This window comes from Tachypleus tridentatus, chromosome 4 (assembly GCF_004210375.1).
Source record: "Tachypleus tridentatus isolate NWPU-2018 chromosome 4, ASM421037v1, whole genome shotgun sequence".
NCBI lineage: Eukaryota > Metazoa > Arthropoda > Merostomata > Xiphosura > Limulidae > Tachypleus > Tachypleus tridentatus.
Genome location: NC_134828.1, coordinates 76,840,942 through 77,129,299, shown reverse-complemented (window position 1 = coordinate 77,129,299; position 288,358 = coordinate 76,840,942). Strand labels below are relative to the sequence as shown.

The 288,358-nt window shown below is 32.9% G+C and overlaps 1 protein-coding gene across 2 annotated transcripts; it reads right to left on the bottom strand.

The window, feature by feature from the left end:
• Window positions 1–81,706: 81,706 nt before the first annotated feature.
• Window positions 81,707–210,023, bottom strand: LOC143249487 (lachesin-like). 2 transcript variants are annotated; one of them, XM_076499413.1, is made up of 10 exons: window positions 209,683–210,023; window positions 129,405–129,511; window positions 123,953–124,160; window positions 104,911–105,081; window positions 99,872–100,000; window positions 98,941–99,228; window positions 96,535–96,579; window positions 90,569–90,646; window positions 85,590–85,670; window positions 81,707–82,470 (listed from the first exon to the last, which is right to left on the bottom strand). In XM_076499413.1, the coding sequence occupies exons 1-10, from the start codon at window positions 209,765–209,767 to the stop codon at window positions 82,283–82,285; spliced, it is 1,380 nt and encodes a 459-aa protein (XP_076355528.1). In that variant the 5' UTR covers window positions 209,768–210,023; the 3' UTR covers window positions 81,707–82,282. The 2 variants fall into 2 exon arrangements, with proteins under 2 accessions (XP_076355528.1, XP_076355529.1); XM_076499414.1 differs by having other exon boundaries at window positions 82,334–82,588.
• Between the last annotated feature and the right edge of the window lie 78,335 nt (window positions 210,024–288,358).

Below are 288,358 nucleotides of genomic sequence, written 5' to 3'. Positions count from 1 at the left end.
GAGTAGGAGCATTTTGAAAGTCGTCCTTTATGTAACTTAGGTTGTTACTTTACGAGATGGCGTAGTGTGTTGGCTGTTCTTGTATCCTTCCACACCAATTCTATTATTGGAGTTAGCTTGGCAAGGATAATGAATGCACTGTAGAATAACAAGATTGCGCACCAATGTCATTCCACGTTAATGCAAATACCATTAGCTAACTAACGCCTGTATTGTTTGTGTTACATTCATTGAAAGCCTACTTTAAATTCCGTTTATGTTATTCATACTTTCGCTTTAAATTATTCAGTTCTTTTTTATTTCTCTGCGACCAATTATTGTCAGTTTATTTTGGGCTTTTAAGTATTTGTAAACTACATCAAACGTAATTTGCAGAAGTACACGACTGTAAATCAAGTTAATTTATTTTGTGAAATCTTCAATTGTCTTGTAGTTCACTTAAGACCTACATAATAGAGTTTGTCTGACTAGGATCCTCAAGCACTCGGTTTTGTGGGCTATTCTCTGTGTTCTGAGGAGATGCTTGTTTAACTTATTCTAATTATCTATTTAGATTGCAACATTGTATTTTATCTCAAAGGCCTTTTAATCATATTTTCCTTCAACTTGTTAATATTGTACTTACATGAATACTTTAAACTTTGACGTACAGAAAACCGGGAAAATGTAGGTATTAAGTAGTGCATTAGATAATTGGTTTACAGTAAATATATGCACATAAGTAAAGTTTCTACGGTAGCTTTAAAACCTTTTTCATGAATTCGTATAGAGATCTTAAATGCTTTGTATTCTCTATTTCTTATAGCCTTAAGAAAAAGATAATAAAGATAAAAAATATGAATTATATTACCATTGCAATAAGACATACAATTAGAAAAGATATCTTTTTTATCAACCTTACGAAATTGGATACTCTGTACAACAAAACTTTAGATTTTTTGGTGTTTTTTTCGAATGTAAGAATGACATGTTTGTTGGTTGTACGGTCTTTTTATAAAAACAAGAACGTTCTAACATAAACCTTAGTGTTCATTAAGACTCTGACATCAATTGAATCGTTATAAGCATGTTGACGATACAGTAACTAGATTATTGTCGTTTGTATACTTTAAGATAAAGAGTGGTATCTAATAATCTTTTTTGTTCAGTTTATTGAACTACCAACTGATCAGTTCTCACCAAGCAAACTCTTGTCCAGAAGTATCCATTTTAAGTAGACTTGTTAGAATGCATGGAATACGCAGCTATCTGTTTTATTTCCTGTTCGAAAGCAGAAACATGTATTTAGCAAAAAGTGTCTCATTCGCATTACAGCCAAATTGCTTCTTCTGTGTACTTTGTAAAAATAACTTTATTTCACCTTCTGTTATTTTTTCGTATATATATCAACCCGGTAAAGTGGAGATGCAAGAACGAATGTCCGTTTCTGTCACTTACAATAAACACCCCAAAGGAAAAAGTATCAATATGTGAAAGTGTTTAGAACAAGAGTTGTTTTAATAATTTATTTATAATTGGTGCGTTTTATGATACTGAGTCATATTGTATGACAAATACCTTTGACTTGGTTAATTGATAGGATAGAGGGTTTGTTTGGAATTTTGCGCAAAGCTACAAGAGGGCTATCTACGCTAGCCGTCCCTAATTTAGCAGTGTAAGACTAAAAGGAAGGTAGCTAGTCATCACCACCCACCGCCAACTCTTGAGTTATTCTTTTAGAAACGAATAGTGGGATTGACCATCACTTATAACGCCCATACGGCTGAAAGGGCGAACATGTTTGGTGCGACGGGGATGCCTTAGATATAATATAACTTACAAAATATTCAAAGCATATCAAACTAATTAGAACAGACAATAATAGACGACCAAAGCACGCTCACAAGAGAAATGTGATTAGATTTTTATGTTTACAATACAAAATGATGAAGAAGAAAATTTAACTTCCTTGTTCTTTCAACATCATTATATAATAAAAACACTTTCTCTATGTCGTTTTTACAAGTATTCTACGATTCTGACGAAATTGTAAAACTTTATTTTTTGTTAATTATTTTAGTGCTAAGCTTTAAGAGACATCATGATAATAACATAATATTTAGCTTAAGGTTAACATTTAGAAACTTATATATAAGTGTGGTTTTGTTTGTTTGGTTTGATTTGAATTCGTGCAAAAGTACTCGAGAGCTATCTGCGCTAGCCGTCCTTAATTTAGCAGTGTAAGACTAGAGGGAAGGCAGCTAGTCATCACCACTCACCGCTAACTCTTGGGCTAGTCTTTTACCAACGAATAGTGGGATTGATTGTCACATTATAACACACCACGGCTAAAAAAGCGAGAATGTTTATTGTGACAGGGATTAGAACCCGCGACCCTCACTTTACGAATCGAGTGCTTTAACCATACATGACCATTTGGATTTTTAAAGCGAAAAAGTACTCTGTTACAGCATCTGCTAAAATGTGTGAAGCCTACAAGGCATATTTCGGCACCTCATTTTACCTGCGAGCATTACAAAAAAAAACTCTAGATGGTAAGGCGGATAATTTTTGTGTGCTTGAATAGTAAGATTTTATATTATACAAATTTCAGACCTTTCAATATTTAATATCTTTCAATGCACCTCAAAGAGGAATACAACAGCGTTAAGACCTTGCTAGAAGCCTTGAAGTATGATAAGTATGGCTGGGAGGTTTTCGGAGACTTCAAAATAGTGGCATTCGTGATGGGTCTCCAAGGAGACTTTACCAAGTTTCCCTGTTATCTCATAATCTGAGGGTCGCGGGTTCGCATCCCCGTCGCGCCAAACATGCTCGCTCTTTTAGCCGTGGGGGCGTTATAATGTGACGGTCAATCCCACTATTCGTTGGTAAAAGAGTAGCCCAAGAGTTGGCGGTGGGTGGTGGTGACTAGCTGCCTTCCCTCTAGTCTTACGCTACTAAATTAGGAACGGCTAGCACAGATAGCCCTCGAGTAGCTTTGTACGAAATTAAATAAAAACAAACAAACAAAACAACCAAACCCTGTTATCTTTGCCTTTGGGACAGCAGGTACACCTCAGTGCACTACAACAGGAAGCACTGGCCACAACGGACCGAGTTCTCTGTGGGGAGGCACAATGTCAAGTGTGAGCCACTAGTGGACCTCTAGACGGTGTTGTTCTCACCATAGCGCAAAAAATTGGGTCTTATGAAATAGTTTGTCACAGCTCCTGATAAGGAGTCTGGAGCCTTCAAGTACCTTCGAGGCTTCTTTCCTAAGCTGTCTGAGGCAAAGGTCAAAGCTGGTGTCTTCGTTGGACCAAAAATAAAGAAGAACCTGGAATGCACAGAATTCCCTAACAAGCTCAGTAGGAAGAAAAACAAAGTTTGTGCAGCTTTGTCGCTGTGGTTTGGGTCTTCTTTGGCAATCGCAAGGCAGAAAATTATGTGGAACTGGTTGAGGCTCTGGTGAAGAACTACGGCAAAATGGGCTGCAAGATGTCCCTGAAAGTCCATATCTTTGACGATCATCTTGATAAGTTCAAGAAGAACATGGGAGCATACTCAAAGGAGCAAGGCGAACACTTCCACCAAGATATAATGGACTTTGAACGCCGCTATCCAGAAGCGTATAGTAAAAACATGATGGAAGACTATATTTGGGAGCTGATACGTGAAAGTGATTTAAATTACAGTCGCAAATCTCGAAAAACTGCTTACTTCTAAACATTTTTGTTTATTTTTTTATAACTTTAGTATAAATACATATAAATCTTGATTCATATGTTGTTTCATTCAGACCTTATATAAATGAAAAGGTGCTAATTTGTCCGTTTTTACATATAAAATAGGTTAATTTCTAAATTTCATTATCTAGGTCACAAAAGCAAAGTTTGAAGGGAATAATGGCCATATTCTGTACTTTCACAACATAAGCAATTAAGAAACTTACATACTATCCAAGAACAAAATGTTTGTTATATAGTGTTATTGGTGTCGCAACTGCAACTTTGGTAAGTTACTAGAGACAAATATTTGTGTGAAATATATTTAGGTGTTAAAATAGTTGCATCATGTAAAAGTCGCTAGTCTCCAAAAGAAGGACAATACGAGGTCTTTCAAAAGAAAAAAATACGCGGACTGACGTCATAAGTACTCTTAAAGTACTCTCCTCCTCAACGCACACACTTATCCCAACGGTGTTTCCACTTGTTGAAACAGTCCTGGTACGCTTCTTTTTGTAATGTCCTCCAGCTCTTTCGTCGCATTTGCCTTAATCCCGGGAATCGTCTCAAATCTTCTTCCTTTCAAGGGTCTTTTGAGTTTGAGGAACAAGAAAAAATCGCAAGGAGCAAGGTCAGGTGAGTAGGGGGTGGGGGTGGGGAAGAACAGTGATCGAGTATTTGGCCAAAAACTCACGAGTTCTGAGGGCTGAATTTCGCAGCAACGCGATGCATCTTCAATTTTTCGGTCAAAATCTCGTAAAAAGATCCAACTGATACCCCACACTCTTCAGCAAGCTCCCCTGACAGTCAGACGTCAATTTGCCCGCACCAGGGTGTTGATTTTGTCGACAGTTGACAGTGTGGGTCGTCAGTTGACGTGGAAGGACGTCGAGGACGATCATCATCTTTAATGGACTGTCGACCATCCTTAAAACGTTCATGCCACTTGAAACATGCCGTACGCTTCATAGCAACATCACTGTAAGCCGTGTTAAGCATAGCAAAAGTTTCAGTCGCAGATTCTCCAAGTTTAACACAAAATTTCACAGCAAGTCGTTGCTCCTTCAGGTCGTTCATTCTGAAATCCGCCAAACGAAAAAAAAATCGCACTTCACTTAAAACCGCGTAGCTAATACACAAATGAAGGTATCTGCAATCGGGAAATGGCGTCGTAATCAGCTAATATGTGCGAACCTAGCGACACCAAGCGGATTCCCCTGGAACCAACTGGAGCCGCGCAATTCAAACAGTCCGCGCATTTTTTGAACAGCCTTCTTATATTACATAATTATCATTAACGTCTGATCAAAACAAGCTATTTTCATATATTATATCAAAAGTAAAAATTGACCCAATATTTAAAATAGCTAACTTAAGATACTGTTCTAGCTACGTGTATGCAAAATCACACAAGAAAACAAAACTTATGTCACGTAATATGATTAAAATGGGACGATCTTCCAAGTTATTACGTTACGTATTAAAATTTGAAATAACCTGAAACTGAGTTAAATGATCATTTAAATTTAGAAATTACTTAAACATCGATGTGTATATTTGTTACCAAGGCTGATAGACAGTTTACTTTTTAATACAAATAGATTTTAATATACAAACAATAATACAATTTATAATGATGGTTATTACAAATAATGATTCATATACGAAAGTTTTACAAACTTAAAAACAGTATTTAGTCTTCTATCTGATTCGGAACTTCCTTGATATCTTATCGACGATTCACAATGAGTGAATTAATTTCGAGTTGGTATTCGTACAATTCACTTAAGGGGAGGTAGCTAGCTTTTCGCTGTTAACACAAGAGATTTTCACAGCTGAAATTATATAATGTGTTCGTAAAAAATACTAACTTCTGATATTAATCCGCTGAACTTAAATGGTTTATATTGTTCGAAATCGTTCTTGGTTAATATCCGAAATTTTCCTATTGATAAATGTTATTCACACTTATAGCTTCTGAGATTTATAATATACCAAATGTAGCAAATCAACAATATATAATGTTCTTAAGCTCCGATGTATATTCTTTCACTGTAATAGGTAAAGATAGTTTTCTGGCGACAACAGTTAGAGCTCGAAATAAAAGTATCAAAATGTTTACCATATGAAACGACTCCTTCGATTATACACAATATAAACGTTTGAAATAATTATAACAAATAAGAATAATGCTGTTACTAACAGTTATCATCTCTCCCTCTTGAAAAAGTTATGTTAAAATTCTGCTTAAAGAATTTTCCTCTCTCTCTAAAAAATGGAAAATTTATATTAGATATCTCATTACTTTTGGTGTATGCACAAAGATATATATTTCACCAAGATGTTGTTAGACATAATAAAGTAAACGATTAATGTCAGATGATTCATCAGTACTGCTCACAAAATTGTGCAAGTTGATTTTGGAAATCAAGAATCTGAGAATGCTTGGTACCTATACACTAAGAAGATAATTTATAATAATAAATTTTGATACTGGAGGAAATAAGTCGACTAGACCAAGCCTATTTTTTTCTCTGCAGATGCATGCTATACCAAATATCTATCGTGCCAAAATAATTCGAAAGATTAGATGGAGTTCTAACTTACAGTTTTTATAGCAAGATTGCTACCCATTTTGCTATCGTTTGATTGGTCATTCAGTTGAAATTGCTCCCTCACAGCAGAAATATGTTCAGTATGAAAGGAATGAAAGGAAGTGATGAAAGATGATCTAAGGCCATCTACAGTAGAGCATAAAACGATAATATACTGATTTTAGTGCTAGACAAATGTAATTTTAGAAATAAAACTCGACCATCAGTGTCAGCATAAGAAGTTATTACAAACTGAGTAAAGGTAACAGAAGATGAAAATAGCCATTCCACAACCGGTAGAATTTCCATAATTCCGATAACAATGTAATGAAGTTTAAGCATTCGTTCAATCAAGTGGACTGATCAGCTACTATCTACTTTAATTTCTTATACTGGTACAAGATACACAGGTTGAAGAAATAAAAAAGTAAGAAAAAACAGACTAGCTAAATTTTTTATCAGACTATTGATATTGATGAAAAGAAAAGAGTACCTAAAAAGAAAAAAGTCTTTTATAACAGCGGTTGTTTGGACATAAATTTACTGAAAAATAAAAGAGATTTGTTATGGGAAATGAAAAGTAAATGATTAAAGAATATGATAATTATTTAGGCACTTTTGAAGATGTGATCTAGTTAATCCAACACTCCTTCTTTAATTGAAATCTGTCAACTCTCACATTGGCATCGAAATGTAGAAGCAAACCCAAAAACGTTGTAACTGAGAACACCCAAGGTCATAAAGATCATGAAAGGTTAAACTTGGGATAACCAGCAAGTCCATCTAAACCTTTCTAAATGAAAAAGAGGAACGTTGTTCTTAATTATTTCTCAGTCAAAGAATGAAGGATGGGAACAAGAGCAGTAGGAGGTGGGAAATGGAGATCAGAGTCTTACAACTGTGGTCACCTTCCGATCAACAAGTGTTAATGTTGTTGTTTTTTGCGGGTAACTAGGTGTACGATCCTTGTTTCTAACGACCTTTCTCGCAAAGATTAATTACAGAGTCTAAGGCGTCTTTGAGATCACTTCTAAAATAAAATTGTCCTCTACTATCACCTTGTAACACCAATGATCTGTCAGAAGTCAGATAAAATCATACCTCAGGTGAAAGATAGCCAAAAGACAAACTCCTTCTTTAACAGGATAGACTTAATACAAGTTCCAAAAAAAGAAGTATTAATATAGGGATGTTTTGAAAGTGGCTGGTATTATATATACTAAGACACTTATAACAAGTTCGCATTGATACACAAAAGAAGACAAGTCAACCCTAGAAGTAATAGAACTAATTAATAACGGCCCTGCAACAAAGGAAAGAGTGGTTCAAAAAAACATTAAAAGTTTAAAAAATTAGACGTATTGTGGAACAGATGAGATTCCAAGAGAATCTTGAAAGAAAACTAGTACATTAAGGGTGAAATGTCTAACTCCAATTTGTTACTTAATTTATAGATTAGGAGCATTTTTAACAGACGTTACTTTTTAAGTATTTCTTTTTGTGATGATCCTCAACATACTTAAAAAAAGAAATGTGGCCAATGCAGGATTATCATTTCGATCAGTTCAACATAAAAAGTACTACTAAATGAAATCCATAGTAGAATTAAACATAATGTTGAGAATTAGCTCTCGGAAAACCAAAAATATTTGAGAAGAGATGAGAACGCACTAAAAATATGTTTGACCTTAGAACGTTAGGGAGAGAGCAATGGAAGCGCAAATAAATCTTTATGTGTAGTTCGCAAATACGGAACGAATAGCTTTTCTGATTTGTTAACCAAGAGATGTTAAATAAGGTCCTACAATAGACTGGGTAGAACAAAGAGACAGCAAAGTTCTAAAGAATTTGTGATGGGTGTATGTGTGTGTGTGTTTTTTAACAAAGCCACATCGGGCTATCTGCTGTTTACCGAGGGGAATCAAACACCTGGTTTTAGCGCTTTAAATCCGTAGACTTACTGCTGTTCCAGCGGGGTAAATTTGTAATGGAGTCAAGAAGCAGTCGTTCAAAATAAGCATTTGATTTGCTGTTAAGAGGAAATTACAACAAGGATATATACTGTCACTTGCATTATATAATTCGAATTCAAAGTGGTCGATGAAAACGAAGTAGCTATTGATACTGAACAGATCAATATAAAAGTTTATTTTTTAAGTTAAGCACAAAACTACACAATGGGCTATATGTGCTCTACCCACTATGAGTATCAAAACTCAGTATCTAGCGTTGTAATTCTGCAGACATATTGATGTGCCACTGGGGGCAAGAAAAACAAATCTAGAAACTGTAAGTTTGGTATGCTGATAGTACAACACACAGAGTACCTCTGGGGAACTGATAGTACGGCATACAAGGTGGATCTGAGGAAGCTGATTGTATAACACACAGCTTGAATCTGAGGAAGAGGTACAATGCGTAGTTGACATATGTGTTTACAAAGGGACGAACTATAGACTTAAAATAAATTTAATAAATATTTGCAGTAAATTTAAACTAAATTAAGACAAAGGTATTTGCACGCTTTGAGGAAGTTTCAAGAATATAGATAAAAATAAATGATAAGGAGTTAGAACGCCAGAGGAATTTACTTATTTAGAAACGAATATCTGCACTTATAGCAAATGTGTATTTTACAATGCTGTAAAATAATATTTAACGAACTCAAATTTCACTGTAAATTAATAACACAGAACTTTCTTCAGGACTTTACCAAGATAAATACGTACTTAGCGGAAATAAACTCACTATACATAAAATTTGACGTTGAGGTTTTATTACCTCGTAAGTCCTGTTGGATAACAAAGATTGAAAAGTTCTTAGTTTATCGAGATAAATGTAAAACTATTCATAATGTTAGATAAACATGTGGGTTCAAGAAGTCTTGATAGAAATAAATAAAAACCCTATAATCCGCGTGCTTTCAAAAGATGGACCTTTTATCTTCAGGGGCAACTTGTAAATGTAAAACACTATATATTGTGAATCTGTTGAAACGGATTTCTTTCAGTAACAACATTTAAATAGTTTATTTGTAGACTAGATGAATGAATATAAACTCAACATAAAATTTAATTAAATACAAAATGTACTTCATTTTAGCATTTTTAAATATACTTTTTAGAGTATGCATCATAATTTATGGAAGAGACTCTCTGTTCTACATGTTAATTGTCAAAACAGTATCACATTTGTAAATCATCATTTCTGTACTTCAGTTCCCCGATGGCTCAACGATAAGTCTGAGAGCTTATAACGCTAAAAAATTGGTTTCGATACCCGCCGTGCGAAGAGCACATGTAGTGCATTGTGCAGAAATGTTCTCGGCAACAAGCAGTACTGTAATTTAATGTTATTTATATTTGTGAGTAGTGTACTAGAGCTTTTATTTCAGTTTTTTGCTAAAATAAAAAGATTAAATAAATATGCACAACCAAAGTATATAATGTAAACTAACCAGCAGTATTGTAATCACACACTCTTCTGTATGATGTTGCCTACAAGTGTTTTGACTTTGTTATTTACGTTGTTCACCTGCTTTTGTCAATGAAGGTTATCTTAACTGTAGGGTAAAATTATATACTCCTAACCTTATCAAATGTTGCCAGCATTAACGTTTCAGGCATACAATGGAACTTTATCGTGGCACTTTGACATGTGCTCGATATAGTGGCAAAGACCACAAAGCTTATGAGTGTCAACTAGACCTTCACTGCGTCAGTTGCAAAGGTTCCCATCCCTCTTATTTTCGTTCTTGTCCTAAGTGGACAGAGAAAAAGAAATACAAAATTATTTCTTTTTAGAGGCCCAGAAGTTATTGTCCCTTGCTCCTTCTTGGACACATGCTACTGTACTACGTTCCACCGTGTAATATTTCTTCTAATCTTCATCCAGTTGCTTTGACTAATTCTCTGTTTAAAGTGCTAGCTAAGATGGTTAATGCATGTTTCATTTGTTTATTGGAATTAAACACCCTCCTCTCATCTGCCCAATTTGATTTTTATAGACATCACGTAGACCATCTAATTCGTCTTAAAACCTCGATTTGGAAGGCCTTTCTCAAGAAAGAACATCTTACTTTTGTCTTCTATAATCTTGAAAAAGCTTATGATACTACTTGATGGTTTGACATTTTGTAAAACCTCCATTCATACGGGTTGCATGCCCATTTACCAATTTTTATTGATAACATTTTACAAAATTTCCAAGTCTATGTGGTTTCGAATCTGCCCTAATCCTTTGCACAGAAACTTGAAGCCCCTCAGATTTATGTCTCAAGTGTTACCCATTTTAGTATCAATATTAACGCTATCACAAAATAACTTTCTCGAATTTTTGAAAATGGTCTCTGTGTAGACAATTTCTATATTTCTTGTCGTCGATCATGAGGTTTATTGAGTAGTATCTTAAGACTGCTCTCACTTGCTTGTTGAGCTAGACCACAGCAAAATGTATCACCTTTTCTTTCTCTAAAACCGTTTGTATTCATTTTTGCCACCTATCCCAAGCTCCACTTCAGTGATTTTCTTCTCACTGTTCCTGAAACAAAATTTTTGGGGCTCCTGTTTGACCACAAACTTATTAGTATTCGTTACATTCACCAGCATCAGAGCAAATTTAACGGACACTGAACATTCTCTCTATCTTCTCTTCCATCTTTTGTGGAGTGGAGCGATATTCCATGCTCAAGATCTAGCATAACCTTATATAATCTATGATAGACTAAGGGTCTAGGATTCTGCAAGATCCTCTGCATTGAAGATGTTGCACACTGCACACATCGAGGTATTTCCATACTTTTCCATTCCATATGTTTACACTGGGTTCCAAGACTTCAGACGCTCGCAACTTTTCTTGTTTTATGCTACAAATCTTCGATTCTAACCACAGCATCCAACTTAGAATTGGTTTTCTTCCTCGATGGAATTTGCTATTTTGAAATCGACAGACAGTTTTCTTCCATTTGACCTTTGTATATAGGCACAGTTAGCTAACTTGGGTTTGTCATCAATGATATTACTGAATTCAACGACAAGCCAATTTTTTCATGGGTCATTACCACCTTATCTATGACCTTTCCTTGGATTATCTCAGGAAGGTGGATATTCACGATTGGAAGTACCTTTTCTCTTTGTTAAGCAAATTTCGACTCATTCGCCTATTCCCGTTTTCACTTAGTAAGTTGACTATGTGAGCCCTACTATGGTTTATTATGGCTTGGTGGTTGCTCACATGATCCTCTCTACAGTATTTGTGTTTATCACTGGACTGTATGTCGTTTTTCTTGTCTTGAATCACGTTAAAGCTAAGCAGTACACTGACTGTACCATTTACACCGACTCTCATAGCTGTCTGTTGGCCCTGGAATTGCTTAATATGTGTGTTCTTATCCTGTTCTCGTCGATATTCAAAAATGACTGGTCCATTTTGTTTATATTTTCCATTTCCATTCAGTTTGTTTGGATGCCTGACCGTGTCGGTATTCACGAGAATTAGCTTGCTGACACTGCAGTTAAGTCCATCTGTTTTGGTGTTGTCACAGTCTTGCCTTTCCATTTATTGAACATGGTGTGTGTGTTTTCTTTTTATAGCACAGAGGAAAATCGAGACCCTCATTTTAGAATTGTAAACCCAAAGACTTACTCTTATCCTATCAAGGGACTTATGGACTACGTTTCTGTGTTCAATGCATGGCTTCATGCCAGTTGTCAGCCATTTGGAGTTAACAACTAAATAAGAAGCTCTTACAAATGAAACCTGCTATTTCTGTTTGGCTTTTTAGTTTCCATAAGGTTTAAAGTGAAGACGTTATCTTACGTAGGCTACGAATTGATCACTATTTATTAATCCATCGTTTTATTTTATGTGGGGCCTGATCCACCAATATGAAGACTTTGTAAAAACCAGGCCACTTTTCGTGCCATTGATATGAATGCGAGTGGTGGCACCATCTTAGCCATGTGTTTTCTAAGGGTTTACCCCTGATATTGAACATTGCCATTGGTGATGATGATGTCGTCAATCTTGAATGTGTTTTTAGCTTTTTTAAAAGCCGTTGGCCATTTTACATCTTACTTCGCCTATTGTGAAATTGCATTCTCTACTTGCAACAATGAACTAGAAACAAACTTTCATATATTCCATCAGAAATATGAAAGTGTCAAATTCGACCATAATTCCATCTTTGACAGGTTAAATAAATCACCAAATAATTGTGTTAGCACCTGTAACATTCAAGTCTGACTCTAAGCAACCTTATTCTGAGATCCAGAAATTGTGCTAGCCAAGAAGATGGCTAGATGCTTTACTAAACATTTGGAATTGATATCAGATAACATCAGCTCAGCTGTTCGTTGCATTTACGTTTTAGGATGTTCAAAGATGAAAATGTTTCTCTTCGTTTTAGGTACAGATAGTTCATTTCATCAAAAGATGAAATGCATACATGTTGTCATCAGTTTGTATATATCTCTGTACTAAGTCCAATTGTAGCTTCTGTTTTAATTTGAACTAAATAACTTCTGGATTTCTTGTCCCCTACCATATAACAGCTGGTTATTTAATTTACGATAGTACTGCTATTGAAGTTTGTCGAATCCTTACCACTTTTAAGAGAATTAGACAACTGAGGTATGTGTATTCTTATATATATATTGATAAACTACTCAATTCATCTATTAACTAAGATTATTAGGACCGATCGTATACATAGTTTAGTTTACCTAGTAACAGAACTGTTAATACATACTTATAGACTTTGACAGAGAGAGAAAAGAAAACATTGATAATGAAACTCATGCTAAACTGACACCCCTAATCATGTCTCTATGAAAACTGATATATTTTGCTCTTATACATTGCATCACAGGCTAATGACTTGGTCTCCTGCAATGACACCCTAGAAAGCATATTTTCACATGTACAACAAAAATGACTACTCTACAAATACGGGTATGTACGCTCTAATAATGACTGTGTGTTTTCTTATAGCAAAGCCACATCGGGCTAACTGCTGCGTTTACTGAGAGGAATCGAATCCCTCATTTTAGCCTTGTAACTCCGTAGACTTACTCTCTTATAAAGTAATCATTAAGTGCATAACGAGCGTTACAAACGAATAATAAGAAAGAATGTAAAATTATTTGTAAATCAGTATTACAGAATTATATATATAGTGATTTTTAATGTACAGTCTTTTCTGTTAATACTTATCGAATTGAATGTAATTAATACAGGTCTTTTGTTAGGTTTTACTTTGAAGCACCTTTGGATTGCAGACATTCCGTTAAATCTTACGTTATACATTATAATTTATTTCAAACTAGTCTCCAATTTATTTTGTTACGTACGTATTATGGAAATTTTAATTTTATTTTAGAAATTAACTGAACGTCAATATGTATGAAATCTATAATGTTTGCCAACAAGATCGATACATACAATCCCATTTCTTAACACAAATGTATATATTAATATACAAACAACAATATAATTTAGAATAATGGTTATTACAAATACTGATTTATATACAACAGTTTTACAAATTTAGAAACAATACGAGTCTTCTGTCTGGTTTGAAACTGAATCTTTTATAGATGGCTTACAGAAAGTAAATTAATTCTACGTTGATACACATGTGCATTTCTCATTTGGCGGGAATACTAGCTATCTCTATTGTTGTCTGGTCTTACGTAAGTTTTCACCGTTGAAATTAAACAATGTATTCGTAGAAATACTAACGTCCAAAACTAATTATTTGAAGTTGAACTGTTCATAATGTTCGAAATCTATAAATATTTCTGGTCATGTATCTCTAACTTTCCGATTAATAGGCATTTATTACAATTATAACTTCAGATATTTGTAATATATTGACTGTAGTGACCCGACAGTATATTAAACGGTCTCTACACGTGTTACGATGATTAACGTTTATACTCATTAGGCTAGATTCTCGAACATTCGGCTGACAACAGTACTGGCAGTTACAAGTATTTTATACATACTTTAAAGAATAAGCTGGAGTTTCCTAATACACATTTAACATTATAAGTTACAGGCATCTCTAAATATATATTAAACTAAAACTTAAATATATATTAAAATAAATATACATTAGTTAATCCGTTACACGCCTAAGAAAGTTTTTAGTCTTTTGTGGAGTTGATAAAAAATATTTAAAACAAGACAAAGAAATTATTTTGCAGCATTTTTATTGTGTGATTAATAGAATAACCTCTAGAATTTTGAGAAATATTGTGATTAATAAAGCCAATGATGTATTTGAATATTTAGTTTTGTTTTCTCAATTTGATTCATTATGTACATCGAATGATTGGGAGATTGAACTTTCTGAAAGGCGTCTATGGAGTGGAGGAAAGAGTTTCAGACTGTTAATCAGAGTCCAGTAGAAAGAGAATCGTATTGCATACTTTATGTGTGTTGATGTATTAAAAGAGTGAGGGTCAAACCCACTATTCGATTAGAGTAGCTCAAGTGTTGTTAAGTAAGTAACCTAGTATATAAGTTCATAACTAAAAACAGCTATTACTGAATAGCTTGGATCACGTCGAAGAAAACTGAAACCTAATTATGTTCTTCGAAATATTAGAGGTTGATTCCCCGTTGACATTACATTGTTATTGCTAGTTACATTTTACAAACGAGACAAAAGAGGGCCTATGTGCGTAGAGATGACATCGTTTCTCTGATCGAAAATTTGCAATTTGAACTTTATATAAAAAAATAAAAACATAACTGAACGTCATAAATCATTTTATCCTTTCAGAAACGTGAATAACGCAAAAGTAAACATAAGGAAAAGAAATTATAATACTTAGGTAGTTTCTTATTCTATGTATCTTTCAGTGTTTTATACATACTATACCTTATAATTGTCTGTTATAAGATTTGATTTTCAAGATTGTTAGAAGTTTTATATCATGTATGTAGTTTTTCAAATGAAAATACGTTGTAGACACTTAGAATAAGCAATAAGATATTTATATAACAAAAACAGTTTAATTAATCAAGAAAACAATATATTAATGTTTGTAAGTTAACAGTAATTAGACATTAACTTAACTTTACATCTTAAAGAATGTGAATTTTTTACTCACAAATATTTGGATATGATTTTAGGGGAAAATAAAATTCATGCTAAGTTTCATAAATCAGAACAATAAATATATTTAAAAGTATATAAGTATGTTTTATAAAGTTAATACCTTTTTATGATGAATTTTCTATTTTAATGTAATTATCAAAATCGATATTCCAACTACAGGAACTCAAGAGGAGGATCCGGTAGTATTATACTAGTGATACAGAAATGAACGTAACACCGTAACACGTAAATTCATTATCATTTGCGATTACAGTTCTCAGGACACGTTACAGTTGATAAGGAGCCGAAACGATTAGAGAGAGATTGAGTGAGTATTAGTGGGAGGTAAGCATAACAAATATCCTGAAGTATATTTATTTTAATTTCGATGTTTATTTTAGTTAAATAAATATATATATATATAAAAGCATGTAACTTATATAGTTAAAAGTGTATTGCAAAGGTTCTGTCTGTTCTCTAATTTGTAGAAGATTCTCGAGTGTAAGAATTAACAATGTATGATGTGTGTGTGTAAATACCAGTGTTGCTGCCAAATGAACTTTGCCTTAAATTTATTAGTCGAGGCGGAGAAACAGTTTTAATATTGTCGGTTGGCTTCAGTCAGAATACCATAAAACTCAGAAGTTATAACTGTGATAAACGCTTATTAATCGGAAAACTACAGATATTTGAATTGGAACGTTTATATATTTCGAACATTATAAACCGCTTAACTTCAGTGAATTAACTTCGGACGTTAATAGTTCTTCGAAAACATTAGACATTTTTGTCGGTGAAAAAGCTCACGTGTGAAGAAGCTAGCTAGATTCACGTCAAGTGTCGTGTACCGGATAATCAACATAGAATTAATTCGCTCATCGTGAAACGTCGATAAAACATTCAGTTTTAAACGAGATAGAAGACTTAGTATTGTTTGTAAATTTGTAAAACTATTGCATATAAATCATTATTTGTAATAGCTATTTGTGAAAACCGTTATTATAAATTATATTATTGTTTGTATATTAAAATATATCTGTGTTACTAAAGAAAACGTTGTGTATCAATCTTATTGGCAAATATAATACATTTAATACATATCAATATTCAATTCACTTGTAAATTAAAATTAAAATTGCAGGCTATTTGCAATCGTAATACGTAACATAATAAATCGGAGAATCGTCCGTGATAATCTTTAACACAATAACAAAATTAATAACAATGAAAATAGAAAACATTTTGCCCGTAACGTTGTGCAAACGTTTCACACGAATGATTGTGCAGACCAGGTTATTAATAGTTTGTGGCATTTCTCTTAATCCGTATCATTGTATGTACTGTATCAAACATTTTATTTCGAATTATATATGAGTCTAGCATGAATAAACAGAACAACATTTTAGGAATTTATAGGAAACAACTGAAAAGATAACAGGCAATATACAGCACTACTGGTCTTCATATAGTCGTGCTGATAACATAAAACACTTTTGAAAGATGGGATTATGCAAGGTTCTGTGTAAAGAATAAGAAAGATTTAAGCTTATTATTACATCAGCTTAGTTACCTCTTCAGAGTAAGATTCATTGACATTTTAACAGTTCATAACTGGATGAAGAGTCTGTGGCCTAAGCGTACACTATTTTCATTATCTGTCGTGTGAATGAATAACAACCAAAGTCTATTCCTTGGTAAATAGTCTCAATCAAAAAAATACAGATCTTGCATTACTTGCTAGTTAAATAAGGCTTCTACTTGCTGTTGCATAAACAATATCTAAAAACAGTTTAGTAAGTAAACAAGGAGTATTACAATTGCGTTATGCATTTTTACTTAATTTTAAAGTCTACCAGTGGTACAATGATAAGTCATGCAATTTACAACGCTAAAATCATGAGTTCAGTTCCTTTCGGTGAACACAGCAGATACTCTGATGTAGCTTTGCTATAATAAAACACACTTTTTAAACTACAGTGCAAGAAACCGGGTTCCTATACCTAAGTTGGGCAGAGCACAGATAGCCAGCCCATTGTGTAGCTTTGTGCTTAACTGAAAAATAATAAATAAACTATTTTTTCTTAATTTATCTGAAATTTAGAAAGTTTTTTTTTTTTAAATGTTGGAATAAGCTCAAATATAATAGAAAACACTTGTGGAATAGAATTTCAAATTACTCTGAAAAGTGAGTTCAGTATAAATAAAATGATAAAATGGTGACCACCCTTTCTAAAACATTGGTTCACATAACTTATTTATTAACTTACGTCAACCAAGTCGTTCCTAAAAATAATTATTATCAAAACATTAATCAGTTTATTATACATCATACTTACAGAATCATATCAGTCGGTTAGTCAGTGTTCGTATCACCAACTAAAGCATTCAATAAAAGTAACCTGATAATATATACAGTATAGAAGACATCAAAATAGAATACTAATCTGTAAAACAGCGCTGGCATTCGTTCAGTTTGAGAAAAAAATCTGGTAGGTATAGAACACGTCTGTTATCTGTTGTCCACTACAGAAAGAAGGAATATTTCGATTTTCAACGAGTGTGTAATTGTTATCGAAGGCTACCTCTGACAAGAAATTTATCGAAATCGCTTTCAGAGGAAACAAAAAATAAATGTTAGTAGTTGATTAATTTAACATACTTAAGAAGTGACTAGTTGATTAATGTCAAGTTATTTCATCCATGTTCTATAACTTCTTTCCATGTTTATAAAAGTTCCAGAAAAATATAAATGGTGAAGAGCAAAATTTATGTGCAATAATTCTTCTTTTTATGTTTTCTTGCTGTTAACTTCACTTATATTATATTAAATTTGAAAAACACTTTTGTGTTGTTGTTATGTGCAGTTATACAATGAGAGCTATCTCTTTTATACCAATCGCGGTTTAAACTCGATATTTTAACTTTATAAACCCTCAGACTTGACATTGAACAATAGGAGGACAAGTAATCTAATTCGACTATATAAACATGAAAATAAATGGATTACTGTTTGCCCAGAATTACGCTATTCGGCACATTTTCTGTTATTTAAGATAAGGTATCGTTTTACCCTTACTAAGTTTCACCTCTTGTACTGAGTACATAAACGTACGTTTCCAAACTCTGAAATATCTTTTATGTGTAATTATTATCTCGTTATAATTAATTATCTGACTATACCTCAGTCAATACATCTAATCACATATTACATTTCTCAAGAATGCTCAAGTCTATGAAATTTGTATACAGAAACTGGGTTTCCGTTGCTAGTTTGGTTTCGGCTCAGTGCAGAAAAGCTTAAAATTTGAGGACCATTGAAAATGTTGTGTGAATGAAATAACATAATAAGTGGACAAAGAAAATTTATTACTTGTAATTGTTTCATTCTTATCTGATGACAGACATTTTTATATAATTTTGTGTGAAGGTTTTATTAAGTTCAGCTAGTTATTCTTTGTTTTGGTTGTTAAATGTGATTTATTAAAACTGAAATAACATAATTTATGCACGCGTATCGATTAATCTCACATTATGAATTTTTGCGAAAAGCGCCTGGAGTAAACATCTAATTAGAAAAGCTAAACTCTCTTTGTTACATTTGATATGATCAATTTTGAGTGTGAGTGAACAAATTTTAAATAATTTAAATGTTGCTTTTCTACAATTAGACAGTTATTGAAACTGTAAACGTGAAAACCCAAGATATAAATTTATTTCTGACTTAAAATAATTTTCATCATTTACAGTCCAGTAGACATCTCTTAAGAGGTGGATGCGTTTACAACGTTAGTTTTAATCACATCTCTGTGACTTGTTAAGCCTAGAAACATAAAACATGTCATTCGATAAAATTACTCCTAAAGAGTGGAACGTTATTGCTACAAATGTAAGCTTTTAGTTGGAAATTAACGTAGATGTTTCAGAGAAATCTATTTTTCTGTACCTTCAATATAAATATAAGTTATAATATTGTTAGAAAACAAAAGAACAACATATTATTATTGTGTGATTATAAACTAAAGATAAGAGACTTGGTGTTAGAAATGTATATATCTTGTATATTTTAGTATCTGACTTCTCTTTGTCGTACAGGAGCGCAGCAACCAGAGACTTTATACAGAAAATAAATTTGATATGTCAAGTGTAATAATATGACTTTTGGAAATGTATCATTAAAACATGAGGTGATAATAATTAAATTAAAACCTTATAATTAACTCCAACAACTTTACAGAAATTACATTTAATACGATGGATATGGCTCGTATTTCTTTTGAGTAATACACTTTTCTAAATTAATTATTGCGTAATGCAATAAATAAATATTTTAATAACATTTTATGACACTACTAAACACTTTGCCCTAAAGTAACTCTAGTGACTCACATTGTTGCCAAATTTCGATGAACTTAGATAAAACTACACTTACTGGTAGGTTAATAGAACCATCACTTAATAATACTGGAGTCGACAAAACCTGTAGGTAAATGCTTGAATCATAAGGTTACAAAAAGTTATATTTTTTTAGGCGTACAATCTGTTCATGATATCCAAAGTTCAAAAGTATATTATGGTGACATATCATTTAACAATGAGAATATATTCTGTTTTTCGTAAACTTCATACTTTGAAAATTTTTGATACTCTTAATAAACTTATAATGAAAGTTCTGTTTACGATATTTGTAAAACACAATCTATGAAAAATATTATCCATTTGTTATTTATGCTGCATTGCACACGTACAGCTGGATATTAAACTCTGTTCTTCACAGTTTCATATAGTTTCATGTAGATGTGTTTCTTCGTATTAAGCACAAAATGTTTGACTTTTTTGAGTCCATCATAAAAAAAAATAAACTTACATTAGTGACTTTGAGCGTGGGTAGCAAAATAAGGATCTAAGGGTCCTTAGTTAGAGATGAAGTGTTACAAATCTACTTCGGTCTCTCGGCTGTGAATGCATTATAAGTTTGACCACCAATGCCGTTATTCGGTTAAGGATCGTCGCTTCAAACGACTAATTACACTGGGGAACACTTTTTCAGTAACTTTGAGTTGCATTGGATATTTTAACTGATTCTGAAGAAGTTTTAGGCGCTGATTTCAAATCTGAAATTAGTTTTTCTCTACAAGCTCTAGTTTGTATGCAATTTGAGGTTAATGAAATTGTACAAATGTGAACTTGCGTAAACCATGTATAAGCATTTTCACGTCCATATATATAGATAGCTTCTAATATTTTGATCATTCTTCTTTTGTTTCAGATCAAACATGGCTTCCAAAAATAGATATCATTGCAGAAACAAGCCTGATGCCTTCTGCTACATACGTGGATGCTACACACTCAATCGTCAGAGACGTAACATATCCTCGTTCGTCAAGCGTGCCTACAAGGCATGGTAAACACAACGGGTGTTGGGAAGAAAAACCGACATAAGATTACGTATCCGAACATTCCCTCAGCTATTCGGCCTGCTCCGCACTCTGAAGAAGTTCCTGTTCCAGTTTTCAAAGGCTTGCCTTCATTGGACGATAAAGACATTGGACATGATACAAGCGAACAAGACAATTGTGACAGTGAATTGTCAGAAAAGTGTACACAATCGGATAACTGTTCTTCAGACACTGAACCTTTCCCCGTCCCCAAGCCTCATCCCCCAGGCTGAACTGAATGATTTAGTGCGGGATTTAGGTCTTTCAAAGAAAGTAGCAGAGCTTTTGGCATCAAGATTACAAGGCAGAAATCTTGTTGATCACTCTGTTAAAGTATCATATTTCAGAAAGCGTGACTAGCTTTTTGTGACCTTCTTTTCAGAAGACAGACAGTTTGTTTACTGCCATGACATCCAAGGGCTTCTCAAAGAACTGGGTGTACCTTACTATAGTCCTGCTGAATGGAGACTCTTTTTAGACAGTTCAAAACACAGTCTAAAGTGTGTTCTTTTACATAATGGGAATGTTTATGGAGCAGTACCTGTCGGTCACTCAGTGCATTTGCGGGAAGACTATGATGATATGAGAATGGTCATGGACTTATTAAAATATCATGAGCACAATTGGATCATTTGTGTAGACTTAAAGATGGTCAACTTTCTTCTTGGACAACAGAAAGGTTTCACCAAGTTTCCATGTTTCCTCTGTATGTGGGACAGCCGAGCACGAGACAGACATTGGGTCCAGAAGGACTGGCCTATTCGTGACACCCTTGAAGCAGGCATGCCAAATATCATATAAGACCCAATTCTAAGCAGAGATAAGATCATCTTTCCTCCTCTTCACATCAAATTAGGTTTGATGAAGCAATTTGTCAAGGCACTGGAAACCGAAGGTGAATGTTTCCAACACATCATCACAGCTTTACCAGGTTTATCATTTGAGAAGATCAAAGCAGGCGTGTTTGATGGCCCACAGATTCGAACCCTAATTCGTGATGATCAGTTTGTTGCTAAGATGACCGCTTTAGAAAAGGCAGCATGGTTATCCTTTGTGGCAGTCGTCCAGAACTTCCTTGGAAACAATAAGGCGGAGAACTACAGTGAACTTGTGAACAGAATGCTCCTCGCTTTCGTGATCTCGGGTGCAACATGAGCATCAAGCTTCATTTTTTGAACAGCCACCTTGATAAGTTTCCTGACAACCTGGGGGTTGTGAGTGACGAACAAGGAGAACGATTCCACCAAGACTTAAAGGTCATGGAAGAACGCTACCAAGGGCGCTGGGACAAAAGTATGATGGCTGACTACTGCTGGAGCATTAAACGAGATTGTCCAGATGAAGTGTACAAACGCAAAAGTTACAAACGCAAATTCCAACCTGAATAAAATACACAAACAAATTGATAAGCTATTCCTATAATTTCCTATAATAACGAAAAATTAAAAAATAAATGAAAATGTCAAATTGCATAAAATCTGTAGCTTGCAGACAAAAACCGACTTCAGATTTGAAATCAACACACTCAACTTGACTATAGAAAGGTCTTTTTTTAAATGCAACAAAATGAGTGTTCCCCAGTGTTATTCATATGTGTTACCTACATTATCGTATGCTGTTCAGAATTAATAAAAGTCTTAACCTAACCATACAAATATCTGAGTCACATAAGGTATTGTTCAGATGAAAAAGAAACATATTATCACTCACGCTACTCTATATAATTAAATAAATTATCAGTATGTGTGTTAAAGATTAAAATTGATGCTACTGTGCAAAATTTGTAATTATCCAACATATATTTAAAGCTTTTTTATGCTATAATAATTTCATTTTCACAATGCGTTTGTACAACAGTAAATTTTATGTTTGTTACAATTAAACTCGACTTTCCTAAGTTCAATGTAGACAAAGTTTCGTACATTGTCTAATAGCTTTCATGGGTGTACTAGAGTAAGAATACATCAGCGCAACTAATAAAACAGCTACACAATCATGTTATTGCGCTGTCCGAATTGCTTTCCGCAAAACTTAGTACATTCCTGCATGTTTCTCTTGATATAGGTTGACACAGTTTAGAATCAAGATAGACGTCGGACGAAATGTTATCAAATTGTCAAATAATTATTTTGATTTTTACACTTTGGTATAGTTATTGTTGATTAGACCTCTAATATTATAAGAATACGAAAATTTGGTTTGTTAAAAAGAGCATAGAAACCAAAACCAGTTTATAAAATTAATATCATTCTTTGCGTAAAACGTCAAAGCTGATTTTTGTCTTTGTTTCTCATTAACAAAAGTTGTAAAGTGACGTCCTTAAGAGAGTGAGGAAACATCTATAGCGCTTAAAATGTACACGATAGCTGAACATAATTTGTCTGTTAATTTTACCCAATGTCTTTCATAGGACAGATGAAATAGCATTAAAATAGAAAATAAATTAAGTGTAACCAGTGCAATAACATCAGGACGGAAAATCGATTCAGTAGAACTAGTGCAATAATAATTAGATGATAAATCAAGCAAGTACTTAGGTAAGATACTGTTATTGGCTATATGAATTTAGTTTCACATAACTTATAGACAAACTATTAGATAAACTAGGATCTAAGTCAAGATTTAAATTTTGAAAGCACGATTGATATGACTGACGATTAGAGTAAGTAAACAGATTGATTAATTCGGTAGAGTAAGGTGTACGTGAGCTTCGAGTATTTTAGAACTGCCCACTTGTTTCCACAGTCACTTTTAAAGAAAGAACAAATGCCATCTGACAAGCACAAGTGTCATATTCCATTGTTGTGATGGAACAGAGTGCCTATTTTGACTTTGTAAAAAGAAAAAAAAAATCTTATAATCCTTCTAGCTCCCTGTTTGAATTTTAAGTACAACATACTTTTATAACTAATGATTATAAGTGAAAATAGAAATCAATTATTTGATTCCAAGAGAATTAGACGAGGTAAGGAAGCAGACAGATCTTCAACTTTGGAGGCCCAGCATGGCCAGGTGAGTTAAGGCATTCGACTCGTAATCTGAGGGTCGCGGGTTCGAATTCCCGTAGCACCAAATCTGCTCGCCATTCCAGACGTGGGGGCATTATATTGTGACGGTCAATCCCACTATTCGTTGGTAAAAGAGTAGCCCAACAGTTGGTGGTGGATGGTGATGACTAACTGCCTCTCTCTAATCTTACACTGCTAAATTAGGGACAGCTAGCACAGATAGCCCTTGAGTAGCTTTACGCGAAACTCAAAACAAACAAAAAATCTTCAACTTTAAAGGCAAATTTACGACCTTTCACGTCCAGTCCGTGAAACTTTGAACCAATATACTTGAGTATTTCCAAACAAAAAGATATTTTTACTAACTACTCATCCGAAACATGAATCCTATGGATCTAAATGTTCTTATGCCAGTTGAGTTATTTTCAGAAATTTTCATGTCAGGAAGATACATTTATTCGACCTGATGGCAGTATTCTTGTTATTCTCTCAAGCATGAAATGTTTCCCTGACGTAAGCCACTGCTGTCCTGATTGTGACAAAAGATACGGAAATTTGATTAAACTTTTTTTTATTAATCCACGTATTTCTATATAAAACATCAGTGTGGCAAATGCTCATATCTTAAGAGGACCTAAATGTTGTAATCTATTTAAAATCATATCAGATAAACATCATTTATCTTCTAGAAATAACATTTATCAAATATAAGTCTTGTTTTATTACCTAACCTTACAGCCATCTCTATGAAAAATGTTTTTGTGATGAATGTTAAAGGAATTTTATTTTGGAAAATGATCATTGCTATTTATAAACTAGGGAAGTCAAAACTGTTCCAAAGAAACAGCTATTTTAAGATTAAAAGCAGGAACATATCGCCAGATAAAGTACTGTGTACTTCCAACTTTAAGTGTCAAGTTTGTTCCTTTATATACAAAGCTACACAATGAGCTATCCGTCCTCTGCCAACCGCAAGGAAATTGCAATCACAAACTGGTTCCTGAACTAGATGTCCAAGGTACATTCTACAGTAGGAGGGTCAATGTCACAAGACTTTTTAATATGTAATGATAGGAAATGAGGTCAATACATAAATATTATGATACACTATTTTGACTATTAGGTATTAAGTATCCAGCTGGATATTCAAACATCATACGTTTACTTTTTCAAGCTTAAATAGTTTTTACAATTTTATTATATGCAAACCTTATATCTAGAAAAGTACATTATTATTTTATTTTACTTTCTAATAATGGAAATATGTCTATCTTTTGGAGTTATCTTTGTTGCAAAGTAGAAACACGCCACTTTATCAACATTTTTATAAAGAATCTGAATGACGAAAGAGGTGAAGGAGTCCAAATATCAGCCACTACACTATTCACAAAACTTAATCAATTTGCTATACCTTGTTTTTTGTTACAAATTTAACTAAGTTAGTTCATAGTGTAGCTTTGTTCATAACAATGAGCAAACAAAAATCAATTCTTTTATTAAGTTAAACTAAGAGAGATCTGGATGGTCTTACCACTGCCACATACCAGACCTATAGTATCCTACCACTGCCACATACCAGACCTATAGTATCCTACCACTGCCACATACTAGAGCTGTAGTATCTTACCACTGCCACATACTAGACCTGTAGTATCATACCATTGTTACATACTAGAGCTATAGTATCTTACCATTGCTACATACTAAAGCTTTAGTATCTTACCACTGCCACATGCTAGAGCTATAGTATCTTACCACTGCCACGAACTAGAACTATAGTATCTTACCACTGCCACATACTAGAGCTATAGTAGAAGTATAAGGGTCAGTATAGCCAACATGGTGAAATTTAGTTTAAATCACATGTATTAATAAAAATCCTTGGGATAAGAGCTGAACTGAAGATATTTCTACAATTATTCTGGAAACGTTCAAGTATGGACGAGAAAGAATATGTTGAATTATCTTACTTCTGTCAAAAGTACCATACGTGAGTAACTGATAATTACGTGTATTACTCATATCATTGCACTTCACTAGATGGTCAAGCATGTCAAAGATTTTCCTAATTACATTCACTACCGCCCTTCAACATCTTAAACGGCTTACATCCCTGGAGAAATGTAGTACCTCTACGTTGCTCTACACTGTTGGAATTATCTTGTACAACTCAAATGAAATCAATGATCTAACACGATTGGATTACCTTGTATAGTTCACGTACGAATGAGATAGACATTATGTCATGTCCAGGTCAGTAATGGGGCAGAACACTACATATATGGAAGAGAAAAGGCAAGAACGTGCATTTACTTACATTAATATCCATCAAATCAAGTTTTCATTGAAGAAAGATAAAATTTTAGAAATGTTTCAAGGTGAACAACATCCTATTATCATGTGGAATTCCAAGAAAATCCGCTGAAATACGAACCGTGTGAGGTTTATAAAAAATTACATAATATCGCACATTATGCAAATCATGACATTCTCTTCCCAGGTTGTAATACTCCACCTAATGTTCAAGTTATAAACCTGACTTCTTACTGTGAGTTACAAGCTGAACGGGTCTTTGGCTTTGTCTCCAAATCTATTAAACCATAATTTGTATTTTTCAGATTTTTGTTTTTCGTTTTGGTATACATAAAATAAGTAAGAGTTATATTCATTATCATTTTAGATTAATAGTTGTTTAAATAGACTAAATAAGTGTATATCACATTTTACCTGTGTTTATCTATTTATGAATTTATTGCTGATCGATAACATTTTCGTGGTATTATCTTAAAATGTTCATATTATAGTTGTACTTTAAAATGTCAGATTAACATGTTATTGAAACATATGTTCCAAACTCGAGTGAAGGCTTTAGGAGAAAGATGTGAAGACACAATCAACCAGATATAAAAACGAACACTTTAGCCATTTGCGTCAAAAGACAAAAGTATTTTCAGAAAATAAAATATATTGTTTTTATTAATTTCTACTTATTTTCATGGTTGCTCTCGTCGGAAAAGAACTCAACTTTTATCTAGAATAATTATTTATGCGATTTAAACTAGCGTTTAAATGAAAAAAAAAATTCAGGAAAAAGGAACTTTTTTCTATTCATACATCTTTTTGTAAAGACAACCCAAGGGCAACATTACAGAAACAAGACTGGGTAAGCAATATCTTCACCATCTTTTTCTGGATAAATGATAAAATAAACTAGCCATAAATTTCGGGTGTGGTCAGAGTTCTACAAGGGAACTTTAGGACAATGTGTTCATAGAAAGCCAATCAACTTTTTGTTTTGAATTTACTCTGTCCATTTCACGTGGACAGACATAATCGCTGTTTTATTAAAAAGTAGATAGTACTCTTAATCAGATGACGTTTATATGTGAATAAACATTAAATTTACTTTATTATATTTTCAGTTTAGTTGATATGAGTTTGTAGACATAAATATCATTATTTTTTAATCAACAACACATTAAGTTAAACTTCACAAACAGCTTCCATGAACTTCTGTTAGGAAATTCAAGTTGTTTTCGTGAAAAGCAAAAATTAATTTATGTCTTCGTGAATATGCTTTGAATATTTTGTAAGTTATACTATATCTAAGGCATCCCCGTCGCACCAAACATGTTCGCCCTTTCAGCCGTATAAGCTATTCGTTTGTAAAAGAATAACTCAAGAGTTGGCGGTTGGTGGTGATGACTAGCTACCTTCCTTTTAGTCTTATACTGCTAAGTTAGGGACAGCTAACGCAGATAGCCCTCGTGTAGCTTTGCGCGAAATTCAAAATAAACAAAGAAACCATATCTAAGGCAATGTACAGTAGCTCAAAGTTAGAAATCCAAATCATTACTGTGAGATTTAGCTGCCAATAAAACATCATGTTAAACAGAAAGAGATCTGATATCATTAGTCAGAAATTCCGTTTTCTTCTTACCTTCGAATTTACAAATTACGGGGTTAAAAATACAGATATCATGGAACTTATAAAACGTATGTCCTTCCTTCCCAAAGAAAATATACATCTTATTTACTGGTGAGAGCATTATAAAAAATTGTAAAACATTAAACCGATTAGACAACACGAAAATAAAACTTACTCATATACAAAACGTGGGGGGCGAACCAATTTTGCACTGTCATTCTATAAAAGAGCGGGAATTATCTTCTGTTACTCAAGGTTTAATCTTTATAAAATATTATAAACCATGTGCATCCGTAATCCTTAGTTAAAATATGCTACAAAAGCGTAAAAGTTTTAATTCCACAGTACAACAATACTTTAACAAATATTCACCGAAATTAGTTTTCTCAAATCTTGTTCGTAAAAGAGAGAAAATTTATTTGCTTTTTGTGTTTTCTTTTTCGTTTTTTATATTAGGGATAAAGCTATACAATGAGCTATCCGTGAACTGCTCACCACGTGTATTGAAACTTAATTTTTAGCGTTATCAGCTCTAAGATTTATCTCGGATACAACGAAGGGCTACAGTAGAGGTATAGAAAATATCGCAGAGAATCCTTTTTAACAGTTATTTCAAAATTACTAAAATGTTCTCTCGCTTTATGGCCCGTTTTAATAAGTCATTGCGGTCAGGCTTTGTGCAATCATTTATGCTATTGGATCTAACGTGGATTGTTCTCTGCTAATTGAACTCAGTGTTTGTTTTAGAGATCTGAAAATTAAACTTGCTTGTTGTAATGTCTAGTAAATGGAATAGTCGACTGTACCGCCTGTAGCGTCCCCTGTTAGGTCTGTGGTAGAAAGGTATTCTCAAGACGACTGGTACAGGTATTAAAATTTAGTTTTTATAATTATGACGAGAAACTCGCTTGAAGTAAAAATGTATCATTTAAACCCTTGTTAACATGAATATCAGTGGTCTCTTCACTGACGCTAAAGTCTGAGATTTGATTCCCAGCGATAACAATAGAACTAAAACCCATTGACTTTCCTGCCATCTATTGATTATAAGTTAAACAATGAGAAAAGAGATCTATAACTTTTAAACTCGTACGTCCTGAAAGTTATTATAGATTCCAATTGTAATGTCAAACACTTAAAATGTTTCATTCCAGTTTTTTTTTTTTTACTTTTCTAGCGAAAGAAATAACTTGAAAAAAACTATTTTTTTCATTAAAATGTTCTCTTATTTTAAGTTATTTTACTTTTAGCATTTGGCATTCGTCTAGTTAAACAGTTGGAATTAACACATAAATGATATAACTTTCCAAATGTAAGTAATTATATTGCATAATAATTCCTTATCTTGGTAATGATGATTCTTCTTTCCCTTTCATATACTGTTTTTGCCATCATGTTATCTGTTTTACTGTTATCTATAAGTAGTCTAAATTAGAAATAATAAATATTTAGAGCCAAATCTGTGATGGATGAATTACGCTTTTGTGTTTCAGTAGCGTTGTGTGGTAATCTGATGTACTAAAACATTTCTTAAACGAATACTTATAAAAATAATAAACAATTACTTAAAATACAAACTAAGATATTTATAAACTAAAGAAAAATATAAAAAGAAGCGGACACATTAAAAGTTCCGAGGTTAATAAATATATATCAAATTATTGATGAGAATGCTATTTAGATTCTTTATGTGGCGTCACCTAGTGAACAATATGAAAGATATTGTAGCTTTCATTCGACGAAATGTGAGCTTCAATTCAACTCATGGTATTTCTAGAAAATTTGGTGTATTCTTTCTTCGTTTGTTTTCGTTTATTTCAGGTGATCCAGTATTTCAGTTTCATAAAATTCACGAATCACACAATTTGCCCAACCGTTCCAAGATACAAACTTTATAATTGTTTTCTTGGTGCTTGTTTGTTTGTTTTAACTTTAGCGCAAGCCTACACAAGAGCTATCTGCGCTAGCCGTCCCTAACATAGCAGTGTAAGATTGAAGGGAAGAAAGCTAGTCATCACCACCCATCGCCAACTCTTGAGTTATTCTTTTACAAACAAAAGTAGGATTGACTGTAAGTAACATTATAACGCTGCCACGACTGAAATGGCGAGCATATTTAGTGTTTCGGGGATCCGAAACCGCGACATTCAGATTAAGAGTCGAATTCTTAAACACCTAGCCATGCCGGGCCTTTCTGATCGTATGTTTTTTTATTTTTGTTCTGTATACAATTGCACAGAATCATAATTCCTGAGCTACTAAAATATTATTTTTAACTGCTGAATTTTTCAGCAAAATGTATTTGAACTGTATTGTTTCATTATTCCCATAGCTGTACTATTATTAGTTTTTAAAATTCTCGATCATAAAAAAACAGGCAAAATAACATAATTTTTGTACTGAATACAAAATACTGTTCACGCAAGTCCTATTTGCATTTGCTGTTACTAATATTTGACGGACTAAAAAGGCAGTTAGATAACAACATTTACTGCCAATTCGTTGTGCTCGAATAATACGATTTGATTACCAATATTACAGCGTAAAATGCAATCTTTTTTTTTTCTGCAACAGAATGCAAACCATAAATTTTATGTCTACCATCTTGAATGTTTAATGCTAAGCTACAACCAGCAAGAGATGACTGATAACATTTCCCAAAGAATTGGTTTGTTTGCTTTGGAATTTCGCGCAAAGCTATACGAGGGCTATCTGCGCTGGCCTTCCCTAATTTAGCAGTGTAAGACTAAAGAGAAGGCAGCTAGTCAACACCACCCACCGCCAACTCTTTTATCAACGAATGCTGGGATTGACCGTCGTATTATAAAGCCTTCACGGCTAAACGGGCGAGCATGTTTGGTGTGAAGGGAATTCGAACCCGCGACCCTTGGATTACGAGTCGAATGCCCTAACCCACCTGGACCCCAAAGATTGGCTTCATGCACACTATTCAGATTATCTTGAGCTTTAAATCAAATCCATCGCACAATATTCTATGCAACTGTTATCTGTTAATGCACTGTATTTTATTTGCATCTGATATCTTTATAAGCTTTAGACAAAGCAACAAGTTTTTTAAAATATATCTTGATGAAAACTGACACAGAAGTTAAAAATTAAAAAAAATCATATTATGAACTAGAGACATCTGCAATGTACATATTTTTCATTTTAATCTGCTTGTACACAAATGTACAAAAACATATTTTGACTTCAAAACGTAGATACGTCTTTCGTATAAACAGGAGATAATTACTGATAGTGATGCCTCGAATATGACGCTATGGATTCAGGAAGAAAACGTCAAAACATGAAGTAAATAATAAAACCACGAAGTAAGTCTTACCATCTTCATTATAAATATTGTTTAGAGAGTTAGTCCTGAATCCATATAGAAAAACATCTTTTAACTTTTGTTTGTTCGTTGAATTTCGCACAAAGTCACTCGAAGATTATCAGCACTAGCCGTTTCTAATTTAAAAGTGATGAGTAGATAGAAAGAAGGCAGCTAGTGAAAATATCTATCGCTAACTTTTGGATTAATCTCTACCAACAGGAAGTGAAACTAACCGTCACCTTATAACATCTCTACAGTTGAAAAGATATGCGACCATATTTAGTAACGGGATTCGAACCTACAAAAGGCAGTTTATCAGTCAAGCGCCCGTCATGACCGTTCTAGTTTTAAATAAACATGAAAAACCTTATCAAATGCAAAGAAAATTTTGAAAAGATATTTTGCAATGTTTTGTACTTTGTAATCTTTAATAAACTGTTCATAGGTATACAGGTTACACGTCAGCTATTCTATATCTAGAACATGAAATATCCCTTCCCTGTGGACATTCGACTGAGCAACCTGCTAAACACTGACTGTGGAAAAAGGTACAACTGATTCGTGATGACGAGAAACCCACTTGAAGTAAAAATGTATCTCAGGGTATTATCAATTTTACTAATAAAGCAGAGAGCAACGTTTCGACCTTCTTCGGTCATCTTTAGCTATCCTGAAATACATAGAGTACCACTGAACTGTAACGTGTTCTTTGAACAGGAAGATACAACGCTGAAACAGTTCAGAAATAACAGCCAAGGGCATACAACCGTAAGCGAAGCAAGACGACTTATAAAAATATATGGCATAGTATTATTAAAGATTTATACACATATTACTGTTTAATTTTAAATAATTTCACTGTAAAATTTGCTCCAAGATGAAAGAAAACCTTTGAAACTACTAAGCGTTTACCCTCTTAGTGTATGGATTAAAATATCCTCAATTTATTCCAACTGTAGAACAATTTCATGTTTATAAATTAAACGATCGTGTCTTCTTTCCTTCTGAAATGTACAGTGTTGACCATAATGAAAGTGGTTTTGAAAGTGAAACATTCAGCACCATCCAAGTCTTTTAAGGCCTGTTTGCGATGTTCCTAGAAGACTTCCAGCGTACCACCAGTCCAACAGAGACTTTCTTTTGTAACTAGGATACCCAACGGATCCCGTTGATGTTGTACCAGTAGCAGTTCTTGTTCAGTCTAATACAGAATATTAATATCTCATCCAAGAGTTGGCTACAGAAGGTTAGCTGGTCTTGTGCATACTGTGTGTCAGAAAATAATGACGTTATTGTTGTTTTGAATTAAACACAAAGCTACACAATGGGTTATCTGTACTCTGCCCACCACAGGTATCGAAACCTAGTTTCTAGCGCTGAGCTACTGCAGGGCAGAAAATAATGAGCTATTCCAGAAAGCCACACCGAATAATCTGAAAACAAAACTAGTTTTCTCTCTTCCGATTCTTTTATACCTGATAAATTATTGTTATTATTAATGTTATTATTTAGTGTTGAATATTATTAACAGCATCACTTTTTTGTAGTTCTTATTGACTGAGTTTTATTTAAAGATAAATTTTTGTTTACAAAGTTGTGGTCACGTACTTCTAGGTAGTGTGTTAATAGTAAACGAACATAATTTTTCGTACCCTAATAGTAACGTGGTTTATTTCATACGTTACACTCTTAATGTATTTATCTGATACGTTACAGTTATGTTGATAACACTTTTACCATCTTAAGAATTTTAATTACATTCTTCAGTTTCTGGAACGTCCAGATCGTACGAATTATATTACTTGATTAATTATAAAACATCAACAACACCATAAACTTGATTTAAATGTTGCATTGTTCCATAATTGCGATGGTAAATCAACTTTGAAGATTTCAATTACTGCTTTGTATTTTAACATTGCAAACTTTATACAAGTATTTTTAAAAGAAAACTTAAGATGCTAATTCATCGTGGGTATAAAGTCTCAAACACTTATCAATTTTTCCATACACAGTATAATAATATTACTTTTACGCAATAACGGTCTTTCTTTATGTTTGAAAGAATAATATGTGACCATTTGTAGAAAAAACTTCACAAAGCCACTAATATAACACCTTTCCAAATATCTAATATTTATATACTTGCTTTACAACCAATCATGTATGCTAAAAGAGAGCTTCGTACGTTTCTTCCCGGTGTACTTAGTACCCATACATTTTACTTGTTTGTAGATAAACAAGAAGCTACATAAAAAGCTATTTGCGCTGTATTAATCACAGATATATTACCAGGTTTATACCTGTATAAGCCTTCAAAGTTACTACTGAGTCACTGGGAAGAATGCCGACACGTACAATATTTAATTTTAAAGAATAATATTTTATTCACTATGTATGTATATATATTGATAATGAAGTAAACAACTTCAATGCTATAAATTGCATTAATTCTCAATAGGCGATTTACACCAGCATATTAAAGTAATAATAAACTTTATATAAAATAAGCATTAAAAGATTTTTGGTAGAATTTCCAGTGTCGGTTCTAGTTGTCACCTTAAAGTCATAGCAGATAATTTCTATGGTAATAGCTTTTAGATGTGTTAAGAATACCCCATCTGTCAGACAAAATCCAAATACTGATGTTGAATCAGACAGCAAACATGGGAAGTCAATTAAGGGTATGGAGTCGAGTCTTAAAACACAATGTCTTAGCTCCTCTTGCCGTTCACTGTCTGCTGTCAGCTGTGGGAAATCAGTTACCTTTAAAAGTTATTTTAGAACCTATAGTAAAAATAAAACCACCCTTACATTTCTGCTACATTGATATAAGGAGAGAATATCACCACCGAAGATATCAAATGTGGTTTTTAGATATATGGTTATCCTCGTCATATACATGTGATCTTTTAGAGTTTGTCCATTGAAATAAATTTGCGATACTGAATAAAAACCGAAAGAGGTTATAGTTTCATTGTGTAGGTCAATGGTTAGGCCACATTTGGAATACTGTAACAGGCTTGGGCTCCTTACCTTAGGATAGACATTGAATTGTTAGAAAGGGCTCAGAGAAATATTACTAAATTGATGCCTGGGATGAAGAGGGTTGTCATAAGAGAATAGATTGAAATATCTCAAATTGTTTTATCTTGAAAAAAAGAAGTGATAGTGGGGATCTGATTGAGCTGTTTAAGATTCAAAAGGGAATTGATAGTAATGATAGGTTATTTCTTTTCATACTTAACAGTGAAAATAGCAGGACTGGGAGTCACAAATATAAATTTTAGCAAAATATGTTAAGTTTGTTTATCAGATATTTTTCTGTTTGAGACATAAAACGAAAAAAATATATATCTGATTAATTACCGTCATTTCAGTTTTCCCAAAGCACAGCAAACTATGCGATCAAAACTCTGTAATGGTAAAAGAAGGGGCAACATATCACTTTAGCATTTTTTTTAATATTCATGAGAGTCATTCAGCTATAACACTGGGAATTATTATTTTTTTATAGCGTTCGATGCCACTTTATCAGCAGTGTGGCTTCAGAGTTGCTCTATTTTTGTGATGGTTCTAACATTTTGTGTTACAATTGTATTTATTATTTTTTGCAACACGAAATTGAATGTCGCTACCTTCAACATTGATTCATGAATACAATTGCAAATCAAGCGTGCTAACCATCTGGCTATAGTTAAAGAAATGATGCCTTGGCTAAAGTATTGTACATGTTTCATAAGTGAAGATACACGAATGCATTTCGCCTTCCAATGAACCTAGTCTAGACTAGTTTGTTGGCGTGCAAGCAGCGAATGGAACGTAAACATTTGAAATATGATGCTTTCAAATACAGTTCGAATTCTCTGATGGGGAGACGATATAAAAGTAAAAGCTTAAATTTAGTTTTGTTTGTTTTTAATTTCGCGCAAAGCTACACGAGGGCTATTTGCGCTAGCCGTCCCTAATTTAGCGGTGTAAGACTAGAGAGAAGGCAACTAATCATCACCACCCACCGCCAACTCTTGAGTTACTCTTTTACCAACGAATAGTGGGAATGACCGTAACATTACAATGCCTCAATAGCTGAAAGAGCAAGCATGTTTGCTGTGATAGGAGTTCAAACCTTCGACTCTCAGATTACGAGTCGAATGCCTTAACCACCTAGCCATGCCGGGCCAGCTTAAATTTAGTATGCAAAGAGTTGAAAAATCCCTTTTAGCGGTGAGTTTCTTCTGTTTGGTCGCTTTTCTTCTGATCACTTGTTTAAAGTTATGAACGTTACCTGAATTCTAGGGAATGTAAAGTGATGATCAAGTCAAAAGTTTCAATTAAATTTGAAAATTTAGTATATTCAAATAAAACATATATATTTATTTATCGATGTAAGTTTGAAATAATTCTATTCATCAAAGAAACTATTACTTTTAAGGTTGGAATTCATCTAAAAAATAAAGGTTTTGTTATATTATAGTGTTACGTACTATAATTTTATTTCGGACGAGTCTCCGAACGAGTTTCACGTACGGTACGTTTAAGGAGCCACCTAATGGCACAGTGGTATGTCTGCGGACTAAAACTACTAAAAAGCGGGTTTCGATATCTGTGGTGGGCAGAGCGCAGATAGCCCTTTGCGTAGCTTTGTGCATAACAAACAAACGTATTAACATTTCAAATAACAGCAAATTGTAATTTGAATTATTAGTTAATTAAATGTAAATATGTATTAAATTTATGTTATTTGCTAACAAGATTGATATACACAGTTATTTTAATACAAATATATTTTAATACATAAATAGACAAAAGTAAATAAATATAATTTATAATAACGGTTACTACTAATAGTTATTAAAAATGGTGATTTATATGCAAGAGTTCTAAACAGTGGCATATTTATGTAGGGGTCCAGTCTCGGTACAGTGGTTTTATAGTGGCCCATTGATAAATTTAGTCTATGTAAAATTACATGGGATGTACTACCCACAAACAAATATTATTAGACTCTTGGCTCACACAACCTTACATCCACCATTGGTTCTACAAGCTTACAGACAATACTAAGTTTTTTTATCCGGTCTAGAACTGAAAATTTTATCGACGATCCAGGTCCAAGACGAGCAAATTAATTTTGAGTTGATTTTGTTATATCTCGCCTAAACTAACGATGTCCTTTCTTGGACAGCCTAACACCAGGTCCTCCAGCGAAGATAGTTAATGTCCTCGTAATAAACAATAACGTCCGACATAATTCAGTGAAGTCGAACGGTTTGTAATGTTCGATATCTATAAACGTCCCTGGTCAAATTCTGTAATTTTTCCGATTAATTGGCGTTAATCACAATTATAGCTTGTTAGGCTTATAGCACACTGACTGTAGCTATCCAATAGTAATACCAATCTCTTGTCTTGGCTTGTTGCTTTTATAAAAATCACGCGAGTTTCTCGAAAGTTTTTCTTTGCAAAATATTGTAAATCATTAATATTACATGCACTCTTGGTACATTGTTGAGTTTTACTTTCAAGAACCTTCTACATATTCCGAGGATAGTCAGGGCATGCGCAATACACAGCCAACAATATACGTTACAGGAAAAAAGAAACTATACAGAAACAAGCATAGCTATTATAATAGACGTGTAACGGTAAATATGTTACACCTCCCTTTTTAGAGAATGAAAAATTGAAGTTAGACAATTTTTAACTACGATATTACATATATATATGTACATATTGGCACAAAATAACAGAACATTAAATACAATACCAGAGAATGAAAACGTATTCCACACTTTTACAAAATTAATTTATTTTGTCAAGTTCCGGCCTTTGATCTACTTCAGGCAATGATCAAGTTATAAAGTTTTTAAGTCAAAGCAAATAATTTATGAGTAGTCTACGAATTACACAATTAAAACCAAGACAGATTCAACTTAATCAGTTGCAGTTTAAAAGTTTGTAGACTATTTTAGAACTTACAGATGGGAAAACTCCTTTCACAGTCAAATGCCTAAAGGAATATTCCATGTAATCTGCTCATCCTTGAAGGAATCGTTTGTAGATAATGGACTTAAAAGTAATACTGTAAATTGGGAATGAATAAGCCCTTTCTTTATTTTAAGCAGCAGCATATAAACTGATGCAAAAGTTTCTGTGCTTCGCATGGCGTTAAATATCCCTTTCATTTGGAGAAGTTATTTTGCTACCGACCGTTTTTATCAGTTGAGCCATCATTTAGGCACTAAAAAGGTAAAGTTTATATGACTGCCAAACTGGAACCTTCAGTCCGAGTGTATATTCATTGAAAGTCTATATCTGTATGTGAGGTGAGAAGAGATGAAGGGTCTTCCACTAAGTTTCTCTGTCGAAACTGATTCACCCATTTCTATAATGGAGTACTAAATACAACGTAAGACAAATTATCTTTATTATGCCAAAATATTGCTTTGGTCTAACAATTATGTTATCAGTATTGCTTGAAATATTTAGAGATATATTTTATACTCTACGCTCTTTGAACTTTTACAAACACCAGTTATGAAAATGAGACCAGCTTGGGGAATGGTCTATTTCTTGAAGTGGAGTAACTGCTACTGGATGAAGATTTCCGAGTCAGTTAAATAATGATCAATTTCGGTTTTGGTTTTGATCAACGCAACGAGTATTACGTTTCAAGTTTAAAATATTTACCAGTCAATTTAATATATCAACTATGATCATTCGACATTGATTTGTATGTTTTAAAAATGGCAATCGATTACAACATGTTTGTATATATATATAGTGAAGTTGTACAAGCCTAACCAACAACTTTTGAATGGATAGAGACCAATAGTTCAGAGAAACACACTCCTTATCACCAACACTTGAAAACTCATGCATGAAAAAGTAGCTTTTTGATAACCTTCTCGAGGAAACTCGAGTTTATAGACAAGAGTAATGATCCATGACTTGGCCGGTGTGTACACTATAAGCTTACATACATAGCTAGAGCTCACTTTCTTGGCTACAATAAATAATGGTTCCACTTTGCTACTTAGTTAAAAAAATAAAAGAAGACGGAGAGATTAAGTACTGAGCATTTTGTGTTGAAATCTACAACCTTATATCTCTCTTACGAATCGTGAGCTTCAAACCTGTCATCGAATCTGTAGATGATATAGAGCTACAACATATATTTAAAGAAAGTCTATATATTAAGCTCTAAACGGTGTGAAAGATAACACTTTTGTGTAGTTTTCTAGTAGATATATATACATATGTAAAACAAATGGGAAATAGCAAGATCATTTATGATACACAAACACAATTATTGGATAATCGTCCTAAAACGTTTAAATGTTTTCAATTAGAACAGAATTGTATAATATGCACAATGCTCAACGTCATGTGAGATTCGTGTTTTATAGCATTATTTCAACGTCAAGATGCGTGGTGTATATCGCCAAAACTGTGGGAAAATAACCATGCATTAATGTGTGTGATGGATCAAAGAGAACTTATTCGAAAACGCTGTAGTTTCAACTCGTATTGCAGACAATATCTTGTTTATTATGTGACATTATGCGCCAAGTTGACACAATTTTTCGTCAGTGCTGGCAAAAACACACTAAAGACAAAAGTAAATAAATATAATTTATAACAACGGTTACTACTAATAGTTATTAAAAAGTTTATTATTTAAGTTGTAGTTTAGCGAATGTAGCTTATATCACACAAAGTTCATATTTTTAACCGATATCAGACAAATACAGAGACAAATGTTAAATAAAACATGTTTAAAATGTGAGAAAAACTAGAGCTTTCTTTGATAGCTTCACAGAATGTGATAATAATCTGTTGAAAATCGTGTTAGTTCTCACGCCAGCTAATGTTTACTTCTCTAGTTCTGTTACAAGTGTTTTATATGGTCTGTAAGAGGAAGGAAGCTAACTGGATAGTTTCAGATCTGATAGATTTTTCCATATGAAAACGTAAAACGTGTACAACTATACTCGAATTAAAAAAAAAAAACAACTAGTTCTGAGTTTTTCCCAAAAAGAGCTAAGCCGTTTATGTCTAAAACACATATCAAGATACTTTATAAATTATTAGATATCTCAATTAATTGAACACTGTTTTTTTTTAAATTCTAGTTGGTTTTTAATAGTATTAAAATGTATTTCTAGCTGTACTGGGTTATATTGTTTGTTCTCTTGCACTATTTATCTTTCAGTCTTATCAACAATTTCCTTTAGACCATAGAATACAGTTACTGTTCTTCTCCTGCAATCATAGCTTTCCTTTCTTGTAGTTCTAGGCTTCCTTGATTGTCAGTTACAGCTGACATGTTTCACAATGCATGACTATCCAAAACGTTGATTGCTTTCTTGTTCAGTTAAAAAACTGGACATTTTCAAAATATATTTCGTAAATAATGGTCTGTTTAAATGTATAGCTGCACAAATGGCTATGTGTCTTACACCCATCATATGGATCGAACCTCGATTTTCAGTTACATAAGCCTTCATACTTACTATTACAAGTAATCCAATGACAATTTGTAAAGAATGAAACCAGAGATAGATTTATAAATATGTTCAAAATAAAGTTGTATTTGATTATTTATTTTTGGTATTCGAAATGTCTTTATGTAATTAATATTTTGTTTGTATATATTTTAATGCAATAATATGTAAAAATAGAAAACTTATGAAATCATCTTATAACAACACAAAATTTTATTTTATTATTCTTTTTAAAATAAAATCATTTCTCCAAATGAAATTACTTTTATAATATTTTTATCTTAAAACAAATAATTTGTTAATACACAGAATACTTGACAAATAATATGTGACATGAATTATCGATTTTGTTTATAATTTGTTGATTCATCACAATTGTGTGAAACATTCCGACTAAACCTCTAATAGTTTTTTTTGTATGTTTTAAATTTCGCATAAAGCTACCGGAGGGCTATCTGCACTAGCCGTCCCAAATTTAGCAATGTAAGACTAAAGGGAAAGCAGCTAGTCATCACAATCCACCGCCAACTCTTGCGCTACTCTTTTACCGACGAACAGTAGGATTGACCGTCACATAATAACGCCCCCATGGCTGAAAGGGCGAGCATCTTTGGTGTGACAGGGTCCGAACCAGTGACCCTCGGCTTACGAGTCGAACTCCTTAACACGCTTGGCCATGCCGGGCCTAATATAAGTTTAATTCTATCACAACGTAATGCATTAACTACACACAGGTTGATTTGCATTAATTTTGTAATTATTTTTATATTTTCTAATTTAAAGTTTAAATTTTACTATTCTAAATCTGTATTCGAGAAAATTAAAAAACAGGCTCTCTTTATGAAACGCGAAATCATATAACCTTCACAAGCCAGAAGTTTATTTAATTCCAATAACCTTACCAATAAAGCAGGTTTATCAATGTCTTACCAAAACATTTTACCTGCAAAAAACAAAATAAAACTGTCAAGCTACCGTAAAGGAACCATATATAAAATAATGATATATCTATGAAAAAGAACCCAATTTATATCTAAAGTGAAACTCTGTAAACATGTAATCTACAGAAAGAGATTTGTTATATAAAAATATGTAAATATTTTATTTTCAAACGTCTAGGTTAAATAAAGCACAAACGAGGTCCACCTTCTTCATTTATGTATCAAATAGTTTCGGCCCTATGTACAAAACCTTTTTTAACTTTGCTAGCATTACTACCTTCACTATAGACTAAAGTAAGTGAAAACATGATAATCGGCCCAGCATGGCGCCTGATTAAGGCGCTCGACTCATAATCGAAAGGTCGCGGGTTCGAATTTCTGTCGCAGTAAACATGCTTGCCTTTCAGCCGTGTGTGCGTTATAATGTGACGGTCATTAATAAAAGAGTAGCCCAAAAGTTGGCGGTGGGTGATAATGACTAGCTGCCTTCCCTCTAGTCTTACACTGGTAAATTAGGGATGGCTAGCGCAGATAGTCCTCTATTAGCTTTGCGCGAAGTTAAAAAACAAACAAACAATGCGTGAGTGTAGGAACATCTTGAAAGCCGTGCTTTATGTAACGTAATCTATGTTGAGTTCAGTTTAATACATGTGACGTATATTGTTAAATGTGCATTGCTCAAGTCCCGTCTGTTCTCTAAATTTATAGAATATTCTAGAAAGTTATAATTGTGATAAACGCTTACTAATAGGAGAACTACAGATATCTGACAAGGAACGCTTATATATTTCGAACATTACGAACCATTCAACTTCAAAGAATTAACTTGGAACGTTAGAAATGTTACGAATCTACCGCTAAATTTTGACAGAAAAAGCCATGTGTAAAGAATAGAGCTAACTAGTATTCAGGCCCGCATGGCCAGGTAGTTAAGGCACTCGACTGGTAATCTGAGGGTTACGGATTCGTATCCTCGTCACACCAAATATGCTCGCCCTTTAAACCGTGGGGGCGTTATAATATGACGGTCAATCCCACTATTCGTTGGTAAAAGAGTATCCCAAGAGTTGGCGGTGGGTGGTGATGACTAGCTGCCTTCCCTCTAGTCTTACACTGCTAAATTAGGGACTGCTAGCACAGATAGCTCTTGTGTATCCTTGCGCGAAATTCCAAACTTATTAGCTATATATTTGGGCACCAATAAGTACCAAGTGTGGGACATGTGCACATTTGATTCAATTTTATTATTCATCAAGACCTCTACCGGCCTACTCTCAAACTGAAATTATTTTAAGCAAGATTAGAGTCAATTAATCAATGAGTCCTTTCGCATTATCAAATATATCAATAAAAAGGGTTTTACTTCCTGAATTCAAAATTGTAATTCGATCTCAAATTGGTCAAGAGATGACGAAGCTATCAGCGAAAAGTTTGTATTTGAACAAAAATAACATAAAAAGTTTCTTTGCTTGTTTAAAGCCCTAGCTGCCTTCCCTCTAGTCTGACACTACTAAATTAGGACGGCTAGCGCAGATAGCCTTCTAGCAGTTTTGCGCAAAATTCAAACACGTGCATGATATACGATTGTTTTCAGATATTTCATTTTTAATATGGCTTTAAATTATGAAATCGCTTTGGTGATTTAGTTCACACGACAATATTATCAGATCAATGTAGCTGCTTACTTTCTTCATGATGTGTCGTCTTTAATCCCTCCTTCAGTTTTTATTTGTGGTAATTAATAGCGTTATCTCGATGTGCGGTCATTTAAACCATTGTGTAGATCTGCAGTCTTTTAAGATATTGTTTCATCATTGTTCTGATCTACGCTCGCTAAAGCCGCTCTCTCTCTTGATCTGTGGTCTTTAAACCATTGTCTCGAGTTTTGGCTGTTATAAATTAATTCGTTTCTATTTGTGGCACAATTAGTACTTTAAGTTATGTATTATTACTCAGTATTCGAACTGCTATACTATTAACAATACACTAATTCCACTAACAAAAGATATTATAATTGAGTACAATACGTCTACTTGAGTTTACAGATCATCAAAGAATCCGATGAGAAAATACCACTTATCATGTCACATTTTTCTTGTAGGCTTGTGTCAATGTAACGTTTCTTAAATTCTTGATTTAGGCTTCCATCGATGTGACGTTATTTAAAGAGGCGACTTGTAAAGTGTCACACTGTACTTCTAGATTAGTATCAACATGACGTTAATTTAGAGTGGCGACCAGTAGAATGTTGAACTACTAAGTAGAAGTGCTTTACTTCTTAAACATTTAATTACAGACCACTTGTTTCCTGTTATCCAAACAACATACACTGAAACTTTGAACAGTTGAATTAATCTATACTTTTGAAATACGACTTGTCGATCAGGAAAGTAGTACAGATTTCTTGTTCTGATCTAATAACTGTTCGTAATATTTGTTTACTAACAATTATTTCATTGAACTTTTGCTCACTGAAGAACACATAATATTTGAAACATACCTTATTGTTTGCCTTGTAAGACGCTACTTCATGAAAGACACACCCTAAGAAAAAATTCAACTCAGCAACCAACATTTTGATGTAGGCTTGAATTTTTCAACTCGCTGAGTAAATAGTCAAATAACTAATATTCTTCACAATATATCGACAATATTAATTAAATTTAATGTTTTATGTTATTTAAAATACTTGTAATTGTTAAGTTCTGAGATTACGATCTGTATGAGTTGCCGTTATGAGTAGACCTCTTGCCTTAACCCATTATTTTTGTCTTGGAAGACGCATAAGTATTTTTCAAGGTATTCTTAAAGAAACAGTGCGTCTTACAAGGTGTAAAATACGTAATGTTGTCTCTAATTGGATTTTATCTAAGTTTTACATTTTATAACACTAGTAGGTTACTAATTAACATGTATACATCAATTCAACTTCAAACCGTCTTCAAGTTAAAAATTTGCGTCTTCGTTGGTTCAAATGTATACTACTAGATGGTGTTGTTGAATTACTTTGGTTTGATTTGCTCGTTTGCAAGACTACACAATAAGCTTGTTTGTTTGTTTGTTCCGAATTTCGCACAAAGCTACTCGAGGGCTATCTGTGCTAGCCGTCCATAATTTAGCAGTGTAAGTCTAGAGGGAAGGCAGTTAGTCATCACCACCCACCGCCAACTTTTACCAACGAATAGTGGGATTGACCGCAAATTATAACGCCCCCACGGCTGAAAGGGCGAACATGTTTGGCGCGACGGGGATGCGAACCCGCAACTCTCAGATTACGAGTCGCACGTTTTAACACGCATCCCGCATTGTAGATTTGTAAGTCCATAACATTATCGTTGACCTACCAGGAAACATTTTAGTGCATTTTACATATATCTATAATGTTGAGAACGTAATATTAAAATGATTTTAGATATGCAATTCACCTGACACACACATTTGCCATAAAGTCGCGGTAAAACAACATTGTCGTAAGTAGCAGTAAAACATCTTTCAAATACTATAAACATCGTGCACGTATATTGTTAATTTTTTAAGCAAGTAACAATAATGGATGAATAATTCATATCTCCTGTGATGACATTTATTCTGCATTTATATGCCACTAATAAATTTTACTTTTAATTGTACAGTTTTTTTTGTTTGTTGTAACGTATACTTGAACTTTTATAGGTATTAATTTGCCCCCTGTTGGCTGAACAGTAAATCTGACATCATTCGTTTTGTCTTTATTGATGTTTGGTCGTTTTGTGCGACCTACGAAGAAAAGGTCCACTTCGGATCTCTTTTTCTCTCCTTTAACCTTGTTTACGAACTTTAAAATGTTATAGGTTATTCAAAAAATCAGGGCTTGAACACTAATATGAGACACTGCATTGGAATACTGATTTTATCTTCCTTTTCTGGATCATGTACACACATTTACTATATATAGCATTTAGTGCTATTTTACTGTTTCTCTTAATATAGTTGTATGCACTCGCAAATAGTCCCAAGTATATAATATAATAAAACGTTAACAATATTTATTAATTCGTTATGTTAATGTTTAGCACAAATGATATTTTTCTTATAGTAAGCATTAAACGGGAATAGGTCTTTATCCAGTTAATTAGTCGTTTTATATATTTTTTATCAAAGTAATGGAATAAGCAATCTAGGAGTCTGTCTTTAAGTAATTTGATGTTTGCGTATTTACACATAAAATTTGTATTTGTTGTTCATTGTATTCTTCTCAGTGTCGATAGTTCCACTCTGTATAGTCAGTAGTTTGTATGCATGTGTAGGGGCTGTATTCATCTATATTCCATAACTGGTCTAATGTATATTTTTGTAAATTTTGATTATGTTTTCTCGTGTAACTCCTGTGTTCTTACCTGTTAATCTCTTAACATAGTTTGCTCGTTGCCATGTCTTACTTCTAATTTGGATAATGTGTTTATTCCATGTCATTTATGAATCATAAGTTATAGCTAAGAATTTTGCCCATGGAAAACATTTACAAAAGCTCTGTTTAGGTAAATTTCAGAGGAATTTCTTAATGTCTTAGTCGATTTAAAAAAAACAACAACACACAGTTTGTTTTAGTAACATTTATTTTTATCCTGTATTTTAAAAAGTATTTCACAATGTGATCCAGATAAGATGGTGAATTAGTAGGTTCTATTAAAGGAGCTCATGAGGTCATCACCAAATCATCTGCAAACTGTAACATTAAACTAAAATTGTGTTACTTAATAGCATATCTCTAATTACCCGTCCCAGCAGAACATCTACTTCGGGAGTAAAATACTCCGAGTGTATGCCTTCCTCACTTATCCTGAATTTTCTATTTTCTAGGAAGTAAAATAAAACAGCGATTTATTTGTTTGCTTAAAATTAAGCACAAAACTACACAATAGGCTACCTGTGCTCTGTCCATCACGAAAATCGAAACCCGGTATCTAGTTTTATAATTACGCGGTATATTCCGCTGTTCCACTAGAGGGCGAAAACCAGCGAATTACATCTGTTGGTAATTTTAGTTTTTCAATTTAAATTGGCCCGGCATGGCCAAGCGTGTTAAGGCGTGCGATTCGTAATCTGAGGGTCGCGGGTTCGCATCCCAGTCGCGCCAAACATGCTCGCCCTCCCAGCCGTGGGAGCGTTATAATGTGACGTTCAATCCCATTATTCGTTGGTAAAAGTGTAGCCCAAGAGTTGACGGTGGGTGGTGATGACTAGCTGCCTTCCCTCTAGTCTCACACTGCTAAATTAGAGACGGCTAGCACAGATAGCTCTCGAGTAGCTTTGTGCGAAATTCTAAAAATTCAAAAACAATTTAAATCTTAAACAGTTATACAGTGTCGAATGCTTTCTCTATATCAAGAAAAAAGCGACAGTATATTTCATATAATTAAAACTACTTATTGTGGTTTCAGTTAATCAAACTAAATGTCTTGATGTTTGCCAAAAGTTTATAAAACCATTTTGAACCTCGGTTAATTTTGATTTTATCTCCAAAAATGTTGAAATCTCATTATTAATAATTATTTCTCAACATTCGCCTACAGAACCAGCTAGACTAATTGGTCGCTAGCTTTCTGGTTATTCACTTGTTTTAATTCTTTTGAAAAGATGAGAAAATTTGCTTCCCTACGAGACTCTTGGATGTAGCCAAAGTTTAGAGACCAAGTAAATAACGCTGTTAAATGGTCAAATAATTACTAAGTTCACATTTTAAAAACACTGGCTTGTACTCCATCCTCATATGGAGTTTTCTCTTTTGTATCGTTTGTGTTACCATACTTGCAAAGTAATTGCTTGAATTTTGTGGGTTTGTTGTTGTTGTTACTGAGACATTTAGTGCGTATATGGGTTTATTTTGTTCCACATACTCATTTACTGTATTGAGATAGTATATATCCATGTCTGGGTCATTATGTGTTTTAAATGTTTTTCTCAATTGCTCATTAAAAGTTTATTTGTGTATGCTGTTTTGTTTCCGTGGTTGAAGGTCGGGTATGTTTGTTTGTAATTTGTTTTAGGTGTGGACAGGACTTCGTTGGTTCTGTGTGGTCGTTTTGTTTTGAGCAGAGACTATCTCATGTCTCTCGTTTCAGTTTATGTTTCATTTCTTATCCTGTTTCTTAGAGAGTTAATTTGTGTTTAGACATGCGAGTCTCATGTATTCATACATTGAAAGGTTTTTATCATATTAAAAATTAGCTAGAGTACCCGTCCCCTGGACGGAAGTTATATAAACTCATGAGTAATGAAAGGTTATGTTTGGACACGAAAAGCTGCTTTCTTTATATATAATTTTAACTGTCTACAGTCGGGTTATCTTGACTTGATTTTATTGTGTTTAACTTGGTTCCTTACTCTGTGATGTGGTTGAAGATATCCTATTGTTTATAAACCTGAGAATGTATAGTATTAAAAATCAGATTTGAATATCCTCAAAGGACAGACCACAAACACCTTATCTTGTCGCTTTGTATGTAACAACAAAAAAAAACAGATGATATTAATTTCATATTACCTGTTTTATCACCGAAAATTGGCATAACAAAAACTGACAAACGTTTCTTTAAAATATAGAAATAAATTTATCGCACTAATGCTGAGTATTTTGTCAAATTCCAACAGTAAAAAAAATAAGTAAAATATTAAAAATGAATTTTCTACTTAGATATTACTTAGCAAATTAAAGGTTTTTGCTAACTTTGCCTTATTTCGTAACTTTAATTTTCCCGGTAGGGGGCGGACTTATAATGATAAAAATCAGGATTCGATTCTCCTCGAGGAACAAAGCACAAATAATTTGTGTGGTTTTGCACTAAAGAAAGGCAACAACTTAATTCTTAACGCGTGATTAAATTGTGAAGTGCATGAAATTAGATAAAATTTGTAATGCTCGTGTTTGGATTTCATGTTTTAAGACATAATTAGATCCTCATAAAGTAGTCAGAAATAGTGTATTTATTGTGTGATGTATATATGGGAAAAGTTTGTCTGTGTCTGAAAATAATGACCTCAATGAAAACAAATGTCTTCGTCTCTATCTAATGAAAAGATAAAAGCCTACTGCTAAATAAATTATTTTATTCTACTGTCTTCTAGGGCTGTGTTGTTGTTTCATATACGTAACCAAGCTGAGTTGTTAGTATAATTGGCATTTAGGACATACGTTCCCTATAAACAGGAACCTCGAAACCTTGCAGTCTGAGGTAAAAACAAACCTCAACAGTACTTTAGTTACACATAACAGCTTCCAGACAACTTTGTTTATAAGTGCAGCTAGGGAATTCCAACAGGCTGCGTGATAAACACATCATCAAGAAACTCTACGTCATTAAAGTAATGCACGAGTACAAAACTACAGAAGTGATTAAAAACTTAAAACTTTATTTGACAACCTATGTTTTCCGTTCTCCACATAACAAGTATAACGACCCAAAACACTTAAAACTGTAAAGAATAATTTCAAAATATATACCATGTAGCTTAAATAAAGAATTTATTTCTTAGCCCTACTCCTGTAGCTGTAATATGTATACATCGACTTCTAAGTCCACCAAGATGACCAGTCTTTGGTAACTCACGTGCGAAAGAAAAGGCTATTGTAATGTCATTATACAAATATACTAGAGTGTGTGGCATTGTTACAGGATATATAAGAAAGTTAAGTTCGATCCTAACAATGCTCACTTAAATTGGCGATTCTAGAAACATTTTGAAAATTGTACATCTATCGAAAAGGATAAAATAGCTATAAATACCAATGTAAGAAAATCAGAAAGGGAAACCAAAATATTCTCACTTTCAGCTGCTAAAGTTTCTGCTAAACAGTTACAACCTTCATACAACCAATTACTAACTGTAACGTGAAGTAGATAATAGTTTAAAAATCCGTGGGAAGTTAATTTCTGTGGTATCAAAACTAGATGAAAGGCTTCATTCACAGAAGTTGTTGGGAAGACTATGTGAGAGTAATACCGATGTTCAAGACCTCTCTAGAAAGCTTGCAAGGGAAAGGGTCATGTTATATCTTGTTAAATTAAAATGATTAATAATAGTAGGCGCCATCTATGAACTTTGAAGTTAGTTGTGTGTATAAAAGGATAAAGGTTGTTAATGTTCTTTAATATTAATTGTCACAAGGATATCGTAGGAATATGAATTCTAACATAAAAACTGTGAGTTATTCTGATTTTATTTATAATTTTTCTACATAAAACATTAGATATATATATATACACACACAGTACATGTACTTCTTTTTTATTGTGTGAAAAAACAAAAATCATTTCATTTCAAACTACACGTACATAATTTATACTAATTATTATTATACTTCCAAACTTTTAAATTATTGGTTTGACAGATAATTTGAAATCATTTCCCATGAAGGATTATTGCTAGGTGTAGATCCCTTTCCACTGGCAAAGCGGTATGCCTGGGAAAGTACAACACCCCAAAACCGGGTTTCGATACCCGTGATAAGCATAGCACAGGTAACCCACTTTGTAGCTTTATGCTTAATTATGAACCACCAAACCTTTTGAACTCTAAATACAGTATACTATTTGTTGCTCAAAGTTCGAATAATAAAGAGAGAGTTCATCATGACATATCGGCTTCCCGCCAGATTTTACACCAAGCAAGACCTTCCTAATTATTGTTTAAAAATACTGGGAAAACAGAGTTCGTTATAACATTGTTTCACATCTAAATTCTATCATATGCTTAAGACAGGAGATTAGTTACAAAAGCAACTTTCAAATATGACAATTCAACATGGATATTAACATGTTGCATAGTTACACTCTTAAGTTACACGTCGATGTGTATTTAACCTAAATAATATTCTTTTCACAGGAAAACGCTCACCGGCATGTTACAAAACCAATTCTAAGAACCAAACAATTAACTTGGAATGATATTATAGTAAATTACTGTTAGTAAAATAAATTGGTGCTTCCTCCAGTTATTTGGTGAGATAAGGTTGTTAAAACTCCTGATAAATTATGTTTTTATGACTAACTTTATTGATTAGTGACTTGAGCTTCTATACAACATTTGTTAGGTGAAAAGTACATAATTATAATAATAAATGTACCTCTAATTATTTCAGTGTTATGTGGAAGACTTTTCATTTATAGGAGAAAACGTGTTATCGTTAATGTCAATAGTAACTGTGGGAATAATTGAGTTATAAGCATGAAATGACGATTATATTCATTGTATATACTAGACATTGTGAGTATTTATAACATGTTGCTTCTATATAAAAAATATCTGAAGGAAAGTTTGAATCCGTCCTCTTACTTTACTAAAACAAAGCTATTCCCTTAAGACTCGCTATTCTTAAAGCTAGCTGTTATATCAAAAAATCGATATATTTTTGTATAATACAACGCGGCATGATCAATACATAAGAAAAATATTCAAATTAGACTTCAAAGCATTCTACTTTTTTACTTTTACGTTTACTATTATCTTTTCTTTTTAATTTTCAAATAACTGTTTTGTTTTTTTAGGTTTAATAAGTAAAGGAAAAATACCACGCTTTCGAAACAGCGATCAATGTTGTTTCCTACATTTTCTCATGTAAATTAAATACCTTTCAACTAATTCATGTCAATCCATGGTTACTCAGTACTCAAGGGAGCTGACAAATGTTAAGAGTACTTTTAGGTTAAACTTAAAATGCCATAAAGAAATGAAATATAGAATTATTTTAAAACTGCTTTTGGAATGATTATGAACAAACTACAATAAATATATATTTTGAGGTTTTATTTCGAATTCATTGAAAAGGTTATAAAAATGTTACACACTGTTGTACAGATTATTAGTAAATCAGTGTTAATGTCTTGGAAAATGTTTATGAAAACGTTATAAAATACTAACGTTTTCCTTCCTTTAATTAAGTTCGCAAAAGAAAAGATTCTTCCAATAATTGAGAATTTTTCTCATACAACATTCTTATCACACAGAGTTTAAAAGCAAAATACATTCGAAGTTAAGAGGATTTAAAAGATTATATAGACCTGAAACTTGTTTAGTCACACTTAGTTTTTATTCTTATGCCTTTGAATAAATAAGAATAGTCAAACCGTTTAGTTGATTAGTATTGAGGTTTCTTCTGTCATTAAGTATTTAAAAAGACGATGGATATTTCATTATTAAATGTAATTTACAGAAAATTCAGTGTTGTGGATATTCTTTAAGTTGGAATTTTAATACAAATTTTGTATAGTACCTAAGAGTTGAGCTCCAAGGGTACTTAATTTAAATCATGTTATATGTTACCTGAAAGGTTTAAAATATTTGTTAATCTAATGTTTTAAACACGAGTTAATTTTGAAATTGTATTGAAAAACAGCACTAGTTATATAAATATTTGCATGCAATAGTTTTTGTAAATATTTGATCTGAACATGTTTCATTCTTCTACATTGAATTAAATTGTATTAATAACTTTTATTCCATGAGTAAAATGCTTTTTGATAAAAAGTTTATTTATACGTTTATACTATTTTACTTGACCAGAAACATTTTCCAGTTTTTATAACTGTACATCCTGGACGGAAAGATCAGTGATGATTTTTTGCTTTCAGTTTTGTTTCATGTTTTAGTAAACAATAATGACATGCTAGAGCGATTTCAGTTATTTGTATGTCACAGTTTACTAATGTTAATTCTATATGTGTTTGTTTGTTTGTTTTTGAATTTCGCACAAAGCTACTCGAGGGCTATCTGCGCTAGCCTCCCTAATTTAGCAGTGTAAGACTAAAGAGAAGGCAACTAGTCATTATCACCCATCGCCAATTCTTGGGCTACTCTTTTACCAACTAATAGTGGGATTAACCTTCACATTATAACGCCTCCACGGCTGAAAAGGAGAGCATGTTTGGTGTGACAGGATTCAGACCCGTTAACATATGATTACGAGTCGAATGCCTTAACCACCTGGCCATGCCGGGCCGTCTGTATGTTAATAATTTCTTATTATACGTACATATATATATAAATTAATCGCGGCCCGCAAAATATTTGCGTAGTTTTCATGTCCTTGGTTTGAATTTCCCTTTTAATGTGATTCTTCGCACGACATTTAAACTACGCTTTCATTCAGGCATTACGTGTAAGATAAATAAATCCGGATTTGTTTGGGGAAAAAAAATTACGCTGTCAGACAAAGAAACTCGAACGTAACTTTATTTAATCAAACTGAACGATAAAGTAATAATACTTATAATAGTTTACAAAGTATGAATCACTTATTTATAAGAGTTCAGTGTAAGGCACGGTTTTATGAGTCAAAACCATGAAACTCGCAAAAACAAAGAATGCAACCTGTAGAAAAGAAAAAAATAACTAAATGATGTATAACAGTTTAGGAAATGAGCCGAAGAATTATGGCAAAGTAAAATAAATGTAAAGTTGTAATGAAGGTAAAGTTAGCTCTAATGTAGAAACGCTTAAATGTATGTTCACAAAGTCAAAATCATAAGGTTTTGAACAGTTTTGTGGAGTTCGTACATCTGAATAAACAGAAACATCCCTTAACAATTATATATAGGGCAATTTGCACTTTCTTAAGAAATTACACGGGGTTAAGTGTAGTTTCTGTGAAATATTTTGCAAATGATAGAAACAAAAACAACTAAAGTTGAAATCAAAGCCAGTATTCACGTGACAGTAAAGACATTGTGTCGTCGTGTACTATACTTGTTGCATTAAAACGTTTGACGAAGCAAATTTAGGTATGGCGATTCTGAATGGAAAAACCAATGTTGTAATGCGGATTTCTTCTATAAAATCCTTTCCAACAATATGAGATTTGTCGTGTTTGATGGAAAATTTTGCGATAAAGCTTCGGATAGACAAACGCAAGCGTATATATATATATATATTAGTTAGTGAGAGGGCTTTAATTACAAAAACCATGAATATTGTCAAATACATTATCAAAGATTTCCTTTGATAAAGCTGTCAGTTGTTACGATATATATGTATGTTTATTTATAGCTATTGAATCGATTTACACAATTTGACCACAAAATGTTCGCTTGTTTAAAGCTAATCCGAAAAACGTAAAAAAATATAGTTAATCTGTTGCAACACCAAAAATCGATTCTGTAAATATTTAGAAAAGTGTACGTTAGAGTGTAACTCATTGATCAAAAAGGATCAAAATAATTATAAATAGTAATGTAACAAAATGAAACAAAAACGTTCATAAATATCTGCTTAAAGGTATTCAAAAAATTCCTATAAAAATGATTTTAGTTTTATTTCAAACTAATATTTTCTTATTCTACCTGAAAGGAGATGAAAATAAGAGAGAGAAGGATCACATTCCACGTTTATCAACAACAAATAAAGAATTCAAGATAAATACAAAAGATCGCCCACTGTTTGAGAAAGTAAGAGATTTCCAGTGTTACTAAACCTAAAAAGTATGCGCTAAATGCATACATGAAAGACAAACAGATTATTTTTAAATCTCCATGTGTCTATATCAAGCACAGTTTTGTTTTTTTCATGACCAATGTGTGATACTTTGAAACTCCATATTTACTTACTGAAACTTGTTTGGCTTTCCATAAAGTGGTCACGTTTCAGAATAGATACTCTTTGTTTTATTTCAGGGATTTCTTCACTGAGAGCTTTGATGAAGTCTCTAGCGAGTTGAGATCATGCTAATGCCAGTCATAGCGATGGGTCATTTAACACCATGAACATTGAAAACATACGAGTACGTATCCAAAAGCTTGTGGCGGTCCTTTTCATCCTCTTGAACACTGCCAAATTTAATCCCATCAAACCTCAACAACCGATCAATCTTTCACGCTAACGTATTATTTCAATGCCCTAATTTGCTAGTCGTTCTGACTGGATAATTAAACGATTATGCAAGGAATGTTCAAGTCTTTTTCTCTTTCTCTCTCTTTTCAAGCTTCTTGATTCATATTAATGAGGCGGAGAAAATTGGTAAAACACAATGAACCGTTGTGTTATTTAGAACACAAGATAGGTATAGACTTTCTGAAACGCTCTTGAAAAGTGCTACAAGTAGAAAGAAAACCTTTGGTCGTATCTCGAGTGTATTAAAAACCAGTTCATTTCGTATGGTATTCACGTGCAAGTAAATTATGTAACCAATAAAATACAGAAAGTGCAAAGCATTGAAGTTAAATTATCTATTCAAAATTGTAAAAATAAGTAGAAAAAATTTGAATAGCTTGTCACGTGCTCTATTAACCCACAACCTGTTTGTATTTTATTGCCTTTTCAAAAGTACTATTAATTCAACAAATTCTTAGTTTATTACATATAGTGCTAAAATAAATAAATAACATTGTGCACAAAATCCATACTCTAACTCTGATATGTTGTGGCGTGGTTAAAATTGAAAAAGTATAAATGTTACCAACTTATTGAAGTTCATACTGTAGCAAACTGCCAAGGGATTTGTTGTTATAAATAATAGTATCGACCCTGTATCAGTTTGTCGTATTCCAACTTACTGTTACTGGATGAAAGATCTGCGTAGGATATATTGTGATTGACACACTCTTCTCTACTTTCTAGTTGTTTAACCCACGTATTCATTGCTTTCAGCAGTTCTGAAAATATAACTTTGTGCTTCACAAGCACATTTCAAGACCTTATTAACTCAGTACGTTAACTATTTTTCTAAAATTTTGTCTATTTCGGATAAACTAAATTATTTTAGTGTATTCTTTAGTTTCTGCCTTGAGGTTCTTAACATTAATTCATGGTATTTTGACATTAGGTTATGAGTTATGCAAGACTTTCCCAAATTACATAAAAAAATAATTAATTTGTAACTTATAAAAGACCGTTTTATTCTGACTCTTCCTGGAACACTGTTGATAACAGATTTTGTGGACCAAAGGGTGTATGGTTCACGTCCCGTTGTTATAGTAATTATTTCCGTACTTTGAGGCATTTGGGGAGTTATAAATGTGACAGTCAAATTTTACCGCTCGACTAAAGAAACCCACGAGTTTGCTGTAGGTTTTGTGGATTAGTTTGCTTCCATCTGTTGTATCTGTAGTGATATGATTGATCAAATAACCCTTATGTAACATTACTCGAAATCCGAAAGGAAAAAATGTCTAAAAGAGTCGATTAACTAAGTCCATAATATTGATATCAAAATAAGCTGTCAGTTTTCAGAAATGTAAGAATTTCAGAGACGTAATTCAATGGAGAACATAGAAATAACAAGTTATTTACAATTACAAATGAAAATGCCTATAGCTCTTTTTATTCCTTTATGAAATGCTTCTTTGGACACAGCATTATAATTCTGGCTTGTAAAAACTTGTTTTTCTTTTGTGTTAGAGCAAAGCTACATTGGATTATCTGCAGTGTCAACTGCTGGAATTCAAATTTTGGATTTTAGTATTTTAAGTTAGAATATTAGAATACGATATATATGGGTATCAATGAACATGAAAGACTGTTGCACAAATGTTATGGGTATTAAAACAGCATTTTCATTACTACATTGATAGCTTAGTAAGATAGGTTTCAGATAATGTTTTAGTTACAAAATAAATAACAAATGTTAAGTCACAATAATTACTCTTTCTTCGATTACAAGTAATTGAGGAATACTTGTTTGTTTCCTCTGAAACCCAACACTCCACCACTGTGTATCTTTCTTAGCCACGAATATTACTCGAATTTTATCGTAATCCGCTTTCAAGTTTACCAATGGGCCTGAAATATCTAAATTGAACCGTATCTTATGTGACATACACGCTATGAGGCCTTGTCAGAGATCCCTGAGGTACACGTACAGCTTTTTCTGACTTTAGAAATGATCAGAAGAAAGAGGTCAACCATCTGCCGTCAAGACCGAATATCGGGATTGATTTTTACTTTTAACAAACTACAAACCGTGTTTCGATAATACCAACGATGAGCACAGCACAGATTACCTATTATGTAGCTTTTCAGATTGTTCTAAACTAACAAACTCATATAAACAATAACTTACTCATAATAGGATAGTTAGTTATTTCATTGCACACTCTGACAGAATCAAATTAATTGCAAGATAATTTCCTATAAAACAGGGAATAATTGCCTAAAGGATTTTTATTGGAAACCGAGGAAGATACTTAACTAAAGAGGGTTAAGTATGTTACATTAAAACGATTAAAAATATTAAAATTAGTAAGTCACACGATCAGTACAGCCAATATAAAGTCACTGCAGAACAGTACAGATAGGAACTACGTTTGGATGTCGTTTAACACTTCGTAGGTAGTGTGGTGCCACAGCAAATTTATTTTTTTAGGAAGGCATTTTATAGCTTTCCGACGTAAAATATTCATACACTCAGATCATAAAAATATATTTAGTCGTGGAGATACAATTTTCTAGACGGAGATGTCCCTTGTTCTTAATGGCATTGGAAAACAAAATAGGCGTATTATAAAAGGTGAGAATCCACGAACACAAAGGTCAGTGGAAAAATCGTCCATGTGTCCCAAATACCATTACACAAAATTGTCAAAAAGGATATGGAAAAGCGACACACGTTATTTCTAGACAAGTTACTTTTACGACGTATTTCTGAATCGCCACATATCTCAAGCAGTTGGAAGATGAAACGGTTATTTATTCTATTCCTCACAACAAAAAATACCAAGCAAGTTGTCGGACACAGCGCTTACAGATTTCTGTTCAATCAGACAGTTAAAACGAGGTTTGGGAATTTGTCGTTTTCGTACACTAGATGGCTTGTGGAAACCAAAGATGAAGGACAGCCTCATGACGATGCCTTTTGCAATGGAAATTATGCTACAGATCTATTATCAAGGTTTCCAAGCGTTGGAAAATATATGGCCGGACATGGCGACATAGACTATAACGAATTGGTAACGGTCTAAAGATTGTTTTATTATTGCATCTTCAACTACACTAGTATACTAGTACTCCATTCATTGTTTGACAAACTAACTTAATAATAGAGCATTGTTTGTTTGTTTTGGAATTTCGCACAAAGCTACTCGAGGGCTATCTGTACTAGCCGTCCGTGTTTTAGCAGTGTAAGACTAGAGGGAAGGCAGCTAGTCATCACCACCCACCGCCAACTCTTGGGCTACTCTTTTATCAACGAATAGTGGGATTGACCGTCACATTGTAACACCCCCACGGCTGGAAGGGCGAGCATGTTTGGCGCAACCGGGATGCGAACCTGCAACCCTCAGATTACGAGTCGCACGCCTTAACACGCTTGACCATGCCGGGCCAATGATAAAGCAAAACACGCCGAACGTAATAATAGAAAGGGTTTATCAAACATTTCGAAATGTTCAAAATTTCATCTTCAGCAAACTAGAGGTACGAAACAAACCCAATATTAATTACAACTGAAATGTAATACAATTTGTAATACATACTGAAAAAAACTATTTGAGTATAACAAGCTGTGAAGAAAATATTTTATATATAACGTCTCTTTTATTAAAAGATCGGTATAACGTTTGGCTTTGGAGATGATCTTAAAGATGGGGAGAGAAATCGATTACTCTAAACATTACTTGGTGGAAATAACTTGTTCTTAACTAACACTTGTGTCAAGCCACCTAGGATATCCAATGTATTCAAACTTCTTTGTCGCCATAACATGGTAAACATAGCTTCTTTATCCCGAAACAGTTTAAAAATAATTATGTAACTCTTATTATTCCTAAACGTAGTTGAAGGTTGTTTTAAAACGTAATTGCAGGCTAGAATTTTTTTTTCTCCATTGCATTGATTGTTTGTCGATGGTCAGTTGTTCACATCTCGTCTACTTACAGTCGTACGGAAACCGTAAGGACACCTATACTGGTGAAGCCAATCACTTTAAAGTACGTTTGTTTGTTTCTTGAATTTCGCGCAATGCTATATGAGGGCTATCTGCACTAGCCGTACCTAATTTAGCAGGGTAAAACTAGAGGAATGCAGGTAGACATCACCACCCACCGTCAACTCTTGGGCTATTCTTTTACCAACGAACAGTGAGATTGAACGTCACATTATAACATCCCTACCGCTGAAAGGGCGAGCATGTTTGGTGCGAATTGGATTCGAACCCGTGACTTAAAGTACGAACATAACTTAAAGTAAAGTGGGAACATATCCATAAAATCTGGAAGAAAAGTTACAAACCTTCCCAATTCTGTTATCTATCAACACAACAAAACACCCAATTTCTCTCACTAAATTTACAATTATCTCAAAGCCAAGCATGATACTGAACTTTTCATAAAGGCCCGGCATGGCCAGGTGGGTTAAGGCGTTCGACTCATAATCTGAGGGTCTCGGGTTCGAAGCCACGTCGCACCAACCATGCTAGTCCTTTCAGCCGTGGTGGCGTTATAATGTGACGATCAATCCCACTATTCGTTGGTAAAAGAGTAGCCCAAGAGTTGGCGGTGGGTGGTGATGACTAGCTGCCTTTCCTCTAGTTTTACCCTGCTAAGTTAGGGACAACTAGCACAGATAGCCCTTGAGTAGCTTTGCGCGAAATTCAAAACAAACTAAAACAAACTTTTTATAAAAGAAACATTATACATAAAAACTATTTTTTTATCTTAACTATTTCGTTTTTGCTACGTACTTTTCATTTTTCCTTGTTATATCTTTTGTATTCAGATTGTTTACTTCTTTCGTATTACAATGTATGTCATATTTCTTTTGTAATTACAAAGAGGTTTGTTTTGTACTTCTAGGCTATTGATGATGAAATTTTAATTTTATTATTTTACCAACCGTAAAAACGGCTGGTGTGGGTTGAGAAAATTTTTATGTAGAGGAGCGAACAATGTTTCGACCTTCTTCGGTTATCGTCAGGTTCACAAATGTTCGCTCCTCTACATAAAAATTTTCTCAATCACACCAGCCGTTTTTGCGTATATATTTTTCTCTACAATTGGGTTTTCTAGTCATCACGGATGAGTGTTTATTGTTGAAAAACTAATATAGTGCGTTTTATGTAACGTTAACTGATGTTGATTTCTTATCAAAACAATCTACTAACATATATATGTGAACTGAAACTATATACCTATAAAAGGGTATAAGAAATTAAGTATAACGTCCGAAGTATATTGTTTCTAATAATTAACACATTGTTTTGTCACTTGGATACTTTTTGCTGTTAACAATATTTTCAGCCTTCAATGCAGTAATATCTCAAGAGATTGGGCCAACCGAAGAGCCTCAGGCTAGTCCTAAATCCACATACTAATCTAACAATATTGGTGATTCTTTATAATGAAATGATGAATATAAAATTAGATTAGAAATAATAAAAAATAAAAATCTTAAATATTTAAACCAAAATTGTGTGTAACCACTGTGGTAAGAATTTCACGTATTTAGACCAAATATGAACACTACACAGCAGTAAAAGTTATTATTAACACGACTAGTTAGAACACTTTCATTAGCTCTGAAACTTTTAACTAAATTAATAGTGTGAAATAATATTTATAATAATAATAAAAATTAACATTCGCACTTATAATGAAATAACCATTATAATTTAACGAACGTTAATTAACCTTAAAGAAAGGAAGTTTATTCTCGCTGCTGGAAATATAAGTCATACTCTATGCCTGGAATATCTAAGATTGAGAGAACTGTCCACTTCCACAACAGCTTATTATCTTACAGAGAATAAACATCGACTAAGACGACCCATATATCAGTATATATTTAATATTATTTCTACGAACACGAACTTCTGTTTTAATTTGTATATTAAACGTTATACGGTTAAGAAAAGAACAGCTAATCTCCTATAGAATCATAATGACAGGGTAGAGTATGTTGTATTAGATACTTTAAGTAAACAGTGGTCAGAAATTGTAACAAGCGTTCGACGCTCTGTATGGTTCGATTAATTGTAGTATAAGTCGCAGTATGGTACCTAATCAAATAATAACTGTATTGATATGTTAGTTTAACATTTTCAACATTTCTTGGAACATAACATTTGAAAATACTGCGTGGGTATAAGTGCTACAGCAAACAACTGAACAAACTTATTATATAGAATTGCCAGCTATAAGTTACTCCTACTACAACTTACAGTTATCTGTATTCTAAAATGATTAAAATATTAATAACATTCATGAGAAAGCTATTAAACTAGAGTTTCCACTCTGAAAATAATCTTTGTCGCCACATCGCTGTTTGACTTCACTTTGATTACAACGTACGGAATTCAACACTAACATATTTACAACATTCGAGGATTAGTCAATAGTAGCTCGAAAAGTTTCAAAGGTAGCAAAGTTGATAATAACGTTTATGAACTATAGCTTCGTGCTAGAATAAATATATACCACGGCATTTCTTCACCCATGTGGGTTGTTGTAGTGAGCTCGTGAATTATATGTTTTCTCACCATTGTAATAAATTGCAATTCAGGAAGAAGTTTTCACACTTGTATATTCAGCACACGTGCTTTCAGCACCTGAAGTGAAGTTTAAAGACTTTATTTTTCTTGAACTAGACACGTTGACTTCTGAAATCATTCGCACCATTTTTTAAAAGAACATGATGTTACTATGTCTTATACGCCTATGTTAATTTTGAATCTAGAATTGAATTTTTAAACAAAGTTGTTACGAAAAAATCTTCTATCACAACAGTTGTTTCACAGGAGCGTTCAGCGGCGTCATGATTTGTAGGGAAATAAAGTTCATATTCTTCACATGAAATTTGTGACATCAACAAGTGTGGAAATAATTCCAGAACAGTTTAGCAACGCTAACTTTATAGTTTTTGTTGTTTTTATCATGGCAACAAGTAAAAGGAAAAATCGATTATAAGATCAAGCAAATTTGTTGTTCTAATTTAAGACTGTCTCATTTTTATAAACATTGTTTTAAACCTTTCAACAGATTTTATTTATTCTTCTCATCACATTCTAGTATTCATCAAAGTGTAGTAGGTCAGACGTGGCCTATCAATTAGCGTGCCCGGATTGTGAATTCCTGGTATGTGACCCGTTGCCGCAAAATGCACTCGCACATTGGAGTTATGTGTATGCTATAAAAATAACCGTCAAATTCCAATGTGCAATTAGGTAAGAATGGACTAAGAGCTGGCGGTCGATGATGTTAAGCAGTGGCGTTCCTTATAGCTTATCACTTCAAAATTAGGGCTAACTTTAAACAAACAAAATTCTGAAACAAAGTAAAAAAGAAATATGGTTTATTGTTTTTTATTAACTTGTTGCTTATTAAGGTAATAGCGTTTTTTTTCAAATCGATAAACCTGTCATATGTGAAATCAATGATAAAGTTCACGGAATATGATTTTTCGTTCAGTCAACGGGTCATTATAAAGTTACGGTCAATCCCACTATTTGTTACTATTGACTCGTTACCGTTCTTCTGAATCATAGACAGCTAGCGACGGTATCTCTCAAATAGACTTCAAAACAAACAAATAAATATTGACCAGTAATAAAATTGAGACTAAAATACAGAAATTTATTCTGTTCGATCTACGTTTGTTTGTTTGGAAATTTCGCACAAAGCTACTCGAGGGCTATCTGTGCTAGCCGTCCCTAATTTAGCAGTGTAAGACTAGAGGGAAGGCAGCTAATCATCACCACCCACCGCCAACTCTTAGGCTACTCTTTACCAACGAATAGTGGGATTGAGCACATTATACACCCCACGGTTGGGAGGGCGAGTCGCGACGCGCTTACGCGCACGCCTTACGCGCTAGGCCATCGATCTACGTACCTCTGACATTGTGAATGTAAACAGTTTATCGATATTTCGTAGCACGCTTATACCAATGTTATCGTCAACGCATTGTTTCATTCATTCAAACAATTGTTTGAAAAACAATTTCGTGATATTGAAAGGTTACACATGGAGACGTTTATAACAATAGCACAGAAACTATTAAAATCATTTCAAAATTACTGTTGTATTGCTTTTATTTATAAATGAACAAAAGCATAGTTGTTAAAAAAACGTTGCTATTAATTAATTATGTCAGAGAAAAGCTACATCGAGCTGTCTGCCGTGCTCATTGCAGGGAATCAAACCTCGGATTTTATAATTGTAAGTTGTGCCACTGGCAGTTTGAAGAGAGCGAAATGAAATAGTCTACGATTAAAAAAAAAAGCTCAAATTACCCAAAAATTTTCAGTAGCAATGTTTTAACAATTAATTTTATGTGAACACTAAACAAGATTGAAAAGTACTAGCAATTAATGAAGACTAACATTAGCAAAATTAGGCCCCGGCATAGCCAGGTGGTAGGGGTGCTCGACTCGTAATCCGAGGTTCGCGGATTCGAATCCCCGTCACACCAAACATAAACATGATCGCCCTTTCAGCTGTGGGGATGTTATAATATGACGCTCAATCCCACTATTCGTTGGTAAAAGAGTAGAACAAGAGTTGGTGGTAGGTGGTGATGACTAGCTGCCATCCTTCTAGTCTTACATTGCTATATTAGGGACGGCTAGCGCAGACAGCCCTCGTATAGTTTTGCGCGAGATTAAAAAAATAAACAAACATCAGCAAATTACTTAATTATTTAAACAGTCACCCTAAATTATGGTATTCTTGCTCATATTTTTAAACTGTTTAATACAAGAAAATCTTTCCTATTGAAATGTAATAAACCCAAGCCTAAAGACAATAAAGCATGTAAAAACACACCATTTTTTTAGATTTATTTAGCGTGCAAAGCTCTACATTGTGGTTACAATATTGTATTGAATTCCGTATTTTAGCAGTGGAAATCAACTACGAGGCTTGTTAGTAAATACGACATGAAAACATACGGTTGAATACGATATCTTAAAACGATTTTGAATATGCAGGTCAGTAAGTCATGTCACAACCATAGCAACATAGAATGTATTACAACTACTTTTTAGCATTGTTTGATTTGCGCAGTTAGGGTGATATCATCGATGATAGACCACTTTCGGGATCAGCATATAACAGTCATTCAGTATTCACAAGACTGGGATATCCCTCGTTTGTAAAAGCAATGGAAAACACGAGACGCTACCGGAGAGAGGCCTACAACAAGACGTACTGCGCACAATGTGTGACGTCTTGTGACAAGCGAAATTCCACAAACACAAAAACCTGTGGTAAAAGCAGTCCACGTATCCAAGAGAGACGTTCACATAACGATCAAGAATTATTTTCATCTGAAAACGAGGCTAACAGGATATGAGCTCACTAAGATAAGACTCTGGTTACGCCTACAGTTCAACTGTCAAACACCTAAAGCAGTTGGAGAATGAAATGCACAAAATAAAAATCACAAAAGAAACAAACTGGCAGAAGGTTTGCTAATGAAGAAATTAGTTACGACACATTCATGTGTCAAAAGAAACAAACTGGCAGAAGGTTTGCTAATGAAGAAATTAGTTACGACACATTCATGTGTCTCCTTCAGTTTGTAGTTGAGCTCAAAGCTATACGGACATCGAAACACGGTTTCTAGCATTGTAAGCCCGTAGACATATTGCTGTGGAACTGGGTGGGGGTGGTGCTCACGTAGTTTCCAGTATCTGCAGACAACCAAATTGTTAATCCATACACAGCTATTACTGGAATTTGAATAGTTTATCTATACACAGTTGTTACTGGCAGTTGATTTATTAATCTGTATGCAAACATTACAAGTAGTCAAACTGGTGAAGACAATGCGAGACTGAATAGGATAAACAAATGTGTCGAAACCAGTTTCTCTAATATCAATATCCTGTGTTTTTGTTATTCTGCAACCGCTACACACGATATTGTATTTTAAGAGTACGAAACAGATATCTGTTCAACATGAATACACAACAGTCAAGTTGCCTATGAATTTCTGTGCGTCCGAACTGTTGAAACGGACGCTGGGAAACCATTATTCTCGTACACTAGGTGGACTGTGAAAAGTTAATAGGAAAAAACGGCATACTTCGGACATAATAATATTACAAAAGAGCATTTTGCCAAGAAATTATTCTGCACGAGCCATGAACTCTAACCACGTAGGAAGGCTCCGAAATCGTTTTAGTATAAGATACTAAATCTTTGTATAGCATGAATAATGAGATTTATAATAAATAATTTGTCAATTTAAGTAGAAAAATAGAACAAATGACAATTTAATATTCCTTTGTTTATTTGTACTTAAGCACAAAGCTACACAATAGACTATTTGTACTTTGCCCACTACGAGTATGAAAATCCGGATTTTAGTATTGTATAAGTTCGCAGACTTGACACTGAGCCACTGGGTTGCAACACTTCATTAAAACTGTTGATAGATTTATAATTGTTGTTAAAAATAATTTGTTGTGAAAATTAAGATATTATATTATTGTTAACAATGTATTTAAATATTTGTTTTACAGCAAAGTCACTGTGTTCACCGCGGATATCGAGCCCGGATTTTAGCGTTATAAATATATGCATCATTCATTAGATGTTTATTGACCAGACTTGTGAAATATTGTAAGCACGAATAATGAAGTTATATTACCTTATTAAATACAAGTTAATGGACTTTTCGTCAACTTTAACATAACACTTAAAGCTAAAATATAATTCCACTAACGAAAACGTTGTTTATTTTTCCAAAAACAAAGCATTATTCTTCTTAAGAAAAAATAGCGAAAGATAGTCGGTTTTCTTAAGCCCTTGATGTGTTTATTTGGAGGATATTTTTTTCTCTTTTCCTCTTAATAGAGACCGTCATTCAAATGCTACTTTTCTACATTTCTTACTCCTTTGGTTTTACTGCTATCATATATGTGTTGTTTTATCCAAATGAAAGGTAAAAACAAATAAAAACCAAGAAAAAATGGGCAAGAACCAGAAAGAAACAAATACAGCTCACTAGACATTGATTTAAATAAAAATTTTATCTGATACATTAATGGATGTGAATTATATTTGCTCCTTCTTCATGAATTTTTATGAAATCATTAAGTTACAGGAAATTCAATTAAAAATCTTTAAAATTCATTCACAAACAAAACGATAAAATATTTTGCCAGCTAAGCTTATCAGTTAATAGGTTTTTAGACAGACATAAAATTTAGTTTTTTATTTTATTTTATACGCAAAGCTGTGCAGTAGCCTGTTTGCACTGTGCTCATCGATATGTTTTCAAAATGAATTAAAATTTGCATCAGAATTTATAGTCTGTAAGTTCACAGAAGTATAACACTATTTCATGTGTAAAAAGTACGATGTTTTTCATTCACGTTCAGTTTGATAACAGTTTGTCTGCAGAATTTCGAAGTTATCTTCACTGCAATTATGAGAAATTATCCTTTGATTTAAATATATTAGGTAGATATTAGCGATAAAATTATTGGTGGATTGTACTTTGAAAGAAACAAATTATTATAACTCACAAACCATTAATGTCCTTATCATAATTCACTAAGCTGTAAAAAACTTGCAGCTCTCACTTATGTAACACTTCATATATTGGTGTTTAGAATAAGATTGTGGTTTTGACGTTTCATGTAGAGAGAGACAGCCTAGAGAATTACACGTAGAGCAGCTGTGAAATAGCCACTTAATGAGTTTATTATTTTCTAATGGTAACATTTTATTTTGAAGAATTACATTATAAGCCATTTCATCAATGGTGTAATTCAGAAATAGTGTAATAGCACGTATGCTATAACTTACTCTAGTAAACTTCTGTTAATTTTTGTTAAAGCTTGTATAACACGTTGTTTGTTGTTAAGTACAAAACTTCACAATGAGCTATTATTGCTGTACTCGTCACAAGTTTCGAAACTTGATTTTTAGTGTCCTAGTTCCAGAGACTTACTGCTGGAAAACTTATATAAAATGTCGTCATGCTAGTTCCGTTTCAAACACATTGTTAATTTATAATCATACGTTCCAGCAGCTTCTGTCGGCGAAAATACCGACGTTTAAAGACTCTTTACTAGTTAAGGTAGAAAAGATTTGGAATTTTGAGAAAAATCAGAGAGCAGTTGTTAATAACTAACTACACATGCGTATCTCAGTTGTTTATATAAAAGCAGAAAAAAGGAATGCATTATTTATGGGCAAAATATTTTAGCTTTCGGGTCATAAAATTCGAAATATAAACAAGCAGTTGGTTGATGTTTGTGATGGAAATCTGTTATTTGCTGACGCACATTATGAAGCAATATAATATGAACCCAAAGCTGATTACAATTCTACTGTATTGTAACTCTGTTCTTTGTTTTGACTCAGTCATGTTCGGATGAAGGAACTGAAAAAAATGAAAGTATAGAAAATAAAACTGTAGTCGTTTTTTTAAACATTAAATTAATAAAATACTTCAGAGTTGAAAACAATTTAATGACAAAATTAATTTACCAAATAGAACATTTTGATTTAGGATCAATTTCAGCGTGTTCTGAAAGAAATTATTAATTTTTGTGGATTGACTGTTTCCTTTTAAGCACAATACTAAGAGTTAGAGAACAATGAGTCATCTTGAAGCAAAGTTATAACGGTTTTGAACATTTTAATGTTATTTTGATCTTATAACTTGAATACAATTGTGAATTTATTTATATTTAGCCAATCACTGTTTCTCAACCTCGGTTGTCACAGTTTGACGTAATTGTCTATATCTCATCATTAAGACGTTATAGGTTAGAAATATAAACATGTAAAAACATGTTTTTATTTTCTGTTTAACCGTGTAAATGAATCCAGCATTAGTTTAGTGGAGATTAACACAGATGTATAAATACATCAAAGAAACCTTACCTTGGTTATATGTTTCCAGAAGAAGAAACATTTGTAAAGAGCTTACATTACAATTGATGATTTTCTAAAACTTGACATTTATTTATTTGTATGCTGCATTTGTGTTATAATGTTAAAGTTTTATAGCAAAACAAACGTTTTTCATTTCATTTCATTTATAAAGCTACGACGTGAGACCTTGTTTGCAATAGGCCTTATCGACCTACGAACTTGTTTTAGTAGATAATGTTTGTTTTAGCGCAAAGCTACATTAAGCTATCTGCCATGCACACCGTGAGGAATTGAGTCCCATATTTCAACGTATCTGTCGCCAAACCTACCGCTGTTCTACCGACACTACACTAGAGAACAAGCTTTATATCTGTTCATTTTAGGTTATTTTTAATATGTATTCTTCAATACTTTGGTCAAGAAAATTATGACATTCAAATAAGATTTGGACATCCGATAACATGTCGTATATTTGTAGTATTCCATGTTCTTTTCCATAATGCTCAGTAATAACATTGTTAGTATTAAAGTTTGGAATGTCACGTAGTTGTTCAGATATCTTCACGAATAACTTTCTTATAATGTCACTGATCATGAGGTTCATACATAGTGGTCATACGATTCTTTTTACATGTTATATTTCTTGTTTTATACTGACTCAATTTGTTATTAAAGACATCAGGGAGAAGCCTTATTTTGTACTTTTCTAATAGATATGTCTGATACTTTAATTATTATTTTTACTAATATAAATATATAACCAAGTAACCTTAAGTGTGTTCTCCTTATTTCTGCGAACAAGCCTGAAAATGTTAGATAATTCATTGCATTATAAATCATTTTGAAAACATTCATACTGATAAACATGAGTCACGTTCAAGATCAAAATCAAAATATATCTCTAAATGTCTCAATCTTCCTAGTGATTTAAGTATACTTACATTATACATGATCAGACAACTACATTTTTATCACAGAATATCTGCTTTCTTGTTACTAACATGTTAGTCACTAACTTGATTTTTAATTTACTTATCCAAAGGAACGCGTGAGTTCCATATATGCACGTTTTTCCTGTTGCTGTTGTTTTCTATACCAAGAACCGAATATGAAACATAGTAACATAAACAATATTTGTTTTGGAATTTCGGGCAAAGCTACATGAGGGCTATCTGCGCTAGCCGTCCTTAATTTTGTAGTGTAAGACTGGAGAGAAGACAGCTATTCATCACTACCCACCACCAACTCTTGAGCTACTCTTTTACCAACGAATAGTGGGATTGATCGTAATATTATAGCGCCCCTACGGCTGAAAGGGCGGACATGATTGATATGACGGGGATTTGAACCCGTAATTCTCAGATTACGAGTCGAACGCCTTAACCCATCTAACCATGTCGAGCCGTAACATAAACACAAGCTATTAGGTTTGAGTACTGTTTGTGGTATTTCGAATATAACATATTCTAATGTTATACTAATATATTGCTAAAAACGAATTTATTGGAGTTATTTTTTCTAAAAATCAGTAAACAACCTCAGGCATTTTCTTTTCCTGATTCAAAGAAATACCATCCAAAAACATATTTTATAAGTTTGCTTCATATTTCAAAACTGGAAACGATCTGTGGTAACGAAGATTTTCTGCGCTTATTAACCAGATCGATGTTCTAGTTAAATGTCAGAGCGAAACCTTATACTCCAATATAAGTTCTTAGAACATACAAAAGTATGAAATTGGGTGCGAAATGCTCATCTTTCTGCACCTCATTTCCGTTTACTGGTTTTCCACTACGATAAAATACGCTAAACAGTTTATTTTATTTGAAGTAGTTTCAGAACAAGCAACAAACGAAGAGTCAAACTTCTCCAAATATCTCTCAAACCAATATTTTAATTCATTAATTTAATTAATTCCCAATCCACGTCTGTAGTCATTCTTTTTGTCTACAAAAAGAGTTTTCGGAGATGACCAATCAAAAATCATTGGTAGATGACCAATCTACCTGATTTTGTTTTGCAGCTAATATTCGTTTGCGGAACAAATGGCGGTCATAAAACCTTGCAGAGCGCTTACAAATAAGCTGCCTTAGTTTCTGATATTATAGAGAGATTGGGCAGATAAATAGAACCACATTACAGAATGCGATATGTCTATCAGAAGGTTTCATTTGCACCAGTTGTAAACTTCAGTCTTCGTTTAGTGTAATTACAATTACCAAATTTCTAATATGTTGCTTAGTTTCTCGGATCCAACATTTTAATGTTTGACATTAGTGCAACGATTAAAATCAATAAATTTTAAATATATTACTTAGTATCTTGGATTCTGCACTTTCATGTTATGGCACTAGTGCAATAATTACAATCCACAAAATTTAGATATATTACTTAGTATCTTGGATACTCCATTTTTCTGCACTAGTGCAATAATTACAATCAACAAGTTTAAAATATATTGCTTAGAATCTTGGATCCTCCACTTTCATGTTATGGCACTAGTGCAATTTTGAAAACATTCTTCCTCTCTAAGCATACTACGTGCGTGGAATTCAGTATCAAAACCTTCACATGACACTAAAGAAAAAATAGCATTGTGTTATTTCTTTTCAATTCAGTGGTGAAAAGAAGTTTGCAGAATCAAAGTGTTTTGTTTACCAAATATAAACAGCACAATGAAAGTTTAGCTGAGGGTTCTATTCAATGTGACAAAGAACATGATCCAGAGTCCTTTTTATTACCTTTACTGAATTTTGTAGGAAAAATCATTCAAAAAATTGTCAAATTAGAAAACAAAAATACATGATGCTAACAACAAATACTTTTCATGTTCCTTGGAGTATTCTACAACAACTGCTTTAGAATATCTGTGTGTGTAGCATCTTCTGTGTTTTTAGGCTCTCGATTGAATATTATATGTGAAGATAATTTTGATAGTTATAATTTATCTTAATTTTACTTGTTTATTTATTTTTAAATTTATTATTTGTTATTTGTAACAATAATTTTCAAACATTCTTTATTTGACTAAAATCTGAGTTTAATAGGTTTCGTAATAGTTTATTTTTGAGTTTAGTTTCTGATGAAGTGTACTTACTGTACTTGATAATGATCGAAACGTCGTACCTGTTCTAAAGCTAATCTTAATTACTGTAAAAACTATAAATTGTAATAAATTAGGCTTAGTATGAATTAAGCTCTGTTTTCAGTATTGGGTAAAATTTACAGACATCTATTGTAATGACATTCTTTGTCCGTCCTAAAAATGCACGTGCATTTCATTTCAACGGATGGAAACAAAAGGTGGATGTGAATATATTTATTAGACATTTCGTAAAACAATATATCAAAAGTTTATCGAAATTTCTAAAGGATCTAAGGTGAGATCGTAGAATAACATTATAAACGTATTTGTTGTTAGCATTAGGTATGGTCGAGCTTAACTCCACCTAAAACAAAAAATAACGTGCACAAGTTACAGAGTTACTTTATTTCTTCATCAAACATAGTCCATGCTTAGTAAAGACTTAATTAACGCCAGGCCTAATATAAATAAACTTACATATTTCTGTGTCTGCGATTAGAAGTATTTTGTATTATCTTAGAAATTCTATTTTAAAGACGTACTGTTAGTGTAAAGATCCTAACCTGGCTGCAAATGTTTTGCGGGTCTCTGCTAGTAGAACCATAACTCAGAGCATCGTAAATTTATATTTAGAACTTTCCAGAAACATAATAATCAATTATTTTTGTTCCTTTGTTAACGACATTGAGATTATGACCTGAACACTATATGTTTCTTTCTTGAGCACTCCAATTCACTGTACATGTTTGTTATGAAAACAATAAACCAATAACACAGCGTAGGATCTCTGTCTTCAGGAAACAAATTTATCTGCGTGGGTAACTTGTACACTCCGAATCACGCGAAAACAACAAAATACTTACATAGTATACACCACGCTGTTTCTTGAAAGCTTTTCTGACTGAATAGAAAGTTAGATCTTGAAGTGCCTCTACAGTCTGCAGTCAAAGAGCGGTCAACCATTTCCTGATTTATGTCTATTGTGGTTTTGTTCTGGATGGCTGGGTGGCTTAGAAAATAATACTGTTCAGCAGAAAATGTGACTAGCTTTGTACCTGGTTAGGAAGGTAATCTGTTACATATTGCTTTTCTTAAGCCTAACAAAAGACTAAGCGATATATATCTGAAGGGTGAACTAAACTCTAGAATATAAAACCTCATCTTTTCTGGAGAGAATAACTGATACTTTAGAAATCACAACAATTTCTACATAGACTTGGTCAGTCATCATGTTAAGCGTAGAAAATATAGTCTATTTTACCTCATAAACTATGAACTTTAATATTGAAGTTTCCTGAGTGAGGGGAGTTAATTACCAATCCATTACGTAAACACCCAGGTTAAAGCGTTATACTATTTATCTATATAAATGTGTGTGTGTGTTTGTGTTTGGTGTTGCGTGCATGTGTTTTTATTTATATTAAAATAAGAAAATTAAAGTAAGTCAAAAATAACACTTGCTTACAAATGCGCTATTTTTAGTAATTTAAATAAGCGTTTTAGATTGTTCCTATAGTTAATTGTGTGTTGCGGATGGGGTTTAACATAAAAATAAATGTTTACCTTTCATTAATTGAATTATTGAAACTCTATTGAAAACTGAGGAAAAATAAGGAAATTGAACTTTTTACAAACACGTCGTTTATTCACGGTTTCGTTAGTAAAGGCAACATCTGATGTAATATCACCCTTTCCTATAAAAAAAAAAAATGCGTGGGGGCGGATGACTGGGTGTTAAGAACCGATTTTATCCAAAAATATATGGAAGAAAGTTATTTCAGTTATAAAGATGATATACAAACTTGTTAGTTTCAGATATTTATAATATTATGTCTCGTAAAGTTAAAGACTTGTCACTTAGATGCGCACAGGTAGGTGGCTTGTTTGTTATGTATACCACCGGGCACGTAGACGTGGAATAAGTTAAGCTACAAAAGTATGTCATCATTAAACGTTTTCTATATGAATATTATTTTTTTCAACCCGGCTAAGTTTGGCCAACTGTTGCCTAGTTATATGGAAAAAAAAATAAATGGTAGCTTGTTTTCTTTATTTTGCTTTTCCGTAGTCTTATGCTATATGTTCTGACTGAACTATATCATCCGTGAATTATCTGGTCGTGAACTTTAAGCGGATAAATTATTTACTTTATATTTACTATTTAGTACAAATTTTAAAGATGATTAGTTAGTCAGGACGGTAAATAAAGGTTAAAAAGTCAGTATGTAATTTTGTTGAAAATAAAGCCGTCATTATGAATTAATTTGATAGTTCTGCTATTACTACGTTTCATCACTTGTTTGTACGAGGGAGGAAGTTTTGTTGCTATCGTACAATGAAAAGTTATGGCTTTTGTGCCTCAATATCAGTGTTTTAATTTCCAATCATGCCGCTAGGTTTATGATCAATACTTGCTATATAAACACCAGACAAACATCCCTTTCTCGACTGAAACAGCTCTTTAACTTTTCGCAACTGAATCAAAAAATTGTTGTTCAACAAAGACTTGGAACAGACTTAATCTTATCAGTTATATATTTTATCTGATAATTGTCCATTGGCTGTTTCTTAGACGAATTAATATACATTTAACATTAGTACGTTACAGAGCTATCATTTAGTTGCTGTAATTATTGCTAATAAGAAGAAAACTTCGCAACCTTGATGATACTGTTATTAATATAAAGTATTAATTATGTTTAATGCATCAAAAGAAACACTATGTGATTCAAAAAATTTGGTAGTTAGCTACAAGGAGTACGTAACCTATACAATTAGATAGCTTATAAAAAGGCGTTTTGAGCACGGCATGACCAGGGTGTTAGGGTATTTGACTCATAATATGAGGGTCTCGGGTTCGAATCCCTGTCACATCAAACATGCCCGCCCTTTCAGCCGTGAGGGCGTTATAATTCATTGGTAAAAGAGTAGCCCAAGAGTTGGCGGTGGGTGGTGATAACTAGCTGCCTTCCTTCTAGTTCAGATGGCCCTCCTGTAGCTTTGCGCAAAATATACAAACAAACGAAAAGAAGGCGTTCCAAACAGTTTCTCTTCAGCTCGTTCTGAGAACTATTATGTAGTTAGATTAATCTTTAAAAAATATTTTCACCATACCAAAGGTTATTAGCTCAGGTAGCTCTCATGTAGCTTTGTGCGAAATTTAAAAACAAACAAACAAAGGTTATTTCACAAGAATAGGAAATTGTATATTTAACGTTTGTTATTAAAATTGTCTTGAAATAAATGTAAATAGTGTGTGTGTTTTTTGAATTTCATACAAAGCTACTCGAGGGCTATCTGTGCTAGCCGTCCCTAATTTAGTAGTGTAAGACTAGAGGGAAGGCAGCTAATCATCACCACCCACCGCTAACTCTTGGGCTACTCTTTTACCAACGAATAGTGGGATTGACCGACACATTATAACAACCCCACGGCTGAAAAGGCGAGCATGTTTGGCGCGACAGGGATGCAAACCCGCGACCCTCAGATTACAAGTCGCACGCCTTAATACACTTAGCCATGCCGGGCCAAATGTAAAGGGACACTCCGGTGTTGGGTCTTAAATCTAAAATATTTTATTTGTTTATATAAACATAACAGCTGGGATACCTGGACCTGAAACAACATGGATTAAAAATAATATATGATACAATTAATATTTTTTTATTTTCACATTGTTTTTTCAGGTTTTCGATGAATGATAAAACATAATCATATTAAGTGTTCCTAAAGCACTACTTACATTTACCTCCGGCCCCGCATGGCCAGCTGGTTAAGGCACTCGACGCGTAAGCCCAGGGTCGCAGGTTCGAATTCCCGTCGCACCAAACATGCTTGCCCTTTCAGTCGTGGGAGCGTTATAATGTGACAGTCAATCTCTCTGTTCGGTGGTAAAAGAGTAGCTCAAGAGTTGGCGGTGAGTGGTGATGACTAGCTGCCTTCCCTCTAGTCTCACAATGCTAAATTAGGGAAGGCTAAAGCAGATAGCCCTCGTGTAGTTTTGCGCAAAATTCAAACAAACGAAACAAACATTTTCCTCCATAAAACTAAAATTAGCATAGCTTTAACTGATATAAAATGTTGATTGTGTAACTGAGAGGCTATGCAAAAGTACCCACTCAAGATAAAATTAGGTTATTGCCGTTTTCACTGTTCCATCAATCTAAACCCTTACCTAACTAACTAGCGGGCAGTAATCATAAGTTCTTAGCACATAATTAGCTATTCTGCCTTACATATTGTAAAATTGCCCAGGAGATGTTCGTCAACCCATTCGTACACTAATTTCTTCATTGTAACAAGAAATAAGTATTTTTTTTCTATTTCATATACATCGACAATAAAACATCATTATCTATTTTTATTACTATTATTTCTTCTTTTAATATATTCATCTTTATTTTTAACTTCATATTTTAGTAAAAATAATCTTTGCCAATTTCTTACTATGCGAAATAACGTTTTTGTTTTTAATTTAACATCGTGCTTTCACCGTTTCATTTTATCTTTCTACTTCGCTTTTGGAAGACAGTGATTTATTTGCAGTGTATCGCTTTCTACAGCTAAGTTTAATAATTAAAATAAATTGAAAAAAATATAGGCATAACTCATTTCCGGTTTTGGAATACAGAGTCAATGTAATATTTCTCCATTTTCACATTGGTTACATTACCATCCTCGGCTTGATTTCTAAGCAGACGTTATCAGTTCAAAGCTTTTGTATTTATTTTCAGGCTTTGAAACCACGGGCGTTCATAGCTTATCTTTAAGTAATAAAAAAATTTGATTCAAGTCATAAAATTAAACCTAAAAACACCGAAGATAGACTTTTTTTTGTATCTTTATTCCGAATTTTTAAATATATCTGGTAGTAACATAGAAATCAAATGAATTTGATTCTCTTCTGGTTGCCCTGGAGTTCTTTCAAGTACTTTAATTAAATGAAGAAGAAATTTTGATATGTATATATATATATATAGCATTATTGATAAGTAAAAAGTATGGAAGGATACAATCTTTACAGCATACTTTGGTAATCGCAGAACGACCTCAAGACAAGGTAATTAACGTGAATAAATGTTAATTTATTCTGAAAGAAAAATAAGGTGTTTTCATAAGTGTTGAATAGTTGTTATCGTGGTGTAGTTTTTTGTTTGTGGTTTTTCTAGCATTAAGTGTTATTATTTTCTTTCCATAAAATCCCTATAAAACAAACCGATCTGTGACACAAAAGATAAAGGTTTAAGCCTAATTAGTGGAAGGTGACATTGGAAATACATAAAACTGAAGATATATCTTTGCTTTTGATGTGAATGAAATAATTGAGGTGAACTCCTTGAAAAAGAACATATTCAAGTCGGATCAACAAACAAGTTCGTAACTAATTATTAATTTTTTCACGGATTCTAGAACTTATTGATCAATTTGACAGACCTTGAAAAACAGAAGAGGTCGTATGATTTTTAACTTTTGAAAATGGAGCCCTCTTAGAATCTGTAGTTTTTGACGCTTATGTATTTCTAAGATACAGTTATAGGATTCTTTGTTAACTGTTTTAACCTATTACAGAAAATACCTTCTCCCGAACGTTAGATAGTTGATCGACTACAACAGCTTTGTGGACAAGTGTGCGAGATTGGGGGCTGGATGCGAAGCGGCATGTCTACCCCCTTGGCCTCTGGGCAGGGATGTGTGATCTTAATGCAAACCGTTATTAAAAAATGGTGCCTTCTACAAACACAGTCATCTTGAATGCTCCATGCTGAAATACACAAATTTAGAGTATTAGAAATTGCCATCTTTCGTTTTCTTTGTATGTTGCACAAGCTAGAACATTTAGATGCTTGTTTCAGTTTTTGAGGATCTAATTTTGGACGTTCATTAGTTTTAATGATTAAAGAAGCAAACAGTTGGCAGCTTTCGTCTCCAAAAGTAAATGAAAAGTTCAAGCTAAGATAACAAGTTGGTTGCACAACTATTTTTAAACTGTACAGTGCCAAACCAGTTATACAAGTGTGTTTAATATTGAAAAATAATTATTGGATGGACTCTGTGTTTGAATAAACTCGAGTGAATAGATTCGAAATGAAACTAGTCTACTACACAAGTAATAGCTGAAGTTGTTTCGTGTTTATAACAACGAGACACAAATATGGCCTACTATAAATGTTGTATAACTGATGTTGGTTGCTCTGCTTCTGTGCTTATGTTTGTGATGTTTAGATTTTCTTGTGTAAGATTATATATTGTCGTTGTTATTTGAGCGTGAACAACAATGTTTGCTTCTAACTTTTATCATAAGGAATATTCATCTATGAAAAATATCCATTTAAAGTAAAAATATATTATTGGATGTGACGTACATCTTATTATTTTTCATCACCGTATTGGTATCCAGAATAGAGAAAAACACAGCTGAAAGTGTTGTGCCGAGACGTTGACTATATGATTTGTCTTATAAAATTATGAAACAGATCATGGTAGTGTTAGGTGATATTGGTGTTTTACGAAATAAATTAGTGAGTAACACTATGTAATAACTAAAGAACTGTAGTATAAATAAAAATACCAAATTGTATATTATAATAATACAATAAAGTTTCTAAAAAAGAAGGAATAAAAATAAAGACTGAGTAAACCCGTTCGATCTTCTGACTTGTATAAAGTAATAAATGTGTGTGTGTTTTTTCGTATAGCAAAGCCACAAAGGGCTATCTGCTCAGCCCACCGAGGGCTGATTTTAGCGTTGTAAATCCGGAGACATACCGCTGTACTAGCGGGGGGCAGAGTAATAAAACTTGATTTTATTTAAAGCACACTACCTTTGTCCAAATAGCACAGGAAATGCACGATGCATTATCAAAATATAAGATAATCGAATAAGGAATCGAAATTATTATAATGAACTCAATAAATAAAGAATTGGCCACAACAAGGTCCATAAGCCTTATAGGTTATCCGAAGAACAGATTTAAAACATCTTGATAACTGAGCATCTGAGAGGGGTTTCTACTATATCTGATGATGAGTCTGTCATACTGTTCGTGATTAACCACTTCTAACAAACATCTATGCTTCTCTTTTATTTGCTACAAGAAATCTTAGACAAACGCTCCTGGCGATCCAGAAACAAAAAACATTTTAAAGCAGTCAGGCGTATAGAAATACAGCTTTATATACATTTGACCGAATATCTGAAATATTTGTGTAATAATTATCCACATTTTTTGAAGATTGAATAAAAAACACATCAAGTTGGTGAAACTAACAACAAGCAGAAAAACAGTATTTTATAGATTTATGGACAAACAGCACACGCACACTTGGACGTGAAGAAAAATTAAGTAATTGAAAACTCCAGATAAATACAATGTTTTTCAATAAACATATTAAATTGAAAATTGAATTTTTTATGATTTTCATGATTACATTTTTGGTTTAAGGATGTTATTAATCTCACTGGAACACTACTAAAAACGTTTTCATGCTCAAGTGAATCACTGGAGTTAAGCTCCATTATAGGATAATTACTTAAACATTTATATATAAAAAGTAATAATTGTAAACATGGTATACATAATTTTGATTAAAATTGGTCAACTAAGTTTTGTCTTTCTGAGGTGTTGATTTTTATTCAATGTACAATTGTGTTTAATTATTAACAGAGAATGAAAAATAACAATCAAATTACTATTATATTCGTTCCCACTACGTCTTACAATAGGAGAACAATGATCATAAGTAGATATCATGTTGAAGCTTTATTGTATATTTTGTGTAGCTGTTGATTTTCATGTAGCAATACTTTGAAGTAGTAATTAGAACTTTTCTTTTCTATGTTCAAATAGTCCACTATGTACTGTTTACAGCTACAAAATAACTTTAAACAATCATAGTTTAAAACTGAGGTGTGTTTTGTATTTACTTCTTGATCAACTCTGCTTATTATACTTTCTCAAAATCCACAGATATTTTATTTAAATCATTTTTTCTTATTGTTTTTACTATTGTGAAGCGCTTTGTAAAAGATCAACATACAGTAACGTAGCCATTTAGCATAACACGGGAGAAAAATATTAGTAAAGTTACCTATTCATATATTGTCATATGTGCTATAAAAGTACATATTACAATGTACTTACTTGAAAAGTAATCGTTACAACAAGGATGCAGAGGAGAAAAATACAGCAGAATAAAATAATGTCAAATTCCAAGAAGTCACTTATCCAAATTATTCATAGATGAAGATGACTTGAACTAAACAAGTGCAATTTTAAACAATACTAGAAACAAGTGAAAACAAAAAATGGAAACAATACGCGGCAGGACAAATGTTACGTGTACACATAGTGAAAAAAACACAACAAAAACAGAAATAAAACTACTCTGACATATTCTGAGTGGCTACAAGGTCTAAATCTGTTGCAGAGAATACAAACATATAAAAACCTAACCTTCCAAGAAAACTAAATCCGTTCACAATATTTGACAAAACCTTTTAATGAAATCTTATTACAGTAACTCAAAATAAAATCATAACCAAAGTGCAGCGTGTTAATATTTTATTACCAGCTTATTTTATGTTTCTTAGCAAGCATATATATATGTATATATATATCAAACTTCATTCATATATAATTTTAATATTGATTTCCTACTCTATATTTATTTAATATATTTAGTGCAATTTGTAATTGTTTTGATATTGTAAAAATAACATTATTACTGGCTTATATTATCAATAGATTGCTGAAAGTGATTTGAAAGTACTAGGAGATGCAGAATCAGACGTTGTTAGCGATAAGTTACGTAATGAACTATGTGCAATCTTTCCGCTGAAGATAATCTAACCTCTGGGTTTAGTGTCATAAGTCCATAGAATGTGGTTCGTAGTCTGACTGCAAACACAAAATTCTTCTGAAACATAATGGTATTTTAACCACCAGATCACCAACTAACTTCATAAGTGCTATTCTTCTATAACCTAGTCCTCTTCAAATAAATTAAAGTTCTCTATATTATTGAAAATACCCTGAAGTGTGACATTCTTTCTAATAACTAAAACTTTTGATTCTGGCATTCAGATTTTGAAACTTAAATTGATAATTAATTCTGTCCACAAAGGTTAATGATAATCGTGCAAGAACAATGTAACATTACGTGCTGATTAAATGGATATAACAATGGTCACTTTCTTTTGTGTTGAGGCCCGGCATGGGCAGGTGGGTTGAGGCGTTCGACTCGTAATCTACGCTAGCCATCCCTAATTTAGCAGTGTAAGACCAGAGGGAAGGCAGCTAGTCATCACCACGCACCGCTAACTCTTATACTGCTCATTTACCAACGAATAGTTGGATTGATCGTCACATTATAACGCCTCCATGGCTGAAAGGGCGAACATATTTGGGGTGATGGAGATTCAAACTCGCGACCTTTGTTGTGCTATTTGAGTACTGCATATTTTAGAATGTTTTTTTCTCAAATTCTCAGGTTTGATCAAGTAAATAGCAGCTGACAATATGAATTAACTATAAAAAAGCTAAAATCCGTCTATCTATTTTGCTATTGTTAAAATGTTATGGTATTTTACATTAATGATTTTGATAACAGAAATGAAGTTAACATGTGTTACTCAATACTCATAGTACTCAATACTCATAGTACTCAATACTCATTTTTCCTTAACTGAATCATTACTTTTAAAAAACACTTTATTGGAAATTCTGATTTTTTTTCTACAAGAGACTTATAGTTTTTTCTGATAGCTTGTCCAATTTCGTGAAGATACAGAAGTGGTAACGTATTGGAGGATGTATCGATACAATCGTATCACGGCTTCACGATACGATGATTGTATCGTATAGCTGTATCGTCACAACTTTGTTACAATTACCCTTTTAATAGTAGTACAACGATAGTCTACTTCATTCTATTTCGAAAGAATGTTTTCAATGGTCAGATCCTCTTTGATCATTTAAATCAATGTCAGTTTCGACATGAAATAGTTTTAAACTCGCATTTGTTATTGTTATCACTGAAATTTAAAACATGCTAGACACTCCCACAAGATTTTACAAACGCCTAACTACTCCAAAACTGTGACATAATTATATTTAACAGTCTTTTCAAAACCAAGACTATTAATGCATGTAGGTGACGTTTGAGCGGCTAATCTTACCCTTCTGTGTTTTAACACAAAATAGTTCCTAATTTTAATGACTTATTTTAACTTCAAAAAAAAAAAGTCTTAAAAGTTAAGGACCACTCGAGGTTATACTTGTTGATAAACACTGCACAATAAAGTATTAGATTGTATTTGTTTTCAAAGCATATTTACCAGTGAATTTTATATCATAGGAAAAGTTTTTTGGTACATTATACACTTCTACTTTACGGGTGAAAGCTCTATGGATGTGTTTCTCGATCATTATTTTAATTTAAACATAAACCTGAAAGCTCCACAGTCAAGTAAACCACACATTGAAATAGAGATGTATTTGATCATTACCAAAACTAACCTAGAAAAATGGTTGCGTCACAATAAATCCATGAACATTGAAGATTTTTATGGTAGAATTTCCCACAGTTTAGAGAAAAGGAACGGACAATGTTACAATACTATAGCAAAACACGTAAATAGAGTACTATTTTAGGAAGCCTGGTGGGATTTATTACTCTTTCGTGTTTTATCTGGGTATCGTGTGAGTCACGGTGCCAAGTTTCATGGAGATTGGTCTAATAGTGTGTGAGAAGCTAGCAAACAGATAAACATACACATTTGCTTTATGTATATATATATATTAGATGGGTTTGCAACCCTTTATGACATACCTTATGTCAGACTGTATAACTGTATCAAGTTGAGCTGATTTGGGTTATTTTTGTCTGGGCGTGACACAATAGTCAGTTTGCTCAAGTTATAAATCAGCGAGTAACGGTTAAATCCAACTATTCGGTCAGACAAGAACAGTTGAGCGTTTGGTGCTTAGATTTGAAGACTAGCTACTTTCTTTCTACATCTCTTAGTTCAAACTTAATAAATATTATGTAGGCAAAACTTCTGAAATAAGCAACAAAACTTACTTATTCGCTAAGTTCTTCAATCTTTATTCTTATAGTAACTACTGTGACCTGAGCTAACATAACTTTCTAGTTACCGGTTTAATAAGTTTGAAATCCAATACAATACTTATCAACGCTATAAAAACATAAATAAACATTCTGTCACAAAGTAGGATCATTTTAATTAATCTGGTTAGGTATGGCAATAGATGAACCTTTTACTTTGGCATATGTATCTATAATGCGGCTCGGCATGGCCAAGCGTGTTAAGGAGTTCGACTCGTAATCCGAGGGTCGCGGGTTCGAATCCCGGTCTCACCAACGTGCTCACCCTTTCAGCTGTGGAGGCGTTATAATGTGACGGTAAATCCCACTATTCGTTGGTAAAAGAGTAGCCCAAGAGTTGACGGTGGGTGATGATGACTAGCTGCTTTCCCTCTAATGTAACACTGCTAAATTAGGAATGGCTAGCGCAGATAGCCCTCAAGTAGCTTTGCACCAAATTCAAAACAAACCAAATCCTAGGCAGTGCAATTAATGTACAGAGAAAGGTTTGTAAATAAGTGTAGAAAACTATGTTTTCACATTGTTGAAAATGACAACATATTAATCTGTAATACGTTTAGTGTCTGTAATCCTATAATATTACCGAACACTCCCTATCTGGTTCTCTATTGTGTGCTGAATTTTGTTCTTAAGTAACATGTCCCTCCAGTTATAGGTAGTAGTTATGACTGAAAGTTGAAGTGCATGAAAAGATGTATTGTGGTGCATTTCAAAATTTCGTTTGAAACAAACCCTTTTAAGTCAAACCATTCATCAACTCAGCACAAACGTTTGGGTTGAATTTTTTTTAATATAGTTCAACTTTATATTTTCATTAACTTATTCCAAGCGGGAAATAAATTGATAATGAATATCAGTTACCTTTACTTCAAGTTGTAAGTGATAACTGTTTTGGGTTTTAATAATAAGATATTTTAAGATGTTTGCTTTGAATGGGAGAATCCAATAGACACACAATCATTTGCCATCTTGATGTTCAAAACTTGTTTGCGTCTGAGCTATGAATTATGAATTCCTGCATCACAGTGTTTATGCATGAGACTTACGTAATTTTATAAACGTAAATGAATAAAACACAATTTTTATTATATCTTCAAAAAATGTACATTTCTCAGAACAGTATAATACTGCAGACTATGCTAAGAATTACGTATACATTCACAATGTACAACCTCAATGCCAAGGTTTTGAATACAATTATACTTCTCGTGTTTTGTTAGTAGATTTCGAAATGAAACCCAAAACAGTTAAATTTACGGTATACTTCTAGACTAACAGTAAGGTTATCAAATTAAGTTAAACATTGGCAACATAAGCTTATTTTTGAACAATTTCAAAAACATTTAGCTTTGTTTTAGTACAGCGCTTCTAAATTTGTAAAATGCGATAAAACAGTTTTTATTTTCAAGCTACATTTTGATCAACATCTACTTCCAAAAGCAAAATGTTTTCATCATGAAGAAATTCCATGGTTCGATTTTAACATCAAAATGCAATTTCACAGTAAGGTTATGATACTGTGGCATACTTTACACAATATTTCACCGTTATGATACTGTAACACACGTTATACGATATGCCACCGTTATAGTGTTGTATCATAAGTTATACACTAGTTCGGAGCATGTAAACTATCTGAATTAACTGTCAACATTTTAAAGCAGTTTGATATGATATAATTACTGGTGAAACATTTACTGCGTATCTATCCTTTTTACTTTTTCACACCAAAACAAAGCATATATAAGGTTGATATCCACATACTCAAATGACAGAAACAGCTACAAGTTATACATTTGGCTCGGATCCACGTGTCTTCCTTATCCACAGAACAGAACTTTGAGATTACAAGGGTTTTGTCATATCCAAAAGGCATGATCACCAGAAAGATCCACCTGTCATCTGTTAGTAGAAATAAATAACATACGTTGTGACGTCAAGAAAACGTTGAACAACAACAATCCAGAGCAGAGGTGACAGGTTAAGTCTATCTGGAGTCTCGAACATCTATTTTGTTTGTCTGCAACGCCAAAAAAAATGGTAGATTTGAGAATTGCAAAATCTAGAAGAATGATTAAAACTCTGTGAATATTTTAACAGGAAGAAAATAAAGAAACTTCCGCATGCATTTTATTTTTATTTGGTATTGTTATATATATATATATATATATTCACTGTTTTCACTGCAAAAGCTTAAGGAACGATTTATTATGCTCACACGCATATATATATTGAAAATGTTTATTACGTTGTATAACATATCTCAAATAAACTTTACTGGCACTTTCTACAATAATTCTATCAAAGATCTAAGGTATCATTGAAATTATTAAAATGTTAAAATCGACCAGGAAATAAAATTTTTGTGTTCTCGGGTTAAAATATTTATACAAGAGCAAAATTTCGAGTAGAACAAAATCCTTTTATACAAACATCTAATCCTCAAACCAAGGAAGGACTTTGTACATGTGGTTTAACATCTGTATCATTTGATTAACACGTACACGATAACGAAAGCTCATTTTCTTTTTCGATCGACAATTACAATTTGAGTAAAGACATAATAGAATATTATAAAGTATACAATACTTTTCTATAACAAAACTGAAACTTAACTGTTTCTTCTACACAAACATTAGTTCGGGTATGAAATTTCTAAAGATCAATATTATTTGTTACAAACAAATTAGTATCATTTCTTATATTTTTACAAACAAATTAATATTGTTTAATGTATTTATTAGAAACCATTTAGTATCCCATCTTATATTTGTTACAAACAATTTAGTATCGTTCCTTGTATTTATTAGAAACAAATTAGTATCCTTTCTTATATTTCTTAACAACAATATATTATCGTTTCTTATATTTGCTACAAACAAATTAGCATCGTTTCATGTATTTGTTAGAAAAATTTAGCATCCTTTTTTATATTTGTTAAAAAGAATTCAGTATCGTTTCTTATATTTGTTACAATTAAATTAGCATGGTCTCTTATATTTGTTGGAAACAAAACAGTTTCGTTTATTTATATGTTAGAAACAACTTAGTATCGTTTCTTCTATTTGTCAGAAAAAAAATTAGCATCATTTCTTATATTCGTTACAGAAAATTAGCATCACATTTTATATTTGTTAAAAAAATTTAGTATCCTCCCTTATATTTGTGAACAACACTTTAGTATCGTTTCTTATATTTGTTACAATCAAATTAGTATCGTTTATTGTATTTGTTAGTAACAAAATAGTATCGTTTTTGTATTTGTTAGAAACAATTTTGTATCTTGTTTGTATTTATTTCAAACAAACTAGCATCGTTTCTTGTATTTGTTAGCAACAATTTAGTATCGTTTCTTATATTTGTTAGAAACAAAGTAGCATCATTTCTTGTATTTGTTAGAAACAAATGAGTATCCTCTCTTATATTTGTTAAAAACTATTTAGTATCATTTTTTATACTTGTTACAAACAAATTAGTATTGTTTTTGTTACAAACAAATTAGAATTGTTTCTTGTATTTATTAGAAAGAAATTGGCATTGTTTTTTATATTTATTTGTTTGTTTTTGGAATTTCGCACAAAGCTACTCGAGGGCTATCTGTGCTAGCCGTCCCTAATTTAGCAGTGTAAGACTAGAGGGAAGGCAGCTAGTCATCACCACCCACCGCCAACTCTTGGGCTACTTTTTTACCAACGAATAGTGGGATTGACCGTCACATTATACGCCACCCACGGCTGGGAGGGCGAGCATGTTTAGCGCGACGCGGGCGCGAACCTGCGACCCTCGGATTACGAGTCGCACGCCTTACGCGCTTGGCCATGCCAGGCTTTATATTTGTAACAAACAAATCAGCATTGTTTCTTATATTGGCTGTATATTAATAGTTTGAAGAATGATCTTCTGTAACTAAGCTTATAGCAACTATTTCAGTATTTATAAGTTTAGCAACCGTACATGGAATACTGTGTTTCTCTAGCTGCTTCAGTTGTAACAGTTGAATGAATATATCTGTCATTAACGTATCGAAAACACAGTACTTTTAATGGGAGAATAAGACAATGTAGAATGTTAAACTTCAGGCGGCGCTTTTAATTATTATTATTATACATGATTAATAGGCTTTGAAAACTAAACATGTACCCACATAGAGAAAGATAGAATATGAGCAATTATTTTATTTTTAACTTTCAGAGACAGTTTCCTAAGTTAAAGCCCGCCGGAAGGAAAAATATTAAATTGTGTATATTTTCAGAGCGTCACGTGGCTGTGTTTTTGGTTTTTTTTTAGGATTTCACTTGATTATCGCCAGGAGGCTTCACTCACTAAATAAAATGCTATAATTGCGAAAGTGACATATAAACTCCAAAAGTATATGAAGCTTGGTCTTGTCTTTTCGATTTGTTCTTGATCAGGGTTACTGATGAGAGATGGAATTTCCCAAAAGTTGAATACTTTAGTAACAAGTGATGAATCGAATGATAAATCGCGCTGCATATGTGTTTTTAGTGAAAGTAAAGAATAATGAAATGTCATTTCAACGTCTTGTCAGAATTACAGGGCTAATTTTTACGCATCAAAAATCTTTGTACTCTGATTTAAAAGGAACAAGGTACTTAAGCAATTTCAAGCCAAACAGCTGTGACCATCTAAGATGCTGTAAAAAGAGTCGTAATTCTTTATGGAATTTTTCTCATGCAACTCGCGCAGTTATCACAAATTGATCGAAGGTGCGACCATTAAACGTTTAAAATAGGTACTTCTAACAGATGTTGTCAGACGTTTTCCATAGTGATAAAAACGACATAGTTCAGGAAATCTGCGATTCAGTATAAACCAGCATCCTCTACAAAGAAAAATAAGGTTTTCAAGCTAAGTCTTAAAGTATCCTCAATGTTATTTGAAGTTTCTAAAGTTTTCACGCAGTATTTAATTGACATTTAACCATCTGATGTGTGTTCTGTTTACAAGAAAGAACATTTTAAAATCTGATGAAAAGGAACAAACAATAAAATCCAACTTACCAGGAAAATTCTGTGGGTTAGGACTAACAATTGTCCATTGTTCTTTCGTTTCAGACTCATTCGGCCAGTTAAAGTTTCCTCCTGAACCAGATAAAAAAACTTTATTATATAACAAAAACAATTTTTCTCTGGAACAACGGTTCTACTTTTATCTAAGAACAATATGTAATAAGAATTAAGATATGTGGTACAAAATGTGCTTCACTAGTTCATAACTGTGTGTAGCAGATATATTTTAAATGTGCACACCCAAATATGCGCAGAGTTTTCACATATCTATATATATAACATAATGTTTTCGGACAGCATGGGGCTTACTCGTCTATATCATCTGTTCCATCCTCTAAATTAAACTAAAACGATGAATAAATACATTTTAAAAACTTAACGTCAGTCATTATCATTCTGGTACTTGTCAAGCTTTCTCTTAAATTAACTTAAATTTACGTCCCCCACAATATTCGAAGGGAACCCATTCAGTGTCTTTTTCTAAGGTAAGGAGCTCAAGACTGAACAAAATACTCCAAATGTAGCTTAACCAGTGACCTATACAATGGAATTATAACCTCTTTAAAATCATATTTGCCCTACCATCTAAATTATATTTATAGTTAATATTATTATAACCCAAAAGCATTATCTTGTATTTATTATAATTAAAACCTATCGGCCATTTATTTGCTCAACTCTATAAATGATATAAATTATTTTGTAAAGTAGCAACATCTTCACAGCTTGCAACACTCAAGATATTAATACTATCCTCAACTTTTGAGTAATTTATTGATCATTTATTGTTATGTAATTAACGTAAATTAGAAAGAACAAAGGTTCTAAGACTGAGCTCTGAGATACCCCACTAGTACCATTAATCCAGTTTAATTAAGCTCCCTCTGGTTTTCTCCATGTTGTCATTTGTCTCTCATACCTATGGAAACAGTAGTTTTTGCAAACCTTTTTTTGGCACCTTTTCAAATGCTTTCTGAAAATCCAGATACTCAAAGTATACATTCATGTCCTCGTTAATATAAGCAGTAATCGTTTCAAAGATTGTGAAAAAAATTGTAAAACAACCCTTAACCTCCTTTAAAACTCTTGGATAAATATTAAGTGACACAATTAATATATAATATTGAATATATATATAGTATTGGAACTATTCTATAATTGCAGCTAAGTAGACTAAGTAGAAAGTTTATCATTAACACAATACATAGTAGCAGAAGATACGAAATTAAAGTGAATACATTGACAAAGCATTAGTATTTTACATTTAAAGAAAACAGGACACATTTTTTACGCTCTCTTAAGGTTATCAATTTATGTTTGCGAAATATTTTCCAAAGGTCTTATATTTCACCTATCATTTAAGCAAGATTGTTTGATTGATGTTATACCATCTCAGTTCAATATAATCCTAGACACCCTTAAGAGCATTAACATGAGGACTTTGTACAGGTAAAGCTGTAGGATGTAGTGCTCCCTCCATCGGCCTCTTTATCCTACCAGTTATAGTTTCACTTTATTTACTGTATATTTGAAGTGACTATTGTGTCGGAAGATAAATCTTGACTAACAGGTCCTATTTCTGAGGGAATGACTGATGAATAAAATTTCACTCCTGCCATTCAGCAGTCAGGATACGATCAACATCATTAGCTGCTCTTACTTGTAGTGATTTTCAACATGGTCCACTTTATATTTTGTAAGTTAAACGTGTTACTCTACTCCTATATGCTATCAAACCAAATGTCGCTGATTTTGTTTGGTCACTAATTTGAATTTTGCATCATCTGTGAAGATCACCTTCCAATAATTTTGTTCGTCGTATTACTGGAAGTTTGTGTCCATTTCAGCCCATTGGTTTTCTTTTATCTCCTGAGCAATGGTTTTTGAACAGCTACAAACCTGCTGAGGTTACCTTGTGCTAATGTGTGCCATTCTGTTATATAAGTAACTTTTGCACCTGTATTTATATCTAAGTGGTTGAAAATATCTCTACTTAGTTGTCGTGTATCACGTAAAAACTTTTCTTGCGTTACTTAACATCACATTTGAATAGTTTGGTCTTCTTACCACAACCAATTCAGTTACGAACAATACTAGCTTTTCGTGATGATGAGAAACCCAGTTAAAGTAAAAATGTATCTCAGGACAGCTGGTATAGGTATCAATACGTGCTTTCAGAGTTTCAATACAGCTCTTACTAAAACACAAAATTTTTACCTTAAACTGACTGATGGAATAGTTTTCTCTCGCCAACATTTTCAGGCAGGGATGCTGAGAATAGTATGGCTACTTGCATCTTTATAACCATTATTTTGGTTTATTTGTTATTTGGCGTTTTTTGGCGCAAAGCAGTTGGGCTGTTTTTGTTCTGTTATTCTGGTGCAGCATCGTCTGAGTGTTTAGAAGACAGCCAATTACAATGTAAGCTATCAACACGTGACTGTATTTTGGTGAAGACATTTTCATATAATAGAGGGATAGAAATTTTGTAATATTTCCATTTTATACCATTTTATTCACCGTTTCCACAATAATTTCAAATAAATAGTAGATATACTTTCTGAGTGCAGAAAAGGTTACAAACGACATTATAGAAACGGGACTGCTGTGATGATTTAGTTAAAATAAAGTACAAGCAACACAGCAATGTAGGATACACAACTAAAATAAGTTATTTTCTGAAGTGAAATACGGATAGATATTCATATACAGAAACGTTAAATATACAGACGTCTTGTTCATTATTGAAGGTAAAAACAATATTTATTTCATAACTGGTTGTCGCGTTCTCAGACAAACGAATCTACTAAAATTTCAAAGTTGTAGATTACAGTATTTTAGAATAAAAATAGCTTAAATATGTGAATTTCAAAATATCACTTTCTTATTTCGTTTATTTCAATCTATGACTGAAAATTTCATTTATCCTCGGTATTTTCATGGATGTTGACCTAAAATGATTTGGAATTCTGTATTCGATTTCATAAGCCCTGCTGAGACAACGTGAACTAAAGAAGCTCCAATTTTCTTCCAACTAACACCTTCTGGAAGTTCGTGACTTGCTTTATATTGTAGATCACGTGCAATGTCTCGAACTTATCGCAAAAACTGTTGAAACTTTTACTTTAAAAATATCTTTTCTGTCTAGTTATACACAAACTTTTGTGCGACTAAAGACGAAGAGAAATTACCGAAGATTATAAAGAAGAAACCTGTACAGTTCGAAAATACAGAATGATCTAGAAGTATATTTTATAACTTTCTGTAATATCTTTTCCATTCTATAGGTTTTTCCATTCCATAGGTTCCATTCTAAACCGACATTTGTTTGTTTTGAAGTTAAGCATAAAGCTCCACAATGGGTTATGTGTGCTCTGCCCACCACGGTTATCGAAATCGGGTTTTTAGCGCACACATATCGCTTAAATCGAAATAAAAAACATATAAAAAACTTAGATGATGTATACTGACAGTATGGCTTAATATGAAAATAATTTTAGAAATGTTAGCGAATATTTGCATCTTTTCGAAACAAATGGCTCGTTTATGTGCATTAACCAGTTGCATTTCGAGTTCCATATAATAGTTTTTTAACAATTGCATATATTTCACTTATAGGAAAATAAAAGCCAGTTTCCGACATCTTTTACAGTAGAACATTAAAAAATAATTTTATTAGATTCCAAAATTAATTAATTGCTACTGATTAATATTAATATTAATTAATATTACTACTGATTATTGGCTATTGTTAAGTTTCACTACATAGCTTATTTACTATTTGCTTGTTTATAGCAAAGCCACAATAGGCTATCTACTGTGTCCTCCGCGGGTAGTCGAACCCCCGAGTTTTTTGTTGTAATTCTATAAACATTCCGGAATGGCCAAATGGGTTAAGGCATTCGAATCGTAATATGAGGGTCGCAGGTTCGAATCCACGTTGCACCAATCCCACTATTCGTTGGTAAAAAAGTAGTCCAAGAGATACCGGTGGGTGGTGATGACTAACTGCCTTTCCTCTAGTCTTACACTGCAAAATTAGGGACGGCTAGCGCAGATAGCCTTCGATAGCTTTTCGCAAAATTCCAAAACAAACAAACAAATTCTATAAACATACCGCTGTTCCATAAGAGGGATTTCCTGAGTAGAAAGAACATATTTTCACAGATTAAAATTAATGAGGTTCGTTTTGCAATAATTACAAATGTCATGCTTGTTATTGATCAGTTTTATGTTATTTTTTGTATTTTAGCTTGTAAATAAGTTATTAAAATAATATGACCAGTAATAGTTTAAAATATTAAATAAGTCGAAGTCTATTAAAATATTAACCTTTTTTCACATCTCCCTCTAGTAACAAGTTACTGTATCAATAAATTAATTCTTTAAATTTTAAATCTATTTTTCCGTATCGTGTATTTCACTGCTTTTACAAAATTTTGGTTGAACCATAAGAATATATATTCATTTTAAAGGCGTATTTGATTAGAAACTTTCATTGCATATTGGATTTGTTGTAGCTCACTGAGAAAAAACAGAAGAAATAGTTAGAGACCGTTTTACCAATAACTTCTTAACGTTTTAGCTTATTGTTATATGATATTGATTTGTCCGACTGCAGTCACTATCCAGTAACAAGAAACATACCTGATAACCGAGTCCTTATAAGATTCTTAAAAGTAAACTGTTAGAATACTGTGAAAAAAGTTATAATAAGGCCATTAAATCTGTCCTTTATACTTCTTTGCGTATAAAGGGTATTTTATGTCTCAATGACACCATAGCAGTACAACTTTCAATGAATTATTTCGCAAAAATAATAAACGTGAATTCAAATAATACTAAACGAAAGACTTTTATTGCTTATTACCTAAAGTCTTTTTTCGTCCATGACGTACTTATGAAAATATTGGTAACTTGATTTATTTCTGTCTGGATAATATAATATCATTCGTTTTTGTTTTCTTTACCTTGCAATCGCTTTGCAGTTTCTCGAGCGTTAGTGTCTTGATTCCTGTCTGCTTGTTTTCTCAGGTCTTCCTCTTCCCCTGATAAAATATCGTGTTTTACTTCAGCTTAGTATCCATGTTTAAAAATTACTATAATCATACATTAAATATTGTAATGAAACAATTAGCGCAATCTTTTTCGTAACTGTAAACACATTGTACACGATAATATAATCGAAAAGAAAATATTCTCCTCACGGTAAAAACAAATATAACATGTATGAAGAAGAATTAACGTAAAAATCAACATAATAAATAAAAACTTATTAAATGTTACATTAAACAACTTTAGAAATTCACATTTGAAGTTTTGTATCTTATATTTTTGTAAGATAAGAAAACTATGTGTTTTCAGAATATTGTATGACATAGATTTTTAACACAAATTTTGATTTTCAAGTGTATCTGAAATAGGCATTTAGCCTTTTCATCAAAATTAAATATTTACTGATATATAACTACTTCTTGAAATACTTCTGTTAAACAATTTACTAACGAAAGTAATTATTCAACATCGATTATATACCTTGAACATAGACCTTACAGTGTTTACATTTTATATTAAGTATATTTTTTAAAAAATGCTCTTTTGCGAGTCTATACTGCAAAAACCTACAATGGGCCATTTGCGCTCTGTCCACCACAGAGACCAAACACACAATTACAGCGCATCATAAATCCCAGAGCTTACATCTGAACCACAATAAAACGACCATACTTAAAATGTCACTTTTTACAGCTTCTGCTAGCATGACCTGTTTATTAAATTAATGAATTTTCCTATAAACTTGCTAACAAAATAACAATCTTTATAGAAGTTATGAGGTATCTAAAGATAGCAAGTGTATACATAAACAACGACTCTTTATTTGTGTATCTAACTTGAAACAATTGTCACTCCTCTCCACTTTATAAGTTCGTTTTAGACCGCACAGAACACCATTACAAAATGTTTAACCCTTATACAGCGACAGACATCAAATGATGCTGCTACTTACAACATTTTCACTGTTCAAGGGTTAAAGCATATAATTAACACTACTTTCATATTGGATTGTTTGTGTTCACAAAGTTTTTATTTTCTATCCTTTTTAAAAGTACAGGAAATACATGAAGCGTGAAATTAAAAATCCTGAATATTGAACTTCTTATCTCATTGATTCTCTGACCTGAGGCATACTATTCAGCTAACATCATTCAAGATTGTTCTAATAAGTGATGGTAGCTTTATGAAACTGTAAGAACTAGCTGACGGTCTGCGCATATCACTGATGAGAGATCGATAATATCTGGGTTTGAGACTATTCGTGAGATTCCATCTTTGTTGTTAAGACCGCAAGCTGTTTTCCTTTTCTTTTTTCTACCCCTTTTTTTTTATTCGATCTATAAATCCTTGTTCTGATCTTAATTTGTGAAGGCTACTCTATTCAATAAAAGTAGACCAATGAACAACAATGAAATATAAAGTCACTTTAGCTTGTTTATAAATCTTTGATCGAAACATGTAAAAGAAATTTTTAAAAAATGAACAAATGATTTTTCTTTCGTTAGAACTTTTTTCTTGTAATATTCAATAATTCCCAGCCAAGAATCACACTTGTGGAATAACAAAAAAAACAACAACAATGATGCGTGTGTAATATTTCGTCTCAATGAAACAGAGAATAATTTAAGTTGCATTATTTTTGTTACAATATGGATTTTCAGTTAGAGAATAGAATTTCAACTCCGCTATGTCATTCGTCTGTACTGACAAGGCCTTTCAATCAATATTAAAGATCGTCAGACCTGCTGGGTTACGCATAGCAAGTTTTGGTTGATGTGATTTGTATCAGGTGATTATGAAGCTACAAGTCATAGTTCAGGAGACTTTAATTGACAAAATATTTAATATATATATATATGCGTATGTGTGTATGTGTGTGTGAATTGATGACACTTCATATCACCTCATTATTTGCAGAATCAGTAAGATTTTTCCGGTATAAAGTGTACAAAACCAATTAAACTTTAGCCCGTTTTACATTTAAGACTTTTGTCATCAACGACTGTTATGTATGAAGTTTCAACTACAATTTTATTTGTTGTAATTAAGCCAGTAGATCCGGCATGACCAAGTAGTTAAGGCACTCGATTTGTAATCCGAGGTAGCGGGTTTGAATCCCCGTCACAATAAATATGCTCGCCCTGTCAGCCACGGGTGCGTTATGATGTAACGACCAATCCCCTATTCGTTGGTAAAAGAGAAGCCCAAGAGTTGGCACTGGGTGGTGATGACTAGCTGCCTTCCCTCTAGTCTTACACTGCTAAATTAGAAATGGCTAGCGCAGATAGACCTCGTTTAGCTTTGCGCTAAATTTCAAACAAACAAACCAAATTAAGCCAGCCCCATGAACTCTAATGAGCTATACGCCTGGTCATCAGCAGCATAAAAGAACAGGGTGCATTTTACTTGCTATTATGTACTGTCCTTACCAGGGAACAACACTGGGCCCTAAAACTGATATGTTTTAAATTATTATCTGTTTTATATATGCAAAAACGGCTCGTTTGGGTTGAGAAAATATTTTACTTAGAGAGCGAACAACGTTTCGACCTCTAAGTAAAATATTTTCTCAACCCAAACGAGCCGTTTTTGTATATATATTTCTCTACAAGTGGGTTTTCTCGACATCACTGATTATTATCTGTTTTCCTGTGATTTTCTATTACACATATATTACTAATAAATACCACCTTTTGCACTCAAGGCATACTACACTTAAACGACTGTTATTTTCTCAAAGCTTTGATTAATGAAATGTCCATTTTTCACTAATCAAATTTCTATTTAGTTTGCAATGCATATTAACTTCTAAGTAAAGTGAATTAATTCCGGTAATTGTCATCACTCCTTGCGTGTTACGAAACATATAAGTTTATTAAAGCTTAACAACTATATCAAATAAATATTACATGTAACAAACTGGACTACAGGAATCTTTTCGAAACCTCTTCTTTAAACGTTTTCTCTTTATCATTACTTGTTTACTTCTCTGAATACTCTTTTATTTTATTCTTGGTTCACAAGCAACGTCTGTTTGCTTTTAGATCTCTGTTCAAAGGTATCATAAGAAAACAATTTTAAAGTAAGATTTTTTTTTCCATTTTGTGTAAAGCTTCTGAATGTATACGAAACGCAGATGGGAGATTTCGTCCTGTGGTTCGATAAGTCTTTCGAAAAAGCAAACACGTTTTACAGCTGAAAACCCGATTTCATTAAAGAATAAATAACAGAACTGGTTGGAGCTTGCCCTTAGAAAGGAATCATCGCTATCGGATTTTTAATCAAAATATACTCTTTTACAAAACGAAACAGTATCGCTCATACAGTAGCCAAAATGTGTATGCATAATACACGATTACGCCTAGCTCTTACTTTTAGTAGTCAAGTAAATATATGCATTTTTATATATTGTTATAGTGATGATCTTGGAAAAGAAGATGGCTAAATAAGATGACACAGACGTTGATAAAGCTGCTGTGTAAAACAAAAAGGATAATGGATTCTGTGCAAACGAAACATAACATATCAGAAACTTGGATCACTTTCGTTACGTCATTAATATGAATTACATACAACGTTTTTTATATTGGACCCTAACCTTTACTTCCTTTTTAAAGTTAATGCAATGTATTGTCTTTACAGGAAAATTTATATGTGTGTTTTTACTGCATGATAAAAGGAGCTAGGTTAAAAGTGCGTTATATAGAAATAGGTTTAAAATGTATATTTTTACGTACTCAACCATAGTAGCTAATCATTTAAAATTCACAGTGTAATGAAATCCGTGGAATCACCTTTGTGTGTAGTTGCTTGCATTTCTTATGTTGTCTACTTATAGCTAATTGCTTCTTATTGAATGGATCTAAGTCTCACTAAAGAAACGGTTGTAGACACGGTTGTTTAACTTGTAATAACACCGAGATATATCTGACTGTTTAGCGTTCTTAGGTGCAGCTACTTGTCTTGTAATAGAACCTAGAAAGATCTGACTGTTTAGAGAAAAATACACTATTGTTTGACTTGTATTAACACCTAGACAAATCTGATTGTTTAAAGGTTCGACACTATTGTTTGACTTGTATTAACACCTAGACAAATCTGATTGTTTAGAGGTTCGACACTATTGTTTGAGTTGTAGTAACACCTAGAAATATCTGGTTGTTTAGAGGTTTGACACTATTGTTTGAGTTGTAGTAGCACCTAGAAATATCTGGTTGTATAGAGGTTTGACACTATTGTTTGAGTTGTATAGCACCTAGAAAGATCTGACTTTAAATTTTTTAGACACGATTGTTTGACTCGTAGTAGCAACTAGTAAAGTATAATGATACCGAAATCTTCGACCTACTTAAAGATATGTATCGTTGTTTGTTGAAAGCTAATGAAAAATGTCTCACAATCAACAACTAAGAAACAAAATGGAAACAGGTTATATTGTTAGAAACAACTCTAAGGAGTAGGGTAATGGCTCGTGCAAAGAATATATTGAATTTTGAAATTTGCAAGAAAATATTGAGAGGTAAGAAAATTATATCAAAATTAATTTAATAATATATACAACAAATAATACTGAGAGATATATCAGATTGTGCTATTCTAACCTTAGGTCAACACCATGTGACTACGCAAATTGACTGAGGATAAAGTTCAAATTGTGTTATACCATAGCTTTCAGTCGTGAGGTTTACTGGTATTGAATTTGAATATTATTGTTAATCGTAGACAGTTTAATATAGTAAATTAAGTTTCTCTGTTTTTTTGTTTTCTTCTGTAGTGGTTTTGGAACTTTGTTGTTCGACGGTATTGAAACTATATATTGATGTATGTTTAATAGCTTAGCATTTTTATAAGTTACTGTGTGGTTAAGATAATACTTAATAGAATATGACGTTTAACTAAAACAGAATAACAAGAACAGCTGTTTACTTAAACAGAAGTCACTTCCTTTAAATTATCTTTACTTGTAGATCCATCAATGGGTCAACGGTAATTTAACGGTTTTAGAAAGCAAACATTCAGGTTTTGATTCCTCCTGGTGATCACACCAGAGCGCCCAGTACGGTTGTGATATAAAACAAACAAAACTTCTCTCTGCCTACTTCCTTTTTTTCCTTCTATGAATAATTTAATTACGTATTATAACTTCAGCATTTTTATATCTGCCTTTATTTCTGATATAACTTATAAAAAACATGCATATTTTTTATCATCTTTTATGTACGTTGGATTAAATATATTTATAATTGTACTATAGTCCTTTCTTTGACATTTATCAATTTAGCATTGCGTGTTTAGAAAACTGAAACAAAACGTTGAATTTATTATTCAGAGCTACATATTTGATGAACATTATTGGATTACACGGTTAGAATTGGGACACAATCGGATTTTCAGTACTTGCGTACTCCACAGCAATACTTATATATTTCTAAACCAGTTTTTACAGAACTACAATAAATATGATTCTATTAAACGACATTAAAAACTATAAATGTTTCTATAAACGCGCACATTTTAACAACAATCCACATATTCATTACGGAAAAAATTGTAAGCTTTTCAGGTGTAAGACCTTGTTCAACATGATATTGAAATGTGTATTGAAGTAAATATACAAACGTTATTTCTTTTCTCATCTTCACGAACTATTTTTATTTGGGTTTGTTATTACGTTAGTACCGATGACTTCAGACATACTAAGTAGAGATATAAGAAAAACTTGTTGTAGCTAATCCCAAATAATAAATATATATACCATACTTATCGGTGATGATTTTTGAAACATTTTCACAGCTCTTTGCTATAGATTCTCAAAATTCATAATTGACATTTATAACAAAATATTGTATAAAAAATATTGCATTTTGCTCTGTAAACTTACCTATTCTTGAAGTTGATGCGTGCTCAAATGGTGACACATGGATTTCTGTGTAATAAAATACATATTATACATAAATACAATTTATTAAATTTTAGATACATTAGGGTTAATTATACACTAAATGATATATTAACACGTTACTTTGTATATTATTACTTTTAAATTATTATTCAATAAAAGTCTGTGCTTTTATTATAACGCATAACAATTACCAATTAATTAACGGTTCAAGGAAAATATTACAAAATCTGTAGTCTGATATTTGACTAGGCCTTAAGTATAATCCACACAAAAAGACACATTTTTAAATAAATTTGCTTATATATCAGCCCCTAACGACCAATAATGTCAATCATTTAAAAAGCTGCTGTGAACCTATTCTATAACGTACAAAGATTTGTAACTTTTAACATGCATATTTAATGCCAATTTAATCGGACATGCATTTCGGGTGTGTAAAATATTTTCTTTTCACGTTTTTTTCTAAGCCAAAAAACTTTAATATAATGATTATTAATTTAGAAATAAGCCAGTGAGAAATATTGTAAAGTAAACTGGTTTTGGTTTGGTTTGTTTTTTAAATTTCGCACAAAGTTACTCGAGGGCTATTTGTGCTAGCCGTCCCTAATTTAGCAGTGTAAAACTAGAGGGAAAGCAGCTAGTTATCACCACCCACCGCTAACTCTTGGGCTACTCTTCTACCAACGAATAGTGGGATTGACCGTCACAATATAATGCCCCCACGGCTGGAAGGGAGAGCATGTTTGGTGCAACCGAGATTCGATCCCTCGACTTTCAGATTACGAGTATAGTGCCTTAACCATCTGGCTGACAGTAAACTGATTCAGACAAGAAGTCAATGTTTATAGAATATTTGCTTTTAAATGTTAGTCCTTATAATAATATGCAGATTAATACATTTTATTGTTTGAAAAAACGTTTCATTGAAGTTTTAAGAAAGTAAAGTCAACAAAAATACAATATATTATTTGGTTTATTGTGGAATGCACACAATGCTTTGTGTTACGAAATTAATAATCACGTATTTTCTAGTATTAAAATTTGCTTTTCTTTGAAAATTGGCCAATTTTTACAACGTTAGGTTAGTAATTACTATCGTAATTTACTTTAGTTATAATATTCAAATACAGCTAAAGTATATTCAAAAAGAAATTAATGGAGCTGCGATTCCAGTTGTCCTTTGAGCTCAGTGTTTCCTTGAGGTTTGAGCATATAACGCTCAAACACATTTAACACTTAGTGATACATCGGGATTGTTCCAAACAAAACATTGCACAGTGATCTGTTCGAGAGTTTAATTTGACGTGTTTCGTCTGTTTAAGTATAGGATTAATCGTTAGTATAAGGAATTTCAAATTAAAACTATTTTAATGATCGCTACAAACAAATTTTATTCAGTTTAATGAATCTCACCTTAAGTTAAAGTATTAATTTCCATATTTAAATCATTAATGAAAAGAGGACACAGCTGTATGTCTGCGGAAATAAACCGATATCTGAGTTGGTCTGAGCACAGAGAACCCATTGTCTAGCTTTGTGCTTAATTAAAAAAAAATGTATATATATATTGAAGAGGGTATGAATAAGTTACCCATCTTACCAAGCACAAGTTATGAAACTAAGTTGTGTTTCTATAAAAAGCAGTTGTCGTCCATTCAGCTAAGTTTCATCATAAATGCTCTACCTAAACAATTTATTTCTAAGACATTCGCAGCTAGGTAGGTATATTAATAATAACACAGAGCAGCAATGGTTTTATTGTCTTGAAATTTTTGCAAGTTGTACAGTAATTCCTGTACGCTGAATTCAAAACTTATATCCATTTTTCTTCATCACGGACAGAGTTTTTCACAAAACGTCAGATGTTCTTTTACATAAAATGAATAATTTTCATAGTTGTGCTTAAATTGTTGACAACTACTGGTTATAGATTTCTCTAAACTAATCGCGACGTGAGAGTCTTATCGATCGTTGTAGAACCCAAACAAACATAATAATAATAAAACCTGTTAATTGTGGTAAACGAAATAATGATTTGACTTAAGTAACATTATTTTCTTCGTGATTTGTTAAAAAAAATCCTTACGTGATAGAAAACAATGAATATTATTTTCGAAATCCACCTTAGCTAAATTATGGAAAATCCGTTAATAAATCCAAAATAATTTTTACAAAGTTTAAATTCGCAGGCCTGTATAATTTAATTCTGCGGTCCTTAACTAAACCACATTAAACTAAAATACCCCGAAAAAAAACTTAGATATTGATCCATGTCTAAGAAACGTGTTTTTTTTTATCCAAATTTTAAATGCATGCAATAGAAGAGAAAACAAACAAACAAACTGAAGTCTCAAACAAGCGTAAACATTTTAATAAACTCAGTACCATAAAGCCGGATTGTGCCCTGTGTTGAGCCTAATGAGTTCTTGGCAAAACAATGAAACATTCCAAAGTCTTCTGGTTCTACGTTGTTTATTATCAGAATCATGTGAACTTTGTACGTTTCTTCTTCTTTCTTAACTGTATACTTCTGACTATCCACAATCATCTCGCCTCTTTTTTTGGTCCAGTAATTAATCGAAGCTGGAAACGCTTCGGTATGGCAATCCATCTGAACATTACCCCCAATCGGAGAACCAACTAACTGGTTGGGAATCCAGATCATCGGAGGAACTAAATAGAAATAAGGCTTTATGCTAACAAAAAACTATAATCTGCATTTATTCAACAGGTGATTCACACAAACGTTCCTAATAACGATTGTCTACTTAGCCATAAAACATAAGAATCTGTAAGGCTAATAAAGAAACATATGTATACACATACACATTAACGAGTTGTAAAAAGACAAAAAGATAAAAGCACAAAATTCAGTGTCTGGTTTACATGAAAGTCTGTGAGTCCAAACCTCTCAAAAAATGTAATCCTCATAAGACCCACATGACACTGGTCATTGGTACGCTGCAAAACGAGCGTACATTTATGTTCAAGATAAGTGCATAAGAAAAAGGGAGTTATTTTTTTATGAATCCCCTTGTATTTTAAAAACTAGAGAATTCTTCAGCTAATTTAATGACACAAATGTTCCCGCAAACGTTTTCATAACTCCTTATAAACGTATTTTCTAAGAACTATTTTTTATTTGAAAACAAAATAGTCATATTTAGTTTCTGAAACTCTTACATCGGTGAAAACGTTCTTTATTTAGGATTTATCTTGTGAGTTTCAGTAAACATTATAAACGTTCTTACAAACTAAACCACTAGTTTTACTGCAACGAGTTTAACATTTTAACCAAACAAGCGGAATTTCTTACAATGTACTTGGAGAAGAATGCGTTTACTTATGGAAGGCTGCACTCCATTAGAGGCCACACACAGGAAAGCTCCCATGTGTAGTCGGCTCACTTTTGTAATGCTCAGTTCCATTCCTTCGTATGTCTTTCCTGAAACACCAAAATAATAGTGATCTCATTTATTACTTCAACGAAATTCACACATTTCTCTGTTATATTTTGAGACAATATATTTTGGGGCTGATACGTAAAAGTGATTTACATTACAGTCGCAAATCTCGAAAACTACTCACTTCAAAACATTTGTGTATAACTTTAGTGTAAATACACGTAAATCTTGATTCATATATTGTTTTATTCAGACCTTATGTAAATGAAAACGTGCAAATTTGCCCGTTTTTACATAGGAAATAGGTTAATTTCTAAATTTCACTATCCAGATCACAAACGCAAAGTTTGAAGGGAATAATGACCATTTTCTGCACTTTTACAACATAAGCAATTAAGAAATAACACATACTATCCAGGAACAAAATTTGTGTTACATAGTGTAGTCAATCACGCTTTTCGTTTAACAATAGTCGGATAGGCGGCGGGTGCTGGTAAGTGGTTGACCTTTCTCTCCTGTTAATATTTATAAACTAGGGAACACTGTGCTTAAAGCTCATAGGTTCCGAATCAGTCGTTTAGCCCACACTTCACAAAAGTGTTCAAGTTGAGAGAAATACAATTTTATTTGAGTATCGGCACGGATGTCTTTTCTACAGGACAAAGGAAGAACACCTGTTTGCACATTAACATATATTACCAAATATTATTTTATCATTAACATCTATTATCATTATTCTATTCTGTATTTATTCTTTTTTATGAAAAGTTAACTGATAAACTGCTACAATTAAATCACTAGCTCGAAAACGTTTATTCAGAAGTATAAATATCACGTAAGATTGTTTGTTAAGCTAATTGTTTGTATTGTGCCTACCACAAGTATCGAAAAACCAGATTTTTAGCTCTGTTAGCTCTCAAAATTATCATTGATTAAATGGGGGCATCACGTAAGGAATAGCAGAGATTGGTACATGTACCGGAACTGACGTACATGATCTACTGCTGATTGTATCTGACTTATGAACTGCTATACACAAACAATGAGCATTTATTTTCTTCTATTTCTTAACTTTGGAATAATGTTATGTGGGAAACTACATCTTCTGTTGAAGCTCATGATCCTTTTTATTCGAGAATGATAACAAAAATGAAAGAATAATAACATTCGATGTACTTTTTTGTGATATAAATTCTTGTTTTGCCGAAAATTTAACGAAGTTATCTTAGTAATGATTTATCACCTAAATTCAAACACTGCTCAGCATTGTATAATTCATACTACAGATAAGTGAGCCAAGTTATCTGTACTTTTATTTATAATTCTTTCGTTTCATTTTGGTTATTTGTCACCTATTAAACTTAAATAGTAATGATATTTCACCTTAACAATACTTTATACACGTATGGGATAACTGGTCCAGAAAGAAACCCCTTAGGATTCACATAATGCAGTTTCTAATTTTAAACTATTGATCATAAACAAGATGATAAATCGGAAGCATTCGGAGCTACAAGGATTTCATCGGGCTTTGATGCGAATAAGAGGACTTACTGTTGCTCTTATAATGCACAAACAGTTAAAAATAGGAAGCGTGTTCACCTGTATTGCGGCACTCTAACCTGTGGCCCACACTTAACCAATTCATGTTAATTTTGGCCTAAATATCTTGTACATAAAGTAGATATACACATTTGAACTTTTTTTCAGAAATTTATATTATTTGTCAATTTCTCCTTTGTCAGAATTACTTTTACAAAATTAATTTCGGTTAAGTGATTTTGCATTTAACTTTTAGAACAAAACTTTCAAGTACAATAGAAACATAACTACGAATAAATAAACTTTAACATTTTATTGTAAACATGAGAGTAGAAATAAAAAATACATACACCTGATTTTAGATTTTATTTAATGCCTTATTGTTTGTAATACATTGGCTTACTATTTGTTTCTTAAAAGTTTGACCCAAATACACTATTTTTTGGCAAATAATGGGCAATTCCGAATACATAAAGCAAAATGTTTAATTTTATGTTTGATTATAACACAATAGGATTAAATAATTGAGTAGGAACAATTCTTTAAATAGATTTGACGACAAGGCTAGAAAGACAATGGGTAAAGTACATTCTAAACAGTCCCGTAGTGGGACAGCGGTAAGTATACGATTTACAAAGCTACAACTAGGGGGTTTGATTTCCGTCGACGGGCACAGCAGATAGCCCAATGTATCTTTGCTATAAGAAAAACACACACATTTTAAACATTAGCTTCTTTGTATTTAAAAAAGTATATACTATGGGCTGTGCTACCAAATCTGGCAAAGAACTGTATTGTCATGCACTATCTTTCACACCTGTAAATTTTGTTTTCGTTAGATTTTATACTTAAAAAGCAAAGCCAAGTTTTTGAATTATTCAGTGGTAAGGTATCATTTTGTTGCAAAATGTTCTGTTACAGAGAATGCTGAGATTATGTAAATAATTACGATAACAAATGCAACAGACGCGTGCTTAAATGGTTTGCTTGCCCGGACTGAGAACCGAGAATTCGTTGTTTGCGATTCGCTGGCACAAAAATGCGGCTGCTTTATAACAAAGGCGATCATATTCATTATTTAATACTACAAGAATAGACTAATAGTTGACAGTGAATATTTATGACCAGCTGTCTTTCGTCTAGTCTATCAGTTGAAACTAAGGACAAGCATGCTCAGGTAGGACTTGTGTAATTTTGTCCGAAAGTTTGAAACAAAAACAAACAAGTAAAAATAAGAGTAAGAGGTACAATAATGAACAAAATTAAGATAGAAAGTTGTGAAAAACCTGTGAGGTTCATAATTATTTCAGTTTTCTGTAAAGTTTCAGTTTAGAATATGAAAGATTAATGTATCATTTCATAAACCATAAGAATGTACGTTTAGGCTAAAATTCCTTCCTCATGCTAATGAAACAAATTTAAAAGTAAGAATGAAGGTCAGGTTAACAACACAAGTAGCTTACAATTTAGAGACATAAGTGTATTTTTGTTACACAATCTAAGATACCTGTTTTTTTTACCGGGTTATTAACTTATAAAAATGAGTGGTTGGATCTCATGATAAGTAACACAAAAGTATTAAGGTTCATATACTTTATATATAGCATAATATATTATAACAGTATTCATCATTAACTTATCACGTGTGAGTTCATAAGCTTTAATAACTCAATATTTATATAGCTAAAACATGTACAATGGTCAGCGTGAATTTCTAAGAAGAGCTATCGACTAAAGAAGTAGGGTGCTTTCTGTTACCCTCTTTCAGCTCCCAACTCTTAATATCCTTCCACAGCGTTACACATGACTAGAAAAAGACAATCATTGACCGCAGAAGTGTCTTGCTAGCTAAAATAGAAATGTCACGGGTCAAAGTAGGAAGTTGGTGGCTTTTGGAGTTGGAAACTCTATATCAGTTTATGTATTGCTGCAATAGCGGTGGACATTTTTCATTGCATTCTTTCATACTAGCGCACTCTCTTAAATACATAAGGTGTTTTGTGTTCTCTCTCCACACTGTGTATGTTGTGTTATAGAAACTTTAATATTTTTTTCGATTTATGGACGTTTCGCCATCTATGAATGTAGTTGACATAAAATATAATAAATGCTCAATAACGGCAATAAAGAGTGTAGAGAGGGTTGTAAACTCCCTATAAATACGTCCCTTGTTCCAACCATCATCCCAGAAAGTGTGGTAGAGATTGGCCTAGCAACTGAGGAACAGTTCGATAACTGACAGACAAACAAACAGACACTTTTGTGCTCTATATTTATAGCTTAATGTTACAGTACTATTTAATGGTAATTAAAGGAGTAAGATTAAATCTAAGTAAAGCTATTTATGTGTTAAGCGTGTAAGCAAGTTAGGGCTATTAATATTACTTTTATACTACTATTTAAAGTTCATTAAAAGTATAAGATTAGATCAGCTAAATCTGGTTTTGTGTTCGTCTTACTAACAGAGCTCAAGACCGTTAATAAGTGATGCAGTTTGGTTAAATGGACTTTAACTTCCTGTTGTAGAAACACAAGTCTAAAGGACGACATTTTAAAAGTCTTCCGCCTTCGTCTTTGGTAAAAATTGACACATACAGGTTTAAAGCGTATTTTTGTAGATTAAAAATAGTTGCTGTTTATCAAAGTTTTATTTTTCCTTTCTTTTCATTGATGTAACTACTACTAGGTGTTTGTAGCAGAATGATGTTATACAACATTTGATGTAACAAGATACACATTTGGCATTATATAATACAGCATTATTATGTTATTACTTCAGAATTATAAAATAATTAATCAGTGCTCTATTTAAATTGTGGGTTTATAGATAAGGATATTTTAGAAAATACACCTACAGGAATAAAGAAAAGATTTCTTTGCAATTTCAGTTTTTATATCATTAAGTAAGTTTCAGTCATGATACATATATAAAAAACCATGTAACGTTATTTCTTGCTACGAAAGATTCTCTTCCACAACTTGAACTATTTCTAATATATATAATAGCATTTTTTTCTTTTTATAATGATGGAAGAAAATTCCTATAGTAATTTCAATTTAGTTAACCAATGTTTGTATATATATACACTTAAATGATGATCATAAATAAAGTTATATTTAACTCTAGAGTTGTGATGGTAAAAAAAAAATTAATCGGAACGATCATTTAGTGTCTCAAGATACTAAAAAACGTCAAAACTAATGTCATTCTTTTTTAAAATAAAAAAGCAATAGATTTATAAGCAGAATACATAAATTTTTGCTCCCTTCTATATACTTATTTACCAGCTTTGCTGCTTTGCTACATATTAAACAAACAAAACTAAATATCTAACGCTAAAATTGTAGGTCAAATTGTTTTTAGTCCATATTATTCATTCATAGACGAAATGAACTGATTAGGACTTACCCAAATTTTTCTTGTTTTGCCAATTACTTGCAGAAATTGGCTGCCCGTCCTCTCTTCTCCACGTGACAGTGGGAGTTGGATAGCCTTTAGCTCGGCATGACAAAGTTATGTTAAATCCCTCTCTTACTAGCTCATCAGAACTACTCTCTCGATCAATAATCATCGGTGGAACTGAAAAGAAAGAGAAAAAGAAAGTTGTGTTATCAGCACAAGCACTGATGTTGCACTGAATAACCTGTGAACCTCCTGTCGCGTAATTCTGACGATAATCGTTAACAAGGACTATTTATTGAACACTTGAGCTTCCTTTAATTGTCCCGCTAACTTCCGTAGGAAGTACATTTTTTCAGCCTTATATTTGAATTTCTTTCCTAGAAGATTCTAGAAGGTAAGTGTCCTATGCAAAAATAATGATGTTTCTATTTCCATTCTTGTCTAATATACACTGAAATAAGTCATTTTATGTTTTGCAAAATATTCATGTTTTACTTGGGGGATGACATGAGTCAGAACCCTTCCTATTAAAAAAGGTTTTGTTGTTGTTGCGCGAGAAAGAGCAATATTGACCTTATATGTTAAATCCATTGAATTTTAATTTACCACAAAGAACAAATTACAAAAATAGCTAAGATCTTATTTTCTCTGAAAATATTATGTCTGAAAGTAGAAGTGTTTTGCAAATTTGGAAATGCGTTTGATAAAATATATCCGCATATTCAACAACTTGAAAATAAGCATAAGATCTTCCTTGTAAATAGCATTATGATACATTATTTCAAAGCTGTTAAAATTCGCATTATACATAAAGTTAGTTTTGTGACGTTTTTTAGCTTAACTGATATTAATCAGCTTTCAGTAATTAAGGTCTTCTAATCTTTGAAATGATGCAACACTCTGCTGGACATTTACTTTCATAATAATATAAAATACAGGAAAATGGACTGTTCAAATTAGCAGTATCTGATAACCTTTTTTTTTTAACAAAGATGCCAGCTACGTTAATCAATGTAATTCTTTTGGCTTTTGAGAGTAAAATAGTTATATTCTAAAATCAAAAGTTATCGCAATTTACAAAACAGATTTTTCTATTTGTTTGTTTCAAATTCGCGCAAAGCTACAGAAGGGCTATCTGCTGTAGCTATCCCTAATTTAGCAGACTAGAGGGAAGGTAACTAGTCATCAACTCTTGGGCAATTCTTTTACCAGTGAATTATGGGGTTGACCGTTATATTATAACGCCCCCACGGCTGAAAGTCGAGCATGTGAGGCGTGACGCGGAATTCATCCTGTGTTGCTTAGATTACGAGTCGAGCGCCGTAAATTCCTCTGACCATCCCAGGCCTAAACAGTTTTTCTAAACATATTTTTAAATCTAAATCTTTTATCTGAAATTAGTTAAAAAATACGGTCACTTATTAATATCTGATAATGTTTTATGATATCTGCGAACATACAATTATTTCACTGGATTATGACGTTGTTTATCTGGAGTAAAGAAGAATTATCATTCGAAACTAAATAAGGATTGTTACGGCTTTAGTGCATTCTTCTCAGAATATACCAATCATATATCCATATCCGTCTGTGAAATACGGCAATATTTATTTAGTTCTATAATGAAAAAGTTATATTAAAATGCTTTATTACAACCTGCAAAATTCTTCATAAGTAAAAATAATAATAACAACATCTTAAAACAACTTAGTGCTATCGAAAAGCATTTCAGTCATATGTTGGTTTTGTTTCTCTTCATAGGTTTATGTGTTGGACAGATCTATTTGCTCTCAAACTCTAATATTTGAGAAAAATGATTGATAGTTTAACACAGTTTAATTGGCTTTAAATAAGAAAAGCTAATGGAGTGGTCACCAATGAATGACAAATTCACCTTCATCAGAAATATTTTAGTCAAAGTATTCGTTTGAAAAGCACATTCGTGGGACTTTTTTCAATGATGATGTAACTACAAGTTTTAGTAGTTTGGCATTCCATGCACCGAAACAATATACTGCCCTCTTTTGACACAACTGAAAATATTATTCCATTAAATTCGGTAAAGTTAAAAAATATATAGATATATCTTGTTCGATCGTTCACATGAAACAAGTATGCCCAATAGTAATGACTACCTCATGCTTTGAAAATATCTGTACAAACCATGGACTATGTACCAATTCTCTTGACGTTCTGTTGATCTGACTTCTCAGAGTAATAATATCCCTTTCTTAATGAGTTACAAAAACAACTAAATTATAAATTCCGCCAGGCGTTGTTTTCGCCTTTTTTTTATAGCAACCCAATTTGAAGAGTACACCAAGCAATTCCTCACACTTACAAATGTAGGCCTAGGTGTCAAGATCGTCTTTCTATCTCAATTTCTTCTGGAGTTTTTGGTCAAGTTTTCATAATAATGAAAGAGTTAATTGAGCTGCTGTATTTTCAAAAAAAGTTTCTTTTTTTTTACTTCGGCTTTGATACCTAATACGTTGGTGGAATAGTAGCTCTGGAACAGGAAATGAGTGTGAAATGAAAAATAAAGAAGTAAATGTTCTGTAATAATAATTTAAATTTGTCAGCTAACAGTCGTGTAGTCGTGCGGGGTAGGAAGGGAGCGCCGACCCCAAACTCCACCTACAGAGGGAGTGCCAATCCCATAATTCAAATGTAGCTTATTTCCCGTGTTTTATTCTTGTAAATTTAAATGGAAATGTAATGATGTATCTGACGTGGAACGTTTTATATCTAATGAAGTTTTTAACATTGGCCTAAAGTTACCTGACTTTGCATACACTGATGCTTTACAGTGGTATATCTTAAACAGTTATTTTCTGAATCTCTAGTTAATTAGTATAATCATAACAGTAAAATAACCAGTATGATAATTAGCTGTTCTGTTAAAAGGCAATAGGTAACGAGGCAGCACTGAATTAGTGCTCATTATATATTAAGGTGGTCGTGGTATTCTAAAATTGCTTTCATTTTTGTTTTTATAATTTTGTTCAAGGTTGCGCAAAGAATTATCTGCGCTTAGACGTCACTAATTTTAATCTGGCAGACTAGAGAGAAGGCAAATAAATCTTTGTTTTGTTTGTTTAAGAGCATAGGTCCATTGAACTATCTGCTCCGTCCAACACTAGGATTTTAGTAGTGTATGTAAATAAGTCTATCACTGTCCCATCGGGGATCGGTAGATGATCAACAGTGATTACTGTAAGTTCTTTGACTAACCACTAATTAGTGGAATTTGACCAAACTCTTGTGGCATTACTAAAGTCAAATAAATAAATGACGTTTCGACACTTTCACTTTATAACATCGAAAGTAAAAATCCTGGATTAATGACAATTTCCATATAACTAAGTTTAACTTGTTTTATCTGTTTGATTATTATAAAATGAAAGGATCAAACTCGTGATGACATGTAGCTTCTTTGACAGTCGAATGGCCTTACAATGACTCATGTGTGCAAGTCAATTTCAAAATGGCTCAGTTCTGTGAGGTTATTAATTGAAGGACATGATCGAAGTAAATTACAAAGTGGACAATGTTTCATCTTGTTTGGTTTATCACGTTTGATGAAAATAGTTTTTCTTTCTTATTTAAAAAAATAAGAGTGATCTGTCAAGGATTTCATCGCTTTACCTCAAAATACAAAAAAAAAATATTTCTCGGGCTAAACGTTCTATGTTGTGTCACTTGACACCACAAAATAAACTGCATCTAATTTTCTCCAAGTTTTTAACACAAAATATACCCCATTAGTTAAAAGAAGACGAACCAAGTTTGACCATAAGTATTATTTGTACAGACTAGTCCAGAAGTAGGATATTAATTTCAGTTCACTAAAGAGGATTAACAAGCCGATGTTATATCTAAGAACGTTTCCAAAAAGTATCTTCTTTTCTAAACGCTAGCGATTCCTTGTTTGTACAAAATATAACAGAAAAATTACAACCATGTCATTTAAAATAAACCTGAATAATCTTTCAACAGAAAGTTACTTGTGATACATCGAGCTGCATCAGCATCCATTGTATTTAACTAGAAGTGTTTTGTTATATGTATGTATTCATATAGAGGGTGTAGACTGAAGTAAATATTGGAATCTTTCACTTGATAAACCGATTATCTGGAGAAATTCAACAAAATAGAAAAGCATACAGGAAATTCAATGCTGCAAAAATTTACAGTCACTCGCCCCTCGTGTGATTAATGACTAAAGTACACGCATGTTGCACGTACAATCTTGTAATAAATTGTGAACACACAGACAGGAAACTTGTCTTATATGAAAATGAGAACTTATAGAAGGGTTTGCAATTTTCTGGTATGATTTATTTCTCGCGCCTCCAATATAGACAAGTTATGAATCGTAACGCATGATTACGAAATGAAAATAACTTACAACTCGTTAAAACGATACCTTTATTAACTAAACCACGTTATTTTCAGTAAAGACAGTACGATATAAATGCTAAGAGCCACAGTTATTTATGGGTGTTTCCGTTTTCATCACTTTTCGAGGACCTCATAGCTCGTGCATAAAAGTTGCCCAGAGTTTATATTAAAATAGAAATCAGGCTCAATATATCCTATGATTTAATTGACAAAATCATAACGCTGTCACTCAACCTGATTATAAGTAATATAGAAAACTATCTACGTAAATGCTAATCAAGCATGTATATATAATATGTAATAACGTGTGTGAACATGTGGCATTTCACTGTTCATGCCGAATATTGTTTCAAATGAGATTTTCGACAGTCAGACATTTCATCAGCTATTTCAGCCTTTCAAATCATAGTGCTAAATGAGTAAAGCAAGATAAAAAGTGTATTTGTAATTAAGCAGCACAACGCTACACAATGGGCTGTCTATGCTCTGCCCACCACGGGAATCAAAACCTGGTTTCTAGCTTTGTATGATCACAGAGGCGAGTAAACAGTATATTTAAACACATTAACACATGCTATCTTTGAATGTTACTTTCAAAGTTCTGTAGGCGTTATTATAATGTATGCTTGCTACCTATAAATAACACATCATTTTTTATTTAACGAATCACTTCTCATTTAGAAAACTGTTATATCACAAACTGGCAAACATTTCTCACTTCTTAAATCCGTGTAAAAAGGTTTAACAAAAAATATGTAGCATTTATTAGAAACGAGCTCATCATTATTTCAAAGGCAATACCCCTTCCCAGTAGTACAGCGGTATGTCTGCGGATTTACAACGCTAGAAATCAAGTTACGATAACTCTGGTGGGCAGAACACAGATAACCCATTCTGTATCTGTGTGCTTAATTTCAAACAAACTCGGCCCGTTATGGCCAGGTCGGTTAAAGCATTTAACTCGTAATGTGAGTGTTGCGGGTTCGAATCCCCATTGCACCAAACATGCCCGCCCTTTTAGCGGTGGGGGCATTATTAATGTGACGGTCAATCCCACTATTTGATGGTAAAAGAGTAGCCCAAGAGTTGGCGGTTGGTGGTGATAACTAGCTGCCTTCTCTCTAGTATTACACTGCTAAATTAGCGACGGCTAGCGCAGATAGCCCTTGTATAGCTTTGCATAAAATTCAAAAACAATCAAATAAACTTTCTAAGACTTTAGACTAAACCAGTAGAATTAAAAAGACTACACTTCTTGAACATACTTCAATCATAGCAGGTGTTTCTTTTTTTAACCGAAAATCAAAAAATTGACTCTAATTATTAGATTTTATATACAGTTCTCACTGATAGAAGTAATTAAATACTAAAAAAAAAAACAATGGCTTTTGATATTAGACTTAGTTAAGTGTCAGCTACGTTTCTATATTATTACGAGGTTTGTTCAAAAAATACGCGGTCTGTTTGAATTGCACGGCTCCAGTTGGTTCCAGGGGAATCCGCATGTTGTCACTAGGTTCGCACAGATCAGCTGATTACGACGCCATATCCTGATTGCAGATATCTTCATTTGTGTATTATACGCGGTTTTAAGTGAAGTGCGATTTTTTCGATTGGCGGATTTCAGAATGAATGACCTGAAGGAGCAACGACTTGCTGTGAAATTTTATGTTAAACTTGGAAAATCTGCGACTGAAACTTTTGCTATGCTTAACACGGCTTACGGTGATGTTGCTATGAAGCGTACGGCATGTTTCAAGTGGCATGAACGTTTTAAGGATGGTCGACAGTCCATTGAAGGTGATGAGCGTCCTGGACGTCCTTCACGTCAACTGACGACCCACACGTCGACAAAATCAACACCCTGGTGCGGGAAAATCGACGTCTGACTGTCAGGAAGCTTGCTGAAGAGTATGGGATATCAGTTGGATCTTGTTACGAGATTTTGACCGAAAAATTGAAGATGCACCGCGTTGCTGCGAAATTTGTGCCTCAGAACTCGTGAGTTTTAGCCAAACACTCGATCACTATTCTTCCCCACCCCCCTACTCACCTGACCTTGCTCCTTGCAATTTTTTCTTGTTCCTCAAACTCAAAAGACCCTTGAAAGGAAGAAGATTTGAGACGATTCCCGAGATTTAGGCAAATGCGACGAAGGAGCTGGAGGACATTACAAAAGAAGCGTACCAGGACTGTTTCAACAAGTGGAAACACCATTGGGATAAGTGTGTGCGTTGGGGAGGAGAGTACTTTGAAGGGGCCCCAGACCTGTAATTTCTAAATAAAGTTCATTTTGTTTTATGACGTCAGTCCGCGTATTTTTTGAACAGCCCTCGTATTTTCTATTGTTTATTGTATTTATGAAAGCGGTCGTTAATACATAACTCAATACTTAGCTGAAGTTTTTCAACTCTTTTATAAAGTAAAACGTTTATTAAAGTAATAGAAACTCTTAGGCTTGAAAAGTTTTGGCTTCTTAAATTATTCATTCATTAGGTTCAAAACCAAACAACAATATCGGTTATATCTGTTACTCGTACAATAAGTTATTTTAATATAATTATCTTAAAGCCAACTGTGCAAACACCAAATAATAGGAATTCCCCATAAGGTTGAGGAAATGTGAAGCTATAGTGAACCCACTGATGTTATGTTTTAGACAACCAGACAGAATAACCCAATTCTATACAGCATCTTCCTTAAACCTCTCCTAACTACAAGGGGCGCTGGTGACGGTTGAGTATATTCCTGAATAGTATTTCCCACTTCAAATATTACTTACTATGTTTGTTAAAACCTCTTCCAGTCACAAGGAAGATCCGGAGATTATGATATACCGGGATAGGACTTTAGCACTTCAAACAATACTAATTTATGTTTCTTCATTTTCCATATTATCGCTTTTTCTTGATGAGTAAAATGTGGCTTCGCGATTCATAAGATAGATTTGATATCTCACAAAACTGTAAGAATATGGACTGGGTGGGTATTGTACATTTAAGATATATCATGGAAACTGAAGTCTACTATTGTATTTATGAATCATATTTTGTTTTTCTCAGATTCACGGTTTAAATATTATTCTTTATCGAAAAGTAGGTGTATCTAAAGTTCTTATATATGAACATATCTTCATACATCACATTACAAAATTTTGTGGATTTGTTTGCTTCTCAAGATTTTTGAGGTATAGTCATATATGAAATATCCATACACAGTTGTTAATAATTTTGATCACTATTGTCTAACAGAATAGTAGGGTTCGACCGTCATTCATAGAAAACACACTCAGCTTCAAAGAACGGGGGCGTTTGGTTATCAACAGGAAATAAAACATGAACCTCTTATTCATAGCCTGAACACGTTAACTCCACACAACTCTATGTACTGAAACTATGAATCCTTTTGTTCATAGTATGAACAAGTTAAGTACACCTAACTCTATAAATCCTTTTGTTCATAGTATGAACACGTTAACTACACCCAGTTCTATTTACTGAACCCATGAATTCGCTTGTTCATAGTATGGACATGTTAACTACACCCGATTCTGTTTACTGAAGCCACGAATGCTCTTCTTCATAGCTATAACACATTAATTATACCCAACTCTATTTACTTAGGCCATGAACACGTTAATTATCGTTACAAAATGTAATTTTCTTTCAAATAAACTCCAATAAAGAAAAGTCACGATAAACGTCTAAAGAATTCCGTATGGTAAGGTGTGAAGTTGTTATAAAAGTAACAACTAATCCCATGCCCAGTTAAGAGTAACAACGTTGTCGATGAGGGAAGTTATTTTATTGACATCCTTCTGATTAATATTTCTATTATAAGAATGGCTATGTATGAACCTTGGTGTTTAGCCCTGTTCTAGGTAATTTCACTTCCCATGTAAAAAAACACACTAAAAGTGGCATATATTAAACAAATTTTCGAACTTTTTGTTACGAGCTATTGCTTGTAGAAAGTCAATCTGGTTATCTAAATTGTATCTAACAAGAAGAACTTGCAGCTGTTTGTTCATATCTTCATACTTCTCTTTGTTGTTTTTGTAACCACTATCGAACCTAAACATTCTTCGACTGTACAAAGCATTCTTCTTTCTTTAGAGTTAAAATTAATTTAACATTTCAAAATTAAAATGCTTATTGTGTTGGGAATGGATTATCCTACATCTGGCAACTTTAACTGTTTTTCAAACAACCGGGAATGAAATTATTGTCATGAGCTGCCTTTCTGTTTAGAAATACCAATACATAAATTCTAATTGCTCATCGTAACATAAATTATTCATATTCGTTCTTTGCTTTTCTTCAGGAGATTTTATTAGTTTAAGAAAACCAGGCTATGTCATTATTACATTTATAATCTTGATAAGATTGAGAAATACTGAAATATTTGTTATTTGTCACAAGCCAATAGTTTTAGCCTTATTATATTTTACCCACCAAACTATTTACTCAGTCCTTTCTAGTTTTTCACAGCAGAAGAACGTGCTGCTATCATTTCGTGCCCCTCAGTGGCATAGCGGTATGATTGTGAACTCACACCGCTAGAAACCGGGATTTGATGCCTATAGTGAACAGAGCACAAATGACCAATTGTGTAGCGTTGTGCTACAAAAAAAACCAAGTCAGTATCAGTTTGTCCACACTATATCCGCCATATCATTGTCATTTTGCTCACTAGTGGAAACTGCTTTCACATGAGAACAACCGAAGCACTTCACACTCCGTCTGCAGATATAATACTGGACACCATTATAAAATTCGTTAAACAAAGGGTTGTACGAAAGCCTTCTTTACAAAATGAATATTTTTATCTATTTTCCGTCTCACTAAACCCGCTTGAGCTTCTAATCAATACACATGTTATAATTATCACCTTTGATATCTGTAAGTAATGTAGTCATTCCTTGTAGTTATTTCAAATATTTGGTTTTTGAGGTAGAGGAATGAAACTAATAACAAGTTATATGGTGATTTCAAAAGTGTGACCTCGTAATCATCTCTAAATTATAGAGTTTATACGATTCCGCTGAATATTTTGTACGAAAAATATTAGGTTAACAACTGCAAATTACTTGCTCCTAGAACATTAACATTTACTTTCATGCCTTTTCATTTAAAACACCTCGTATTCTCTTAATAAGCACATGTCCGCAGAAAATGTGACATTTATTATGAAACTTAGTCCAGTGTAATAAAATAAATCACACTTTTTCTTGAATGGCCAACATGACGACTAGAATATTACTAACTCTTAATGATGAAGAAAATAAAGTAATGAGAAACGAGAAATCCATTGGTAATTTTTTTTACTTCAGTTGAAAGCACTCTCTAACTGTAATGAAGTTTTTTTCATAATTGGATAAAGAGAACTATATCTGTCATTTCTGCTTCTGAATTCCTGTTCTTTGCCACGATAAAATAGGAAAAATTGGCGTGCCACGTTTTCATAAATTTAAAGAAATACTTCCGGATAAAATAAACCGGAAACTGCTGACAATGAGACCACTTATTTCTGTAGATACGTCTAGTAATGCCAAAGGTAGATGCAGATGGCATTATTAAGTAGTTTCCTAACACTTGTGTATATCTATGTATGTAACGAACAGCTTTGCAGAAATATGCAAATGATTATGAGAAAGATTTAGTATGAAAATAATGTTATTATCTGAAATTAGTGGAATGTGTTTGATAAGAATATAACAGAGTTTGTTGCACACGTTGCTGCTTATCGTTATAAACGATAGTTCACAGTTTTCGTATATTTCTGAAATATAAAGCGATTCGTGGATGTAGCCTATTCCTAAATCATTAAAGAACTAAATAATGCATTCACCTTTATATTAAAATCTATATCAAGTTTAGCCTTACACTCGATGCAATTCCTGCGAACAGTTGCGTACCTATGAGGTTAACGACTACAACAGATAAATGACGAAGTTTATTAAAGATTCGAAAACTTGGCTGTAACTTAATTGCGGCTACTAAAAAGGATGATTTAATTCAAAGGTTGAAGAAAAGTGATTTACTTTAACGTCGGTTTTAAATGTTCTAAGGATTGACCTGGTACATACGCATGTCCAGGCATGCTCTGTAGATCTGACATAAAATTGATGTTAGGTGGTTACGTTTAAAGTAATGAGAAATTTTACTTTTTTTTTGGCTAAATCATCGTTCCTTTCTGTTGTTTTTTTTTTTGTTTCATTCGCTGTGACGTTTATTAGATTTTTTTCTAAATCTTCTTGAATAGTGACGTTTTTGATCATTTGGATTTTCGAGGAGGCTTGCCAGAATAAAATCATCTCATATGAGATATATCTTGGTAACCAGTTTTCAGAAATGTAAGCAATTACCGTATTTGTAATTTGGTACGATAGAACTACAATCTACACACAGTTGTTATTTTCTGATAAACACGTTGATATTCAATTAACGTATTTCTGTCGATTGTAAATATTTTTCTTAGTTTAGGGGGAAAAAAGCTGAAGTTTTTATAAATTCAGCTTTGCTCATTATTTTGACGAAATATTATAACTTGTTATTTTTAAAAAAAATACAGTCTTTGTTACTATAAAATATTTAACTGGTGACTGGTGGCGTCCTCCATATTAGTTTATTCAACGTCTCTTTCCTACGTTGCTTTTGGTTTTTGCATATTACACAAAAAATTTTAATCTTGTTACATTTAACATATGTTTTTATATTTACATCTCTTACCCTTACAAAATTAGTGACATAGCAAAGACTACGCAAATATAAAGATTTGTCACGAAAAGTCATAAAGAGGCAGTATTAAGAAACATTTACAATATTTTTATCTTTGTTTCCACAATAAATGACTTAAATTTGTACAATTGATGATGATTTGATTTAATTTCATAGTATTCTTTTTAATTTACTTTTTTCAATGAGGAAATCGGCACTGCCTTTCTTTTCAGGTTCGCTCCATTAACGTTTCTAAGACAGAGTTGTTTGATTGTTTCATTTTAAGAACAAAGCTGAATAATGACCTGTATGTGGTATGCTCACTGCGGGTATCGAAACCCGGTTTTTAGCATTATAAGCCTTCAGACTTACCGCTAAGCCACTTAGGAAGAGAGTGGATGAGTTGTAATATTGATTGCTCATAAGTAAGGTTGTACTACAAATAATGAGAAATTTGGTTTATATGTTTCGTGAAATCATTACCGCTATTTTACCGCACTTATAGACCCGGCATGACCAAGTGGTTAAGGCACTCAACTCGTAATCCGAGGTTCGCGGGTTCGAATTCCCGTCACACCAAACATGCTCCTCCTTTCAGCCGTGGGGGCGTTATAATGTGACGGTTAATCCCACTATTCGTTAGTAAAAGGGTAGCCTAAGAGTTGGCGATGGGTGGTGATGACTAGCTGCCTTCCCTCTAGTCTTACACTGCTAAATTAAGGACGGCTAGCGCAGATAGCTCTCGAGTACCTTTCTGCGATATTCAAGTCAAACCAAACAAACAAAACCACACTTATATATAAGTTTCTAAATGTTAACCTTAAGCTAAATGTTATGTTATTATCATGATGTCTCTTTAAGCCTAGCACTAAAATAGATAACAAAAAATAAAGTTTTACAATTTCGTCAGAATCGTAGAATACTTGTAAAAACGACATAGAGAAAGTGTTTTTATTGTATAGTGATGTTGAAAGAATAAGGAAGTTAAATTTTCTTCTTCATCATTTTGTATTGTAAACATAAAAATCTAATTACATTTCTCTCGTGAGCGTGCTTTGGTCGTCTATTATTGCCTGTTCTAATTAGTTTGATTTAATTTAAAACACAAATAACTGGTACTGTCGTTTCATGTTTTATTAGACTGAAAAATAGAATTACTCTAGAAACGGACACCTCAATTTGAGGCATTTGAAGAAATAATTAATTTACAACTCAAAAAGACTGTTTTATATTGTTTCTTTTATAATTTTCAAGATTCGTGTAAACTTTTTGTTTTGTTTTTATATTCAGATGGTTAAATTCAATAGGTGGACCAAACCGAAGAAGGTTGAACAAAAATTGTAGAAAATTAATTTGCCCATTAAAAAATCTGATTTTACAATATTAAGTTCATCTCTACGGTTTTTTTCTTTAAGTTTTCGTCTCTTGTATATCAGAAAGATAGCAGGTGATATTAATCAAATTACAAGAGTAACAACAAATGTAATATTAATGTGATTATTAGTGTAAATCTAACAACGACCAATGTCAAGAGCAAGAAAAAAAAGAGATACAGGGTTGTAATTCATCAGTGTAAGATATTTTACTTGTAGATTAAAATATAAAATTAAATACGCCTAGCAAACAGTGGAAAGTAAGAAGTATACAAATTTAAATCAAACAATTTGAATTTGATAACGTTATTATCTCTCTCGATTTTTATTTAGTGTATGTAAATATAGATATGTACACTAAGTACGTTTTATTCCGTTTTTCATAAATGTATATATGTCAGATCACATATGTTCTCTATGTTTCGTTAAAAGAACATGTGAACAACAATAGTATTGAAGAATGAAACCGAAAATTAATTTGCTAGTATGACCATCTATGAACTTAAACCACGTCAGGTAATGTCTTCTTCCATCGCAATGTTTACCTTAAAAGTAAGATAATTTTTGATAGCCTGTATTGTTATTTGATATTCTATAAACATTCTTCTAAACTTATTTAGTTTTGTTCAAAATATACTCAAATATGTTCAGTAATTTCGAATGTATTTCTGTATAGACAACGTCGTTAGTACCAGAATCAATATATTACGAGTAGCAGAAAATGTCTTCAAATAGTTTTAATAAATTATTGTTAGTGTTTATACCTTTTGCTGAAAAAGCGTAATTATAATAAATTATATTTGTTATAAGACAGGAGTATTAGTTTTTTTGTAACATTAAACACTCATTCTTTATATATATCCCTTGGCGTTTGTTCCAAGTAGAAGAATATTATAATAATTTTCGAACCACAGTCTTATTTATTTCCGGCCAAACGTTTCGCAATTACATTATTTTCTTCACAAATACCGTAAAGAAACGAATAAAAATATAGTGTTTACAACTAGAAGATTAATCCTATTATATTATGATAAGAGCAGTTGATGGAAGACAATGTTTCAGTCAGCTAAAAGGAATCTGAACTCAGCCTGCGTGAGATCTCTAATATGAGACCACCTCCTTTCACACATTTCTTGTCAGGGCTGTAAAACTCAAACGATATTTACTAGTGGTTAAAATGTTCTCCCTTAAAAATAGTTCACAATCTTTGAAAAAGACACTGAGAATAAATCGCACTTTGTAATATTCCAGTACTATTAGTGCCTTGTAGTTACTACTTCTATCTTTGGTCATGCTCATTCTTGTGGGTATGATCACACACCACTGTTCAATACTGCACTTTCCACTGTATCAAATTTCTGCAAGTTCTTCTAAGACAATACATTTTAGTAAGATTTCCCCATGTACGTGGACATCGGCTTCTAAGATCATGTGTAAGAAAGCCGAAGTCACAAAAGTCCATTGAAATTGTTTAAGAGCAGCTGAAATTTTTTGTATAAACGAATTTCTGTAGTTTTAATAGCTTCACTCATTATTTTTGTGAAAGATTTTGATTTTCAGATATAGCTGAGAGCTTTTAAACATTTATTTTTTTTGTTTTTCAACTTAAAATCCCTGTTTATTATCAACAGCACCACGAGACATGCTCAGCTTCATTGTAAAAATGTGGGGGGAGGAAACAGAAAGATTCTCTTTTGTAACTAAAATTGTCAATTTGATGATAATGATATTGATCTAGACTGACTAAGTCTTTTAGTTTCGGAGCTTGTTGCTCCTCTAAACAAACTGAGTCATTTTTATCCCTCCTATATAGAACAATAAAAGCTTTTTTCTTGGAAATGTACTTTAGATCTATATTATTTAATAATTACAGTGTACGAAAATTATTCCTCAGAGAGTTCTAGAACGCATTTATCTTGGCAATACGTTTACGCGTAGCGGCTTTGAGCTGTCGAAAGGAAGATAATTTGTCGTCGAACTCATAAGCCTTGGTATTAGGCGAAAGAACACGTTGGTACTAGATGTAGAAGATATAGTATAGTTCACATATTTTTATAAATTTCTTTTACTTTCACTTTTACGTTCCTTCAATTGGTAAGTAATCTTCCTTTTGACGCTATATAACTTGATCCAACTGTGGAACAAAACTTAACTTTCACTCTTAAGTTCCTTAAATTGGTAAAGTAATCTTCCTTTTGACGCTATATGATTTGATTCAATTGTAGAACAAGCTTTTACTTTCACACGTAAGTTCCTTGAGTTGGTAAAGTAATCTTCTTTTGACGCTATATGACTTGATCCAATTGTGAAACAAAACTTAACTTTCACTCTTAAGTACCTTGAATTGGTGATCTTCTTTTGACGCTATATGACTTGATTTAATTGTGGAACAAAACTTAATTTTCACTCTTAAGTTCCTTGAATTGGTAATCTTCCTTTTGACGCTATATGACTTGATCCAATTGTAGAACAAACTTTTACTTTTACACGTAAATTCCTTGAATTGGTAAAGTAATCTTCTCCTTTTGACGCGTGGGCCCGGCATGGCCAGGTAGGTTAAGACGTTCGACTCGTAATCTGAGGGTCGCGAGTTCGAATCCCTGTCGTACCGAACATGTCCGCCCTTTCAACGGTGGGGCGTTATAATGTGGCGGTCAATCCCACTATTTGTCGGTAAAAGAGTAGCCCAAGAGTTGGCGGAAGGAGGTGATGACTTCCCTCTAGTCTTACACCGCTAAATTAGGGTCAGCTAGCGCAGATGGCCCTTTTGTAGCTTTGTGCGAAATTCAAAACAAACAAACAATCCTTTTGACGCTGTATGGCTTGAGCCATTTGCGTTGGTTCTTCTGAATGACAAGTGAAGTTAATTCAAATAAAAATAAACATTTGTAAAAATATTATTGGTAGCGAAATAAGTAAATATTATTGTGCTATTAATATTTATTCTATTCCTGATTTATAAATCGATTAAATAAAATTAATAATCAATATATTTCGTCAACTTAATCCAGTTCACGACATTACAGATGTTGTTCATAGTGTCTCAGCAATTACTCTGTCTGGTGAGACCTACTATTGAAAGAGAGATTGATATATTGGTATACATTCTTCTGTCCTTTCTCTCTTACGGTCTTAAAACATACATGCCAAATATGTCGCTTGTGGCTCCACGTCTCGCATCTATGGTGACATTCCACTGCATTAATTAGCGCGTGCATATCATTCTCATAAACTACGAATAACCCTCTATAAACCTCTATAAACCAACTGTACATAATAACAAATGACAACTTTTATTTTAATTTATACACCATAAGAAAAAACTGCCTTTTTACCACATCTACGTTTTCTTCGTAGTACTAATAAGATATACACAGTATTTTCTTTTAATTAATACAATTCAAAACTAAAAAGTAGTGTGTTTTATTTCAATTATTTGCATTGTCTCCAAGGCGATTACTGCAATTCGTTATTTTTTAGATATTCTAATAACTTTGCTTGTTTGTTTCTAGTTAAGCGCGAAGCTACACATTGGGCTGTTTGTGCTCTGTCCAGCAAGAATATCGAAAGTTGCAAGTTCGCAAACATTTCGCTAAGCCACTAGAGTGGATTCAAAAACTCTCCAGGTGACATTGTTTTATGTATCCCCATTATACATTTCAAATAATTTCTGTAACTTTTTCAAAATATTCATTAGGTTCGCTTCAACGAAATGTTTCTTCCATTTCATTAAATCTCTCTTCTGACAGAAATTCCAAAAAAAAAAGTGGCAGACAAAACTTGTGTTTGTAGTTCAAATTGTTACATCTTTCGTTGTCGAAAGCTGGGAAGTAACTACAGTTTCTAATTTAACATCACGTGTTTTCTTTAAAACTTCCACGTTTGGTACCAGAAAATCGATACACTTAGTTCATTAAGCTTAGCTTGTTAGGTATCAAGGCTTCAGTTTTTCTCATCATTATCTTAATTGGACTTAATTTGTTCAACATGTTAAATATTTTCTGTACAAAGTTACGACTTTTTCGTATTTATATGCTTTGATGTAGTCATATAAGAATAAACTCGAATAAAATATAAAACGGATGCTTTCTGTTTACAGGCATACTAAGAAGTTTCTCAAATCTCTATAAAACATCTTTAGAAGATATAATTACTTCTTTGTTTTTTCTAACCATCATTGTGTTTACGTCTCAGTTAATTTCAAAATATAACTAAAAGTGTTTTAATATGCAGTTCAACTAGACAGACATGATAGATTTTGCAATTTGTTTGTAGTTAAACACAAAACTACAAAATGGGCTATCTGTGTTCTGCCTACCACGGCTATCAAAACCCGTTTTGTAGCATTGTAAGTCCACAGTTTTGCAATTCGAAACAACTCTTTCAAATTTACTGAAAATGTATTGAGATACATGTGATCTGTTTATTCAGCAACTCATAAGAAACAACAAAAAAAAGAATTTTAACTGCAAGGCCGTCATTTACTGTTAAAAAACTGTTCTTCCATATATTTTCAACACTACCATTTACGCTAAAGAAAAATATAGTTTTCACCTCATCTTATTAAAAAGCAAAATCTAAGGTAATTTATAAGTGAATGGACTTCAAGAATATTTTACTAATATATATATATCTATTTCACAAAGACTCATGCGAAAGTTATATAATTTTGTAACATGGCTAAAGTGATTGTGTAAAATAATGTGTATTTTTTTTCATAGTAAAGCTATATCAAGCTACCTGCAATATCCACCGAGGGAAATCGAACCCCTGATTTTAGCGTTGTAAACCTGTAGACTTACAGCTGTCCCAGTGGAAGACTTGTGTAAGAAAGATAATACAGAAATTACTTTGGTTTGGTTTGAATTTCGCGCAAAGCTACACGAGGGCTATCTACACTAAACGTCCCTAATTTAACAGCGTATGACTAGGAGGACGGCAGCTAGTCATCACCATCCACCGGCAACTCTTGGGCTACTCTATTCCCAACGAATAGTAGATTTGGCCGTCACATTATGACTCCCCAACAGCTGAAAGGGGGAGCATGTTTGGTGTGACGGAGATTCGAACCCGCGACTCTCGAATTACGAGTCGAATGCCTTAACCACTTGGCCATGCCAGGCCTAAATTTCTTAAGAACGGTAACTTGACTCTATAACTCAAGGTTTTAGCTTAATATTCAAGGTGATGTGATGACACCTTTACCAGTTTATATAGGACCAACATCTTCTGCTGAAAATAAATTTTTCTGTGAAAACGTTCACAATTGAGCAAGCATTTTGTATTTTAACTATCACAATAAAACTCCTTTTATTCAGTTGCGTACTTTTCTTATGTAACTATTTTAATTATTTCGTTTGCAAAAAAACTGTGTAACACTTAACTCACTAAATATGCGTTTCACTCAAAAAAGAATAATGAATTTAGGAGGCCGCTACTATTGCTTATTGCACTGCTTTACAGTATTTATATAAAGAAAAAATGTTGATACAGCACATGTATTGTAAAACTAATGTTTTCAGACATTAGGTTAGGTTTTTCTTCTGATTAATTCTCAGGAACACAGGATGCAAAGAACTGATTTTTTATACTTATAATTTATTTTTGCTTGCTGCTTCACATGCACAGCGTGATACAATTAAATACCAACAAGCAAGTTTATTCTTGATTATTGTGAAAATACTTGTCTGCGTTTGGAAAAGAATCTAATGTTTTTAATGAAAAATAAGATCGTATGTTGTTAATTCACCACTTCGATGCCTTACAAATTAAACGTCTAGAATTCATACTAATACATCGAGAACTACATGGTTTTATCGGCTCACTGAAAAACATGGTGTTTTTATCTCCTGGTGCATATTTTCCAAATGCATTAATATTCAAAGTAAAATATAAAGTACCTTCACTGCTTAAACACCTACCAATCCTAAATAATTTCTTTAAAACCTTTATTTTGAAGTTTTGGGGTAAATTGTGAAGAATAAGTCGAAGTAAGGAAATAAAATGTTAAAAACACATGTGTGTTTCTGCATACCAATAACATGTTCGTGATTTTACTTAAGTTTTAACTGACGGTTTTGATTTGTGTTTGACGATGAATTAGTACAATTATTTTGAACATTTATTAACGTCCAAGATTAACACTAGAACACTCATTATCTCATTTAAATGCATAAATAGTTCTGAATATAATATTTTCTTCTGATGGTAAGAGCGTTTGACTCGCAATCTGAGCGTCATGGGCTCGAATCTCTATCTCACCAAATATGTTCACCCTTTTAGCCGTCGAGCGTTATAAAGTAACGGTCAATCCCATTATTTGTTGATAAAAAGAAGCCCAAGAGTCGGCAGAGAGTGGTTATGACTAGCTGCCTTCCCTCAAGTCTTAAACTGCTAAACTGGGGACGACGAGTGCAGATAACCCTCGTGTAGCTTTACGTGAAATTCGAAACAAACTTATAAATCTTCTAATGGCCAAAGTGCATAAGCAGTGTTATCACGTATAGTCACTGTGTTCAACATTTTTAAAACAACAAACGTCTTTCTACTTACCAACCACCTCCAAATATCCAGTTTGACTCTTCATGGGCACCGTGTTTATCTGGCACATATAGAATCCTCGATCTGATTCCTGTGCATTTTTTATTTGAAGAACCCATCTATTCTGGTCATTGTAATCAAGGTTAACTCTATAGTTCCTCGTAATGACATGATGATGGATGGTTAAGATAGTCTTGCTCTCAACTCTTAACCATGCAACCTATCAAAAACCGGAGAAAGAGTTGAACTGCTTCAAAAATGACAAAAGTTCGAATACGAAATGTAAGCACAATGTTAGGAGGCAATTTGTTATCGTCAGAAATATAAAGGATAAAACGTAGTTTAATTAGGTTTTGTTTTCTACACTTCCATTATAGAATAAGGTAATGTATACAGAAATGTAATATTACAATAAAATTATATTGATACAGAGGTCCAACTAGATAGCATTTCTTTAGTTTTTGAACCAGCACGATGATAAATGTGCTGTATAATACTAAAAATATTAAATAATATTTTTTACCTAAATCACTAATCACACATCGTAGAAAAATCAAAATTACTTTAAATCACTTCTAAAAATTGTGTAACAGTTCTATAGTAATTATGAAGATATTTTGCACTACATTACTGTATAGTTCAGTTATAATTGGTATGTAATGATGTTTTTCGTGACGAAAAATAATTTTAATCACTTAATATTTTTATCTTCACTAATTAATTTCAATAAATAAAATGAAATTATTGAAACATTCTACGTCAAAAGGTAATTTTATTTATAAAGAAAAAAATAAAATGTTTATTTGCCCCTCATTATTACTTATATTTTTCATATATAATCATCCAAACAAGCAGTTAATCTGCGGTGTGTTCAAAATAATAGCTTTTGGCACCGTTGGTTTCTAATGGTTTCGTATTTTCCATAACAGGCGTATTTAATTTTTCAAATGTTATAGGAGTAAAAGGAAAATTATCAACAGAACCTACCGCTAACTCTTGGGCTATTATTATCTGATCAGATATTGAATTTTACCCTCAATTTTATAGCGCCCTCACAGTTGCATGGTGCTTATCTGGCTCCGTTACTTTGTAATCCCATGTATAAAGCCCGCAATTTGTACCAATTAGTTTTATTCATGCATATTTATGCATGATATCTATATGATGAAAACAACTATTCCTCAGCAATAAAGAAGAAATAATTTTATGGGTCCATTATATTACTTGTTTCTTCTGTCTATGGTTAAGCTCTTTGTCATAAATTCACACTCAAATGATAAATACGTTTAAGTGGAATGGGTTTGTGTTTTCTTATAGCAAAGCTACATCGGGCTATCTGCTGAGCCCACCGAGGGAAATAGAAACCTTGATTTTAGAGTTGTAAATCCATAGACTTATTGCTGTAATAGTAGGGGGCCAAGTGGAATGGGTAATAGACGAAGTGCAAATAATCATAATTTCAAGGAAACTAATTACACAGGCCTGCAAATTTAATTTTCATAAAAAACATTTTTAATAACGGATTTTTTATAATCCAGCAACGCATATTTCAAAAATAATATTCTGTTTCTTCAATCGATTAAGGATTTTTCTTTACAAATCGGAAAGAAAAAGCAGCACATCGCCATCATGCTGATTTTCTACCTTTCCTGTTACCTTTTTTCCACTTCCCTGATATCTTAATAAAAATGTTTCTCCTTTCCTTCACTGTTGCCCCAAATTTTCAGGAAAATAGTCAATATGTAAGAAATTAATTTTCAAGCTCGTGTTGCAGCCTAACTCTTTAATTTATTGACAACATTTTCGTAATTTGGATCCTTCTTGTTTTATAAAAACTTGTCAATAACGTCTTTAAGAACAATACACATTTATTTTTCAACTTTCCTGTGTCATTTCCATCTGTTCATCTGAAGTTAATTCCCTAATCTCAGGCCCAACAAAAATTCCTTCTCTAAAATTCGATTCTGAAAGAGCTGGGAATTACTCACATAGACACTCGAACTAGTTGCCATCTTTGTCTAAGGTCTTTACAAAACTTTTTATCAAGCCCAATTTTATGTGATTTGGAGGTAATAGGACTTTTCTGTGTCAACCAAACTTTCACATTCAATGTTTTTTCTATCCCTGTATCAGGTTGACTCTACACGACTATTGCTTCTTTATCCAATGCTGATTTCGTGCTCTGCTTTTCCATTCACACAAAACACGTGAAAACATTGTATAACTGAATTGTTGAACTAACAGCACAAAGGACCTTTAAGACTCCATAAGGTAGCCAACCATTATTTGTGTTTGAACTTATTAAAAATAAATTCGAGATTTTCGTACATTTCTTTCAAGTGAACCGAATGTGCAATATAGAAAGATATACATGAGTTAACATTATGAAGGAGAATATGTTTAAGACTTCTTTTGGTGGAATCAATGAACAATCGCCATTTGCTTGGTTTATAGGCTGCAGCTTTTGGCGTTGGTATGAATTCAACATTTTTTTTAATAAACCAGTGAACCTTTGTGCGAAAAGTATAATATAAACTCTTTCTTATGATAACAGTAAAATGATGTCTCTGTAGAAAATAAATTTTAGCTCAAAGTCTGGAGCTCAGAATCTCTGAAGCATCCTTCAGAAGGCCCAGATCTCTCACCAAACATTAAGATCACCTTGTGCGAAGTGTTTCAGTTCACTAGACCTTTCAAGTTTAAAAAGTCCTTATCATTTTTTAACATCAGATTTAGAATCAAATGAAACTATATCAAAAGTGGACTAAATATAGGCACACCAGGTCTATGAGCAACAGGTCTTATATTATATTGAAATTTAAGATAAGCAATTTTCTACTTTTTTTCGAGTGTTGCAGTCTTGCACGTTACATGAGCAAAACCAACAGTCATCTCTGTGATTTCTAGGCTCACGCAAGACCACTGGAATTCCAAAAGACAAAGCCTTTTTTTTTACTTTTAGTATTTTGTTTCAACTCTTCGACAGAAATGGTACAAGCTGTTGGAACGCTCATGGTATGTCTTTATTCACAAATTTTATTCCAAAATACGCGAAATATGTTTTTGTTTTGTTTTTTGACTAATTCTGTAATGCTTTGCTTTTACGGCAAATATAACAGAATATGTTTGGGTCATTTACACAGCCTCATGTTGCTAGGGGAACGAATAAATGATATTGAAAATAAAAAAATAATGTCAGAGTGAACGCACAAATCTATATTATCCAAAAAGGACACGTCATGCGGCCGGTTCACCATTTATATACTAGCGGTATGTTTCTTGTGGGTTCTGGAACGATCGATAAGACTCTCACGTCACGATTGATAGAGAGAAATCTGTAGCTAGTAGTTGTCAACATTATAAGCATAACAAAAGGTTACCTAATTTCAATAAAAATGATTAATTATATAAAAGTACATAGAAAGTGTTGTGGCAAATCTGTATTTGGTGGAATAAATTGGATATCATTTGCGGATTCAGCATACAGCAATTACTATAGAGCGTGTAAACATTTCAAGACAATAAAAACATCGCAGGCCTGTATTATTAATTATTCCTACACAGGTAGGCAATTTATAAAATCGTTTATTAAAATGCATATATAATAAGTGCTCGTGTACTACATATAATAGAATACATTATTTAATTACTGATATAAAATAACGTAGAATAGCTTCATTGTTACTCCTTACGGTTTGCATGTTTTACAACAATAATAAAGATTTTCAATATAGAAGCAAAATGAAATGTGAAACTATGGAAAATAGTTTGAATCACTGGATTTCTTTCTTTTCACATAAATCTTTAAATGATTCTCATTTGAAACATTCTTGAAATACTCTGAGGTTGGAACTTTACTCATATGTGCATTTAAATCTTTGAACACAATGTTGTGATTTTATTTAGACCTTCAACCTTTATGTCACTTTGTATACAAAACCATCCTAAAAGTTCCATAGAAAAGAAAATCCATATTCCTATATTTTATGTCAGTATCTGTCATATCTTAAAAAGTTTGTAATGGAATGTTCACATTTTAATCAGTGTTGTTTTTACTTCCTATGCCAGTGTTTGACAACCTTTATAACTTTATAACTGAACAGCGCTAACGTCTCCAGACGATAACCACAAGAAAGTGTGTCTTCTTCATGTAGAAAATAGATCACTTGGTGCGATCTGTCTGTAAAGAAATTGGTTAAATGAACAAAGAAACTTCGTGAGGGTGAAGTAAGAAGAAAATATGAAGTAAGATAGGAAATAGTTCTATCAAATAAGATAATGTAGGCTACAAGAAAGAGAGAGATTCAACGAGCCTGTGGGCGATAGGGTTATGTTAAAGAAAGTCACGCTTTAACCCACTGCACTTAAGATTTAGTTCTCCTATTTAACCTCTATTCTTACACCTATAGTGATTGAGAAACAAATTAAATACAGTTATTGTATATAGATTTTCTGCAGCTTTGTCATATATTGATCCAGTCAGACCCGATGGAGACTAACAAAACAACACTTTCGCTAGATAAAGAAAATTGCTGACAGTTTGTGTCTGGACGTATATTGAATTAAAAGCTTTTAAAATTCTTATAGCTTAAACTATGCGAATCATAAACAAAAAATTAGTAAGTGCTGTTTTTGACTTAGAATCTCCATATATATATGACTGCACGCGATCGTAATTTCAATGTTATATCAATCAGTGTTTTCCTTCGGTCATTTTTTTGTTTGTACATTAAAATCGGCAAGCTTGATAGTTGTTTTTAGAAATGAAAACGTAGAGATATTTAAACTGTCTACAATATAGTTAAATGTCAACGCAGTTTAGTGCAGTATCTTAACATCAACTGTTAAACAATCTAAATCTTATAGACTATAAATATGGCGTGAAATATTGCTTGCTTTTTAATAAACGAAAACGTTGAGCAGTTTAATGAACAGGATATGTTACGATAATATTCACTGTTTTAATCAAGACTGTTTTACGTTTGACGAGCTGTCCAACTTTAAGTCAAGATAAAGTCTATTACAGGTTATTACAGTCTTTATACCATATCACTTTGCTCCCATATCAGTCGAAAAAGTGAAGTGTGAAGCCTCAGCAAAAGCTAAATAATATACAGTCTCGTGATAAACACCATATGATGCTTGTAATGTCCTACGTTCATGATGGAAACTAACGTTAATACAGAGCGTGGAGAAATAATCCTGTAGATGATAAAAACAAAACTGAAATACATGTGTACCACAAAGTAAGAACCCTTATGATGTAAACTTCAAGAACAGAATGTCTGTATAACTCTTAATGAAAGGGTTAAGAAGAAATAAAAGAATCAAACAAATATAGACGAAGCAACATTTGGTCCAGAACTTAGAACGTTTTGCAAGACGTTTTACTCTGAAACACAAAATCGTGAACATTATGTTTCTCGATTTCTAGTCAAGTGTTTTACATAATTAACTTTCTTACCCGGAAAAATCCCAGGTTTTCTACAACGCATGGAATGGCAGCATCATGTCCTATAGCTACTGTCACATTCGGAATCGGTTCAGTGAATACAGGTTCCAAGCTCATGTCTGAGAAAAACAAACAAACGAAGTAACACTAAGATTTACTTGATTATAAGAAAACAAGGTATCGAACATCGACATAATTAAGGGTGACAATAACCTTAGTGTTCTATAAAAAAATAACATTATCTGGTATTAGAAAGATAATGTATTAGGTATGTTGATCTAAAGAGAAAAATAAAACTTTTTATCCCTGAAAAAAAAGTTTTATATTATACAAAACACCCTAGGAATAGGGTGATAACAGACCCTGCCTTTAACAGGGAAGAGCTGTATGTTCGTCCGATGCGTATATTTTTCTGATAACTTTTTAAATCAACTTATTCTTTGATGTAAAAGAGCATAGAATTGAAAATGTTGAATAGAACTTACGTATATGAATGTTTTTGTTTTCTACACATACGCTGAACATCTATAACATGTTGTAGACAGATAACGTCGTGCGGTCATATGTGTTAGACGTGAACAAGAAAGTAAAAATATAACTGCTGAACTTCGTTGTTAGATAACTTAGCGTAGAACATACAAGCATTTATTTTTTTAACTATTATAGAAAGCAAAACATTAAACCATTACAGTCTATTGTTTGTTCATAAACACAGTCCGGCAAGGCCAGGTAATTAAGGAACTCGACTCGTAATCCGAGGGTCACGGTTGCGAGTCCCTGTTACATCAAAATAAGCTCCCCCTTTCAGCGGTGGGGACGATATAGTGTGACGGCCAATCCCATTATTTGTCGGTAGAACAGTAGTCCAAGAGTTGGTTGTGACTGGTGATGACTAGCTGCCTTCCTTCTAGTCCTACACTGATATATTAGGGACGGCTAGCGCAGATAGCCCTCGAGTAGCTTTGCTCGAAATTCAAAAAGAAAATCATAAATACGTGTATGCATACACCAATGCTAATGTAAGTCGATTCATATTACGCGGTTACGTTGCTAGTGCTAGTTGAATGAAAAAGAAACCAGTGTTTGAGAAATTTTCTTTCGCTAAAATACTTTTGTAACTTAAGATGTGTTTTAAATTAACAATGTTTATCATGGAGACTGAGACATAAATACAAGCACTTACTTGGTTTTTTTCTTCTTTTCAAATGTTAAAAACTGTTATAGAAAACATGAAATACAAACAATTTCGTTCAGCTTGCCTTGTGCAACTAATATCTAGTCAGTTGAAACTGAAAAAAGCCTCTTTTCAAAACTATTCCACTATTTCCTAAGCATATGAAAAATATGGTTGATATTGGTTAAGATGTTATTCACCTGATAACAACTTATTATACTAAAGACAGCTAAAAATTGTTGAATTCGGTTTCTAGCTCTGAACAAAGTAATTTAATTTCACATGATGTGTAAGACATGTAGCCATGTTATTTGTTGCTTTTGTGGTTCTCTGTTGGTTGTTACATATTAGGGAAGAGGAGTAGATGTTTCTAACGAATAGATAATTAGATTAATATAGAATGAAAATAATGTAAGGTATAGAATACAAAATTAATGTTTCATAAATTATTCTTGGTTTAATTATCGTTTAACTGAGTTATTATTACTCGTGTTTTAATTATGTTAACGTTAAGAATATTAATTAAAAGTTTCAAGTTGCCTGAGATAAAGATATAATGTGATGTTTTTTTCAAATTTATGAAATTAAATTTTGATGATTGCTTTTTCAAATTTAGAATTTTCCTTGATGCAGTAGAATAAGCAAAAATATATTTGACGAGGCTTCTGATAGTATTTGAATATAAAAATATGTTTATAAATTATAGCAGGTTTGTTTGTAAAATGATTGCTCTTATATTTTTGAAATGTTTTGTTTTGTGTTCCTCTGAAGAGTAACATGAAACAATTCTTTGAGTACTTTAAAAGTTACTTTGTCTCTAAGTCGAATACGTTGCTTACGAAAAAATATAAAGGAATTTTGTAAAATATTATAAAACATCAGTTTTAATATACGTTTGTATTTATTATATTGTATTTGTATTTATTACAGAAATATAATATCGCTGAAACTGTCGCTTATATACATGTACATATATATATACACAAATATACATACGTATAAAGTCAGACAAGCTATATTTATGAAAAATTAAATGTAACATATTTACCGAGTTGCATCATGTCAATATTGCATTCCAGCTTAAGTTTAACGGTTAACAAACCGAGTGGCATGTATATTCTCTACTCATTCAAAGTTCACTGTTCATTGATATGATAACAGATAAGGTTCGACTCATCTCATGTTATAACACAGGAAAGGACGAATATTTGTACTGTTATTCTAACCTTGGAAGAAACTGATTAATTCACACTTGTATCCCATCATTAGAGAAATTTAGTCTTTTATTATCAAAGATATGTCTATGTTTTACATTATTCATACACGACCAACAATTTTGTTGTATCTGTTGTAACTGAAAAAGAGCAACAGTTACCAATTAGAACATAATTTGTTGAATATAAAATTGAAATTACAATTTTTTTTTATTTTTAACTGATGGCTATCAGCGAAAAATGTCTTTAAAAAACTAAACCGTTTTTCAAAAGAAAAAAATCGAGAAAGCTTTAAGCTCGCCTTGATCGTACATCACGAGACAGGTGTTAAGTTCGCCCTTAAATTCTTAGAATTTGTGCGTTTCCTTCTTCATCGGTCATTACACAAACTGTTCCAATTCTAACAAAAATAAGCTTCTAGCGCAAAGCATGTAATCAGAATATCGCACACATACCCCAGTTCTCTACACCCGTAGAAAACGGAACGTATAAACCCGTACACGCAGTGTATTAACATATAAGCCCCCAAGTGGCTAAGCATTATCTCTGCGGATTTACAACGCTAAAAACCGGGTTTCGATACCCGTGGTGGGCAGAACACAGATAGCCCATTGTGTAGCTTTGTGCTTAATTCAAAACAATAACAACAACAATTAATATAGAATAAATTATAAGTACAAAAGTAGTACTATATTCCATTCCTAAATATATTTTGATAAATTAAATTATTACATTGATTTTTTTTAATTCGGGTTCTAAAGCCTCATTTATTAAATGTGTGGAAAATATGGTATTTGGAAGTTTATGGTTTTGCTTATTTAATATGTTTTCGAAGCTTAAGTTAATAGATATTGCGATGGAACCATGCTTCAGTCCTATTATAGTTAACACTTATAGAATAGATGAAGTATCTGTTTTTCGTTTTCATGAAAAAAGTGCTCAATTCAACTTTTCATAATAATATTAACATAAAACAAGGTGTCCGTCAGAAAATCAAGAAGTGATGTAACTTTTGTATTTTGTATTTTTAAATTATTTTCTTTTGATTAAAGGAATGTCTTTTTTGCATGCGAAAGTCAATTAGAAAGAGGGGAAAATGAATTGCTAAATATCCAAAATAAAAAACAATAAAAGTGAAAAAAACTACTGACTATAGAACAGGAAAAGATGAATAATTCACACAACTATCTGAAATAACAAGTGGGTTGTTCTTAACTTATACAACCCTCTGAAGTAATAAAAGAAAGGTAGAAGTCTCATCCAAGAAATAACAAGAATAAACATTGGTAACTCAGCCTAGGCTCTGAAACAAAAAGGGAAGCACTGGTGAACCTAAGGTTTCTAGAGAGTTGAACACTTCTATCTTGGTACAATTCTGAAATAAGCTGTTTTAACTTGTACTCTATTCTATAGGGACAAAAATGAATAATCCTAACTTGTCTAAGACCCAGAAAAGACAAAATGTACACTACAACCCCACATATAATATTTTTCAAAATATTTCATAATATAATATGAATAGCAATAAAACAACATCTACACAAACAATTTAATATTTATTTAATTACAGTGGCTCAGAAAGCACAATATGTATTAATAATTTTACAAGTGGAAAATAATAATCATGTTTAATAGCTTCAGGTTAAAACAATATTCAAATTCATGTATAATGACATCAAACGAAAGCGACATTCATCAACAATGACTTTTCTTTGTACCGACTTGGGAGATTGTAAGGGAAAGCGATATTCAATAACAGTGAATGTTGAACATTTCATACATGCATCTAATCAAAATACTTTACCTGTGCAAAAAAAACTACGTTAACATAAAGAGGTGTGTAATTATATGATAAAACAAAAGCTAAATTATATAAAGGGAAAATCCTGTACAAATGTAATGTAAAAGTTGGTGAGTTAAGAAAAAAACCTGGAAATGCTTGGCTTCTTTCTTTATCACAACTGGAATAAGTAGCGATTTGTATACATATATAAGATTAATACAATTTTTCAGTTTGTGCTATTTATATAACACTTTTATATGACATCTTTAGAAAACTTGTATTTTTATATAACTTGTCTCTTTTTGTTTGTTTGTTTTTTAATTTCGCACAAAGTTACTGGAGGGCTATCTGTGCTAGCCGTCCCTAATTTAGCAGTGTAAGACTCTTGGGCTACTCTTTTACCAACGAATAGTGGGATTGACTGTAACATTATAACGCCCCCCGGCTAAAAGGGCGAGCATGTTTGGCGCGACGGGGATGCGAACCCGCAACCCTCAGAATACGAGTCGCACGCCTTAACACGTTTGGCCATATCGGGCCTTAAAAACGTGTTTGTGTGTGTTTTCTTATAGGAAAGCCACATCGGGCTATCTGCTGAGACCACCGAGGAGAAACAAACCCATGATTTTAGCGTTGTAAATCCGAAGACATACGACTGTACGTCTCTTTTTGATATCACATCGTAATATTGATCTTTTTATTCTCATTTGTTTTTGTGTACATGTGCAATTAACGAAATATCAATGCTTGTTGTTTTAACTATAGTTTTCAACAACACAAAATTTAAATTTAGTGGAAGGTATTAATATTATTTTTTTACATACACTATTTTCGGTCGATTTTATAAATTTCTGAAATAAAAAATCCATCCTAACGTGAAATTTTAGCTCACTTTAGTAGATCAACATTGACAAATTCTGCCAACAAACCACCTTTTGACTTTTAGCTTTTCGACCCCTCCTGAACAATATTTTCATTCTTTGTGTTAATTCTGATTGCGTTTATGCCTCTAGTGGCAGTGGGATGCATTAAGTATTAAATGATTTGCTTTGAATCTCGCGTAAAGCTACATGAGGGCTATCTGCGCTAGCCATTCGTAATTTAGCAGTGTAAGACTAGAGGGAAGGCAGCTAGCCACCACCACCCACCGGGTTACTCTTTTACCTACGAATAGTGGGATTGAATGTGACATCATAACGCCCCCACGGCTAAATGAGCAGGCATGTTTGGTGTGACGGGCATTCGAACCCGCAACCCTCGGATTACGAGTCGAGTGCCTTAACCACCTGGCCGTGCCGTGCCTTAAGGTTAAAAACTATGAATGTGGTTTAGCATTACTATACATGCTACAAGAGCCAAGCCAGTTAAGAACCCCAGTTTAAATCAACAAGTAACAGCGTAAGTTTTTGTGATATCACCACTCTAAGTTCGTATTAAGTGTTGTTTCTACATCAAGGAAAATAAGAACTAATAAAGGAAAAAAAAAGAACACTTGTAACAGTTGTTAATTTCTGTTAATCTAAAATGCACATGAAATTACTGCTTTATCTGCAATTTAAATGCGCCTTGAAACAGAAAAATAATTACACTCCAGCATTTATCCAAAGGTTTATCTCTGTGTTCACAGTAACAGTCGTGTTACTCATACATTTATATATATTTATTACCAGGGCCCGGCATGGACAAGCGTGTTAAGGCGTTCGACTCCCAGTCACACCAAATATGCTCGCCCTCCCAGCCGTGGGGGCGTTATTATGTGACGGTCAATCCCACTATTCGTTGGTAAAAGAGTAGCCCAAGAGTTGGCGGTGGGTGGTGATGACTAGCTGCCTTCCCTCTAGTCTTACACTGCTAAATTAATCTGCGGTTAGCGCAGATGGCCTTCGTGTAGCTTTGCGTGAAATTCAAAAAGAAAAACAAATATTTATCACCATATTTTTTTTAATATTTAACTTATGTTATTATCCGACGAAAGCTAATTGAGTGAAGTAAAGAATAATAATATATTTTATTAATAATTGTACGTATCGTAATCGCCTGGAAATGTTAAAAGCATGACCTAACCATCATTTCCATGAAGCACATTTGTTCCAACTTTGAGGACGAATTTCAAAAGCTGTGATCTTACGACTTTTACCTTAAGAAATCAATATATTTAATTTTCTTTAAGAAGTCTACCGGCAACTGAGCGATCAATCTAAAGATTTATAACGCTGACAATAAAGTTTCGATCCCTGCAATGAGATCAGCACTGATTGTGCTTAATAACAAATAAACAAAAGATATTTCATGAACTGTAATTTAGTTGTTTGCTAGAAATACGATAACTTTGGTGACGGTTCCTTATTTACTTTTGAGATAGTTTATCATGTTTCAATATAAGATCACTTGTCATAAGACTAGTAAGTTTTTTATGGTATTTCTACATTATGAAACCTTTCATTTTCTATAAAGTGTATTCTTTTTAGCAAGATATCACAGATTTTTATGGGACTTGACATGGCCTTGTGTTTAAAGAACTCGAGTCACAGTATGAGGATTTCCGACTTCAAATCCCTGTCACCAAACATGTTCGCCTTATCAGCTGTTGGAGCATTATAACGTGACGACCAATCTCACCATTCGTTGGTAAAAAAGTAGTTCGAGAGACAGCGATGAGTAGTATTGACTAACTGCTTTTCCTCTAGTCTATAACTTTTAATTTAGCGCAGATAACTGTTGTGTCGCTTTCGGTGAAATTAAAAGCAAACCAACCCACAACCTTTACTTTGGAGCACTTATTTCAAAGCGACGGTTATACCTTCAGTGACATAGTGATATGTCTGTGGACTTACACTACCTAAGCCTCATGGTGAGCAGAGCACAAATGGTCCATTGTGTATCTTTGTGTTTACTTACGAAACAATATTTTTTCTAATTATAATCTTAACAATGGAAGTAACATTCTACTAAATCTTGTAGTTTCTCTCGACGAACAAAGTTATCAAAACATTTTACATATATCATAATCTTTTAATGTAATAAGTTACAGAAAACAAAATAAAAAAACCTTTTATATTTTTACACCAATAATCAGTGATTCATTTCGCCTAGCCCTAAAGTGACACAGCGGTATGTCTACGGACACGTTCCACAAAAAAACGGGTTTCGATACCCGTGGTGAATAGAGCACAGGTAGCCCGTTTTGTAGCTTTCTACTTAATTACAGACAAACAAACAATCACTTCTCCTGACGTATGTGTTTTTTTCTTATAGCAAATCCACATCACGCTATATGCTGTGTTTATCGAGGGGAATCGAGCCCCTGATTTTGGCGTTGTAAATCAGAAGACTTACTGCCTTCTCAGCAGGGGACTCGTCTCGTGTATAAACTTATTCAGTCAACGAAGTTAGCAGGAAATTTAAATACCTGGCTATTTAAAGTATTATAAATTAACTGACATAAAATTTTACGTGTAATTTCACAAGAAAAATTTTAAAAAACTACTGATATAGATATGAATACTACGCCTTATTATGAAACATTTCAATCAAAATATTATTTAAGGAATATGCTTAGCATATCTGTTTGGTATGTTTCCCATATTAGGCTTGTGGTCGAGAGATCACAGTTACTCTCGGAAATAAACTATGATATATATTTTTATGACCGTGTGACAAACATGAATTACCTTTCAGGAACATTCCTTGTAAACAATCATCTTGTTGAATAAAAACGTTTGTTAATTCAAATCTTTGCAGCAGTTTTTAAATTCAAATGATTTTCAGATACTTTCACGACGGAACACAAAAGACGGAGACCATGAAAAAATGTGTATTGAGGTTGATCCAAATATGACAGATATCAGAAAATATTATGAAGATTCAGATATTATTACGATCAAGAAGAAAATAATCAAACAATCTGAGTATGACAACAAGGAATAAGAAATAAACATTAGAACTGGTATTAAAGCATAATCAACAAGTGCAGAAAGAAAGGTATGTAATGGTGAGTAAAAGTGATTACAAAAATTATAGGCTTAAATATTTAGTGTGTGAACGATTTACTAAAATATATCTATCTTAATATCGATGTTTCTGTTAGTTAAAGGTACATTTAGAAATGCCTGTAACTTATACTCTTAGATGTGTATTGCGAAAGTCCCACCTATTCTCTAAATTTGTAATTTGTTTATTTATTTTGTTACACGAGAGCTATCTGCGCTAGTCGTCCGTAATTTAACAGTGTAAGACTAAAGGGAAAGCAACTAGTCATCGCCATCCAGCGCCAACTCTTGGGTTACTCTTTTGCCAATGAATAGTGGGATTGTTCAATTCATTAAACGCCCCAACGGATGTAAGAGGGAGCATGTTTGGTGCGACGGAGATTCGAACCCAGAACCCTCGAATTGCGAGTCGAGCGCCCGAACCACCTGGCCATGCCAGGCCACCCAAATTTGTAGAAGATTCTTGACTATTAGAATCAACAATGAATTAGGTGTGTACGTAATACTAGTGATTGCAAGTATTGAAATTGAAATTTCTAAAATATTTTTTAAAGCTTATAAAAGATAACCAAAGCAATGCGAAAAGACAGTATAATATTGTTGGTTTGCTATAGTTAGTATACTATGAACCTCGGAAGCTATAACAATGATAAACGTTTATAGATTTCGAGCATTACAAACCGTATAACTTTAGTAAATTAAGTGCCGACGTTTTTATTGTTACTTATTGTAATTTATCCCGGACAAGCCTCCGATTTATTATATGTTGCGTACTTTACGTAATACAGTTTCAGTTAGCCCGAAATTTGAATTTAAATTTAGAACTTAATTAAATCTTAATTTGTATCAAGTTTATGATATTTGACAATAAGATTGATACTCAAATTTTATTTCTTAATATACAAAAAGCAATGCAATTTATAATAATGGTTATTACAAATAATGATCTATATACTACAATTTTATTAACTTACACATAATATTGAGTCTTCCATCTGGTCTGGAACTGAATATTTTATAGACAGTTTATGATAAGCGAAATTAATTCTATGTTGATATCAGTACAGTTCACTTAACTTGTAAGCTACACTATTGGCCAAAAGTATGTGGACTCTCCTTCTAATTAGTGGGTCCGGCTATTTCATCCACGCCCATTGCACAATTGAATAGTTCTCTTGGTTACAATTAAATGTTTTAGAAAAATAACAAACTGGGTGTTCATAAAAACGAGAAACCCACTTGAAGTAAAAATGTATTCTCATGAAGGCTGATATGGGTATTAAGACTTTAATTAAAATTTAATTTATTTAGTTTAATTAAAGTCTTAATGCCAATATCAGCCTCTTGAGAATATGTTTAAACTGAGTGTTCAATACCTCTGTCGTCTGATTGTATAGAATGGTAACAGCACCACAATCGCTAGCATGAACAGTTTATGCGAAAGGCTTATCAGAGTTAGGTTCCATCAATACTGGATAAGTGCACAGTAAAGGTGCGGATTTTTCAAAAGCAGATATGCTTGGCGTTTGGATATTTCTTCAATAGCTTTGTTAATGGTGTAGTGATCTCAGGAAAGTTTTTTATATAACTTCCTGTATTAACCAGCCATTCCCAAAAATATAATCAAACCTTGGAGTGGGGTACTTCACAATGCAATCAATTTTGGCTTGAATTGGAGAATCTTGTTCATGACCTACTACATGACCTAAGTAAACAACTTTGGCTATACAAAAATCACTTCTTTACAAATTTCCAGCGAGATTGGCTTTCTTAATCCTCTCAAAAACACCGCGTAATTCACATAAGTGTTCTTCCCAGGTGTTACTGCAAATTACAATATCGTCAAAATAAATTCCAAAATCTAACAGATTATTCATACATTGATTCATCATTCTCTGAAAAGTTGTTTAAGAATTTTTCATTTCTAATGGCATGACATTATATTGGTATAATCCATCAGGAGTAACAAAAGCAGAATTTTCTTTTACTATTTCACTTAGAGGAATGGCTGAGTATTCATTCAGCAGGATACATTCTGTTATATATCTGGCTTTTCTAATTTTATCGATACAATCCTCCATTCTTGGAATGGAATAGAAATCTGTCTTTGTCAAAGCATTTACTTTGCGAATGTCTATACAGAATCTAACTCAACCATCATATTCAGAAACCAATACACAAGTTGAAGCCCAGTCACTTTAGTAGGTTCTATAATGCCATTTTCAAGCATAACAAATATTTCTTTACATATTTTATCAACCTTGATTGGATTCACATGTAGGGATGTTGTTTCACTGTAGAATTATCATCTATTTATACATCAAGAAGAGCATTGTTGATTTGATTAGGAACACCCAGAAATATACATTCATATTCAATCAGTAAACTATCAAGTTAGTTTTTTTCATTTCAGGAGCCAAGTGATCGTGTTTAAGACTAAGGTTAGCCAGAATATCAGAATTACTCAGTTTGCTGTTGCATTCATATCCAAATTTACTTATGTCTGAGTAAAAGAGACTGTCATCCGTATCACGAGAACACTCAACGAGTAAAATGTTTTCAGATGCATCTCGGATATAATAGAGCTTCAACAAAGCTGGGTAACCTTTCGATGATCAGGTGTTTGTGCAACATAAGCTGTTTAATTGATTTTCCAAACAACCTCATAGGGTCCATTGTACCTAGATTTGAGTGGATGTCCCACAGTGGGTAACAATTATCACCTAATATAATTTATTTTGTACGAGTGTCTGAGTTATTATGTTACGTATAGTGCATATTACTATTTCATATAACTGGAAATTTAAATTTGAATTTAGAAGTTAATTAAATGTTAATATGTATCAAATTTATCATATTTGCCAACAAGTTTGATACACACAGTTTTCTTTCTTAACACAAATATATTTTAATATACAAAGAACAATATAATTGATATTGACCATTATTACAAATATTGGTTTATATACAATAGTTACACAACTTACATACAATACTAAGTCTTATATCCCGTCTAGAACTGAATGTTTTATCGACGTTCACTGAGAGCAAATTAATTCCTTATTCATACACATGTACACTTCTGTTGACGGTTGGCTAATCTTGAAGCAACCGTTAGTTTTCACCGGCGACAATATTTAATGTCCTCATAGAAATATTACCTCCGAAGATAATTCTCTGAAGTTAACCGAATTGTAATGTTTTGAAGCTATAATTGTGATTGACGCTTATTAATTGGAAAAACTACAGAAGTTGACCAGAAACGTTTATACTGTAGCTGTTCAATAAAAACAATAATTGTCTTTCAGCGCGGTTTCGTATACCAATCACGCCAGATTATCGAAATTTCAGCAATGTTCTAAAACTTCTATAAATTTACATAATAGGCGAGACTTGTGCAATACGCATCTAACAATACACGTTACATGCATAAAACTGCACTGAAACAAACGTAGGCACTAAAGTAAATGTACAACAGTAAATCTAAGGCCACATCACTAGGACGGAATTACGCTCTTCAGGCTTGCATTCAAAAAGTTTGACAATAAATGGTGGTACTTTAATATGTATAGAGTTAAAAGTTGTCATTTTGCTGTAGTCGATCAGAATTTCTATTTCTTGCAGCCTAATTTTTTTATCGGCTTCAATACGAGCTTGTTTAGCCTCGAGACGTTTACTTTCTCTTCCAACTTCGATGTGGGATTTTTCTTTCTCAGCTTCGATACAGGCTTATTCGATTTCGATTTGTTTGAGTTTTAGTTGGATTTTTAAGCTATCTTTAGCACTCAACTCTGATTAGGTAGTGGAGACACCAGAGTATTCCCCTAATGTTTTGTCGGACAACAAATAATCATTGAGTAGTATTTGACTAATACTTTTTTTTCTTAGTTCATTTTTTCTCATCGATTACTTAACCTCTAATTCTAAAACTTTGCAATTTCAAGCAATCTACTTATGTCATACCTATCTAGATGTTCGAGAAAGGCTGATTTAAGAAAATTTTGATAATTCAACATGATCAAATCTTGTTGGCACTGACAAATATAAATTGAATTATGACTTGAATTTGAATTTAGATCGAATTTTATCTCTGATTTAGATCTCGGATGTGAGCCTCCCCAGTTTATTATGCTACATATTATAATTAATCCCAGACAAGTTTTCGATTTATTACTTTACGTACATTGCGTATTACGATCTAAAATAGCGGGAAATTTTAATTTTAATTTAGAATTTAATTGAATGCCAGTATGTATACACTTTATGATATTTTTCAACAAGATTTTCTTTCTTAACACAAATATATTTTAATGTATAAACAACAATACAGTTTATAATAGTGGTTATTACAAATAATGATGTATATTAAAGTTTTGCAAATTAAAAAAAACAATATTAAGTTTTTTATCAGTCTGGAATTGAATATTTTATCGACGATTTACGATGAGCGAAGCCCCCCTAGTAGAGAGATAGGTCTAGGGATTTACAATGTTAAAATTAGGGATTCGATTCATCTCAGTAAGCTCAACAGATAGCTCTATGTGGCTTTGTTATAAGAAAACACACACACGATGAACGAAATTAATTTTAAGTTTACATCGGTACAGTTTCACAGGCATGCTATCTTTCGCTGCTCACACGTGAGTTTTTCACAGATGATGATATATAATGTTTTCGTAGAAATACTAACATTCGAAGGTAATTCACTGATGTTAAATGGTTTAGAATGTTCGAAGTATGTAAACGTTCCCGGTCAAAAATTTGCACTTCAGTTGGCAACAATGTAAAACATGTATTGTTGTCTCTTATACTCTTATATTAAACTGAAAGAAACATAGATATTAAAATAAATATATGATATTTAATCCATTACAGTATTTTTACGAGGACATTGGATATCTTCGTCGAAGAAAAGTCGGCTTGTAAACGGCGTGCGACTGGCCATTACCCAAAGTGTATCAATATCAACTCAGAATCAATTCACTCATTGTGAACCGTCGATAAAATATTCAGTTCCAGACCAGATAGAAGACTTACTATTGTTTGTAAGTTTGTGAAACTTTTGTATCTAAATCATTATTTGTAATAACCGTTATTATAAAAAACTGTTGCTTTTATGTTAAAATATTAACTTTCACAAAGTTAATACATATCAACAATTAATTAAATTTCAAATGAAAATTTCCGGCTATTTGAGATAGTAATACGTAACATAATAAACCGGAAACTCGTCCAGAATAAATTACAATACGTAAAAATTGTCTTTAGTATTGAGGAGGAGAAGCAAAAGTCTATGGACAAATATTTGGACCACTGAATGAAAATAAGTCAAGATTCACAAGAAACTTATATTTTATACAAGAGTTAGATGAAAAATAAAGATTAAAATGCTGGGCCATAAATCGGCAAAATAACCACGAACCAAACATAGGTATTTTATACAATGAGGAAAGGAAATAAGTTTGTTTATATATAGAGAATGCGCATTATTCTTCGACAAGCATGAGTAAATAAAAGCCTTTTTACCAGAGTTCATTTGTGATACAGCAATGGGTGAGCGTGATAGAATTATTCAAAAATATTAATATGCTGGCTACAGTACTTTCGAAGAACTACATAATTTATACAGAGCATTCTACTTTCATCAAGACAAAGACATTATGATGTAAATTTTGTGAGAGATAGTTACGTTACCAATTCGGAGCAAAGTTTAAATGCTAATACACGTGACAAAGATAACCTAACGTGTCCAATGGATACACAAAAACATATCAACCCAACCGATAATCTGCCAATACTAAAACAGAAATACCTCATAAGCAATTCAAATGATAAGGCAAATTCTCAAAAATATGTTAGTGAATCAAGAATGCACAGTTCAAAAAGTCAAAGCGTAAAAATGTTTGAATGAACAGAAGAAGGATATAAAAAAATTTAAAAGACTTAGTTGTGAAAAGGCGAGAAAACAGATACTTCTATCAATTACTCATAAAGTATTTTTGTAGAAACGTTAGAATGTTTAAGGATCGGTCGTTATCAAAGCTGAATATTCGAATATAATAATGTTTTCTATCTACTAGTTTCCAAGTTGTCTGAAAACATTTTATATCTAGAAATTGTATGAATGAATGCTAGCTCATGATGTAACAAAAGAATTATCATAAAATTATGAATGCGGGTTTACAGGAGCTTTAAAATATTTCTTTAACGTGTAACAGTTAGTTATCTGCACAGATAAGGAAAGAAACTGTGTTTTAAAAGTAGCAATGGAAACCATTTCACTATTTCGAACAACTAAACTGTTAAGTAATTCAAGAAAAGACTCAACAGACAGAGAGAAGATTCTAGAATGTTATTTATTTTTATTCATTCTTTGTCAAATAATCTAGGGACTATCCTCGTGGTAATTTGCCTTACAGAAAATGCTTTAGAAGGAAAAACATATGAAATCCTGGAATCTTGTCTTCATCTTCAATTACCTCAACTTTTCCAACTGAAAGCATCAAATTCATCACAACTTGGACGTCAAATAATCACTGGAAAGCTTATCCTTGTACTTATTACAAAAGTATCTAAACTAGAACGTGCGAAAAATCAACGTTCTACTAATGCATAGCGAGAAGATGATTAAAAGTGCGTGGAAACATAAGGATTAACTGGTCTCTCTCGTGTAGGTTCTTTTAGGATTAATGTTTAGGCGTTTCAGGCGGGTAAAATACTCTTGAATGAGTATTATTTCAACATTTGTCAGTTACATATACTTCAACAAATTTAACGCTCGAAATTATCTACAAATGTCTTACGTTAAACAATTAATTAACATAATACTGGAAAGAAATTGGAATGAATGCACAAGGTGATAAGTGGTTCAATGAAACACGACATTTATCATTCCTCACCATACCGAGTCTCTTGTTTGAAGTTTTATAAATACATTTACATTATTTTAGTTCTTTCTTTCAGATCCAAGGAAGTTGGTTATGTTTTCTCACAGGATAACATTTTCTTCAAAGTTGTTTATTGGAACAGTGATTCCGGCAGAGACAGCCACTTGAATCATGTATTTCAATGAGTGGGCCAGTCATCACCAGGTGGGTAGGACGCTCCACTCGCAATCTGAGGCTTACCGTGGTTCGAATTCCTGTTACACCAAACATGCTCATCCTTTCAGCTGTAGGGGCATTATATTGTGAAGATCAATCCTACTAGTCGTTGATAAACGGGTAACCCAAGAGTTGGCGATGGGTAGTGATGACTTACTTCTAGTCTTACACTGCTAAATTAGGGAAGACTAGCGCAGATAGTCTTCGTGAAGCTTTAAGTGAAATTCAAAAACAAACAAACAAACACATATAGAAACAAAACAAACAATCAAATTAGAGACATTACGAGACGTTCCAAAAGCTAAAAACATACTATGTCTTGTCACTTTTTTAAATTTTAGATCACATGTGGAAATATGTTTCCCAGTACAAAAGCAAATTGGTCTATCGACTTTTGAAAACTATTTTCTGAATGACAACACCAGATCGTTTTTAGCATCATTTTACTGACTGTGTTCCAAACAACTTTGTTTGCCAGAAGTTTTTTGCAACATCGAAATTGTTATTCAGTTAAATATTTTTAAAAAATCGTTTTTTCTTCACAAAACACGAATTCCAAAAGAGCTCATTCTTTTGATACTCTCGACTCAATCTTCTTCAACTCTAATTGAAAAGTCCTCACGAAAAACATTTTACTAGACTGTAATATTTAAAAAACAACCAAGAAATATATTTGGATTACTTTATAGCTTACATTAATCAACTAAACAAGTTTTTCTTGTAGAATTAAAGTCTGAAAAAAATGTGAATTCAATATCAAAGCTTATACTTGAATGTAATCAATAAAAATGACTGGATGATTTATAGCTAGAAGAAAGCTGCCTAGCTATACCATGTTGTACCTACAGCATATTAAACTGTGCGTTCAGTTGCAAAGTCTTGTCAAATAAGAAAGCAAAGGAATTTATATTTAGCAATCCTTGGGTAATCTTTTAGATAAAAATTACTAGCTGACACTGATTTTGGTGCTAAACCAGACGAGAGTAAGAGCTGATAATGAACGATACATCAGCATGACGTCCTACCTACATTCCTTAAATTCATAAGTCGATACGAATGGATTAGGTGATTTCAACCATCCTTGAAATTACTCTGCGCCCGTATGGTTCTGAACTCAAGTCAGGGCGTGTTTGCGTGGGCTTGTGGCACATTCTTAAGTCGAAAGACAAATTACAAAACATATCTTGTAAACGAGGTTTAACCGTTGTTTCTGTGTAAATGTGTATATTCTAATGATCCTATCAAAATGTCCCAAAGCCGTTATAGGGCAAAAAAAGAGGAAAGAATTTATTAACAACCACCACCACTTAACTATTAAAATAAAAATAAAGAACCTCAATTATACGCCATTGTCAGGTATATTAATATTCTAGTTACATTATTCGCCGCTATAGGATGAAAAAGGAGAGAATTTATTAACAACTACCATTACTTAAATATAAAAATAAAAAACCCTCAACTAAAGCTTTATCTTCTAGCTGGCTCGACTTACATGGGTTTTATTTAGTTTCTCTGTTTGTTTCGGAAAGCCACACAGTGATTATGAACGCTTTCCTTCCCTCAGATAAACCAGAAAGAGAACCGCTAATCGATCACACTCATCGCTAATTCTTGGGTTACGTTAATAATATATTTGACTCACAGTCCCAAAGTATGGAGCGCAGTCTTCCAGCAATTAACTGAGAATCACGGATCCTTGGATTCACTATCCGGCACGATAACCATTTGGCTATACCCGATCCATTTTATATCGTAGGTGAAGTGCGATTTCTACACGTTCATTGATTTGCAAGACGTGAGGCTCAGATGCAAACCTGTTGTTCAAGACACACTTCGGGTTTGCATGTTAACTTCGTCCGAGGAAAACTCCTAATAGCAAGACAATTAAATCAAACGGATTTTATATGAAAGCTTATTTGAAAATATCTTTAAAAAAATTCTGACCCTTCCAATACTTTAACTTTAGGAACTCTAACTCAGACATTATATGAAGGAGCAAACGGTCATGTCCCTCACTTCTTTCTAATAGACATTTTAAATTTGACCACAGGGTATAAAAATAACATATAACTCCTTTTCTATATCAAAAGCTTTCTGAGTACGTCAGTAATGGCACTTCAAACAGAAGTTTTACAACATAAGTTACAAATGACAACGAAATTCTTTGTTACCTCCAAAGGCACAACAAACTGAACTGTTGCAACACATGAATCATAGTAAACTTCCTCGTTTGTCAACACAAGTGCCATTAATAAGGAACAACAGGGTGTAAAAGGTAAGTTCATGGCATTACATTGCTAAATCTCAGGTACATATTCCAGAGTTCAACAAACTGTATAGACAAAAATACTTCAAAATTAATATTCACTGCTTCACTACGTAAAGATGTTACGTGCAAAAATACCTGAGTTCTCACTTCACAGTGTATTGTATTTGCTTCAAAACAACGAACATAAAATACACTATTAAGTAACAATAGTTTTTAATGAAAAAAAAACACCAACATCATCTGTATTTCAGCAAGTGTTCACTAAAAAGTATTTAATAACCATCAAAAAGTGAATAATTAATAAACCAAACTTTAGATATGTCAAAATGTGAGGATTTTAAAGTGAATAGATGATAATAGAAAGTTCCAATAAAGTAATATTTATTCTTAATAGTGTATTTTACAAGAATACGTGTTTTAAACAAGTTAGCTTCAGAAAAACGTTGATGAAAAACTGTATGGGTGTTTTTCAATATTTATGTTTAAATATATCTCAGGTTTCCCAGTAAAGTGCTCCCATTTTTTTCTAATCTTAAACTTCTTTCGATAAAAACCTTTGAAAAATTTAGATGAACTGAAATATCTCATGTTATGGGCAGATTTGTGAAAATGGATTTTCCATCGAACCGATTTCTCACTTATCAGGTTGTTAGCACCTTTTACACTAAATCTGGATATCGAATCTCAATAATCTCTTTGGAAACCCAAGAATTTCGTTATACTTTATCTGACTCGTAGTTTCTATAACTGTATTTATGAAACCTAAAAGTAGAATTTTTAAATCAATTTATATATATACATATATATTTCTATATAGTTTCAAGTTTTAAATTTAATTTCATTTACAAACGGGCCTTTTTGGTTTCAAAATGTACATTGGCTCATATTCAGTAATGTTTCTTTGAGACATCACAAATATTTACTTTCAGATATATAATAAGAAAAATTACATAAGAGGCATTTCATAAAATTTAAAAGAAAAGGAGAGTAAAAAATGGATGGCATTTTTGAAAGTGTCGCGTATATATAACAGACAGATAAAAGTAGTGTATACGCGATAATGAAAAAGAGTAGAATGTATTCTAATAAAAAGGTATCTTCGCTCACACAACTTGCACAGCTATAGAGATGCAATGTCTATGAGATATAACTTCTTTATGTAAACTTTAGACATTAAGTAAATATAAACAGAAAATCAAGGATATATTTCGGTATCATAGTACATATTATCTCGTATATAAAGCTACTTATTTGCTGTTTCCAGCCAGTTGAGAGAAGGCTCTAAATGAAACAGGATTATACAAAATAAACATATTACTACACTGGATCACTGCGATTCAAAAAGAAAGTTTATTTCCTAAATTTGGCATTCCAGTCATCTCTACTGATACGAACAGCATAATAGAACTTAAGATACCTTGCAGTGTAAGAGCTATCCTGAGTAAAGTGTGTTAAAAAATCTTGCGATAGCATTTCATGCTAAAAGCAGTTATACATAGTTAATCTATCATATATGAAAACGCAAGTAAGATATGGCAGTATGACATTCTCGTTTTAAACTTTAAGGTCATTTCCAAGATCATGGAAGTTACTTATGGTCATATAAGTATGATTTGAGTTTTAGAAAATAAAACAATTTTTAACCAAGCGTATGCCGTATTAAGTTATGCAAAACGTAGACTGTTTCGCATTAGAGTCACATACATATTGGCCAATTTAATCGACGAATACGTTATACTAAATGGCTGAAGACAGCAAATAATTGTTTTTGTTTGTTGATTTTCGCGCAAAGTCACTCTAGCTTGTCAGCTCTAACCGTCCTTAATTTTGAATCGATAGACTAAAATAGTTTGCTGACACGACTGGCAACTATTGGTCTACCCTAATTTAATAGTCGGTTGTGGCTGCCACTCTTATAACGCATATATAGTACCAAGATGCAGAGCACAATTCCTTTTGGGTCAAGTGCCTTAACTACCGTGCTACGTCAGTCTTACTGCTGAAGTGTGCTCTCAACTGAATAATCTTAAGATGTAGTTCACGCCAAGACAAACTGTGTGATTGAATATATTGATGTTTAAAATAAAACGGAAAATAGGAATGTATATATATATATATATATGTTTTTAAGCACAAAACAACACCTTGGACGACTTGTACTGTGCCTATAACAGTTATGAAAACATGATTTTCAGCGTAATAAGCCCTCCGATTTATCGCAGGGCTTACTGAAGGGGTTGAAACATAAATGGTTACGTAATCAAATATTATAATTTTATTCTGTCAGTTTTTGACAGTTTTTATAATACAAATAACTTCCAACAGCCTAGATGTTTTTTGATTATTGTTTTTTCTAATGCTGCTTACCTACAAGTTACGAGTTCTAAAAATTCATTCACCTTTATGCAAAAATGTATCAGTTACTTAGACTTTTCTTTGTGAAGTAGGTATATCATGGCCTACTGGTTAGAGTGTTTGGCTAGTACAGATTTGTGAGAAATCCAATAAATAAACGAGCCTTCTACTGTAGACCATTTATGTTGAAACTTAAATATAATGGTATTCAACCATTTAATTTATTCAATATTAAATACTATGAACTAGTATCCAAGTCAAAAACTTTTATTTAACACTTACACACACACACACACACGAACATATATATATTATTTTAAATATATTGTCCACCAGTGGGACAAAGCTTACGACCTTCAAGCACTAAACCTCCCAATGATGGACAGAATAGTTAGTTCAATGTGGCTTCCCCTTAAAGCATTTTAAACAAATTTGTTTTTAATCATATCATACCTATTATATCAGGTCCCATGCCTCAAAAATGATTTTGCTAACTAGCACGTGTATCAGACAGAATACATAAGTATTTAACCTCATTTAGATTAATCGAGCGAGCTATTTATCAACATTAATGATCAAAGTGATTTGTCAGAAGTGTTTTTTATCTTATGAAATAATGGAAGAAAAGTTTATGCTTTTTATGTACGTATATGAATGATATAGGATCTTGAAATAAATCTTGCGTATCACCCCGAGTGGTTTGGTTGTGGTAACATGTTATATTTTAATGGCTGAAGATCATCCCATATGGTTTGGTTGTAGTAACATGTTATATTTTAATGGCTGACGATTACCCCAAGTGGCCTGGTTGTAGCAACATGTTATATTTTAATGGCTGAAGACAGCGATAGTTTTAGACGTGCGATATTTTGCGTGGGGTTTAGGTGGGTGAGTCTTAGCGCACACATCTGTTCTTACTTTTTTCTAGACATGCGAGGCTTGAAAATAAAAGTTAAATATGACAGTCTGTGCATTTCTACCACTGTATGTCTGCTAGTTCTATAGACTCCTCTTACTTTTGCCTTTTTTGTCTAAAAAGTAGTTTATATATGATAATAAATCAAATTGAACTGTGGATGTTATTAAATTTATTTTCAAGTTTATATGCTTTCTTTGGCCCTTTCAAGGTGTACCTGGAAGAGATTAAAGTCCCTACGTTTTCAAAATTTAAAAGATCTTTTTTAAAAAAAACTCTTTCAGAAGAGCAGATAGGGTATCTGTATAGTTGTCTGAAAGCGTGTTGTGCTCATAAATACAAAATAACATTATGATATGACTTGCATAACTGTTGAAGAGAATGGACATCGTCTAGGGTTGTCGTTCCGGACTGTCCAAATTTCGAGCCACAATATGTTATGCAACACGCTGTGCACTTGCAACTATAGAAATGTTATAAATGTGGAAGTAAATCCTGCTATTCAGTTATTATATGAGTATAACTTATATTAATAAGAAAACTACTAATTACAAATGTTTAAAACTCAAATATGAAATTAAGAGTTTATTGTATTTACCTATAACATATAGAAACTGAATATTTGGGTAACACAGAAAATAATGAATAAAACAATGAACCGAATTCGGTTCAACTCTTTTTAAAAGCAAATGATTTTAAGGTAGTTTCTCATATTCGTTTTTTTTTATTATTCCTGTGTTTTTATTGGAATACTGTGCATTCTCTGAAACCTCCAATATTCTCTGTTTCATACTTTTATTCGTTGTTTGTTGCCGTTTCCCAAACTTAGTTCAATTCAACATTTTTAATTCTTAGATTTATATTTTTGTTCCAATGTTTATGTTTATAATGAGTATTAACCTCCATATATTGTTTTTTAAGTAAGTGTGAATTATAAGGAACCAGAATTATGAGGGTTAAGGACCATAAGGCCAAATTATAGGACCAAAAAAGTCAGATCTAAAAAATAATACACAAGCTCACTTCCTCAGAGTTCCTTTAGTACACGTGAAAGGTTTTAAGGTTCATTTCTCTTGGAGCTGTGACTCTTATTATTATAGATTACTTTAAGAAACAAGATTTCATCACGGAAAGACCTTTGTAATCTAGAGAAGAAGTACACTGTAGTGTAAACCTTAATCTATAATAATGAAGACAAGAAAATTAAGTTAAACCAGGTTCGAATCCCTGTCACACCAAAAATGCTCACCTTTTCAGCCGTGGGGGCGTTATAATGTTACGGTAAATCCCACTATTCGTTGATAAAAGAGTTGGCAGTGGGTGGTGATGACTAGCTGCCTTCCCGCTAGTCTTACACTGCTACATTAGGGACGGCTAGCGCTAATAGCCCTCGAGAAGCTTTGCGCGAAATTTAAAAAAACAAACAAACAAATCAAAGATAAAGTTGTTGTAAGTAATTATTTCCTCATAAGATCATCACGCTCTTTTCAATTTATACTTTACAATACATTACGAAGTTTTTATCATTATAATTCTTCCTTATAGCACCAAAGATTATAATTATAGATAATTTTTTCACAAGCTCATTATACAATAACTTCTACCAGAATATTTGGTAAAATTATGCAACAATAATTACAGTTACAATATTACTAACTGCAACAAACAGAAAAATAACAAAAAAATCTTCTATAGCCCATTTGCGTCAGGATATCGGTTGGAAACCTTCACCGGCAGCGGTGTTTCGGGCCGTTAATACATGTTGAAGAAATGTGTTATTGTGCCTGTTAAAGTTACAGCAGTTTAAGCTTTCAATATGAATTGAAATTAATAAATTACCTTGTAGTTTTGGTTATAATTATCAATAACCCATTACAATGTGAAAAATAACACTGAGTATGTCTTTAGTTAACAGAGAAAGACAAGAGTACACCAATTTACGTATCTTGTAAACATAGTAATAAACATCGGTTTAAAATTCATTTTCTGAAACAATTAAGAAAGATAGATGAAGAGAAGTTTATAGCTGAAAACAGCGTTTCTCTTAATAGAGTGTGGGATAACTGTTACATAAATTCTTGAGCAATTAAATGCAAAAATATGAGAAAACTTATCTAATTTTCAATATAATTTTAAAAAATGAAATACTAGTATTTAGTAAAATAAAAGACAGTATTTTGGGTTTTATATTGAAACTCTTATCATCATCATTTTACCTACGTGAGTAATCTAACATTTAGATTTCTGGAGTTCCCTTTGAATAAATAAAAGTCAAAATTGATCAAAATATTAACAATATTCAATATTTTATGTACTAAACAATACCTAGTCTGAAACGTTTATTTGTTTGCTTAACACCTAGCTATGTGGTATCTGTGATCTTTCATCTAGGGGAATCTAACCCAGGATATTAGCGCTGTAACTCCGTGAAGTTACAGCTGATCCTCAGAGGATCTGGTCAAACATATATTTTATTTAAGCAATACATTACTTGGAAATTAGTCGCAATGTAGAACTCAAGACATAACTTATAATAATATGTCGTGAAAAACAACATCCTTGCCATATAATTGGGGAGCGCAAAATCATTAAGATGTGTGTGCATTTGAAAGAATAAGAAACCGTTCCACATGTATATCTATATAAAACAAACCATCCCACTTATATCTATATAAAACAAACCGTCCCACACTTATATCTATATAAACCAAACCGTTCCAAACTTATATCTATATAAAACAAACCGTCCAACACATATATTTACACAAAAAAACCGTTCCACATGTATATCTATATAAAACAAACCGTTCCATACTTATATCTGTATTAAAAAAACCGTCTCAGACTTATATCTATATAAACCTTTCTTTGACTACAGTCTTTCTCCATTATCGCTTACAACAGCAGACCTGTCTGAAACTACATTTCTTTCTGGTCGTGATATGCTGTTTTTTTACTTAATATGAGTTACAATGTTTTCATTTTATAACTCGCAATACCCATGCCTAAGGAAACCTAAACAGTGAATTTAACTAGCGAGTTGTATGGTAGTGGTTGGGTTTAATTCAATACTTCAGGAGCCACTAACAACTCACCTTTTGGCTCGACCCCTACAAACCCAACGTCTTTCACTAGTTATATATCAGGTATTATATAAAACATTTTGTCTATGTTTGTAACTAATTAATCAACCTAATTTTGTCAAAAGTACAAATATGTAGAAGATAATAATAGAATCCCTCATCGATAATTTAAAGTTTCATTAATACCAAAGTCTTGTCGCTATTAATGATTCATATAATGATTTTGACAAACCGAATTTTATGAAAACCTCGTTGATTGTTTTATTATTTACCTTCGGACGCGTAATTAAAGTATTGTGTCATTGACATGAAAGAGACATTAATTTCTAATTATACGAAATAATCACATTTTCTAACTTATAACAGGTACAGATTATTGACCAGGACGATATTTTTATTTTATTGTTTATGCGTGGAAATGTAAGGTATTTCATGTTGGAAATGTAAGGTATTTCATGTTGAATTATAAAATTACAATGAAATTTGATAATGGAGAATAAAAAGAAATAAAACCACGTCCATATTATAATCAAGATGATACAATCTCTCTCAAATGACAAAGTAAAATCGTTGTATTTCACATTGTCTTTGCCATAAATACTGTAATTTCACTTTCACTGCTTTTTAAACAAAAATTCGCACATTTGTATTTTATATTTTAAAAGTGATTTTTAAAAAACGGTTTCAGCTTTAGTGTGGGAACGATATTGTTAGGAACAGCTCGATTTGTTTATCGGAAAGATTGACGGTTCTTAAAATTTTTAATTAGATTTTCTCTTTACTGAAGTTCCTACCTTACCATACAACAGTTTCTTTGAAAATTAATATTAAAATGGAATTCGGAAACTAGGAGAAAAGACTTGGTAATAAATTTGAATGGAGGGTTGGGTGTGTGGTGAATATAAGTTTGATTAATAAGGCAATAAAACTCCCAGCGAGAAACAGTTTCATTGGATTATAGCTGAAAAAATGTTAACATATACTAGTTTGAGTTATTTTTTAAAATATGTAAAGACATTAGTATGGGAAATAAATTAGATTTGCTAGCGGAAAATATGTGGCATAATGATCATACAAGAATTAGGTTTTGACAAAGAACGGTTTTAAACTGAATTACATATTATGAAAAAGTTATCCTGAAAATGATAGTTTAATATCATTTCAACAATTAACTGAGAAATCTAAGATAAAACTGTGCAGTATCCTATAAATTATTGTTGTCTACTGTTGTTGTTTTAAAGCACAAAGCTATACAATGGGCTATCTGTGCTCTGCCCACCAAGGGTATCGAAACCCGGTTTTTAGCGTTTTAAGTCCGCAGACATACCGCTAAGCCACTGGGAGCTTGTTATCTGCAATTAAAAGTAATATAGCATCATTGTTGTGTGTAATTGAAAGTAATTTAGAATCGTTCTTGTCTGTGATTGAAAGCAATATAAAGCTGTTGTTGTCTATAATTTAAAGTAATAAAGGAAAGGTATAATTTGTGGTTCTATACTCGTTGAACTAATGAAAACGTTGCAAATACTCCTACAAAAGAATTGTTTCAACCTTTTTAACGTGGTAGATAAACTTACGACGTTTTAAAAATTGTGAGAAACATATATATATATATACAAAATTTTAATTTTCTAAAAACAGCATTAATTACAATCTACGAGGTTCGGTATATTCGGTTTAATAGTTAGTGGAAATTTGTATTGATAAACACCACAGTAATTGCAACTCGCAGTAATGCACAAAAGTACACCAGCAATTTATTTTATCAAAGTAGAAACGTATGAAGCAGCATGTATACATTCTATGCGCTTGATGAACAAGAAAGTTAAATAATTTGCTATATGTATATAATGAGTTTCTAAACATGCAGTTATTGGAAACTAATTGCTGAAAGGCAAATCAAAATCAAGTGCTCCCGTTTTAAATGAAACAAAAATAGAGTTTTCTTCGCATTTAATCTGCTCTATCGTCATTTTTACAAATATAAATATTTTGTTTTCTTTCTACATTTGGTAAAGGAAATTTCAACATCTGTTTCTTTTCATCAAAGATATTAAAGCTAAAACAATATTTTCCAGTGGGTCAGAAGTAAGTCACCCGAGTTATAACCCTATAATCAAAGGTTCGATTTCCCATAATGGAGAAAACGCAGATAACGTATTTTGTAACTTTGCGCTCAAACAAAATACCCTACCAAAACTATAAAAAAAATGTATACCTATACAAGCAAAAGTACCCATCCCTAGTGACGGGAAAAGTTAATCTATCAGTTTCAATTATTTCATGGACTTTAAATAGGTTAATTGTATTGAACTCTTGGTTTCACTCATAACTAAAGCTATGAGTTACTTATACAGCCTACTGCAAAAAGTAACTGTTGATCATTTCAGTCATGCTAAGAACCGCTCAACAATAACATACGATAAATCTACATTTTGTTATTTAAATTATTACGTCACCTTATGAAATGTGAACGCTGGTATGATTGATTCATAACAAGTTAATGTAGAACATACTGTTTGTGAAATAAACTTTGGTACAACATGCCTGTTCTACCATCATTTCAAAAGTGAATGTTAAGCTTTGTCTGCGTGCACAGCTTTTCGAACGAGAAACAGACGAATGCTCAGACAGACACAACTGTTCGCAATATATATATATATATATAAGATACTGGTGTGAATCTAAAAGGTAAAATGAGATATTTAAGCTAATGTATTAAAAAAGCTAAACTATAATCAAATTCTTTGGTTACATAAGAAAATGTAACTTTAAGCATATAATATAATACAAATCAAGACTTTTTATTGTTTTCTTTCACACTTAACAATTCACAAAGATCCAGTTCCTATATTAGTTTGTAAATTATTTATACAATATTTATTTTTACATATTTCTTTTTCGAGTAAAACCCAAATATTCTCAACAACAATTATATAGTGGAGTTGAAGAGTGGGTAAAGAGAATAACGTACATCACTTACAGTTTTCCGGTAGCACAGCGGTAAGTTTACGCATTTACAACGTTAAAATCAGGGGGTCAATTCCTCTCGGTGGACTCAGCAGATAAGCAGGTGAGGCTTTGCCATAAGAAAACACGTATAACTTATAAAGTTCTCGCCTCAACTCTGGGAATTCAAGAAATTTTATTTTGAAACATGAACAACTAGTTAAAAGCCTTACAATACTCCGTTCTAACGAAGATTTTGTAAAATGGCATGCCGAATTATTATTTACACTGCCTTTTAAAAAATAGCAATTCGTATCCATGGCTCTTAAATCGTTTATCCCTGTGTCAGTTTTAATAACGTTATTATTAAAAAAAACCTTTGGACGTATCACTTCACTATTTATAGATGAATTTAATATACGTCTGTACAAAGAATGCATAGCATTTAGATTTTTATAATGGTCTATTTCACTGAGCTCTGGATTTTCTTCCCTTTCTAGTCAAAACAGTATTTTGGTTTATTTACAAAAGTTGACATTATATTCATTTAAAGATTGCTGAGAACAAACCTGCAATGAAAAACAACATTCTAAAGCCATTTATGAACTCACAATACTCATATGTATTTATAGCGACGAATCTTCCACAATAAGTGCATTACATGTTTATATGCTGATACTTTTCTTTCCTTCTTAAATGAAACATAACTATTCGTTGTTTAAATACCAGTGGAATTAGAAAATAAACAAAAGCGTGCATAGGCACATCTGTGAAAAGAATATACATATAAGCCGTTATTCTCTCATACACTTAACATTTATGCTCAAATGGTAAATGTATTGGTTATTTTATCAGCTCAGATCCGCTTGAATGGTCTTTTTAAGCCAATAACTCAAATTCATTTCTACGTTGATATGCTTTGGACTGGTTTAAAACAGCGACGTTATTTCTCAGAAAACCAATCAAACGTGAGAATTGCGAATCCCCTTCATGAAAAGAGATAAAAATAGTTCTCTCATCTTCTTCATTTCTCATACTTGTCTCGTCCATCTATCTTTTAGACCGTAAAATTCACACAGGGCTCGCTCAAACGAAAATCTCCGATAAACAGGGCCAAAAAAGCTATTTGGATTTATCACTATTCTATGTCAAGGACTTTATTTATAATAAAATCCTACGGCGAAAAATGTACTTTTAAGGAAATCGCGAACCATTCTTGGATTTTTTTTCGTCAAACCCTTTAGTTTTTCATCTTACACTGCCACTTACAATTAATTGTCCAATCTTTTTGAACTATGCTACTGAATAACGTATACAATCGGTAAGTAGATAAGTTTCCAAACTAGTTAACGTTTTTTAATATCAGCTAATATATGACTTCCTTACACAATTATTAAAAATGCGCATAACAGTTTAGTATTGGCTAAATGAAGATACAAAGTGTCTCAAAAACCCGAAATAATGTAGCTATCCTAACATGTTGGTATTGTGCATATACTTAAGCATACTACACACACACACATAGATAAAATAATGTAGCTATTCTAACGTGTTGGTATTGGGCATATACTTAAATACAGCACACACACACAAAGATAAAAGTTCGGATTCGTTACAGTATTGAACGCCGAATTTTACTGATAACGACCCCATATGTTCTGTAAGCACATACTTTTTAATTAGTCCTTTACGAAAATCAGATCAGGGACGTGCAAAATTTGCTGTAAGAGAACTAGGGAAAAACACACACGGTCTAGTTTACCTTTAGGTCTCTAACACCATGAGTTAATGTAAGAGAGCTAATATGATCAGTCCACCAAAACAGTTACAGATTTATGATAATTAGAATTAATTTAACAATTTTGTGTGTTATTGTATCGTTTTTCTAAACTAATTTATTGAGAAAATTTCTTTTTTTATTTTTATGTTTATTACAAAATATAAATATATGACCAGTCACGGAATCTTGACAAGAAATACTTTTTTCTCAACAAAGTAGGGTCGGCTTACTTTTTCTCTCAGCTCATGAAAGATTTCTTATATTTACCACAACAGGTATGTAAGAAGATATATTGGTGGTCACGGGTTTGAATCCTCTTTCTACCAAACATGATTGCCCTTTCAGTCGTGGAGGTGTCATAATGAGACAGTCTATCCAACTATTCGTTGGCAAAAGAGTAACCCAAGAGTTAACGATGGGTGATTATGATTAGCTGCCTTCTCTTTAGGCTTTCACTGGTAAATTAGGAACAGCTAGCGCAGATCTTCCTCGTGTAGCTTTGTACAAAATTAGAAATTCAATTAGATGTAACAATAATATTGCTTCCAAGTGTACATTTGGACAATTTGTTTGTTTTTGAATTTCGCACAAAGCTACTCGAGGGCTATCTGTACTAGCCGTCCCTAATTTAGCAGTGTAAGACTAGAGAAAAGACAGCTAGTCATCACCACCCACCGCCAACTCTTGAGCTACTCTTTTACCAACGAATAGTGGGATTGTTGGACAATTTACAGAATAACTTTTAAACATTAAGTTTGCGAGAAATTTTTCATTTTTCGTCAAAAATTCGCTTTTCCTTTCGTATTTTTTTTAAGTTTCGAATTTTCTTCATTAATTAAGCAAACAGTATCAATGTTTGTTTATTTCACCCCTTACATCAACCAAAATCAAGCAGACTGTGCTACACTACACTAGTGTTATGTGTATTTCAAATACGCTATACACAATAAAAATTAAATATTCGATAATATGATTTAATTATTGTCCTTTTATTTCCCACATGCGGCCTACAAGGTAAACATTGAAATACATCTTTACTCAAATTTTTTCAACATATTTTACTGTAAAATTCTTTACTGTAAAGAATTTGTTATGGCTGTAGTTAAGCACAAAGGTACTTAATGGTATATCTATGCTCAGCCCACCATTGGTATCCGAAAAGTAGTTTATAGTATTATGAAGCATCAGACGTACCGCTGAGCCATCGGAGGGGCTCGTTCTAAAGGAATATAAATCATTTTATACAGGTTTTGAAATACAAGACGTATTATCTTCCGGTATGTACTGTAACAATATGTTCGCAAAGAAAATTAGTTTAGTTTAACTTTGAGTGTGTTTCAGGGAACTTGGGGTGTTTGTAAAGGATTCTGGAATAAACAAGAACTTGATGTCAACTTCGTTAACAAACTAGTTTTAAAGTCAATATTTTCTGCCCCCGGAGCATTTGCTGCATCGCTAGAAACACATCAAAGCACCGACAACTAAAATACTAAAAATGCTGCATTACATGTTTCAAATATGTTTGTGTACAAATCATGAAAGATTGTGACGATAACATGTTATGTTTATTACTAAACTATTTCTAAGCACTTGAATTTTTATTTTACTTTGTGCTGTTTTCATCCATTATCTCTACAAATATCTGCATTTCTAAATACATGCCTGTTCAGCTGTTTACTTGTCTGTGTACTGTTTACTAGTATGTATAATTGTGTGTTAATTTATGAGTAATTATGTATTTCACTCAGTATAATTTTGTCCTATTAAATAAAATTGCGTGTTTTACTGTAACCAATTACTAACTGTACATAGTGCAGTTGTGTTTTGCTGTTTACAATGCCATGTAGTACGTAACTGGAAATTTAGCTATAGATATTATTGTGGTTTAATTGTAGTGTGTAATTAGACGTTCTTTCACGTTGTTCTGAAGATTAAATTTTAAATTCTTTAATTCTAAAGAGTAAAAGGTGGAATATATATATTATAATAACTAAAAACAAGCTTCAAAGCTTGTTATATGGTTCGATTCCTTCACACTGTATAGACTGTTTATAGCACAGATACTAAATGAAAAAAAAATTGAATGAGCTTCTGCTTAAATTCGTGAAGCTTAAGAAAACCTCAAGTCTGAGAGTTTGATAGTGCGAATCTAATATTTTTATTTCATACTTCAGATATATTGTAACATATTACCTTCGAACAATGCGGTTCAGCTTAACAGAATTACTACAATGTTTCGACAAGTTGTGTACGTCCGCAACAATACAGTCACATTAGGAAAGTAAGAAAAAATATTGTCTGCACCACAACTACATTAAATAATTCGATAAAACTATATTATTTAATTTACCTCGACATTTTTCTTACAGTTGTTTCCTAGAAATTATTTTTGTAACACTATAAAAGTGTTACAAAATAATCTCAACAGTAATCTTTTGGAGAATTAACAAGTATTTTAAACAAGGTAACCTCGGTTGTCTGTAATAGTAATCAAGCGGCCAGGACAATCTCTCAGGAAACATTCAGTTCATTCAACATATGAATCATCAGATGAATGCCAAAATAGTAATTTTATTTAATATAAATTAGGCCTATGGTACGTAAGCAAGAAGCAAGATCCAATTTGTGGTAATACATAAAGTATGGCACTAAAAATATATTGTAAACTCATAGATTTATATAGTATGTTGTATGGGACACCACATTTCAAGTGATGGGCGTGTGCGATAAAAGTATTCTAATAATATGACTATCCCGAGTCCCACCATTCCTGAATCATTAACAATATATGTCACTGTTTCCTTGATAAAACGTAAATTGGATTCTTTATTATTAGGCCTAGAAAGAAGTAGGTATTAGTAGGGACAGGGGCGTAGCCAGAAACGGCCATTGGGAGGAGGGGGTTAGTTTGAGTGCTTGATGCAAGCGCCGCAGGTGCAAAGCCATGCTATGGGATCCGGGAGCATGCCCCCCAGAGACATTTTTTAATAAAAACATAAAAGAAAAAGCCTGAATTATGCATTCTGAGACCACCTTTTGGGCAAGTTTCAGAATGGCAGACTGAGGTGTTTGTCTTATGTTTTTAATCATAAATAAATATATAGGTCTATATATATAATATATAACTTAAAGTTATCAGGCCCAGCAAAGTAGGCCTGCAGTCCTCTCATCAACATATAAAATATAGAGTCACTCAGGACAGTGCAAAATATATGTATAGCGTCTATAATCTGTATTCAAATATCATGGACAGTGTATGTTCAGATTCCCTGAATTTCAAGAATTAACTTCACAAATAAACAGTGGGAGGCTGGCAGCACCATGGCACTAACCTAGTACCACTGGCGCCCTCTATAGTAAATGATTCACTATAGATGGCGCCAATGATTCTCTGAGTGTGACGTTCACAAAAATAATGAGACGTTGACAAACAGAAGTTGCGATAAACAATTGTTCACTCTGTCAAGCCTGAAAAAGCAAAAGAGACTGCACGGATTCTTTAAATCCATTCATGAGGCTGAACCTGATCAATCTGCTGCACCCAATCAGGTTGAATCAGAATTGTCAAAGCCATCACCGTGGCCTTCTACCAGTGCTGACACTACCACCTCAGGACCAGTCTGGGACATTGGGAATTACACTTCTGATGATGTCAGCATTGGTAAACAGGTAAGTCGACTCCTCATAATATTAATTTTGTATTAAAAATCATGCAAACACTCTAATGAGTTTTATACTAAATATTATTTGCTGCTAGTGATTGTAGGCCTACAGCCACGGGATGTTAGGCCTGCTCTATGAAGTACAGCTCTAAGCCTTTCTCTTCGAGGTTATTGTACTCTCGTAACAAACTTTCCTATGTACAAAATAACGTAATTAGAACAATGTCTTTTTGTCCCTTTTAGATAAACACTGAAACCAAAAAATGCCTTCTTGAAAATGCCTGGAAGCCAGGGAGTGATTATGTTTTCCCCCAGTGTGGTCCAAGAAAGCTGAGTTTTCAGCATCGTTGGCTTTCACAGTGGAGATGGCTTCTCTACAGTCATCATGCAAAGGGTGCTGTCTTTTTGCTCCTAATGGTGCTACTGTTGGAAGCCAGAAATTGGGACAACTAGTGAATTTTCCATACACAAACTGGAAGAAGGCTGTTGAAGATTTCAAGGCACATGATTTTAAACAGTACCACCAAGACAGCATAGAAAAAACTAACAATTTTCTAAAGGTCGTAAACACAACTTCATCTGTATACTTGCAGCTTGATGCAACTTACAAGCAAGAAATTGAACAGAACCGGTAATATTTAATACCTATTTTTGATACTGTATTGTTGTGTGGGAGACAGGGTTTAGCTTTGAAAGGAAAATATGATTCTGGTCCAATGTTTGTTTGTGAAACTGATGAAGAGCCCATATTAATGATGGGAATTTTCGTGCAATTTTGCGCTACAGGGCAAAGGGTGATGTCAAGCTTTTAGCAAGGCTTAAGAGTTCAAAGAGGAATGCTGCATAGCTGAGTCCTCAAATTCAAAATGAAATCATCAATGCTTGTAATACTCATGTTCTTGATGCTTTGGTCAACAGGGTTAATGCTGCAAAGTGTTTCTCAATATTAGCTGATGAAACAACAGATATTTTAGGCATCGAACAGTTTTCGTTGTGTGTTAGATATTTGCATGCCAATGACAACTCTGTTGCAATGAGAGAAGATTTTTTTTGCAATTTATACCTGTTTATGATGTGACAGACGGAAACTTGGCTGATGTTATCATAACCAATCTGACAAAATATGGTATTGACATGGCATAGCTGCGAGGACAAGGGTACGACGGTGCTGCCTCTATGAGTTGGAAATTCAATGGTGTCCAGAGACATAACTGATAAATTCCCACTTGCACCTTATGTATACTGCAGTGACTATTCCCTAAACTTGGCAATTTCTGATACTTGTAAAGAAGTTCCTGTGCGACATTGCATGGGAGTAATTTCTAGCATTTAAAACTTTCTCAATACACCCAAACGAAAGCACGTATTGGCTCTTTTGGTGGAGAATAAAGCACCTGAATCGAAAAAAAAGTTTGAAGGTCTCTGCCCCATCCGGTGGGTTGAGAGGCATGACTCAGTCATTGCCTTTCTAGAACTAACCCATGCAGTTGCAGATACCCTTGAGACCATATCATGTTGGCAAGATAGAGATTCTGCCACGCAAGCCAAACAATTGTTGTGTTCTATAACACAGCCAGAATTCATCATCACTCTACTTACCATTGCAAAATTGTTTTCCTTTACTTTACCTTTGTGCAACTTAATACAGCAACGGAACATTGATTTAGGTGCTGCGATGCATCACGCAGAAATAGTGGAAGATTTAATCCGTTCACTCAGAAATAATACCGTGAATGAATTTAACAACATTTTCTTTGAGGCTCAAACTCTGTGTTGTGAACTTCAAATTGACATCATAATGCCAAGGCAGGCTAAAAGACAGATGTACCGTGCTAACCCACAAACCACTAGCCCTGAGAAGTACTTTCGTATTGTTGTATTTGTACCATTTGTTGATCACTTTTTATCACAAATATGTAACCGTCTGTCCAGTCACAAAACTCTCCTTACAAACTTCATGTGTCTACTACCATCAGGATCTACCACAGAACGGTCAGAACCTACAGCACAACAATGTGACCAAATTAAAGAGTTGGTCAATATATACAAGGCTGACATTGACAGCACTTCACTAGCTGCAGTAGGTGAACTTAGAATTTGGTACAAATCACTTGCAAACAACAGACCAAAAAATGTCATAGATGCACATGCAATGTGCAATGCAGAAATGTTCCCAGTCATTTCTAGATTGTTGAAAGTATTTGCCACGCTACCTGTGTCAACGTGTTCAGTGGAGCGTTCGTTTAAAACTCTCAGAAGACTCAAAATGTATTTGAGAAATACCACCACTGAAGATCGATTGAATGGCCTGGCCTCATTATACATTCACCGTGATATTAAAGTTGAACCAAACTGTGTTGTAGATGTCCTGGCAAGAACGAACAGGCGTTTGAGCCTTTCATTGATATTCAGTTGTATTTCTCTAGTTCTGACAAAACTTGCTGTATTAAAAGAGTGTTCAATCAGAAATTTGCATTTGACCATTTGTTGTGTGTGAAATTATCTGCCATGCAATCACGGATCTTTATGAAACTTCACAGGTGGCAACTAAACTTGTCTAAAAAGTTTGGGACTATGGGGGGTCTAACCCCTAAACTCCCCTTGACTACGCCCCTGAGTAGGGATAGAGTATGCCCTGTTATTTGTATTATCGTCATAACATGTGTCCTTCTTTGGCAGAGCGGTACGTCTGCGGAATTATAACGTTAAAACTCGGGTTTAGATAACAGTGATGGGCACAGCACAGATAGCCTAATGTGCAGCTCTGTGCTTATCTACAAAAATATTATTATTTATATATTTTTATTCTGATTTAAATTTCTATTTTTATTGTTCTTTATTCGTCAAGTAGTTATACTTTAAAACATTCATTACTATACCATGTCATTGGAACGTGATGTCATAATTAACCATTTTAAAAATAAATTGACGTTTGAATTATAACACCTAATAGTTGTACCACGACTAATTCTATGCTCATCAGAAGGATACCTTGATGAAAAGTTATAATTCGAAGTAGTTAAAGATGTTTATTGGTAACTGGTTTTTCCTTTGTTAGCTACTCTACATTAAAGCTACGTATAAGTTTTACTGCACATTACGGATCGCGTTAAATTATGTTACATCACAACAATATTAAATAAATTGTTAAAGCTTCGCTACCTTTCGGTAAATCAGTAAAAAATACCTGTATTATAGATATTATGGCCAATTGTTAGATACTATCGTCGATACGCAACGATTGTCAAATAAGTAAATCAAAGTAACGATTTATTGATGACGAGAAACCCACTTAAAACATAAATGTATCTCAAACTAGCCAGCCGTTCTGAGATACATAAGACTGTTACATCGCAGGCTGCATATATTTGTATTTACTTTATATTAATTCCATTCTGTTGAGATTACCACCGATGGAGCTGACTAAGTCAGATTAGAATTGAACTGGATGTGTAAATATTTACAAATGATTTCATATAATAATTAGTTATTCCATTCATTCAAAACTTATTTATATTCTTCAATATCATCTTACAGGCCCGGCATGACCATGTGGTTAAGGCATTGAACTTGTAATCCGAGGATCGCGAGATCGAATCCCCGTCGCGCCAAATAACTTCACCCTTTTAGCCGTGGGGCGTTATAACGTGACGGTCAATCCTACTATTCGTTGGTAAAAGAGTAGCCCAAGAGTTGTCTGTGGGTGATGATGACTAGCTGCCTTCCTTCTAATCTTACACTGCTAAATCAGGGACGGCTAGCGCAGATAGCCCTCGTGTGTAGCTTTGCGCGAAATTAAAGAAACAAACCTTCTTTCAGTTCTGTTGGTATATTTGAAAAAGAGACAGTGAACTTTAGCTTTCTGTGATTATGTGAATATTAATCGACCTGGGCTTGATCTCGGTTGCTATGTGAAAAAAAACTCTTAAATTAAGGCATTTATATATAGTCCACTTTTTCACAGCTGTGATTCGTAGATTAAAATGTATTTTTACTCCTATTTTACTAACGCGCTTTACTGAACAGTTCTTCCACGTATAGGAAGATAAATTATTTTCCAGATTTTTTTTTTAAATTTGAAGAGTTTTAATAACATTTTCTCTCTAATGCGTACTGTAACAATATAGGAGTTAGTTTAGCGTATCTTAAAATACGCTGCAGGGATGCATATGTGAAGAAAGGTAATTCTAAAGTAAATAGCAGATCGATGGCAGTTTCAGTAAGAAACTGAAAAACTAAAATACATATGATAACTGATTTCCCTAAAGGTATCAAGTTTAACTAGTAAAGCAACATTAAAAGCAAAGACAAGATATATTTTGATTATTGAGCGCAATGCTACACGATGGCCTACATGAATTCAGATCGCTGGAGGTGTTAAAACTGGATTTTCAACGTTATAAGCCCTCAGGCTTACCGTTGATCCACATAAGGAGGACTACTGTAGTTTATCTGGATAGACTTGTGAGTCCACCTTCCTAATGAAATTAACATACACACAACCACCTTGGTAAAACAATAAACGAATATAGATGTCTAATTTTTTAAATCGATTATCAAAAAATAATTTTGAAAGTAATTTCAACACACATTTCAATTATGTTGTGCCACATCAGTTTGCTTGATTCTCAAACATTGTAAACTAACACATTAATATAAATATTTTTCAAAATGAATTTTCCGATTGACGAAACGAGTAACAAATCATAAAGGTTCCGTTGAAATACAGGCATGTCTCAGTTGATATGAACATTTGTTTTAGCTAAAATTGTGGTTTAATTACAAACTTCAGCAAGTGGACATGATAGAATTCGATTTGGGTATCTGCCAAGAATAACAAGAAAATGTAATACCAGAGTTTTGCTACATACTTTCTGCTGAGGTATCAGTACAGAATAGCAGTGAAATCTAATAACTGCAGAGGCGTGTACAGCGCATGTGTTGATATGGTTTACACATATACATAATATGTATGTTTAAATTTTCCCACCGTCCCCACTACAATAGCAATCAGGTTTAAATTATTATGCAAGGCTCTAAATATCTGAGTTTAGTCACTTCGTTTTGGGTAAACTATCTGTTAATAATAACAGGAGCATCTAATACCTGAGTTTTGTCATTTAGTTAAAGCTATCTTGCTGCAAGTAACAGTAAATCTAGTACGTAGGTTATTTTACTTAGATAATACCTAATACTTTCAACATATATACTGAGTTCTTCCAAAAGTAACTCCATTTCGGACTATATATGTTACAAATAACACATAAAGTTGAAATATTTTTCTTATGATAAACAATTTAGGACAATAACCAAACCATGATTATGCCTTTATCGCTATATCGAAAAATACTCGAATAACAACAAATTCGCCGTTCTTCTACCCTTAGTTTTACAACTACAAATGAACAGTTATAATCCTTACTTTATCAGCTATAAACTTCAGCTACTCTAAACCAACGTTATCATAACTCTTCTTTAACAACAAAAAACGTAAGCACTTATTATAATTTTTATTTTAACAGCTACAGACTTAAGTACCTATGAACTATCACTATTATCTTCTTATTTCCACAACAACAGCAATAATAAACTAGTTCTATTATTCTCGTACTTCTACGACTACAAGTAAATTTTATAATTTTAGTCTCAAGTTTTTATACTTTTATTTCGACTTAGTATAATACGTGAACATCTAAACAAACAATTTAGCTATGGCACAGGACTATTCTCAACCGTTATTTCTTTCTTTAGAAATCTTAGGTTTTGGTTTCAGTATCGTGAAAGTCAAATACGATTTGTAGTTTTGTGTGAAATCGTAGGAAATTAAATAATGATTTGTTTGGCTTGTTTTGAATTTCGCACAAAACTACACGAGGGCTATCTGCGCTAGCCGTCACTAATGTTGCAGTGTAAGACTAGAGGGAAGGCAGCTAGTCATCACCACCCACAGCCAACTCTTAAGCTACTCTTTTACCAACGAATAGTAGGATTGACCGTCACGTTATAAAGCCCTAACGGCTGAAAGGGCGAGCATGTTTGGTGTGACGGGGATTCGAACCCGGAACCCTCAGATTACGAGTCGAGTGCCTTAACCACCTGGCCATGCCAGGCTTTAAATAGTGATACTGGCCTTCTGGTCTGTATAGCAAAAGTTGGATTAAGCCATACATACATTTATCTAATTACGTTTCATGACAACACGTATTTTTTTCATTTTTATGAATACCGTATATCAATGAAAAATGAAGAAAACAATACATAAAAAATAATTAGCGCAGATGCGAATTTCTCGTTAATAGTTTTAATTAAAAAAAGGAATATTGTTGAATATATCCCTTAATGTTTGCCATAATCGTCAGCTTGAGCTAAAAACAAATGCAACATATTAGGGGCTAACGACAGTATTAATGAAACTACTAGTAAAAATTGTCTAGATAACATTCGACTCTTCCGTCAACAGTGATAATCACGACAGCAACCAAAAGAACTGTAATTTGCGAATATCATTCACAGATGGCGTTATGCTCATTTGATTTTCTTAGATGATTGTTTTGGATATTTTCGTAAAGCTAGCCGTTTGAAACTGTTTAAACAGAACAGCTCAAATTTTGGACTACTGTTATCGAATAGTGTGATATTATGTCTCCGAAAACGTAAGATTTAACTATGTTCTTTATTAATTTACTATAGTATTTTTTTGTGAGAGATACAAAATCAAATGCAATAGTTAATTGACGAGAGTGCTAATGTCTTTTTAAAGTATTTTATTATTTATTTTTTGTTTACGGAAGCGAAATCTTATGCACATACAATGTACTAAATGAACAGATCAAATGTCCCCTATGATTTAGATATAACCGTTCTTAACATTTGAACTGAAAAGGAAAGCAATCAATGAGCAACACCCACCACCGTTTGAAGCATTTATTAATCAGAATAACTATTACTCTTATAACGCACCCACAGTTGTTAGTGTGAAACGTATTTCGCAGGATCCTGTTCCGAACCTAAATTTCTAAAATTCTAAGTCCAATATCTAATCACAAGGCCACGCTCAAGCCAAACATTTAGAAATCGAATAGTGTTTTAATCTAGTCATGTGTACAATAATTTTCTTTTCTACTTTTAAATTTATAATTTTCGTCCGGGTTGTGCTAAAGGACAATTATCCAATGTCAATCTTGAAAATCGGTCTTCTTGCTACCAGGAGACACATCTTACTTTTAAAAAAAATAAAACTTTTAATAGTTTTTTAAAACCCTATACATTTTGTAATTAGTTATTTCGTGCCTTAGCTGTTATATGACAACACAAGTGATATTGTTTCATATTCCTCATGTTCTAAGTGAGTATCACTATTATACGCTATTATTAAGAGCATGCGGGAAATGTAACGATTTATGAGATTCTTTAAATACATTCTAAATATTTTTTTCTATTTCGATTCACGCTGATGACTATAGTATAATGTCAATTTTAGCAAATGTTGTTCATGTATGATGAATGCATTATAAGTAGGTTTTATCTGAAGATTTGTAAGTAAATAAATATAGCCTAAGACCAGGGCCATGACGTCACAATCTATATTTTAATTCCATGGCTAAAGTAGATAGCGCAAAGGTATAATCCAATATTCACACTTCACTCACCGAAGCAGTATTAGGTAGAAATGTATATTGATTAGGTTGCAAAATATTCTCAAACTGTTTAATCAATACATTAAAAGTGATATAATTTTTAGTGCTCGAAAAAATATGTTTACCATCAGTTATTGTTTTAAGTTTTCTTGTTTATGTGTATAGTTGCGAAAGAAAATTCGTTCTGAAGAAATGCATCTGTTTATATTAAATCTGATAAATGATCATCATTAATTCTCAAGATTTTGGAGTTGTTATTGTAATTTGTATACTATTTATTAATGGATTTTAATTTTGAAAGCAATTAGGTGGTTGTTAGGAGATGAAAGTGTATACTAATTTGAAATTTAGTCGTTTGACGTCTGTATGTAAATTAGTTTTAATTATTCTAGAAACAATTCCAGTTACATATCATCTGCCGTGCAGTATAGCCAATTAAAATAAAGCAATTTATATTTTATTTCTATGTTTCAAACTGATCAAAATTGTATTTTTTTTATTTTGTTTTCAGTTCACCCCAAAAAAAAAATTATTTAACCATCCAAAATTCATCGATTGCAGTTAAAATAAATTAATTATCATTTTTGTTATTTCTGATTCTATACTTCACTTGTACAAGTCTGAGTCCAGAAGAAACTGATTTAAAATAAGAGAGATAATAAGAATAAGACAGTTCATTCGTTTATGTAAACGTATTCCATGTTTGACTTTTACAGACAGAGTCTCAATTTTCATATAGTGAAAACAGTTAATTCATTTTATATAACTTCTTTTAAGAATATTGCAGCTTATGGAGCGGAAATGACGTCAGAAATTTAGTTTTCTCAAATGGTTGCATAATACAGCTTGATTTTTAGCCTCACTTTCAGTAGAGAGAAATTAGTGAGAACACTTTAATACATCTCATCAGGCAAATTATTCGATATAAATAGCAGCCTACTGACTAGGTAAGATAAACCTACTAAGTTTCACAAAGAAAACATGGACAGTATCGCACGCTCTTCTTCAAAAATGTCCCCAATGGCACAGCGGTATGTTTGCGGACTCACACCGCTAGAAACCGGTTTTCGATACTCGTGGTGGGCAGAGCTCAGATAGCCCATTACTATCTTTGTGCTTAATTCCAAATAACCAATCAACTTCTTTGAAAAGCGTCTAGAATGAAAATACAACTCATAAAATAAGCCTTTGTCTTATTGATAATAAAAATGATTATTCTCAATACAGAAAGTTAATGTAAAGTCTGCCTTTTAATAGCTACCATTCATGTTTCAATACTGACTGGTCAATGAAGATAATGTAAAGTGTTTTCCTACTCATTTCTATATGCTTTCCAAACCTTATCAAACTGTGCACAAACGAAGAAAGCGCCCTTAAAACAACCATAGGTACAAACGTCCATGAGAGACGTTTCGGAAGATATGTTGTGATTTCTCACTTATACTTTCTTACTTCTTAGAGAAAAGCCCTCCTCCTTCGTTGGAACAGCAGGATGTCTGCGGATATACAACGCTAGAAACCGAGTTTCGATATCCTTGACGGACGGAGCATAGATAGCCCATTGTGTAGTTGTGTGCTTAACTTCAAATAGACAAATCTTACGAAACAACTTGCGTGTTTCCTTGGTTGTTTAGCTAGATAATTTTTGTTAATATAGCCGTGCTCTGTTGATATCCAGTCGGTACGATAGTGATATAATGTGTCAGTACTTTAACCTAATATTACGCACAGTTTAACTTGACACACCACAAAGGAACCTAAAACCACCATAAATTCCTTTCTTGTAATACGTTTAAAGTATTTAATGTTTTATCACTGGCATAACGAGAAAACTTACTCAGTATTTTGTAAGAATTTAAGTTGACATATGCACCGTCCAATCTGATGACACTTCCATTTGTTAATTCATTTATCATTCTTATAGCTTGTTTGTAGTTCCAAGAGTAGTTAGCACTTTAGCTGTACACTCAGACTGTTCCGTGAACTCTCTTTACTACCTTCGCTGTACGACTGGTATCCAGTGTAATAGCTGATTCCATTCCTGCTAGAATCCTACGTTCCCATAATTAAGTGTTTTGGTTAAATATTGCAAGTATTCTTTTTTTTTCTTCACAAATATTAAAATGTTCATACCTCGCATGCTTCTATAATTCCAAAATAAAAAATATTTTTAATCACCATACTTCAACTATAGAGAGTCGTAACTTTTAATGTATGTAATGACAAGTCACGGGAATGGTCAGAAGCAAGGTGATTGGATATAAAAAATTATTACCAAAAATTATAGACACTGTCTGTATACTCTGTACAAGTTCCTTGTTGTAATAATACTTCTAAGAATTGATGTGTGTCTTGATGCAGCCCTTTAAAATACAGTCCTTAAATGAATCTATGACTCAACCCTTCGAACGTACTTATTAAATTTTAACCTGACTTTCTAAAGATCCCATATTATACATACATAGGTATACAAAGCGGGACAAAATTGTTGTGCAGCTTGTATTCTATTGTTGGTAGTAAAGACAATATTACGAAGACAGTGGTTTCCAGTTTAATTATTTTTTGTTTTAGAGGAAAAGCTACGTTGTAAATGAAATAACTGTATATTCACATTTTCCCTGCACTGTATATATTTTTCAGATCACTTACTATCAAAGTAACATACTTATTGATAAATATAATAACCATAACTCGTATTTTTTCATGAAGTTTTATATTGTGGATAATCAAGCCATGGTCGTATTATTTATGAAATCATATTAGAGAAAATCAAAATAAAAGTGTGGATTACTTAAAGCACTCAAACGAACTGTAATTTTGTAGTTTTCAAATCAAATTCTCTCTTCGTCTGAAAGCCATGTTCTGGCCATAACGGTATGAACATATTTTCTAATTAACATAATCTATTTTCGTGCTTGTTTCTAACAATAAAACTCCCATATAAGCACTAAACTTTACAAATCCAATATTTATTGTAAAAAAGATTTTTTTTATATTTAACTTAGATTTTCCGTTGTTTTTTCTATTCCATAAAAATAGCTGAACACGTTTTCTTTTCTTTCAACCAAAATTTGTTTTTCTCGAGAAAGTTTAATAGTTTTCGTTCTTCTGTTGTACTTGTAGAGATTTGCTGTATTAACAAATCCAAGCCTCTTAGAAGAAACTAATAGTAAAGTCAATAAATATAACTGTATTTATATAAAGAAATAATAGTAATATCATAAAATAGTCTACAATATCTCTACATCATTATGAAGAGTCTTGTAAGCTATGGTTAACATGCTCGTAAACCTCACTGCAATTACGTTTCCTTTATTACATGGGTTTTGATTTAGAACGCATACTATAACGCAATGTTCTCTAAACTTTTGTGAACTACTTCTTTCCTTTTTTTCTTTATTCATCATTCCTCAGGGTAATTGAGTTTTTAAACAGATCCAGTTACAAACGGTTATTTAACCTGCTGTTTAAAACATATACACTTAATAACAATAAAATAAACTAGAGTTGTTTTTTTTCAGTTCTTAATGAGCTATAGTTTCGTAAGAATTAGTATACATTTAAAAAAGAAGTTTATTCGAAGATTATGGTCAGTAATATAAACATCATTATCTTTACGTACAAGCTACAAGTTGTTTATAAGCTACTTAATTTATCGTTCTATACGTTGTAAAATATATATGTATAGTACCAGCCATATGTTTCAATCCAATTACAAAAATGATTGATTACTCCACAGAAAAATTGTAAGAATTAAAATTATTGTTGATTATTTTCATTAGGCCTCGTGGTTAGGACAATCTGTAGGTTGTAGATTCAAATCCCCGTCAACAAACATGCTCGCCCTTTTAGCCGTGAGAGTGTTATAATGCGACGATCAGTCCCACTGTTCGTTGGTAAAATAGTAGCCCAAGAATTAGCGGTGAGTAGTGATAACTAGCTACCTTCCCTCCAATTGATTACTTTTAAATTGGGTCCGCATAGCTAATATTTTTCTGCGAAATACAAAGCAAACCAAAACAAATCACTTTTGTTATATCAGCATATTGTTTCGTAATAATCATAAAACCTGTTATTCATTTTATAAACTCTTTCCATTGGCATATGGGTATGTCTGCGCTAAACCCTAGAAACCGGGTTTCGATACCCGTGCTGAGTAGAGCACAGACAACTCATTATGTAGACTTTTCTTAATTATAAAGAAATAAACAACTTAGAAACATCATTACACTGTTATATGTGAATTGAATGATCTTTATTCAATTATTTTTTTATAATAATAAATCTGTCGTATTTGTTTTACATAAGCAACATTTTGTTTCAAGCGAGTTAATTGTAGTAGCTGATATAGGTGAAACGAAGAAAAATACGTAAAAACATTTACAAATAAAATAATAGAAACAAGTACACATGATTTCATAGATGATGTAAGTATAGTACCCATGACAATCAAACAAAGGTGAAATGAGCTACAACTGCTTAGTTGAGAATGACATTTGCAGATAAAATGTCTTGGAGCTATTGAACTGCTATTGTAGATTAGTCCTATACCACTTTCTCTACAAGTGTCACTCATGACTAGACTGATACCAAACCGATATAAAGCATACTCGTAGACAAGATCAGAAATGCAGAATGTTCATGAAATTACAATTAATATTAAAATATTCAAAATTAGTTGCAAGAAGCCAATATAGCGATAAAATTGCAAACGGTAAGCCTAATATAGAACTCTTGTAGGAGGCCAAATATGTAAACGTAAAGAAGTACCAGAAATTTAGAAGAAAATAAAGAAAGTGCTAAGGATAAAGACTGAGGATTCTGGAAATAATAGGAAGTGTATATGAAGATTTCATCATTCTAAGTTCTAGTTCATGTAAGGAAAACAAACATGGTGGTGAATTCACAACAGTGTTCAAATGTGTTTTACTAAAGTAGAAGCGGAAGATATATTTGATTATATTAAGAGAATGAAGTAGTACCACAGTATTCCGGTTGTAGCGTTCAGTATCATTCAATATCATTCAGTGCTATTCAGTATCATTCAATATCATTCAGTACTATTCAGTATCATTCAATATCATTCAGTACTATTCAGTATCATTCAATATCATTCAATACTATTCAGTATCATTCAATATCATCACGTTGAATAAGCAATATTTGTGGGAGAGGAAAGTAGCATCAAGGTTGGAAGTGTTTGTTTGTTTCTTTGTTTGTTTTAATTTCGCGCAAATTTATACGAGGGCTATCTGCGCTAGCCGTCCCTAATTCAGCAGTGTAAGACTAGTCATCACCACCCACCACCAACTCTTGGGCTACTCTTTCACAAACTGATAGTGGGATTGACCGTCACATTATAACGTTCCCATGGCTGAAAGGGCGAGCACGTTTTGGTGTGACAAGGATTCGAACCACGATCCTTGGTTTACATGTCGGGCACTCTAGCCACCTGGTCATGTCGGGCAGGTTAAAATGGAACAGCGCAAGGACCCTACGTTAGTCCCAGTGAAAACGTGTGAGAAATATTTAAAATGTAGGGCTGCAAAAGAAAAACCTACTAAGTCATACAACCCTGGAAGACCCTACAGTAAGGGATTTGGAAAAACGCCATCTGAAAAATCGTTGTAGCATTCATTACGTAGAGGCTAGAGGTGGACATGCTAAATACTTATTATCCAACTTGTAATGAATGTTTAACATGAGACAGTTAGGTGTGATATTGTAACATTCAGTATAAATATAACATAAACCAAACCAACAATTTATTTTGAAAAAATTCTTGAAAACTCGAGAGTTGCTGCCTTAGGCTGAAAACTTAGGACTAAAAATATGAAGTTTAAAAATATATAATATCCCTGTAATATGATGTATTGGTTGGCCTTTAGGTCTATTGTATTTAAAATTTCTTTCCTGCTTATTAAAAACACATCAATATTTTACTTGGATCATTTTCAAGGCCTTAAATTTCCCTTCGCTTGAATATATGTGAAAGCACGTTTTTAGTCTGTATATAGTCATATATTATAGAAGACAAAAGTGACATCGAGTGCCGAAACTAAATAGCTAATTTCCTTTGTGTTTAATGAAATTCTAAGAAAAAAGCTATTAAACCAGTAGTATAAACTTAGTTTGGAAATGTGATGAAAGAAAACAAGGAAAAATCGCAAAACCTTTTATACTTTTCTTTCGTAATTTATTTTTTTCTGGATTTCTAAAGCTTTTCTTCCATACGTATAATTTTAATTTGTTTGTGGTAAATAACACTACATTTATCCAGGTTACAAAACTTCTTGTCCAGCTGTTACCGAACATTTCTGAAAAAAAATGGTGCATGGCTTTGACGTTCTTTTACAGCGCTTAAACGCAACAAAATACTGGTTTCACTGCTCAACCACTATCTTTATTAACATTTTGTTTGGTAAACCAATTAACGGTTTAAAAGTTTTGTGACAAAATTTAATGATTACGATAGAGATGAAGTTGATTTTTCTAGAAAGTGAATGCCTTAACAATAAAAATAGATAGCAACCACCTAGCGTGATAAATGGATTCTAATTTGAGCTGATTGTTACATTTTGTTAGCTATATAGCAAAATCTATTTTTATGTAATCTGAAAGAGGAGAAAAAAATACTCTAAGCTTGAAACTGGAAAAAAAATAGAAACTATATTTGTGATTATTAATTACTATACGTAACAATAGAATAATCAAGTGAAATTCGCAGGATAAAGTATTAAACAGGATTCAACAAATTTTATAAGCATTCTTAAATAAGACCTTTTGTGACATTGTATACTATTGTGAAAATAACTTAAATCATTGAAACAAACCGTAACTTATTCACCTTAAGCGCATAAGAAAAGGATTATTTCCTTATGAGCACCCTCATATTTATAAACAAGGAAATATTTCAGCTAATTAAATAAAATCTAGCATAAATGTTTTAAGAATTGTTTTTTATTTAAAACTGGCCCGGCATGGCCAGGTGTGTTAAGGCGTTCAACTCGTAATCCGAAGGTTGCTGGTTCGAATCCCCGTCGCACCAAACACGCTCACCCTTTCAGCCGTGGGGGCATTGTAATTTTACGGTCAATCTCACTATTCGTTGGTAAAAGAGTAGCCCAGGAGTTGGGGGTGGGTGGTGATGACAAGCCGCCTTCCCCCTATTCTTACAGTACAAAATTAGGAACGCCTAGCGTAGATAGCCCTCGTGTAGCTTTGCACGAAATTAAGAAACAAACAAACTTATTTGCAAAAATAGCCTTATTCTGAAACTATTGCATAGGTGAAAACGTTCTTTTTTTAGAATTTATCTTATGAGTTTCAGTAAGCATTCTTATAAGCATTCTTACAAACTAAACCACTAGTTTTGCTGCAACGAGTTTAAAATTTTAACCAAACAAGCGGAATTTCTTACAATGAACTTGGAGAAGAATGCGTTTACTTATGGAAGGCTGCACTCCATTAGAGGCCACACACAGGAAAGCTCCCATTCCTTCGTAAATCTTTCCTGAAGCATCAAAATAATAGTGATCTCATTTATTACTTCAACTAAATTTACACATTTCTCTGTTATATAGTCGTCCATTCCCAGATAAACTGAATTACATACTTAAAAAATGTTATACGCTATGTTTGTTTGGTTTATTTTGAATTTCGGACAAAGCTAAACGAGGGCTAATTTGCCGTTCCTAATTTAACGGTGTAAGAATAGATTGAAGGAAAGGAATCACCACCAACTCTTGAACTACTCTTTTACCAATGAATAGTGGGATTGATCGATACATTATAACACCACCACGGCTGAAAGAGCGAGCATGTTCGGTGGCACGAGGATTCCATCTCGTGACCGTTAGATTGCGAGTCGAACGAGTGCCCTAATCACCTGGCCGTAATTTAAAGACAATGTAGGCTTAAGTAATATTATGACATATTTTACTAAAATTTATGTGTTAATTTATGCTCCAATTAATGAGACGTTTCAGAATAAATTACGTTATATCTGTAAAATAGATTTTTATTTTATACTAACCAAAATATAGAACTCAAACTGGTTACTCTCTTCACAGCTTACTTTTATTTAGTTATTTTCAACTAAATAAGAAAGGTTCGTTTGAATGATTTGAAAATAGTTGAATACGATAAAAGATCCTATGAAGTCAGAATAAATAGATTCGGATATAAAAACTTTGAAAAATGCAGTGTTGCAATTAGAACGGATAAAACGATTCTTTGATTTTTAAATGGTTTAGGATCTCTACAAAATAAACTAAACTTTGAAGTTGAAAACATTTCTTTGTGATCATTAATAACCAATGAAAGATTTTACGTTATTCTCCTTATTTTATATTTGAAATTTGTTTATAATTAAATAGCTTTTAAAGAATACGAATAATTAATCCTTAATTTGTTTTACAGAGCATTGTTCATAACTCTAGGTAAAAGCTCATTAATGGCCACTTTTAATTGCGTATCTAAAGAATAATAAATATTATTATAAAGAAACTCAAACATTCTGAGTAATACAACAATATGAAATGACGCACCATATTTATAAAAGCATTAATTAACAAATATTAAGAATAAAAAACATGTAAACTATTCATGGATCAAATGTATTACAGCGATAGTTTTCGTTTAACGTACTACCTGTTCTGATGCGTAAATAAAATGCAGCACAAAATCTTTTGTTAGTTTTGTTTATATTATTCCCTGCGGATGCTTTTTTCAATTATTAATTTTCATGGTTTGAGTACCACATTTGGATGCTGAATTGAAATACAGCGAGCAACTGTAAAGTAATAAGTCCGAACAAATCTGTCTTTACCCAATCACAATTACCTTCAACTTCCCCACCCTCTATTAAACATTACTATATCATTCATTCGTGATAGTGTTTGCTAGACCGTCATCACTTCGAAACAATGCATTAACTATATATAGTTTGTTTTTTGAAATTCGCACAAAGCTACTCGAGAACTATCTGTGCTAGCCGTCCCTAATTTAGCAGTGTAAGACTAGAAGGAAAGCAGCTAGTCATCACCACCCACCGCCAACTCTTGGGCTACTCTTTTACCAACAAATAGTGGGATTGACTGTCACATTATAACGCCCCCACGGCTAAAAGGGGCGAGCATGTTTGATGCGAGGGGGATGCGAACCCGCGACCCTCAGATTACGAGTCGCACACGCTTGGTCATGCTGGGCCCCTATATATACTTCACTATACATAATGGAACGCATTATCACACTGTCGGCTATTCATATAGTTTTTAAAATTTATTTATAATATTCCCACCGAAATGTTCAGTATGAATTGATATATAACCAGGTGTGTTTATGTGCATGTGTGTATGGGTCTTTCTGTGTTTTGATTTGTTTCTAATTATACGATTAAGTTACAGTAAGCAATTTGCATTTAAAAAGGTATAAATGAATAAACGTTGATGACATTAGGTAAGTTGTCAACCTTCCAGCAAACTTCGCTTGTATTTTTGTAAGAAGTATCACCAGCGACTTTTAAATGACTTATGTGAGGTACTGAATCCGATATAAATACATAACCATTCTTATAAGAGGTTTCAGGATGGTAGAAAAATTAGTTCATCACTAAGATAATTCTTTTAAAGGTATGATCGATTTACCTTAACTTTCTAAGAAGCTCTTATTGTTAATATCATCATTAAGATATCATTACTAACAGAAGACGTTTAGCAGTTATGTTATCAAAAGTAACCCATAAACCAAGAAGCAACTTAGATGCTTTTACGTGAAGTTAAAAAAACAACATTCCAAAGCAAAACAATATGTATCACACTTCTTGAAATCACAGGTATAATAAAATAAACAATAATTAAAAAATTTTTTTTTATAAGCTAACAAAATAAACAGAGCGAAACTCAACTCGTTCAGTAGATAACGGAGGAGAAGCTGACAAACAGGTGGATTATAGTTAGAGGTTTGTCCTTTTATATATCGTATTTTGTAAATACACCTATACCATAAGAATAACCATTGCATATGTCCTTTTACTTGCAGCCGCATTTCAGTTTTATTGCAACCTTCCTGTTTAAAAGCCTTCAAGATGCTGCGTTCTGTTGTAATATAAAGCCTCTTCCCGTAGTTATAGCTCACATAATGTGAAAGAATAACAACAAATAAAGCAGTCAAGAATAAAAATATAGTTTAATAAATAAAGCAGTCAAGAATAAAAATATAGTTTCATGTAGTGTGGTTTGCTGCCAGTCTTTCACAAATGGTGAGACATTAGTGGTCAAACCTGGCGAGCTATTGAAGAATCACAAATGGTGAGACATTAGTGGTCAAACCTGGCGAGCTATTGAAGAACTTATTATTTTGTTTCGAAGGGGATCATGTCTCATACACCTTCAATTAAAATAAAGGGATGTTGATATTCTGAAATTAATTTACGTTGTTAATATATATGTGAGCTTTTTTGGAATTTATTGAATAATCCCACATAATTCATAAAAAAACGTCAGAATTTACAATATGAGGAGTACGATAGTCAAGCTTGTATATTTTATTAATTGTAACAATGCTTACTCGAGAAAAACACTATCTGTAAATAATAGAAATGATACATCTACAGAAATCCTAAAACGCACGGTACTTTTGTCATTTCATACATTTCTTTGTAGTAAAAATAAACAAAAACTAATTCGATAGAATTGGTTAAGGCAATTCAGTAAACCATTAAAATCCTTTGTGGTCCACAACTGAGGATTTAGAATTTGCAGATTCCAGGATCTGTGGTATGCAAACAAAATCTTGAGCACCTAACTGAAGGAAATAACAAATAAAAACGTCATATTGTTATAGTTTACTTATATTATTTATTTTATTTATTTTTCTCAACAGTCAAATTAGAAATTTGTAATTATTTGATGATGAAAATTACGCAACTTGAAGCTAACAGTGCAACTGTTTCCAAAGCTCCAATCAGTTTATACAGAGATATCTATTTTTCATTGTAAATAAAGTCAAAATATCTTAAACTTTAAATTTTGTATTTAAAAAGTATTAAAAACTAGTTCTCTATTCAACTAAACACTAATTCTTTCTGCAAAACAGGACTAATTTAATTAAATGATCTACTGGAAACCACCGCTTTGGATGTTACGTAATTTTCCCGAAAGAGGGCGTAGACCCCCTGAAGAAATCAAGTACTTTAACCTTTAACCACTTGCACCAGTTCACAGCAGTTCTTGATGACGAGGAACCTTCTTGAAATAAAACGTATCTCATAATGGCTGGTACGAGTATTAACACTTTTATTGATAAGCAGAGAACGTTTCGACCTTCCTTGGTTATCATGAAGTTAATAAAGGACATACAGACACATTTTCTTTCTTTTTTTTTGAGATCCGAATATGATAAAAGTTGCTTGGCGAAGGTATGTCCCTCTACTTTATCCATGTAACATATTATTTTAACAGTGTTGGTCACTAAAACTTCAAATTAATCTTGTAAGCCTACTTTTGCTGTTGATTTTCGCTTTGAAAAACAACGGAAGTTTAACACTCCTTACATATATTATGCATTTTCCTGTTGTCTCTCGTTCTGCTAGTTTAAACTCCCTATTTTTATTTATTTTTTCATCTATCAATTCGTTTCTCTACAGATTATACAAAGACAAGTGTTGATTTACAATGTTTACCGTAGCTATCTACATTATAATTATGTCTAATAATTAACTAAAGGCTAAATAGGTTCCATAAGATCAGAAACATGAACATTCCTTGTTACATCTACACACACACACGTTTGTTTGTTTTATTATAGGAAAACCACATCGGGCTATCTACTGAGTCCATCGAGGGACTCGAACCTCTGATTTTAGCGATCTAAATCCGTAGACTTATCGCTGTACCAGCAGGGGACACACACAATATATATACAGTTTTTACAAAGTGTTTCTATTTCAATTTTTTTTAATTCTCTTGAATTAAATCTGTAATTTAAAGGTAACCTTCCTAGGCTGTAATGGATCAGAATAAACTGTTTTTAATACCTCGGATAAGTTATGTGTGCCTTGAACAGGATTATATTAAAACATTTTAAATCAAAATGTTCTTTAAATACTAACGTTCTTACTATTGCAAGGAATGTTCTATTCTGTCTTGAAACCAAAGTTGTTATTACATGAAGTCTAACAAAAATTCCTGTTGTGAATGACATTTTTTGTTTCGCTTTCATTTTATACCAAGTGTCTTTTCAAACCGTCATCCTCATCAGCCAAGAGCATAAATGACGGAAACAGGCGGACCACTGGGGACACCTGCCCCCAACTTTTGACCTAGTAGCAACGCGCCCTTTTGAATGGGTATTGTTTTTTAAAATTTCGCGCAAAGCTATTCGAGGGCTATCTGCGCTATTCGCACCTAATTTAGCAGTGTAAGACAAGATGGAAAGCAGCTACTCATCACCATCCACCGCCAACTCTTGGGCTACTCTTTTACCAACGAATAGTGGGATTGACCGTCACATTATAACGCCCCCACGGCTGAAAGGGCGAGCATGTTTGGCGCGCCGGGGATGCGAACTCGCGACCCTCAGATTATGAGTCGCACGCCTTAACCCACTTGGCCATGCCAAGTAACAGAAAACTTGTTTATAAATATCAATGAAAGTAGCAATATTAATTTTGAATTCAGTGTCGTCGGTTTACTCAGCAGATAAGGTGTCCGCTCTCCCCACACATTCATATTTATTACGCAATTCATAATAAATATGGAAATTAAGATTGCCTATTTTAAAGTTGATATTATGAAAAATAGTCCTTCTTCCTTACATTATTACAACAGTAAAATATAAAGAAAATTAAAATGTCAAATAAAAATGAATATAAAAATTTAACAGAAAGCAAAATGAAAACAACAACATACATCTGGTAGAAAAACTATCAAAAGAACTGAAATAACAAAACTTAATAAATAAAAAACGAAAAAGCCATCAGAGAAAGAAAAAGAAATGAAACATAAATTAGATAAGAAAAATAAATGTAAAGAAAGAGGAATGAATTTGTTGTTAGAAACAGGAGAGACAAAAAATGGTTCGTCATTTAAACTTTTATTAAACGTCTGGAAAGTATTATGGTAAACAGAGTTACTGTTAAAGTATTATGGTAAACAGAGTTACTGTTTCTGTTTACTTCACACCAAACTTCAACACTTTAGAAGATGCAAAATGTCATTAAAAACTAAAGTGAAAAAATGTAGTCATCTTACAAAAAGTTATTCTTAAACTGTTATGTTTAGTGTGGATATTTGGAAGCCAAATACAAATACCGTTAAGATAATTGAATTTATTTAAATTATACACTGACGCTCAATTTGCGTAAGTCATTTTGAATGAGCACCTGTTAACAGTACTAACCCTATCCCGGTGGCTCAGTAGTAGTTTTGCAGGCTTACGACAGTAAATGTCGAATTAAGATAGTTTTAGTGGGCAGAACACAGATAGTCTATTGTGTAACTTTGCGCTTAACAACAACAAAATCAAAAAATGAAATATATACGAACTATACTAATCGTATTCTTGTAACTAAAAAAAATAACAAGATGTTCTTGCACAGGGTTCCTGACAGCATTGTTCTCAAGAGTAAATAAAACCAAAATAAAAAGTAATAAGTGTTTCTATCTGTTGCTTTTGTCATGCTTTGTTGTAGCCTATATAGGATATAAATCTTCTCATGAATCATGTATATGCACACGTTTTACTGACGTCACGACAGTACATAATGCAACATTAAGAGTCCCTTCTGTAAGGGCTCGGCATGGCCAGGTGGTTAAGGCACTCGACTCGTACTTCGAAGGTCGCGGGCTCGAATCCTCGTCGCACCAAACATGTTCGTCCTTTTAGCTGTGGGGGCGTTATAATGTTACGTTCAATCCCATTATTCGTTGGTAAAAGAGTATTCCAACAGTTGGCGATGGGTGGTGATGACTAGTTGCCTTCCCTCTTGAGTAGCTTTGCGCGAAATTCAAAATAACAAATAACTGTATCTTCATCGTCATCAATGTACACGAACCAGTTTTGATCGGACAATGATCAATAATATTCTACTTATGTCAATCAAGTTGCATCAAAACCTGATCATTTTTAATTTAGTAATAGAGCAAAAATAGTGTGAAAAACTAATCTCCATATTGCGACCTTGACACTCCAATTGTTACATTTTATTGTTGCTATTATTAAGTTAAAGACAATCCAAGTTCCACCTTTTATTTAGGAAAATTAAAAAAGGATATTTATTATTATTATTTTTAAAAATTACTGCTTTTAAAATTAAATAAAAACAACTGGAATCTGTGATTTCTGTGTATTTTTTATTCACAATGGTTCTAAATTTAATATGTATTTATATCACATATTTTGAAAGTAGAAAAACCAAAACAATCGGCCCGGCATGGCCAAGTGTGTTAAGGCGTGCGACTCGTAATCTGAGGGTCGCGGGTTTGCATCCCCGTTGCACCAAACATACTCGCCCTTTCAGCCGTGGGGGCGTTATAATGTGACGGTCAATCCCATTAATCGTTGGTAAAAGAGTAGCTCAAGAGTTGGCAGTGGTGGGTGGTGATGACTAGTTGCCTTCCCTCTACTCTTACACTGCTAAATTAGAGACGGCTAGCACAGATAGCCCTCGAGTAGCTTTGTGCGAAATTCAAAAACAAACAAACAAACCAAAACAATCCTGTTGACTTGTGTGGTAGCTTTGGTGGGGAATAAGTTTATTCCTATTTCGGAAGTTTGTTCAAGATATAGTTGTGCAACATAGATAAAACAACAACAGTGAGAACTGAACTTGCTTGATGATTAGCAACTTAAAATCAACTAAGGTTCATAATCTTAAAGACCTACCCAGTCGTAATGGAAAGTTCATTATCTCTTAGACCCATCCAGTCGTAATGAAAAGGTTCGCTAACTCTATGGCCCGTCCAGTCACAGTGAAGGGGCTCATTATAAGAAACATTCGAGCGTACTGAGAAATTATATTATCTCTAAGGTTCATCCAGTTTCAATGAAAACTTCATCTTTATCTACACGACACATACAGCCGTACACTATGGACCTAGGCTTAATTTTCTCTCTCTCTTCACATGTTAATTAATTTTGTAATGTATATAATTTTGGCTATTTAAATTCTCAAAACAAAATCATACTTCCAAATTAAGTGTTAAAACTACTTACTCTTAATTTTATCCAATACTTTTATAATTAGAAACTATTTTCTGAAATCATTCTCATTAGATGGTAAATAAGCTTTAAGTTTGGTCATAAGAATCGTTGTACTGAGATTTGTTTGTAAGTTGTCTTGGTTTTAATATGTCAGCATAACAGAGAGCTCAATACTAACGAATCAGTGAAACACAATCAGTACGAGTTGCAAGTATTTTAACTGTTTAAATTGTGATAATTCTAATTTACCTTAATCTTAAATAATAAATATTAAATCAAACTGTACTGTTAAAACTATCTTATATTTACATACACTTCACATGTATACAACTGTATTACTAACTACGAATGCCTAATTCCCTGATCCAATAAAGCATTTGTTATTTTTATCTATTATAAATGTAATTGAACTTTCGAGCATGTATTTTAAAATTCATATCTGTTTTACCAATAAACCTTGTTAGGGAAATTACCTCATACCAGATGCAAATGTCACATTGAACTACTTTGTAGCTTAAAATCGACGTTTATTAACTCTGCAGTTCCTAACACTAATTGTGTTGTATTCACTTACAAGCTGGTTATGAGGACTGTGCGAATCTACTACATTTCATTAACAATTTAAGCCTGCCACACTGTTCCTTTAAACCGGAGTGTTCCTAATTAATGTTTTTTTACCTTCTTCGCAACATAAAGAATCAAATACACGAGATGACTGTGCCATTTATGGCCAGCTATTTAGACCGATCTCATGGGAGAGTTTCTTTTAAGATCTGTCAAATTGACAAACTTGCCAATTTCTCTAGAGTACTAATATCCTCTGGTTTCTCTATTCATGAATAGAGCGGAGAACAGCCTACTGTTGTATCTTTGCACTGATGTAATATTCCTCTGCATAAAAGATTGAATGAAGCATTTCTTAAAGAAATACGTAGCTGTACGATGATGTAATATAACACACAATTATAGTATTAATTAAAGCGATGAATGTTCAGCGAATATTTCTCTGCAAAGTACTCACTATGGGTTTGTTTTATAATAGGTCATTCATTCGACATGAAAGTGAATATTCCTCTTTTCTGAGACCCTTTCTGCTGAAACTCCATAAATTTTTACTGTTTTTTTCATTATTTATAGCCTAACTATAAAAAAGGTTACAATACTATAGTTTTTCACATTTAATGTTTCAAGTTTATTTCATTGTTTTTGTTTGTTCTTCCGATCATATAATTAACAATACAGTAGTGGAGTTATATATTAAGACTTGGGTATCTACCGTTAACAGATCCTTTCATATCAAGTTGGAAGGAAGCCCATTCTAAACATGTTAGATGAGCAGTTCAATATTTTTGAAAAGGCTACCTGAGAATGATACCTAATATAAATTATTTACAGAGGAAACGATAATGGAAAGGTGATAGCTCACTCACATACTCCGTTTTTCTTATTAATCTTCTGGAATTTAATATAAATATATGAGCTTAATAGGTCTTTGAAATATCTAAATAAGAAGTGAGAACCATAATCACCCTTACAAACCGCGACACCTTACCACTAAATCAGAGTTGTGGCGACAATTTTTATATAGGTAAGCGTATTTTATTTCAGTAATTGTAAGTAAAACTCACGCTACCAGTAGTAAAATTATTTTAGTAAAAAATATAAATCTTACATTGATTCAGCATATTTCAAGTCAAAGCTTAAAATAAAGTATAATGAATGAGGGTAAATAGGTTTACATTTTCAAATAGAATGCTTTGGATTAATAGTCCAGAATATCTAACGATGAGCAACGAATCGAAATTACTGATGTTGACCAAGAGACTAATCAAAAACTAATTAAACAGCTTAAATCCAGTTTGTCTACTTAAAAATTAAATAAAAACATTATGCTAGTGAAATCTCTACATAAACCATTTATTTAACCAAGTTAATAAATTATTTTGTATTTTAGCCTACAAAGTTTTAACTTAGTTAACTCATCATCTCATAAGCTTATAAACTTAGAATGTAATGTGATTATTTGTCGTCACACAAATGGACTAAGATTTGAAAAATGATGTAGTCGATATATCAAGAAAAGTAACAAGACGAAATACAAAGTGAATTTAGACGTTAAATGTCGAGAAAATGAGAACCATTTGTGGATTAGTATAGGGAGAAAACAACTTCTAGTATATCCTTTCATGAAATGAAAAATTTAGTGCGAGAATAAACAAAAATGTTAATTGAACAAATTCCGCTATAGATGTGTGTGTGTGTTTTTCTTATAGCAAAGCCACGTCGGGCTATCTGCTGAGCCCACCGCGGGGAGTCGAACTCCTGATTCTAGCGTTGTAAATTCGAACCCACGACCCTCAGATTACGAGTCGAATACCTTAACCACTTGGCCATGCCGGGCGCTGTGTTCCGTCAGAATTTATAGAAGCAAACTTTCTGAATACAGTGCTCTTTGCTAATACCTTATATACACAAACAGGAACTATTTTAACAATGTTAACAGTTATAAATTATATTCTATAGGTGTAAAACTTAAAGTGTTAATTTGATATTAGTATCAAACCGTTAAAGAAACATACCATAAATATTTTATATTTTTCTTTAAAGTTGTATGTTACACTGAGCCTTTGAATTCAAGCAAAATATAAGAGGTTTTTCTTCTCTATAAAAGCTTAAATTTAACAATGTGTAACAACATAAGCTGACAGTAGCTCTACTAACTTTTCAGATACATGTTACTTAATTGTGAATAACTTCCAATAAACAGAGAAAAAATTCAAAATTCAAAATATTGGAGTTAGACACTTGTTGCCTTAACAAAATCTTGATGTTAGTGTTACATTTATCCATTATTCAAAATCATATTCTCATGCTAAAGATTATCTACGTTTGACAAATTACGAGAGACTTGCTCATTTCTATTGACTATGACATACTTAAGACAACAACAAAAAATGTCATTTTTTCCTATCTTCGGATAGTTCTAAACGTTATGTTTTACTTATTTCGCTTGTAGTTCGTCGAATCTCTTCGTACGTTTCATAAGTTTGTATACGTGACTGGTAGTTAAATTTCGAATTGTTATAGAAATTTTAATCTGTCGTTTATGTTGCACACCTAGAAAGTTTAAAAGTTATCGAATCTCACTTTTTTTTGGTATTTTTGTAGGAATGTCGCTAACACTGTACGTCTGAATAACCGATTAATGTCTTCTATATTTTCAACTTATATATTTGACACCTACGACAGTTTTACTTGTTAGCTTCAAAGTTGTTGTTCGAAACTGTTGCTCCATCCTTATAAATATATATAGATGTATACATAAATAATTGCAATTTACCTATAAAAAGTTGCCTGTGAAAACATTGCACATCTCGTTAATTTTCAAGTAGCCAATCTCAAGGATCCCTCCCAAGTCCACCGATCCCTTATTTTCGTTCCACACATCTCTATATACCTCTTCATTTACTTATTTACCAAATTAATTACGCATGCGCAACTAAATATTACTTCTTGTATAAAGCCGTTTTTTTGCATATATTATTTTTCACTTACAGTGAAATCTTAGTTAATATTCACACAGAGCATATTTAGGAACCTTTTTTGAAAAATGAGCTTTTTTTTTTAGGTTTCTAATAGAGTGTTAATTTTAGTTTGTTTGTTTTGAATTTCGCGCAAAGCTACTCGCGGGTTATCTGCGCTATCAGTCCCTAATTTAACAGTGTAAGACTAGAGGGAAGGCAGCTAGTCATCACCACCCACCGCCAATTCTTGGGCTACTCTTTTACCAACGAATAGTGGGATAGACCGTCATATAATAACGCCCCCACGACTTAAAGGAAGAGCATGTTTGGTGCGACGGGGATTCGAATCCGCACCCCTCGGAATACGAGTCGAGTACCTTAACCACCTGGACACGCCGGGCCGTTGATTTTATCACTTTGTCTTATTGTTGTTATTTTTGTTGTTGATTTTTTGTTGCTGCAAAAGTGTCTTCTTTTCTCGTCTCATAAGGTTAAACATTAAAAAAAAAATGTATAAACACCTACTTCTTTCACTGCCCAAAAAATAGATCTGTTAGCTTGAACTAAAACATTATTTGAAATACACAGAAACACATATATGTATCCTATCATTCTTTTGAAGAACCGATTATTAAAGATTATTTCAAGAGAACAGAAACACTGCTGCACTGCGTTCAATAATTCACTGCAAAACGCTCATACCAGCTCTTGTTTTCTAACGGACTTGAAACGCTAAAATCTGCAGTTTGAGTCCTTACGGTGGTCAAAGTACAAATAGTCTAGGCTTTGTGGTACAAATATTGTGGAAATATAGACAGTGTTATCTCAGAGCTCAATAAAACTACTGTACCTCAAAAAGTCGGTGTACAGTTGCTTCATGGTTTCTAAACAATTAAAATTAGAATCTTTTAGAAAATATCATAACACTTATAAAAATATATTTTTAGGTTTAACTTTTACAAAACAAATTTTTGTTGCACTTATCATTGATCCTACCTTCTCGTAGTGATTAAATACGCTGTATAAATCGTAACTTATGTTGCTTGAGCAAATAATGTACCTTCAATCCTTGAACAGTTTCAATTCTTATTTACGCAAACAGAAACAGTTATGATATTTGAAACTGAGTGTGGCACTCAACAAGGAGAATCTCTAAGAGGGCTGGAAATATACTTAGGTTCTTTGCTCCGAAGCCTGGAAAAAGCAGAAAAAATAAAACTACCACTCCTTCCCCGGAGCCAACTACACCTCAACAATCCTGTGTACAGGAAACCTGTATGTTTTGAAACATATCTTACTGTTTCATATTCAAGTGAATAATAGATTGTCAAATTTACCACGTTATACGTAAAATGAATATAGGACCCAATTTTTCGTATGTTCGTTCACTTACGCGTAACCTTTCAGTGTATGTTAAATTTTAAAACACTTATTACTTGCAATGTACAACATCTCTAACAACTTATTATTAAGATTCTTTGTAACCATAATTAATCCTAGACTAACTGTGTTCCGTTAGGTTGGGTAAATACATAATTTTATGTTGGATTAAATTTTAGAGTTACCAATCCAACTGTCTTTTGAAGATTTTTGTTTTGTACTACTAAGACTGAGCTATGTACACAGAATAGTGTTGGTCCTATACACACATGCGTACTTCAATTGCCCCCCGCTAGTACAGCGGTATGTCTCCGGATTTACAACGCTAAAATCAGGAGTTCGATTCCCTTCGGTGGGCTGAGCAGATAGTCCGATGTGGCTTTGCTATAAGAAAAACACATAAAACACACACGCACTTCAGTTAAGATCACGGAACTACCAACAACTCCAGTTGCTTGTTCGTTTGTTACACAGTGAGCGACTTGTGTTGTAACCAACCCGGGCTTTAGCGTTATAACCCCTCTGACTTACCACTGAAGGGGAACGAAAGGCTTCGTTTACTTGTTTCCCAAATTAGTTATGTATGGCTGAACAAAGGAGCTCAACTCTTTCAGATGGTACCAAAGCCCAGCATGGTCAGGGAGCTCGATTTGTAATCTAGTCGCGGGTTCGAATCCTCGTCACATCAAACATGCTCGTCCTTTCAGCTGTGGAGGTGTTAAAAAGTGATAGTCAATCCCTCTATTCGTTGTTAAAAGAGTAGCACAAGAGTTGGATGTGGGTGGTGATGACTAGCTGCCTTCCCTCTAGTCTTACACTTAAATTTGAGACGCCTAAAGTAGATAGCCGTCGTGTAACTTTTGGTCGAAATTAAAAACAAACAAACAAACAGCTAGTATTGACTAACAGACTGATTAACCAACCGACTAAAATTACAAGAGCTGTCATATCTCACATGAACGTTTCATAAAACACAAGTTAAAAAATCTTTCTATACAGTCTCCTTCCTACATCATAAAACCTAGAACAAAGTTGACAACAGACTTGAAGTCCCCTGAGAATGGCGGGCAAGTGACTAAAGAAGACTCTGTTCATTCGACACAACAATCTAAAATTCATAGAAACTAAACTAGCTTTAAGTAATCATTAATAGGTTTGTTCTAAAGATAAATACTAATTTTGATATCCTACAGTTACAATGACAGAAGGGTAGATTTGGTATTATGAACATCGCATCTCTTCCCACCTTTTTAGTCTTTTAATTTCATTCCGAGAAATTAAGTTGATATTAATGTCCCAGTTAATTTTCACTTTAAGGTATACGACACAGTAAAATCACCACTCACAACTATTATACAAATTAGTAAAAATTATTCAGCGCATCTAAAAAAATCCATTTCCAAAATACAGAATTAAGTTATTAAATAAATAAATATAAACTATTTTAATCATGTATCAGAAAGCTATGTGAGAACTCCAGCTAATATAAAGTCACTATAAAATGAAATATACAAGAACTATATTTCAACGTTGTTGGGCCTTCGTAAGTATTCCAATGCTACCAAAATTGGGCATGTAAGAGCTCTTTTAAACTCAAAATATTCAAACACTTAGGTCCTAATTTCTTTTTTCAAATTAAGGTATTTAAAATTTCTAAGACTTGAATATTTTTCTTATTTAATGGCATTAGAAAAGAAATGTTTGTTTGCTTTTGAATATTTACGTGGATATCTACGTTAGTCGTCTCTAATTTAGCAATGTAAGAATAGAGGGAAGACAGCTAGTCTTCACCACCCACCACTAACTCTTGGGCTACTCTTTTACCAACGAAAAGGCGAGCATGTTTGGTGTGACGGGGATTCGGACCCTCGAATTACGAGTAGAGCGCCCTCACCACCTGGCCATGCCGAGACACATTAGAGAAGAAAGAAACGTGGATTAACTCGGAGTACCAGGACTTTCCAGGAAGAGATTGAAATATCAGGAACGCAAAGGTCATTGGCAAAATCAGTATATCTTCTCCAAATAACACTACTCATTATAATCGAGAAGAATAACCGCCCGTCTGGAAAGCAACATAAATCACGTGTAATATTCCAAACACATTGTACATTAATTTTAAATTTAGTCCAAACACGTGGTATTTCAGTTAAATATTGAATCCATGTACGTGGTAGTTTAGTTAAACTTTGAATCCAAACACGTGGTAGGTTTGCTTAAAATCTAGTTCAAACATGTAATAGATTAATTTAATATTTAGTTCAAATACGTGATAGGCTAGCTTAGCATTTAGTTCAGACACGTGGTAGATCAACTTAATATTTAGTTCAAACACGTGATAGGTTAAACAGTTTAAATAGTTGATCCCTAGATGCAGCCTTCAGGCCCACTTTGGGAAAAGTAATCACAAACCCGGCTTCAGAATATTCATATTTACTTTACTCTTGAGTCGATTGATTAACTTTTGTTTATAACAGGTAGTACTTTGTTATTAGTTTTGTTCTCGCATATAAAAGCTTTGTTCTTGAATAAAGCTAAAACATATAATAAAAGCATCGTTTTAATACATATTTTAAAAGTAATATATATTTACGTTTCAAGTTTTTTTCATTTTCCTACCACGTTACCGAAAGAAATAATCTTGTCTGAATTTCGAGCTTGTTTCAGGCGTTTCTCGTACTTCTGAATGACTATTTCCTCAGAGTAACAACTCTGATTTTATCACTCGTATATGAAGGAGATATTATAATATTTTCCAGCAGTTTCAGTACTTCCATATACTTCACTAAATGAATGAGCCGAAGACGTAGGAGGAATTTATATTGAATGGCTTTTTGAAAGAGAAATTACTGATTCGCGTGACAAACGACACTTTTTAAAAATACTGTGAAACTGTACTTCGTAGACGACCATCCAATAGTGTCATAGAATTTAAATCATATAGTGTTAATGGCCATCATGAAACGTACAAAAGTGGTTATCTACTTCAAAACTATTTTTTATTGTGAATATTTGTATGACAATACAAAAAGTATATGAAAGAACTGTAGTGAATCATTCATATAATAAGAGCCACTACTAAATGTCATATTGCAAGGTAACTACGTATCATAATAAAATTACCCTCGGTTTAAGAGGAAAATTTTCATGCAATACAATAAGAGCAGGGTTTTAGTAACACGAGTTGTTGATTACTTTTCATGGTGGTTGTCGACTTAATGTCCACCTAAACTGAGACCGTTTTCCATCAAACCGAGAAAGAAAGAGTAGAGAATACATTCTATGTATTTAAAACTATATGTATATAGACAGATATTTAATACAGACGTATGTGTCATTACGAGAAGGAGAAAACATACTACATAACGGGATAACAAGAGATTCAGTTCTCTTCGTTGGATTTCTTACACATTTTTAAAACTACCCACAATGCATATAGTAGAAAACGTGTACAGTGTTAATGAAGTTTTGACAAGCGGCTTATAACTTATATATTGACATTATCCTGAAAATCGTACATAATTTTAATCCTTTAAATACTATTAAATACTTTGTAAATTAAAACGTTAAAGGTAGCATACGATAACCAGTTAAAAAAGCTCCTCACGTATCACAACAAATATTTTTTTGGTTTATGACAATATAGCAGAGTCTTATATAATCTTTTTTTTTTTTTTTGCTTATTCAACAACATCCTACGTCACTACGCAGAGACCCCAGTGGTGCCTCCGATAACTGATTTTTTGTTCTTATGTTTGTTTTTAGCGAAAAATTATACGAAGGGCTATTTGCGGTCTCAATACTGCAAGGAATCAAACCACGTAACGTAAGCGATGAAACACTGGGGGCCTCAGACATTTATAGATATCAACAGAAGCCCCCGAAATGTGGCATGGGAATTTCAGATCCAAGCGTTGACATATACTTCTGATATGCTATGCCAATTCAAACACTTCCTTTATAATAGACGGTACAAACTGGCACATGGCACGTATCTGGTTTTCATAAATTACTTTACTAAATTTAATACCGTAAAAAATTTACCAAAACCACTTAAAACTATTCCGATGTTAAACAAGAAAAGTCAATCTATTAGCTCTTCTTTAAATAAAAATTAACAGCCGTACACTGTTCATTTCTTCACACTCCAGTTGGCTATACATCAAGCAGGATTATTTGTTTTACCCTAGCTATACTTAGACTATGGATAAAAATTAAATCACCATGTGTTTGTTTGATTTCCAGCAAAGCTACCAGAGGACTAGCATTCAACAGTTTTCAAGCGATACACTAAACATTATAAATCACTAACTCTTGTCAGGTCGAATAGTAAGATATGACAGTCACTCAAATACATCCACGGCCAAACTGCAGCATAACTGCTTTTTTGCTTTTTTTTTGTTCTGAAGTTAAGAAACTTGAAACACGAAAACTCAAATCCAATCCAGTCAACTAACCATTGATTCATGCTCGGGTCTTTACCATTATAGTTAGCCTAATAATAAATATTTATTATGATGTTGTTGTTTTGAATTAAGCACAAAGCTACACAATGGGCTATCTGTGCTCTGCTCACCACGGGTATCGAAACCCGGATTTTAGCGTCTAAGTCCACAGACATATCGCTAAGCCACTGGGGGGCATTTCTTATGAATGGCTGACTGCATTTAACAAAATTTATCATTCCCGATATGCTCAATTATTCTGTAACTTTCAATGTGATAAGAGTAAACAAATAATCAGTCAGTGTATTATAACCATGTAGCATTTCATCAGCAAACGATGCATAATAGTTTATGTCCATACTTCTACAAATCTAGTGCTAATATGTCGTACTTTTCTGCGACTGAAAAGTTAATATGTTTCAACTAATTTAATCATCAAATTGCCGGTAGGCGGAGTCGACATGTCGCATCACATTAATTAATTTTTCATCTTTGCTTATCACACCACTTCGCGCAAAGAACAACCAAAAATACTGGGTGGAATTTTTCATTTTCTAAGCAAAACACATTGAGACTGACAGAAGTAATTAGTGGATTTAATTTCAATACTAATAATATTTATATTTACATATTTTGTTCTGAAACTTATATGTCAACAGGGGCGCTGTAATTAAGAAAGACGTGGTACCGGATGGGGTCCAGCGGTAATTCTAGGGTTAAGTCAGTCACATATTTATCATTTCTTTGTAACAATGAGAACGACTTAATCAAAATAGCCTCGCAGGATTTTCGACAAATGCCTCCCACTGTCCAACAAACTACGAAATCAATAACTTAAGAAGCAGTCAGTGAATTCTAACATGAATATTTTGTCTCTGTTTATCAAATTTCTCAGACAAATGAGTAATATTTTCAGATGTCTTTACAGTACCGATTGCACATTCACATTCATGAAACACTGAAATGAAATTAAAAATGATATAACTGGTTGAACTAGATGAATATTATTGTTTTATAAAAGACTATAGAGTAAACCCTTCATTTATGGAAGTGAGTACGGGGTACACAATAACTACATATTCAATATGTATTAATACATACACTTGGTTTATCAATCTCCATGTACATACGCAAGCGCTGAATAGTTGCATCTACAAAGTTACGTATATCGTTGAAAGTGATTGAGTTTTCAATTACAATTATTCTTTTCTTGATACGTTTATAAAAGATGTGGTCTGACATGATGAAATTTGTAAATTTCAAGAATCATTAAAAAGTTCAAGTACTAATATTTTAACGAATCTCTTCAATTATAAAGAATGTTTGATCACCAAAATCTATCTTCTTAGAACGTATCAGTCCGAAATCGTAAAACTTGCGCATACTCACTTGTCATGAGACATATATGCCCCGCCCACAAAACTCTGACCCATAACAACTTATAGTAGATGAAAATAAAAAGAAATAATGAAACGTGAAAAATAGTCAGAGCTAGTATCGAGGAAAGATAAGAAAAACTTAGTCAAGAAGACACAATAGAGAAGAATTAACTTAACACAACTACAAGAGAGATGAAAACAGATTAAGCTGGGAAACATTCATCGATTGGTGAATGCTCAACATGTCGACGTTGTGTTAGACCTTTCCAAATAATAAAGCTCGGTCGTGAAAGAGCTTGGCTTGGTTAATTATTTATGTATGCAGAAACTAAAGCTCACTAGTCCAATTCCTATTAATCGACCCAGATACTAATAGCCCCTTCAAAGGCAGTTATAAACTTAAACAGGACAACTTTGACGTTCAGTTTCAACCTCAGCATTCCTAACAGAAACAGTATATATAACGTCTTTCTCATTCGATTGGCGTGGCTATTCTTTCCTAGGCAAAACGCTGATCAGGTCTTTAATAACAGTTAAATATATTCACCTTTAACTCTTTAAATTTCGTGTCCTCAGTCAATAAAGCTGAGCTTAGGTCGCACATCACATAATGTCTGTCATTAAATTAGGCCCCACCTTTACCGTTTAAGACTTTCAAAATAGCCGCTGTGGATCAGCTTACTCGATCGTAAAAGATACCAGATTAACTATCTAACCCTATTTCACCACGTTTCTACACGGCAGTGTTTTAGGCTGATAGATCACATTATACTGTTTTAAACTTCATAATGTGTCTTTCTTGGAAATCTAAAAAAGACATTCATTAAAGCGTCTACTTTTGCGATACCTTGCATATTAAGTGTTTTACATAAAAATGATCATACATATACATATATGTGGTCATATTTAGAAAAATCGTGAAAATCCCGAACTTGTTGACAAGAAAAAAAAAAACGTTAACTAGAATAATACATATTCTTATTCTTAAAAATGTATTCTTACGGTTTGTTGTGAATTTTGCGAAAAGAAACACAAGAGCTATCTATGCTAGTCGTCTGAAATTTAGCAGTATAAGATTAAATGAAAGGCAGCTAGTCATCACCACCGAACACTAACTCTTGGGCTACTCTTCTACCAACGAATAGTGAGATTGACCGTCACATTATAACGCTTCCACGACTAAAAGGGCGAGCGTATTTAGTGTGATGGGGATTCGAATCCGCCACCCTCGAATTAGGAGTCGAGTACCTTATTCACCTGGCCATGCCTGACCATGTATACGTGTATGCATTTATGGCTCGATTTTTATGTTGGCTTTTGAAGAAAACCTAGGGTATCTTAGGCTCATTTAAGACTAAATATCAAGAAGTCCTATCAATAAAGTTAAGTTCTGAATTAATTATTAACATACAGATAGCTCTATATACAAAAATAAATAGATGAGTTAAGACATTAATGTCTTTTGTGACGTAATTGCTAACTTTTCTTCACGTTTTATTGCAGAGCAAATGATGGTTAAAATCCATTATTAATGTTCGGTTAGTGGCCCGTGTACAGAACAAACTATATGTGGAATTTCCTAGAAAAAGCTGCATAACATGGTTTCGTGCGATAAAAGAATGCGAAACTTTAATTTAGGCAACATAGCACAAAATGTAATCGCCATTACACACCGCAATATGTGCGTACTGTCCAGGGTAAGTGTGTACTTTATTATAATTATTTTTCGTTTATCATAGAGATCAGTAGAAACTTTGTGACTGAAGAGTTTAATAATACCACACATACAAAGCTGGTGTCTTAATTATTTTTCTTTCTGTTTCGTTTCGTCCACCATATACCTTTATATTGATTTTCTTTTTCCCTCACTGTTTCTCCCTTTGTACGTCTAGTTTCCTTCTTCCCTGCTTCCTTACTTCTTATACATCATTGAGTGTTTCGTCCTTTGGGGTGACCAGTTGCATGTAGCAAACTATTTGTCGTTTATTTTTAAAATCGAATATCGGTGTTGGTTTCATAACGTTTTTCATAATATAAAACTTTCAATAGTTTAATATTGTACGATTTAACTAAGATACATCAGCATTGTACTAAATACACATCTTTCATTATTTTAAACTTAGAGAGATCAACATAGTACCAGATACATATCCTTCACTAGTTTAAACTGAAAGACATCAACATTGTACTACATGCACATTCTTCATTAGTTTAATCTAAAAGATATCAACATTGTATCAAATACACATCCTTTACTACTTTAAACTGACAGACATCTACATAGTACCAAATACACATCTTTCATTAATTTAAACTAGAAAGTAGAAATTATTACAGGTAAAATATTTTTTGACTGTTGTGGTGTTGTCACTAAAATTTAATAATGCGAAACTATTTCAACTAATTACATTCCGTCTGTTAATTCTATTTATAACAATCTTAATTACACAACACAAATGTACAATTGCCGTTAGCAACGTTTTTGGTAGCTTAAAATAAAAAGTTTTCTCTAATTCGATTTATAATTTTTTTTTATTTAACCATCCCAGTGGTACAAAAATATATCTTCGGACTTACAAGACTAAAGCCGAGTTTCGATAACCGTGGTGGACACAGCACAGATAATCCAATGTGTAACTTTGTGCTTAACTACAAATAACAATTTGCTTATTTACGCAAAACAACATCAGAATAATAATCATCGTCTGTGTTTTTACGTTTTTATTAAAATTCGTGATGATTTATTACATATCTAAAATATCCATCATCGAAAGATTTACTAAGTTTATGCTAAACAAGTAACACTATATGAATAATTTAAAGAGTCCTTTTATGAAGCCTGTGTACTATAACAACAGAATAATGGGTATTTAAGAAAATTTAAAACTTATTTGGTATGGAAGTTTTAACCTAAAAACACTTTATGCAATACATGAAAGTTGAAACTGGTCAAAACAACCAATAAGAAGTGCTCACGGCCTTAACGTTTAAGTGAAACCTTATTTGGTTCTACTTAATCAAACAACAATAGGATTGTTTCACAGTTATAACACATATTCCACTGTATATCGTCCCTGAAGTCTTGGACTTTCCCATCAGCAGTCTGACACGCTAGCCGCAAATTTACGCCAAGTACAAATATCTTCTGTTTTGTGGAATACTGTCGTATTCGTATTTGAAGAAATTTGCTTGGATAAGTTAATTTTCCTATAACAAGAGGAACAAATATTTTATCATGATGTAAATGTGCTGGCGGAAGGAAGTAGAGCAGTATGTCTGGACAAGAGGTGAAAGAAAGGATTAATTCATAAAAAACTTCACTTGTTAAGGTCTGTAGTCGAAACGTATTCCGGCTTTCTCAGTGCTGAGTATATCATCAGTATTGGATGAGCTTACTCAAACTAAGATGGACTGAAAGGACAACTGTTAAAGGCGAATATTTTCATTGTACGAAACTAAGTCCTAACAAAAAATTTACTCAATCGTATTTAATGTTAGCCAAACACACTGACTTCGCAGAAACCTCAGGCAAGGACTGGCCAAGCATATACGCAAGAAAGGGATTTTCTTGAATTTTCTTAAGTGTTTTTTTACCCAAAGATAATAATGAATATGAAAGAGTAACTAAAGAGCTGAAAAAACATTCTTAGTACGTATTGTGATTTAGATCTAAACCTGTAGAATACAAAAGACAAGATTATATGAAATTAACATTTTTGTGATATGTTTCCTCTCCAACCACATCATTGAATTTGTCATGAAAACACTAGAATATCTGCAAAAACAATATCTTTAAAAAGCACCGTAATAGTCATTATGTTTCCATACATTAAATGCAGTCAAGCGTTGGGATAATGGTAAGTCTACGGATTTGCAACGCTAAAATCAGGGGTTCGATTTCGCCTCGGTGAACACAGTGTATAGCCCGATGTGACTTTGCTACAAGAAAAACACACACACCTTAGTTGCATTTACAAATAATAAAAAACATGTCAGAAAAAATGTTTATGCCACCAAAATAGGCCCGGCATGGCCATCAAGTTAAGGCACACGACTCGTAATCCGAGGATCGCGGGTTCGAGTGCCCGTCACCCTAAACATGCTCGCTCTTTCGGCCATGAGACAGTCAATTCTACTATTCGTTAGTGAAAGAGTAGTCCAAGAGTTGGCGGTGGTGGTGGTGAGTAGCTGCCTTCCCTTTAGTCTTACATTGCTAAATTAGGAACGGGTTGCGCAGATAGCCTTCGTGTGTAGCTTTGCTCGAAATTCAAAACAAACAAACAAACCACCAAACTCACTTTAAAAGTGTGTAAAATAATATTTTTGCTGTTTTTATTATTTATTTAGTCCTATTTTAACTGTTTTAAAATTTTGATGTTCCTATATTCAAGATACCCCTATTTAATTTATTTATACATATGCTAATTTCGAGAGTACAGAGAAAGAGGCTGCTAAAAAACATGTCACAGTGACTGAAAATAATTATTGTATTTGTCACAGAGACCCACAAAAGCTAGATATTATAAGGAAAGCAAAATTAATTTTCGCTCATCATTTCGGATCCGTGTTGTTACACAACAGCAAAAGAAAAGATACTTTATTAATGTAACAATGAATCAACATTTATGAAAACATCAGCTATTTCTGTTTTGTTCCAGAACTTCCAAGTATGTTTAAAGAAACGTATAACCATCATACTATTAACATAAAACATAATACATTTGCTATTTATTTTACGCGTCATTTGATTTAACTTAATGATCGTTTGTTCTAATTTGAAATACAAATGAGCTGATTTAATGTTTTAATGTTAAAAAGGTAGCAATAGTTTGAGGCGGAGGAGGTAAATAGAGAAATACGCGCCTGATTTTTATGTTATTACATTTTCCATAATATTTAAGTGCGAACAATTAAAACTGCGGAATTGCAAGTGTTCGAAAACTGTTCAGTGAAACACGTTAACTCAAAGAGTCTCAATGCTAAGTACTATTGATGTTTACAGTAACCACAATCAGGATACTCGTAAAATACTTAAACCAATCAACAGACAAAAATGGAAAGTCTGGCTGTTCACCGACTCAGATTTAACAAATTAATCGATGATTGTCCAGTTTTAACTATTTATTGATTGAAAACCGAAATGAAAGTACATAAGCCCTGTGCGAACATGTAGCTGCTTTAAAATGATTCGAAATATAAGCTGAAATGAGAAAAGAAATATTTATATGTATTTAGGTAATCTCAGATAACTAATATCTTAATGAATCTATTAAACAACTATAGTATAATCTGTAATGCATTTTAGGAAGAGAAAACAAAAAGAATGTTATACCCTGCTGTCCGGAAATTTGAAAAATCGACTACAATTTTTAAAATTTGAAATGAATTCGATGTCTGGGAACTTTTAATAGACAACTGTTTTAAGTTATTAAAAGAGAAAAAAATCTGATACTTGCATATTGGCATACATAAATAATTCTATGATTAGGCTCAATGTTAATTGTGTTTGTCATGTTGATAACTCTACACTAAGACCTTTTCATTCGTTCGAATTTAAACACCTTTATCTTATGGTGTTTTTCTGTTTCTGATTTTACCTTTTTCGCTAAATTATCAAATAATTTGTACGTGGTATAACGTACATCATAGTTCATGCCATAAATTTACGAAATATCAGATTAGGTAATATTAACATATACAAAGGACCCGGGCGTAACCTGATGGTTAAAGTCCATGATTTTTTTTATTCGCAATCCGTTTCTGAAGAAAAAAGTTCCTTGCAGCTTGAGGCTGTGTGCGCGATAAAATAGTGACTGTCAAATCCCACTAATTCTTTAGAGAAGAGTAGCACAAGAGATTGTGATAGGTGAGTGATATTGACTTTATGTCTTCCTTATGATTTGTAAATTAGTTGTTATGAAGCACAGATACCCTTGTGCTGATTAGCGCAAAACTCTGAAACAAACAAACTTCGTATAGAAATGCATTAATTAAGGTAAAAATATTTGGGTTGCATCTATCCGTAATGTTCTAAGAAACTACAGGTAAGTAAGAAACTGCATAAATTAGATTGAAAACATATAATACAACTTGTGTTTCGTACGATTAGCTCAGCTATCAAAACAAAAAAGTTCGAAAAGTTACTCTCATTAATCAGTTATTTATTATCCATGTTATCAAAATAAAAAATGCAGTAGTGCGCCCCCTTACGAATAAATTTAATTAAATAAAATGTGCACGTGACATAGACTGCCCAACTGTAGTCAGTAGTATATATTTATTTTAACTCTAAAAGACTTAAGAAATGTATCAGTCACATATAATTTATCGGTGAAACTGTCAGTTTCTCACTTTAATTCTCAGATAAACCAGAGAAATGAACACTGTAATATTCATGTGTATATCTACACAGTAGACTTGTCTTAAAGTTATGTATTTAAAACGGATTTCAAGAAGTGTTTATTTGAATTGAACTAAGGATACAACAAAACGTTTCTCTATTCTCTTCTGCTGAAATTCTATAATAAAACACGCGCACTTCTTCCAAGTAAATTTATAGGAAATTGTTTGGTGTATTTTATACAGGCGGTTGCTCGCTAGTTTCGAATTTTCTTTCCTCGTTCTTTCAAAGTGTACAGAGTTTTCTCTGATTTCTATTAGTTTGTTAGATAAAGTCAAATTCGGATGGAAAAGCACGTGTAAGAATAACGTCAGAGCTGTGCGATAAAATGTCATTGTTTTCCTGAATGTCGTATGTCCTGTGCTCGAAAAACACGAAACCATCAAGTTTAGTTACAAGAAATAACCGACGCAAATTAAGATTTCGTAATAAAACACCCTGTTCTGTTAGCATTTCTCAAGGGTGGACAGAAATGAAAAATAAAAATACTTAGCGTATAATATTAAGCCAACTTTATGAATTTCTAAAATGTGTTAAGGATTTTCAGTGTAACAGGATTATCTTAAGACGATTACGAATCACACTATTAAACTTTATTAAACTGACGACTGATTCAACCACTACTATATCTACATTGGTATCAGATCTACTCATCAATTTTAATAACAGAACTCTATAAAGATTATATTGAAAGTATTAAATCTTAATAATAAGAGAGTCTATCCAACCAAAAATTTATATTTCTCGATAAAAACATTCATAAAATAATATTTTATGCAATCTATGGAAATAACGGAAAAAAAGGCATAGAAAAAAGATTCTTTCAGAAACCAATTTTATGCTTCGTGAATTCATTGAAATTATCGATATGTACAGTGAATTCCAGCACTTAATTCATTCTGGTTCTATTTCAATGTTTTTAATTTCCTGTGTGATTTGTTTACATTTCATGATATACGAGAGAAAAATTACCTAGAAGTCTTGGATATGACTCACCATTTTCACTTAGTGTTATATTTATAAATTTAAAACTTTAAAACAATTCCCAGAAGCGTAACAAATAAAAATTCAAAAGCATGGCAACTACGTAAAGAAAATATGAAACGATTGCTTGAGAACGAGGCTACACGAATAAAAACAAGACAGTGAAATCTATTGACTTCTTAAATTGTTACAAAAAACTAAGATTTCATATATAATTCTCAACGTACCCAATTCTTTAACTACACTTCAATGTCTACACAATTCATGAATAACTATCATGAGAAAGAACTAAGTAATTTAACTCATCTACATTTCAAAACCCAGTGAAAACGTTTGACAAGTATTTTGACAATTCATCAAATTATTGTACCTAAAATTCAGATTAAGTTATTAATTTATTAATTATGTCAGTCCCTTCAGCATTCAATCCGACAGACATCATACAGAAATAAGAATAAAACATTATACATATAGAGTATATTTTTCATTGGACTATGTTAATCCTATTGCACTTAACATGGAGAGCAGTTCCAAAGAGAAGGAACAAGATGTGTTTTTTTTACTAAACTTCTAAGTTTTACTTATCCATGTAAAATTTAAGGCGAGGCTTAGATAAAGAACGTTATCCACTGATCTATTTATGTGCTTGGAAACACACTATATCATAGATAATACATATTACTTTTCTCTCTAGCTGTAAATCACTAATGTATCTGAAAGTAATATTAAATTCAGCAGTTTGCTAATGGGTAATTATAAGTACGCATTCAAAATAATAAAAAAATTACTTTTGCAGAAATAATAATAGTAAGATTTTATAGAAATACTAAAAATTTGCTCCAAGGTTGTCTTCGCACAAAATATCATTTGTAAATTAGCTACGTTTGTCCTGCAAATGTCCGCACTGTTTATTAACAGGGATCACTATAAAAACAAACTTTGCTGATTGACCGAATTCGAAAATGCATCCGAAACTTGACTGATATACGAAATGAAATAAGCAGTCACTTTTCCTGAACAAGAAATATCTATACAGTGAAGAAATTTAACAACATTGAGATACAACACTGCATATGAAGTAGAAACATTTCACGAATAACAGGCTGTTAAACCCAATCCTGAACATTCCAGCCCAAGACCAACATTATCATTTACAAACCAAAAGCTATAGTTCGAAATAGTACACCATGAAACAAAACGCATATTAAAGTTGGGACCATTCCCTCATGCGGGTAACAAACTGAAAAACGGGAATCTGAAGTTGAACAAAACTGACAAGTTTTCAGTCAACCATGAAATAAACATTTGTTTTCGTGAGAATCTTCAACGAAAATGATAAAATATCAGAAATCCTTTTGAAACCACAAACCTATAGACCACCTGATCTACATCCAATGAATTTACTCTGCGTACAAGTGTGCTCGAAAGTAATAGGTTTGAGACATTTGCTACGTTATAGAAAGTTGCACGAAAGGTGTGGAATAATAGTGACATGGCTATTATGTAAAGAAGTCTGATCTCAAAAACACAGCGATAAAGCTATTGTGAAAGACGGGATATAAACAGTTGATGACCAATGAGAAAGGGTGTAGTCTTCAGCAAAGTATGTCAATCTTAAAATACTTTCCAAAAATATAAATTATCTTACGTATGTTCTGTTGACGTCCAAAAGGTTAAGATACTACAAGACTATTTTGAAAAAACAAAGACTTTATATCCTGTAGAGAAACAATATTAGATTACAGCTTGTTTTTAAATCCAAAATCTGTCATTGATAAATATGTATATATATATATATATATATATATGGAAATAAGCTGTTCAGTATCCATTCACAGAAATTAATTACTCTGAAAATAAGGTTGATTATTAACCTTATTACGTAAAAATAAAACTACCAAATAGTATTTATAAAATGTTTCTGAAAACATTAGGAGAAATACAAAAATATAACTTATAAAATATTAAAAAGATCATTTACTTCGTTCTTAAAGTTATCAATTATTCAATCTCGAGCCTTTTAGTCGCGCCACTAAATCGCGTAATTTTTTTAATGTTTCAGTATCTTGATCGAAAAAGAATTATAAATAAAGGTTTAGTTTTCAAAAGGTAGACTACCGTCCAACTTTTATTATACAAGATCTATACATACGTAATTGTGTATGTGTTTCTTTATATATATGCAGGTGTGTATATATATATATATATATATATAAGTATGTGTATTTATATTCTGCTTTATATATATATATTATTGAAATTAAATAACTTACATTCAAATGAAGCTAAATGAATAATCAAAATCATGAACAAGGGCTGAGTTAAAAACTGAAAATCTCAACGTCTGATTAATTATATTATAACCATAAATTTTCAAACCATAAACAAAACTCATTAACATGAAATGAAATACGCTGCATATTAAAAAAAAAGGGATTATGAAATGTATCCAAGGTTTTGGAGGTGACTGAAGAAGTAGGACCCACATTGCATTGGGATACACCGTCTATCAGTCTTAATCTCAAATTCGCTAGTCTCACATAAGAAAATTAGAAATTAAGAGATTGAGATGTGGGTGCTCAAGGCTACATCCCACATCTATATCACCCTTCACTGCCTGCACACAATTGTGGGAAGGTGACTGCTCTCCCAAGTTAAAATAAGAATAATAAAAAGGAAAAGATAAACATAAAAAGATGTAAAATAAAAAAATAAATGAATAAAAAATCGAAAATTTGGCTTTACAAATTTATGGTTATAACATATATATCTATTTAATATCAATACTGAATATTTAAGTAAAATAAAACAAAATCAAAAGAAAAGACTGAGTTAGAAACAGCAATTCAAACTTTTGACTAATGATAATTTGTTACAAACAAAAAAAACCAAACAAAAATCAAAAATGCTGCACTAATCTAAAGAATTTCCAGGGTACAGGCTACAATGTGGGATATAAAATTCATTCTAGATTTTGAAGGTGGCTGAGGAAGTGGGACCCACATTGCAGTGGGGATACACCGGCTACAAGTCTTAACCTCCATTCTCCGATCTATCGGAAAATGATGAAAAATAATTAAATAATCAAAGGAATAGAAATAGAAGTTAAGAGAGTGAGATGTGTTTGCTCAAGCCTACAATGTTCCCATCTATATCACCCTTCACTACCTAGATACAGTTGTGAGAAGGTGACTGCTCTTCAAAGTAAAGAAGAAGAAAATAAATAAATAATAAAATAATAATAAGGTATTACCACTTGGGGGGGGAAGTAAGTTAAATAAATTTGCTTCCTGAAGTTGGCATTCCAATCTCCATTATGATGGTAAGCCATTAATTAGTAGCCCAGAAGACAAATTATACTAGTATAAAGGGTCTCAACCAGTTATCTAAACCAACTGGTATAACTCTCAACCACCACCCATTACTTCCACTGTAAGTACCAATTTTCAAACTCTAAACAAGGCTACATATACGATAAGGTGTTCATCCACATAAGGTAGTACCAGGTTGTTTAAATGAGCTTATTAAGAACTAAAAGTAGTTATTAGAAACTTTCAGTCAAATCTCCTTAATTTTTACTTCTCTATATTTATTTAATACATTCTTGTATTTATTACGGAATATTTTAATAATTTTATTTAGAGTTTTGTATTAAATCCATTAAATATTATTTTTTATCAGTATTTCAACATTAGTAATAAAATATTGTAATGTGGGTCCTACTTCCGCAGTCACCCCCAAAACCTAGGGTACATTTTATACCTAACATTATACGCAAAAACATTTGCGCAAAAAAAGGCTAGAAACCAACCAAACATTTCTGGATAACAAATGGGCATTTTCCTCTAAAGTTATATTTTACCAAAGTGGCGTGCATGTAATCCTTATATTACTATTCACAATTAATATCTTCTACTTTTGAAATTATAAAAGAACTAAGTTAATTTATCATGTTAACATTAGCAACTAAATAATTTTATAAGTTTAGCATCTGAATAAAAATATTTCTAATTTTTTTTAGTCTAACAAAACTGTCAAGAGATTTGCACTAAAAACATGTCTATTTTATAAAGTTACATGTGCAATTAAAAAGTGAAGTGGTTTTCTCTTTCACATATAAAGAAATGTCACACTTACTTAAACACAAGAAAAAATAATTCCAGTAAAGGTATAATTTTATTCAACTCGCTCATTGCTCTACTGTTTTGTCTCAATTATCAAAACATTAAACATCTTAAAACAGTTTGATCGTGAGGTTTTGCCTTAAATCGTAAAATATTCGCGTACTAGATTAATATGTGTATATACATTTTAGTGACATATCCAGAAATTACTGTATACTATGTTTATACCTGAAATGTCAAGAAACAGCATACTATGATACCGTTTTTAACATACTGATTACCTATGATAACACTAAGCTATAATTTTTAACATACTGATTATCCATGGTAACAGTTAGATATCGCTCTTAACATACCGATTACCTATGGTAATAGTTAGATATCGCTCTTAACATTTTGATTACCTATGATAACAGTTAGATATCGCTCTTAACATACTGATTACCTATGGTAATAGTTAGATATCGCTCTTAACATACTGATTACCTATGGCAACAGTTAGATATCGCTCTTAACATACTGATTACCTATGGTAGCAGTTAGATATCGTTTTTAACATACTGATTACCCATGATAACACTTAGATATCGCTCTTAACATACTGATTACCCATGGTAACAGTTAGATATCGCTCTTAACATACTGATTACCCATGATAACACTTATATATCGCTTTTAACATACTAATTACCTATGGTAACAGTTAAATATCGCTCTTAACATACTGATTACCCATGATAGCACTTAGATATCGTTCTTAACATACTGATTACCCATGATAACACTTAGATATCGCTCTTAACATACTGATTACCCATGGTAACAGTTAAATATCGCTCTTAACATACTGATTACCTATGGTAACAGTTAGATATCGCTCTTAACATACTGATTACGCATGATAACACTTAGATGTCGCTCTTAACATACTGATTACCCATGATAACACTTAGATATCGTTTTTAACATACTGATTACCCATGGTAACACTTAGATATCTTTCTTAACATACTGATTACCTATAATAACAGGTAGATATCTTTCTTAACATACTGATTACCTATGATAACACTAAAATATGGTTTTTAACATACTGATTATCTATGATAACACTAAAATATTATTATTAACATACTGACTACCTATGATAACATTTGCCCGAACTATATGTGAACTTTAGATCTCAGTAGAGATTAGAATCAATATCTGGTCAATTCAACGTTACAAGTGAAAGCACTTTGTTGAACACAGTAGTTTATATGTTAGTGGTCGTATGAATCCGCGGTCATCTTCATATCTTCTACGATCAATTGCTACGCGTTTGCAGCTAAGTCTATAAACACGTAAGATAAATTAATAATCACCCAGTCTTTGAAGCTAGTTAGACAAATATCTATTAGCTTAGTAAGTACGTTTACTTCAATTATCTTAGGAACATTAGTTACAACGATTTCTACACCATATACCTAACATTTCTGAAATGTACGCCTTCTTAAAGGTAAAGAGCAGTGAAATAGTAGTTGGTAATTTACTATTTCTAACTCACACCCCAAACACACACGCAAGAGCGCTTTGTTTGCCACAGGACAGAATTAAATATTCTTATGGTTATTAGCACGTATTAAGAGGTCACGAAAATTACGTGTGTGCTACATAGTCACGCTTTCCATACTTAAATGTCTTCAATTAAACGAAAAATTATAAATAACGGACTCCGTACACAGCGAGCGCTATTTACGCAAAGCAATAACCGTCCCACGGGAATTAAATATCCCACTCGTTTACGTCTTTGCCCTAGCTGGTATGTTTCTTTATAGTGATATTCATAATTAAAGCACGAAAATAAATTAATAAGCGTCTCGTTTGGCTCTTGATAAAGTTGACAACATCACGCCATGTTTAGGACAGGGGTAGTTTTCGAACAGTGATTAAAATGATGTATATTGTATGTCGCTCACCAGTTAAACAATAATTTACAAACTCCTATTATAAGTGATTTCATAACTTAAGAACTGTGAATTTACGCAAATTTCTGTAATTTCGCTTTTATTTTAATAAATAAATAATTACCTCAAGATTTAATGAAACACAACCGTTGTATAAAAAGAGGCAAACCCAAGGTATTGTCACCACTACTTGGCTAAGTGAATGTTTTAGTTTTTTAAAAAATCAAGATATAGAAATTATATAAACTTCTAGTACAATCAAAAGTGTGAGCAATAATTGTGGGTAATAATGAATTTAAATTCAATCCAACATAGAATGTTTTTCAAAACATTTCATTATCGATAACATTGATGTGAAGCACGTAACTTATTTAACTATCTAACTAATCCTGAACTGAATCCAGAAGTTAAGAGGCAAAGTGCTGGAGCAGTGTGAAATATATCCAGACGTAGAATGTATGTTGTATTTTTTAGGATATGCACACAAAACTACACATCCCTCGCTCTGATCTCAAAGACTTGATAAACTAGTTGAAAGGCAACTAGTCAATAGCACTCACCGTCATCTCTTCGGCTACTCTTATCGAATGAGTAATTTCACCGTGACTAGCGAAATATAATGCAATTTTGCTGCAACGGATTATGAACCATAGACCCTCGAACACCTAGTACGGCACGCATAATAAATGCTATCCAAGTCTTTCACGTCTTGAATAATTTTGGATGGTTAAATCCCACTCTAAGAATAGTTTAAAATGGTTTAATCATTTTCGTTATAATGTTTGAGTTTTATAATTAAAGTTATAAAATATGTTTGACTATTCATCAAAGTTCGTATTAATTTACTTTTAAAACATCTCACTCCTTCAGGTTTAAAGCATATAAAAATCATTTTTGGGTTGTGGTTAAAATAACTCTTCTCTTTCCTTTGATTCGATCAAAATTAGTTTCTAAAATAATATTAGTTATAAACATACAACTGTTTCCTACCTCGAATATGTTTTTGAACTACTGTTCCGAAGATGAGAAGTAAATAACACGTAACAATGTTCAGATACGAAAACAGTCGTCCCATCTTCACGTTAAATAAAGAAAAATTTAATCTCAGATCAGAAAACTATAACGATTTCCCCGCTGACGATATCCAAGTCTCTTTTCTAATGTTGAAGGTCGTGAGTTACTTTCCACTCTACTGTTCCAATCACTTTGGATCTACCAGCGAGTCCGTGTTCCCTCTGCATGCTCTCCTTTTTACAGTGAGAAGGCTGCATGAAACTTCTCTTTATATACTTACTAGTAAGACAAAGTCTTCTGAGGCGTTGAGGACGCAGCAGGGCTGGTAATGCGAATGTAGACTTCGTGGCTATATGCTACCACATGTCGCGTGGGCTCTTATTGCGCCCCCTATCGTGCCTTGAGAACCGATACGTCAAAGCTACGCTCTTTATTGATGCGTCAATAATTCGGATTATCTTAAAATTACATTCTTGTTAAATTCTTGAAAAAAAATTGGAACTGGTGTTTAAAACATGGCTCACGTTAAATTATTTCTTGTAGTAATCATGCTGTATTTTCTTCGATATGTTAATAAGATCAAGAAAGATTCGAGTGGAAAGCAGAAACATGTTTCATGTTTTCTCATTACTTTTGCACAGTTAGTTCATTAGATATTTCGGTTTATACTACGTTTACAACTCCTAAAATTCTACTAAAACTGTTTATCTTTCGTATTTTTTTAGAAGTTGCCAATTTTGAAACCCTCTGTGAATGCCAGCTGATCTTGACATCTGACGAAATATAATCCGTTTATTCTCTCTATACACATTTTTCTTAGAAATGTTTCTTAATTATCTACGCAAGTTCTATGTGAATTCGGCTCACATACAATGCCATTATTTATCTGCTATCACCTTCATCTGCAATGAAAATAAAACGGACAATCTAGTATCGTGTTAGAAACCATTTGTCAATTCACAGAAAATTTCATTTCAAGAGCTCTTGTTTCTAACATTAATAGTATTACATATTGATTTAGCAGATTTTTATATTTTCATAAAAATAAAATATTCGTCTTAAGAATTTAACAGAATTTTCCTTAAATTAACATTTAAGCCCATATCTAAACACTGTGACAGAACCCAATTAATTAACCAGATAGAAATTTCAGAGAGTTGAGTATGTTATTTTATAACTATTTTGGAGTCTCACCACATTGTTACAATCCCTATCTACACGTCCAGTCATACACTGCCTGGCAACCGTATTACTTAACAATAGCCGGGTAGTGTTTTTTTTTTACTTTAAAATATTCAATAAAGCTGTCACGTCCAAATCATACCACATCTCTCTAATACGTTTCGTCATAAATCTAATGTGTTGGGATGGTGGATTCCCAGCGCCAGTTTTGAAAGTCCTATCACACAGAAATCCATAGCGGTTTCGTCCATTGACTTGAACGTATGTCTTCGTAGGAATAGCATGTATACCCGTCTTCTTCTCCTGATACTTGAGGTATGGAATATTTGAACGAACAATATGATGTGATGTGATGGAAGCAAGTTGTGTACATCGGTTTGTCTTGCTTTTAAAAACGTAGATCGTTCTTGGTTATGTTGCCTACCGTTGTTTGGGAAATCTAGACAACCTTGGCCACTGACATTTGGCCACGTGGATGTTTGATGTTTATGAGACAGTTATCTTTGTTTACTACAAAAGGGTTACGACATCTTGCTGATCTATATTCATTTCTATTCCACTGCCATTAAATACAAGAGTCTTCCAGGACTAAAAATTTTAAATGTTCGAAAGATAAAATCTTTATGATCTAAGTGAATGGAAATCTTACTCCAGCAAGAGCTCTCAAATATCCTTTTTTAAAGCTAACAAATTTTCGGTTGTATCACACCTAAACTTACATAACACAATACAATGTTAACTAAGATATAGTTTTGATATATATTATTGCCACGCGACTTGGTATCAGTTGTTATTGTCACTTTTAACGTAAATATTTTGTATTTTAAAACATATATATATATATATACGTATTTTTTCCTATTGTAAAAAAAAAACAACTTGTAAAAAAAATAAAATACGCTGCTTTTATGAACCATTGTCAAGTTACTGATAATATAAACTTTAAACTTCATATTTTACTTCGTAATTCATGGTCTGTGCACGCTAACCAAACCATCTACTCTGTAATGGATTTGTATTTATACTAAGACTGATTAATATTTAAAGTTAACAAAGCAGATTCTACAAAATGCGTATCTATTTCTTTGTAACTTATTCATGAAATGAAACTTTCTTGGTACATCAATACAGTATCATTTTAATATAACGTGACTATAAACTTCGTGTAGTAGTTATTGGACTAGTATACCAAACTGTATTAAAGTTTTATTATTCTACCATTCTAAGTTTAACTTCAAATAGGAAGGAGTTCTATTCAAACAATTATAAAGGCGGGCAACAAGTTTGATGCAATACACGAGGGACAGAAAAAAAACTCTATCCACAAAAACAATGAAAACGGTATCAGTTAATTTCAGCCAACCTGTGAACGAGTCTCGTCATCGTAAGTACTAACAGAAACCGAACTGACTCGGTTTACACTGTTTACTTTAAGAGGCAATTGAAATAAACTATAAAAAGTACTTCTCAGTTACAATTCAAACTGAAACGCATTAATTTATATAATTACTGGCTTTGAGGAATATTATAATATCAAATTTTACTGTAACATAAGACTTTAATCTTGTGTCTAACAGCACTAAGATTACTCAATGTAATAACATGTGATGTCTCGAAAACATGTAAAACATAAACTTTAGTCCAGTTTATACAATCACTAACGCAATAATGATTCATAAAAAAACGTATTTCTTATCAGTTACAGCTTTTACACTAAGAAAGAATGTATTTTTTAAATTCAAAACGTTTTAGCCGTTAAAATCAGCGCGCGTGAGGATGACCACACTAGCGATCAAAACGTTGTACATATTTTCAAAGAATTATTTTACCTTCCTGTAAAAGGTGTAACTTGTAAAAAAGAAACTTATAATTACTAACTCAAACGAAGTTACTCAGAAAAAATAAGACATCGTGGCTGAATGTCTATATCAGATTCGACAAAAAAAATAGTTGGGCAGGAAAGACCTATCGCGAAAGATAAATTTCGCAGTAATTTCATCTCTTGCTGGTAATATCTCCAGAATATGGTCAGGTTAACTCTACGAGTTAATACCATCAGAAGTTAACAAAAGAAGTCATATCTTAGTCGAGTTTGGTTATATAACATAAAACAACTTTTCAGCCAATTGTCAGAAGCCTTTTATGTTATTATTATTATTTGTTATTAAAGGACATAAATTTGGCTAAAGATAATTGGATGTTTATTAAATTCAAACATCATCATAAGCGAGATAAATTATTGAATAATTTCATAACCACACATTTTACTAAATATCCAGTGACTACAGAACCCCATTTATAAGTTACTTTGTGTTAATTTCATAAAATAAAATTTACGATATAAGCAAGAATTATTATAATCTTATATGTTAGATAAGGTAAAAAAAAGTAACTTATATTAAACTTAGTAGATGTCAGTTGAAAAAATTAACTTAATAAGTTACTTTGTCTTGATTTTAAAAACTAAAATTTACTGTATGAGCAGAAATTGTAATATTATACATTGGATAAAGAGGAAAAGTAATTCATAATCAAATCAACAGATTCCCATTGATACAATGCAACAGTAATTTTCCTGTAAATAGTGATAAGTAAATATAAAATGTGCAACCAGTGTAATCCCTTGGATCAAAGCAGTTATGCAATATGATTGGTCAGTGGGCCGTTTGTAACCGTCTTTTGTCATTCCATGTGTTATTTCAATAACAAAAATTAAATCGCCTTTGTGATTGGGCAAACGAGACTGATTGCAATGCAATGTATGCAAAAATCTTAGACATTTGATGCAATAGGTGCATCCAGCACAATAAAACGCTCATCTTCGCTAAGTAGGCGCTAAGATATTTTCCTTTGAATTCCAAGCTCTTTCAATTTACCGAGCTCGAGGAAAAGCCGAAATGAAACGATCGTTTTTTGACAGATGTCGTTTCTTTGAGAAATTTCAAAGGGAAGACATCCAATTAAATTCAAATCAATTTTTCGACATGACACAATGGGTCACGCACATGTACAATATTAATATGATAAATATATTACATACAAACTAAAAAACAACAAATATATTCTCCAAATATATTCTTCTGCTTATGTATTTCATTGTTCTATGCTCTATTTTCGAAATATTTCTTTCAATTAGTTGGTGGAAGAAGCCCCCATTATTTTCGTGAAATTCCCTTCCAATGTTAAACATTTTTGTTCTTAACAACTTCTTTCTTCTTTTTTTTTTAGGTTTACCTCAATTTATATTAAGACATCGTATCAACGGATATCGATACGAAATTTTAGGAATTGTAAAACAATGACTAATTTACCTGTAATTTACTCTTAAAGACAAGCATTTTCATGTATATTTATATTTGTACGATTAGTCGCTCGGGAAATACAGAGTGTGATAGACGGACATTTATTTATTACATATAGATAACGTTTCATGTACATTTAACCTCAGTACCCATTGCCTACTTTCGGGCAACTCTTATCTGATCGAATAGTTGGAATTTACTGTCACTCATGTAATGTACTCACTGTCATGTTGTACCAAATGCGTTTTTTGCAAATGTGGGACGTGAACCGTTAACCCTCTGATTTACATTCCGGTAGGGTAAATTGAAGTAAACTACAAAGAAACGTTTCTAAGTCGCGATTAAAATTGAAATACATCAACTTACATAATTACTAGCTTTGAGGAAAGTTATAATATCTCAAAATTCTACTGTAAAACAAAACTTTAGTTCACTTACTGATATCTCGTAAAGTGTATAAATAAACACACCCTGAAGAAGATAGACTACGAATCAATTTTGGTAAGTTATTTTTGTAAACAATAGTAATTTTAACTTACAATCATGTGAGTTCTAAATTGAAAACAGATGGCAGAGCTTGAAACAGAAAATGGCTTGTTAATTTACACTCAAGTATTGAGAAGGGCATGAATGTATGTTTGGCTTTCTGCATCAGTATGTAAGGTAGAATAATAGTTAAATTCGTTTCTTACTGACTGTGACCATGACATTTAAAATCTGTTAAACTTTAGTACAACTTATGTTGGATGAAAAGTGTATTCTGTAATTATAAACAAATAATATGATATATTTATAAAATCTGGAATAATCATCTTTCCTTGTAGACCATATCTTTCATCTTAAGAAGAAATAAAATTGTAACACTTTGTCAAGGAATCTTGCAGGTTTTGTTCTTATAGGCTTTAAAAATATAATGTATGCACATTATATTAGGTAAAGCCTTCTTTCTATAGCCTCAAGTGTTGCTAATAAACGTTTCAGTACGTGTGATACTTGACAAGGCTTTGATTTTTACTTGCATGTATCAATGATAGTATATTAGGCTATGGTTAAATACGTCAGTTTTAAGTGACAGGAGAAGAGTAGTGTGAATAATGTTGAGCTCAATGGGAGACAGTAATTCAGTTATGAATTTGAATTACATGATATATTTGTAGAAGTGCTAAATGAATGAACTGTCTATCATCATACTAGCTAAAATCACTCTCGGGATCGTTCCTTATGTTTTGTTTACGGTGATTTGTTCTATTAAACATAACAAAACATAATGTTTAGAGACAGCAAGGGATCTATAAGTCCATCTCAGCTGTCCCATTCTCTAAACTAAACTAAAACTATCAAATAAATAAAATAAAAACTATTTATATTGACATCGTATATTTATCAAACTTTCTCTTAAACAAACTTAAAGTTACTGTCTCCACAACATCCGAAGGCAACCCATTCCAAAGGCCAATCATCCTGCCAGAAAAATAAAACTGGCTTAGATGAAGATGATTCCTACCCTGCCAAAATTTATATATGTGACCCTCAGTCCTACTATTCTCACTGTTATATATGATAAAAGATGATACATGAACTTTACCAATTCTCCTTATAACCTTAAACACTTCGGTCAGATCCCATTTAATTTTTCTTTTCTCAAAAGAAAACAGTTTCAGGTATCTTAATATCTCCTCACATAATAACCCTTCCATATCATGCATAATTCTAGTAACCCTCCTCTAAACCATTTCTAACAATTCAATTTCCTTCCTAAGGTAAGGAGTCCAAGACTGAACACGTTATTCCAAATTTGGCCTAATAGGTGACCTTAAGAGTGGAATTATAACCCCTTTAGACGTGTGTTCAAAATTACTTTACATACGTCCTAAAAACCTATTTGTCCAACTACTACCAACAGCACACAATTGATTTATTAACCATTACACCAAGGTCCCTTTTTCTTCATGGCACTGTTAAGGTTATTCTCATCCATATAGTACTGATAATTCAATTCATAATAGTTACATAATCATGCATTATCTTCCATTTATTATAATCAGAATAATTCTGCCATTTATTTGCCCAACTCACTGAATGAATTAAATCATTTTGTAAATCAGCAGCAGCACCTTTACGGTTGGCAACACCAAAGACCTTGATATCATAAGCAAATGTAAGTGATTTATTGACCATACTTCATCCATCGCACTGATATAAACAAAAAAGAGCAAAGATTCTAAAACAGAGCTCTGAAATATCCCACTTGTTACATTAATTCAGTTTGATTGAATCTCATTTATAATAACTCTCTGTTTTCTTCCATTAAGTCAATATTCTATCCAATTAGCTAACTCATCCCCCACACCTAAAGATGTCATTTTTACAAACCTTTTGTGCGGCCCCTTGTCAAAGGCTTTTAAAAATTGAGATTTTCCATATTATGTCCTTACCTCATCTAAATGAGAAGTTTTTTTTATTAAAAAAATGGCAGAATATTTGTAAAGTAAAATCTTCTTTAAGGGAAACCATATTAACTATCCAAAGAAATTCTGAACTTTGTTAAAATATATTTCAATAAAACTTCTTTTATCAGACATTCCAAAACTTTCCCACAAGTGACGTAGTACTAATAGGGTGATACTTACTGAAACAATGTTGATTACTCCTTTGAAAAGAGGAATTACACTAGCTGACTTCCAATCCTTTGGCACCTGTCCACTATTCAGTGACTTACAAGCATAGTGAAAAACTGCTTACATCTTTAACATCCTTCAAACTCCTTGGGAAAATATAATGTTGTCAAGAGACTTATCATTTTCTAAATTTCCAAGTGTTTTCTTAACAAGCTCAGAATTAATGCAATCATATTTTCTGAGCTTTATTCCATCTATCAACTGTTCAAGATGAAGAATATTGTTTAAATCTTCATTAGTAAAAATTGATAAAAAAGCAGAATTTAATAATCCAATCATCTTATAATTATTTTATACAAGCCCTCCTTTATCATCTGTCAAAAGTCCTACCCCAATCCTAACATCTTGATTACCATTAAAGTATATAAAGAAATTCTTACGTATAATTTTGTTTTTACACTTTCAGCCAACTCTTCTTTATATACATTTTTTTGGATACCTTCATTTCTTGCTTGACCAATTTTCTTGATTTTTATAATCTTCCAAATCTCCTGGTTAAATATAAATTTCTTATATATATTATACTTTTCTTTACTTTCACAACTTATATCCTTTGTAAGCCAATCTAGTTTTTACTTACAGCTAACCTCTTCTTTTTTATAAGGAATATGTTTTTCGTAAATATCTAAACCTTAATCCTTTAAAGTTTTCTGCCTTCGATAATGTCCTCAAATAATTCATCTGCCAAATTCATAGCATTTGTTGCATTCCTTCAAAAGTTGCTTTTTAAAAATTCGTTATCAAGCTATTATTACTTCTAATCTCCATATGCAGCAAACGTCAAACCAACTAGATCAATTATCACTAGCACCCAAATGTTTCCCAATGTACACTGTCTCAAGAATTTCTATATTAGAAGTTAACAATAAATCTAAAAGAGCATTGTTTCTAGGAGGTTCTCTGACCAAATTGTGAAAAACTATCTTGAACAATTTCCACAAACCTTTCTTCCTCATGGTTTGATTTTAGAATTTCCCATTCTATGTGCCTGAAATTAAAGTTATTTATAATTATGACAGTTGAAATCTTAGCTCACTGTACATATATATATACATATTCTTACCTAGTGTAAAAGATATAACTTGTAAAAAAAATAAAATACGCTGCTTTTATAAATCATTGTCAAGTTACTGATAATATAAACTGTACTAAAGCTTATTTTTATACTTTTTAATTCAAAGTCTGTGCACGCTAACCAGTTTGAAGAGTTTGGTTTGTTTTGAATTTCTCGGAAAGCTACACTAGGGCTATCTGCGCTATCAGTCCCTAATTTTGCAATGTAAAACTAGAGGGAACGCAGCTAGTCATCACCATCCACCCCCAACTCTTGGGCTACTCTTTTATCAACGAATAGTTGAATTGACCAACTCATCATAATGCCTCCACGGCTGAAATAGTGAGCATGTTTGGTGTGACAGTGATTCGAACCCGCGACTCTTGTATTACGAGTCGAACGCCCAAAACCAACTGGCCATGCCGAGCCTTTTATTTGTTACTAGGCGTAAAACTACACACCATGAATATCGATATCCGATACTTAACGTAATTATTCTCTAAACTTACAGATGGACCACTGGTGCTATTTGGTATCTTAGCAAATATATCTGAAAAAAATAACACTAAAGAAACGAATCCAATTAAATACTTGTAATATAAAATGTCACTAACTGAAATATTTTATTTTCTTATATATATACTTTTTCAAGTTAATTTTCAAAATTATTCTTTACTGAAAAATAGAGAGTATACTTGTTTGTCTCAGAATTTATATGCAAAAGAGTTTTGTAAGGGTTATCAGCGATAGCCGCATGTGTGTGTGTGTGTTTTCTTATAGCAAAGCCACATCGAGCTGTCTGCTGAGCCCACCGAAGGAAATCGAACCGCTGGTTTTGCGTTGTAAATCCGTAGACATACCGCTGTACTAGCATGGAGCTCGGCGATAACTGCCCCTAACTGGTACTCTTTACGTTATATATATATATATATATATTATGGGACTTAATCATTGTATAATTTATGAAAGCTTGATATTTCTCACATCACTGACACGCGTTGCAAGGATACACATTTTTTAAAATACTTAACTGATCATAATTTATTTGCACAAAGATACATATCTATACGAGTCCTCACTAATTTACATAAGAGCTATCTATACGAATCCTCACTAATTTACATAAGAGCTATCTATACGAATCCTCACTAATTTACATAAGAGCTATCTATACGAATCCTCACTAATTTACATAAGAGCTATCTATACGAGTCCTCACTAATTTACATAAGAGCTATCTATACGAATCCTCACTAATTTATAACTCATATACCAGAAAGAAGGCAACTAACAGCTCCCACCATCACTTTTTGGGCAAGTTACAAAATACGGAGAGCGATTTCTTATTTTAAGTAGCAACCAGATACGAACCACGGATCCATAAGCCGCCAAGCTAATCTTTAAGATTCACACGGCCAATAATTTGTGTGTTAAAATAATGAGAATAATATAAAGTCAATGATAAAGAAAATAAATATATATATATATATATTGTGGATAACCTGTATGTATCCCTGATTATTGTATTACAGGTTAAATAAATTAGGGATTTGCTGTGGTGCGTTTTTGTAAATTAATTCATTTTACAGTGAAAAATATTCGTTATTCAATACACAAGCACCTTAACATTAAAAAATATATTTCGAAATGGCGTGTTTCTTGTGTATTAAAATCTACAACTTTCTGTTTATTCCTTTTCACAACTAAATATTTTCTACAAATAATGACCAATGTAAATTACATAAGCTTGATAGATTCCTGTAGACTATGGTTTGTTTTTGTTCAAATGTATTTTCTAATAGCCCTAAAAGTTTTTCTTTATTTTTCTCACTTCTTGAATGACGTAAGAGAACAGGCATTTTGTGCGACACCTTTGTTTTTATTTTCGTTTTGTAAAACTTTGGAGTATATATATATATATATTAAAGCATTATTTATAACGATTGTGAGACAAAAAGTAGGAAACTGATTTTGCTATTATCTACAACTAACCTGAAATCATGTTTGTGGTTAAACTAAGCCTCGTTATGAAACTGATTGAACTAATTCTCATGCTATTTAGATTAAATTGGACCTTATGATGTGTCAGGTTATACTGGGTGAGATGTAGGCTATCATTTTCCTGGATCTCATGTTATCTAAGAATATACCAGTATAATGTAGTTTATCATTTAGGGGGAAGGTTTGTTTTTTGATTTGTAGGACTATACCAGGTGTCTTGTACACTATGATTTTGCTGGATTTCATGTTGTGTAGAACTATATTAGTAGGAATGTAGACTATAACTTTGCTGCATCTACGTGTACTGTAGAACTATGGTCATACTAAGCTATACTCAGTTTCATGTTGCTTACAGTTATACTAAATTTATTGTAAACTATAAATAAGCGTCGAAACGTCGCTAGAAGACCTAATATTTAATATTTCTTGTGGTTTTTCCCAGGTATCATAGGCTCAGTTCTACCAAGGATATCAGTTGTTTCTAGAGTTGGGTATCATAGGCTCAGTTCAACCAACGATATCAGTTGTTTCTAGAGTTGGGTATCATAGGCTCAGTTCAACCAAAGATATCAGTTGTTTCTAGAGTTGGGTATCATAGGCTCAGTTCAACCATAGATATCAGTTGTTTCTAGAGTTGGACCACGTTTCGGCTCTTGTGTTGATGCCTCCATTAGTTCGAATTCAAGACACACAAGTCGAAACGTCGTTCAACTTTAGAAATGGACAAGAGCAGTCAAATTAAGCCAAATCTCTACTAGACATCCGGACGTTAGTGATTGTATTGGATAGTATGTTTTCACAGGTTAAACCAGATGAATTGAGCCTATGATATGTGTAGTTGTGCTAGATCCGCTAATGATAATACTTCGCCGCAGGTTGTCTGTAGTTAAAATGAAATTTGGGGTGCTTGTGGCTGTGTTGGAATTTTGCGGTAATGACTATAAACAGAGTCTCATGTTATCTGTGTCATATCATGTTTTATGTTCTCTGTAGACCGACTAATGTTACTGGTTGTACTGAATATCATTGTGATTCTGTTTATAGTAAGTTTAAAATTATATGTGATTTAATTGAGCATTATGCTGTCTCCAAAACAATTTTTCAATCACTATACAGAGACTTATTTTCTCTGTATACTTAATCTGGAACGCTGTTTGTAATTGGTTGAAAATATACTTTGTGTTTTTAAAAATTAGACTAGACATTTCATTCGAGGGCGGCCTGGTATAGACCAGTGGTGAAGGCACTCGACTAGCAATCCGAAGGCCGCAAGTTCAGACCTCCGTTACTGAACATGTATTCTCTCTCAGCCGTGGAAGCATTACAATGTGATGATAATATCCACTGTTTGTGGTAAAAGAGTAGCTCAAGAGCTGGCAGTAGGTGATGTTGAGTAGATAGATGTCTTCCCTCCAGTCTATCACAGCTATGTTACGTACGGCTAGTTTTAAGCGAAATTCAAAACAAACCAAGTGAATCATTAGACGGATATGAAAATAAAAAAAAATTAAGATATCAGAATACGAGTTTTTATAAGCTAAAATATATCATATTTTATGTTAAAATAATCTCAGCTGTTTTTTTCTCATAACATTCGTTTTTCAAAGATGAAATACGATGGACATAGAAAATAAAACTAAGAAACGTTTCATTCGATAGATCTTTCACTTATAAATAAATTGTGTATTCTAGTCAGTAATGACCAGACACAAAATACTTGAATTTACTTAGTCTTGCCAGAACTGACTACGGAAAAGTAAAATTTAATAACGAATACAAAATGATTAACTTTGTGTATTATTATTAACATGATTTTCAATAGACACGAGCTTTAAACACAATTACAATAAATTAATATATAACGTGATAAATCATCTGTAAGCATTAATTCTTTTACCCTTTCATTTCCGCGTCTTAAACACTTACTTCACCTTCTTCCGTACAAATACTTCCGTACATTCTAAGATATTCAATTACTCTAGATCACGAGATAAAGCTGTTTTAAATCTCCAAAAATATCTTGATAAATAAATGCATTTCTCGTTTATAAACAGATGTGAAACTATGATATAATTCGACAAACTTAAAAACGTCCTTTTGTGCGTATATCTTTGGGTGTATCATTTACAACCTCAACTTTACTAAACGATAAAAGGATTAAGTTTTTAATCTCAGTAAACATTCATCAGCTTATCCAGGATTTAAATAACAAGATTAGTTGAGTAATATAATTAATATGTCGGTTTGTATTCATGTTGGTTGGCAATAAATACATGAAAAGTTGTAATATCTAAATTGTATTTAGTAACTACACAGTAACCTAGAATTATTTGGGAATTTAGTACCAATAGAATAAGCTAGCACTATTCTGTATTCAATAACAACATAGTAAACTAGCATTAGATACTGATTTATTTACTTATTTCCTCTCGGAAAACGTCCTAAACAAATATATCTATACGGATTTTCAATGGAGCTCTGGGGTGGTTATTAAAATAGCTCAATAGCAGAATAAAATTTCAATTACACCTTTATTTCCTTCGGAACAACCATCAGAAGTTGTTAGATATCTTCCAACAAAATGGAATATGTAACTGATATTACTATAGAGAGTAAACTGACGCATAACACCAATACATTATTTTATCCTAAAGAGCTTAGATCAACATTTCAATCATGCTTAACGATAGGTCTTCAAAATCGAACTCTAATATTCTCTGATAATATTTTGATCAGTATAGAGTTATCAGTTTGTTTCGAATACTTTGACTGCTCCCTGCGTCAGTTATTATCAAACACTTGCTGTCTTCTCATAAAAATACATGCTTTGCTCCCAAATTTCCTTTTGAAAGTCTTTGACGTGATATATTCAAATTACAAATAAAAACCAATATGTGAAAATATTATTCCGATTCTTATAACTCTGAAACGTTTAACTTTTATTGAGTTTTTCTATTGTGGAATAATTTATTACAATCTCACATATTATCATACTCACTCATTAAAACTATCGTGAGTAAACCAGGTGACCTAGAGCTATGACCTTGCTTACTATCCCACTGTTTTCCTAGCAACAAAATTAAATTTGTAAGAGACTTCTTATGGGATAGTATATTAACTGAGGAAGTATTTCACTCAACTAGGGTATTATACTAGCTGAGGACGTATTCACTCAATTAGGGTGTTATATAAACTGAAGAAGCATTTTACTCAACTAGGGTGCTATACTAGGTGAAGAAATATTTCACTCAACTAGGGTACTATACTAGCTGATCAAGTATTTCACTCAAATAGAGTATCATATTAACTGAAGAAGCATTTCACTCAACTAGTGTGATATACTAGCTGAAGAAGCATTTCACTCAACTACGGTACTATACTAGCTGATCAAGTATTTTACTCAAATAGAGTATCATATTAACTGAAGAAGTATTTAACTCAACTAGGGTGATATACTAGCTGAAGAAGCATTTCACTCAACTACGGTACTATACTAGCTGATCAAGTATTTTACTCAAATAGAGTATCATATTAACTGAAGAAGTATTTCACTCAAATAGAGTATCATATTAACTGAAGAAGTATTTCACTCAACTAGGGTGATATACTAGCTGAAGAAGCATTTCACTCAACTACGGTACTATACTAGCTGATCAAGTATTTTACTCAAATAGAGTATCATATTAACTGAAGAAGTATTTCACTCAACTAGGGTGATATACTAGCTGAAGAAGTATTTCACTTAACTAGGGTATTATACCAGCTGAAGAAATAATTCACTCAACTAGTGTACAATACTAGCTGAACAAGTATTTCACTCAAAGTGAGTATCACATTAACTGAAGAAGCATTTCACTCAACTAGGGTACTATGTTAGCTGAAGAAGCATTTCACTCAACTAGGGTATCATACTAGTTCAAGAAGTATTTCACTCAACTAGGGTATTATACTAGCTGAAGAAGTATTTCACTCAAATAGAGTATCATATTAACTGAAGAAGCATTTCACTCAACTAGAGTATTATATTAGCTGAAGAAGTATTTCACTCAGCTAGGGTGTTATATTAACTGAAGAAGCATTTCACTCAACTAGGGTATCAAAACACATGGTAGTGTGTCGTTGGAGCGAAACAACCTGCTGTAGGACACACTGTTTATTATTAACAGGAGTGATAGTTCAGCGATATTTCACTTTCTGTATCTTGACGTGTTGTAACCAAAACTAACCTATATTTCAAATGGGTGTGCTTCACTGATTCCTTATCTCACATATCAAAGTTTAACTAATTTTAAGGCGATCCATTAAGAAATACCTTTTTTTGCATTAAAGATACGGAAACTTATTTGATATAAAGACATATTTAATATTTGTATATATTTTTTTAAAATATGGTACACTAATGGATCTTTTCAACCTACAGTTATGAGTCCATTTGGTGTAAGTATAAATCACATGTGCAAAGTTATTCGACAAAACCGCCCAAATTTGTCACGTCATATGTAAATGAATTAGATAAACTTTATTCAGCACACCGTAAAAGTTGTTGTCAAGTGGGTTTTTTACAGATAACGTCTAAGCCTCTACTATGTATATGTATGTCTTATCTCAACTAGCCTATGGAGCTCTAGTATTAAGCGAAAGGCCTCGTTGTTACTAAGTATACAGTAGATATGGTACACTTGATATATTATATGTTATTTGTGTATTATTATGTGCTCCTCTTTACTTCCCTGACTCACAGGCTGAGGGTCCCACAAAACATTCTCTCCCTTTCAGCTGTTACGATCAATCCCACCGTTCATTGGTAAAAGGGTAGTCCAAGAGTTGGTGGTGGGTGGTGATGACTAGCTGCCTTCCCTCTAGTATTTCAGTGCTAAATTATAGACGGCTAACATAGATATCCCTCATTTATCTTTGCGAAAAATTTAATAAACCAAACACAACTAATCCTTTTTAGTTTCACTCAGAAGTTATTAGGAAGGTATGTTCATGAGAAACGTTTTAATGTACTAATAGAAAATGAGTGGTTATCTCTAGACTTGTAATATGTTTTGAGTTTTATAAAAATAAAAATGCCATACAGAATAAATAGGAACTGTCAAATGTGACTTTGCTTTCTGTCTTGCTTTGGTTCTTCGAATACAATTTGTGGCAGTACTAAAGTGATCAAGATGGAATGAAGAGAAAAACATACCATTGAAGTAAAACAATAGTGACATCCTGAAAGTCTTATGGCATAGCAACATGACTGCAGAAGTACACAGTGACAAGCCTAATTTAAACTTGCCAATTGATTCGTCGTGAGCCTACTCTGCCTTCCTCCCTCATTCCACCATCTTTAGTCATTACATCTTTGGATCGCTTAAAACGCATTTCTAAATGTTCATCTACCCAGTATCAAACGCACTAGTTTAATCAGCTGTAACAGAAGCCAAATGTGTTGTAAAGCTAGATGCAAAAAAAGTTTAAAAAGTTGAACACAAGAAGATTTGTGTTACAACTAAAATATTGACTTTCGCAAACGTCAAAAGGAACAAACACTTTATCATAAAGGCTCATTACAGTACCCAACCATCCAGCTTTATACGATAAATAAACTGTACAACCAAAATGGCATCAGGTTCCTACAGGACTCGGTTAGTAATAAACTCTTAATATATGGAGACGTTAACCAATATTGTATCTCAAGACGTCTAGTATGGGTATTAAAAATTTTACTAAAATAAAGTAGAGAATAACGTTTCGACTTTCTTAGGTCATCTTCAGGTTAGCAAAGAGATTTAACAAAAATCTTCAGGTTAACAAAAAACTCTCTTCAAATGAATTTCTTGTCATCACGAGCTAACTAATATTGAGTGTTACCTGTATTACTTATTATAAAATATCTTAAATCACACTTTTACGGAATATTATATCTTATACTTTATTTATATGCACAATGATATGATACATTGACACTAGACCAAATTTAAACACAAATAACAAAAAATGGTTTCACGTACTTATAACATGAAGCTGAATGACACAGATAATGAATACATATTTTTTTTCTGTGAATTAAATATTCGGGTAAAAAGTTAGTTGTATTCCTTCAGACCAACAGCTGATCTACAAAATAATTTTACTTTTTCAAATATCAAACGATTTTACTCTCTGCCGAAACAAAGAAGCATTAAAACTGTTTTTCATAAGTATTTGTCATTTTTAATGATTTCAAAATTAGCTCAATTAATTAGCTTTGAATTTATTTAGGCCAAAGAACAAAAGTGCCTAAACAAATATCAGCTTTAAGTTGTCCAGGTCCTGAATGTTTTGAGTATGAGGCACTTAGGTGTTAATACAATATTTTATTGATAGAGCACGATAAGTTGGGAGGCAGTGGATCCCAAACTACTATTTCAGCTTTTCAGTCTGGTTTCTGAATAAATAAACTTTGCTGATTGCAGATGATATAATTAAATCGTGCATTTTTTTCTATTATAAGCATGTTTTAATGAATGGTTCTATGAAATATTATTCTTTAATTTTCAGACTACAGATTATATAACTTAACCCTCTAAGTTAATGATTTACACAGCACTCAGATCCTGTAAGACTGCAGGTTGTTCTCAAAAATAAAGAACATAGAGGAGTTACTAGCAACGATACTTGGAAACTGAAAACGTGATATACGAGAGAGACTTAGTTGTCCCTTATACTACTATTTTGAGGCGTAACACAAACAGATCGTTAAATGCAAAGGTACCCGTGCTACGAGAAGTATTAAACGTCATTTTTATATTTTGCTAACGACTCTATCATTAGTTATCCTCTAATTCCTGGTATTGGCAGGTAAAATTAAAATGGCTGTCAAAGCTGTAAAATTCACGTGACTGTTCATGCAGTTCAACACCCTCTTAGGGTGGGGTGGGAGGACCCATTTGAGTTCATGTATCATATTTAATCGAAATTGTGATGGCTAAGTATCTCCTCACAACAATCTGTGACAGCAGACGGGCGGATGAATTTGTGCAATTTCTATTATTCTTGTTGCACAAAGGGTGAAAGTTAATTTGTATTATCCAAACCCAGACAGTAGCAATGTTTGACTATTAACAAAAGTTTGTCACATCTGACGTATTATCTGTTTCAACTGTTCTGAGAAAAAAAAATTGGGAAACTATGAAATCAGTTTTGTTGTTGATGTAATCGTGTTCATTTTATCATAATTTTCACCGCTATTCTGTCTTTCCTTTAAAGATAAATAAATTACATGTTATGATGTATTTTATTTTGATTATTTTGTCATTTAATATTAACTTTATTAGATTTATCTAGGAGCGAAAGGTTGAAAGGTCATCACGGCCACAAAATCGCTTATGATTTTGCTATTTCGTCCCCCAGTGGCACAGCGGCATATCTGCGGACTCATATCACTAAAACCCGAGTTTCGACACCCGTGATGAGCAGAGCACAGATAGCCCATGGTGTAGCTTTGCAATTGATTTCAAACAAACAAACAAAATTGCTATTTTTTGTCCCCGTGTATTTGAATTCGGAAAGAATAGAACCGTGTCTTGAAATAACGTCTGAAACGATTCCAAATTATTCAACTCTTCCGTAATTGATCTTTCAAGAATTAACATGTTACTAATAAAGGTGTGAATTTAAACCCCTCCCGCTAGTACAGCGGTATATCTACGGATTTATAACGCTAAGATCAAGGGTTCGATTCCCCTCGATGGGCTGAGCAGATAGCCCGATGTGGCTTTGCTATAAGAAAACACACACACACACACACATGAATTAACAAAAACTGATTACTTGTTATTTTGTTTACAGAAAACACAATCTGTGAGTGCGCTATTAGCATTAGCAATTTCAAAGTATAATAATCTAATGTTTTCTCAGTTTTAGGCATAAATCCAAATTGCATCAAACATATGTATCACTTTTCAGTCTTCATGGCATTATAGACAACATTCTTCATAAAAACAACCCCCACCCAACATGTTTTATTACAAATATTATTTTGCAGTTCTACCTCAGCATATGGATAAAGAACTAGTTTAAATTTTTTAACATGGATGATTGTTTGTTTGTTTTGAATTTCGCACAAAGCTACTCGAGGGCTATCTGTGCTAGCCGTCCCTAATTTAGCAGTGTAAGACTAGGGGGAAGGCAGCTACTCATCACCACCCACCGCCAACTCTTGGGCTACTCTTTTACCAACAAATAGTGGGATTGACCGTCACATTATAACGCCCCCACGGCTGAAAGGGCGAGCATGTTTGGCGCGACGGGGATGCGAACCCGCGACCCTCAGATTACGAGTCGCACGCCTTAACACGCTTGGCCATGCCGGGCCCTTAACATGGATGAACCTTGTGAAATATGATTGGGATTACGGCCGAAAATGTCGCTCAAAGGGAATATGCCTAATTGATGAAACAATGAATTGTAATCTTTGTAAATTAGAATATACTAACAGTATACTTAATTAACATATTCTCAATGGAGATTGTTTTCTATTTGTAATTTTTGGAAAGAGATTGCTTTGATCAGAAATTTATATGACTCATTAATATAACCAAAGTTCGCCTGATAACCTGTTGGATTTATTGATATAAATAGTAGCATTAGGATATGATAAAGCCTAATAGAACTCATTATACTAATATGAAGCTTTACTGTGAGTAATAGTATAGTGGCTGAATTAACTTTAATACTTTGTCAAAACTGCTTTCCAACTACTAATCAAGAACGTAATAGATAATAACGAAACGTAATTAATGTGCTGAGACATGGAAACATAGTCTTTCCTTTATATTTTTTGAAGTTAGTCATATTACATCCCACACTCAAACAAATACTTATCCATGCATAAAAATGGTATGAATATTTTGAATAAAATAAGTGTTATAAAGTTCAACAACGTAGATAAATATTGTACTGTTAAAGATGTTAGAAACACTGTCTGCTATGTTAACTGTGTGCAGTGTCAGACCGCATACGTTAACGAAACAAAAAGTTCAATATGTAAGTTTTAAAAATATATATCTACTAGAAATCTTCGTATTAAAGTAGCCACCACCAAATATCAGGTTAATACACATATTAAAGACGAAATTTTATTTAGCATACGGCCTTTAAAAGATGAAACATATTTTTTACCCATTAGATGAATCACTCCAATTCTATAAACAAAAACTTTCTCTTTTCTGCGGTAACTAATATACCTCTCTTTGTAGACCAGAACATTTTATTTTGTTTAGCTGAGACATTTAATCAATACGTGTTAGAAAAAAAAATCTTACTTTATCTGTTATTAAATTCAATATAAGACAATAAAAGTAGATACATCTAACTTTTACATGCTCCGAAATACAGAGCTCCATTACAGGTGACCCGGCATGGCCAGGTGGTTAGAGCGCTCGAACCGTAATTTGAGGGTCGCAGATTCGAAACTTTGTCACACGAAACATGCTTGCCCTTTCAGCCGTAGGATCATTATATGTGACAATCAATTCCACTATTCGTTGGTAAAACAGTAGTAGAAGATTTGGGGGTGGATGGTGATGACTAGTTGCTTCCCTCTAGTCTTACACTGCTAAATTAACGACGGCTAGCGCAGATAGTCCTTGAGTAGTTATGCGGGGAATTAAAAATAAACAAATCCACCACAGTGCTATTTTGCTCCGCTATTTTGCGATCTTTTCTTTGTATGGCTTAATATGAGATATATGTATATTATATCTAAACTGAAAGAGCGTAAGTTAATATGTAGCTTTTTTATTTAAATATAAGAAAATAAAACACTCTTTAAAACCGATGTATTATTTCTTCATTATTTTGATTTGAAAAGCAATACGTTTTGAAGTATTATCATAATTCAGACCTATCGGTAACAGCACTATTGAACTTAAAGAAAAAAATGTATCTGACATCATAAATAAATGATAAATGTACATAAATTTGAACTTTAAGCAAAACCTATTTTCAATGTCCATTTGCTACTACCTCACGTGTTTTCTTGAGTGGTTAAATTCACCACATGTAGCTAGGACAAGATATGCAGGAAATCTTTATTCTACAACACTATCTCTCTTTACACGATCTTGTTATCAGATGATACTCGAAGCCTAAATCTTTAAGCTGGCTAATGTGGATTGATAGTGCCATGTGACATGTTATATTACAATGTAATCTCGAGAAAATTTCAAAAATGAGTGCTGACGAATGCTCATCATGAAATTTACAAAAGCATGATTGTTGCTATAAGTCTCGATCAATGTAGATATCCAGAGAAGTAGATAATACATCACGAACAAGATAATGCTTTTTATAGTACTCTTAAGTAATGTAATTAGGCTTATAGGGTTTAAAATGCATCAAAAACTCTACATCGCCAAAAAGGACAACTCTCTATCACCACAAGCTTAATGCATTTCAAACCGCGTTACCTGACGGCTTGTTTGATTTCACTTTACATGTATCTATTCATTTTGTTTCTTTGTCTTGTAATTTTCGCGAAAAGCTATACAAAGAGCTATATTCGCTAGTCGTATCTAATTTTTAAATAATATACGAGAGGAAACGTATCTAATCAGCAATACCCATCGCCAACTCTTAACCAACTCTTGTTTGATCGAATAATAGGATTTTGGTGTCGCTTTCATAGAACACCCACAGCCCAAAAAGACGTATTATATCAAATAACTTGAATTTATTTGATCTAAATACATGAAGAAATACGTCAAGTATTATTCCTTATTCGAATGAACATGTTTTGTTGAAGTTCATAAAACAAACGTGTATATATATATATCAACAGGTTTGTCAGTTACAATAAAGACCTTTAAAACTTTTGAATAGCAACAAATGATTCAATCGAGAAGCTGTTAATACACAAAAATAACTCAGTGCACAGAGAGAATTTAATATCTTATAAAGCTGATCGTTACTGTGTTTACTAATCTACTTTACCACGATTTATTTTCTTACTAAGACTGCCTTGGTTACAGTTAAATTACCTTACACTCAAAATCTTCACTGTAGTGAATTATATTAAGTTACGTAGATGTAGAGCAGCTCATTAGACAGAAACCGTTAATTTTCATAAAAAGAGGAAACATTTCTTTGAGACACCCTTTGGAACAGATGGAAATGGGCAACAGCAGTCTAAACATTTGTCTTGTATGCATCATAAGTTCTGAGGTCATTGTTTGACTTACGATAATTGAAAACAATTATTACTTTTTTGACTCAAAAACTCCGTGTTATCCTATTAGTATCAATTACACGTTTTATTTCCTGTGCAAAGTTTACCACCATCCCTACAATATATATTGCATCAAATCAAATATAAGCAAAAATACTAAGGAACATTCACAGGTTACAAAGATTACTCGTTCTAATTAAAAATCAAAATACTTTGGTCGTTAAAAAATCACATAAATATGTGATAATACAGACTATGACAATTAATGGCGTATATCAACTTCTCAGCAGGAGTGGCTTAGAATGGTTGCCTAACCTGATAGAAATAAGAAAATAAACATTTAGATTTATGCTTCTGTATTTATATTTTTCTTATAGCAAAGCTACATCGGGCAATCCGCTATGTCCACCGACGGGAATCAAACCTCTGATTTTAGAGTTGTAAATCCGAAGATTTGCCGCTGTTATAGCTAGGACTTATGCCTCTGTATAATTTTTATTCTGCTGACGTAGAGTATATAATCTCAGTGCAAATAAAATCGATACTAAATTACATTTTCCAAGTAAAAAAAAAAGTTACAAACCAGGGTTCCGGACCTGTTAGCATCTCCCTATAAATACACCACTGACCAGGTGTTGTGCAAAAAATGTACATATTTTCATATATATCTTAATGTATAACAAAAATGTTTCAATTTTTTTATTTTTGTTTGTACTTATGACAAAACTACTCTCTCCACTGGGACTGTGGCAAATCTACGCATTTATAACACTAAAATCAGGAGTTAAAATCAGTGAATATAGTAGCCCAATGGGGTCTTGCTAAGAAAACAAAATCACAAAAAACGTACAAAGCTACTAAGGATATTTATCGCTGTGTTTAATTCTGAAGTGCTGAAAAGAGCTAAGACAATCAACCAGCGTCCCATACCACCAACTCTACGCTACTGACTGCCAATCCTATAACACTACAACAACTTAAAATCTTAAACTTCGATGAATGCTTTCCGGCATTGCCAGCTACGAAATAAAGGGCTCTATAATATGGGTATCCAACGCCCTAAAATACTTATATATGTGGTGACAATTGCCTACTGTATTTTTAAAGAAAATATCCACTCATTACCTAAGGAAATATTTATGTTATATTCCAGAAGTACTTGTACGTAGCCTCTTGATGTAAGAATCTAGATATGATGAACAATAATGATAAGATCTATGTTGAATAAACATTGAATGAACACTTCAGCTTAAAGAGCTGATGTAATTTTTCCCTTTTACATGTAAGAGTGTTTTTCCTACACAAATTGAGCACGGTAATCACAAGTTAAATCGTTTATAACACTGTATAATGAACAACTAAAAGCAGCGCGTAACGAACCGAGACTTAGCAAATCAAACTGAAGTCTTACCGCTCAGGATACTAATTAACTCCAAAGATTTAAGACATTTCGTGTGCGAGTTTATCGAAGGGAAAGCATTATAAACAGATTTCCCCCCAAAAATAGTAGTTACTTAATTTACAGTTTAGTAGCACACTGTTGTTGTTTTTTTTGCGCAAAGTTTTAAAAACAGTCGTTCCAGTTGTCTGATCTTCAAGTGTTAAAATAACGTCTGATTAATTGCAGTTTTTTACAGCATAGTTTGGTATGATGTGTATTTACTACACGCAGTAAATAAGTAAAAAGTACACTTTAATGTGAGTTCATAAAAGCGCAATTTAAATTTTAAAGTAATTAGAAAATATTATTCTTAATTTTTCGAATGTTGCCATACATAGTTTCATATATTAAATAGATATACTTGTGATTTCTTACATAAAGGGAAGATAATATTTTGTCAAACACTGTCATTCTTCATTATATAGCAAATTGCATGGGTATATATAAACAGGTCCGGCGTGGCCAGGTGGGTTAAGGCGTTCGACTTGTAATCTGAGGGTCGCGAGTTCGAATCCCCGTCGCACCAAACATGCTTGCACTTTCAGCTCACTATTCGTTGGTAAAAGAGTAGTCCAAGAGTTGGCAGTGATGACTAGCTGCCTTCACTCTAGTCTTGCACTGCTAAATTAGGAATGGTGAGCGCACATATTTCTCGTGTAGCTTTGCGCGAAATTTAAAACAAAACGTATATAAATAAGTAAATTAAAGAATAATTATAACTAATACATACAGTATTGTTTAAAGGTGTTAGGACAAGAGAATATTTTGCCATTTTATGGGATTAATTCTTTCAAATCATTACAGAATATAAATTTCAACACTATGATAATGTTTCACTGATTGCTGTTGACAGTTGAATGAGTCAGGGTAAAAATACTTATCATTATTTAGAATTATCATTAACTTGTAGCAAGGGCATGTCATAAGAGTTCTATCTGAATTAACATACTAATTAAATTTAGAATCTGAAATAAAAGTCATGTTACCACTTGCACTGTATTAACTACACAGAAAGAAGCTAACCAGAAATTTGCATATGGCACCAGTGTGTGTCAAAAGAAATCAATTCAAAAGCACACTACAAATGAACCTTGATAAAAACAGTATCTATACATCCTGGCATGGAAGGATGGCGGCTATCTGAAGGTTGGGGGTTCGAATTCCCCTGGCACCAAATATGATCGCTCTTTCACCCTTTATGCGTTATGAAGTGACGGTCAATCCTACAATAACAAATATTAAGTTTTTTTGTCATGCCACGTCCCAAAAATGTACAGAAATGTCAGTAGAGAAGAAACTTCGTATAAAAGCTTTACGTGATGATGGTTGGATTATCTGACAAATTGAAATACTCCCCAAACACTGTTAAATACACCTTATATTGTGATACCGAGACATGTAAATTTTAAAATAGGAAAGCAAGACACAGAGCATCTAAACTCAATGATACTGACGTTAAGTATCTGCGTTTATGCAGCCTTTTGGGCAGAAAAAAGATTGACACTGATCTCAAGCATGAGATAAGCGACGATGTGCCAAACTACAGAAAAGTGTCCAGATCTACAGTATCAAGAACACTCAACGAGAAGGGAATATTTGGTAGCATAGCAATTACAAAACTTATACCTCAATTTCCAAATATTGTCAAAAGACTGAAATTTTTTACAAAAAAAAATACAAAACTGAACAGCTGATGATTGGGAAAAAGTGTTATAAATGGATAAGTCCAAGTTTGAAATATTTGGTTCAAAACGTAGGCTGTACTTTCGGTGGAAGAAAGGTGAGATATACTTATTTCAATGCATAGCACCTACCATGAAACATAGAAAATGCAGTATGATGGCTTTGAAGTGACAGGAGATACTGATCCTTTACAGTGTGCTCAGTAGTTTAGTATTCCTGGTTAAGAATTCTTCTACCAAAAAGATAATGACAACAAGCTCTCATCTAACCTACGCAAAAATTACTTAGCTAAGAAAGAAGCTACTGGAGTCATTCAAGTGATACAATGGCCCACATAAAGCCCTAATCTCAATCCAGTTGAGCAGATCAGGGGTTTGATAGATCATACATTTAACAAATCAAAAGTTATTTCCAAAATACTTGATGGGAGTGTATGAGAGATATTTGAAGTAAATTTCCAAAGGACGCTTATTAAGTATGTTGAAACAATTCCTGATAGACTGACTGCAGTTGTTAAAGCAAAATGAGGACATACAAAATATTAACTGTTTGCTGAACTCAAGCACTTCCACTGAGATTAATAAATTTTTGATGTTTCCTCTGTGATTCCAGTTTTCTTTGAAACTAGCTTGAAATCTAATTTTAGACATTGTTCTAACACTTTTACACAGTACTGTGTAAACCAGGTCTGCCCGTATGTCTGGTGTGACGAATTCTTATAAGGAACTATATGAGCCAATTTTAATGAAATAAGAACACAAGTGAATCCCCAAAGATTGATAATAGGTAATGAGTCTGTTGAACAATTGTTGAACAAAGATTGATAATAGGTAATGAGTCTGTTGAACAATTGTTGAACAAAGATTGATAATAGGTAATGAGTCTGTTGAACAATTGTTGAACAAAGATTGATAATAGGTAATGAGTCTGTTGAACAATTGTTGAACAAAGATTGATAATAGGTAATGAGTCTGTTGAACAATTGTTGAACAAAGATTGATAATAGGTAATGAGTCTGTTGAACAATTCGGGTTTGGCAGCTGTTTCAATTTTACAGCCTTAATACCATGAATTAAGACTCACTGAGCGAGTGAGTCGTAGCAAACTACGTGTTGGCCAACAACAAGTGAAAGTGACGTTAAATGTCGCGCGTAACACGGTAATATTTCCTTCGAGCAAACTGGTGATGTGTTAGAGCTTAAAATATTAGAAGGGGCAGCCCACTCCATAACTCCCAGTATAAAGTTTTAATCTGGACATTACAGAACACATCCACTAGTTTTGATAAATATTTTCTTATAATATTCACGTTTTCAGGTTTTCCTAATCCCACAATTGGTATTTTATTTATTACTTTTATGTAAATAAGTACGATTTCTATGATTATATATAATTTCGAGTTAGTTATCATCAAAACAGAAGTCCCAGTTAATATAAATTACTTGTTGAAGAATAAATCATTACCATATTATTTTCAGAATAAGAAAAATTCTTAGTAATAACTGATTACTAAAAATTCATTATTCACAACCGCTGTTGTTACTTTAACTGTATTTTAGTAATTAATCTTTTAATACCGTTCGAGTTTACTATTATATGTCATTCATTAATACAGTTCTGATGTGACTGCGTTACTGTAGTAAATTTCTTGAGAATTTTATGAAACAAAAACAACAGATCAAATTAGTAGACTGAGCTATTATAATGTAAATATATTTACAATGGTAAGAATTTTGAAATTCCTTGTTCCTTAATCAGCCTTTCTTTTACTAGATACTATTATTTATGAAGGTTGTGTCTTCTAAACAGTAATGAATGAGTTCCGTAAGGATATATTTCTTTCTTGAATGTAATTAACTTGTTTAAATACAGCTTATGTATCAACTGAACCCTGATAAAAAATATGTACACCTGTGTACCCTTGAAAAAGAAAGGTCTACCTTTCAAAGGCGTTCGTATTATAAGGCTTTCATGGTTTTATATTAAGTATTTTTTAAACCTACGTGTTTTTCTGACATCATGAATATTTCATCACGTTTAACCTGTTTACACATTGGTAAACAGGTATTATGGTATTAGATGACCGCCCATACTATTTCTTAAGTGACTGCCCTCACCAATCAAAGATCAGTCAATAAAACTGGAAAGATACCCCGAAAGTTCTGCACTCCTTTCACTGAGAAAATTAGAAACAAAGATCATATTTTGATATGTATATGCCATACTATACAGATTTGCCAGTCACATGTAACTCATCAGTATAGCGTATCCTAATATGTACACTTTTCCTTTGATATTAAGTCATTTACCTATTAGAACTAAATGGTAATTTTCATCAATTGGTGTTCAATTTTTTTTTTTACGTGTTAAATGATATAAGTAAGTGGTAGAATGTTAAAAGTAAAAAATAGGATAAACTAAATTCAATTGTGATTGAATACTTATATATATATTATTATATGTTAATTCTTGCCTGTAATACAATGTAGGAACAATTCAGATGTCGTCCCTGCTATCTTGTTTCCATTGTTTCTTTTTAAGGATAGATATTAGTCATCCTTACATTTACTTCCTGTCTTGGAAGGTTTTTATTTGCTTGTTTAGTTGTTCTTTTTCAATACAATGTGTCAATATACATAGGAATGTTGTATTTACAATCACGTTCTAAATACAATGAGATGTTAAATATAATATTTATTGTTTATCTATTACCGGACCAGGAATGGCCAGGTGGGTTAAGGCGTTCGACTCGTAATCTGAGAGATGTAGGTTCCTATCCCCGTCACACCAAATATGCTCGCCCTTTCAGCCGTGGGGATGTTATAATGTTACAGTCAATCCAATTATTCGTTGGAAAAAGAGTAGCCCAAGACTTAGTGGTGGTCGGTAGGGATTAGTTGACTTCGCTGTAGTTTCACCATGCTAAAATTAGAGACTCCTAGATTAGATATCCCTAGTGTAGTTTTACGCGAAATTTAAAAACAAAAAAATTAAACGCTTTGCTACATTGTCAGACATCCTCAGAACCTGTAACTGTAATCAAGTAGACATTGTTATAAAGGGAAATTCTGTGTAGTATTGTAATGTCCTGATAAACTATAGAAAATATATGCTACATGGCCAAAAATATGTTCACACCCCTTCTAATTAGTGGGTTCGGCTATTTCAACCACACTTATTGCTGACAAGTGTATAAAATCAAGCATACAACCATGCAATCTCCATAGACAAACATTGGCAGTAAAATGGGTCACACTGAAGAGCTCAGTGGTTTTCAACGTGGCGCTGTCATAGGATGCCACATTTCCCATAAGTCAGTTCGTCAAATATATGTCCTGCTAAAGCTGGTCCGGTCAACTGTAAGTGTTGTTGTTGTAAAGTGGAAACGTCTAGGAGCAACAACAGCTCAGCCACGAGGCGGTAGGCCACACAAGCTCACAGAGTGATGAAGCACGTAGCGCAAAACATTTGTCTGTCTACAGTTGCAACACTCACTAATGAGTTCCAAACTGCCTGTGGAAGCAACATCAGCAAAAGAACTGTTCGTCAGAAGCTTCTTGAAATGGGTTTCCATGGCCTAGCCACCTCACACAAGCCTAAGATCACAATGCGTAATGCCAAGCATCAGCTAGAATGGTGTAAAGCATACCGCAATTGAACTCTGGAGCAGTGGAAACGCGTTCTCTGGAGTGACGAATCACACTTCACGTTCTAACAGTCTGGCGGACGAATCTGGATTTGGCGGATCCCAGGAGAACGCTACCTGCTTGAATGAATAATGTCAACTCTAAAGTTTTGTGTAGAAGGAATAATGGTCTGGGGCTGCCTTTCATGGTTTTGTCTAGACTCTTTAGTTCCAGTGAAGAGAAATATGAATGCTACAGCATACAATGACATTCCAGAAAATTGTGTTCTTCCAACTTTGTGGCAACAGTTTGGGGAAGGCTCTTTTTTTGTTTCAGCATGAAAATGTCCCCGTACACAAAGCGAGGTCCATAAATATATGGTTTGTCGAGGTTGGTGTGGAAGACCATGACTGGCCTACATAGAGCTCTGAACTCAGCCCCATCGAACACCTTTGAGATGAATTGGAATGCAGACTGCGAGCCAGGCCTTCTCACCCAACATCAGTGCCCGACCTCACTAATGCTCTTGTGGCTGAATAGGAGAGAATCTCTGCAGCCATGCAGTGTATTTAATATACCATCTGAACCATCACAATATAGGCAGTGTTAACACCAGTCTGATACAATTACGACAGAAAGTGTTCGTACCCTGCGTCGTGAGTAGTTTTTTCCTATAACTTAAAAAGTATGACGATTAGGATAATGAAAGTATAGTATATTATAAATATTATACTAACACACATCCAAATAAAGTTTTATGTAAATTAAACGAAAAATAAACTGTTTATAAACAAATAACCAAACATAGGAGGGGCAGAAAGTGTTTGTGCATCTACTTTAATGGTCAGTTGTGTAGCCTTTCAGGTGAATTACTTGGCGCAATCTCTTCTCATAGCCCTCCATGATCGTTTGATAGTACTCGACTGGTATTTTCTTAACGCCTCCAACTCTTGCAAGTTTTTCGGATGACGCTGATGAATCCTGGTCTTCAACTCATGCCAAACGTTTTCAATTGGGTTGAGATCGGGTGACTGCGATGGCCACTCCAGAACGCTTATATGATTCCTCTGCAACCAGGATTGGACATATTTCGATGTGTGCTTGGGGTCATTGTCGTGCGGGAAGATCCAACGTCGCCGAAACCGCAAGTTTCAAGCATCATTCTTTATATAAGTGCCTAATATATCAACGTACTCTTCTTTTTTCATGATTCCGTTGACGCGGTGAAGGCTGCCTACACCAGAAGAGCTGGAGGAACCCCATAGCATGATCGAGCCACCTCCGTGTTTAGCTGTAGGGACGGTGTTCTTTGGAAGATTTCTTTCCTCCTTCTTACTGAAAATATAGTGAGCATCATTGTGGCCGAAAAGCTTGATTTTAGTCTCGTCTGACCAAAGAATACTCTTCTAACAAGTAAAGGGTTTATCTAGATGCTTTCTTGCATACCTTAATCGTGCTTCTAAATGAACAGGCTTTAAATATGGAGTTCTACGAGGACGGCATGCTTTAAACCAAGAACTGTAGAGGTGCTTACATCAAACCCAGTTTCTCTTACCAGTTTCTGTATGTCATTACGTGTTAAACGAGGGTTCATACTAACTTCTCTTAGAATCTTTCTCTTGGTTCTCTCTGGAATTTTGGTGGGGCGTCCGGAACAAGGAAAATTAGTAGTTGGTCTTGTAAGCTTAAACTTGGCAATTGTGCTTTGAACAGTGGATATCGGCACGTTAAGTTGTGTAGCAATACCGAAAAGAGACACAGGAGACTTGTATGTTACAATAATTCGTTGTTTTTTTTTAATCACTGGACAGTTGTTTCCTGTTCCCCATGATGACCAAGCAGATAATAACGGAGACGGCGCTAAATTGCCGGAAGTACATTTTTTGCTGGCTAAATTCCAATACTTATGAACCCAGTGTCTAGTTCTGGAATGGCATAATGTAGTTTATTCTCCAAACTAAGCAAAATGTTTACGGGAATATCAGTTTTTTCACACGTTCTGAAATGTACGAACACTTTCTGCTCCTCCTATTTTTGGTTATTTGTTTATAAACAGTTTATCTGTCGTTACAATTTACATAAAAATTTATGTAGATATATGTTAGTATAATATTTATAACACATTATACTTCTATTAGCCTAATCGTTATACTATTTAAGTTATGAGCAAAAAACTACTCGGGACGCAGGGATACGAACACTTTCTGTCGTAACTGTGCGTACACGTTATTGTAGTAATGGATTAAACTTCTTCCTGCGTATGAACTTACTACTGTTTTTAAATGCTGTAAAATTATGAATTTATTTACACTCCGTGTTAATGACACGAAACAGCTTAAAATTCTGAACATCTATTGTACCTATATCTATCTATAGGTTCGACGTGTGAGCGACAAACATTTACCTGACGTGGCGACCTTAGTGTCAGGTTATGCTGCTAGAAGATTCGATAAGGTGTATTAAATTATTTTGTGTTAACCATGATGACCACCATTAAAATATGAAGTTCACGCATCTTGAATACACATGACCGTACCCAAAATTCATAACTAAACTAGGCTCAATGATATCTTTATGCGTTATAAGAAAGTATTAATTGTATCAAACAGTTTGCAAATAGACATTAATGCACAATAAAATCAGACACATTATCATGAAAAAATCTCAGTTACCATCTGAAATGTGGTCTCTCGTAGTAGCCTGTGTAAATACAATTTTTCAATGAGAAATAGTCAAAATTGTTGATAAAAATATATAAGTTACTTTGAAAATACATATAAAATGAAATATAACTTCTATGAATAGCTTCTTTCCCGGTGTCTCGTTATGTCTTCATATTAGTAGAGGTGAAATAAAATATAACTTCCACGAGTAGTTTACTTTACAGTGCCTTGTTATGTCTTCATATTAATGGAGTTAAATAAAAGATGTCTTCATGGGTAGTTTATTTCACAGTGCCTTGCTACACCTTTATATAAGCGAAATTAAGCTATTATTTATAGGCAAAAGATGCGAAGCAGTAAAGGTTTTTATTATAATATAAATAATGTGGTAAATACCACTGGATGAAATATTATGTTATCCAACATTACAGTACACTCACCGGCATCATTACGTACCTCCGATTTCTGTTGTTTTTATAACGAAAAGTAACTGAATGTAGGTTATCCAAATATACCTACTTTATCACATTAAACACCTCAATAACTATTAGCTTTTTTGCATTCCTGATGACTCTCTAAACATTCACCATTCTCAGACCGTTTAATTACATTTTGTTTTCCTCCCTCCACCTTTTAATCATTACAACCCTCTTACTTTATGATTGAAAATAACGTTAACAACAATACTGCCCAAATGACGAAACAACGCATCAATATAGGCAACGTAGTTTAAAATCCGTATTTAATTAGCTATATTTAGTATTCATCTATCTAGGTAGCTTGCCTTGATAATAACGGGCATTAATTTAAATTGTCGTTTTTTGTGGGAGGAAGAATTTGTGAGTACTTCACATTTTATGTTCTTAACATAATTAGTTTAAAAGTTATTTCTTGTACATTTATTAACGAAGACCAGTTTTTTATGGCTAAACATTCATGCCTTTCATGAGTCATTGTTTTTTTGAAGTGAAGGTTTAGAAACTTGATAACAGAATGGGAAGGCGTTCATATACCTTTTCCGTGTTCAACGGTAATTTTCTACACCATACTACGAGATGATATATGAATAACCATGTGCTACAGATGCAAGAAGAAAACATGGCAAAAACAATACGAATTTCTTATATAAATTGATAATAATGTCTTCCAACCATGAGTGTGTGTATGTATCTAGCCTGTTCATAAGGAAGTAATAAACCTGTGAAACAATTCTGTAATTGACTGTGGAAGACTTTCTAACTTTTACACTTTCAATACAAAGTGTTGTTTTGTTTGGAATTAAGCACAAAACTACACAGCGGGCTATCTGTGCTCTGCCCACATCGAGTATCGAAACCCGGTTTTTATTGATGTAAGTACGCAGATATACCGCTGTGCCACTGGGGGGCTTAATAAGGGGTGAATAATATATCAATCTTTAACTGACTAAACTTATCTTTGGAGTTTTGACACTGCCTTTTGTTTATTGACAACTCAAGATATAGCTAGATATATATATATATAGGTAGTCATTCACAGTCAGGTTCTTTCCATTGGAAATTTTCTAAAAGTTAACACGCTATTATTGGTAACCTTAGGAAGTTTAACGTAAAAAATAAAAAAGTGGTAGTAGTGAAAATGCATCGTTTTGGACCCGAATAAATTGATTTATTGGCGAAAGCCAGTGAAAGCTCTAAAATTATACATTCCACAGCCAGTGAAGACCTTCAAATTGGAACTACTAACTTCCTTGATCCACGAATTTTGCGTTAAGACCGATCGTTTCAAAACCACTTAAGATTTCCTTTTTCATGTTTATGCCGGTATTACAAGCTTGTAGAAAAATAGCAACCGAAAGACTCAAAGTAACTAAGAAGCTCTAAATCCGTTCTTAACTCAGTGACTTACCCATACTTACCTTCCCTGTACGCAAATTAGTCCTACTCAAAAAAACACTGGTTATTAAGACCATGCCGCCCCTCAAGTAAAGGACTTACCTTCAAAATCTCTTCACTTCTCTTCCCCTTTTGCCCGTTTACTCTTCTGTCACATTTGTTTTTTTTATGCTATTGAATCTTAACTATTTATGATTTCGCGTATTTGTTCAGGATTTTATATATGTATTTTAAGATACTTTGAATATATTTCTAGTCCTTAGATCCATCTAGTTTCCTTTTGTGCTGGGCCTGGCATGGCCAAGCGCGTAAGACGCGCGATTCGTAATCCGAGGGTCGCGGATTCGCGCCCGCGTCGCGCTAAACATGCTCGCCCTCCCAGCCGTGGGGGCGTATAATATGACGGTCAATCCCACTATTCGTTGGTAAAAGAGTAGCCCATGAGTTGGCGGTGGGTGGTGATGACTAGCTGCCTTCCCTCTAGTCTTACACTGCTAAATTAGGGACTGCTAGCACAGATAGCCCTCGAGTAGCTTTGTGCGAAATTCCAAAAAACAAACAAAAAAAAACACAAACCTTTTGTGCTTGGATCTGCAGTTTTAAGTTTTTCTATTTGTTTCATTGTATACTTTTCCCGCTTACCCGATTCTTCAACAGCAAGTTTACGGAATTACAACGTTAAAATCCAAGGTTTGATTCCCTCTGGAGGACTAAGCGCAGGTAGCTCATTTTTTATGTTTCAAATAAAAATAAGCACTTTTTTAGTGTTGTTCTTTTAAATCTATTACTATCACTCTTCTGAGTGTTGTTTTTAATTTGTATTAAATCTGTTTCGTTGTAGGTTAAATGGTATCCAAACACCTCTGAACGAATATTAAACTTATATTTGTCATACTTGCATGTCTGAACTTTCTGTTGAGCAACGAAATTCACACAATATCTTGCAACTGGTCACCCTCTGTGTAAAAGCAGTAAATTAGTGGACTTAGATAAAAATCTGATTTCGATACTCGTGGTGGGCATGGCACAGATAACCCATTGTGTATCTTTGTACTTAACTACAAACAAACAAACAATTGGTTGTGTTGTTTCCTAGTAGAATAATGGTTTCAAAGTAACTACGCTTTTTAGCTCTTTTTAAACGTAGATACAAGTTCATCAGTATTTATAAAAACTGGGAAACTTAAATATAATGTAAAATATGAAAACAGTTATTTGACATTTCTATACATGATTTTCAGTCAGGTAAATAGTTTCGAAGATATAAAAACCTGTCTGTCATACCGATGATTATTTTAAATTAAAAACTATAAGTTAAATAATAACAAACAACGTAGAAAAGTCGTCTAAAAAGGTGTTGTTGCTTGAGTGCTTAAACAACAAGGTTATATATCTTTTATGTCTGGCATAACCAGGTGATTAACGCGCTCGACTCATAATCTGAGAGTCGTGGGTTCGAATTCCTGTCGCACCAAACATGCTCGCCCTTTCAGCTGTAGGAGTGTTATAATGTGACAGTCAATCCCAATATTTGTTGGTGAAAGAGTTGGCGGTGGATGATGATGACTATATGCCTTTTCTCTAGTTTTACACTGCTAAAGTTGGGATGATTAGCGCAGATAGCTCTCGTGAAGCTTTGCGCGAAGTCCAAAAACAAACAAACAATCTATATCTTTTAGTGAATTCTCGCCTGAGATACAAAAGAATATATCTCATTTATCTATTTTTGGGAAATATATATTTACAGTTATCTTCTGTCAATATAACTCAGTAACTTTTGCAGTGTGGGTTTAGGTGTTTTCTTATAGCAAAGCCACATTTGGCTATCTGCTGAGTCCACCGTGGGGAATCGAACCGTTGATTTTAACGTTGTAAATCCAGAGACTTACCGCTCTACTAGAGGGAGGGCAGTAACTTTTGCATCCTTTAAGTAATGTTTTGTTCTGTTTTTTTTATTTGTACATTAATCAAGTTTTGTGGCGCTAATTAACACCCATTAATAGTTATTTATTTCACCGTATTTTGTTAAAATTCATGTTTTTACAGATTTAGTTAAGTAAGTATTTCTTATGTGACTGATTTATAGTCTTTGATGGAAAAGTGATTATGGGGATTGAATTAACGTTTCTATACTTCTTATACTCCTACAGACACACTTCTTACAATCCTACAAACACACTTATTACACTCCTACAGACACACTTATTACACTCCTACAGACAAACTTATTACACTCCCACAGACATACTTCTTACACTCCTACAGACAAACTTCTTACACTCCTACAGACACACTTCTTACACTCCTACATACAAACTTCTTACACTCCTACAGACATACTTCTTACACACCTACAGACAAACTTCTTACACTCCTACAGACATACTTCTTATACTCCTACAGACAAACTTCTTACACTCCTACAGACATACTTCTTACACACCTACAGACACACTTCTTACACTCCTACAGACACACTTATTACACTCCTACAGACAAACTTCTTACACTCCTACAGACACACTTATTACACTCCTATAGACAAACTTCTTACACTCCTACAGACATACTTCTTACACTCCTACAGACACACTTCTTACAATCCTACAAACACACTTATTACACTCCTACAGACATACTTCTTACACACCTACAGACACACTTATTACACTCCTACAGACATACTTCTTACACTCCTACAGACACACTTCTTACACACCTACAGACACACTTCTTACACTCCTACAGATATATAAAAGCAAGAATGTAATTATCAAGGAATAAATGAACAAAAATAAAAAAATAAATTCCAAGTACCCAAAATCCCAAAATGCTTCTTAAAATTATAATTACGCCAACCAACTCAATACAATGTATATTTCTAACGCGTGTACGTTTTGATCATTAAAATGATGGGTTACTTATCTTGTCTTTAAAACATCATTGCTATAGCCTTACAATGTTGCCGAATGATTAAAAAGCCTTCTCACATACTACGTTAGTAAAAAAACTAGTAAACCTTGTAATTATGTTATCAGTCTGCTTATATAACGAGAAAACAAAGAGAGCTAGAGGGATAGATGTTTTATATATCACGCTATCTATAAACATGTGTTTAACATGATTTTGCTTAAAACGGACAAAAACTGGAATTTATAAACATAGTTGTTCACATTATTTTTTTGTTATTATTATATTTGCTTTATATCGTAAAAGGTTTACTGACGGTTCTTTACTCTAGTTTAATCTCTGCGTATAGTGACTGCATAGTGGTCTTTGTGTTTGTTTGTTTTTTGTTTGCCATGTCTTGTAGTTCTTCTGACAAAGAATCATTCTTTGTATATCCTACTGAACATATGGGTCCAACTTTTCTTGTATTGATTCACCATATATATATATATATAATGTTCTTGGTGAACACCTATAGTCGTAACAGTTTTTGTAGCGTTATGGGAAAGGAAATATTTTCAAATTCTCCAAGCGTTGCAAGAGAAGTCAATATAAAAAAGTAAACAGACGCTATATAACATTTCTATTTATGGTTAACTTTATTTGTTCTCCCCTAACTGGCTGAGAAGCAAGTATGGGGCGTTATAGCAATAAGAATCTGGTTTTAATAGACGCAGTAGGTAGTTCATTATAGAGCTTTATGTTTGACAACAAACAAACTTCCGCTGTTTGGGTAATTAGTGAAACTCTAAAACAACTCTTAAAATATTTGTTCTATGCTCGAAATGACTTGTGTTATGTTGAACGCACTATATGATCATGTAAATACAATACTCTTGTACTTTTTGTTAAATACAAGTGTACTTCAATGGCAAATCTACATATCACAGAGCAATAACTAAAATATTAGACAAAATTATACACCAAAATTATGCCCCCTAGTGGCACAGCAGTATCTCTTCAAACTTACAATGCTAGAAACGTAGTTTCGTTATCTGCAGTGTGCAGAACACAGATAACTCTTTGTGTAGTTTTGTGCTTAACTTGAAACAAACATCTAAATGAAATTCATGTCGCGTGTATTGGCTCAGCGATGAGCCTGAAGGCTCATACGCTAAATGTTTGAGTTTGACACCCCTGGTAAACAGAATGTAGATACCTCATTGTATAGCTTTACGATTAACAACAAATAAATCTACGTTTCCCTAACACAGTGGTACAAAAACTATGGATGACATCATTTTTAAACATACTTTTTGTTGTACCCACACACGCCATAACCTGTTTGTGTGTATACTGTGTACGTAATTTTCCGTGGAATTGTTACTTAATTACAGTAATGTCTGTACGGTTGTTTTAAAATTTACTTAATTCTAAATTAGTATTTTCAAATATAATTTATATGCTCCTGCAGTCACAGATACACACACGGACACCTCTACCAACTATCCACATCCATTCGTTAAATCGCTCAACAGTTTGCCCACTACGATGTTTTAATATATCATCATGTTAATATGTTTTGTTTGTTAGGAATTAAGCACAAACCTACACAATGGGCAAGCTGAGGTCTGCCAACCAGGGATTTCTAGCGGTGTAAGTCCGCAGTCAAGCCGCTTTGTTACTAGGGGGCATTAATATAAATTTCAAAGTCCCTAGGGTTTTTATTATTATTATTTCAAACATGTAAACAACAAATTTAAACTCAGTGATAAATTTTATAAAGTTCAATAAATATCTTGAACAAATAGATATTACATTCACCTCAACTTCAATACCTCGGAAGCGACAGTTTCAAATCTAAAAACCATATATAGCTTCTCCTCTCTACCATTATCAACGTGCTTTTATTCCATGAACTACCAGAATGTCACATATTGCTTAATTTTATGTTTCCCTCGTTACAGCGCTACGTAAAGTTGAATTACTCTGTGAAGTACACAGGGGAGCCTAAAAGTAATTAACAGAAATTTATTTATTTATGATAATTTTATTGTTATAGAAACCCGTGTAATCAACAAAGTTTATGATCCCACACCTAATATTATTTAAGACTTTTTAAAATTTATTTTCTTTCCCTTCTTAAATGCATAGTGAGAAAGATGAACATTGTGTAACTATTTTAATTAAGCCTACATAAAGATTAACACTTAAGTTAGCAAATTTATTATCTATTAACGGTATATATTTTAGTTTTTATGATTAGAAACTCATAAGACATATCCACGTATTTTACAGCTTTTTACCCTTTACCTTACACTTTGATATAATCATGTATATAGCTTTTAATTACCCCAAACTATTAAAATAAGTGCTCCAATCTAACTCTTTTTACGTACTTCCAGTACTTTAGTAGAGTTGTCCATAATTCACACAATAAAACCTAGTTTAAATTATTTATTTGTGTGTAAGTAATTAAAGCCTTAGTTTATAATAATTGATTTACTAAACAGAGAATGCTAAAAGATTGGAGAGACAGCTTGTTATCATCTCATTTCTTCAGTCATGTGATTTAACCATGAATATTTTTACAGAGAAGGAGTAATGGAAGATTGAAACATCAAACGTGTGTACTATGAAACGTACAGTAACATGTAATACTTAAGCGAGCACGATAAACAGTTATAACACACGTTATTCTGTATCATGGCCATTAGAAACATAATTATTACATAGAACTATTTTTTTGCGGTAAACTTGTACTCGTCAGCAATTATCACATCACAATTTCGGTGATAAAATAATCATTGAAAGGTCAAGTCCTACGTGAGAGTGCACGAAAAATGTTGACGTGTAGCGTTAAGATATTTGTCTGTGTCAACTACAAAATTCCACTGTAGATCCGAATTTTAGCTCTTGATACCAGAAAAGGTAGTCTTATTAGAACTGATAGAAACCTTCTAAAAGGAAAAAAAAGTGACATCTCTGCCGAAAGCTGATCAAACTATCTGTTAAATAATAATTTAAAATAGAAAAATACTTGAATTTTATCAACAAGTTTTCAGTCTACAGCTGTTAATTAAATGACACTACAGACTAATTTTAAAGTTTTTGCTAAGCATCCTAGCTTGTTGAATTCAAAAATATAAACAAATATTAGAAAAAATATTTTACACCACTAATAACGAAAAAGTTAACAATATATATATATAATTTTTGTGTAGAGATTTTTAAAATAATTTTATAGAAATTATTTTAAAACTTTTTACGTTACTTAATATTATATATTTATGGCCAAAATATTTCAAATCTTTGAAGTAACTCCCCCTCAAAACTATCACAGATAGCCAAACATGTATTATGTTGAGCTTTGTTAAATAATTTTATGGAAATCATCTTAATATTTTTATTATAGTTAATATTTTATATTTATGGTCAAAACACTCCAAACCTTTGAAATAGCTCCCTATAAGACCACCGCTAGTACAGTGGTAAGTATACGGATTTACATGCTAAAATCAGCGCTTCGATTCCTCTTGGTGGGCTCAGCAGATAGCCCAATGAGGCTTTGCTATAAGAAAACATAAACTCCTTAAGAAAATATTTTTTCAGCTTTTAACACTGTTAAATTTTACTTAAACGAAATTAAATGTTTGTTTATAAATTGTAATTTTTCTCACACTTGCAGAAACTCACACTGACAATCAAAAATGAAACCTTTAAGGAAAAGTTCGAGAAAGAAAAAAATTATTAAGTTTTGATTTTAAAAGCACACACGAGACTATCTAACGACGAGATGAATTTGATGACAATTATGAAACAAGGTTGAGATGAATGGTTTTGTTTGTTTCTGAATTTCCCGCAAACCTACTCGAGGGCTATCTGTGTTAGCCGTCCCTAATTTAGTAGTGTAAGACTGAAAGAAAGGCAATTAGTCACTAACACTCACCGCCAACCCTTGGGCTACTCTTTTATCAGCTAATAGTGGGATTGACCGACACGTTATAATACCCCCAATTAAAATGGCTAGCATGTTTTGTGCGATTGAGACTCGAAACCGTGACCTTCAGATTGCAAGACGAGCGCCCTAACCATCTGCCCATGCTGGACAACTAGTATCCTATGGTAACTTTCCTACAGCAATACCCATTACAAGATTTCATGAGGCCAATTTGCTAATAACTACGTGTAGAAACTATAATATTAAAGTACGGTTCACAATATGCATATCATATGACTTGTTAATTCTTTGAATTTTTTTTAATGTAACGCTTCTCGAGAGAAATGGGCAAATGTTTTGGGGCTCTGAAATGTTTAGTTCACTGTGATAAACGCTGTAAAATTGCAAATTAAAAGAAAAAAGAAAACATTTATTCTGCTTCACTAAAACGTGAAATTTTACTATTGTCAATATTTTAATGAAGAATTATCCATTCATTATACTTCTACCATAATACACAATTCATCGACAAGTTTATATAGAGAAAATATTAATTAAATAGCCTGACTTCCCACAACCATGCAGTTCATGTACAGTAATCCGGATATACTTTTTTTTTAAAAACACTAAATTATGGCTGGTTACATCGATTTCCAATTTTCAGGAAATGAACCCTTCTCATCAAACTATTTCTTGTTTGTTGTATTACGCGCAAAACTAAAAAAAAATTGTCTACGCTACTCATTCCTAATTTTAAAGCGAAAGGCTAGTGGGAAGGCAAATAGTCAGGCTCACTCTTTATGTAGTAGGTTCAAATGAATATTTGAAATATCGAACCAAACATTCACGTTCGAACTTTTTTTCCTAAAACCAATGAAATGCTGGGTTATCAGACACTATTACATATCTGTAGTTACAAAACACTGACTTATTAAATTCCGTTGTATGAAGATTTATTGAAATTTTGTTTCCATGACATAGTTTCATCATATTTTAAAACAGATGACAAAGAAACATTTTTAGTCAATAAATTTATTCCACATGAGAATAAAAAAAAGATTAAACTTTATTGGGACGATTTTTCTTGGTCACTAATTTCTTTACAATACGTTATGGGCACTAAACTATGGGATATAAAACTAACTTTTATTGAATTACTGAGAGCCATTTAGATTAAATTGGGACTACAGTTCACAAAGGACAATACTTTTCTTCAACAAATAATAATCGATATTTCTGTGTAAACAAATTAAATTCTGCAAAAAAAGCAAATAATTATTCAATTAAAAATTTCAAATTCAAGATCTCTGCAAAGTTTAGTTCTCTTTGATTACGTATAATAAAACAAATAAGAAACGCAAAGGAAATCCTTAAATTGGTATGGTATAATTTAACGACGAAATGCAACTCAGCAGAGCAAAGTGTAACTTTAGAGATGTCACCACAAGAGAATATGTTACTAATGTCGTACTTTTAAAACTAGAATATAGATCAAAGTCTATTTTATTACTTATGAAAATTAGAGCACAGTTTCTCCACGTAGCTCTAAGTGTTACTACAAATCAATTTACAACTTTAGTGAGATACGATGCAGTTTCAGGCGAGCCTGAAAAATCTATATAGTATAAAAATTACTTTCATACAAAGCAATCGTGATAACATTCAAAGTATACCGCAAACAGATGCCGACGCCCATTTAAATAGGATATTGGTTTCCTTTGCTCCACCCAAATAATTGGTCGCACAAACCAAGTCATCGAGGCATTCGAGAGAGATCAATCGCTTCTTTTAGCTTTGTTAAACCTTCTTAATCTATGTTAGCAATCAACTAATGCATCTTTTGTAATCTTAATTACTCGTGAGAGCGTATAGTGTTTCTTCCTTTTCTGGTGTACTAGAGCGATAAAAACGGTCTTAAATATCGAAGATTTTACTGACAAAGAGTATCTGTAACGTTTCTCATTACTGAAAAGGTCTGATGAAAAGCGACTCTTTTCGTAGTGAACTTAAATTGTTTTGATGCTAAGTTTTAGCTTTTTTATAAAAAAAATGTACACTTTTGGAATATACTGAGAATTATCCACACAATATGTATTCGCAACAAAACTTAACAACTGAATTGTTAAAGAAGGTGCGTTAGGAGAACTGATCTTGGTCAGAAGTTAATGGTAGTTATAACATATGAGCATCCCTTTCATAAGAAAATTTATATTAAGGAAAATTAATTTCAATGTACAATTTGCTTTTATTCGTTATGTGGTCCACTAATAATTTGTTTATTCAACTGAACGACACCTAGCGCAGACATACAGTAGACTAAATGGCCCCTGTTTACATATAAAATCTTCCCTAATTTCCACTGCGGACCGAATAATAGACGATAAATCAGCCGCACTCACCGTCTGAAGTGGCTGCTTTTAACCGAATAGTAAGGTTAACTGTCACTCTTAATATGCGTTCACAGTTGAAAGTGCAAAGTGTATTTGATTGAATCGCTTCTCTAACCCGAAACCCTGAGATACATAGTCAAATACGCTACCCTTAGGCCATGCTTGCACCTTCCACTTATCGTATTTCATAGGTTCAGTACAATTACAGTTCCTCAATTCGTTTCAAACATTCCCTGAAAGACATGTAGGTTTATTTTATATTTTTAAATTAGAGACGTTTAAGAATTATTTTTCCGTCTCTTATACTGAAATCCTATTGTATCTTATAAGCTAAAATGTACACAACAAATTTTAAGCAGAGTTTAGAGATTCATTGAAAGTTTATCATACTATTTTGTCTTTTAGTGTATGTTTGAAATAGGTCATTTAGCAAATCGTGCATATTGACAATAGCCCGCCAGGGTGGTTTTGATTGTAAAGCGTTATATCGTAAGATTGTATATTCTCAAGCAGAGTCCCTCCTCCTTGCGTCTTCCTATAAGCACTCCAAGGTACAAGAACACTGGATTCTCAGCGTCGGTTTCAACAACTTTGACCGTATGTCTTCATATGCAATACCTTTAATAACACGTCATTTTCCAGCTGCTTGAGGTATGCGACAGTTGAAAAGAAAACATATCATGAAAACAGTTTGTATAGTTTTTACAAAAGAGAATATTCTTAACAATGTTTTGTACTGTTACTTGGGGCGCGTAGACAGTCTTTGCCAATAACATTTCTGTTTATGAATTCTCACCTTTTACAAGACACCGCAACTTTGTACACCACTTTAGAGAACGGACTTGTTATAAGCCACTTTCTATATGGTCCTGGTACTCTATGTTGATCCGTATTACTATTTTCCAATGTCATTAAGGATAAGGAATATCCCCGACTTGGATATTCTAAATTCTTTGTCTGAACAGTTCTTTACGACCTGAGTGTGTAAATATTTTGCGTCGGTAAAGGTTGTTGTATATTATCTTTAAAAGCGAACAAGATATGGTGGCATCACGCTGCGTAAGAAACGATGAACGACGATACAATGTAGTTTTAATACATATCATTCCAACGCGACGTTTATATCGTCTGTGTTTTTTATGTGACTTGTAGATTTACATATTCAAAACATTTTTATAGTGTACGCAATGTCTTGAACAATTGGCTTATTGTACGCCAGTACCAACAAATTATTTCTTATTCGGGCCCCGCATGGCCAGGTTGTTAAGGCACTCGACTCGCAATCCGAGAATCATGGCACCAAATATGCTCGCCCTTTCAGCCGTGGGGATGTTATAATGCGACGATCAATCCCATTATTCTTTGGTAAAAGAGTAGCCCAGGAGTCGACAGTGGGTGGTGATGACTAGCTAGCTACCTTCCCTCTAGTCTTACATTCCTAAATTAGGGACGGCTAGCGCAGATAGCCTTCATGTAGCTTTGCGCGAAATTTAAAACAAACCAAACATTTCTTGTTCGTAAGGCAAACCTAAGATTACAACACTTCTTCTTCTTTCTTCTTCTTTTTTTTTAGCAAAGCCACATTGGGCTATCTACTGAGCCCACCGAGATGAATCGAACCCCTGATTTTAGCGTTGTAAATCCGTAGACTCAACGCTGTACTAGCGGGGGGCCATTACAACACAGAATGTCAGCTAAAACTCTGGTTTTTTTTAGTCATTTGTAAGGCTTAAAATTAAATGGTGTTTGAATTACTTTAGATCTTCTTGATGCTTTTATTAATCTAACAATCCACACTAGACTAATCAAAGATAACACGCTCATGATTAGTTGCGGTGTTGTTTATGGTAATGCTTAATTACACCTTTTTTTTTGTACCGTAAAAACGAACACAACACCAACATATTATTCATTTGTTTAATATTCATAATGTTGTCTTTACATCAAGTAACGTCTTCAGACCAGTAAAAATAACTGAAATACCTTCTTAAGCTAAACTGTATGAATTAAAACTTGTTTCAATATAAATTGACAAACAAATTTGATAAATGTCCAGGACGAACGATCATATCAGGTAATTTTTCAGACACAAGTCGAGTATTTGTTTAAGTTTGACGACCTTTATTTGTGTGTTTAGAATTAAGCGCAAAGCTACACAATGGGCTGTCTGTGCTCTGTCCACCACGGATATCGAAAGCCGGTATTTAGCAGTGTGAGTCCGCAGACATGTCGCTGTGCCACTGTGGGGCTTTGACGACCGACAACCTTCGTTCTTGAGAAAAATATTTGACTCCATAAAATAGCTGTTTTATTATATAATTAACATACAATTAAGACAGTAATAACAATTAGTATCTGACAAGTGTTTAACTCCATACACTCCTTATCGCTTTAAACCTAAATAACAGAACGAAAACACACCTACCAAACAGAAGGAAGAACGTATATCAAATACTAGTTAGTTGATCCAAACGGTATTTGTTGCATAGTTCTTAAATCGTAAGTTATGTAATGATAGCAATCTGATATGTCAAAGTTAGCATTTGTTTCGTTCACAGTATATTTGACAAATCTTTCTTAAACCCTTCTCTTCCGAATTTCAATGAAAGCTATGTTTGTTTATTTTTTCTTCAAGCAAAGCCAACTTTTGGGAATCGAACACCGAATTTTAGCATAGTGAGTCTTTACATTTACTACTGACCCATTGAAGGACATTAAAACTATGAAACACTAATTTTAATTCCGTAAAAATCTATAAGTATGAGTAAGTCAACTTTTCTTCTTTTTTTATTTAGATGTAATGCTGTTTTAAGGCCACATTTTTACTAAACATTGCTAACTTTTCAATGTTATCTCATTAAGTTTGATTCCCGAATATAACATTTTTCACGCACGTTAAAAATCTGTGGCAAATATGGTTAAATCGCAAATACGTCATTAAAGCAGTTCCCGTAGCTTTTGTAAACATCTTCAAATCCAACATTTGGCGTAGATTCAGTACACACCAAGAAAATGTCACTTGATAAAAAAATATTTAGAGATTTATAAAATAGTACGTAATAAATCCACAAAATAAAAACTGATGTCATATATGTACAAGCAGAAAAAATAAATAATAGAAAGAATGTTTAAACGTAAATTAATACGAAATGTATAACTTTACAGATTAACGCCTGATCCAGACTCCATAAAACCACCAAATTATACGTCATGTGAACGTCTTGTTTAGCTTTTCTCTCTTGCTTGTTTGTTTGTTTTTTTAAATTTCGCAGAAAGCTACTCTAGGGCTATCTGTGCTAGCCGTCCCTAATTTAGCAGTCTAAGACTAGAGGGAAGGCATCTAGTCATCACCATCCACCGCCAACTCTTGAGCTACTCTTTTACAAACGAATAATGGGATTGACCGTAAAATTATAACGCCCCCACGGCTGAAAGAGCGAGCATGTTTGGTGTAATGGGGATTCAACCCCGAAACCCTCAGATTACGAGTTGAGCGCCTTAACCACATGTCTATGCCGGGCCCGTCTAAAGGGTCACAGTTTTTGTATAAATAATTTATCACATTATCAATAAACAATTTCAGTGTGCAATGTTGTGTTTTTGAGTAATCCGATTTCTGTTAAATATACTTAACTTCAATGCATACGAGTTCCAAACAAACTAACATGTTATAAAGATTTAAAAACTATGTAAAGCGACAACTATGTTGCATTTTCTACTTTAAAAATATATCGTGTCACAAAAATTATCTGTCCGGACTAAATAGTACAGTTTATTGAAACGGCTGTTACATACCCGTGAGACTTTGACAAGACATAATGAATTGAGTAAATTTCCATACAGGTTTCTTTGATCCGCATTGCCTCCATTTTTGATATCTTATACAGTGTCTCTCTCTAGCGTATTAGAACAGCATGTAGAAAATTTAAAATAAATCAATATTAATTTAATGTGTCTAACTTTTTACTTTAAGCGAATTTCTTGTCAATCAAACGAAAAAAAATCTTTCTGATGTTAGAATGAAATAACAGCTGAGTTGGCTTTGTGTTAATAAAAACGTTACCTGGAATATGGAAAGAAAAAAATTTTTTCAGGTGTCTTCAAAGAGACAACCTCTCCAATATTTTCACTAAAGTAACCAACATACAGCTGAAAGAAAACAAAAAAAAAACTTCAAATTATTCCCAAGACAAGAAAATCCGGAAATTGCAAAAAAAAACGTTTGCCAAGCAAATAATATTATAATGAAACACTTTCTTACTGAACACATTTGATTGGTCTTTATATGTCCAATAAATTATTTTCTAGACGTTTTAAAATAGTTCATATCTAAAATGTCAATAATGAAAACAAAATGTAGAACATGTAACAGTAACCTCTCTGAACAACATATACATACAGATTTAAAAGTATTGCTAATTAGAGATTGGGTTCAAAGAAAATTCAATGATTCGGATTGTTCTAACACTATGTTACAAAATGTTTACTTTTTCTTGTTACTTGGCAGAAAGTGTTATTTCCCAATCGCTTATGCCTAAAGTAAATAGAGAAGACCTATTTTTCTCTTCAAACTTTGCTTTTGTGACCTAAGTAATGAAATTTTCAAATTTACCTATTTTCCAAACCATTCCAGGTAGATTCAGTGCCTAATAGAGAATTTTCTAGAACTTTCCACAGTAACATATATACAGGGGCTCACCACTCACAACTTAAATTTAGTTTTAGCTGCCTAAGTGAACACAAAGACCTACCTAATTTTATCGGAGATGGCATCAAAAAGCTGCAAGCATTCTCCAGACGCATTCTACTATGTATATGGCCAATTTATCAAGACAAGAGCAAAAAGGTACCCTGTGACAGCACCTGCTAAAATGTGTGAAGCCCACAAGACATATTTCGGCATGCCTGTCGCACCAAATCATGGGCACCTCATTTTACCTACAAGCACTCCAAAAGAAGGTAAGACGGACAATTTTTGCTTGCTTGAATAGTAAAATTTTATATTATACAAATTTTAGACCTTTTAAAATTTAAATATCTTTTAATTTATTTATTTTTAATTTCCAGGTTCACGATGATGATGACCGAAGAAGGTCGAAACGTTGTTCGCTCTTCTATGTAAAATATTTTCTCAACCCAAACGATCCGTTTTTTGCATTTTAAATATGTAAACATTGTAGAAGTGTGAATTTCGTGTATCTATGTTTACAGAAAGCCTTTGACAAAGTGACACATACAAGGCTTCTAAAGAAACTTATATTTGTATGTGTGGGTGATAAGTTAAGTAATTGGATAGAAGACTGGCTTGATGGAAGAAAGCATATGGTTGTTATAAAGAAGTTCAGTCAAACTAGATTAATGTTGCCAGTGTTGTACCTTAATGCTCAGTCTTAGGACTTTTGCTCTTTTTTATTTACATTATGATATAGATGAAGGAATTGTCAATTAATTACGTACATTTGCTTATGATATTAAGGTAAAGAGTGTTGCTAACTTTGAATGCTGCTGCTTTATAAAAGGATTTAGATCATTTAGTGAGTTAGACAAATAAATAGCCGATGGGTTTAATTATTATAAAGTCAAGATATTGCAAGTGTGGGTTAGCATAAATTCAGTTAGATGTATAATTTAAATGGGAATAACCTTAACAGTGTCATGAAAGAAAAGAATGTTGGTAAAATGGTTAATCAGTCTCTTAAGCTATCCAAGCAGCGTGCTGTTCCTAGTAGTAAGACAAATAGGATTTTAGGTTGTATCTACAGGAATAATTAATACAAATTTAATGAGGTTATAACTTTCTTGTACAGGTTACAAGTTATGCCACATTTGAAGTATTGTGTTCAATCTTGGACTCCTTACCTTAAAAAAGACATTGAATTGTTAAAAGGGGTTCAGAAGAGGGATACTAAAATGGTACCTGGGATGGAGGAGTTGTCATAGGAGGAAAGATTAAAATCCTTAAAATTGTTTTATTTTAATAAAAAAAGAAAAGTTAAAAGGGATCTCATTGAAGTGTTTAAGATTATAAAAGGAATTCATAACGTTGATGTATCAACGTTTTTCATAATTAAAAGTGACGGTAGTAGAACTAGGAGACACAAACATAAATTTAGACAAGGTAAAAGCCATCTTCAACTGAGACAATTTATTTTTTCAAATAGGGTAGTCGCCCTGTGGAATAGGTTTTCTTCGGATATCATAAAGGCAGTAAATTTGAATGAGTTTAAAAGAAAGCTTGATAAGTATATGAATGATAATGTCTGGCTTTAATTTTCATAATTTATTCATCTAATAGTTTTAGTTTGGCTTACAGAATGGAATGGAGTTATGTATATAATTGTAAGAAAGATTTCCTGCTATCTTTCTCCTCTGAGTGTTATTAGGTCAGAAGTCAAAATATTACAAAACAACGAGAACATTGAACAAAAGTTTTCAAAATGTTAAAAGAGTATGTTTAAAAATTATCGTAACAGTTTTTACAAAAAAAAAATGTATGAACTACTCATTGTCATATCGATTGTAGTAAACGCTCCAAATAACAAAAGCCAGAATACATATATTTGTTCCATATCCTTGAAAGAATGCGTTTTTTTTAAGTTCTATTGTTTTCTTGATATTTACATCAAATTACTCTGTAGTCATGTGGTATTAGTCCACTTAGTAAATACTTGTAAATCCTTCCCTTCTATACATAACCGCCTTACCGATAAACACACCAAGGCCAAAATATTTAAGTCCATTTAAGCACAAAGCTACAGAATAGGCTATCTGTAATTCGTCCAATACGGAGAATTAAATCCCAGATGTCAGCGTTTTCAGGCTGTTAATTTACTACTGACCATCCAAGGGACACAGTTTTAAATAATATTAGTCAATTGATTAATACTGGAATGGTAAAGAAAGAAGTAAAACCATATTTTAACTGCAATAAATAAATTGGAAACACTGATAACAAAAAGTTGAACGAAAAAATCACAGAAGGTAATCACGAAATGCATTTGTTTTTAAACTACATTTCATTGTTTTTTCGAAAGACTATTAATTCATGAAAAAACTAAATAACTGAAATACTGTTAACATACTAATTTGATTTGGTTTGTTATAGCTTTGAAATATAATTTAAAATGGGTTGTCTGGTGTAGTGCCGCTAGAGTAATCGAACACCAAATTACGAATGTGCAAGCCCTCAAGCTTTCCACTGAAATACCGGGAGAATATATTACTGCGGTGACTATAGGTTTCTTACTTGGTGGTAGGTATGATAAAAATCTTATCCCTAAAATACATATATATATATATACGTGTGACTGTTCTTTAAAGTCGCCATGTAAGAAAAAAAAGTCGCGTAAAAATTCATTTTTTACGTCTTCAACCAAGCGTTAACTTTCTTCTGAGATACTACTGCACTTCCAATACCATACTACCCTAACGCACAACGAACCTTCACCACACTCTTAAAATCCATCTTCAAGTCTTATGTGATCTCAGAGCTTTCGATCGTCCAACCTCGTATTCTGCAGATTATGGGTTATGTTATCAAGTGCGATCCAAAAACATTTCATAAAAACTGATCATTTTTTATCTTTTCGTTCACATGAGAAAAACATCAGTCTTTTAGAAATGTATAATTTTAAGATGATATTCTTATTTAATAGAGAACAAAATTCGGAGAAACTCAGTGACTTAGAATTAGTTTACTAGATTTTATTTTTAAAAATCAAAAATAAAAATTCACTTTTTTTATAACCTGAAAAGTTCTGAAAGTTTTTCCAAAGCACGAAAACCTAGTTTAAACTTTCTCAAAACCCAGCATAAATACCATCTAGTTCTATTTTATAAAAACCTCTCACAAATACCATACTAATTCTACCTTACCGAGTTCTCCAATAAATATCATTCTAATTCTACCTTACGAAAACCTCCAATAAATACCATACTTTACTAAAACCTCTATAGATATATTTCCAATCTAACTTTACCTCACAAAGTCCAATCTAATTCTAACTTACAAAACCATCCTATAAGTACCATCCTGATATTACCTCACTAAACGCTAGGTCCGGCATGGCCCGGTGAGTTAAGACGTTCGAGTCGTAATCAGAGGGTGTTGGATTCGATTCCCCGTCGCATCAAAACAGGCTCGCCCTTTCAGTCGTGGAGGCGTTATAACTTGACGGTCAATCCTACTATTCGTTGGTAAAAGAGTAGCCAAGAGTTGGCGGTGGGTGGTGATGGCTAGCTGCCTTACAATTACTCTAGTCTTACATTGCTAAATTAGGGACGACTAGCGCAGATAGTACTCGTGTAGCTTTGCGCAAATTCAAAAACAAACAATCAAACACTAAAATTTCCAATAAATGCTATACTAATTCTATCTTACCGTTGAAAACTGACTTGAACATCTGGTATTTTGTGACAATATTAATCCTTTTTAAATGTATATTTTTAATCAACTTTCGTTTACAGTTACGAAGCCATTACCTCTTTCTTTCTCTTAGGATATTTTGGTCTTAATGAGCTCCTTGTATAATTTTATACAATTACATGTTCTTCTACCATTTAATTTTCATAAAACTATAAAAATAACCGTTTTTATGCTTACAGTATCTTATGTAATATTACTGAACTTTGTAGTTGTAAACAGTAATTCCTTCATACATCACTTAACATTTATATTGTTGTCTCTAAAAGGTTAATTTATTGTTTTTTGTTTTACTGGCAGCCACCGTACTCTCATATATTTTCACGACACAAAACTCAGGTATATTTTGTACGAATAAACTAAAATGACATAGGTAAAAGCAGAATATCATAGTAGCCTATCTACATGTATTGAAAGGATATTACCGTGTAATATTCCTATAATCTCTCAGTATTTTTGAAATCGAGATTAAATATCTATATATCCAAAAAATGTTACAAAAATACACAGGTTTTCATAGGGTGTCCTAACTTTTTCACATGACTGTACATTGTCGTTTAACCATGATAACCTCCAAAACAATTAATTACGTATTCGATTGTACAAAAAATTTTCCATCATATTATCCCAGAAAACACAAACCAGTGAATGTCAATATACTTCCAAGATTTATCTCATTTAACTTTTAATACTCTATATCTACAGTGTACGTTTGAGTATACGAGCTACTTCACATATTCGGTTATAAACACATAATTAAAATGTTGATTTTTCAGAGGAAAGTTGACATAACATTTATATTGTTGTTTTTATAACGTTAATTAATTGTTTTATTTTTAATGGTAGCCACAATGCTTCAACATATTTTCACAGCACAATACTCAAGTTATAATACAGGCTAACCTTAGAAGATATGTTTATCTTACCTTCAATTCGTAGTACCTTACTTAATTTTCCTTTTTCTTTACTTTGGAGAGCATTTACATTCCCAGAACTGTCTTCAGGCAGTGAAGAGTGATATAGATGTGGGGCACTGTGGGTTAGAACACCCACATCTCGCTCTACTAATTTATATTTCTTTTGATTATTTTATTTTGTGCATTTCTTTATGTGAGAATGGCGAGTGGAAATTAAAACTGATAGACGGTGTATCCTTACCACAATCGCCACCCCACAGTGTCTCAGCGGTATGTCTGCGGACTTCCAACGCTAAAACCGGGTTTCGATACCCGTAGTGGACAAAGCACAGATAGCCCATTGTGTAGCTTTATGCTTAATTCAAAACAACAACAACTTACCACAATCACTTCCTAAATTCAGGACACATTTTTTATCCCACATTATAACCAATACCCTGGGGATTATTTTAATTTATGCAACGTATTTTATTCAATTTTTGTTTGGCCTTGTTTTTGTTAATTTAAATGTCATTTATTACAAATTAGGTTTTCCTGTTTTTAACGCAATCATTCCTTTTGATGTTATTCTACTTGACTGTTTAAGTGCTAATTTTGTATACATAGACAGGATGGCCAAAAAATTGAATCCCTTGAAAACGTTGTTAATTTGTTATATCTTTTATTACACAACAGAGAAAAATGTGCAAAAGCATATGTTTTTTAGAACGCACCTGACAAGATTTGTTCAAATATAATCTCAAATCCTGATTTATACACTGGCTTTCATAAACACCTAAACGTTTCATGATTTTAGTTACATTTTTTCATGAAAAGTGTTGCGCACCTGCTGTAGTTTCTTCTATCTTCTTATTCCAATTAATCTAGAAAATAATCAAACACGTTTCTCTGGAATTGTGAAGTTGTTAAAAGATATCTTAGAAATAAGAAAATTGATGTTATAGAATGGTTAGGTCAATCACCTGATATCAATCACACCGAAAATTTATGTGCTGAGTTAAACCGATTAACGAAAGATCACAAGCCAAACACGGAAGACGAATTTTTTAAATTACTCAAAGAAGGATGGCACTCCATCACTCAGGAATATTTGTACAAACTCGCTAAAATCATGCCAAGTAGATGTGAAGCAGTACTGAAATCTAAGGGAATACCGACTAAATATTAACTTGTGAAACTGATTTGTGTTATTTTGAGTTTCGTTTTTACATTCGATTATTGCAGATAAAGGTGATTGATCATTTTCTAGGTGAATTGGAATAAAAAGATCTAAGAAACTACATCAGGTACACAACTCTTTTATGATAAAATGTAACTAAAATCATAAAAAGATCAGGAATTTTCCAAAGCCAATGTTAAAATCAGGATTTGAGATCATATTTGAACAGATATGGTGCAGTACCTTCTAAAAATATATACTTCTATATATATATTTCTGTTATCTAATAAAAGGTGTAACAAATTAATAAAATTTTCAATGGGGCCACGTTTTGTTCTCCCTTATATGTATATATTTATATACGTAAGTACTAACGGAGAGCAGTGGACTTTAAAATGTCGCGTGAGCAGTTTCTAAGTGTTACTAAAAGATGAGTACAACTCAAGTCTCTAACATAGAATTCTAACACGAAACCATAAACAACTTATTTTATTGGCTTTAAAACTATTTAGGAACACTTGTAACGCCAAAATTATAAGAAAATCAGGAGAAGAAAAAATCACAAATAATAAACGTCACTGGTACAGTACAGTGATTGTTAAAATTCTAAGTTATTTAATTTTTTATAGAAATTTACCATCTATTAGACCCAATTTCTTAATCAATATCCACCATTCAGAGATTCCAAAACCGAACTATAACTTATTAGTAATTACAGAATGACGAGTCCCCGCTGGTACAGCGGTAGGTCTGTAGTTTAACAACGCTAAAATCAGTGGTTTGATTCTCCTCGCTGGTCTCAGTAGATAGTCCGATGTAGCTTTGCAATAAGAAAACACACACACGCAGAATGACGACACAATATTGATTACTTGAAAAATCAAAATAATAATTGTTATTAATATCTTAGTCTAACCTACAATTGTTCTGTTATTATCTTAGTTTAACTTCCAATTGTCTGTTAATCTAACCTGTGATTTTTTACTTAAATTGCAATTATATATTAGTATCTTAATATAGCCTACAATTGCTTGTCACTGTTTTAGTCTGTCCATCAATCATTTATGATTTTCTTAATCTAACCTCCAACTATGTGTTAATATATTAATCCAACCTTCAAATAATATGTATGTCTCATAGTATCTTACTCTAACCTCTAAACGCAAAAAAAAGAGTTTCAGTGTATTATTGTAGGTTTTCAATTTAAACAATAATAACAGATCTAAAGCTCGTAATCTTTACATTTTTGTACTTACGACAGGTATGTACATTGTGAGCAAATGCGAACGAATGCTAAACGCGCGCACGTGCGTCCTTAACAGTGAACGTATTAAATGTTTTATTTTTCCACTTCCAATCATGTATAAAAAAAATAATTTAAAAAAAATTAATTTCTTCCAGTATCCATTATCCACACATCAGTTATCAGATATATTGAAAGATTGGTAGGAAGAAAATTGAAAAATGGTATCAACAACCCAGCTCTTTTATACCCCAGCAGACCGGGTGGGCACAGCTCAGATAGCCCATTGTGTAGCTTTGCGTATAACAACAACCAAACAATTAAACTGTTTTTGTACCACCTATGCGGAACCTCATTAGCTCATAAGCGAAAATCGTTTAAAGAGAAATACATTCGTACATAAATACAACTCATGAAGAACCTAAGGACATGTTAACAAAAATATTTAATACTGTGTACTTTCTAAATTTCACCTAAACATTACCCATTTACATTTTATCTGTCTATCTAACTATCTACAAATCCCGTCTCATATTTAAGAAAAATAACAGCATTAGTGTAATAAAGATAAACGTTTACGTTTTTTGAGAAATGGTGTAGGTTTGTTTACTCTCGGACCAGATCTTTCCCCAGTGGAGATTAATGAAGGCACCTATCAAAAAATTTCTGAAAGAAAATAGAAGCTTTCGGATTGCTCTACACACATCGTCCTTAACCATAGACAAGTGGTCTTCTGTTCTACGACGATTTCTACTTTGTCAGAAAATCGATAATGTAAAAGAAATCGCAGATAATGCCACTTCTTGCTTTTCACTGGAAGATGTTTAGTGATCTGAATCTATAGTAGTTGTAGTATAGTGAATAAATTTTAAACAACATCTATACAAATATTATCACTTTTAATATACATATAATGTTCTGAACATATAAAATACATCAATGTTTAGCAAGTAAAAGTTTGTGGTGGCCATAGCTTTGTAAGATATTAGATGTAAGTTTTCTGTGAAATACTAGTAACTGAAAACGGGAAGTGTTTAATTTTCTCTCGTAAACTATTTACTTATGTGAGAATTTTTAACGTATGTGTTATAATAACCTGAGTGAAAAGAATAGTAATACTCTCATTTTAACAAATCATTCAATGACATATTTGAAGTGGCGAGAATTAAATTAATACCCAAATGTGTAATTAGCTTTATCATATTTGTTTCTTTTGTTTTTTGAATTTCGCTCAAAGCTACTCGAGGGCTATCTGCGCTAGCCGTCCCTAATTTAGCAGTGTAAGACTAGAGATAAAACAGTTAGTCATCACCACCCACCGTCAACTCTTGGGCTACCCTTTTACCAACGAATAGTGGGATGGGTGGTAACATTATAACTCCCCCACGACTGAAAGAGCGAGCATGTTTGGTGCGACAGGGATTTGAACCCACGACTCTCAGATTACGAGTCGAACGCCTTAACCCACCTGGTCATGCCGGCCCACTCCATTACATGGGCTCACACTAATGTATATAGATACACGCACATATGTTTAGATATCTAATGATTTACGTTGAAACATTCTGCTCTATAAATGAAAGACGTGTAACGTAAGGAAATTCTGATCTCATCATTTTTTGACTGGTGTAGTCACTGACTTGTTTTAATTTTCAGTCCAATTTCAAGGGAAAATGAAAATTTATTGTTTCGTACACTGATTTGGAGCAGACTTGTTGTCGTATTTTTACTAACTAAAGAGTGCTTTCTAAGACAATAATTAAACTACAGCGACTAGTCTGTGTGTTCTAAGACGTTAATTTATTTATTTAGCTTAAGCCTATTTATTTAATATGAGAAGCAATTGTGAAAACATAATGTATAAATATATTTCGATGATAAAAATATACTCAAATACCTCTCAGTCACAAAGGAATGCGATAAAATATATTTGAAGAATCAACGTACCACTGATGATTTATTGACAAGTTTTTATGAGTGATCTTCTGACCTAATTTCTGTATTTCACACAATGCAATATTTCACACAAGTACAACAGTTATTACCTATTTTCAAATTACATTTCGATTCATTGAGTTCATAAATTTATTAGACCAAATTGAAAATAACCCGTTGTATTTCTCATAGTAATATTTTGTCTAAAAATTCAAATTACACAAGTCAGTTTTCACTTTAGGAAGTTAAGCATGCAATGTTTTTCCATAAAAGCGTCTAACTGTCGTTTTACAGCTTCCAAGATATTTATCAATATATATTTTTAAAATATTAACTTAGTTTTATCGTACCACTTATAAATTCATAATAAGTGATTTATTGTATGTAAAATACAAAGTGAAGTATGGAAAATTTCAGAACAATATCAAGTTGTATCTAGCTGCATCAAACATAGATTACAGAATTTAAAGTTTCAGAAGATATTGAAGTAACAAAATAAACAATTAGAGCATTACATCTTGAACAAATTCTTTAAAAAAAGAACGTTGATTATTCGATTTAGTTGTTTGGAAAGTGACGCTTTACAATAGGCTGTTTGTTGGTGTTCACCGATAAGGCCCGACATGGCCAGGAATCTGAGAGTCGCGGATTTGAATCCCCGTCACACCAAACATGCTTGCCCTTCTAGCCGTCGGGGCATTATAATGTTATGGTCAATTCGTTGGGAAAATAGTAGCCCAAGAGTTGGAGGTTGACGGTAGTGACTAGCTGCTTTCCCTCTAGTCTTACACTGCTAAATTAGGAACGGCTAGCGCAAAGAAGCCTCGAGTAATTTTACGCGAAATTAAAAAACAAACAAACGTTCACTGAGAAAATTCGAGCCCCAGATTTAACGTTATAAACTTCCAAGCTTACCGATCAGTAATCAGGGACAATGGTACCTGGGATGGAGGAGTTGTCATAGGAGGAAAGATTAAAATCCTTAAAATTGTTTTCTTTTAATAAAAAAGAAGAGTTAAAAGGGATCTGATTGAAGTGTTTAAGATTATAAAAGGAATTCATAACGTTGATGTATCAACGTTTTTCATAATTAAAAGTGACGGTAGTAGAACTAGGAGACACAAACATAAATTTAGACAAGGTAAAAGCCATCTTCAACTGAGACAATTTATTTTTTCAAATAGAGTAGTCGCCCTGTGGAATAGGTTTTCTTCGGATATTATAAAGGAAGTAAATTTGAATGAGTTTAAAAGAAAGCTTGATAAGTATATGAATGATAATGTCTGGCTTTAATTTTCATAATTTATTCATCTAATAGTTTTAGTTTAGCTTAGAGAATGGATTGGAGTTATGTATATAATTGTAAGAAAGATTTCCTGCTATATTTCTCCTCTGGGGCCTGGCATGGCCTAGCGCGTTAAGGCGTGCGCTTCGTAATCTGAGGGTCGCGGGTTCGCATCCCCGGCGCGCCAAACATGCTCGCCCTCCCAGCCGTGGGGGCGTTATAATGTGACGGTCAATCCCACTATTCGTTGGTAAAAGAGTAGCCCAAGAGTTGGCGGTGGGTGGTGATGACTAGCTGCCTTCCCTCTAGTCTTACACTGCTAAATTAGGGACGGCTAGCACAGATAGCCCTCGAGTAGCTTTGTGCGAAATTCCAAACAACAACAACAACTTTCTCCTCTGAGTGTTATTAGGTCAGAAGTCAAAATATTACAAAACAACGAGAACATTGAACAAAAGTTTTCAAACTGTTAAAAGAGTATGTTTAAAAATTATCGTAACAGTTTTTACAAAAAAAATGTATGAACTACTCATTGTCATATCGATTGCAGTAAACGCTCCAAATAACAAAAGACAGAATACATATATTCGTTCCATATCCTTGAAAGAATGTGTTTCTTTTAAGTTCTAATGTTTTCTTGATATTTACATCAAATTACTCTGTAGTCATGTGGTATTAGTCCACTTAGTAAATACTTGTTCATACTTGTAAATACTTAGAAAGTTCAAATTATTTAACCAGAGAATATTAAATGCCATAGAGAATAAGTCCTGTTACTCACAACTTTCTCTATGTATTTAAAGTATAATCGAACTAGTCTCTTTTACATGTATTTCCAATAAAAAAAACTAATGTATGATTCAGTGTTTGTTTACAGCATAAAATTCTCCTATTTACATATTAGTGCACAAGAGATTTATCAACAAATATAATACTATTGTTTTAATTTCTAGGTTTATGGAACATTTTCTTACCTTTGTACTCCTACGACACTTTGAAAAGGATGTCAACAAAATGTCCCGATATTTTAGTGTTCAAACGATTTTTTAATAAACTGTCTACATCTTAAAATAAAAATAAATCGGAGGTCTGTGAAGTTTCCTTACATAATTTCTAATACATTCTTACAACATCTTATCAGGTTAGTTATGAATCTCAGTTGTTCATTGTTTCGAGCTTCATTCATTACAGTGTCGTGTAGTTTTTAAATAATTTCTATTATTTCTCTTGAGCGATGGATATCTGTTTAAAATTCAAATGTTAAGCAAATTGTATTTAAATAAAAATCATACACTTGTTCTTTAAGGTTTCATTTTACTGAGATATTTGTAAAAACTGTGTGACCCCACCCTGGCCTGGCATGGTCAGGTGGTTATAACGCTCAACTCCTAATCTGAGGGTTCCAGTTTCGAATTCCCGTCAAACTAAACATGCTCACCCTTTCAGCCGTGGGGCGTTGTTATGTGTCGGTCAATCCCACTATTCTTTGGTAAAAGAGTAGCCCAAGCGTTAGCGGTGAGTGAGGATGATTAGCTGCCTTCCTTCTAATCTTACAGTGCTAAATTAGAGGCGACTAGCGCAGATAGCCCTCGTGTAGCCCAGCGCAAAATTTAACAAAACAAACATACACTTTCCCCCCTTTTATTATATACCTTTTACGAAATATCTCACAATCTTATGTTTCTAGAAAATGTTTCGTTGAGAAGTCTCAGGTATAGTCAATACATTTAACTTGAGCAGATTAACTTTATTCCCACAGTGCAGGTACGTTTAACAGATAGGTTAATGTAGAAAACACTTAAAATCATGTACACAAACGCAACCATTTATCTTCTAAGTTTTTGCTTATTCATTAATTACTTCAGTACTTTATATTATTAACAGAAGACTTGTTTTGATTTTAGTTAACGTAATTTTGTTTTCGCGGTTTATTAAACAATTTTCCAGTTCCTTTTATATAGCCGATTCACAGCTAGTGTCTCAGTTGCATCACAAATAGTATTTATACTTACGTGGGCCTATATGCTTATAATATATAGATTACAATCATTAACGTTGCTTGCACGTGCAACCATCTAAACATCTGCTGGTTGTACTAAAACAGCAATCCCAAAACACTTCCTACATTCTGATTCAAATTACAGATTAAGTCTTTAGATTCTTAGAATATTGTAAATTAGGATATATCTGTCAGATTAATGAGTAGTGAACTCGTTTTCATCTAATAGCATTTCAATATATATATATATATATATATACGCCTTTAATGATCATGTATTAAGTCAACCTTATAACGTTATACGACGAGATAAAACAATAGTCAGAAATATCATCGGTATAGTTGTGTTACGGTATGTTAAATGCTGCTAAAACTCTGTGCTTATGAGGTTAAAATAACAAACGAAGAGTTAATAATTACACAGTTGAATAGTAAGAGCACAAAATAACTATCCATGATTGTGTAGGAATTACTAGAAAATGCACGGCCTGCATTTGGATGCTACATTATTAAAGGTTATACCTCTAAGCGATGTTTCTGTTTTAACTTTTACTCTATTTTCCACTTCCCGTAATTACTTAAAATGGATATTTTATTTAAGCACACAATCTTTCAGTGTTGTGCACAAACGCCATACTTTAAGCTAAAAGAAAAGTACTCGTTATTCAGGTTCAAAAGGAAATTAAACAATAAGAAACAAGTAGGTATATCTATCTTCCCGCCTCAGGTTTGTAAATGGGTCTCTGTTCGCATTACAGAGTCTATTGTTTGTTACCAAATGAAGTAATTCTTTTTTAATTTTGTCTTAAGTCGATTTCTCATAAGACACAAAGAAGATTACACTTCATAAACTCAAAACTGAATATCTCAAAAGTTTGGTTGTAAAGTAGCACTTTCACAAAACATTATGTGTAATACATAAACATACGACCACACAGTTGCGGAAATATTCAATATTTCGCCAAAAGGTACTTTAAAAGCAAATCTACACACAAAAATAGGACTTCTAAATCAGATAAATAGTCCAGTTAATCAACATAATTTTAGGCTTAACCCACAACAAATTGCAACAAAAAAGAAACCCAGTAGTCTGTATCTAGTTAAATGTCTTTTAAAAACTTCAAGTAGTGGAAAGATGTTCATGTTTGGAGGAAAGAAGTTGGATCTTGACAAAGAAGAAATCATAAAAACTATAATTCACTGTAATATTTTATAATCTGTGGGATTTGAGTAAAATGAATTTTGTAATATTTTGAATGAAATATGTTATGACACATTAAGAATTTATGAATAACCATCTTTAATATTACAATGCATCAACAATATCTAAAAGGTGAACAAATTTAATAGTACTGCATTTGCAACCAACGACAGCTCTTATTGAAATTGTTAAAATACACTAAAGTTTAGCAAAAAATATTTAAATATTATAAATTTATTTTGTTGAGGTGTGAATGTATTTTATTTTTAAAGAATGTCTACGATAAGTTACCTTTAACAATCCCTTTCTTGGCTTATTAAAGTTCAAGAACTAATAACGTAGAAGGTGTAGGAAGTATAGTTAGAAATCAGAATCATTGTATTTCAGATTACATTTTTGGAATACAAGGACCAGACAGTGATTTGCCCAACTTGCTGTCAGAACAGGAGAAGAGAGGGTCAATATTTACCTTCAGCTGTTCTTTCAATGGTTTGTTATTGTTGCAAGCATTTCTCAATTAACCTGTGTAACTGTTTTGTTATGAACTGTTCATTCAGCCACCTGCTCCTTTTAAGTTTACCGTCTTCTTAGAAAAGCAAACTAGTTAGTTTTTACAGTTGCTTTATATAAACTAACACGTCTTAAATCTATTTATCCTACAAACCCCATGGATCCTTAAGTTTACAAGGTATTCCTTGGGTACTACGTACGCCGTATGTTTGTTTGTTTTGGAATTTTGCACAAAGCTACTCGAGGGCTATCTGTGCTAGCCGTCCCTAATTTAGCAGTCTAAGACTAGAGGGAAGGCAGCTAGTCATCACCACCCACGCCAACTCTTGGGCTACTCTTTTACCAACGAATAGTGCGATTGACCGTCACATTATAACACCCCCACGGCTGGAAGGACGAGCATGTTTGGCGCAACCGGGATTCGAACCCGCGACCCTCAGATTACGAGTCGCACGCCTAAACACGCTTGGCCATGCCGAGCCATACGCCGTATGTATGTACATATGTTGAGTAAGTGCGATTTTGATTTGAACTGGCAATTTTTGTGTTTCATGAGTATGAAATGGTCCATCAACATAAATACGATCCATCAACGACGAGTAGTTGGTTTTTATTGATACATTTGCTAAACATAAGAGAGAAAGGGATAATACGATAAATAACAAAGAGCGATTCTTTTATGATGTACATCACAGTATAGATTTACTAGTTGTCCAAATATTTGTCATGTTCTCTTTGGTGAAGACATTTATGTTCTTGTTCTGTTATTACTCTACGTAGATCATGATGCTCAGAAACATATACTACACATCTGAACCTAAACAAAATTCCAAGAAGAATATGAAATATAACAATTCTGACAAGGTAATACTTGGTCCAGATGTATGCTGTAACATTTTATTTATGGATGAAATATTAGTTTACGACATGACATCGAGCATTTTTGGTATTGTAAAAGCAGTTTCATTTTCATTTTTTCTCAGATAACGATTTTTTTCAAAGCAACAAGTGTTTTGTGATAAATTTGCGTCAAGTAAATCGCATGTAGTAGCAATTTTATTTCCTCCGTTATCTGCAGTTACTAAATATCATAATCTGCAGTTACTAAATATCATAATCTGCAGATCATTTGAGACAGATCATTTGTTGAAAGGAGTATATCAACATATGAGGAGGATATTTACAATGATAAACTAGTCTCTAAATAGATTGATATGGCACCAGCTCTCGGTGTTTTATTGAATATCATTGATGTAACTGTAAAACAAATTACTTGTGTTTCAGATATGGCTGCAAGAATCATGGTATTCTGTGCTCCTCAACTTATAAATAATTCCAATTTAATAACCGTGAAAAACTGTTTCAATCTACTTTCATAATACTGGTTTATTTGTTTCTTGTTAAATACAAAGTTACACAGTGAGCTATCTGTATTTTCCCACAACAAGTAACGAAGCCCAATTTTGCGTTATAAGCAATTTAGAAGTTGAGCTACAAAGAATTTTTGAAACATTCATTCTAGAAAAGAACTATCAAGAAACAATTGAAAACAACAACGGATACGTTCAAACAATAAAATTATCAAACAAATAAAAAATTCACATTTTAAAGATGAAAACAAATTCAATTTTATCACCACTATAATTCCTCATACAAACACGTTAATGAAAACCTAACTAAATTAGAGAAAAGACTTAAGAAGAAACAAAATATCGGCGTAAGTACCATAATTAGACAACAACCAGGTACTGAAATCAGTAATTTTGTTATTAATAACTACCTCGCTGAAAAGAAAAACGACGTAATGCTTTATGAAAGCCCCCCGCTGGTACAGCGGTATGTCTCCAGATTTATAACGCTAAAATCAGGGGTTCGATTCCCCTCGGTGGGCTGAGCAGATAGCCCTATGTGGCTTTGCTATAAGAAAAACACACACAAAACACACACGCTTTATGAAATGAAATCTATTTCTTTCTCGTAGAAACAGGAGGACAGGTGAACTTAAAAAAAAACATTCTGAAGAGTCGGGCCTCACGTGACCAGGTGTTTAAGACGCTCGACTCGTAATCTAAGGGCCGCTGGTTCGAACCCCGTCCCACCAAACATGCTCGCCCTTTCACCCGTGAGGGTGTTATAATATTCGGTCAATCCCACTATTCGTTGATAAAATAATAGCCTAAGAATTGGCGGTGGGTGGTTATGTCTAGCTGCTTTCCTTCTGTCTTACATCGCTAAATTCGGGACGGATAGGGTAGATAGCCTTCGTGTATGTTTGCGTGAAATTGAAAAAGCAAACAAACAAACAATTCATAAAGAGTCTTTACATATTTTGAACATCTCGAAGAAGCAAAATACATCAGCACTGAAAACGATGTCAAAATCATCTGAAAATAATCAGACATCAACAATATAAAAGCAGCTGAATCATTACTGATATCAAAACCAAGAAACTCTAATTTATCTACATTAATAGTTTACCCAACTCATTCTACTAAATGAAAACTACTATAGCGCTATCTACAAACTAACGTTCTCTGAAATTAAACTGCATTTTTAAAGTAATTGTAACCTAATAATGACTAAATACTACGAGTGGAAACGTTGTAGTTAGTGAGATTAGACATGCCTACTACAGAAGTTGCTGTTATTCAGATTTTTATTAGTTATTCTGTTCAGGACGTTTCGCATTGAATATTAAACTTTATTTTGTTTAAACCTAACTATTAACAGCAAAATTACGATGCATTTGTAGTTTTCATAATGTTTTGGAGTAAATCTAAATTTTTTCCCAAATATGGACATTGTTTACAACTTGGACTACTTGCGACTTTTAATATATGAAATAGACACAATGCATTGGGTTTCATTACTATTTCTAGTTTTATTAGGTTCAACCTATACGGAGTTAACTGAAAGACGATAAGCTACAAAAATCTTAAATCATAAGATATTCAGTGTTCATAAAGACAATATTTTTATGGTTTGATATTTGAAATTAGTTTTATAGTTTTACATATTTGCAGACAAAAAATATAAAACATAAATAAAATTTTAATAATTTAATGCTGTGTCCATAAAGTCAATTATTACCAGTAATTGAAATGTACTTGTCATAAAACTTTTATATGAGGGTTTAAACTAACGTATTGGATCTTTCAACTACATATAAATATTCTTTCTACACAAGGAATAGTGTTCACATTTCTTTAGAGTAGAGCTTGAGTAGCGACGCAGATAAATTCAAGTTAGCTCGAAAGGAATGAAGACATGATTTTGCTGTGAACTACAAAATCTGCTTATGTTATATCTCTTTATCTGTAGTAATTTTTTTATCCTTTAAAAGTATATAATGTTTGAAAATATATATATATTAAAATTTACAACTTTCTGGGTGTGATAACGTGTGTCGATATTTTTCAGCAAATCCAATAACCATTTAGTGGTAATTTACTGCAGTAACGTATTTATATCTGTGACACTTACATTTAGAATACAAATGACGAATAAATAGTTATCTGTACAACTAGTTATTTATCTTCCTTATGAGCAATATGAAACTTCGAAACATTAGTATAGTGAAACTTACATTGCAATACGAATGTTTAAGAAACTCTAAGTTAAATAAATGTGGTTGGTAGAATATACTCAATAATTTATTAATAAAGGATAACCAATAAATGCTTTATCGTCAAGGCTGGTGTTATTATCGATGTTTCGGTAATAAATGATTGTTGTAAAGTTAAGTTTTTTATACATATACATCAGTTTAACCAACTTTTCCCTAAATGTTTATTTCACATACAAAATTTCTGATATACAAACTATCAGTTTTATGATTTTCATGATATGTCTCGTTTTTTTAAAGAGACAAATTATTGTATATACAAAAAGCAACTAGCATTTTTAATTACCTTTCAATAAATTGGTTTCTTAATATACGAGACTCCTGTCAGACTAAAAACAAAACATTAAGCCACTAACTTCCTCATTCTAAAATGTTAACAACTCAGCGATGCATAAAAATTAATTAAAGGTACTTAATAAACTGTATTATGAAGTATTCAAAAACTAAGATGCTAAAATTATTTCTACAGTGAAAGATCAATAATACTAAGGTCAAGGCGTGGCTAGAGAGAAATTAACTCAAAAAGTCAATTTGTGACAGTACTGTCATCCATTTGGTACGTAACAAAAATACAAGTAAATACATATATATATATATATATATATGGACCTTCAAAATTGATCACGGTTTAGTTTCACATACAAATTGAAATTGTATAACCAATACTAGGAGTGAAAGGAATGCTTAAATATCTATTTCTTCAAGGTTTGGGAAAATAATGGAAATAATGCTATAAATTTCCAATATTGTTATCATTAACATTTTTAATAAAAATTGAATTATTTTGATACATTTATGTAAAACCCAGCTTCAAACGATTAAAGAGAAGATATAGGGTGATATGTTTACATGACCATTCACTAGTTTACCAAATGCAATTCTTCTTTCTTAACAAGATCTCCAAATGCAATTCTTCTTTCTTAACAAGATCTCCAAGTATAATTCTAAAGTGTCTCTTTGTTTCTTTTATGTCTCGCTTAACATTCTTTATTTACAACTAATACAAACCACCATCAACTGTTTGGTTACACTAATTAGTCAAGCAATAGGATTTCATTTATATCCTATAAAGTACTCACGACTCCGAAGTGCGGAAGGCTTCTTTTTAGGAGGGGGGAGCAAACCACGGAATCCCAGTTCAACATCTGAGAAACTTGTCTTGAAAAGATTGATTATACCTTGATTAGAAAGAATAAACTAATTGACAATAGATAGCATTTACAGTTTCATTAACATCTAATTTCAAATCGTTTAATACTTATGCATCTACCAATAGTTGTTTCAGCAGCTCAGCTTACCCAAACTTTTTAAATAGTTGTTTGTTTGTTTTTGAATTTAATGCAAAACTACATGAGAGTGTAAGATCTAGAGGAAAGGCAGCTAGTCATCACTACCTGCCGCCAACTCTTGAGCTACTCTTTTACCAAGGAATAGTGAGATTGACCGTCATATTATAATGTCCCCACGGCTGAAAGTACGAGCATGTTTAGTGTGACAGGGATTCGAACCCGTGACCCTCAGCTTAAAAGTTGAGTGCCTTAACCACCTAGCCATGCCTAAATAGTTGTTGTATATTATTAAACACAAAGCTACAGAAATGGCTAAGAGTGCTCTGCCCACCACAGGTATCGAAACCGAGTTTCTAGCTGTATAAGTCTACCACTAGAGGCTACTTTAATAGAGTTTTCTACAGGTAGATTTTATCTACGTGTGTCTCTTATTTTATAAAAACTTCAGCTATTTGCGGAATACTTAGACTAATGGAAGAAAAAATGACCAGTTTGTTTTTGCAGGTAATCTCTTGTTAAGTAAAGTTAGCAGTTCATATTGAAAACGCAAAACTTTTCTTGTATGAAGTACTTTTTGGAAATTTTATTTAACATGAAAACGCTAAGCCTTCATAAATATCTTTTGATGTAGAGAACGCTAGTGTAAAAGAATATTTTCCTAAATGCGATTTACTTTGCAGCCGTCTTACACTTAAACTAGAAGAAGAAAAATAGATACCTGAATAGAATTTAGAACCGAAACCTTAATACGTAAAAGTTGTATAAAACAAGTTAAAATTGTAACATTGCCAAATCTATTTCAATTTTAATTTTTCTTTTCATTTATTCACATATTGTATTGATTCTATACTTTTTATAATGGAGTGAAAACTTATACAGTAAAGTACATATATATTTCTTGAATGGTAGGTAAATTTCTAAACTGTTTGAAAGTAAAAATTCTGCAAAATATTTGTGTTGACCTCTTCTATTTTTCACTGAAAAATGTTTAAATACGTAAACATTATTTTAAAGATTTTGTTTTGTTTTATCAATGCAGCAGGATCAAGTTTTAGCTGCGCCTGTAGCAACTGTTTTAGTAGCTGTCAATATATCAGAAGTAGTTTCATTGTTGTTGTTAATTAACAAGATCATGTTGGCAATAACAACCTGGCAGCAGCTACATTTAAAATTTTAGAAGAACACTGTGGAAACTATTCAGTTTAACAGTTATGAGATTTGAATGAAAAACAAGCAGAAGCTTATGAAAAGTGAAAGACCACTACAGAAAGAAGTAATCAATTATCAGTCACAATAAGCGGAAGTAAATCAGTTTACAAATGGCTGCATAACTCCTTCAAATATTTTTATTAAGTGTGAGATAAACAGTGATAGATAGACTTAAAGTACATGTTTTCTTTACAGACAATTTTCAATTCTTAATTACATCTACCTTAAATTAGTCCTGTCATTATGTTTACAGTAGCTGTCCTCATTTCTCAGCAAATATCTCGACAAAGTTATTTGTCTCCTGTGGTCTAAGTACAAAGGTAGTTCAACTAAGTAAATGGGTTATTCATTTGAAACAGCATGATGGACAAATTTTGGCACTTCGACAAACCTATGCTCTCAGTTTAATTCACAAAATAAAAGCCGTGGCTAAGAAAATGAATTTTCCAGCCTAATATGCCATTGCGATGAAACTTGACCTACCTTCTTGTGCCCTTAACGACATAATACACAGGGATTTGAAGTTAGAGAAAGCTCACAAGCAAAATGTTTACATGTTTACAGTTATGACTCAAAATTTACAGCTGCTTTTTCGTGAAAGATGGCCGAATAAATTGTGATCTTAACGATTTAATTCGACCATGTACCTGTCAGACATCTTGATGCAACTTGAAGAGAATGTTGTCCATGTGTTTAGTTTACAAGTTGTATGAAAAACCGATGCTCACGTAGAGAGGAAGTTCTATGGAAAGTTTATCAAGGTTTGTTGGAAAGGATTAATTTAGTAATTGTAACAAAAGTATAAAAATGAGTAATAATGGTGCTGGAGAAAGTAGCTCCTACGATAGTATGAAACATGGAGTATGATTCTCATAAAATGCATTTAATTCTCACTAAATCTATTATTTTTTCTGTAAACACAACAGATAGCCTAACGTGGATTTGCTCTAAAATAAACAAACAGTTCTGTCAGTTTTAATATTCAAAATAAAAAAGACCTAAACAACAATTGTGTTTGATTATAATGTTTATTTTCAAATCACAACACATTTTTTCTTAATTTTTACATTCTGTTTTTAAAATTATCCGTCTTTTAGATTTTAGCAAGATAATTATTAAAATATTTTAATTAATAGCACAATGTTACATTTTCTGATTTTCACCTGTTACTTTAATTTAAGAGATATTTTCTTCTATAATGTACACGTATTTGAATAATCTAATTGAATATATTGTTATAAAAATATTAATTTACTTAAAATATTATTTTACTCCTTAAATGGCCATGTGGTTAGGGCGCTCGACTCGTAATCTGAGGGTCGCGGACTTGAATCTCCATCACACCAAACATGCTCGCCTTTTCAGCTGTAGGGACGTTATAATGTGACGGTCAATCCCACTATTTCTTGGTAAAAAGGTAGTCAAAGAGTTGGCGGTGGTAGTCATAACTAGTTGCTTTCCCTCTAGTCTTAAAATGCTAACTTAGGGACGACTAGAGCTCTCGTGTAGCTTTGCGCGAAATTCAAAAACAAACAAACAATTCACTTCTGCTTAATTGTATAACCTATGTGCATTTCCTGTATCAAATTGCTGAACAAAATAAGTTTACCTTTAGAGAAAATTGTCAATTACTATTAAACCTGAAGACCGGTAACTGCTTTTCTGTGAAATATGGCCGAATAAGTTGTGATCTCAACGATTAATGTCATGTGTAACAATATAAATTTGTCTCCTATCCTTTTCATAGATGCTGATTTTGCGCTTGAAATATTAATATAATTTATTGTTTCTTCCTCTTTTCAGCAGAGTTCTTCAATTGTGTGCTAAGTAGATGAGGCAACGTTATTCATTTTCTAGATGTAACCCATCATTTCACATGGTGAACCACATCCTTCAATATCCCTCGTCCCCAGTGGCTCAGCGGTATGTCTGCTGACTTACAACACTAAAAACCGGGTTTCGAGACCCGTGATGGGCAAAGCACAGGTAGCCTATTGTGTAGCTTTGTCCTTAATTCAAAACAACAACATCAATGTCCTTCTAAAAGCTTTCAAAGGTACTTTACACGTTTAAAGCCAAAATCACTAATTAGTTATAAAAGAATAAATAAATTCATATATAAATATGTATGTATTAGCATCCCAAACTGTAGACTTGAGGATTCAAGACTCATACCCTGTTTACTCCAAAATCACGCTCAGCATTTTGGAGCCATAGATGAATTATAAGAATATTGATTAAATCCCCTTATTCGACTAAACGAGCTTAAGAGTTTGCTTTGGGTGTAATAACTAGCTATTTTCCTTCTATTAATAACTTTAAAAAAATATAAAATGACTGTATGTATGAGAACTACAAATTAGCTTATCAATTATTAAAATTAGTACAATTTTAATAGGAGGTTTACTTTACTCGTTCCCATGTAAAACCCTTAACATCTTATGCTGTTAATTGTCGATGTATTATTATTTGTTCGAAAATACCATTTTTTATAAAGTTAAATGTGCAAAAATACTGATAACACACGAGTCATCTCTAAACATCCTATGACAGAGAATTCTGGTATTACACTTTCGATATGTTTCCGTATTCTGCATCCTGTTTAACTGAAATTTGTTTATTATGACGTATAGTGTGCAACTCGACTTTGTATGCGAAATAAGACACACTTAACGTTGATATTGTTAAGTTTCATTATGCAAATGTGTCAGTTATAAGAGATGAATGGGATTTCATCCAATACTTTTTCGTGCTTAATGTTTGTTTGTGGTTAAGCACAAAGCTACACAATGAGTGTCTGTGCGCTTCCCATTGCGAGTATCTAAACGGGGATTCTAACGTTGTAAGTCGGCAGACCACAAGAGAGGGAGGCTCATGTGTAGTGAATCGTATGCTTTAAAACTACTTGTTTTCCAACTAAAATGCAGTATATTTGTCTAGGAAAGTATGCAGTGTGTCTTAGTTGCATATATGAAAAATATCAGTTCTCATTGTAGTATAGTCCTCGAAAAATTACTCCAATTCTGATACGTTTGTTGGGATCGTTGATGGACGACTGCAGTTTTCATGTCTCACTAAACTTTTTCCATCAGTTTCAAGTCGGGACTTTAAATAGGTCGTTCCAGGACATTCGATCTCTTCTTTTAAATCCACTCCAATATGGCTTTGGACTTGTGATTTGGGTCATTGTACTGCTGAAATGTGAATGTTTAACTCAGTTTGGCTGACTCAAGTAGGTTTTTCTATAGGATTCACCTGCACTTAGCACCATCTATTTTCCCCTCAATTCAGACAAGCTGTCCAGTCCCTGCTTATGAGAAGCATCCCCGTAAAATGATACTGCCACCACCATGACTAACTGTTAGGATGCTGTTAAATAGGAGATGTGCTGTGTTGGTCTTGCAGTAGACATAAATCTTTGAATTTAGACCAAAAAAACTCAATTTTTGTCTTGTCCTTCCTTTCGCCACATGTCTACAATATCATTTACATGCTTTGTCGCAAATTGCATACGAGATTTAAAATGATTCTTTTTCCATTATGGCTTCTTTCTTGGCACTAGTCAATAAAGGTCAGGTTTGTGTAAGGAAGGACTGGGATGTTGTAGATGTACGAGCACTGATTCCCATCTTAAACATAAAACTTTACAAACCTTTCAAATCACTGATGGATTTACAGAGACATAACTATCTACCAGCTTCATGTTTTCTTCGTTGCTTAGTTTAGAAAAGCAACCCGATCTGAGCAGTGACTGGGTGGTATGGAGTACATTCTACTTCTTAATGATGGACTTTACTGTACTCAAACGGATAAACAGAAACTTTGAACTTTTTTTGTAACTTTCTCCTGATCTATGCTTTTCTATCACTTTATCCCTGAATTGTTTGGAACGCTCTTTGGTGTTCATGGTTGGTTTGTTGTATCATTATGCGAGTTGTGTCTTGAACAGATTCGATTACTCTAAAGTCAAATTAAACCTTTTTTGTATTGCACATAGAAAGAGACCACTACACAAATTTTGTGATATCTTAAACTAGTCTTTTGCACCTGAAATGATTTATGGTTGCTATAGCAAAGAGGCTCGATACATATGCAATTGAAAACATTTAAAGTTTGTTTTGAAAATCTAATTCACTTACATAATATCAGCGTTTTTCATAGTTTTCTCAGTTTGAAGTACATTGTGCAAATTGTAAATATAAACCCTCTTTTGAAAGTTTCATGAATGTAAGCTCAGACGGCAACAAGTGTGAAACCTTTGCAGGACACTTTATAGGGGATACTTTTGTAAGGCATTATAGCGTAATTGGTTCTCTCATAACTAAAATTATTATTTTACCTTTCTTACACGTTACTGGTATACATTATCGCATTTGATAAATGAAACAACCAAAGCCAATAATCAGCGCGTAAGTATTTATTTGGTATTTATTTTTTCGCTAGTTAATACCATGATCTAAAGTGGTGAAAAAGTACAGGTCAGTTTTTTGCCTCATCGAAGGCCAATTAAAAAATAACGATTTGTTTTCGTTCCCACCTGTTTCTAAACTGATCACAGAGACCTCATTTGTAACCAGAGATTATTTGTGTAGTATTTATTTCGCCATAATATTTGTCACTAGCAGACTGTATTATACAGCCTTACATTTCAGTATATTTATACGGAATATTAGGCTATGAAACAAAAGGCAAGATATAAAACTTAAAATAAATCAGTTCCACCCGCCCCAGTTTCTCAAAACTTTCAGTAACTACACCAAGTTATGTTTTTACTTAATGAATAGCAACTTAATGCTACAAAAAACATATGAAATCTTTTTTTTTTCATATTTTTTGGGTGGGCTACTTACTTGACAACCTACAGTATCAAAAATACATAAAATGGGTTCCTTCATGAATGTGATAATTCTGGGAAGTTATAACACTAAACAACGGGTTTCGATATTCGTGGTGGGAATAGCACAAATAGCTCACCGTGCAGTTTGCACTTAAGAACCAACAAATAAAGTCATGAATGTGACAGAGTGAATATCTTCGTTATAAATAAAGAATTACATAATTCCAATATACTTTAGTAGATTTATTACCTCAAAAACATGTTTGTTATGGAAGTATGCAATCGTTTCGATTTTATTATCTGCCTGTTTTTACAGATTATTCTTTACTGATACGAAATATTAAGATATATGTGTCTGTAACTAAGCCTTTTCACCCAAGTTCTTGATGTTTGAAATAAAAATATTTCGGAATTAAAAATACAATTTATCTGGGTAAATGTATAAATATACAGATAGATAATAGTCGTCTATTGAATTAAACTGTTATTACATTATCATGTTTTAAATGCTGGCATTACTGGTATAATTTCATGCACTGTTTAATATTAAAGTTCCTAATTTTTAATAAACGCTAAGCCATGCTCAAATTTCGTGTGCGTTATTTCACTCTCGTATTTCACACAATATATCTAAGACTGTATCGTGGTGCTGAGTAATGTACCTCTTGAGAATGTTTAAAAGGAAATACTTTATTTGTTTTAGAAGAAAATCACAATGGTTTACTTGAGAATCGAACCTTGTATGGTACGTCTGTAAGTAGACAAGACTTACATATCAGCATTTAGTAATTTATAAGCTAGGAAAAACTTAGGTAAAAATGCTTAAGCGCATAGTACAAGTACAACAAACTTTTGAGCTCAGAACTTTTTCAATCTTCTGTTAAAATTTTGACAGACTTTTGACACTGTTATAATTTGTTATCATTCTTGTAATGTTTAGTGATTAATCCTAAGCAATTACGTACAAAACACTTATATTTTATCTAACCATCTAAATGTAAATGCAATGTTTATGTTAATAATTTACTAAAAGTTTGTAAAGTAAACTTCTAAACATACATCACGGTTATGCTAACATTGCGACGAAAACTTATGTTTGATTTTATAAGTATAAACAGACATGTTAAAAAGAAATAGACACATTTATATAGATAGTAATAATAACAAAATATATAAAGTACTGTGTCTAAGAATAAAAGTTAAGTTATAAACAGACGATTCAGGAAATAAAGTTACTTCCGTAAAAATAATACTTAGGGTATAAATGTTTTACATGTACTAAAATCTAAAGTAACCTGAAACATTTGGTAGTTTTATTTAAGCCACCGCTATTGAGAGAATCACCTTCAGGCGGCGTCAAAAATATCCTCAGCTGAAGAGTCTCTTAGAATGTTGCTCGCGTTGTCAGTTGATTGGTTTGTTTTGAATTTCTCGCAAAGCTACACGAGGCCCTACCTGCGATAGCCATCCCTAATTTTACAGTGTAAGACAAGAGGAAAGGCAGCTAGTCACCATCACCCATCGCCAACTCTTAAGCTACTTTTTTACAACGAATAGGGGGATTTACCATACCATTATAATACCCTCATGGTTGAAAAGGCGAGCATTTTGATGTGACGAGGATTCAAACCCTCGAACCTAAGGTTACGAGTCGAGTGCCTTAACCACCTGGCCATGCCGTGCCGGTGGGAGTTGAAACTAAATTACCGAAGTTAACGTTACTGTGAGAAATAGTTTTTTTGAATTAAAACAAGACTTAAACAAAATCACATTTACTAACCGAAACAATCAATAACAATTATCATGATATTTAAGAAATAACAAAAACGTTACATAATATATTGTGCTTAAAAATGTAATTGAAAAAAAAGGATATTACAAGAAAATATCACCGCATCACCACCTTTGAGCTGACAAGCTCAAGTTTCTCTTGTAAACACAAATACATATAAATAAAACCAGAATTCAGTCAAAGTAAGACTTTTAATCTACATATTGCCTAATATGTATGGGCATTCACACTGCATACTGCAGAATATATCAATACACGTTCGTTGTAATGCAAGCTAAGTAGGATAATCAACAGTAAAACACACTCAACCATCATTTGTACATCTTGACAACATCCGTCTTTCTATTAGTCTACACTCCGGGGTTATGTCATAAACGACTGACTTGAACCAAGTGTAGAAAGGTAATTTATTTAAATAGAATGTATCATGGAATGGTTAGGAAAGACAAAACCCGTTAAATTACATAAAACACTTTCGTCTCGTGTTGAGGTTGAACTATATATTAAACTACCGTTCCGCCCTTTTAAACCTTAAACTTCCCCTCTGTTTAATTTATGTTATATTTCACCTTTTGTTCGGATGAGAGAAAATTAAAACCATTAATGTAATGGTTCAGCATGTGTTCATGTCATAGTTACTGAGATAAATTATTAAGAAAGACAAATATATTTAAATTTATAATTTTTGTTGTTGTTTCTTTTTGTTTGTTTTTTGTAAACTGTACCCGGAAACGTATCTACAGAATGTATCAGACATTTAATGCGACCAAATGGCACGTTTCCTAAAACATAAACACGTTTGTTGTTTTGAAGCTTTTCAGAAATAAAGTATTGTGTATCATATTTTGCGTGCCCGAGTTTGGTTTGGTTTAATTGTCTATATATAGTTGTGATATAATATATTTATAATAAGTATTGTAGTCATAAGTTATTTTAATTATATTTTCTACAGTTCGTAAAGTCTAATATAAGAATATTAAAAATTTATTTAATGGTTTATAGCAACTTCTTCTAAGTATATTTCAGTTCTTAAATGTGGCATAAAATTATTATATTTCTTTTATCTTGTGAAGTATGTAAAAGGTTTTTTTTTAACTTTCAGTTATTTTTTAATGGGGGCCGGATGTAGCTCAGTGATTAATGTGCTGAACTTTGAATCAGAAGGTTATGATTAGTTTCCCATTACTACAAACCCACGCACTCTTTAAAGCCGTGACTTCCCTAGATTATCAATCCAAAAATCAGGGACAATTAATATGGATAGCCTTGTGCAACTTTAAGTAAATATCCAAAACAAACAAACTCAATTTCTCAATGTAACTTCTATCTAACGTCTTTTTCACCTGCTCCCCGCTAGTACATCGGTAAATCTACGGAGTTACAACGCAAGAACCAGCGGTTTGATTCCCTGCGGTGGACTCAGCAGATAGCCCGATGTGGCTTTGCTATAAGAAAACACACACATAAGACTTTTATTCACCTGTTAGGTTAACACAATTTTTCGTTTAGTACATCTATTCTTAGAAAAAAAATATTTCTTAGAAAATTTACATTCAATTTATTTCAAGTAGACTACATGTCAGCAATTTTCACCCAGTCGGTTTTGTTTGAATTTCGCGTAAGTCTAGAATAGGGCTATCCACTCTAGCTGTCTGTGATCTCGCAGTGTAAAAGTAGAGGGAAGACAGCTAGTCAGCAACACCTATCGCCAATTCATGGGCTACTCTTTTACCAACGAATAGTGGGATTGTCTGTAAAGTTATAACGTCCCACGGCTGAATGGATGAGCATGTCCAACCTACGACACTTAGATTGGGAATAAAGCACTACAACCACCTGCTTATGCTGGACTCACACCCAATTTATTGCATCTTGGAAAAAAATCTCGGGTACAATAATAAAGCTAAATAGATTTGATGGGTTTTGATTATTCGCTTTCGACAAACAAAGTGAACTATAAAGCAGAAAACTTTATAATTCTAATAACTTCTTAAATGCTACATTTTTCACTTTTTTAAAGAAAACTGTTTTGCTATAATCGTGTTTTACCCAACGAACTATTTTTTTCGGACATGAAAACATGATTTAACATTCTTTAGAAAGTACTCACCATATTTACTGTAAACGTCCCTTTGCATTACTGCTCATGTGGATGACAGTAAGGAAACAGTCTTTCAAATTCTATCGCTCCTGTAATATCCTCTTTTGCAGATTTTTAGATAGCATGACTATCACGACAGAGCCAGTTGAAAAAACCTTATGTTGTTGCAAAATTACCATATACAGGTCATCAGGTACCCTATCATTGTCACTACCATACACAATATGCATATACAGTAATCTGACATGTGAAATTCATATAAATGTAGAGAATGTGGCCAACATGTCGAAATGTCAATATATGAAGTAGAAGTACAATTGTTAACGTGTGTCACATCAAGAACAGGTATGATATCACCCGATTGTTTTATTGATATTGATGGCATACAACACCTAAAAATCATATTATAAAACATAATTGGCTATTTCCAAGCTTACAGTTATCAACCCTTCATAATGTACTGGACTTATAACTTATCAACAACTAAGTTGGCTATGTGTTTTCAGTTTTTGCTTTAACGGTGTAAGATCGAAGTGTTAAACACTTTGGCTATCTTGTTTTGTTTGTTCCTTCGGTAAAATTGTGTGGCCAGAAATTCAGTGACTGTCAGATAACCAACAGCCATAATGGAAGCACAACTGTCATTCTTTATTTATAAGTTTAGGTACTTTGTATAGATTCCCAGAAGTACATGAGCAATGCTGAACATTACTACTAAAGAAGCACGGTGAATAAAATAGTCTTAGTAGCAGAGACCATCACTCCACATTAAACTACCAACAATCTCTTCCATGGGACAGGTGTCCAAGAATACCTTTATGTATGCACCTAAACCAATCTATTCCTTACATTGCACCTACTGTATCAACTTCATTATGAAAGAAGTTGAAAAAATTATAACACATTGAAACATGTCCTATAAGAATACTATAAAGTAATCAAAATCTATATGGTGATCTGTAATGAGATCGTAATACACCCAACTTAAACAGGTATCATTACAGCTAAAATTTATCAATTCATCTAAAAGTCCCAAATAAATACATCTCCAATAACCATTACTCAGACAAACATTCCTAAAACTAAAATGTAGGCTCCTATTCACTTCTTCCAACACATTGAATGGAAAAGCAAAAACACCTGAACCTCCTAACACCAAGTAGTCTTCTTTAGTTTCAGACTAAAACATTACTGCCAGACCTGTGATAAAAAATGGCTGAAACTTGGGCCATGTATCAAGAAGACTTAGAACCCAAGAACTTTGTTCGGTCTGTGAAGAATGTGTTAAAGTCAAGAGGCCTAGCTACAACTAAATATATCATCATATAAATTACACCAGCCAACATGAAGGCTGTGACTACAATGGCTAGCCTGATGTTTTTATTCCAGGCATAAGGTTTGTTTCAAAGCGTTTTACCTAAACATATCATTATTTTCAAATTTTGAGTTGCAAGTTAAATGTATATTTCCACTATGAAAAAACTAGCGACTACGCTCTGTATAATAAGTTTGAGTGTTAGCACATAAGTTGAATATTCATTGCCATTAATATTATGATTTTATAAAATCAAAAGTGTTTTAATTTCAAAATTTTGTTGTAAAATATAAATCGTGTCACTTGAAGCGTTGAATCTAAAGTGTTGATAGTAAAGTCTTTTACTCTAGGCTGTAAAACTAAAAGAATTTTATTTAACAGATTTCATACAACTGAAAAGTGACTTTATCAAAGTTGTTAAACTGTAAGTGCTTTATTTGTAATCGTATATATATTACAGACACTTTATTTTTAATGCATCTTGTAGAGCTGTAAATTGCAATATAGCTCTGTTCATAAAAGAGCTTTATCCTGTAACATTCGACTTACTCTCTGTAAAATATCCTTGCAGTTTTACATAAAGTAAGTTCAATCTTTAAAATGTCTGGCACCCGTGCAATTTGATAAGACTAGTTAAATGTAGATATTTGTTTGTTTTTTTTATTAAGCACAAAGCTACACAACAGGTTCTGTGATTTACCCACCACGGAAATCAAAACTCGATTTCGCGTTATAAAGCCACAAACTTTGCCGTTGAGCCATTCAAAGGTATATAGGTGTTTGTGTGTTTTAGATACAAATAATTATAAAAATAAACTAAAGTAAGGTTTTTGTACGTAAAAGAAATGTGTCAGGTAAAACTATAGATTATTACCAAGTAATTTGATAAAAAAATTTAAACTGGTTATCCTTGTATGTTGATTAGTTATTAGTCCCTTTGTTTTCACATATCCTTTTTTAATACTTTATTTCCTGCACAGGGGTAGGGTAACATAGATGCACAGTTGATTCGTGGTTCCTCTTTACTTATGTACATATATATATATTGAATTCCAAGTTTAAGGTACTTAAAATCAGTCTTAGGAAAATGGGAAGATAAATGTGGTATGTTGCAACATACCTCGTGTTTCTTTCTATTTTAATTTACTAAAGTCAACTTTTTTATTGTGCACAAACTATTTTTACTCTTACAGTACATTAGAGCATTAGGCTTGCAACATTGTTGCATTTTGTGTCTCGAGAACAGATGAGATGATAAAACTCATTTTAAAATCAAGGAATAGGCAGTAATAGAGAATAACATAGTAGGGAAACAGAATATAGAGTATAAACCTTTAGTGAATCCTCAAAATGTGTTTCTGCCCTAACTTCGTATTAAATTATGAAATTTATGAATAATTTTATAAAATTAATCATTTCAGATATATGTCTGACAAATTTCCAAAAATTAGTGAAGCAAAAGTGAAAGGAGGTGTCTTTGCTAGGCCACATATTTGGGAAATGCTGATGTATGATGATTTTGAAACAGTAATCAACCAGAAAGAACTTGTTGCCCAGAAATCCTTTAAACTGGTTCTGAAAACTTTCAAAATGCTGTGATGAATGATGATATGCTCAAAGACTACAGATGTGAGGCTTAAGATGTGACTAAAGCTGCACTTACATTCATATTTAGACTTCTTTCCGAATGATCTACATGAAATAAATGATAAGCATAGTAAGCATTTCCACCAAGACATTTCTGTAATGGAACAGCGACATCAAGTGATGGATAATTACTGTTGTTTCTTACAGCGTAAAACTGGGAGCACACAAAATGTGCAACATCTTGAGTAGATATTTCGTAACAAAAAATAAAAATAATATGTATGTTTGAAGTTAAGCACAATG

What these genes read in the sequence shown, in the direction of transcription:
- LOC143249487 (XM_076499413.1), bottom strand. Translation starts at nt 209,767, where the DNA reads ATGGGACGACTGTTTTCGTATCTGAACATTGTTACGTGTTATTTACTT. An exon ending in AAAACCTGGGATTTTTCCGG is followed by an intron (nt 124,161 to 129,404) that starts GTAAGAAAGTTA and finishes GGTTTTTGATAG; the next exon opens with GTTGCATGGTTAAGAGTTGA. An exon ending in AACTGCAAAGCGATTGCAAG is followed by an intron (nt 85,671 to 90,568) that starts GTAAAGAAAACA and finishes TATCTGGTTCAG; the next exon opens with GAGGAAACTTTAACTGGCCG.